Here is a 288,358-nt window from a genome sequence, read left to right as displayed (position 1 = left end):
AGTCATTCCCTCTTTTCTTCCGCTGCCGGCAGAATCTCACCACAGTAATTTGACAGATTATCCTCAGGCTCTGTGAAAGACAGGTAGGAACATCCTTTCAGAGGAAATGGGAAATGTTTTGAATGTCGACGGAAGTAGAGCCCCACTTCTTCCCCTTCATGTTCAGCGGAGCTTCCTGAATTTTCTTAAAGATGAGATCACCTTGTTCTTTGCAGATTGACTGCAAGCTCTTGTGCCTCTTAGAATCGGAACACAGTCAGGAAATGAGTGGCCATTCTCTCCTTTGTATTTCCAGCAAGTTGCAGTTACTCTGGAGCAAATTTCTTTATGACTGATGAATAGCGATTTGCTGGGGGTGGATAAAGAACATGGCCAGATGCCTTATGAGTCCAGCTCATCCAGGACCTTCATTTTCCCCTCTAAAGAACAGTCTGTGTTTGGCTTATGCAAGAACTGTGCAAAACTTGTCCCCTGTTTTGTGGAGTATATTTACCCTTTACAAGGGTAGAGTCAGTGCCTGGGAACCGTGGCAGCGTTTGACGTTAGCCAGGGCCGGGAAGGCTTGGTTGTTTGTTGCTGTTGGGCTGCCTGTGAGTCAGAAGGCTTCATACCACCCATGAGGCTTGATTAGCGCTGTCCTCGTTTCTGGAATGACACACAGTTGCCTTATATAAACCACTCTGCATGTCTGTTACTTCCTATTGACATTTTAAAGTGATCTGGTATTTTTCATAAAAATTAAGAAACCATGCGTAATCCAAACCTACTCTTTTCTCCTTCATAGTTTTGCTGTTTTCATGTTGCTCTTAACATATTTAAGACACCTTCTATAGAAAAACTGGGAGCAGAAGACAAAGGCCTTGCTTATTAGGAGCCTCCGAGGACCCTCTGGTGCTGATGGACACCGAGGAAACCTCTCTCATACCTGACTGAGGAATTCTCCAGCCCCTCCCGGCTCCCCATTGCTCGTGAATCAAGTCTACACACCCTTTTGTGCCTCAGCCCTCAGATTCACAGCTGGACTTTTGAAGCTAGGCTCCAAATCCCCTCCTTTTGCAGATGTGGAAGCTGATCTCTAGCCCTTGTTTGGCGTTGTGCAGCTGCGTGAGATATCTGGTGTTCTTAAAGTCTTCACATATTTCTATGACAATTTCTTTGGGGGCCTTGGCAGCTTTTCAGCAAGCCAGGCAGCTTGTAAAAGCTTAAGCAGAGAGAATTTCTTTAGGAAGGGATGAACTATTTTTTTGTCTGTCGACATATTTATAGATATGTGCCAGACGCAGGTGGGTGCTTTTCCAAACCTTCTCTCTTTAAATCCTCAGAGCAGCTCACTAAGGTGGAAGCTATCAGGCTCACCTTATGCATGAGGAAACAGACTTGGAGAAAGAGGATGTGCCTGGCCTCTCAGCTATGACGAGACAGAAAGACTGTTGTGGCCAGAGGTTTACCCAACCCCCCCCGCCCCAGGTGACAGACAGGCTTGCCGCTAGTGGACCTGGCTGCTTCTTTATAGTCAGTCCTTTATGCTCCAAGCTCGCCAGGCACAGTTCTGCTGATAAACAGCCTTGAGTCCATCTCTTACAGCCGATCAGAAATGTTGGCTCGTTTCCTGAGCCTGGGTCTGAACCTAGAAGATGGGCCCCAGTCTTCACTCATTCATCTCTTCTGACATTTTTGAGCACCTGCTCTCTCCAAGTCATGGTGCTAAAGGCCACACAGAGGACAGTTCTGCCTCCTTCGGTGCCATTTTCCACAAAGCATTTATTCCGTCTCTCTGGTGAAGTAGGCTGCCCCTGCCCTGGACTCCACATTACTTCAATTCGAATCTTTCTTCCAAAAGGCAGCACCTTTCTGCTTTGCCTTGGGGTCACGTCCCTGTGGGATGGGAGTCCCAGAGACACAGTCTGCGTCTCTTTCCCCTTTCTGCCTCTCAGAGCCCGGCAGGGTCTACAGGCTCAGTGTGTGAAGGATTCTGCGTGGGGAAGAGTAAAACATGGGCCTGGGCTCCGGAGTGGACACGCGGGTTGAAGAAAAGCATCCCTTACTGAAGTGCGTGTCGCGGGAAACCTTCTGTTGGTTCCTAAGCAGTGTTGTCTTCTGCTCCCAAATGTCTCCCAGGAGCCGCTTCCTTTTTATTGAATTTCTGAATGGCCTTTTCCCCACAGGGGACTTTGGTATTGATTCCCTAAATTCATCCTTACGGGTCTGGAGAAGCTCTTTTTTGTCCCCGCCAGTGACACAGCATCTTGGAGCAGGTCTGCCGGGGAGGCCGGTTGCTGGCAACAGCCAGACGCCGCTAAGCCACAGCGGCAGAGAGCAGCCCCGGCGCCACGGAAGGAGTCTCTCTCCAGTTCTTTTGTCCATGAGGCTGGCAGTAAGATCAGACGCTGCAGAGCGAAGCCTCTTATTCACTGTCAGTTCTGAAACGCCCTGGATTGTAGATTGCCTGCTGCCTACATTAGGAGCCTGTAAACCGCGCCTCCCGAGAGCTCCCCGCGCAGAGCTGTGTCCCTAGTGATTGAGGCAAGACTTTCCCCTGAAAATGCCTTAGCATCCTTTTGAAGAACAAACGTTTCCTATTTTGAAGTAACTTTCTCAGTTTCTTGAAAATTTAATTTAATTTAATTTAAAGTAGAATTGTTGTTCTTTTCAGTTATTTTAAAATTTCTTCTTGGACAAAGAAAGAAAGAATGAATGAATAGTTTAGAAATGGAAACGGCAGGAAGAAAGGAGAGGACATGTGTGTGGCAGAGAAGGCAGCCACGTCGCTTTTGAATCTTCCAGATTGTCCCATGGAGCCTGAGTGTCAGAGCAGGACCAGCTCTCCTGCTGGGCTAGACCTGGGTTCTCTCCCTGCAGAGGCCCCATGCTGGGCTTGTGTGGAGTCCTGGGGCTGTGGTGACTCAGAGGTGAGCCCCGCTCTCGCTGCCCTGCCTCAGCCAGGCAGTGACTCAGCATCAAGCCCTGGCTCCCTGACCCAGACCACACTCGAACTGAATGTTCCAGGTCTGCGCCTCAGCCCAGCTCCACCGGGCGAAATGAAATGCTTTCCCTCCTGCTGCGTTTTACCCCAAGAAGATGAAGGGTTTGGAGACATTAGCCAATCATTATCACACGGTGTACAGGGGTGGCAGGAGTAGTGAAAGGGTTAACATATCCCCGGCCTTGGCGTCTGACAGACCCGGGTTCTGGTGATCTCAGGTAGATCACGCACCTTCCCCGAGCCTCAGTCTCTCCTTCTGAGAAATGGGCATACACCAGTACCTGTCCAGCAGGGTCGTGAGGATCGGGAAAGTGATGAGCCAGGGCCTGACCTGAGGCATGTGTGCGGTCCGTGGCGACAGTCCCAGTCTTCGCCAAGAAGTCGGAGGGGATTCACAGGCGCTTGGCTTCCCCACAGAGTGGACAGTGCTGGCTGGACGTGGGTCTGTTGGTTCCCGGATGGGTATGAAGTCTCGTTTCCCAAGGCAAGGCCTCTTCTTATCGCCCCTGGACCACTTTAGCTGACTCTCCTTCCGCCAGTGTCCGGACACCCTCAGCACCCTTCCCGGGGGGTTCCTGTGTCCCTCGTGGGGGTGGTAGGTGCTGGGCAGTAACTCAGCGTGAGGGCAGATGAAGGCTGTTGGCCTTCTGGAGCCTCAGCCAGACCTGCAGCCCACAGCCTCATCAGCCTGTGGACTCACCCCAGATCCCCTGCCCAAGATGGGCCAGGGGAATTGTGTATCCTGTGTTCTGCAGGGGGCGCTGTATTTACCCTGAATCCCGACTGCTTGAGGTGGGGCTCTCCCTCCAAGTCTCTGCACAGGCCCGAGGACCGTGCCAGCAGGAACCAAGTGCCCAGTGGTGTTGGGGGGAAACGGAGCCACGTTAAACGAGGGGCCGGCCATCTGCGCAGGGGTACTGGACCCTGCCCTAAGGCGGGGAAATGTCACCGTGGGTGGAAGGAGAGAGGCAGGGGGTTTCTAATTGCCACCACCCTTTTGGGGGAGGGTGGTTGCTGGGGAAGGAATGCTTTGACAGGCTGCTTAGGGTGGGGGAGGAGTCCCTCCAGCAATCCCCCCAAGACTGCCACCATCTGTCAGAGTCTCCCCTTGCCGGAGCTGTGGTTGATGAATTGGAGATTTTTTTCTTTTGCGAAACTGTGTTTTGTACAAAATACATGTCCAGTGAAGCCCAGCACCCTGATACCAACAGATGCTCTGCATGGTTGACATCTCACAGATGGAGGAGCCCGGTGACTGAACAGTGTTCTACCTGAGTCTGAGAAAGAACCTTGAGAAACCCATGGAAATGTGTCCATGGGGATGAAGAGTTCTCTTTATCTAAACTCAGACAAGATTTCGCTTCCTAATATGGAAATTTCAGGTACTTTTCCGTCTGTGATTTATGGCTTTAGATTGATCCCTACCCTTTTTTTTTTTTTTTTTCCTGAAGAGGAAGTAGGTAGTTTTTAATTTCCCTGAAGCCATTGAGTTCAGGAGCTGAACTCCAGTGACCGGGATTCTCTTCCTGGTTCTGCAGTCACTTCCCATGTGACCTTGGGCCACATCTGCTCCATGGTATCCTTGAGGAGGGATCCAGGGGGCCCATGGGGGACTCTGAGCCCCGAACGCTCTCCCCAGCAGGGGACATACCCAGCTGTGGCCTGGAGACTGCTTATACGCCCTGGGGGGACACACTGAGAATATTAGGGGGACACCAGCAGATGTTCTACTCCCAGACGGCTCCTCCTGCCCCAGCCTGGCTTGCCTCTTTCCCCTGGGTCTCAGGGGCATGTGTGCAGGAACCACAGTCACTGCAGGTTGCGTGTTGATTCTCAGGTGAGTTTGTCTGCAAAGCAAACCCCTTCAGCGCCTGGGGCCTGTTGAAGGGAGAGGGGAGTTTAGGGCTCAGGCCCCTAGAGTTGTTTTTAGCTGTGTTTGCTTCCAGGTTGTGAAACTTTAGATACATTTCTTAGCAGAGAAAGTGCCATCCCTGCTAATTAGTGCTCTTAAGACTCTCAGATAAAGGGGCTTCAGACTCTAACAGGCTCATTACCAACTTGGTGAGATCACTGAGGAATTAAACCCAGATTCACAACTCTGTAAACAATAGGCCCAACCAACTGTTGCTTGGGAAAAGCTGGGTCCGTCAATAACTATTTGTGGAATGGAGGAACGTAGTTGTATAGGGCATGGCCCAGCTCAGAGTTTACAAAGACTTTCTCGTGCCTTATTTCACTTCAATCTTGCAAAAAGCCCTGGAAGGCATGGGGATTTCTATAGCTGGGGGAACTGAGTCCTATTAGCAAGGAGTCCTGTCTGAGGGCACACACCTGGCGAGCAGCAGGGCGGGATTGGAGTCCCGAATGGCAACTTGAAAACAGGGGCTCATCTCTCTCATTTTAAGCACATCTTAAAAATGTGCTTTTCCCTAGTAGAAGCACATAGGGACGCCCATCTCAGTAATCCCAGGATCAACTATACATACTTTTTTTGTTGTTGTAATTTTTATTGGGGTATAGTTGATTTACAATGTTGTGTTAGTTTCAGGTGTACAGCAACGTGAATCTGTTATACATACACATATATCCACTCTTTTTTAGATTCTTTTCCCATATAGGCCATTACAGAGTATTGAGTAGAGTTCCTTGTGCTATACAGTAGGTCCTTATTAGCTATCTATTTTATATATAGTAATGTGTGTGTGTCAATCCCAATCTCCCAATTTATCCCTCCCCCACCCCTTACCTCCTGGTAACCATAAGTTTATTTTCTACATCTGTAACTCTTTGTAGATAAGTATACATACTTTAATAACAGGGCATATCAGTTAAAACCTCCAAGCACCTGGGACTAGATTGCTTACAGCACAGACTCTTGTCTCACTAGGAGTGCTGTAAACAGACTTTGGTGGATGTGGACTTTACTTACTATGCAGAATTTGCCCAAAGTCCATTACGTGCCCCAAACAGGGCTGGGGGCAGTGGAAGAGACCCTTTACCACATTCCAGTGGGAACTTTGAGTTTGGCTGTGGGGATGTAGATATCTCTATATATATCACATTGGCAATAATACCTTATTTCATGTCTGTGGCCTGTAATACCAAATGGAAAGTTTTGGTAGAGTGTTGAAGCTCAGGTCTCTATGTGCGCTTTAGAAGGAAGTTTTTCTTTTGTTTTGCTTCCTGCCTGAAAGAGGCAAGCCAAGCCACTTTATTTTGATCCACGTCCTCGCTAAATGGGGAGTCCCAGGATTCTTATTTCCCGCCATCTTTTTTTCTTTGTTTTAGGAGTTCTGAAGTGTCTTTAGTAAAAGTCACTGCCTGGCAGGCGTGAGACTCTTCTGGCCTAAAAACCCAGTTGATAGAATCTGTGTCCTACTTAGGACTCCAGGCTGTTGAGGCGGAGGTGCTGCAGGGCAGCCCTCAGAGTTGCCTTTGTCGCTGTTCCCCTTCATTCAGACTGTGGTTTGTAGGTGTTGAGCCCCCGTTTGAAAGAGCACTGTACCGTGGAGCTGGCGTCGGGGCTCACAGGGGCGCCGTTTTCAGGGTTTATGGTTCCGCCCCGCTTTTAAGGTGCAAGGTCAGCAGCTTCCTCCTCTTCGCTTGGTTCATGAAACTTTGGAGCACCTTGAATTCCAGAGAGTTCTAATGTGATTTAACTGGGTACAGTCAAGAGTGGTCATTTTTCGATTTCCGCCACGTCAGCTTTTCCTTGTTTTTGAGCTTGTTTAGAGCTAGAAGAGATCTTGGAATCAGAGGTCACGGAGAACGTCAGGGCTGCAAGGAACCTCCTTTAGGTCAGTGCTCCCAGTGCCGTGGGGGCTGGACTTGCCCACACACCTTCTGAGGCAGACTTTGTTGGGGTTTGAGCGTAGCGTCTGCACTTTTTTGCATTTCCTGGGCGCTCCGGACGCCCCCTAGAGTCTGAGAACCACTGCTTTACAGAACCTCTGGGCCTCCCCTTCGTTTCACAGCTGGGGAAACTAAGGCCCAGGGAGGGGATGTGAGCTGCTTGCGTAGCGCACATATTTCAGGGCAGAGCCAGCTTTAGGACCAAGCGCAGCCTCTTTCCAAGTCTCCTGGCTGTCCCCTGAGCACCCACATTGTTACTAAAACTCAGTAGTGACGTTTAGTTGTGCTGTTAAGCAAACAAGACCTGTGTGAGCCACGGGCTCATCCAAGCTCCGAACCTGGCCCCAGGCTTGTCTAGGAATAATATCTTGTACTCGATAGGGCAGACTTTGGCTCACCTGAGGTAGTTTTCCCTGCTTTTTCTCCCCGGCCTTCTCATGGAGTTGTTTGGCACCCGCAGAGGATTTTAATGCAATGCACAAAGAAGAAGCATGAACCAGTTCATTTTATAAATTAATGCAGTGAGATAAGCAGTGGAAGTCAGGCTCTTATTTCCTAATTGGATTTCATATGTATGTATTCCTGATGGCTCTGCCCACAGATAAGGATAATGAGCTGAGCTGATTGGAAAACACTTCCTGTAATGCCATCACTGCTCCTTAGGGAGCTAAGGCAGGTGGTGACGAGGAGGCAGGGCTGGCCGTCATCTGCTTGGTGACTGTGATGGCACCCCGTCCCTATCACGGGGTCACACAGAAGTGTAACCCCCAGGAGACGGAGTCCCCAGTCCCCAGTGAAGTCAGGGTGGGGCAGGTAGTGCCTTTCTTCTATAAAAGATGCTGGTTGGTATAAACAATAGGCTTGGGCTTGAACTCAAGAACACTTCTTATGAGACTGAGGAGACATGTTCTAGTCATATTCTAGGAGAATTATAAATATTAAACATTTAAAAAGCTTTTTTCTTGGGCTTCCCTGGCGGTCCAGCGGTTAAGACTCCGCCCTTCCAATGCAGGGGGCGCGGGTTTGATCCTACATGCCGCGCGGCGTGGCCAAAAAAGAAAACCAAACTTTTTCCTTTGAAAAAAATTACGTCTTTTTTTTTTGTTTACTAGACTGTGATGAAAACACCACAGAAGATAGGAAGGGCAATTTAACTCTTTTGGGCAGTGCTTTTTGGTTAGTAAAACTGAAGCATTTGCTGTTGACAGGGCTCTGATGAGAGGAGAGTAGAAAGAGAGGTGGTGTCAGCATCTGGTGCAGACCTTGTTATGGGTGGGCGTTTCATTTTCAGTTTAAATTATTCACGTAGAAGTGTTAGTTTTCTATTCTGTAGAAGAGAGGTGGTCTTTTTAACTTACCTAAAGCAGTGTTTTCTAAACAAAGCCCCCACCAGAGTGGCAAGGGAGCCCGCCTTCTTTCAGAGGCCATCATGAGAGATGTGTGGGTTTTTATCAAATGGCATAAATGGGTCGTTAATTCACACGGAACCAGGAGTGCAGACCTCAGGACTGTAGGAAAGCAGCCTCCAGGCCTCCCGTAGCCACCCTGCCTTCCAGCTTGGGCCCCTGACACCCCCAGCCCTGCCTGCGGTGACCGCACGCTCCCTCCACTGACCCAGGCCTGGCACTACTCCCAAGACCAGGTCAGGTATCGGCTCTGCTGTCGCAGCCCCTGGGGCAGGCGGAACTGCTCTCCCACCCGCCTTCCCTTCTTCCTTCCTTTTTCTTCCCTTTTCTCTTTCAGTTGAGGCACAAAATATACTCAGCGAGATGCATAAAAAGCACAACTCGTGGCAGGCCCGCTCCAGTACCTTCTGGATCCGGGGGCTTCCCCCAGGAGCGGGCAAGCCTCAGCCAGGCCTCTGTATGGTTTCCAGGCCCCGGGAGGGTCTGAGGTGGAGACCCAGCCAGCAGCCGGCTGTGGGGCGACGCTGGGGGTGGCAGCCCTCACCTGTTCGGTCTGGACAGTGTGGGTGGAATGTGCCAGGGGAGGGGCAGTGTGGGGGTCCCAGGGAAGTGTATGGTGTGAGAGACTTCGACACGGATGTACACCCGTTTACCACCACCCAGAGAAAGACGGAGAACGTTTCCATCCCCTCCAAAGGTTCCTTCCCAGACGACTCCGTTTTCTCCAGGTGCAGTCACCATTCTACTCCAGTCACCACCAGTTAACTTCGTCCTTCAGCTTCGATTCCTCTGACACTTTGGGGTCTGAGGAGCATAATCATGGGCCTGTTTAGGGGGGGAATTCACATGCCTTTTGGCCTTCCCAGCATCCCTCTTTTTTTTTTTTTTTTTTTTGGGCGTGCCTCTTGATGTGCTCTCGTAAAACCTCACGACAGTCCTATGAAGTGGGTGTTGCTAGCTCATTTTCTAGAAAAGGGGATTAAGGCTCACCGAGGTTAAGAGAATTACCCCAGATGAAAGAACTGTTACTAACAGAGCTAAGAATGAACTTGCATCCTCTCTAGGAAAGCCCCCTCCTACTAGGAAAGCCCAGGCGGTCCCCCATCCGCAGGGCCTCCTGTGCTTTCCAGGTAGTTTTGCTTCCTGTTTGTTTCATGCAGCCCCCAGGTGGCAGGGATCGTGCCTCGCTGGTTTGGTAATCCCATGGTACCAAGCAGCTCGGGAGGAGGACGTTCACCAGGGGCCAGTCAGCGGATAAGGGCTGCTGACTGCTCAGCTCTGCTTTTGTGCGTGGCCAGGAGGAAGCCCGCAGAGATGGTGCCCCGGCCCTCGTCCAGGCCCCTGCTCCAGGCTGGAAGGAAGGTGCCCAGTGCGTGGAGAAGATGCCCAGATGGCCTGTTGTGAGTCAGCACCGAGCAGCACGGCGTTTCTTCGGTCCCTCTTGCTGCCTCCCTTTTGGTGTCCCTCTCATGGCAGGAATTTGGTTCTGAATGTGAGGCGTGGACCTGCTCTTGGGTGACCTGAGTTAAGCAGGCTAAAATAATGCCGCTGCCCTGAGCACGTGGGTATTCTAATCTGAGAGTGCCTGTCTGCTGGCGTCCCCAAGGACATGGCAACACCCTGGCCTCTCCTTCGCGCTGGAGGCCCTCTGGGGCGGGGCTCGGCAGGAGGGAAGCAAGTTCATGGTCTGAAAGGGCTAAGTTCCAGGGTCAGCCTTCCGCTTTCCCTACTTGTGACCAGTTTTGCCCCACTGGGAATCACGCCCTGAAGCTCCTAGACCCTCAGCTTTTGGCGTTCGTTTGCAGTTCAGAGGGATGCCTCGTGAGGAAGGATCACGCTCCTCCTTAATAGTTCACCCACTCGGGTGTGTGTAGGTGGCACAAATCCTCAGCCCCCTCCTCCGTAAGAGGACCCTCTAGTGCTCAGGACATCGTCAGGACCGGAAGCCGTGGGGGTCCCTGGTTTCAGTTGCCCAGCCTCTGCTTGGTGAGAAGTGACATTGCCCGGTGAGTGACGGGCCAGCCTTGTTGTCTGAAACAAGATCTTTCTCTGTGGTACCTCTGGAACTTGGCCTTCTCAAGGGTCCCAAAATAGCCAGGCCGCTGAAGGGAGGACTTCGTGAGAGGACATAAGAGAGACCCAGCCGCTCCTCGCCAAGCAAGCTTTGTTGGCATCACAAGACCAGCACAATTAATCCCCGGGTTTTGTTCTCATCCTGTGCTGCTTCTGCATTCCTCGTGTATCTCCCTTTCTCGCAGCTTGTTCTGAAAATATTCCTGAGGAGGCAGCCTCCCCGCTGCCGCCCCTTCTCGGCAGATTTCCAACCTGTGGCCTGCGTTGGTCTGTATCGCTAGGAGACGTGAGGACCTTTTAGAAAGCAGAGAAGCTGGCTGTAGCTTAGGGAGTTGGAATTGAATGCTCCTCGCACCTTCTGATCTGGGTCTGAAGATTTGGGAGGCGGTCAGTGACTCTCCTATATGCATTGCTGCCATGTCACCCAGAAAAGAAACCCGTCTTACCAGTTTGGGAAACTGGGACTTCTCTTGTGCTCAACAGATACCTTGGCTCCCCTGCTTCTTCTGGATGCTTCTGATTCTTAAACTGCTGTACGTACAGCGGCTTCAGTAGGGGAGGGGGCGTCTGGAAGAAGTGGGGGGTCAGGGGAGGCACCCACGCTTTCTGTGCTCAGCTGCCCTGGCTGGCACGGTGGGACCCAGGGTCCCTCTGTAAGATCGGAGTGCTCGGCGCCGTGCTTGTCCCTCTTCAGGCCTGTCTCCTTCCCAGTTTCTAACAGGTCTGTGTTTCTCTTTATTTTAGGAAACCGCATCCTCTGCAAACGGGCCTTCGAGGGAGGGCTCCAGGCCGCTGCCCATCAGGGAAGGCCACGCCGTGTACCCCCGGCTCCGGCCAGGCTACATTCCCATCCCCGTCCTCCACGACGGTGCCCAGAGCCGGCAGCCACATCCTGTCTTCGCCTACCCCCAGCCTGGGACGCAGCGCTTCCAAACCGAGGTAGCCCCGGCGGCCCCGCAGAGGCCCCAGTCACCTCTGCGGGGAGTGGCGGAAGCCGCCCAGCCAGATAAACAGTGTGGACAGGCGGCCGCCCAGCCCCCAGCCGCCCATGGACCCGAGGTAAGGAGAGGCTTGGCTCGCGGGCCTGTGGGGTGCGACCCGGGGCTGCCGGGTTTTGTGCTTCCTAGGCTGCCCCAGACCCTGATGCGGTGCCCAGGGCAACGCCTGGTGAGATGCGGGGCATCTGGGCCTGGCCTGCAGCGTCAGAGGTCACCCAGCAAAGATCGCTTGCAAGACAGCCCTGCGTCCCCCCAGCGTCTCACAGGTTGGTTTTTCAGGTGGGCAGGGATCATGGTGTATTTTGGTAGTTAAGGAATTGGGGCTCAGGAGGGTAAACAGCTTGGTCCAAAGTCATAAAGTTGGAAGTGGCATCGCTGGGACTGGAAGCCTGGCCTTCTGGCTCCTCATGCGATGATGCCCCGTACACCCACCGAGCTTTCTGTATCAGAAATACAGAGATTCTCTGTGTTGTTTCATTCAGTTCAGTGTTTACAGGTAAGTATTAACTGCTTGGAGCTATACTGACGTGAAAATGAGACCGCATACCTGCCCTTACAGTGTCCACAGTTTAAAAGGAAATGTAAAATTAGGAGTCAGGAAGGCAGCTGCCTTTCAGGTTTTAAGCCTAAAGCCGACACTTCTTGCACTAATGTCTAAAGAATAGTTCTTAATCCAGTTCTTAGCTGAGATTTGAAGGCCAGTGGACCCCAGTAGGAATCCTGAGCCGTAAGCCCTCTTGGTTTTCCTGTCTGCACACCATCCCATCGTGTCCCCTGCACTGCTCTTGAGCACAAATGCTTGCTCCAGGGGTGAAAAATCATAGTTAATGTGGGACACCAGGAGGCTCTTTTCCCTTTCTTGGAGAAGCGGTACCTGAATTTGTAATGTTTTTGTGTAAAAATCAAAAGTGACACATCAGTCAGAGAAACCTTAACAAATTTAAGCTAGCAGGGCCCTTAGAAGCCAGCTGGGGAAACACCCTTCTGATTTTCTAGAATAGAAAGTAGGTGGTTGGGAAGGGAAAGGGGCCTGGCCTGCCTCGGTCCACACAGGGGACACAGTTGCCAGTGCCCAGCTGAGTTCTCTGTGGATAAGCAGGAAAAGAGTTACGGAAAGAGGAAATGAAGTGACAAAAATAAATAAAATGTAGCAAGCGCTTCCTGTGTGTGGCACTGGGGCTGGGACACACGCACAGATTATTTTACCGAATCGTCAAGTCAGCCCAGTGAGGGAGGAGTTACTCTTTTCTATATTTTAAACGTGGCACCTAAAGCTATTGAGCTGTTAAGAATTTGAGCCCAGGCCTCTTAACTCCTGAGCTCCCAGTCTTAACACTACATTTTGAAAATGGAAAGGCTTACAGACGGGAGGTCATATTAAACCTGCTGCCCAGAGCAGGCGCATAACGGGGACAGAGTCGGAGGGCCAGACAGAGGGTGATTCACGGGGCTGTGCACCTACCCTTTGCGTCTTGCAGCGATCCCAGTCTCCGGCTGCCTCGGACTGCTCGTCCTCGTCCTCCTCGGCCAGCCTGCCCTCCTCCTCTGGCAGGAGCAACCTGGGCAGTCACCAGCTGCCCCGGGGCTACATCTCCATCCCTGTGATACATGAGCAGAATGTCACCCGGCCGGCAGCCCAGCCCTCCTTCCACCAAGCCCAGAAGACCCACTACCCAGCTCAGCAGGGCGAATACCAGACCCACCAGCCTGTGTACCACAAGATCCAGGGAGATGACTGGGAGCCCCGGACCATGTGGGCAGCATCCCCGTTCCGGTCACCCGTCCGGGGTGCGTCCAGCCGGGAGGGCTCTCCAGCCAGAAGCAGCACGCCGGTGCACTCCCCGCCGTCCCTCCGCGTGCAAACCATGGTCGACAGGCCTCAGGTATGGGAGTCGGTGTCGGCAGACTAGCTGGGGCAGCATCTCTCCAGGGCCTGAGGAGCTCTGTGCAGGTGCCCTGGGTCCCCCCCTCCCCGCCGCCCCACCAGCCTTTCCTGGTTTACGCACATAACTGGGGGAGAGCGAGATCCTGAAAACGGCTGGTCATCAGCAGAAATGCGGCGAGGGCTGTGAACCTCCAGTGCTTTCTACAGCTTTTGCTCATTTTCCGTTGCAGCTGCCTCAGGGGCAGAGCTCCAGCCGCCACCGTGGGAAACAGCGGGCAGAACACAGCGTCACACACGTGGGGCCCAGGTGTCTCAGTGCCCACCATACCCTTGCAGTGCCCTGCAGCCCCTCCACGCCCCACCCTCAGCCTCGTCTCCTGCCTCACTCACACCCCTTCCTGCACTCTGCAGGCCCTTCACTCTGTTGTCTCCTCTTTTGTGCCTTTGCTTGTGCTGAACCCACTTCCTGACATGCCTTCACAATCCAAGCTGTCCCCATCCTCCAAGGGACAAGCCAGTCTTGCCACTTCCATGAAGCCTCCTCGTCTTTCCCACGGTGCCTAGTATGAGTCCCTTACAGTTCAGCATCTGATCATTCTGTGCATTTATTTCAAAAGTGTTCATCTGCTCTTTTCAGCTCTGCTCTGACCTTGACCACAGGGAGCATGTCTTACTCCTTTCTCCTCCTTTGCGGTAGAGGACCATGTTCCCTGACCGATGCCCGGCTGGCTGGGCGGATGGGAAACCTTCCTTCCTGCCTGGTGAAAGTTACAGGCAGGGCCCGCTTATCCTTCAGTAGAGACGTGCAGGCACTGGTTCCTGGGGGAGGAAGTCTTCTAGTTTTAGCCGAAGAACACTTGGCAGCCGGGGCCCCTCAGCTGCTGAGTGAATTCTCGGCCACGGTTTTTATTTTTTATTGTTTTTTAAATATTTATTTATTTTTTCAACATTATGGAAGTGCCTTTACATTTATTTATTTCTGTATGTATGTATGTATGTATGTATGTATGTATGGCTGGCTGTGTGGGGTCTTTGTTGCTGCGCGCAGGCTTTCTCTAGTTGCAGCAAGCGGGAGCTACTCTTCCTTGCGGTGCGTGGGCTTCTCACTGTGGTGGCTTCTCTTGTTGTGGAGCACGGGCTGTAGGCGCACGGGCTTCAGTAGCTATGGTGCGTGGGCTCAGTAGTTGTGGCTCACAGGCTCTAGATCGCAGGCTCAGTAGTTGTGGCGCACGGGCTTTGTTTCTCCGTGGCATGTGGGATCTTCCTGGACCAGGGCTCGAACCCACATCCTCTGCATTGGCAGGTGGATTCTTAACCACTGCGCCACCAGGGAAGTCCCTTGGTCACAGTTTTTAAAAGGAAAGTGCCCTGTAAACAAATGCAGGGCATCTTCTTACTACAGATGGTGACCCTGTTCAGGGCCCTCAAACAGAACACCTCCTTTTATTGTCTTTTTTTGTTTGTTTGTTTGTTTGTTTGCTTTTTTATTTGGAAATGATTTCAACCTTACAGAAGAGAAGTCCAGTATATATGAAGGTCATGAAAGCAAAGGTTCACCCATATTCACTGTTAACATGTTGCTACATTTGCTTTGTCATTTTTTCCTCTCTCCATATATTATCTATATTTTTTGTTTGAGGTTTGATTGTAAATATCATGCCCTGTACCCCTAAATATGTCAGCAGATATTTTCCTAAGAGAGCGACCTTCTCATTCATACCCACAGTAGAATTATCAGATGCAGGAAGTTTAACGTCCTTAAAACATTGTTGTCTCATACACAGTCCATTTTCAGATCTCCTTTATAGCAATTTCCTCCTGTTCCAGGATCTAATCTAGGATCATGAGCACTGCATGCAGATGTTGTTTTCCTTTAGTCTCCTTTAATCCGGAACACTTTCTCAGTCTTTCTCTGCTTTCATGACCTTGACATTTTTGAAGAGTACAAGCCATAGGGCACCCCCTCTTAAGTGTTTCCAAAGTCACTGACTCAGCCATTGTTTTAAAACCCAAGAAGAGGCGTGTGGCTGGTTCATGAGTGCTAAGGGCCAAAGTTAGGCATTTCTGGTTGGCAGAAGAGATTTGATGGAAAAGGAGGCTACTGGTGTTCAAACAGCCAAGCGTCCATCAGATCCTTACTCAGACTCAGTAATCCTTTCAAATGGGAAAGAAGTGCCCATTTGCAAAGCTGGAGATGTTTTCTCTCGTATCTTTCCCATATTATCAATATTTTCTATAATTGGTGAAACAATATTTAATCCTATTTCCACTTAATCTTATTTGTTTGTAGTGGCCTCCCTTTTATAGCTTGTTTAGAAATCCCTTTTTAGAGGCTTGCAGAGATTTGACCTAACTGAACATTATAGTGGGATTTAGTGTCTTTAATATGGAGTACTTTAGAAATAATGTAGTCCAACTCCTATTTCCCAGTTGATAAAAATCAGTGTGTGAGATTTTTAAGGGGGTTTTAGATGTTCACTTAAATGCTAGGTGAACCAAGATATTTCTGTTTCAAGCATAGTTAATTTTTTTAAGTATCACTATAGCTTACAGTCATATTAAAGAGTATCTCAGCCTCTGTAGCCAATGTAGTCAGTGCAGAGATTCTGCACTGCTGAATGTTAGCTCTGGCACAAATGTGTCCAAGCAGAATTCTTACTGCGTTACCCATTTTCAGCATCTTGCTTATTCTCAAAAATTACATCAGTCTGGGCAGAAACCACAAGGCTGTCATAGGTTTAAAAAAAAAAAGAAGACGATTATAACTTTTCTGAAACAGGAGATGGGAAGCCCACACCCTGAGCAGAGACTGTCACACAGGGTAATGAAGGGGGGCAAGTGGCAATTATTACTCCATGGCTCCATCACCTGAAAGTCTGAGTCACCCAGGACTTTGCTTTGAGGTAAAGTAACTCAGCCGTCAGCATGAGTTTTTGGTATTTTCATTTTAGAAAATTATATTGGTTTTCTTTTCATTGCCGTAAGAATACCATCTCCAGAAAAATTCAGTGAGAGATGACAGACCAAGAGACCAAGGTTAACGAATGAAAGCATAACAATGGTTTGGTCACATACATGATGAATATCATATTTTAATTTTGTAACAGGTTTGGCTGACTTTGAAAATCCCTCTTATACTATTAAACTTTAAAAAAGTCATTTCTGTTTTCTTCTAGTCAGTACTAGCTACAAACGACTGCCTGTGACTCTCAGCCAGTTATTAAAACTATCTCTGTGTCCTTGCCTCTTCTCAGCAACCCATGACCCATCGAGAACCTTCGCCTATTCCCCAACCTGAAAACAAGCCAGAAAGCAAGCCAGGCCCAGCTGGACCAGATCTCCCTCCTGGACACATCCCGATTCAAGTGATCCGCAAAGAGGTGGATTCTCAACCTGTTTCGCAGAAGCCCCCGCCTCCCTCTGAGAAAGTGGAAGTAAAGGTTCCCTCTACTCCCGTGCCTTGTCCTCCCAGCCCCGCCCCTTCTGCCATCCCCTTTGCCCCCAAGAACGTGGCTGCAGAAGAGAGAGCAGCCCCCAGCCCTGTCCCTGCAGAAGCCACAACCCCAAAACCAGGAGAAGCTGAGGTACCCCCAAAACATCCAGGTGTGCTGAAAATAGAAACCATCTTGGAGAAGGTGCAAGGGCTGGAGCAGGCTGTGGACAACTTTGAAGGCAAGAAGACGGACAAAAAGTACCTGATGATAGAAGAGTATTTGACCAAAGAGCTACTGGCCCTGGATTCGGTAGACCCAGAAGGACGAGCTGATGTCCGCCAGACCAGGAGAGATGGCGTCAGGAAGGTTCAGACCATCCTGGAAAAACTTGAACAGAAAGCAATAGATGTCCCAGGTCAAGTCCAGGTTTATGAACTCCAGCCCAGCTCCCTTGAAACCGATCAGCCACTTCAGGAAATCATGGAGATGGGTGCCATGACAGCAGACAAGAGCAAGAAAAGTGCTGGAAATGGAGAAGATCCCAATACTGAAACCCAGCAGCCAGAAGCCAAAGAAGCAGCAACTCCAAACCCCAGCAGCACGACAGACACAGCTGCTAACCCAGCAGCACCATAGTCTCCACTAAATAAAAAATCAGCCCCGGAGACTGGGAACTGATTGTGTGCTTTAGAGAATTTTAAGTTGCATGCATTTCAGGGACTTAAAATCAGTTGGTTTTTACTATTCATAGCCGCTTGGTACACAGTAACTTGGGTGGAGGCAAAACACACTAATAAAAGGGCTGAAAGGAGAATGATGCTTTTCTTCTGTATTCGTATTCTGTACAAATAAAGAAGTTGCTTGTTACAGAAGTTTAACCCCATAGCTTGTTGTTTTGGAGCCCTCTCTGTATGGGTCCCACATGTTAGTCATGGATGTGAACTATCTTTCTACAGCTCTGGACTGAAGGAGTTTTTGTGGGGGTAGATGGGGAGTCAATTTCTCATCAGTAAATATGAAACCCATTTTTCAGACGTGTTGCCATTTTAATGGGATGATTTTTGTCATCTCATAGCTAAAATACTTAACTTTAGATAGAATAAAATGTGTAAGGAGCCGTAGGAATATCTGTATGTTGGATGACTTTAATGCTACATTTTAAAAAAGGAAAATAAAGTAATAATGTAACTCAAAATGTCTTCTGTGCTTTCTAAATTTTGAAGAGTGGCAGCATCAAGATGGTCTTTCACTGGCTTCAGGGAAAATAAACAGACACATTTACAAGCCTGCTCTGGGATTTGTAACATCTCTACTGGCCCGACCCATGAGAAAATGAGTCTTGGTCATTTTTCATTCTCAGGTTGCAGCTGCAACCTGGGAAGACTCAGAGCTGTGAACCCAGGTGATGGGAACCTCTTCAGATTGCTCCAGCGGAGGTGCATCTCTGCCCACCTGGCCCCGGGCCATCCTCAGCCCTCACTAAAGGGCTGAGTGGGTTCAAAAGTGCACAGTTCCCAGTATTGTCTGAGGCTGGCCCAAGCGTTCCCTGAAGTCCAGGTCACTGGGGGTTGGGCACGTGTTCTATGAGAGTCTTGGGGTCATCTTTATCTGACATTCCTCTGAGTCACCAAGCCAGTCCGAGACCAGGTTTATCTTCCCAGATTGGGTTCCTCGAAGTCACTGGGTTTAGGGATCAGATGCACTGCGAAGCCACTGGGGGGGACGAAGATTGTTCTGGGCTAAGGTTTTTTAAGAGCTTGGGAAGGACCACGGCCCCAGAATGTGGAGATGTGCAAGATTTTGTTTTCTTAAGTCCTTTGCCAAATAAACCTGAAATTGAGAAGGAAGAGAAAGATGGGTCTGAGATCTTGAAACTCCAAGGGAGCCCTCTGGCTTAGGAGCCCCTGAGCTGAAATCCTCATGACTGTATCGAGTTTAATATTGGTGCCTGACGATGCTGCACAAAAATACACGCCGGTGTGCTTGCCACTCTCAGCTTCATGAGAAAGGCTGAAGTCACTCCGATGGGAATCCGCCAACATCTTTACGGGGTGAACTCATGTGAGGAGTAAAAGCTGACTGCTAACAACAACACCGATTCTAGAAACGCAAATTTGTAAATAGGAAAAAAGCTTACTGGACTATTTCTTAGATGAATCAAAGATAATGTGACCATCTTTTTGGTGACTTGGGCATCTACTCTCAACGGATCTCAACGTTAAGGCTTCTTAAGTGGTTACTGAATTAGGTTGATGTTTTGTCACTGAAGATCATCAACAGGTAGCCCTTTAACGTAGTTAGAATGTTTTCAATCATCCAAATTAGATGGTACGTGGATATCAGGCAGGAGTTACCCGACCTGTGTTGGTGGTTCCTGGGCCTTGCATGGCGGCAACCGGCTGGGCATAGGGCTGGCTGCAAGGCTCTTGTTAACGTGCCTGTTTGCCCCTGTAGGAGTCAGGGGACATATATCCACTGAGTGTCTCCTAGTGTCAGGGGAGTTTGGCTTATTTAATCATCCCAGTGCTCTTTAAGAGAACATTATAGTTTAGAACACAGGCTTGATTCAGAACTCCTGGGTTCAAATCACAGCTTCACGGAAAAGCTCTGGGACGGTGGGCAAGTTACATAGCCTTTTATTTCCTGGTTTCCTCAGTTGTAAAATGGGGCCGGGGGAGCGGTAATGGTTAAATGAAATCAGACATGGGAAGCAGTGAAAGGAGTGCCTGCTGGCACATTAGCTGTAATTAACGTCCTCGTGTAATGGGCGAAGAAAGTGACTTGCGCTGGCAGAGCCAGGAGCAGGGGCAGGATTGAATCCAGGCCCAGGAGACACTGAAGTTCATACTGGTCTCACCATCTTCTTTAGCACCAAGAAGGAAAGGACTCCGCGTGAGGTACCACAGAAATTTGAGAATAACCTCTCACCTCTTCCTTGGTCAGAACGTTAGTTCTTTTTTTTAACATATTGTGTCCAAATCCTATGAGATTATTCCTGTCTCTCAGATGAAACAAATGACTTAGAACTATTTTTCTTTCGGCTGCGCCACGCGTCTCATGAAATCTTAGTTCCCCCTCGGCAGTGAGATTGCCAGGGAATTCCCAACTTGGAACTATTAAGTAATGGCGTCTATACTAGAGTCACCTGCAGACTCAAAGCTGGGCGCCCAGACCCCTGGGTTTGCTATCCAAAGGTTCCTGGAGCTCCCCTCCCCCTCTCACCTTGCCTCTGCTCCCCTCCAGCCATTCCCACCCGAGTCTGCGCCCACCCTTGAGGCCTACCTGTCTGTGAGACCTTCCTGGCTCAGACAGTACCCTTCTTCTCAAACTTCCATTTCCCGAAATTCCCAACAGCCTTCAGTCTGTTTGCCAGGGGACAGTTGTCTTCCAGCCGTTTTAATATCTTTAGTCACTTCCTAAGCAAGACTGTAAGTCCCCTGAGGGCAGGTCCATTTTGACACCTTATTCCCACATTGTTGTCCAGACCTGGCACATGGGTACCCTGGACGGCCAAGGTCCCTTAAAGTTCCTTTGACTTAAGGTCTTAGGATTCCAAGGCTAAATTGACGTTTACTCAGAAATAAACATCAATATTAGTTGACGAGAGTTTAGAGCCAGCTCTCCCACCAGCTTTCTCTTGTAATCCCCAGAATGTTAAGTTTAGGCAAACTGATTCCCTCTCTGGGCCTTTTTCTCCCCATCTATGAAAGGTAGGCGTTGACCCAGGCCCTGGTTGGTGGTCTGGATGATTCCGGCAAGTTGGCACTTCTTCGTGTTGTGGTCTCTGTGCTTCCTTTTTCTCCAGCCATGCAGCACGGAGCTCCGTCGTGGGCTGGGCATTCCTGCAGCGCCCGTGTGAGTGTGGCCGCCGCTCTGTAACGTTATACAAACGTAATCATATGCCAAGGGACAGGATCCAGGGTTGCAGTTATTTTGGGACGTGCAGGAGCCTGTGGGAAAATGCTGGAACATGTCTGAGTCACCCAGGCAAATACCTTTCTTTCCGTGTTCCAGCATGTTTTGAACTTCCAGGCGGCACAAAAGAAGCCCCAGCAGGGCACACATGCCCTTTGTGTCTTTGTGCCCTTCCTGGGCTGCACCTCTGTTTCTCAGCTGTGCCCCTACATCCTCTGAGCACTGAAACATTTGCATGTGGAGGGGTGCGAGGCGGGGCTGGATTAAGCCCTTGGAGGCCCTGAGCGTGGAAAAAATTGTGGTGCCTCCCCACAGTGTAATTCAAAATAAAAACAAGCGTTAAGCCTCAAAAGAAGAGTAAGGATGATCTGAGTTTGCCCTGCTCTATACTCTTGTTGCTTTTTTAAAAATTAAAAAATTCCTCCAGCTGTGTGTGTGTGTGAGGTTGGGCGTGTCCCTACTTTCCTGATACTCAAGCTGCCCACTAGGAACCAGTGGAGACCAGGAAGGGCTGCTTCAGTTCCGGGGGAGGGTCCTGAGCAGGGCGAGGAGGGTCCAGGAGCAGAGGAGAGAGCAGGAGAGGTCAGAGCTGGTGCCATCCGCTCTCAGTGGGAAGGAGGGGAAGGCAGCCACGGGTCATCTGCTCAGGTCCCCATACTCGGGCGCCCGGGACAGTGGGGGGCAGAGTTCCCGGAGCCTCTGGAAAGCAGCCTTTCTTTTTTTTGTATTGCTTTAATTTTTATAATAATTTATTCTCATGGCAATAATTTGTGTGTCTAAAAAGGCAGTCTTAAGGAGGTACAAGGAGGTGGGGAGGGCATGGTAAAAAGAATTCCAGGCAGACAGGGCCTTTTTCTAGAACACTCCCTTTCCTGTCCTTTCCTGCCCTAGCCAGCGCTCGACCCTGATGCCCTGGGTTGTCCACAGCCCTGTTGCTGAGGAAGCAGGTCTCTTCTTCTCCAAAGAGAAATCCTACCATCAGCCCCTCCCTGTTCCTGTCTACCTCACCTCTCTTTCTCTCTCACCTGGCTCCTTCCTTCTCCTGAGCCTACAAAGTGCAAACCAAAAAGACGCATTTCCTCCTCGATCCCCAGTTTACCCCCCTTATTATTAAATACCTGGAAAGAGCAGCTGAAGTCACCACCTGGCCTCCCAGGCTCTGCTCCTCCTGCTGCAATCCGCCCCCTGCCCGCTCCTGTGGCCGGGGCTGCAGTCCCGGCAGAGCGGCCTGGACTCGCCTCCTCCCCTGCCCACTCTTACAGGGAGGTCTCCCAAGCTCCCGTCCTCATCCCACTGCTTCTGTCACTGTGTGATGGTTAGTTTCCTGTGTCGGCTTGGCTTGGTGATTGTACCCGGCTATTAAGCAGACACTAGTCTAGGTGTTGCTGTGCAGGTATTCTGTAGAAGTGAAGGAGATCACTACCCTCATTAAGGTGGGTGGGTCTCATAAAATCAGTCGAAGGCCTTAAGACCACTAACAGATTTCTTGGAAAAGAAGACATCCTGCCTCAAGACTGCAGGGTGAGCTGCCGCCCGAGTCTCCAGCCTGGGGACCTGACCCCCAGATTCCCCACTTGCCTGTCCCCACAATCGCCAGTTCCTTAAAATCTCTTTTAAACACACACACACACACACACACACACACTTTCTGGAGAACCCTGACTGATGATACATACTGTTTACGTTCTCACTGGCTCACTGGCTTCTACTTCCCAGACCCCAATCACCTCTGGGTCTGTGTTTCTGGTACCTGCTTTCTCCTGAGCACCAAACTTCTGTGCACAGTTGCCTTCAGGGCACACAGGAAAGTGAGCAGTCACTTGACACCCTCCAGGAACCTAGAATCTAAACTCCAGGGTTCCTTCAGCACCATCAGCGCTGTCACAGCACAAGCCTTCCGTGGGGCACAATCCCAGATGCTCACGGAGGCCACCAGCTGGAGGAGCAGCAGAGCCAGCCATCCCAGAGGGCGTGGGGCTGGGGGCAGACACCAGCTTCCTCAGTCCCGGCCCATGGTGGCCATGTGAGGACATGGGTCCAGTGTTGTAAGAGCTTTCCAATTTTCAAGCAAGGCCAGAAATCTGTTTCTGTGAAGTCTCTCAATTTTTAAATATTTTAAAATGTTAAAACACCCCAGCAGGCCCAACAAAACCCATCTGCATGCCAGATTTGGCCTTCAGCTGCCAATTAGCAAGGCTCAAGTCCAACTGTGCTATGAATACTTAATTCTGTCTCGGTCCCTCCGTCCTTCCCTCTGCCCCTGGGAGTTGAGAGAGCAAGGCCTGTGGCCCAGGTTCTTGGACCACTGTGCCCCACCTGGGGTGGACCACGTGACCGGGAGAAGTGGCAGCAGAGAGGCAGGTCTCAGCTCCCTGCTCCCCTTCTCTCCATCTTGTTGAAATCCTGCTTTGTTCCCCACCGCATCCACGGCTTTCATCCTGCCCCTCAAGACCGCCAGCAGTGCCCTGTGGTGTCTGCTTCAGAGCTGGCCTGCCTGCGAGGTCTCCAGTCCCGACCCCTCTGTGCCAAAGGAGTCAGGGGCTGTCTCCTGGCCCCCTCGTGCAAGCACATTCAAGTCCCTCCTCTCTTCCTGGCCTGCACTCTTCGCACACGGTTTAAGGGCAGCGGTTGGGAGTCGGTGCTGGCGTCAGATAGGCTGAGTCCCCATCCCAGCCTCATCACTCAATAACTCTGTGACCTTAGGACAGTTTCGTTAACCTTTTTGAGCCTTGGTTTCTCCCTCAGTTAAATGGTGACAATAAGAGCACCTCACTCTACATGCCTTAACACATCTAATCCTGGGGACAACAATTTGTCCAACCGAGAACGTTGTTTCCACCATCCTTCCCTACACACCACCCAGTGACAAGGAGAAGGGGCCAAGGAACAGGTCCACAGGTCCTTCTGGTCTCCAACCTCCAGATGGTATCTGGGCAGAGTCCAGGGGAGGGATAATCACACACACCTCAGTTTCTTCTCTCCCTGCCATCACCATCCTTCTCTGCAACCCCCAACTCAGGCCTGGATTATGTCATTTCACAGTGCGTTCCAGGCAGGGATTTTACAGTTGCAAGGAACAGGGAACAGAGAACCCCTCCCTGCATAAGATCTCAAGCAACAGGGTTTACTGCAAAGACCTTTGATCCCCAGAACCCAGGAAACACCCAGGCCAGGCCTTGAGAGGATCAGGAGGTGAAGGAAGGCTGGGACCCAGAGCCACCCAGGGTCTGCCATGGGACTAAGCTGCCAGCTCTTCCTGAAATTGCCCTGCTCTTCTCTACCCAACAACGATTAGGACATAAGAATCAGGGCACATTATGCCATCAGGGAGGCACTCACGTTGGCAACTACTGGCCATTCCAATTGCCATGAGATGGAACCTTTGGGGAGAATGACCTCAGCAAAGAGACCAGGAAACAGAGTGGTTCCTGGGAGCTGGAATCTGCTCACAGATTCTGGAATCTATGCACAGGAATATAGAAATGGGGGCTGTAAGAGCACACTGACCCTTAATGCCCCTGGCACTTGGTATCTAACAATGGCAGTCACCCTTCAGGGCCCCTCAACATTATGTATATGGAAGGGTAATGTTTAAGGGGACAGTCCAATTCCAAAACTGAGACACAAAAAGGATGCCCCTTTCTACATTTCTAAACAAAATGTAAGCAAAGTCAATCCTAGGTGTTGGGATGTTGAGCCAGACAGAGCATGTGTGAGGACCAGCTCATGACCTAGATCCTTAAGGGCATACATGCCCAGCCTCACAAAGCCCCCATGCCCATGTGCTTTCCTAGCATCCTCCCACTGATACAGGAAGGGTGTGACAGAACAGACAAACTTCCAGCAAAAAGGCCTCGGTCGGGAATCAGTCACATGGAAACTCACAGTGGACAAGCTCCAGGAGGAATACCTACAATGTGGCTCTTTATGACCGATAGATTCTTGGAACTGCTTAGCTTCAAATGACCACGCCAGTGTGGGAATAATGTGAAAAGCAGTGAAATCACACAGCTTTAGGAGACCTTATCACCTTCCTCCTCCTTCCATCCCTCCTGGAGATACAGCTTCTATACACTCAGAACTTCAGTTTACATAGGCTCCTCACGGCCACATGGCCTTTCTTCATATCTGAACCGTTTAGCTTCCTCTCCCATTGTTCACTGTTTCGTTATCTACATGTCTTTTTCTTTTAACTTCAGTCTTACTGAGATATAATTCATATACCATACAATTGACCCATTAAAATGTACAATTCAGTTTTTTTAGTATATTCAGAGTTGTGCAACCATAACTACAGTCAACATTAGAACATTTGGGACTTCCCTAGTGGTGCAGTGGTTAAGAATCCGCCTGCCAATGCAGGGGACACGGGTTCGAGCCCTGTTCCAGGAAGATCCCACATGCCGTGAAGCAGCTAAGCCCGTGAGCCACAACTACTGAGCCTGCGTGCCTAGAGCCCGTGTTCCGCAACAAGAGAAGCCACTGCAATGAGAAGCCTGTGCACCGCAACGAAGAGTAGCCCCCGCTCGCTGCAACTAGAGAAAGCGCGTGCGCAGCAATGAAGAACCAACACAGCCAAAAATAATTAATTTAAAAAAACAAAAAAAAAATTAGAACATTTTCATCACCCCCTAAACAAAACTCCACACCCATTAGCATTTACTCCCCATTTCCTCGTAACCCTCTCCCCACCCCCAGCCCTTGGTAACCATTAATCTACTTTCTGTCTCTACAGATTTACCTATTCTGGACATTTCATATAAACGGAAGCATTCAATATTTGATCTTTCGTGACTGGCTTCTTTCACTTAATGTAATGTTTTCAAGGTCATCCACATTGTAGCATGAATCAGGACTTCACTTCTTTTTAGTGCTGAAAACTATCTATTGTATGGATACACCACACTTATTTATCCATTCCTCAGTTTATGAGTATTTGGGTTGTTTCCACTTTTTGGCTATTATGAATAATGCTGCTATGAAAATTTGTGTGTAAATTTTTGTGTGGACACATGTTTTCATTTCACTTGAGTATATACCCAAGTGAATATACTTGCTGGGTCACATGGTAACTCTTATGTGTAACTTTTTGAGGAACTGCCAGACTGGTTTCCAAAGTGGCTGCACCGTTTCTACCTTCCCACCAGCAGTGTAGGGAGGTTCCAGTTTCTCCACATCTCACTGTTTACATATCTGAGTTAAAATGTTTGAGTATAGACTTGGCTGATAGCTCATCTCTTAGCACCAGGAGATACAGTTCACTGACTAGTCCATGGGTTGTCTGCCTTGGGTTGGATATTCAGCCTTGGTCAACTCAGCTAGGGCCAGGGCGATGAAGCAGAGTAACATGTTCAAAGCAAGGCTGCAGAACGCCCATACCTTCAGCACAGCCCGTGGGGAGGAGAAGAGGTTTGAATGACGCAATTCCCTAAAGGCAGAGTGCTTGAGGATGAAACCAGCTTCATGTCAGGACCACACGCGCCCAGAGGGCAGCTGGCTACAGAAGCAAGATGGTATTGCTTTCCTTGGGACTCTAAACAAGGCAAATTAGGAGACCTTATAACTAGTTTTTTTTTTTTTTTAATATGAGAATGCATGTCTTTTTTTTTTTTTAATTTATATTTTTGGCTGTGTTGGGTCTTCATTTCTGTGCGAGGGCTTTCTCTAATTACGGCAAGCGGGGGCCACTCTTCATCGCGGTGCACGGGCCTCTCACTATCGTGGCCTCTCTTGCTGCGGAGCACAGGCTCCAGACGCGCAGGCTCAGTAGCTGTGGCTCACGGGCCTAGTTGCTCCGCGGCATGTGGGATCGTCCCAGACCAGGGCTCGAACCCGTGTCCCCTGCATTGGCAGGCAGATTCTCAACCACTGCGCCACCAGGGAAGCCCTTATAACTAGTTTTATCTGCATCAACCAATGCTTTGGGGTCCACATACAGTCAGGTCTCTAATTTTTCCAATTAGTTGCTGGAGCACCTGCGTGCCCTCATGGGCAAAAGCCCTGTGTCTTCATCACAAGGCCTCTCCTTTCCTCCCTGAGTTATCCAAGAACCTCAGGAGGCACTCAGGTCAGTGGGCTCCATCCATCCTGCTGCAGGTATGGAAAGAGAGAGAACAGGAGGTGAGCTTTTTTCACCAGCTAGTGCCTCAAAGTCACCCCAGTGTTGCCGTTGAAAGCAGGCCCTTCCTTGTTGGGTGGACACTTGCTCCTTTTGCAGAGACCTGGCCTGGATCCCTAAGGCCACCACCTTGGGGCCACATTCCAGGCTCCAAGTTCAAGGCTCTCTTGGATCACACTGATACAGCCAACAGTTGGATCCAGAACTTTCTCCTCAGCCATACCCTGTGCGGGAACCAGCATGTGGTCCCCATGAAGATTCAGCCCAAGCTTGAGGCCTAGGAGTAATGGACATGGACCTTTCCAGCTCATTAGATCGCAAACTCACACACCTGTTAGCATAAGCAGATAAACAGTTTATTTAACATAAAGAATATGGCTGCTGAGAGGGGTTCACAGTTCACCTTCCTTCCCAGGTGTGATGCAGAACAGGTGTTTATCACCAAAACAAGACTCTTCTGAACACCTTCACCTGAACAAGCGTCTTAGCCAACTTCAACAGAACGCAGCTGAAACAGTCAACCAATTTTTACCTGTGGACCTCCACCTTTGGGCCTCCAGGTATGTCCTCCTGTGAACCTTCGCTAAGCTCCTTGCCGCCCCCCAACAATCTCCCCACCTTCACACCCCACACCCCTGGTCTCCAGTTCAGGTTTCTCTCACAGAATTTCCCTTGGGGTCTTTGGTATTCTTTTCTGTCAGCAACCTTTCATCTATCCCAACAGGTTTTCCTGTCTCTGAATCTCAGAGAGAAAGACCTGGGATCTGGAGATTTTGCCCCGGCAAAACTCCTTTACTGTTAGGCAAGTTTATATTCTTTCTCCCTGGCAACTGAATTTACTTATCATGAGGTATTAAGGGAGAAACGGGCTTCATCAACCCTTTAAAAAAAGTTTACGTCACCTTCCACTCATGGCAATGAGTGCCTACTTGCATAAAATCTTCATAACTAAAAGAATCTACACGGAGACTCTTGCCTGAATAATGAAAGTTCTAAGATGACTCTGGGTCCGCCCTCTGACACAATCATAATTATGGCATAATTTATAAATTTCTCCCAATAGGTGCCCAGTTATATTTTTAAAAATTTTTAGATAATTTTGGTGAATTGTTGGGTCACAAAGTTCTTTCAGAAAAAAAGAGACAAAATGATCATTATCCCCAATATATTTTTAAACCCTGAGGGTTTAGTAATACTAAAAATATGGTAACTCTTCCATTTTGTTCATGATATTTCACCCTAACGGTCAAGATTTTATAAAATACATAGTTTAAAAATAAAGTAACACTTCATAATCATTTCATGAATGGTTTTAAGGATTAAGTTTATTAGAATGATAAGAGAAAAGAGGAAGTAGGAGGTAGAGGGAAGGAGGGAGGAGGAAAAAGAGGAAGGAAGGGAGAGAGGGAAGGAGGGGTTCCCAAGAATAACATTATCAATTAGTACAAAAGGTACGGCTGAGATGGTTTATTTTATTTTATTTTATTTATTTATTTATGGCTGTGTTGGGTCTTCGTTTCTGTGCGAGGGCTTTCTCTAGTTGCGGCGAGCGGGGGCCACTCTTCATCGCAGTGCACGGGCCTCTCACTATCGCGGCCTCTCTTGTTGCGGAGCACAGGCTCCAGACGCGCAGGCTCAGTAGTTGTGGCTCACGGGCTTAGTCGCTCCGCGGCATGTGGGATCTTCCCAGACCAGGGCTCGAACCCGTGTCCCCTGCATTGGCAGGCAGATTCTCAACCACTGCGCCACCAGGGAAACCCCGGTTTATTTTATTATAAATGTGATTTTATTTGTGATACATTGGAATGTGAAACTCGAAATATTTCTTTAGAGCTAAGGCTTTACCAAAAGCTATTTGAAAGTTGGAAATCTCCAGGGGAGTTAATTTATGAGCACAGACTAAAGCTGGCAGCTTCCGGCCTGGGTGGACTGTGGCTATTAAATTAGGCCCTGGGGTCCTGAGATCCTGGCTCTTCATCCCAGCATCCCCAGTAACTCACTGTGTGTGTTAGCAAGCCGCTTCCCCTTGGACTCACGAAATTCGGCTTCAGTTCCATGATTGCTAACAGAGGACTCAACGCCACAGATAATAAAAATCTGAGGTCAGAGATTTCACCCCATTGAGCGGTAGGGGGCGACTCATGACTGTGCTTTCCATTTTTACCCCAGCCCGAAGAAATCCTTTCCTGCTTTCTCGGGATGTCATTCTTGTGACTGTGGGCTGCATTTCAGAATGAATTCCTTCTTTCATTATTTTTTTATTTCTTATAATACAAGTGATACACTAACAGAGACCAAGGCCTTACTTGAAAATCAAGTAAAAAAAGCAAGTACAGGATGTGGTGCTGGTCTAAGATTAGAACACAGCCATGCATTCATTCATGCTTTCATTCCATGAATAAACGAGACACCCCCATTTTCTAAAATTGGGGAGATTTGTGAATCAGAAATAATCTAATTCACAATCTGATTAGAATTCTATTCCAGTAATGGAAACTGACCAGACCCATTGAGATGATATGGCCCACTCATATCTTGGTTGGTTTCCTAGCAATGTAAGCCTGACTTTGGGGGAAAAAGACAAATGGTCTTAGCACTTAATGCCAGGCTTATTCTTTCATAAGGAGCAGGGTCAAAATAAAATTTCCTCGTACAAGACAGAGCTTTTTTATCCTAGTCTGAGAATGGAAAAATTAATGATGAGTCATGTTTACTTCTTAGATAACTAGTAAGAAACCCCACCACCCCACAGCCCTCTCCCGTTGCTCTTGATGGTGGCAGTAATTATGGGAAATCAGAGCACCCATCATCATTCCTGCCACTGGGACTAGAGCTGCCCCTCTCCAGGCGAAATGGGCAAGGTATGGGCAGAGAAGAAACTCAGCGTCATGGTAAGGCCTAAAGCCTGCCTTTGAAAGACTTGAGAAAAGAGTCAGAAGCAACTTCCTCCCTCTGTGGAAAGCGGTGGTTCCATAATGGCAGATCGACAGATCAACCCTCCTATTGAGAACAGCTAGAAAAGCTGAACAAGACATCAAAGACGTGTTTGAAGGTGAGCTACCAAGATTGTGAGGATTTGAGGGCCAAGATCCTAGAGAGAAGGGTTAACAGAGAAGTTAGTTTTGAGATATTTTCCCATTCTTAAGAGGCAGAGAAGTTTCCGGCATCTAATGCTAAGGGGACAAAAACTGGAGTTCAGAGCCCCCAAGGAGGAGGAGCCCAAGTAATCACCTTACGCTTTCAGCTGGGACTTCCAAAGGGCTACATCAAGGAGTGGGGTGAAAATAGAGAAACCCTCACAATGATTGAAGTTCAGCTTCCAATCAACTCTATTTTTGATTGGCAAGTTTATATTCTTGCAAGGTTTCTCAACCTGAGTGCTATTGTCATTTGGGGGCAGCTAATTCTCTGCTGGGGGGACTGTCCTGTGTTAGCAGCATCCCTGGCCTCTACCCACTAGAGATGCCAGTAATACCCCCTCTCCCAAGTTCAGACAACCAGAGCTGTCTCCAGGCATTGCCAGTGTCCCCTGGTGAGCAGAATCACCTCTGGTTTAAAACCAGAGTGTAAGGGTATCTGCCCAGACCCTACTGCCTGCCAGAAGCAAAAATAAATCTTACCATCCTCCAGAGCCTCAAATTATATCTGTAATTTTTCCTACATGATATCCAGCACCTAATAAAAACATCACTTTAAAATAGATGACAAAGTTGACAGACATAAAAAGAAATAGACAAATCCACAATCATAGCGGGAGATTTTAGGACACATTTCTCAGGAATTGATGGAATAAGCAGGAAAAAAAATCAGCAAGATTTGGGCAACAGGGTTAATAAACTGTGAAGAAGGAAGAGTTTCTAGAAGGAAAGAATAGGGCAGCAGGTCCAGTTCCACAATGGTGGGGTGCGGGGGCTGGAGGAAAGGGAGGCATTAGGGGAGATGGACAGAGATGGGGAGAAAAGGAGTGTCTTTGTGGACGCCCTTATTCTGAAAGCCTAATGCTGTAAGACCTCTTCACTGTGGGTGGTACAAGGGAACTGCCTAAGTGCAGACATTTCTTTTGTTCCTTCCTCTAAAAACTCTACTGGCTGCTCTGTGAGATCTCCCGGCATCTCAGTCCACAACTGTGGCCTCCATCACATTTAGTGATGTTTGTGTTAGCAAAGACTTGTAAGGCAGGCGAAGGAGTGGTAAGCACTTTCTGATCAACTGGGAGTGTGTCTCCAACAGAGGAGAAGCTGAAATTCTCCTCCTCCCAGACCCCTGCCATTGAGGTACCGCTGGATATCACCAGACTTAGAGTCCTATTGTCTGACAGCAGTTTCCAAATTGGGAGACAGTAGGACTGTCTGATTCCTGTTACCACTCTCCCCTCAACATGTTAGCAAGAAGCACTCCAGGACACAGAAGAGGGGCCTGTCCCACCTGGGTTACGCAGGTATTGTTGATACCTGCTATATGGCAGACGTTATTCTAATTGCTGCCAAGACACAGAGAGTAGAATAAGACTGGGATGCAGAGATGGAGGAGACCTATCCTTTGCCTCCAGGGAGCTCCTCCCAATCTAGCAGGGGTGAGGGGGTGAGCGGCAGCAAAACAAGCAAACCAATAGTTTGAACACGGTGTGCTGAGGCTATGCATGACAGAACACAGTTTGCTAATAAAATGCAGGTGTAATGGGACTCATGAGTGGTTCGTGGAGAGAGAGGACAGTAGATTAGGGGAAGCTGGTTTAAGCATCTTCTGGGGAGCAGGAATAACGTGAACAAAAGTCTGCGGGTGGAAAAGTATGAAGTTCATTCAGGGAAATTTTTACTCAATAGTTACTGAGTGCCTACTCTATACCGGGCATCATGCTAGGAGCTAGATGTACATCAGCAAGCAAGACTCAGTCCTTCCCTCTAAGTTGCTTAGGGCTGATCCAGTAGGGAAGTTTGAAAAGGAAACAGGTGATTTCTGGGCCTTGCTGGGGAGAAATTCTACAGTGAGCTGTCTGGAGTAGCTGGAGCATGGAATGTATACAAAGAAGTAGTGGGAAATAAATACATGTCAGGTGCCCTGGGGGCCATATTATGCCTTAAAACTCAAGGTGAGGCCTTTTTTGCCAAATTTGATTGGTAATAGGGAGCTACTGAAGTCTACTGAGCAGAGAATTGGTGTTTTACACATGTGAATTCATTAGGCAAGATGCTGTCTTGTCCTTGATTCCTGCCTTCACCAGGGCCAAATCAGAGGTCAAGGTGGAATGGACAGCAGCATGTGTGTGATTGATAGGATGGATGTTGAGGCCTGAGTTTAAGCTTGTGGGGCATGGAGGTCCCCTGTTAGTATCCATCCTACCTCCACTGCCTGGGAAGATCAGGTGCCTGGCTTGATGGAGGGGGAAGGCTCAGCAGCTGACACCCTCAGTTTTTTTCCGGAAAAAAAAATTTTTGTGACACTGACTCCTTATAGCTGGAAAGGACATTAGAGATTTTTGGTACAGCCCTCTCATTTTCAGATGTGGACATCGGTGTCCAGAGAGATTGGGTGACTTCCCCACAGGTAAGGCAGATTTCAGAATAAACCTGATCACCAATATGGGCATCTGATGTTGTTGCCTGCTCACTGTTTCCCCTTCTGCTAACAGAAGAACCGCAGTTTTACTGTGGGAAAACTCTGATCCTCCACTCTCAGGCCACCTGGCTCAGCTGGGGCCTTTTTCCTTTCTATACCATTTCTCAGGCTTGGCTCATCAGAGTCCCAGCATCAGCTCTGCGGCTTTTGCTGAAGCTATGAGAATCTTTTTCTGGAGAACCTGGAGCTTCCAGGGGTCACTATGCAGAGAGAACATGCCACAAAACCGTCAGTCAGGGGAAAACAAAGCTGAGAGGTGGAAAGAGTGAGACCAAGGTCTGATAACATAGTTTGAACCCCTGGATCCAGCCATGCCTGATGGATCTTGACTCCTGGACTTTTCAGTATGTGAACCAATACATTTTCTTATTTGTTTTGTGTTGTGTTTCACTTGCAAGTGTGTCTGAACTAATACATTCCTGACTTGCGTTCCTTTTTCCTTTTGAGCCACAAATGCTAATCCTTGGGTTTCCCCAGCAGGGTCACTTAGGCCTGTGACACAATTTCTTTCCCCATCTATTATTGCCTTCTGCTGTGGAGACTCTCCAAGCAAGACAGTGATGGCAGCAAGGAGTGAGTGAGGCAGTTAGCCATGGGCCAGCAACACTGAGAGGAGGCTTGGTTTCTAAAGACCTGGGCCTAGGGAGTTCCCTGGTGGTCCAGTGGTTAGGACTCAGCGCTTTCACTGCCGTGGGCCCGGGTTCAATCCCTGGTTGGGGAACTAAGATCCCGCAAGTGACACATGGTGTGGCCAAAAAATAAAAAAATAAAAAAAATAGGGCTTCCCTGGTGGTGCAGTGGTTGAGAATCTGCCTGCCAATGCGGGAGACACGGGTTCGAGCACTGGTCCGGGAAGATCCCACATGCCGTGGAGCAATTAGGCCCGTGCGCCACAACTACTGAGCCTGCACTCTAGAGCCTTTGAGCCACAACTACTGAAGCCCGCATGCCACAACTACTGAAGCCCATGAGCCTAGAGCCCGTGCTCTGCAACAAGAGAAGCCACCGCAATGAGAAGCCCATGCACCGCAACAAAGAGTGGCCCCGGCTCGCCGGAACTAGAGAAAGCCCACGCGCAGCAACGAAGACCCAATGCAGCCAAAAATAAATAAATAAATAAATTTATAAAAGAAACCAAGTGGTAGGAACATCAAAAGATTATTTTAAAAATAAATAAATAAATAAAGAATTGAGCCTGCATTTCATTCATCTCAGTGGATTTCTGTAGTAACATCAACGTTAGCAGAAATACAGGTAACTTGTTCAAATGAGAAACTAACCAAGATATAGATAATTCATCATTTTTGTCTCTTGTTTTCAAATTATATGTATAATATGTGTGTGCATGTGTGTGCAGGTATACATATTATACATATATTAATATGTGTGTATATATGTATGTATATATAGATTATACATATATGAGTAAGTGATATATATATATATATATATATATATATATATATATATATATATATATATTCTGATTTTAGAAGTAATATACTACTTCCATTGAAGAAAATTCAGAAGGCAAAAAACATATGCAATGAAGAAACTCTTCCATAATGTTAACACCCAGGGAATATTGCTATTGGTATTATGCTATATTTCCCTTTACTATTTTTTCTATACATGTATAATTTACAAAATTATCAGGTTGTATATTCAGTTTTGAGTATTGTTAAATGAAAAAGCAAGCTGCAACATGTAAAAGAATGAACTTAGAACACTCCCTAACACCATATACAAAAATAAACTCAAAATGGATTAAATACCTAAATGTAAGGCCAGACACTATAAAACTCTTAGAGGAAAACATAGGCAGAACACTCTATGACATAAATCACAACAAGATCCTTTATTGACCCACCTCTTAGAGAAATGGAAATAAAAACAAAAATAAACAAATGGGACCTAATAAAACTTAAAAGCTTTTGCACAGCAAAGGAAAACATAAACAAGACAAAAAGACAACCCTCAGAATGGGAGAAAACATTTGCAAATGAAGCAACTGACAAAGGATTAGTCTCCAAAATTTACAAGCAGCTCATACAGCTCAATATCAAAAAAACAAACAACCCAATCCAAAAATGGGCAGAAGACCTAAATAGACATTTCTCCAAAGAAGACAAACAGATTACCAACAAACATGTAAAAGGATGCTCAACGTCACTAATCATTAGAGAAATGCAAATCAAAACTACAATGAGGGGCTTCCCTGGTGGCGCAGTGGTTGAGAATCTGCCTGCCAATGCAGGGGACACGGGTTTGAGCCCTGGTCTGGGAATATCCCACATGCTGCGGAGCAACTGGGCCCGTGAGCCACAACTACTGAGCCTGCGCGTCTGGAGCCTGTGCTCCGCAACAAGAGAGGCCGCGATGGTGAGAGGTCCGCGCACCGCAATGAAGAGTGGCCCCCGCTTGCCACAACTAGAGAAAGCCCTTGCACAGAAACGAAGACCCAACACAGCCAAAATTAAATAAATAAATTAAAAAAAAAAAAAACTACAATGAGGTATCACCTCACACCTGTCAGAATGGCCATCAGCAAAAAATCTACAAACAATAAATGCTGGAGAGGTTGTGGAGAAAAGGGAACCCTCTTGCACTGTTGGTGGGAATGTAAATTGATACAGCCACTATGGAGAACAGTATGGAGGTTCCTCAAAAAACTAAAAATAGAGCTACCATACGACCCAGCAATCCCACTACTGGGCATATACCCTGAGAAAACCATAATTCAAAAAGAGTCGTGTACCACAGTGTTCATTGCAGTGAGCTCATTTACAATAGCCAGGACATGGAAGCAACCTAAGTGTCCATCAACAGATGAATGGATAAAGAAGATATGGCATATATATACAATGGAATATTACTCAGCCATAAAAAGAAACAAAATTGAGTTATTTGTAGTGAGGTGGATGGACCCAGAGTCTGTCATACAGAGTGAAGTAAGTCAGAAAGAGAAAAACAAATACCATATGCTAACATCTATATATGGAATCTAAAAAAAAAAAAGGTTCTGGAGAACCTAGGGGCAGGACAGGAATAAAGACACAGACGTAGAGAATGGACTTGAGGACACGGGGAGGGGGAAGGGTAAGCTGGGATGAAGTGAGAGAGTGGCAGAGACATACATACACTACCAAATGTAAAATAGATAGCTAGTGGGAAGCAGCCGCATAGCGAAGGGAGATCAGCTCCGTGCTTTGTGACCACCTAGAGGGGTGGGATAGGGAGGATGGGAGGGAGACGCAAGAGGGAGGAGATATGGGGATATATGTATATGTATAGCTGATTCACTTTGTTATAAAGCAGAAACTAACATGCCATTGTAAAGCAATTATACTGCAATAAAGATGTTAAAAAAAAAAAAGAAAAAGAAAAAGCAAGCTGTAGAAGAGAAGGTGAATGGCAGAATTTTTGTTGTATTTATGTGTATATCATATGTTGGTACTCTCAGGTCTGGGAAATATATGTCATATTATTGATATAAATAGATTCTCTCTGGAATTGAAACACAGGAAACTTTTACTTTGTAAGCTCTACATTACTATATTCCCTGAACTTTTTGGAAAAACTATGGGTTTCCCTTTTTTTTTGTTTTTTGGGTTGTTTTTAAAGCATTTTAAAACAATTAATTTATTTATTTTTGGCTGCATTGGGTCTTTGTTGCTGCGAGTGGGCTTTCTCTAGTTGCGGAGAGTGGGGTTACTTTATGGTGCGGTGCGCAGGCTTCTCATTGTGGTGGCTTCTCTTGTGGTGGAGCACGGGCTCTAGGCGCTCGGGCTTCAGTAGTTGTGGCTCAAGGGCTCTAGAGCGCAGGCTCAGTAGTTGCTCCGTGGCATGTGGGGTCTTCCCGGACCAGGGCTCGAATCCGTGTCCCCTGCATTGGCAGGCAGATTCTTAACCACTGTGCCACCATGGAAGTCCCTAAGGGTTTCCTTTGTTATCTAAATAAAGGTAAATAGCAATTTCTTTAGTATTAATTCCTCATTCCTTGTTTAATATCATTTATGCAGCTGAACATTACTATTTATTCCCCAACTTATCTGCTAAAACCAGTGTTTAAGTGAGCTGTATCAAAACAGCCAGAATATAACCAACTCCATCGTTTTTTTTTTCCTTTGGCCGCGCTGCGTGGCTTGCGGGATCTTAGTTCCCTGACCAGGGATTGACCCGGGTCACCTGTAGTGAAAGCACTGGGTCCTAACCATTGGACCACCAGAGAATTCCAACCAACTTCATCTTTGAAGCTCTTTATTAGAGCCGGGTGCTGATAAAGTCCAATGGGAAGCAATCACATACAGCAGTCAAATGTTACCAGGCAGTGACTTAGCAAGTCTGTGAGGCATTTGACATGACATATTATACATCGAACCCAAGCTGCTAAAGGCCTGACAGAATGACATGGTGGATTAAGACAGAGCACAAAGTCTTTGTGGCTCCTCCCTTACTAGGAAGCATGATCAGCGAGGCAGCTGAGAAGAGACCCACTCTGACCTGGGGAGCAGATGCAGGTCAGATGCATCAGTGCCAATGACACTGGGCTCATGGGCTCTGTTTGAGAATGATCTCACCACCCACCTCTTCTGAGACCTTGCTTTATCCATTATCTCAGCTCTCTCGAGTGTCCAACTTCTCTCTCTCTTGATTTTCCCATCAGCATTAAAATATCCTTAAGTCATTCTCATCACTCTATCCAATTAGTGCCCCATCTCTCTCCTCCCTTGCAAAACCAAGGTTCTGGAGGGAGTTGTCTACACTCACCACCTCTACTTCCTCACTTCCTGTTTTGTTCAAGTTCCTTTGGAATAGAGACCCTTCTGGCTGGCACAAGGGAGCTGCCCCTTGCAGGAACACACTAGAAACCATGTGCAAATCTAGACATAATACACTGAAACAAAGCTGGTCCCGTAGAAACTTGGAATAAGAATTGCAAGCCCATCAGGATCGTATGCTCCTCATCTTTCCTCCCTTCCACTCCACTCTTCTCCCTTCCCCTTTCCTCCTCTCTCCTCTCTCTGTTTCTCTCTGACCATCTCTTCCATTCTCCCCTCTCTCTACTTCTCACCTAGCACCATCCCATAATGACCACTCCAGCTCCAGTCAACCTCAGAATCTTTAACCCAGCTCCCACTGTCAACAGACAGATGTCCAAGAGAGATGGAACCTAATTAGCCTGGTAATTTCCTCAATAGAGGAGACGAGTCAGGTCTCTGACCTCATATTACAGGATGTGGCTATTTAGGGCCAAAGGATCATGCACAGGGCAGCCTCCCTTATAAGGGGCTGCGGAGGGGGAGAGCAGGCCATTACAAGCATCTTTGTTTTCCTCCCATTCACTCTTCAACCCAAGGCAATTGGCTTATTTGCTCAGCAGTCCAGAAGCTGCTCTCACCGAGGTCATAAACAAGGTCTTTGTGGTTGAATCCAATGGCTAGTATTCATTTCTTTCTATGAACATTCCGTGGCTTTTAAAACTGTTGACCCTTTTCCTGTGCCTTTGCATACGACTTCCATGACATTTACACTCCTTAATTCTCCTCCTACCTTTCTGGCTGCTTTCTTCCAGCCTGTCTTGTGGGCTCCTCTTTCTCCAGCTCTCCTTTCTTTTTTTTTTTCCTTTTTATTTATTTATTTAATTTATTTATTTTTGGCTCCATTGGGTCTTCGTTGCTGCGCGCGGGCTTTCTCTAGTTGTGGCGAGCAGGAGTTACTCTTTGTGGCAGTGCGTGGGCTTCTCATTGCGGTGGCTTCTCTTGTGGTGGAGCATGGGCTCTAGGCGCTCGGGCTTCAGTAGTTGTGGCTCAAGGGCTCTAGAGCACAGGCTCAGTAGTTGTGGCGCACAGGCTTAGTTGCTCCGTGGCATGTGGGTTCTTCCCGGACCAGGGCTCGAACCCGTGTCCCCTGCATTGGCAGGCAGATTCTTAACCACTGTGCCACCAGGGAAACCCTACTTCTCCTTTCGAAGTCCGCCTTCTTCTGGGCTCAGATTTCCTTTCTTCTCCAGAGTCCTATCTTCCTGCTGGTCCCTCTACAGGCACCCACACAGCCTTAATCACCTGCTCTATACTAATAGCTTTCTCTACCTGCCTGACCTCCTCCCAGACCTCTTAACCAACTGGACAGCTCCACCTGGGTGCCCCACAGGTACCTCAGAGTCATCGTGTGTACATTTGAACTCACCACCTTCTCCCTCAAACTTTTTCCTCCCTGGATGTTTCTTTTCTTTTTCTTTTTTTTTCTATTTATTTGCCAGGTCTTAGTTGTGCGTTCAGGATCTTTAGTTGCAGCATGCAGGATCTAGTTCCCTGACCAGGGATCAAACCCGGGCCCCTGCATTGGGAGCACAGTCTTAACCACTGGACCACCAGGGAACTCCCTCCCTGGATGTTTTCTACTTCAGAAGATGGCACCACCCCCTTGCTCAAGCCAAGAACTGGGCCTCATACTTTATGCCTCTCTTTCCATCACTCTCCACACCCAACCAAATAACAAACAAAGAAGAATTGACAGTAATTCCTTAATATATCAAATACCTGGTGTTCCACTTTCTAAGTATCTCTTTGTTTTTTTCTTTTTCCCTCCCGCCATCACCATTACTCCTAGGGTCATTCAAACAGTCTCTAAACCGGGCTCTCCACCTTCAGTTTTCCAACCCCTCCAATCCAGTTACCCCACTATGGCCAGAGTATTCTTTTTCCTTTTTAAAAGAAATGTAGTTTTAGTACTTTTATATATACACAAAAACTCAAACCACTATGAAAAATGGAGTCAGGCCTGCTTTAATATAAATATATACTTTTATTACTTTTAACATTTTTGCAGAATTTTGAATGTACATGAAAGAAGACAGAATACTATGATGTTCCTGTGTTCATATTCCCCCAGCCCTAAAAACCATCACCCCAGACCAGACCTGCTGCATCCCTATCCCAATCTGCTCCCCACTCACGTAGTATTTTGAAGCAAATCCCATGTGTCCTATGATTTCATTCATAAATATTTCAGTATGGATTTCTAAAAGGTAAAGACTTTTAAAATACCATTATCACGCTTTAAAATCATTAACAGTATAATTCCTTTTGCATCCCCATGGTGTCATTTAACTATATCCTCAATCTTCTGTATTTGCTATATATTGGTAGTTGGACTTAGGAGATATTTTAGTCAGGTCAGGCTGCCATAACAAAATACCATAGGTTAGTTGGCTTAAACAAGAGAAGTCTATTTCTCACAGTTCTGGAGGTTGGGAAGCCCAGGATTAGGGTGCCAGCATTGCTGAGTTCTATGAAGGCTCTATTCCTGGCTTGCAGACAACTGCCTTCATGCTATGTCCTCACATGGTAGAGAGAGAGCTCTAACTCTCGTCCTCTTCTTATAAGGATATTAATTCCATCATGGGGACCCCACCCTCATGGCCTCACTTAAAACTTAATGGGCCCACCTCCAAATACCATCACATTGGGAGTTAGGGTTTCAACATATACATTTTGGGGTAGGGGGTGTAAGGGGGGCACAAACATTCAGTCCATAACAGAGAGTATCTTTTTTTATTAGCAGCATCATTGCATCAGACTCTTAATATTCGGGTCTTAAGGTTAATAGGTTTTCCTTAGCATCAATAGCTTGAATTTCCTAGACAAGTAGAGGTTTCTAAATCTTATTATGAGGACTTCCCTGGTGGTCCAGTGGGTAAGACTCTGCACTCCCAATGCAGGGGGCCTGGGTTCAATCCCTGGTCAGGGAACTAGATCCCACATGCTGCAGCTAAGACCCAGCACAGCCACAATAAATAAATAGTATTTTATCAATCAATCAATCAATCTGATTATGTCCTCCCCTACTTAAAATCCTTCAGCAATGCTCCCATTTTCCTCAGGCTAAAGGCCAAAGGAGTGATCATGTGATTATTCTCTGGCCACTACAGTTGGCCAAGGGGTGAATATGTGACCCAAGCTAGACCAATCAGAACCCTTTATCAGCTTTTTCTGCCAGAGCTGCTGGGACTCTCTTTTGCTGTCCACTGACCCTAGGTGAGGCTCAGAGAAATTCCTCTGGAACTTCTCTTGTTTCCATGAAGGGACCTCTGCTAGCGCCTGGTTCTTAACCCTGGCTGCACAATCAGAGAGATTTTTTTAAAAATACACTAGCCCATGAAAGAAGCCAGACACTAAAGACCACATAGTGTATGATTCCATTTTATGAAATGTCAAGCAAATCCATAGAGAGAGAAAGTAAATTGGTGGTTATCAGGGGATAGAGATAAGGGGGAAGGGGCAGTGGCTGCTAATGGATCTGAGGTTTCTTTCTGGGATGATGAAAATGTTCTGGAATTAGACAGCAATCACAGATGCACAACTTTGTGAATATACAAAAACCACTGAGTTTTACACTTTTAAAGGTGCATTTTATGGTATATGAAGTATTTCTCAAAGAAGCAATTCACGAGTCCAGACGCCCCCCGAGGCATGGACAATTTTGGAAAGCTCCCCAGGTTATTCTAATGAGTAGCAAGATTTTCCATCCACCCTTAGACTAACACACCTGCTCCCTCCCTTCCCCACTCCCTCGTCTCCAGAAGTGGAGAAACTAGGGAGAGAGCTTTTAGCATGCCTGCTTGACTTGTGTCTCTGTCTCTCTCCCTTTCTCTTTCTCTTCCCTCTCTCAGATCAGTTCCGCTGGGAAGATATCAAGAAGCCCAGTTATGGCCATAGTCTCTGTTACGGACTGAATTGTGTTTCCCCCCATTTAAATGTTGGAATCCTAACACCCGGTGTGAATTTCTTTGGGCATAGGGCCTTTAAAGAGGTAACCAAGGTAAAATGAGGTCATAAGGGTGGGACCCTGTCCTCATCAGAAGAAGAAGACACACCAGGGATGAGCTCACACAGAGCAAAGGCCATATGAGGAAAGAGAGAGAGTCTCAGGAGAAACCAAAACTGCTGACACCTTGATCTTGGACTTCCAGCCTCCAGATCTGTAAAAAAATAAACTCCTGTTGTTTAAGCCACGAGTCTATAGTATTCTGTTATTGCAGCCCTAGCAGACTAATACAGTCTCCAATCCAGCTGTTCTGGTGGTAGAGCACGAGGTAGGCAATCATATCTGTATATAATGATAATTTTGTCTTACCTTTTCTAAGTGTTATGCCTCTTATTTTTAAAAATTGTGTTATTGCGGTGTCTAGAACTTCCAGGAAAAATGCTGAAAATATCAGGAATAACAGACTTCCTTGTCCTGTCCCTTGACTTAATGAGAATGCCTCTAGTATTTCACAGATAATATGATGTTTTCTTTTCATTTCTGATTGCTGAGTCAGGTTGCTATAACAAAGTATCACAGACTGGGTAGCTTATAATCAACGGCTATTTATTTCTCACGGTCCTGGAGGCTGGAAGGCTGGGTGCCAGCATGTTGGTGTGACGGCTCTCTTCTGGGTCACAGACCTCTCGTTTTATTGTTACGTGACAGAAGGGATTAGAGACCTCTCTGGAGCCTAAGAGCACTAATCCCATTCATGAGGACTCCATCCTCATGACTTAAGCACCTCCCAAAGGCCTCGCCTACTAATGTCATCACCTTTGGAGGTTAGGATTTCCACATATGAATTTGGGGAGGTTACAAATATTCAGACCGTAGCAGATACTTTTCTTCAAATTAATCCAGCTTGACAAACCACCTTGTTCCCGCCCAGCTGTCCAGACACTTCTGGGATTTCCTCTACACACTCACTAGGCTATGAACAAAATGAACTACAGACTATGTTTTGGACTTGCCATTCTCCTTTGTGGCTCCATGCCTTTGTACATCCTCTTCTTCATCCCAGGAACACCCTTCCCAACCTTCAAATGTCTGGCAGCTTAAAGAGAACTAGATAAAATTTTAATTGCTCTTTAGACCTGGGACATAGGGAATAAGATTTCTCCTTCTCTTCCCATTTGGGAGAATATCAGAGGAAACATTCCCATCACCCTTGCTCTCTCCTAGGGGAGAGGTGGACAGTCTGACTGCACCACTCTCAACAGTGGGTGGGGCGACTGATCTTAAAGGCCGGGCCCACGCTACACCCTTCCTTCACTTCCTGAGTTCACATATGATGCTGACATATGATATGTGGTTAGCACCCCTTGACAGGGCTACCCTCCTCGGGGTGGGCCAGGGAAGCAGGGATCTGTCTTTCTCTCTTTTCCAACATCTCCACTGTGACTGAATGGGTAGATCCCATGACCCTTGCCCTGGGGTCCTGCTCTCTTCAGTTCAGCAGAGAGAGAGGAGGACTACATCTCTCTTAGGCCTAGGTTTAAGCATGTTCAAGTCAGCTTTTATCGGAGCTTTGCATGAAGTTTGGTTTTCTATTTCCCATTTAGCTGGAGATCCTCGGACATGTCTTTAGTTGGTGTATATCCTGGAGTACGGGGAAGGTGAGAGACTCTCACGCAGTGCTCTCATCAAATGTTTGCCAGGTAAATGAGCAGACTGATTTATGTACCCAGCCTTTCCCTCCTCTGGTAATAGCTACCGTTTACTGAGTACCTTCCAGGAGCCAGGCCCTTACATGATCTCACTGCATCGTCCCAACGACTCTATCAAATATGTATCATTATTTCCATTTTATAAAAGAAGACATCCTATATACCACTACCATATTAACTCTCCTGGAGAAAATCTCTGCTTTAAAAAATCGACCCCCGTTCCTCACAAAATCCAGCCCCAGTGTCATCAGTCTTCACTTCGGCTGACTCCTTGGGAGCTCAGAACCCACCACACCTCTGTGTTGGCCATATGTGTTACTGATCTTGCTGAAACATGCTCTCTCCTCCCTAGTTCCTGCATTCATTCAATCACACATATTTATTGAGCACCTACTATGTGCTGGGTACTGAATCAGGTGCTGGGGACATGGCGGGTGATGAAGATAGACATGGTCCCTGCCCTCAGGGGGCTTTCCTGTACCAGGTCAAGACTTGAACAAGCCCAGTGAGTATTGCAAAGGAGAACTGAGGGCTGAGTGGTGTGAGACAGAGAGACGTAATCTAATTTGGGGAGCCAGGGAAGGCTTTTGTGAAGAAGTGATGGATTTAAGCCTACGTTTCTGTGTGCTTGCTCAGGCTGCCCCTTGGCCTGGAACACCCTTCCTGCTGATTTTCTCTGATCCCCTTTCATTATTCAATATCCATGTCCATTGAAATCTCCAGAAGTCTGTCCTTGATCTTTTTGTTAAAATATAAAGTAAGAAGATGATAAGAAGTGAAAAAAAAAAACTTTAGAAATAATTTCATCATAGAAGTAGAGACTGTTCATTGTCTTCCAGTATCTTTTCTCCTCTTCTCTTTGGTAATAGAAACCTAAATTTTAGCTGAAGACTATTTCCCAACTCCTTTGCAGCTACACTTGGCTGTGGGATGTAAGTGGAAGGGGCAGGTGCTCTTAAAAGGAGGAATGAGCTCCTTTTATTCTCTTTCCCATCCTATTGCTCAGTGGACATGAAGGCTGGATATCCATCTTGGACCATGATAATGGGACCACCTCCTCAGGATGGGAGAAATCCTGTGGCTGCCATAACAAATTACTACTAAGTGTGTGGCTTAGGGACTTCCCTGGTGGCACAGTGGTTAAGAGTCCGCCTTCCAATGCGGGGGACGTGGGTTTGATCCCTGGTCAGGGAACTAGATCCCACATGCATGCCACAACTAAGAGTTTGCATGCCACAACTAAGGAGCCCTCCTGCCGCAACTAAGGAGCCTGTGAGCCGCAACTAAGGAGCCCACCTGCCACAACTAAGACCCGGTGCAACCAAAATAAATAAATTAAATAAATAAAAAAATAAAAATCCTTTAAGTGTGTGGCTTAAAACAACAGAAATTTATTCTCTAACAGTTCTGGAGGTTAGAAGTCCAAAATCAAGGTGTTCGTAGGGCCAGGCTCCCTCTGAAGCCTCTAGGGAAGAATGCTTCCATGTTTCTTCCACCTTCTGGTGGCCTCCGCTGCTCCTTGGCTTGTGGCAGCATCCCGCCAATCTCTGCTTCAGTGTTCACATAGCCTTCTCCTCTGTGTGTCTCTCTGTCTTCTCTTCTTATAAAGACACCAGTCACTGGATTTAGGGCCCACCCTAAATTGAGGATGATTTCATCTTGATATCAACATAATTACATCCACAAGGACCCTATTTACAAATAAGGTCACATTCTGAGGTTCCATGTGGACATGAATTTGGGGGAGACACTCTTCCACCCACTATACCCACCATCCATCTCCAGAACTTTTTTCATCTTCCCAAACTGAAACTCCATATCCATTAAACAGTAACTCCCCTTTCCCCCTCTCCCCAACCCCCGACAACCACCATTCTATTTCCTGTCTCTCTAAATTTGACTCTTCTAGGTACTTCATACACGTGGAATCATACAATATTTGTCCTTTCGTGACTGACTTATTTCACTTATCATGATGTCTTTGAGTAGGCAGCATGGCTCTTAACTGCCTCAGCCTAAAAGTGACACATGTCGCAGTCCACTGGCTAGATTTAGTTACATGACCCCAGAGGAACTACAAGCAAGGCTGGGAAATGTAGAGGAGGACATGGAATATTTGGTGAGTACTCGGTTCCATGACATACACCCATGTCACGTGACAAATTCTCTTTTTACTTAAGCTAGCTTGAGTTGGTTGCTGTTACAACCAGGGAATTCAAATCATACCCATTCTGTACATGCATCTCAATATCTGGTGAATGAGGAAGCTCAAAACGGGGGACTTTGGGGCTTCCCTGGTGGCGCAGTGGTTGAGAATCTGCCTTCAATGCAGGGGACACGGGTTCGAGCCCTGGTCTGGGAAGATCCCACATGCCGCAGAGCAACTGGGCCCGTGAGCCACAACTACTGAGCCTGCGCGTCTGGAGCCTGTGCTCTGCAACAAGAGAGGCCGTGATAGTGAGAGCCCCGCACACCGCAATGAAGAGTGGCCCCCGCTCGCCGCAGCTAGAGAAAGCCCTCGCACAGAAACGAAGACCCAACACAGCCAAAAATAAATAAATAAATAAATAAAATTTAAAAACGGGGGACTGTAAACAACAAGGTCCTACTGTACAGCACAGGGAACTGTATATTCAATATCCTATGATAAACCATAATAAAAAGAATATATGTATGTATAACTGAATAACTTTGCTGTTCAGCAGAAATTAACACAACATTGTAAATCAACTATACCTCAGTAAAATTTTTAAAAATTAAAAAAATTTTAAAAACTGGGGGCCCTGTTACTAGCTGGTAATGTTTTTGTGCTGCTATTCAAAATCAGAATTATAGGTTGTTGATGTTAAAAGAACCCTGAGTCCAGAGTTAAGATAATCTTCTAGTTTAACTTTCTGTAGACACATACCCTTCGACCAGCATTTATTAGACAAAGTGCATTGAGCACTTATGATGCATCAAGAACTATGAGGACTGTGGTGACACCACACTGAATAAAATTTGGCTCTATTCTAGTTAATGGAAAATATTGTCTTTCCTCTGTTGATTATAATTACTTGCTTGACCTATGACCCACATGTTTTATTATTAGACTGTGCTCTTGAGGGAAATTTGTGAGTATACCATGAGTATATTTTTGAGTTGTATAATTTCACTTCCTTCTTCTTTCTCAACACTTTTACTATTGATAATACTGTATCAAAATTTCCCCTTTTTTCTTTTCTTCTTTTCTTTGTATTTCTCTTTTTTGTGAAGTTAAATAATAACAGTGCCACATTTCATAAACTTTTATGAAATCTTCTGCCATCTAACCAGGAATGACTTCTCAAAAATTTTAAGCAATGGAATAACTTTTCTAAGTCTGTACTTCATGACCCAGAGCCTATGATTTGACATTACTGCACAGTGTAAGAGATCAGCCAGTATGGCAGTGATATGAAAATTTCTTATATGAATGTGGAATTAGGTACAAAGAAGGAATCAGTGATGTGTTGAGGTGAGCAAGACACCTGGGTTCTAGTCCTGGGTCTGCCCACAAATTAACTGCATCACTTTGGACAAATTCCTTAAATTCCCTAGACTTTGGCCCTTCATCTGTAAAATAAAGCTGTTAAACTAACTGGAAGTCCCTTTTCCCCTTAAATTTCTATGCTTTTATGATTCTAGAGAGAACCATAAGGAAGAGAGAGTGAAACAGCTGGGACAATTAGGAAACTGTTTGGAGAAAGAAAAAAGAAAATGAGGGGAAAGGAAAATTCCAAGGACAAAGAAGCAATATAAAATAATTCAGAACAGCAGAAAGCAATGGAGAAAAGTAAAACAAGGTGAAAAGGAGGAAATAGAAGCTTAAATTTTTTTTGGAATTGCAAAAGATAAATCTTGTGAAGCTTTAAGCCAAAGAGGAAGAAGGAATCTGTTTATATTTCTCTTCCATTAAGACGAATTCTTCAGAAGTTACTATGAATTGCCTCTCTAAGGTTTAGCAATTCTAAAGAAAAAATAAAAAAGAGCTGGACTTCCCTGGTGGTGCACTGGTTAAGAATCCGCCTGCCAATGCAGGGGACATGGGTTCGAGCTCTGGTCTGGGAAGATCCGACATGCTGTGGAGCAACTAAGCCAGTGCGCCTCAACTACTGAGCCTGCGTTCTGGAGCCCGTGAGCCACAACTACTGAAGCCTGCATGCCTAGAGCCCGTGCTCTGCAACAAGAGAAGCCACCGCAATGAGAAGCCCGCACACCGCAACAAAGAGTAGTCCCTGCTCGCTGCAACTAGAGAAAGCCCACATGCAGCAATGAAGACCCAATGTAGCCAAAAATAATAAATAAATTAAATAAATAAATTTATTAAAAAAAAAAGAGCTGATATCTAGCAGTGACTTTGAGCTATCAGCTTGTTAATACTAGCGCATTGTCATTATTGAGTGAATAAATGCTTTTTAAGGAGAAGGTAGACAGAGAATGTTGTGGGCTAAAGTGAGACAAAGTGGGGTCACCCATGAATGAATCATTCAATTTTGTTGGTTCTCCTCCAGACTAAGAAAGAACGATTACATTTCATGACTTCCTCCAGCCTTCCAACAAAGCCCAGTACAGAGGAGGAGAACAATGCTTAGCTCACAGCCACCTGACTCACATGACAATGGGGCCCTGTTGTAAGGTGTTGTATGAGTGGCTTATTCTGATTCTGTTGGTCGGTCAGAGGCAACACTGAACAAACAGAAACAGCAGCCCCTAAACAAACCATGGCTTAGTACAGAAAGAAGGAAGGAAGTGTCTATTCCTGGCTTTTCCCATCCTCTCTACTCCTCTTGCTAGTCCCAGTTGTCTTGGTCTTGTGGTCAGAAGTAGGGTGCATCCCCTTTATTCTCTTAGGGCCTCTGAGATGTTGGCAAGTTCCTGTGTGCTCTGCCTCTTATCTTCCTCATCCCTAAATAGGGACAATCATGTACATCATGTTAAGTAGACTGGTGGTGCCTACTACAGAGTCTCATGCAGAATGAAAGCTCAAAAATGTTAATCAGTCTTATAATATGCTTTCCCTCCATGGACAGTCTTTTTCCTTTCCAAAGAGTAGATGAATTGTTTAGAGCAGAATACCACATTTTGGAAGAAGTTTCCGCTGAAAAATGATGTTACCAGCTTTAGGGATGGGAATGTGAAATTTTTGTAATGGAAAAGTCACACAAGATATTACAGATAGAGTCCATGGGACAATAAGTTTTAAGTCATGGAATCATGAATCTCGGAGATGGAAAGAACTCCTAGAGAGCTTATTCAGAAAGGGATTCTGGGCTATTTCACCAGTAAAAACGTTGTTAATCTCCCTTTTTGCCTGGATAGTCATGGCTTTTGGTGGTTTTGAGTATATTTACCCCTAGGTAGCAATATCTTGTTCTTAAAATGACCATTGTGGATTGAATTGTATCCCCCCAAAAGATATGTTCATATCCTTACCCCTGGTATCTGCGGATGTGACCTTGTTTGGAAATAGGGTCCTTGTAGGTGTGATTGAGTTAAGATGAGGTCATACTGGAGCCCTAATCCAATGGCTGGTGTCTTCATAAGAGAAGAATTTGCACACAGACATACAGACCCATGGGGAGAACACCATGTGACAATAGAGGCAGAGATAGGAGTGAGGCATCTACAAGCTGAGGAACACCAAGGATTGCCGGCCACCACCAGGAGCTGAAAAAGGCAAGGGAAGATTCTCCTGTAGAGCTTTCAGAGAGAGCATGGTCCTGCCAACACCTTGATTTTGGACTTCTAGCCTTCAGAACTGTGAGAGGATAAATTTCTGTTGTTTTAAGCCACTCAGTATGTGGTAATTTGTTACGACAGCCCCAGGAAACTAACACATTGACCAAATAACATCTCTTTGTCCCCTCTCTTATCTGTAGAATAGAACTAATTCTTGCTCTCAATAGCTTTGAAATTTCTGACGGAGATAATTATCAATACACAGTATTTTATATTAAAATAATATACATTTGGACTGGAGAAGCTTTCTGATGGCTGAGTTGGTAAGCTCCTAGGAGAAAGAGAGACACTCTCTCTACAAGTCCTCTTCTGTGCTGATCCATCGAGGGCAGGAGGTCCTGTTGGGAGAAGCCAGACCCCACCAAAACCATCTGTGAATGCTACTGATATTTATTCCTGCTACCTCAAAATAAACATACGTCTTTTAAGTATTTTGAGCTCTATAGAGGCTGCTGTGGAAAATTAGAGGTAGCAGTAGCTTCCTTTGCCTCCTTTTGTTTTTAAACTGGATTTCCCTTCCTCAGAGCTTATTATTCATACCTTTTCCCTCAGGACATCTTCTCCTTGGTACCTGATGATAAGTAATTCTTGTTCTGATGTCATTGGTGATTCCACACCTGAGCAAGGTATTATTTTTCCATTCTATCAGGAACTCAGCTATTTATTTCCATTCATTCATAGACTTGTAGCTGAGAAGGATATTTTAGTTGAATATATTCCCTTACATGTAAGGTTGTAAAAATGAGTTAAATGGAATACATCCCTAGCACTGTGGGGTTTTTCTTTTTTTTTTTTTATATGTGAAACCCTGTTTTAATAGGTAAACCCTGTTGACTTCATGTTTTTTTTTTACATCTCTCACTGCTACAGTGAGTCACATAGAACCTGGAACTGCCACTAAGCAGATGACTGGAAAAGGATCTGTTGCTTAATTACATCATCATTAGTGATAAGCTCTCTGGTCTCATACTTTCTAACTCCAAAAAAGGTTTTGTTTTGGCTGTTGAAAGAGGAATCCTCTGTCCTGGTGTTGGGAATATTTTTCTGTGCTTACTTTCTGGCTTCAGTGTTAATCTTCCTCTAGAGCATTAATAATACTCTTTTTCTTCAAGCCCTAAAGAGAAATATGACTAGCTATTTGGTTTTATTTTTTTCTCCGAACACAATCCTTTGGCTCTCATTGTGTCTCTGAAATGTAGGCTTTTTCTTTTGCCCATCATTCACCTTTTTTCATGTGCTTTAAGAAGAAGACACTTTCTCACATTAGGGGTTGGTTATAATTGAGGTTTTTATGATTTTAAAAAAAGTGATTATTCTCAGTCATCTTGTTCATTCACACTCTTGGTGCTATTTTTAGCGTACAGCAAACCTGTTGTTTTAGATTAGATTAATAATGGAACTGAATTTCTCAACTCTGGTTTTTTCCATTTTCTCAGTTAATGAAATACATGTAATATGTCTCTATAATCATCATTTTTAATAGGTACTTTCATTTATCCAATAACTTTACAGAACATATCACTCATGGGTAAATTGTTGTAAGTATCTGGTTTATATGTGTCTATATTATTTCATATATTTCACATTATACTTAGAGAAAAGATTCCACATCTTGTAGGGTGACTGGATGGATGGACCCCAAGAATGGGTAGGGGGTGATGGGAAGAAGAAGCTGATGATGAGCTCTTTGGCTGGTGTTTTTGGCTGAATTGTGTTCCTGCCAAATTCTTATGCTGAAGTCCTCAGACTGACTGTATTTAGAAATAGGGCCTTTAAAGAGGTAGCCAAGGTGAAAATGAGGTCATCTGGGTGGTCCCTAATCCCATGTGAGTGGTGGCGTCCTCATAAGAAGAGGAGATTAAGACATATACAGCACACAACAGAGAGAGAATCATGTGAGGACACAGCAAGAAGGTGGCCAGTTGCCAACCAAGGAGAGAGACCTCAGAAGAAATGAACCCTGATGACACTTTGATCTTGGACTTCCAGCCTCCATAACTGTGAGGAAACAAATTTCTGTTGTTTAAGCCACTTAGTCCGTGGTACTTTGTTATGGCAGCCTGAGCTGCTAATACAGCTTGGTACCAGCTGCAAGTCCTTCCCTCTAGCGGAGGTCAGCTTGAAGGGCAGTGGGAGGGGCTTGAAGGAGAAGGACGGGTGGCAGAGCTGTCAATTTGGAGATCTGCTTGGTACAACTCTGAAAGCTCTAAGTATGTCATCATATGTAGGCTGGCTTGCAGAAATGGGGCCCCTCTTGAGTGTAGGGAAGGGGAAGCAGTGCAAGTAAGAACAACACATACTGAGTATACGAATACACACTCCTGGATCTGGGGGGTGCTGGGGCATGGCTGCAAATATTCACACTTTAATAATTTGGTTGCTGTCATACTCGAGTCCCTGGTGACTGATGTTTTACTTTCCTTAGGAGTAAATAAATCTGGACTTTCTAGAAATAGAAGGAAGCAATACAATTAATTTGTGCAGGCTTCTATTACTCTGTATGGCTTTTTCTTTCTGAGTGACATGAGGAACTGGTGTATTAAAAAGGGCAGTAAGAGGGCTTCCCTGGTGGTGCAGTGGTTAAGAATCCGCCTGCCAATGCAGGGGACACGGGTTCAAGCCCTGGTCCGGGAAGATCCCACATGCTGTGGAGCAACTAAGCCCATGCGCCACAACTACTGAGCCTGCGCTCTAGAGCCCGCAAGGCACAGCTACTGAGCCTGTGTGCCACACCTACTGAAGCCCGCGTGCCTAGAGCCCGTGCTCCGCAACAAGAGAAGCCACCGCAATGAGAAGGCCGCACACTGCAACACAGAGTAGCCCCCACTTGCGACAACTAGAGAAAGCCCGTGCACAGCAACGAAGACCCAAGGCAGCCAAAAATAAATAAATTTAAAAAAATTAAAAAAAAAAAAAAGGGCAGTAAGAGAAACTCAAGCCATCCACCTGTAAATCTCCCTTGGGCAAACGCACTTGGTTGAATAGTATCCATCTCGCCCCCGCAAATTCACATCCATGAGGAACCTGTGAATGTGACCTTATTTGGAAATAGAGTTTTGGCAGATATAATTCGTTGTTAAGATGATGTCATACTGAGTTACAGTGGGCCCTAAATCCAATATGACTGGAGTCCTTATAAGAAGAGAAGAACTGAAAGAGACACACAGAAGCAGAGGGGGGAAAAGGCCATGTGACAGAGGAGGCAGAGATTGGAGTACTGCAGCTGCAAGCCAAGAAATGCCAAGGATTGCCAGAAGTTACAAGAAGCTACACAGAGGCAAGGAAGGATCCACCCCTAAGCCTTCAGACGTGTGTAGACCTGCCAGCACCTTGATTTTGGACTTCTAGCATCAGGAGAGAGCGATTTCTGTTGTTTTAAACCACCTAGTTTGTGGGGTCTGGTTACAGCAGCCCCAGGAAACAGATACACAAAGTGAGCAGGGCAGGGACAAGCACAGCGCTTGACAAGAGCTCGACGGCTTGTGAGTGTCATACAGTAGCTACAGGTCCCAATGAGAGATTTCAAACCTGTGGTGAGTATTACGTAAGTGGGAAAGTGTCTAGCAGAGACCCTCAGAAATAGCTCTCCCCTTCCTTTCAACACACGTGTGGTAAATGGAAACTGCCAATTGAAGTTCCATGAGGACATCTTGAGGGTATCCATTGTCTCAAAAAAGATAACACATGTAAAGAGCTTTAAAACCAGATGCCTCATAAGCTGGGAGGTGATTATTGCAGCTCCAGTGTAAAGAATCTTCTCTACTCTTATATAGTATAGCTGCTTTAGGACATAAAGTCAGCTAACTTTTGAGAGAAATCTTTCCCTTTATGAGAAGAATGATCGTTTAGCAAAAGGTACAGAAAGGGAAGTATTGGAACTGCAGTGTTTTCTTAGATCTTTCAGATGTAAACTTGAAATATGAAGCTCTGGTTTTAATGTTTAGTGTATGGTATGCTTGTCTTTTCTGCCGAAAGCAACTGTGTGAAGATGAGTGAGGTGTGTATCTGAAGCTGATTGGGAATGAAATAACATCGTTCCTAGGTAGGGCATTAGAGAGAGGCTAGGCAGTGTGGTGGGAATCATGCTGGATTAGAAATTCCTCATAGTTGGTTTCTATGAGGCCTGATGTCAATAACGTGCTGCCTGATCCTATGGCAATTTGCTCCAGTTTGTGGAGTCTTCATTAGGCTAGATGATTGCTAGAGTTCTCTGTCATTCCCCCACTGAGTGGGAGGAGTATGACCCCTGCAGTGGGTTTAATAGTGTCCCCCCAAGAAGATAAGTCCAAGTCCTAACATTCTGTACCTGTGAATATGACCGTATTTAGAAATAGGGTCTTTGCAGATGTAATTATTTTTTTAGGTTGATTTTTATTTTATTTTATTTTTAAAAATTTTATTGAAGTATAGTTGATTTACAGTGTTGTGTAAGTTTCAGGTGTACAGAAGAGTGATTCAGTTATACATTTACATATAGTCATTCTTTTTCAGATTCTTTTCTCATATAGGTGATCACAGAATATTTCGTAGAGTTCCCTGTGCTATACGGTAGGTCCTTGTTGGTTATCTAATATAGAGTAGTGTGTGTATGTTAATCCCAAGCTCCTGATTTATCCCTCCCCCCCACATTTCCCTTTTAGTAACCATAAGTTTGTTTTTGATATCTGCAGATGTAATTAATTTAAAGATCTCTGGATGAGATCATCTTGGATTAGGGTGGTCCTTAAATCCAATGACAGGTGTCCTTGTAAGAGACAGAAAAGGAAAAGATACACAGAGATACAGGGGAGAAGGCCCTGTGAAGATCCACATGAAGACAGAGGCAGAGACTGGAGTTCTGCAGCTACAAGCCAAGGAATGCCAAGGATCATGGAATCTACCAGAAAGTAGGAGAGAGACATGGAAGGGACTCTCCCTCAGAGCCTCCAGAAGGAAACAATCCTGCCAACGCCTTGATTTTGGACTTCTGGCCTCCAGAACGGTGACAGAATAAATTTCTGTTGTTTTAAGCTACCAAGTTTATGGTAGTTGGTATGGCAACCTTAGGAAACGAATACAGTCCCCTGCAGGTCAGGAGGGGTCCCGGCACAGTAGTCCTCTTCCCCGGTAACCCATGAGGAATCACTGCTGCATCTGATGACGAGAAGCCAGTGCTGCCTGTCTTTGCCAATCTTTGCCAGACCGAACACCTGCAGAATCCTAGCGGGGATTGTATTAGTTTCCTATGACTTAAAACAACACGCCTTTGTTCGCTTATAGTTCTGGTGCTCAGAAATGCAGAATCAGCCTCACTGGGTAAAAATCAAGTTGTCAGCCGGACCCTGCTCCCTCCTGGAGGCTCTGGGGCAGAATCAGCTCCTTGCCTGTCTAGCTTCTGGTGGCTTGTCATTCCTTGACTGTGGGCATATCTCTTCCATCTTCAAGGCCAACATCTTCAAGTGTCTCTCAGCTCTGTCTTCATATCACCTTCTCCTCTGTGTGTGTAAAATCTCGCTTAGTGTCCCCCTTTTTAAAATTGAGATATAAATGACATACAACATTGTATTAGTTTTAGATGTACAACATAATGATTTGATATCAGTATATATTGTGAAATGATTAGCATAAGTTTAGTTTATATCCATCACCACACAGAGTTACAATTTTTTTTTTCTTTGTGATGAGAACTTTTAAGATCTACCTCAACCTCCTTCTTGGAAGGTTACATGTGACTGCATTTAGGACCCACCTGAGTAATCCAGGGGAGGAGCCTTAATCACATCTCAAGATATCCCATCATATTTTCAAAGATACTTTTTCCGTATAAGGTAACATTTACAGGTTCCAGGGATTAGGCTCTGATATCTGTTATCTGTATTCTGCTGGCTACAGGGGTTTAGACTGAGCTTTAATGGAAATGTCAGATAAGCAACCTGAAGCCGTCCAGTAGTAGGGCTGGAAGCTTTGCCTTCATCTAACTTATTCTTTTCCTCCTGCCACTCAGGGTTGGGGTGGGTGAGGCACACCCTCTCAGTTTAGGCCTTCAGGGAATATTCTGAATGGTTACTACCTGTTTCCTCCTTTCCATCTCTCCCATTTTTGAGGGTCTGTCGCCTGCCTTCCTTTAATTCCCCTCGCAGTCTGATGTCTCCCAGCCCCAATTTTGAAAATTCCAACCCTTCCAACAGGTTAGGACCTGTGCTGTATCTCCCCAAATACCTGTCCCTTCAGGACTCATCCCGATGTGACTGAGGCTGTCCCTCTGTCGGCTCTGGATTGCGTGTGGGAGCAGGTGGGGGAGTGAGCCCGGGTTCCTATGAACCGGGGAAGGACTGTGGTGCCTTGATTGCTTGCTTCCAGGGATTTCCTTGACCAGGTGTGGTGTAGCCAGGTTCCTTCTGAATCCCTCAAAGATAAGCACACCTGGTACATGGAGTGCTACTTTTCTTCCAAAGACAGCCTAGTCTAATATCACATGATGAAAACACTTTCTTCCTATTTATAGTACTTTTGAATCCACTCTTGGAACATGTACAACCTTAGCATTATTGAATGAAAGAATTCTTCCTAGCTCTATTTTCACGATAAGGGCTCCACATTAACTGGAATAGCTCTCTCTGAGTCATTTGGGATGAATGGTGCTATCCTTGAACACACTGTTTCCAGTCTCTAAATTTATCTCTTGATAGAAGTCAGTGCGTATGTGCATGTGTGCGTGTGTGCGTGTGTGTGTGTGTGTTTGTGTGTTCACCCAGCTACGTGAGTGTTAGTGGATTAGTGAATTAGGGGTAACAGAAAGTATATTTGAATTTAGAAAGAGGGGAGGAGCTAAAATGATACAAGAGGATGACCAAAGAGGGAAGGACAAATCAAGAGAAGACGAAGAGCAGGCCCCAAATTCTCCTGGGATGTAGAGCCCAGAACATTCTTTTATGCTAGTGTTGGGATCAAGGTTTGTGGCACCTGAAGCTTTTTCAACATATGGCAGGTCCTCTTTAGAAAGAAGAATACAAAATAATGAATACAGAATTATGTACAGGCCTTTGGATGAAATCCAAAAGCCCTGAAGCTTAATGTAAAATAAATAAGCAACAAGGATATATTTATGGTACAGGGAAATATAGCCATTATTTTGTAATAACTTTAAATGGAGTATGAAAACAAACAAAACTCCTGAAACTTAAGTTTCATTAGCCTCAGAGCGAATCCTCTGTCTCTGGTTGGAAATCGTATGGTTAGGTCATTCAAGATGGCTGTTCTCTTGCTCCCTGTACATCCCCTGTTCGATCAGACCCTGCTTCTCTCACATGATTATCCAATCCTCTTAATTGTAAGGCTTAATTAGTAACTGTCTACATGCTTGCCCCCTACCCGAGCCGTTGGTTCCCCTGGTAACTGATGAACCAACCTGACGTCAATCCCCCCTATAAATGGTAGCCTCCTTCTCCCCTGAGTAGCAAGGATTACTGCCTTTCACCACCCACAGTGTGGGTGTCCCTCTAGGACCTTTGTTTTGGATGCGTGAGATCTCTTATCCAATAAATTGTTGATGTCTCTGTCACTGTCTCTGGGTTCTTTTTTCAGTCTCAAGGCTGGGTAACTACAGGGCTTGCAGGCCTGCGGGGTGCAGCCCAAAAGGAATCAAGACTAACATCCTTCTAGTTATATGATTAATATCTATTACTTTTATTTCCCAATGACGTGATTTGAGGTAAAACATCTGAATCATACATATTAACATATTTCTTCTTTAATATATATTAATATATACATATTAGGTATGTAATATATATGTTAAAAATCTATGTAATATGTTAGAAATCCGTCAAATAAGCTGAGATCTAGAGGGGAAAACTTTACACATAAAGTACATTTTAAAAAAATTATACAGTAACATTTCTTTAACACTTCATAGTTTGGGACACACTTTCAAAGACAAGTTCATTTAATCCTGACAATAAACTTGTGAAGAAAGTTTTCTATTTTATCTCCATTTTACATAAGGGAAACTGACCTTCGAGAGTTGGAGATTTGCCCAAGTACCTCAGGCTTAGGTAAATAGGGGAAATGGGCGGGGACCCAGGGCTCTGCCAGCCTCTCGCTGGGAATGGGGGAGGGGGTAGGAAGAATAAGACAAGAGAATTCATCTAAACTGCCTGCCTCCTGACACTGATCCTTCCTACCTGTCTCTCTTCATCCCCACCCCCCGCCGCCCCAATCCCTGGATTCCTCAGCTCCAAGCTCAACAGGCAGAACAGTAAGTAATTTGTTCCAAACAGGCCGGGGCAGCAGAAAGCAAGGGACTGATGTTGCTTTGGGGAATGCCTTCAGATCCAGCGCTTGTCCATCTCTGCTGGCAGATACCAGTTCCCCGAAGCTTGCTCTCTTCCTCTGAGCCAGACACTTGGGCTCCAATTGTGAAATCATAAGGGAAGAAAAGTCCAGATAGTAACCCGTGGCCTTTTAAATGTAAGGGCCCCAAACAAAATTGTTTACAGGCCATATTTTTTTCCCATTCAAAATGAAAATAGTTTAACCAAATCCCAAGGGAGAAATAGGCTCACGCTGAAGTGATGGGATAGACTTGTTAGTGTCTTGAGTGTTCCCAGCCCGTTCCCCTTTTCCCCACAGCTGGAGAGCTTTCTGGCGTAGTCTTCCATTTCTTCCCCTCTCCCATCCTCCAAGGAGGGCCAGGCCTCTCCAGGGGAAATAGCCCTGAGTGGTCAGATTTCACAGCAAAGAGCTGAAAAGGGGAAAGGAAGCTGGAGAGGAGGTTGGAGAGGAGAGGTATGGGAGTATCTGTGCCATAGGATGATGATGAGCAGAAAAGAAATAAGATTAAAAATAAACAACAACACAAAAACTTACAGAGGGCTTTATAGTATTTGAGAAATACTCAAAGGACTGGAGCTTTCTCAGATTTGTACGGAATGGATCTTTTTTCAACTTTGATGCTCCCCTGGACTGAACCGCTTGGGTTGTGGCTTTTTTTTTTTTTTTTTTTTTTTTAATTTATATATTTATGGCTGTGTTGGGTCTTCGTTTCTGTGCGAGGGCTCTCTCCAGCCGCGGCAAGCGGGGGCCACTCCTCACCGCGGTGCGCGGGCCTCCCACCATCCCGGCCTCTCCCGTTGCGGAGCATAGGCTCCAGACGCACAGGCTCAGCAATTGTGGCTCACGGGCCCATCTGCTCCGCGGCATGTGGGATCCTCCCAGACCAGGGCTCGAACCCGTGTCCCCTGCATCAGCAGGCAGACTCTCAACCACTGCGCCACCAGGGGAGCCCGGGTTGTGGCTTTATAAGCATCACCCCTACAACCTAGAATCCCTACTTGATTAAATCATAGAACAGCGATGTGAAAAACCGTGAGAAGTGGTCCACTGTTCACAGGCAACCTCAGTGCTAGTATCTCACCATTTTCGAGAAGCAGCAACTATTAGAGTGATGGCCAAATTTTGAAGATGTATTTGCCACGTTTGCAGCTGGTCTCTGGTTACCCATCATGGGCCTCATCATGGAGACTTTGCAAATCACATTGCATTGCTCGCTTCCCCCACCTACGTACCCCCCACTTCCTATGCTCACCTGGTCAGGAACAGCCCAACACCCTTCCCCCAACACACACCCTTCACTGTGCTTCCTCAGGCTCTTTGAAGAATTGCTGTAAAGGGCTTCCCTGGTGGGGCAGTGGTTAAGAATCTGCCTGCCAATGCAGAGGACACGGGTTCAAGCCCTGGTGTGGGAAGATCCCACATGCCGCGGAGCAACTAAGCCCGTGAGCCACAACTACTGAGCCTGCGCTCTAGAGCCCGTGAGCCACAACTACTGAGCCAGTGTGCCACAACTACTGAAGCCCACGTGCCTAGAGCCCGTGCTCCACAGCAAGAGAAGCCACCGCAGTGAGAAGCCGGCTCTCCACAGCGAAGAGTAGCCCCCGCTGGCAGCAACTAGAGAAAGCCCGTGCGCAGCAGCGAAGACCCAATGCAGCCAAAAATAAATAAATAAATAAATAATAAGTAAATTTAACAATTGCTGTAAAATTGAGGGAAAACGATGGAGTGGAATTAGGGAAACCAAAACCCTATATTTCCTGTTACTAAGTGCTACTCTTATGAAATGGTGAAACGCTGTGAGCTGTTACTATTTTTCTTTAACCAGGAGAAGAAACAATGGGTTTAAAATCCACTGGGCAGCTTTTCCAAAGATGTACCAAGTTTCTACAGGAGTAATTCCAGCCCACCCCCGCCATTGTTTTCTGGTGCAGCACAAAGCATTCTCTGAAAAATCTCTAAAATGATTATCTAACAGAAGGCATTTTTGACAATTGTTATTGATTTACGATGGTACAGGCCCCAACAGGCCATCAGCCTGAGAGTTGCAATTGGCAGAGGAAGGAGAAGCCACAGCTACTGCTGTGGTTTAGAAACGGTGTCAAAGAAAAATAGTCTTCCTTATATTCCATGTAAAAGAGGATACAGTGCAGAAAAATGGCTTATATACTTAACTATAGCTCACTTTGACAGCATTTAAGGTTTTAGGAAAGATCAAAAATACTAAGCAGTGTGTGAAGAAGAAAAAGAGCTATGCCCTGGACTCCTGGCTTGTCAATGCAAAAGGTTCTAAACCCTTAGGCAATAAGTTACCTAAAAATATGTTTTTGTGGGCTTCCCTGGTGGCGCAGTGGTTGAGAGTCTGCCTGCTAATGCAGGGGACGCGGGTTCGAGCCCTGGTCTGGGAAGATCCCACATGCCACGGAGCGGCTGGGCCCGTGAGCCACAACTACTGAGCCTGCGCGTCTGGAGCCTGTGCCCCGCAACGGGAGGGGCCGCGATAGTGAAAGGCCCGCGCACCGCGATGAAGAGCGGTCCCCGCACCGCGATGAAGAGTGGCCCTCACTTGCCTCAACTAGAGAGAGCCCTCGCATGAACCGAAGACCCAACACAGCCAAAAATAAAATAAAATAAATAAATAAAGTAGCTATAAAAAAGAAAAGTGCTTTAAAAAAAAAAAAAAAAAAAGCCAGCACCTTCATTTAAAAAAAAAAAAAAAATATGTTTTTGTGTGTAGTGGAAGAATGAGTTTTAGACACACACATATTTAACTAGTTTTCTTTTTTTAATTTAAAGCAATAAAAGCACACACACACACAAATCAAAACAGCATACAGGAATATAAAGTGAAAAGGAAGTTTCTACCCTCCGTCTTGCCATTCCTGAGTATCCCCCCACCCCCATTTCCATTCCTCAGAGGTAACCACACTTCCTGTGTTTTGTTTCAGAAATGTTCTGCGCTTATAAAAACATAATATCTCTCCCATTCTCCCCTTTAAAAACCCAAATGGGATACATTAAAATACTACTCTGCAGCTAGGACTTCTGCTATTTAACAGTATACCTTGGACTTTTTTCTTCAAATTAGCTTATTTAGAACTCTCTAATTTTAACGCTATTTTTAAAATTGAAAAGTAAATACGTAACACAGAGGAAGTGAGAGACAGCTGGCTTTAGACAAATATGAAATTATCACTGTAAAAGGCTAATTATCTTTCCTCTGGAAGAAGATTAGATGCACAAAACACATTTCATTTCTCTCTCTCTCTCTCACACACACATGCAAAAGAATTATTATAGCTGGTTTAAACAATAACTTGGGTCCTTGACAATTTTATCAGACTGTACAACTAAAAAGCCAGTACTTATTAACCCCCAAAGTATAACAATGGAGGAGAGATGATCTTCTCTATTAAACAAAAGTATCTCTCATTTAGACCAATGCAACAGACTTTTCCCTTTTTGTTCTATGGTGCTTCTCAAATGAACAATCTTACATATGTCAAAGCTCCAAAATGGTTGTTACAATTTCCAGTTGTAACTTCATGAAGTTATGGGAGGAGGTATGGTAGTCAAATCCAGGAGATATCGGCTGATGATTGGTCAAATGTGAAAATTTGGCTTGTGAGTATCTTGGGCTCTTAACCACTCTGACTGCTGACTGAAGAAATCAGCAGCCTCCTGGCAGGCAGAACATGTATTTAAAAAAATATATCTCCTTTGGAAGATTTCTCATATACAAACAATACTGAAGAAAGTTCTCGTAGACAAACAACATACAAGACTGTAGACAAGTAGACAGGAGATGATGTTACAAGTCAAATTTCACCACAGGACACTAGAATCTAATCATAACCCCCAAATCTCAGAAACAAATAATAAACGTGACATTGAAGGCCAAATCGATAATCAGAGTTGAGTCATTTAGCATCGTTATTTGCCTAAGTTTAACTATGTGGACACATTTCCTCACATTCACTGATTTCAGGGCTGGAAGAACCGTTAGTGATCATCTCTTTTAATAAATAAGGAAACTGACACTAAAAGAGATTAAGTGACTTGACTAAGATCAGATAGAACAGGCTAGAACCTAACTTCCTAGTGGATATACTTAAATTAGTATAAATATACGATACATGTAAAAGAAGATATATAATACACATGATGGTCATTCATGTTTAAAAAACAGAACAGCATCACATGAACTTTCTACCATAAACTGGGTGGCACCATTCAAGGGCAGGAGGGCCTTGAATTAGGAAGCTGGAAGAGAGTGATGAAGGCTGGCAGATAGCCACAGGCCAAGGATGGGGAAGCCAGCCAGGGAGTAGAGAAGCTGCAGTGTCAGGAGCACCTGGCAGGTAAAGAGTATTTGAGGTTCAGGAAGTCCTTAGCAGGAGCAGGGCAAGGCACCTGTGGCAGGACACTCAGGATGTGATATCTGCTAGGGACACAGTATTTACTCTTTTCACTCATTCTGCTTGGCCAGGCCAGGGCTCTAGCATGCATTCAGAGTGAGAGGGAGACAGCACTGTGCGTCTGGGTCAGATAGATTCCAGGAACATCTTCAGGTTTTCTCTCTCCTAAGGGCTCTGCTTGTTAACTCTGGATTTACAGGTCATCAACTGCATACACTGGTCTGAGTTAATGACTGACTGGTGTTTTCTACTAAGCTGCTGTCAGGCAGATTTTTCCATTTAATTTCATTTAAAACAGTGGTGCTTAATCCTGGCTGCACATCAGAATACTCTGGGGAGCTTAGAAAAAAAAAAAAAATACTGATGCCAGAGCCCATGTCAATTAAATTCTGCTTTAATTGGACTGAGGCCCAAGTATTGGTATGTTTGAAAAACTCCCTAGGTGATTCTAATAGGTAGCTACGGTTGGAACCACTGATTTAAAACATCAGGGAAAGTTTCAATCAACTAATCAATTGTTTCAGAAGTTACAATAGCATTATTTTCTTCACATCTGGTAATGTGATTCATTAAAAAATAAAGAAGTAATTTGCAGAACATCCTGTCTTCATTAGACTTTCTCATTATCCATTTTTGCTAAGGAAAGTCAACATATGGCTGAATTCAACAATAAATCCAAAACTGATGGCTCCACTGAATCTTCTTTTCACCATCTTATTGCCATTATCTTCTTTGTCCAACTCACCTCATTTGCCATAGTAATTGCTCCTATTGGCCTTTAGGTTGAGATGTCTGGACAATCCAAAAGGCATAGTACTTATCACAGATTCCAGGACAGTTTGTCATCATGGGACTTCCTGTGCTATGGAAATTCAACTGAGAAACCAGCGTGGGCTGGAATAATTAGTAATGTGGAACTCCTTCCTGCTTTTGGGCCCTCTCACTTTTATCTAGCAGAAAGTTAAAAGCATTGCCTTGCTTTTCTTGTCTTCTACCTCGTTTTTTTGTTTGTTTTTTCCTTCTTCCCTTCTAAGGCATTAGAAAAGGCAGGAGATAGGGGTAGAAAGATTCATTTACTCATAAAACTGGGAGTGTAATTAAAGGTCATTTAGTTCAACCGCCATCCGAGACCAAGAGACTTTCCCAAGATCACACAGCTAGATCACCCCTGGCGTGGGGACTGGAACTGGGGTCCTGACTCCCAAGCCCCATTCTGTTCAACATACCACCTGGCCTTTCAAGATAGATCGAAGATACTCGGGAGGGCTTCCTCTTTCCACAAGAGGTTCTCCAGCCATCTTATCCTTGTCAAACTAGACCCCTTTTACTTCCTTGACATTTTATTGTCTTCTCACACGCCTCCTGCTTAATTCGGGACATGATAGCTTATGGACTTTGCTCTCTTCCTTCTCGTTATTTAGAGCCCTGTGCTGGTAATACTTGTTTAATTTATATTGTTACATGCTTCTCGTTGATGTGCATTTATTGAATGTTTGCTATTGTCAAATGTCGCAAGGTTCTAAGAGGAAATTCCAAAAGAGAAGACGTCCCAGCTCTGTGGAGAGTCTGGCTGGTGAAAGACCCCTGCAACCAGCCCCTTAGGTCGCATTTCCCAGCTTTCCTAGTCTGGGTCTCTGCGGGCAGCACAGGCCCGGGGGAAGAGGGGGGGTTTCAGGCTGGATTTAGAGAGTCGGCCTGGCTTTTCTCAGGGCTGATGAAAGTAACGAATAACCTGCTGGCATGGGAGGGGAGGCCCCAGAAGTGGGCTTCTGCTCCAAAGGCCGCAGGGCAGTAAGGCGGCCAGCCTGACTCATCCAGGCCAGTGTTCTGCCCGCAATCGCCTGGGGTTGGGAAAGCGGGCCCGCCGGGGCGGGGCCTGGAAAGAGCGGGAGGAGGAGGAGGAGGGGGCTTGGATGCGGAGAGAAGAGGGAGGAGGAGGAGCCTCGGGGGAGGAACCAGGAGGGGAAACCCAGGAAAAGCTGGAGAAGAAGGCGGCGGGAATGGGCAGGAAGAGGAACGGAAAAGAGAAAGAAGCGGGGAGGAGACGGGGAGGGGGTGGGGAAGGGGGAGGAGCCATGAGAAGGAGCGGGGGCGGGGCCGATCAAGGGGCGGAGCCGGGGGAGAGGCCTCCAAGGCCGCCGCCGCCGCCGAGGCGCGTTCTTCTCCCGCGGGTCTGGCAGCCGGGGCGCTCCCTCAGCCGCCGCTCCCCGAAGCGCGGGCTCTGGCGGCCCCGGCCGACGAGGACGCCCCGCGCGAACCGCCGCCTCTGGGGTCGCGGGGTCGCGGGGCTGCGGAGCCGCTGGCGCGCCCGGGCCGCCGCCGCCTCCCTCCGCGTCCGGGGCCGGCATGGAGCTCTTCCAAGCCAAGGACCACTACATCCTGCAGCAGGGCGAACGCGCGCTGTGGTGCAGCCGCCGCGACGGCAGCTTCCATCTCCGACCGGGTGAGGCTGGCGGCACTGGGTCGCCCTGGGCGGGCGGGGGGCGAGGAGGGGGCGCGGCCGGGGCCCCTCGGCCGGGGGCTGCGGATCTGGCGCCTCCTGCGGCCCTGGCGGGCGGGCGGGGCGGGCTCGAGCGAGGGCGCGCGATCTGTCATTATTTCCTGAGGGGAGGGAGCGCTGGCGTCGTCCCTGCCCCTCCGCGGGGGACAAAGGACTGGCGACCCTCGTCCCTCCGAGCGCGCTTCCGCGTCGCGATCTGCTCCGCTGCCCGGGAGAGGGGACGTGAGTCGAGCCGCCCGCAGTCGGGGTCGGGCCGGCGCCCACCAGAAAGTTCGAGCGAGGTGCTCCTGGCCTTAAAGGCCTCTTCCTCTCTGGAGTGGCCTCTGCCCGTCCTTCGGGACAAGTTCTGGGTTCGAATCCCGATCTCAGGCCAGAGGCGATCGCGCCAGTGTAGTGGAACGTCCTGCCGGAGCTTCAGTGCCTGTGGACATCTATGTGTTTCTGGTGGTCCTTTATCATTAAAGGCGTGACTTCATTCTGGTTACCTCATAGGCACTCGATTTACAGTGCCTTTTTTTTTTTTTTTTATTTTAGTATTACGGTTAAACTGTATCGTAATGTTCAACTTTTAATATTTTTGTGTGACTCAGTAGTGTGCGATACACTCTTGTGGGTCCATGTTTGGGTGTCATGTAAGCTGTCATGAGATGTCTAAGTCTACAACGATTAGTCTGCATTAGGAAAACTAGGTCACAGTGGTGAGTTAAACAGGGCAGTCGCTGCCCTCAGAGAGCTGACAGTCCCGGGGGGGGGGGCGGTTTCCCTTGAGGGGCTCAGGAGCACCTCCCGCTTTGAGGTTGCCAGTCCTTTTTCCTAATCACCGCAGATCTTTCATTTTAGGAGAAGTAAGAGAACAGAGTTCTTGAAAGAAATAGCCAGAGCATTTCAAGTTTACTTGTAATTCTTGTATGTAATCTATACAAAAGAATTTACGTGGTATGAATTGGAAAGTATGAAAGGCACAAACGAACTTTTCATATACATCACAGCAGTTACCATTTATAGGAGGGTTTTCAAGGATCTGGTCCCTTAATATATTATTCCCAATCCTCACAACAACCTTACAAAGCAGGTGGTGATATCCTCTTTCTCAGGTGAGGAGACAGGTGTGAAAGGTTGAGTAACTTGACTGAGGTCACAGAGAGTAAAATTGGCCCCCAGAACACTTTCTGGCCCGTCCCACTGCTTGCCTAGGAAGGCCTGCTCGTTGATTTGCTAGAGCAGTGAAGGAGAACTTATTTTTTTTCTAGGTTTTGGATGTATTTTCTTGCTATTACATTTTATTTCCTCTATTCAGAATGGAAGAGAAACTCCTGCACCCAGATGAGGTTCTTTGATAATCTTGAGACGGGAGGTGTTGTAGATAGGCTAATTTTGGCCAGTCTCCAGTCATTCTCTTCTCCCTGTTTTCCCTGATTTGATCATTTGCCTGGTCTTTCTCCCCTCGCCCCACCCACAATGTTTGGATAAGGCTTCAAGTGCAGACTGAAGAAAAGTAGATTGCAAAATTCCCCAGGATGTCAAAGAGCCGGCTCTTTGGATTCTAAGAGCTTAAAATTAACTATGGCAGCTGGATGGAACTTGACATCATCTCTAACTCATTGGACAGAACACTTTTCTGTACTTCATTTCCTCAGCTATAAAATGAGGGTTGGACTTTTTGGTCCTTGTGCATAATGAAATGTTTTTGAAACAGTACCAATTTAAGTGTTTGTTCAGTGTACCTCTTTGAGGACAATAATTGATGTGTTTCATGAAGAACACTCAGGAAATCTCTAGGTCACCTGTGTATTGGGACAGTGAATTGAAGCATATGTAGATAGAGGTGGACGTGGTTGTCTCCATTTCTAGGGCTACTCTCTCCTTTCTCTTAGCCTCTATGATTGACAGAGATGAACCAAGCTGGTGGAATTACATGGAAGGAGGTAAGGTCCCAGGAGTCCTCTGAATAGATGGCTTTAAATGAATTATGTGTCATTCTGTTTGGTTTGTGTTCATTTCTTGTACACAGGAACCTGTCCAGTCCTAACAGCTTTAGGGGTAAGTTGCTTCCCTCACGAGAAGTAAGTCAACTCTTCTAGGGTGCTGGCTAGTAGCTTACCTTTCAGTGGAAGGATACTTAAACCCATACTTCTGAGCTGAAGCTCAGATGATCATGCTACAGGCTTAAGCCTTTAAGGAATATTCACAGGGAAACCTGGGCCTAGATTTTGGATTAAGCCATGTGGTTTGAATTACTGTTTATATATCCAAAGTCCATATCAGAAGGCAAATTAACTTTTTCTGAATAAAGTGGTTGTAGCCTTTGCAATTAAGTTTATCTCACTTTTTAGGATATAGCCAACCACAGACTAAAGTAGACCAAAAATATAGAGGAAGGAAGAGGCCATTATCTTTCAGAACAGCCTGTTTTTGATCTTCAGGTGTTCAAGTACATATAGCCAATGAATAAAGAATCTCACACACCTGACTTTACCAAATAGTTTATCCTATCCAATACTCAAGAGCCTTTCTAAAGAATGCCTATGTAATAATGGCATTTAATTGTTAAATGTTTTCCAGGTCTTTTTCTGTAGACTTATTTAAAATTCTCCATTTTATTGGATCATTTCCCTCTGCTTTTACAGCCAGTTTTGCTATTGTTTGTAATGAAAGCATTTAAAATCTTTCATAGTTTCTTACTGGTTATTCAACTGAATAAATTACTGGCCATGTCCTTTTCTTTCTAAAGGGCAGTATCATAAGACCAAAAAAGCCTGTGAGCCTTGTGATTTTTATGTTTGTGGCAACTTGAAACAGGACTTTTCTTCTAGTGACATCAGAAGGATCAGTATTGATATTTAAGTCTAAAGTGACCCTTTCCTTAGTCTGGAATGTTTGTTACTGTCAGTCTCTTTTCCTGCCTAGTTTATTTTGTAAGACCCAGTTCAGATGCCACCCCTACTCTGTGCTCACCATAGCCTGCATTCCTGGGGCAGAATTATTGGTCACCTTTTTATGTTTCCAGGTGCTTTAGACACTTGGTACACACGTTAGTTATAGCCCTGACTGTATCATATAATAATAGTTTGCTTCCTTCTTCCCCAGTGGACAGAGCATTCGTCAAGGCAAGGACCACGTTCTACTCATCTTGGTATCTCTGAGCTTTAGAGTGCTTAGGACACAGAAGGCATTTTTGGTTGAGTTGAGCCGAATTAATTTAAGTCCAGGTTTTCTCTCAGTACTATCATTGCCACAAATATAGGATGTTGTGTTATGCTTATTACTCATTTTAGGCCCTGTTTTAAATGTCTTCTAACTGGGGTGGAAAATCTCTGTCCAGCTGGATAAGGAAATAAATGTGAGGAAAGGTGCATTTCCACTTATGTTGTTTTTCTATCTGATTTAACGTCACTTAAAAAAAAAATCTTTGTGATGGTATTCCTTATTTTCTTCTTTAACATTGTTTAAATTTTTTCTTCTAAGTAGTTGAGTATTTTTTCTGGTTTTCCATTTTTTTAAGGTTAGTGAGTAGTCTGTATTCATACTTAGAACTGCTTTTTTGGTGGATGCTTATATCTCTTGCAGGGTAATGACCACCAGAGGAAAATATTTAGACTTGTTTTATTTTCAACCAGGGAAAATGATGAAGCACTGTGTAAACATTCAATAATCTCTTGAGAGTGGAGTTTCACTATCTGAGAATAAGGGCTGTAATTTAAAGACTTAAAAAGCAATATAATATAGCCCACTGGTGAGCAAGGGTGATATGGTCTTATCTCTTTAATCTTAAAACTGCTTCCACTTGTCCTTGTAGCTTTGTCTGATAGGACAGTGTTATATAATTTACTGCTGCGTATTGCTTCATTCTATTCTGAGACTGACCACGAAAAGATGGTAGAGCATCTGTCATACACATAACATTCATAAGCATGTAAACTATTTAGAGAGAGATGAAACACTGAATGATAAATACCAGTGAACAGTTTTTGGAGGGGGATGCTAGTTTTCAGAATGTACAGAAACATAAAAATGCATTCCTGTTTTTCTTATTTTTTGATAATGAAATTACTTTTAATATGTCATATGAAAACTTTTTTGAATGAGAAATTAGTTACAGAATTGAAATCTAAATAGAACTTTTATCTGTTTTGCGGAATCATATTTTATGAAACTATATCCAGTTTAGACTTTTGTGTTATTTGGTATTTACTTTGAAAAAATTTTTTAACTTTACCTTTTTAAAAAATCATGTTTGCTAAAAATTCACCGCTTACCATGACAAAATGTAATAGGGCATTTTAATTTAAAAATTAGTTATTAAATATATTGTAAAAATCTTTTTAACCATTTTTGTTGCTGTTGAATAACCAGTTTTTTCCCCTAGTGTCTTTAGTTTTCAGTTTCTTTTAAATGGCTTACCAGTTTTATACCTTGAACACTTCTCACCCCATATTTTATATTTCTAACAGGCTAGCAGTTGGATTGAACAGATCTGTAAACTCATTTTGTGAACATTTATTGTTATGCATGCAAGATACAAAACACATCTTTCCAAAAAATTTCCCCCTTTCTTTGGCTTAAAAAAAAAGATAGTCTTTGTAGGGTGAATGATGACAATTTTTGGAATCAGGTTTTACAGCTAGAGGGAAGTTTTTGTGCATATTGTCTGCTTTGTCAACTGAGATTAATAGTAGCTAATAACAACAGCTTTTATTTACTAAGCATTTTTCTGAACCAGACGCTGTTCTAAGCCCTTTATGTGTACTGTTTCATGTCATCCCACAATAAAACTTAGGTGGAGGGGTTTTATTATTATTTTACAGGCACAGAGAAGTAATTTGTCCAAGTTCAAAGAATAAGAGGGAGAGCCAGACTTCTAACCCCATATTGACTCCAAAGCCAAGTTTTTCTCAATATTGACAAAAATGTCTTATAAACCTTTCTACCTTCTTTTTTTTTCCCTTTCTACCTTCTTGACCACAAAGTTGTAGGATTTATATTTTTATGGGTAATATCTGAAATGTATTTAGCTGTCATAGTCATTATAGTGTAGCCTATGTAGAGAATAAAATAGCCTCTGAAATGTCAAAGTATGCACATTGAGGAAGGATCTATGTAGAATGAAAAGGCTGATGATGGGACTATTGGTCTTTTCTTTGACCTTTCACCTGTCCTCACTCTTTTCTTGCCAATCTAGTTTATATAGTTACAGGGAATATCGTTATATAATAGGTTGACTAGTTTTTCCAGTTACGGTCAGTTTGTAAGGTTTCTCTTCTTAAGTTTTTACATTTGCATGTTGTGGAGGGAATAGATAGAGGGAATATTAGAGCAGAAACACTGATATGTACTGGATGGGAACTATTTCAGCCAGTGTTGAGCAACCTGAAGCCTTCTCAGTCTAACTTTGCAAGAGTTCCAGATCCAGTTTCACAGACATCCTTTCAGAGCGCGTAAAGCAGAGAGGGAATGGAGGAGAAAAAGTCTTCAGGGCAACCACTTCTGAAGAGGGGAGGGACCTTTGTAGCATCACTGATTCCTAGATGCTTGTGTCCTGGCCATGCCAGCAGAGGCCAGGACTTGCCAAAGGCTGGCTTCGGAGGAGAGCAGTATCCAGGCCTTTAGGGTAGAGCATGCAGGTGCCAGAAACCAAGGTGCCCTGACAGCTTGGTCTTCTGGGAACGTGGCTACTTTGGTGCTGCTCCAGGATGTCCAGCAGCACGACTTCCCCGTATCCCACCTGCCCAGCCTAACTCAGCCCAAGCAGGGAGAAGGAGATGTAGATTCATTACTATATCCCTAGCACCTGGCCCACTGCAGGTCTTCTGTAAAAATTGTATTGAATGAATTGAAATAATTCTAGTCTCTGGTTGACCCTGTGTACCTTGAGCAGCAAAGAGGTTGTTGGGAGGATTAAATGGAGAACATAAGAACAGAAGACTAAAACGCTGCATCTCTTACCAACTTTAAAAAATGTGCTAATTTCTCATTGTCGTTTTATTCAGGAAACGGGGGAATCTAACTTTTAATTCTGTGGGATTCAATAAATCTTTTCTTTTTTTAATGAAAATAAATGAGACCCAAAGACATTTTAATTTTTCTCTAACTGACCCTATGCCAAAAAAAAAAGATTGTTGGCTGATTTTGGTTCTTATGATTTATGACAAAATTAGCTGATGTATTTGCAGATAGATACTAGACTATCGGAAAATCAAACTAAAATCAAACTATATTTGGCTATAGTATTGATTCAGTGCATTCTCAGAGCCATAGTCTGACCTTGATGTGGTTTTATGGGGATTTAAATGTGTTAGATCTTTATAAGCTGCATTACTATCTCTCTGTAAACCTTTCTGTAAACTGTTCTATTCCTGTTCAAATATGTTTTAAAATATAAACTTTTAAAATCTAGTCTTGCAAACACAAACCTGAGAAGTAACAGCAATCTCATAGAACCTGTAACAAATTACTCATTAGCTGGGCTAAGTCATAATCATATGTGTCAGACAACCATAAATGAGCTGAGAAGAATATTTAAATTAGAATATGTTTACCAAAATAGAGAAATAATACATTACTTTATTATCAGTAGCTGTTGATAATACATTAAGTAATATTTAAGTAGTATTTAAAAAGTGAGGGTGAGCACTGCACATTTAGCATTATAGTACTATCAGAACACATACTGGTAGTATCTTAATTAAATCCCATGCTCTGTTAGGATGACTCATTTTCTGGTTGCTGTGAGACCCTTAAAGGAACTGCTCTCATTCATGAAAAAGCATCCACTCCTGCCAACTTTTTGGTAAGGCTGGTTGAGGGAAGTACAGGTTGATTTTAGGTCAGTGTTCCTTGTTGTTTTTTCTTTTTAAGTTACCTCATTTTAATTGCAGATTCTTTCACATTTAACCTTGAATTTCTTTAACTTCACAGTGGGATATTTAAAAATACATTTAAAGTACATTAATTTTTCTTTATGAAAATTTATGAATCTTATTCTTTGAAATCTCTTTTTACTTATACTAAACTTCAAATTCCAGTTTCTGCAGTGGTCAACATATATAATTTGAAATAGTCCTAACGTGTAACTGAAATGTTGGGACATTTTAAACATGCCACAGTGCTCTTAATTTTAGTAGTTTGCGTGTATAATATTAATGATGCTTCATGGTGTCATTATACATTGCTTTTATGCCAGATATAAACATTCTTCTCCCTATTTCCAGCGTAATAACCCTCCCCTCCCCCAGGGAACAGTTGTGGTGGGTAGACCAAAGAGTTTGGCAGAGTTTCTAGTTTGCTAGTCTCCCTCTGGGCAGTTGTTCTTCTTGACTTCCAGGATTCACCTCTAGTAGCTATTGCATTTATCCCCCTTTGCACCTTTCAAATACTCCCTTTTCTCAAAGAAGCAGCCCTCCGCCCCGACAACTAATTTAGTATTCTATTCCTTTCTCCTTCCAAATTATATTAAGTCTGAAATTCTGTGAAGTCATTTATTTATTATTTCAACAAACATTTACTGAAGATCTGTCTTCTAGGCATTGTGCCAAGGTAAAAAGACGGATAAAATACTGTCTCTACCCTATAGCTCAGGTAGTGGTCCAACAAGGGAAAGGCATACACAGGATTCTAGAGTGACAGATACTGTGATAGAGCTGAGTTCTGTGGGAGATTTGAGCTGGGTCTTGAAGTTCGAAGTCTCTGTTTTTTCCCAAGATAGTGGAAATCTATTTTTCTTCCTAATAAAGAAATGGGAAGAAAGGTGTTCTTTTATTTGAGTCTCTGAAGTTCCTTCCAGCTGTAAATTGTCTGTGATTGTTTCTGTCTTATTTAAGAGTGGAAAGTCCTGGAAGAAACTGGCTGTGTGACTAGTGGACTTTAATGGATATATTTTTTTTTTTTGCCTTGCCTTGCCGGAAATAACTTTGTATGCACAGTGCCTTGGTTCTAATTAAGTACTCAAAAAAAAAAAAAAGAAAGAAAAAGAAAAAAGTTTATGAGAATGAACAGTGCCTAACTGGCCAGACTGAAATAGTACAGGTTCTCCCCTGTACCTCCCACCCCACAGGACACTCTGCTGTGGCCCTCGTTTGATCTAGAAGCAGTTCTTCATTTGAGGGCAATTAAAATGGCAGATCCTAGACCTGATGGTGTGTTTGAAGGTAGAGCTTTTTGTTGGTAAGGACCTATGGTATCAGAATGACTATACAGATGATCCTAGATGGAAGGGTAAGTTTTGAACAGAGTTTTCAGGAAAAGCTAGGAAATTATTTAAACGCCAACAGAGACAAAGGTTGCATCTATTTTATGTTCGAAGTGCTAATTTTATGCATCTCAGTTACCGGCTCTAAAATGAGTTAAGGAAAATACCAACTGTTAGCTCACCTGTGCTCTTATTTAGCTCTCAGAATCCTATTTCTTTTTTTTGTTTTTTTCCTAAAGATTTATTTATTTATTTATTTTGGCTGCGTTGGGTCTTTTTTTTAAAAATTAATTTATTTATTTATGGCTGCGTTGGGTCTTCGTTGCTGTGCGGACTTTCTCTAGTTGTGTTGAGTGGGGGCTACCCTTCGTTGAGGTGTGCGGGCCACTCATTGCGGTGGCTCCTCTTGTTGCGGAGCACAGGTTCTAGGCGCGTGGCTTCACTACTTGTGGCTCACGGGCTCTAGAGTGCAGGCCAGGCAGTTGTGGCGCAAGGGCTCAGTTGCTCCTTGGCATGTGGGATCTTCCCGGACCAGGAATCAAACCCGTGTCCCCTGCGTTGGCAGGCAGATTCTTAACCACTGTGCCACCAGGAAAGTCCCTGCGTTGGGTCTTTGTCACTGCGTGTGGCCCTTCTATAGTTGTGGTGAGCGGGGGCTACTCTATTGCTGTGCAGGGGCTTCTCATTGCGGTGGCTTCTCTTGTTGCGAGCACGGGCTCTAGGCACACGGCCTCAGTAGTTGTGGCTCACGGGCTCTAGAGCGGAGGCTCAGTAGTTGTGGCACACGGGCTTAGTTGCTCCACGGCATGTGGGATCTTCCCCGACCAGGGATTGAACCTGTGTTCAATATCCCTGCATTGGCAGGCAGATTCTTAACCGCTGCGTCACCAAGGAAGTCCTATCACAGGATACTGAATATAGTTCCCTGTGCTATACAGTAGGACCTTGTTGTTTATTCATCTTATGTATATTAGTTTGCATCTGCTAATCACACACTCCCAATCCTTCCTTCTCCCCCACCCGCTCTCCCTTGGCAACCACAAGTCTGTTCTCTGTCTGTCTGTTTCTGTTTCATAGATATGTTCATTAGTGTTGTATTTAGATTTCATATATGTGATATCATATGGTATTTGTCTTTCTCTTTCTGACTTACTTCGCTTAGTATGATAATCTCTAAGTCCATTCATATTGCTGCAAATGGCATTATTTCATTCTTTTTTATGGCTGAGTAATATTCTGTTACATATATGTATACCACATCTTCTTTATACATTCATCTGTCAATGGACATTCAGGTTGTTTCCATGTCTTGGCTATTGTAAATAGTGCTGCTATGAACATAGGGGTGTATGTATCCTTTTGAATTATAGTTTTGCCTGTGTATATGCCCAGGAGTGGATTGCTAGCTCATATGGCAACTCTATTTTTAGTTTTCTGAGGAACCTCCATACTGTTTTCCATAATGGCTGCACCAATCTACATTCCCATCAACAGTGTAGGAGGGTTCCCTTTTTTCCACACCCTCTCCAACATTTGTTATTTGTAGACTTTTTAATGATGGCCATTCTGACCAGTGTGAGGTGTTACCTCATTGTAGTTTTGATTTGCATTTCTCTGATAATTAGTGATGTTGAGCATCTTTTCATGTACCTGTTGGCCATCTGATATGTCTTCTTTGGAGATATGTCTATTGAGGTCTTCTGCCCAAAAAACAATTTCTAATATCCTTCATGATCAAAACTTTGTGGCCCTCTTGCTGCACTGTAATTAGATCCCAGTTTTAATAGAAAAGTCTAGAAATTCTTCGGATCCCTTTCCTAGGTAGTATATCTCATCTTTTAACTATTCTTAGGGTTTTTTGGTTGTTTCTTTTTTTCCCTTAGGGTTATTTTTTTAAACGTATTTTTTTATACTAGCTTACACCAACTTTTTGCTTATTCACTATATATTATGAGCTCTTTATTCAGTTTATGGTACTTAATTACGTGAAAGAATTTCAAGCTGTCCACGGCACAAGCGTCATCTTTGAATCACTCAGGTAGGATAAAACTATAGCTACTAATGCAGGTTCCAACTAGTAACCTATAATCACTTCGACCTGTAATTCTCAACCTGGCTGTACATTAGAATCACCTGGGGGAGATTTACAAAATACCTGTGCCTGGGTCCCAGCGTAACCCAACAGTCAGACTCTCGAGGAGTGGGGCCCAGGCATCAGTATTTGTAAAGCTCCCATATGGTGATAATGAGCAGCCAGGATCCAGGACCGTTGAGCTGGAGTTCACACTGGGAAAGCAGCAGCTGCTAGAACTTCTAAAGTGGATTAGCTCTTTAGCTTGCTGAATGCTGGAAAATAATTACTATTAGAGAGTTCAGAGAAACATGTATCAAAATTTGCATTTATAAGATGGCATCTGAATCAAATTATTCCTTAACCTTTTTTTCTGGTCTAATTAAATTTTGAGAATTTAAGTATGGATGAGCTAACCATTGGAACTTTTAGTTCCTCATTGTAGAACCCTTTTCCTCATCTGTTTGACTTTGGTGTTGGTAATTGTCTTTTCAGAGCAATAATGTCCTTTTGTCTTTAGCAGGAAATGAAACTTGGGTCTGATTATGTATGCATACACTAGCACCTTTTTTTTTTTTTTGACACAAGTGAAACTGCCTGTAAGCTTCAGCAGCTGTGCAAAACCCAGGCTTGTTCTTGGGCTGAGGGAGCGCCATCACTCTGGGCTCTTGGAATGAGTGACTCATGCTCTCTGCAGGCACACAGTACTTAATCACTTGTTTTCTGTGTACCAGGAGGAAGAGGGCATATGAAAATAGAAGCCATGTACTGCCAAATGGATCTGAAATAAGAGTGGAAATGTTGACCTAATGGGTCAAACAATTGAGCTTATGACAAACTACTTATGTCTTTGGGTGTATGTTACTTTAATGGTTTCACTAATTAAAATTTGGCATTATTTCTAAAATACTATGCTTTTGTAATTTGTAAGCAGCTCTACTCTTTACTAGATAACCTTGATAATCCTAAATTTTAAAACCTATTTGCAAACTTCAAATGTTTCTCTTTTGAAATTGTGGAATTTCAAAATTGGAATATACCTTTCATTGCAATATACCTTTCGAAGGAAGGATTAGAAAGCACTGTTTGTTGGAGCAGATCAATTACATGGCTGTTCTTTGTGGAAGGAAGGGACAAGCCCACTGGCCATTTTCCCTGCTATTCCAATGCCTTCTGCCTCCAGAGTAGGCATTAATAATGGTGACAGAGTGTCCATTACTAAGCATAGTTGCTACATATGCCTAGACCAGTATGGTTCATACATGTCCTCTATACAAACACTCTGCTAATGCTTTTATTTATTTTTATCTCCTTAATGAAGAGTAACAGATTAAAAAATACACACACACATATTTTGAAGTGTCTGTTGTGTGCCAGGAACTGTACCAGGCATAAAGTCATAGCGGCTCAAAAAGACACACTCAGCCTCCCTTCTTGTGCCGGTTATATATAGCCTGTTTCAGGCCTTCCTCCACTGGCTTGTCGCTGTATTGGTGTGAGAAGCTGTGGGCACCTGCTAGAGATTTTAAGATAATTTAAAGTTTCCCAGAATTTTTAGTTAAGTCTTTCATTGTGAGAAATCACATGCTCATCGTTTATTATATTTATTGAAAGGGAAATGCTTTTATTACTAAAAGTGCCCATATAGCAAAGACTTGTTTTGGGATTTTCTTTAAAAGCAATCTTAGTCTTATTAAAAGTCGAAGAGAATAAGCAATTGGTAGGAGAAATTTTCCAAGTTACGCTTTCATGCTTGCTTCTACTCATTTACTGATTTGGTTCAATAACTATTGAATGAGTCCCTGTTGTGTGTCAAACACTGTGCTAGGCTGCAGGCATACAGTGGTAAACAAAATAGGCCTAGAATTAAATAAACTGATAGAAGAGTCAAGACTTAATAGTCTGTCTTTTAATTGGTAAGTTGAAACTTTACGTTTATTATAATTATTAATATATTAATGAGTTATTTCCACCTTTTATTCATGTTTTCCATTTATTGTGCTTTTCTCAGTTTTTTTGTTCTGTCACCTTTTACTGTGTTCCATAGGATGGTATGAATTTTATTTTTGTTTTTACTTTAAAAATTTTTTAATTTTCTGGATGGTATGAATTTTTATCAGATGTCTTTCTGTTGCTGATTAAAAGCTACCTATTCTGGTTTTTGTTCTTCTATGGTTTCTCAAAACTTAGGACCCCAGTACTTATTTTCATGTATATAACGAAAGTCTACTGATGTCTGTGTCTTTTTCCCAAGTATATTTTAACCTTCATTTAGACTCTACCGCTTCTAGATTTCCCCTCTCCAGTGTAGGGGACTTTAGGGGAGGGGAGGAAGCTGGCAGTTATGCTTGATTTGCTATTTGGACCTGAGTTGGGTTGCTAGGACTGTTTCTGCGTGCCTAATTTAGAGCTACATCAGAGCCCTGTATCTGTTTCACATTCTGAAGAAACAGAATTTTGGGAGCATATCAAAGCATTGAGATATTTTCATAAAACATTTATTACTCTCAGAAGGCTTTTAGGGATTATGGCCTTAAGATTTAATGTAAAAAACAATCGAAGTTGGGTTTTTCCTTTTTTATCCTTTCCTTTTTAAATAAAAAGCCGTATGTAGACCCTTGAAATAAAAATCTATGGAGAGATTTAGTGAGTGCTAGGAACCTGGAATTTTAAATGCATATACCTTTCCCAACTTGAGGTAAAAGTTATTGAATGTTTATGTGCCAGACATTGTGCTGGGTACTTTCACATAATTCTTCCATTTAATCCTCATAAAAAATCCTGTAAGTTAGATGGAATATCTGCTTATGAAAGAGGGACCTGAAGTTGAAAGGGGTTCCAAGACTGCAGTAGAGCTGGGATTTTTCTCTCGGGATATGGAACGCAGGCTGTGCCCATGTCACTCAAATCTCTGGACTCTGTCCAGTCTTCCAGTTGCAGATTTGGAACCAGGTCACCCTCATGCACACTCCTGTCACCTGGATCTCTGGCTTTAGGCTTGCCTTCTCACATCCATCCTCTACATACTAGCCCCAATGTTCAATCTCAAGTGCAAATCTGCCCTCTCTGGAGGAAATGTCTCCTGAATTTACTGCCTGTGGTCCTCCTGAGTTGGTCCCTGTTTGGTTTTTCAGCCTCATTCTTACAGCTTCCTGCCTTTTACCTTAAGGGCTTACAGTACCAAACCGTTTAGAGTCCTCCTTGCATTCAGTAAATATTTGAGTGCCTGTTATATGTTAAACAGTCTGCTGCATGTGGGCCTGCCCAGGGCTTTTCTCATGATCCAGATGGAGGAGGTCTTGGCCCTGGACAAGGATAGTGGCCGTGGGGATGGAGAGAAGTGAAACATTCATCAGATATGAGGAGGTAGAATCAACAGGACTTGGTGAGGAAGAAAGCTGTTTTTTTTTTTTGGCCGAGTCGTGCAGCTTGTGGGATCTCATTTCCCCAACCAGGGATTGAACCCACACCACAGCAGTGAAAGTCCGGAATCCTAACCACTAGGCCACCAGGGAACTCCCAGGAAGAAAGCATTTTGACTGTCTCCCAGGTTCTGGCTTGTGTGGCTGGAATGATGGTGGTGAGCTGAAAGCCCCATATGAATTTAAAATGAGAGTATTATATCTGAGTAATTACACATGGTAGGGAAACTTATGGTGTTAGAGGTATGATAGAGCCCTGGACTGAGAGTGGGATATGGGGTTTTGATTTTAACAAGCTGTGTAGTTAGTATTGGACACTTTTCCTCTGCCAGCCATGATATCTTTATTTGAAGTAGAGCAGATGACTTTAACTTTGTTACTTCAAATACTGAACCCTTCTAACGTGATTCAGTGCAAATTATCTGACTCCAACCTGCTTCTCCTTTCCGTGTCATTCATTCATTTGTCTGTTCAGCATTTGGAGCCTGCTGTATATCATGCACTTGGGACATAAAGCTAAATGAGATCAGGTCTCAATGAATTTTCTGTTCTTGATGAGCTTCCTGTTCAGTCAGGGAGACAGGCAAGTCAGTAATTAGGTGCATTAAACCAAAATGAGATGCCACGATGCGTATACGAGCAGGGTTCAGGGGGACCACAAAAGAGAACCTGATCGGTTCTGCTGGGTGGGTGGAGTGGGGAATGTGTCAGGGAACACCAGTGCCCCTTGTTCTGAGTCTGGAATGAACAGCAGGCTGAAGTGGGTGGGGAGCAGCATTCCAGGCCCAGCCTGTGCACACTTCTGGATGATTGTAGGAAGACAAGGATGCTGGGGTGGGGAGGCGGGAAGAGGGTAGACAGGAGCGGCCCGCGCTGGGCCTTGAGAGCCTTTCCAAGGAATTTGGACTTTGTTTCTCAGGCTCTGGGGAGTCGGAGAAGAAGTATGACTGGATTTACAATGTTCTATGTTGTATGTATTTTTTTCATGCCTAATGTATTTCTTTTACAATATCAATGTTAGACAAATGAGACTTTAGGGCAAAGAGCATTATTTGAAATAAAGACAGTTATTACATCCTGATAAACGGAGCAATTCACCAGGAAGATATAATAATCCTGAATCTGTATGTGCCTGACAACATAGTCTCAAAAAATATGAGGCAAAAATTAAGAAGGAAAAGTACACAAAGCATGAGATTAAAAAAAAAACACAAAACCCTGTCAAAGTATTAGGCTAAGCAGTCAAAAAATTAGCAAGTACATAGAGCAGTTGAATAAAATAATTAATAAAGTTGATAATGAGCCCTCACCCCAGAGTTTAATAGTGTATTCAAATGTTTGAAGTAAGAAATACTTTTCAAAGCATGACTTGAACAGACACATATATATGTATATACCTATAACTTCAGAAACAAACGTTTTGTGAAGCGTTTCCCCTTACATGGTACAGTTTTTCTCTTTTCTGTTTCTTTGCTGTTAGTGCTGATCTCGTTGTACAAAATTGATATAATGACTAACCGACGGATTGAATTGACACCCTTTTTCTTGAAAACACTAAGAAAATATACGTGCTTTTCAAGTACACACAGAACATTTACCAACTGACTTTCTGGATTCCCCTCACCACACCAAGCATCTGGTACTCCTCTTGTTCTGCCTCTTGTCCTTCCCCCTGCTAAAGCAAAGATGACTTTGACTCCTATTTTTACTGAGTCAAGGCCATCCGATACATCCATCTGCTTCTCATCTCCATTTCTATATTTAGCCTTTTCATCTTTTCTTCTAGACTTAGAAGAAAGTAATATCTTTCATTTCCAAGGTTAACTTTTACACCTGTACTTTTGATTTCATTTTCTTTTCCTCCTTAAATAGCTCCTGGTTTTTATGCCTAGACATTTCTCCTTGACCACCGTATCATAAACTCAGTCTTAATGGCCTAACTAGTTCTCTCTCTGGACCTCAAAGATTATTAGTGACTATTATTTTTATTTATATTTATTTATTTATAATATTTATTTATTTATTTATTTGACTGCGCCGGGTCTTAGTTGTGGCACGTGGGATCTTTCTTTTTTTTTTAGTTGCAGCATGCGGGATCTAGTTCCCTGACCAGGGGTTGAACCCGCATTGGGAGCGCAGAGTCTCAACCACTGGACCACCAGGGAAGTCCCAGTGACTATTATTTTTAGTCGTTAGACTGCAAAACTTAGTCATCTTTATAGTTTTTTCTTTTTTTTTTTTTTTAAGTGAAATTTTAACTTTCTTGAATGGCTGCTATAGTCACATGGTTCAAAATGCCAAAGGTGCAAAAGGGTATTACTGAGTTAAGAGGTTCTCGCCCACCTTTTCTCCTGCTGCTGTATACCCTGCTTTTTCTGCCTTCCTCCTTCTTACTCATCTATGTCCTCATCTTATCCCTCTCAAGAGAGGATAGATGTTTCACTGTCATTTTAAAATTTACCCTCTTCCTGTCCTTTGTGTAGCTTCCTTTGGGGTGTTTCATGTTAATCTCCTTCTGAACGTTGTTCACCTACTGCCCACCCTGCTCCCCAAGCTACCGTATCCTTTCAAGCCAAGACTCTTGTAATAAATAACCTTCTAGCTCCTTTCCCTACTCGCAGTCTCCACCTCCTTTCAGTGCTGTCACCTAATCCCTGGCTGCAGTCTTGTTTTACTTTTGTCATTATCTGCCTGCCAAGGCCTCCAGGAAGTAAAGCTCATTAGTCTTTTATTCAAGTCTCTCCTTATTGGCCTCAGTTTACTTTTTCCAGTCTTATCAGTAAAGATCTCCACCATACTAACGATACTCATTGGTCGTCTGATCTATACTGTTTGCTCCTTTATTTTTATATCTTAGCCTGATAACAGTGCCTGGTTCTTGGAAGGTACTTGATAAGTGTTTCCCCAGTGAAGGGACAGTTTCCAAAACAAACCTTGTACTTTCTTTCTGCTACATTATTTTTCTTTCTGATTTCCTTATGCTTGAAGTTCCACTTCCACTATGTAACTGTCCATGACTGCTCTAGCTCTAACTTTTTCATCCTCCTCCATATTCCTAGAGCTCATCTGAAACCCAAGGGATAGAGTCTTAAAACTGTGGTTGTTCATCTGAAGTCAGGGTGGGGTTATGAGTAGCTGGAGCTATTTCCTTAGCAGGGGCACCTGTGTTGGCAGATGTTGAGATTTGGCCTGCCTGACAGGGATTCTGGTTATTTGAAAAGAAATCAGGGTACTTTTAGTTTGTACACCAACATGAATTCCAGAGTTAGAGTTAGATTTTTATAAATTAATAAAGAGGTAAAATTAATAAATACATAATTGATAATGGGTAAGGAACAACTTAGATAATATGGTAAGCGAAAAAATAATGAAAAAATGATAGATTTGTATAAAAATTTAAAACTGAAAATATTTGCAAACATGTCAAAGAGTTGATGTTCTTAATATAAAAAGAACTCGTAAATCAATAAGGAACATAAAGAAAAATTGTTAGAGGATATGAATAAGAAAATCATAGAAGAAGAAACATAAGCAGTCAGTTTTATGATTAAATGTTTAATCTTACCAGCAATGAAAAGAAAGTAAACATAATTTAGGCAATGGATGCCATCAAATTAGCAAAATTTAAAAAGAAATTCTAAATGATGGCAAGCATAAGAAGCATTTTCATATACTTCTGGCAGAACTCTAACTTGGTGCATAACCTTTGCAGAAAGCACTTTGGTAATATTTGAAAGCTTTCATTTTTTTTTATGTTTTCACCTATTAATTTCATTCCTAGGAACTGTTCTAAAGCTATTAATTAGGGAGGGAAATAAAGTATTTGCATAATGTTCATCATTGATCACAGTATTGTTTATAATAGGGAAAAACTGGAAATCACTTAAATGTCTAAGAGTGAGGAAGTGCTTCCTTAAGTGGAAAATTAGACAGCCATGAAGTTATAATTTTGGAGAATATCTTAAAGATGTGAGAAAATACGAAATGGTATAAGAAAACTTAACATATAGTGCTGTGTTTGCAATATTGCAGTTGGATATGCACACAGACATATGTGAAATGTAGCAAAATAATGTTATCTCTGGGTGGCGGGATGGAAGTGATAGAATATTTTTTCCAATTTTATACAGTATTTATAATAAGAATGCATGTTACTTAAAATGTAAATATTGTCTTACTGATTCCATATATAAATTCTGAGGGAGGCACTGTAGTTGGATGGTTAAGAGCACAGGCCATGAGTCATGCAGACCTGGCTTTGAATTGCAGCTCTGCCCTTGATCCATTGTATGACATGGCCACTTTACTTTTCTAAGGCTTCATTTCCTCATCTGTGAATTGGGGTTCCTAATACCTAACTCATAGAATTGTTAGGGTTAGAAATGGTAATGTGTATAACAGCCTTTAAAAAAATTAATTCCCTACTTTACTTTAATTCTTGAAATAAAAACAGAAGTTAACTTTTTTTGCCTCCCATTGAATGTATCATTAACAACAAAGATGTTCAAGATACACTAGTCAAAACTCAAATGAATTTGAAGACTAAACTATTAAGTCTTCTGTAATTACCCACGTGTTACAGATTGATTATACATTTCATTAAAATAGGATTTAAATGGTAATAATTAAAATGTAATTTTAATTTTCTGCTAAGAGAAATGCTGTTTTCATTCTTGCTAATTTTTTCCTGCTATTGAACCACCACTAATGTTACCTTTATCTCCATGGATATAACAGCCTTTTGTGGCCTGGGTTCCACAACAGAATTATGCCCTCATGTCCTCAGGCATCCTTTGTATGTAATGAATTAGCTTCTCTTCTGTGTGTCTAGAATGGTACAAATTATGTACCATCCTTGGGAGAACTGAGAAAACAGTCATCCAAATCATTGTCTTGTTCTGTGGTTCAGATGAGGAACCCTGATTGGATGCCTGGCACATATTAGGCACTCAATATAAATGGAAGCAATTCCTATTGTTTTTTCCATAGAAGTCACATAAAAGAGCACTGACTTTCTGGGTTTCTTTGCTTGGTGTTAGCTTCTTTGGGAAAGGGTATTTTCCAGAGTGTGATTCAGTAAGGGGACATCTCTGCGGTGGTTTCTCAGGCCTTGTCTTTGGATCTGGGACTGGCCATGGCGATCGCACCTTGGATAAACTCCTCGTTTGCCCTCTTGTAGTGTACCAGCCTCCTTCCTCCACTGCAGGGCGCCAGAGTACTGCCTCCCATCTGAGTAGAGTTTTAGAATTTCAGTTATCTCCCCATAACTGTCCTCATATTAGAAGACTTATTCAGGTCGGAATTAATACTTGTCCACAAAGTGCTCGATAGTAATGTATTCAGTTCTGGGTGTTGAAAACTGCTCTTTTGGGATGCTGATCATTTTTTAATATACTGCTAAAGATACCGTTTTTTTTTTTAATTGTCTTGTGACATTCCTGTGACATTTCTTTTTAAAATTTTTTAAATTTTTATACAATTTAAAAAGTTACTTTCCATTTACAGTTATTAGAAAATATTGGCTATATTCACCGTGTTGTAAAATACATCCTTGAGTCTATCTTACACCCAACAGTTTGTACCTCCCACTCCCTCACCCTTATATTGCCCCTCCTCCCTTCCCTCTCCCCACTGGTAACCACTAGTTTGTTCTCTATAAAGATACTGTTTTAATATGTTTTCTGATGAATATTTTTTCATGATTGCTTCTTATTTTATTTTAGCTACTGATCTACTTCTTGCCTGGAATCCCATTTGTCTGGGGTTGGTAGAAGGTGTTATTGGCAAAATTCAGCTTCACTCAGGTATGTTTCTGTAAACTCCTTAAACTTGTCAAATTTAATGTGGCATTCTATGACATTTTCTTCTTTGAGGATAAATGCAGATTCTGTAATGGCTTTGATTCCTTTACCTTGATTTTGGGTCTGCCCAAAGTGGGTATATTTCCGTATAAGTGAAACAAAAATATAAGCATACTTCATTTTATTGTCCTTTGCAGATATTGCGTTTTTTACAAATTGAAGGTTTATGGCAACCTGGCGTCAAACAAATATATTGGTGCCGTTTTTCCAGCAGCATTTGCTCACTTCATGTCTCTGTGTCACATTTAGGTAATTCTTGCAATATTTCAAACTTTATATTTGTTATGGTGATCTGTGATAAGTGATATTTGTTACTACTACAACTCCCTGAAGGCTCAGATGATGGTTAACATTTTTTAGCAAGAAAGTATTTTGTTGTTGTTGTTTGTTTGTTTTGGCTGTGCCGTGCGGCATGTGGTACCTTAGTTCCCCCACCAGGGATCAAACCTGTGCCCCCTGCAGTGGAAGCATGGAGTCTTAACCACTGGACTGCCAGGGAAGTCCCAAGAAAGTATTTTTTTTAATTGAAGTATAGTTGATTTACAATGTTGTGTTACTTTCTGGTGTACAGCAAAGTGATTCAGTTATACATGTATATATTTATTCTTTTTCATATTCTTTTCCATTGTGGTTTATTACAGGATATTGAATATAGTTCCCTGTGCTATACAGTAGGACCTTGTTGATTATCTATTTTATATATAGTGGTTTGTATCTGCTAATCCCAAACTCCTAATTTATCCCTCCCCTCCCCTCCCCTCTTTCCCTTTGGTAACCATAAGTTTGGTTTCTATGTCTGTGAGTCTTTTTCTGTTTCATAAATAAGTTTTTTTTTTTTTCGGCCACGCCACGCAACTTGCAGGATCTTAGTTCTCTGACCAGGGATTGAACCTGGGCCCTGGCAGTGAAAGCGCCGAGTCCTAACCATGGGACCGCCAGGGAATTCCCTTGTGTCATATTTTAGATTCCACATATAAGTGATATCATATGGTATTTGTCTTTCTCTTTCTGACTTACTTCACTTAGTATGATAATCTCTAGGTCCGTCCATGTTGCTGCAGGTGGCATTATTTCATTCTTTTTTACGGCTGAGTAATATTCCATTGTATTGACTTTTTTTAAATATATATATATGATCATATATGTATATATATATATCACATCTTCTTTATCCATTCATCTGTTGATGGACATTTAGGTTGTTTCCATGTCTTGGTTATTGTAAATAGTGCTGCTGTGAACATTGGGGTGCATGTATCTTTTCGAATTATAGTTTTCTCCAAACATATGCCCAGGAGTGGGATTGCTGGATCATGGGGCAACTCTATTTTTAGTTTTTTAGGGAACCTCCATACTGTTTTCCATAGTGGCTGCACCAATTTACATTCCCACCAACAGCATAGGAGGGTTCCCTTTCTTCCACACCCTCTCCAACATTTGTTATTTGTAGACTTCTTAATGATGGCCATTCTGACCAGTGTGAGGTGGTACCTCATTGTAGTTTTGATTTGCATTTCTCTAATAATTAGCGATGATGAGCATCTTTTCATGTATCTGTTGGCCATCTTTGTCTTCTTTGGAGAAATTTCTACTTCGGTCTTTTGCCCATTTTTTGATTGGGTTGTTTGTTCTTTTGTTATTGAGTTGTATGAGCTGTTTGTATATTTTGGAAATAAGCGCTTGTCGGTCACATGGTTTGCAAAGATTTTCTCCTAGTCTGTAGATTGTCTGTTTGTTTGTTTATGGTTTCCTTTGCTGTGCAAAAGCTTATAGGTTTGGATTAGGTCCCATTTGTTTCTTTTTGCTTTTATTTCTATTGCCTTGGGAGACTGACCTAAGAAAACATTGGTACTATTTATGTCAGAATGTTTTGCCTATGTTCTCTTCTAGGAGTTTTATGGTGTCACGTCTTATATTTAAGTCTTTAAGCCACTTTGAGTTTATTTTTGTGCATGGTGTGAGAGAGTGTTCTAACTTCATTGATTTACGTGGTCTGTTCAGCTTTCCCAACACCACTTGCTGAAGAGACTGTCTTCTCCATTGTATATTCAGCAAGAAAGTATTTTTAATTAAGGTATGTACATTTTTTAGACATAATGCCAGTCCACTTAATAGACTACAGTGGACTTCAGTCCACTTAATAGACTACACTTTAGTGTAAACAATTGTACACTGGGAGACCAAAAAATTCTGTGTGACTCATTTTATTTGCTTTATTGCAGTGGTCTGGAACTGAATCCACAGTATCTCCAAGGGATGCCCAAAAAGCTTTAGAGAAAGGGGGGCATAATATTAAAATCCTTTCTTCCTCTTAAAAAGACCCCCCACAAGCTATTAAATGCCTGTTTTTAGGAATTGTGTCAGGAACTGTGCTAGTCGGTGGGATACCATAATGAGCAATAACTGACCTGTTCCCACCATGAGCGGAGCTTATGGTTTAAGAGGGAAGTTAGACATTAGTGAGTAATCATTGAAATAAATGTATAATTATTTGTTAATTGTGTTAGGTGCTCTGACAGAAAGATACACCAACCATACTGATTTTGAGGGAGAGGACAGTAAGAATAAGGCTGGAGAGGTAGGCAGGTGTCAGACCAGGACTGCTTGGCTTTGGGTTAGCTGTCCATTCCTAATATAGTCAGCTCTGGCCAGGGAGGAGTATGGGTCTGGTAGTACACAGTGCAGTCCTTTCTGGGAGCTGTATCCAGGGCAGGCAAATTCATGGAAGGTCTAGGTCATTCACTAAGCCCTCCCTTTGAAGGACAGGCACCTGTGCTGAGTTCAGAGGGAATTTTGTTTGTAAGAAGGTAGCTGTTATGTAGGTAGGTCCCAAAAAATCATGAAAAGGACTGAATGAAATATTTTAAACACTAAATTTAAATATCTGTTTTTCCTTTGATATCGATTTTAATGTGAGTTAAGAACTATAGGAAGCTTTGCTGTTACTGCTGTGTTATTGGGAGTGTAGCTACCTCTGTAGTGTGCTTTTAAAAATGCTTTTAAGATAAAATTATTGCACGTTTGGAAGCTAGGTTGATTTCTGGATAATATAAAGCACAAATTGCCAGAGACAGTCTAGTTTTCTTTTGCTAGATTCTTGTGGTTATTTTCTAAAATGTGTTAACTATTTTATAGACACAAAAAGCTATTTATCACGGATACGCAGTATAGCTTGCTGAAAAACAAACACACACTTATCTACCACCTAGATTAAGGAATGAAACATGATGAATGTCTTTGGAGCCCTCACTGCCTTTCTCCAAGTATATCCTCTCCTGCCTTCTTCCCTTCAAGTGAGTCTGCGATTTTGAATTTTGTACTTATTAGTCCCTTGATTTTCATTATTGCTGTTGTTATGTATATATCCCTCAACAATATGTTGCTGAGGCTTGTGTTTGGGGAATTTTATATCAATGATACTAAGCTGTCTGTGTTCTTTCACTTCTCCCCTCCACTCCCACAACTTGATGCTTTGGGATTTATCCACGTTGATATAGGAAACTTTAGTTCCTTATTTTCACTATTGCATGAATATATCATAATTTGTCCTTTTTTCTGTCATTGGGTAATTTTTGTCATTGTTTGTTTTTTGCCATTAGAAATAATACCACTGTGAGCATTATTGTATGTTCTGTCTTTGGTAGTTTTTAAATTCTTTCAATACAAAGGAGAAAAGCATTAGACATTGTGTAACATGCTAAGTATTTTAGTCACACTCTCCTACCCGTCCACATTTACATACATATATCTTTAATTCATTTATATGCTGACAGGATAATTTCACAGTTGAATGTTCTGAGCTAAAATTCATTTTCTATTGTTTAAGTGAAGCTTATGAAACTTTGGAGTTATTTTTCTCCAATTTCAGTTACATCTTGAAACAGTGAATAAATCACTGACATGAGTCAAGAGACCTGAATTCAGGCTTTATTTATTAGCTTTGAGATATAGGAGAAGTTACATAATATCTGTTTCATCTGTTGCTGTGTAACAAGCTGTCCCAAAAGTTAACGCCTTAAAACAACAACAACAACGTATAATAGCTCACGATTCTGTGGGTTAACCACACGGCTCTTCTGCCCTTTTCTTCTGTTGGCTGGGGTCATCCATGTGGCAACATTCAGCTGGGGGTTTGCCTGGGGGCATCTCAGTTTTCCTTCATGTGGCATCTCTGTCCATGTGTCTCATCTCACAAGGCCTCTCCTTGGGGCCTCTCTCTCTCCTGGATACCTGGGTATCCTTTCAGGGTGCTAAGATGACAAGTTCCAATGTATAAGGGCTTATCAAGCCTCTGCTTGTGTCACTGAGCTTGCTAATATCCCATTGGTCTAAGGAGGTCACACATCCAAATGTAGAGCTAACGTGGGAAGGGGTTTCACAAGGGTTTGCATCCCAGGAGGGTGGTTCATTGGGGGCCACAACGCCCCGGAGCCTCTACTTTATAAACTGTAAAACAAGAGTAAAAATAACTGCCCGCTTTTTTTCCTTAGGGTATTGTGAGTCTCAAATAAGATAATATACCTAAAGGTGCTTAGTAAATTATCACTATCTCATCAAATCTTTGGTTGCAAATACAAACCTATCAGTTTATGCAAACAAATTTTTATTAGGAATTCAAGGGAACAAAACCAAGAAATGGATTTGTTCAGGATCTGAGATTACTTTTGCGGCAGGTGGTATCTGACCACCACTTCCCCCTGTACAGCTCCTACAGTCTTCTCTTCTTTTGTCTGTGTCTGTTTCTGTGTTATGTGCAGCAGAATTTATGCATTTATGTGGTACTCAAACCAACCTCAGCCGTCAAGCCAACCAACATCTGATGTTCCCTACAACCCCTGGAGACTGACTAGCTATCTAGTTCAGACCCCTAGGGAAGAGACTTTTTGGCTTACCTTGAGCCAGGGACCTTCCCTGGTCACAAAGTTCAAACATGCCCACTGCTCTAAGCGGGACGGGTAAGCAAAGCAGGAGGGTTTGCACTTGGCAGACAACCCAAAGTCATTTCCTACAAGCAATGTACAAATACGTTACTGGCTGATGAGTCTGATGCAGTCAAAGTATGGTCATTAGGAGGTAGCGGAGGTGTGGGCATTTCCTGTGGTCAGCCCCTGTTTACATGTACTTTCTCTCCTTGCACCATGTGCCTTTCTTTGGACCAAAAACAAGAAGTTGGTAGGCAGTGTAGACATCTGTTATATAGGATATTTTGGAAGAGGGAAAGGTGGGGAATAGAGTGAACTAGAGAAAAAAATACTAAAAAGAAGTAAAGAAGGGCCGGGAAGGTGTCTCACTTTTTCACTCTCCTAACCTATGTCCCTTTTTTTTTTTTTTCTTCCTCCTGCCCCATCACTTCTAAGGTTTGGCTGTTAAGAAAGGGTGTGGGGAGGAAGCAAAGGAAAGTCTTTTCTGGGCCCCCTGCTGTTCTTCTTCCCCTCACCCAGGAGAGAACTGCAGCCGCACCCTGTGTATCACTCCACCCCCAGCTCCCACCCCCTGAGCATCCATCTTACTCTTGTCACCTTCTCTTTCTTCATCCTCTGTCCTGGGCATGCCTCATCTCCTCCCCTCCCTGTGTCCCATTAAAGCTGTTGCTTTGATCACACTACCAGCTTGGCCGATGGGCAGTGTGTTCCTGGTATGTGTTATAACCGAGATAATCACTCCATGTGCATTTTCCTACGGGGCCATCTTACCTTCTGGGGGTAGAAGATGAGGGGAATAAAATGTCTGTACTTAAACTTTTTCTCACTGCCATTTCCCTCCTACTTAGTCTCTACATATTAATGCACGAATTTTTGTTCTTGCCTAGTGAGATGGGAACATAAGTTTACTTGAATAGTTGTCATTGACAGTCTAAAAACGGCGTGGGTGAGCCATGACTGTCATCAAGCTCATGGGATGTAAGCAGTCGTGACTTAGGAACCGTTAGTAGTTGGCTAGGGCTGCTGCAGTGAAGTTCCACAGACTGGGGGGCTTAAATAGAAATTTATTTTCTTGCAGTTCTGGAGGCTTGAAGTCCAAGATCAAGGTTTCATCAGGGTTGATTTCTTCTGAGACCTCTTTCGTTGGCTTGTAGATGGCTGTCTTCTCCTTGTGTCTTCACATCATCTTCACATTGTCTTCTCTCTGTGTGTGTCTGTCTTCAAATTTCCTCTTATAAGGACACCAGTCATATTGGATTAGAGCCCTCCCTAGTGACCTCATTTAACTTACTTACATCTTTAAAGATCCCACTGTTTAGAATAGGGTCACATTCTGAGGCACTGGGGGTTAGGATTCAAACATATGAATTTTAAGGGAACATAATTCAGCCCTTAACAGGAACCTGACATCCACTGGAAAGCTCACTGCAAAAGCACGTCAAAGAGAATTCCCACCATTGCTTCTGACCCTTTATTTTACAGTGGAGTAGGCCATTCCCCAAATGTCACTGAGTAGGCACTGGCCCCAGCAGTGGACTAACCTTAAGATCACACAGTTGCCTTGGATCATGTTACTTCCTCCAAGCCTCAGTTGCCAACTATAAGACAAAGATGATGACACCTCCTAGATACGTTTATTGTAAGATTTAATAAAACTCACATGAAGTGCTTAGCATAGCTCCTGTTAATAGTAGGCATTCAATAGATGCTGGCTATTACTGTTTTTTCCTTAGTTCTAAAGGTAACTTAGAGGTGTCACATATATCACTAGAGAACCACTTAAGTTCTAGCTATACAATTTTGAACAGATTTTAAACTTAGACTTTTTTTTCCAATAATTTTAATGTTTACTGAAACTAATGATACTAACATGTCACTAAAAGGTGACATGGTGGGGATTATAAAAAGTAATGTTTTTAGAAGTGAAATATTAGTAGCATTAGTGAAGGTTATATTTTATAATCCATCTGCCCCTTTAGAAAAATGTGTGGTGGAAGAATTTAAAAGTATTATTTGGTTGTGGTATCCTTTGCTGATAATTGCCCTTCCTTTTAGCAAGCTCTGTCCCCAAAATTGTTCTATTAACCCTGGTGCCTAGAAAACAACTATTTAGAACCATTAGCCTTTCTTCAGTTTGGAAGGTGTCTTCCCCAGACATTTGCAGGCAGGTGGACTTTCAGCCAGCGTCTAATGCAGTCTATTTTTGACAACCTGAAGGTGTCTGACTTTGGTTTGATCACTTGGGATTTATTAAGATGAGGAACAGAAAGTAGAAGGGACATGTAATGTGCTAAATAGATGAAGGAAAAGTAAAGCTTCATGAAAAATCATTGTCTTCTATTCCTTGTAGTGTCCGGGGGGAAGTAAAGATGATAGTCAAATTCTTACCACAGTTGTAATTACACATTAATTTTTTGTTTTCTTCTTTTTCGTTTGTCCTCTTCCACCCATCCTCCTTCCCCAGGGTATAAGCTCCAAGACAGGGGCTAGGTGTGTTTTGCTCACTGCTGTGTCCCCCTGTGCAGTGGCTATTCAAAAATATTCAGCAAATAGTTATTTAATAAATATTTATGGAGTGCCTATTGTGTGCTGGGGGCTGCAGGATGAACAAAATTCAAAGCTTCCAGGAGCATAGAATCGAAGCCAAGAGATAGACATTAATTACCCCATCAGAATTTTATCATTAAACATAAGCTTCTGAAGAAGAAAAACGTGGGATGTTGTGAAGCACATAGCAGAGGGGCCTGACTGGTGGTAGCGGGGGGTCCTGGATGGAAGGCATCCCTGAGGAAGTGATGTCTGAGTTGAGGCCTGAAATGTGTTTTCTCAATCACGGGAGTCTTTTTGCACAGCTGCTAACTCTGCCAACGACTACTGTCCTCTCACTCCCCACCCCTCACCTTGGCCCTGTCCAGATTATCTTACTAATATTTCAGGCCTCAACCCAAACACAACTTCCTTAGGGATGCCTTCCATCCAGGAGATAGCTATATCATCACAGAGCCAGGAAGAGATTGCTTGAGGCTGGAGGTTTTAAATGGATTACAAAAACTCTTTAAATTAAAATCTCCAGTAGTCCCCCCCCTTATCCGTGGTTTCACTTTCCGAAGTTTCAGTTACCTGCGGTCAACCATGGTCCGAAAATATTAAATGGAAAATTCCAAACAATTCATAAGTTTTAAATTGCACGCCATCCCGAGCGGTGTGATGAAATCTCACTGTTCTGCTTCCTCCTGCCTGGGATGTGAATCGTCCCTTTGTCCAGCTCATCCACACTGTATGCTATCAGCCCATTAGTCACTTAGTAATCATTTCAGTTATCAGATCGACTGTCGAGGTATCACAGTGCTGTGTTCAAGTAATGCTTATTTTACTTAGTAATGATCCCAGTGTTCAAGAAAGAATGTATATATAGGGCTCGGTTCTATCTGTGGTTTCAGGTATCCACTTGGGGTCCTGGAATGTATCCCCGGGGGATACGTGTTTTGAAGACTGAGAAGAGGATAAGCTCATTAGGGTAAGAAATATCTGAATATAAAATGCAAAAGTATTTTTCCCACGATATATTCAGAAATAGTTTGAAGAGAGAATTGTCAGGAATCTTGATTAATTTAGCAATAGAGGCTCTTAGGTTAGTAGTAATTAAGTGAATTACTACTCCTAGTATTGAGCAGCTACAGACACAGTTCACTCAAGTCGCTCCCATTCATTCAAATAGTACACACCATCTGCTGTTTCTCCACTTTTAAAGTGGTGAGGATATCTTGATCATTAAAATGCTAAAATGTATTATGCATATGATTTTAAAAGTTTTATTTTAGTCCGTGGCTGTCAATGGAGACCTTGCTATGACACTCAACGACATGAAATATTTTTATACTTTAGTGATGAATGAATGGAGTGTCGCCAGCATTGCCTTAGTAGTTTCCTAAAAAGCCATTAGAAAACCCCACTGCTCAAGGGCACTGGAGAAAAAGGAAGAGAAGCCTGACAGGGTCCCTTCAGAGCTCTCAGCCTCTGCTGGAGGCCTGCTTCTCAGGCACGGTCTTTAGATAGTGCTTCTGTTTAAATACAAGTTTAATTGTCTGCGTACAATTGCACTTGAGAGAAGTGGATTGTTTTATTGTCTACTGACAACTCATATAATAAAAACATGTAAGGATTGCGATGATGGTTGTACAACTCTAAATTCATCAAAATCGTTGACTTGTTATACTTAAAATGAGTGAATTTTATGGTATATAAATTATATCTCAGTAAAGCCATTAAAAATATTTAAGTCAGAGAATAGCTTTTGTTGTATCCTGTTGTCATTACTTCTGATTTTAACTTAATCTAAAAATGAAGTAATCTACCTTTTGGTAACAAAGGTGACTTTTTTTCATGTACTAAAGTTGATTTGAAGGAAGTATTTTAAAGAAACAGTGTTATTCGGGACTTCCCTGGTGGCGCAGTGGTTAAGAATCCACCTGCCAATGCAGGGGACACAGGTTCAATCCCTGGTCAGGGACGATCTCACATGCCGCAGAGCAACTAAGCCCGTGTGCCACAACTACTGAGCCTGCACTCTAGAGCCCGTGAGCCACAACTACTGAAGCCCACGTGCCACAACTACTGAAGCCCACACGCCTAGAGCCTGTGCTCTGCAACAAGAGAAGCCACCACAATGAGAAGTCCGCGCACCGCATTGAAGAGTAGCCCCCGCTCGCCGCAACTAGAGAAAGCCCGCGGGCAGCAATGAAGACCCAACTCAGCCAAAAAAAAAAAAAGAAACAGTATTATTCGTAACATAACATTTCTACCAAATAATCTAAAATGTAATTTAAAAACAGTCATTTTATATTCACTTTTTCATTCATGAGGGTCTCAGAACTACTTATTTTGGAGGTAAGATTTACATTTGTGACTAGGTTCCTCGTTAATCCTTAAAAGATTCTTTAATTGTAGTTTAGCTGACCTATTCTGTTAATAGCTTTGGGTCTTGGAAGCAGGCAGCCAAGTGGTACAAGTGGTTCCTTTCTTTGGCATCTTCTTGTCTCTGGTTTTTGCTTCCGTCTTCCTTTTACTCTCTTCCCAGGTACCTCCGTGCTGAATGACCCTTCCCTCCTCTCTTTGCTCCCCTCAGCCTGCTCCATTACTTTATGCTTCAGAATTTTCCATCACCTCCCTTGTCCCTGATCTGAGCTCCAATCTCCTTGGTACAGATGGTTCCACCTCCCCAGTAGGAGCAGTACTTGAACTAGACACATGAAGGTGACCCATAGTTCTGAGCTCTCCCAAGGGTCATCAGATAAGCATGCTGCTTAGTTCTGAGCATACCTCTAACTGGCAGATTTTTATATCCTCAGGCAGAGAGAAACTTTAGAGGCAAGCCAGCTTGCCTCTTCTGTTTCACGATCGTTCCATTTTCTAGTTATAAATGAATTTGTTCTTAAACTCTAGTTGTTTCCCTCAGTGATCCCTATGGCAGTGATATTAAAAGTTTTTTTGCTCCATAAAGAGAAGAGGCTTATTAAGGTAAGATTGACTGACTGACTGTATGGGCCAGCTATAAACGTTCTTCCTATATTTATTTCCTCCTTTATATTCTTATTGAACATTTTGAAGTGATTACAATCAAATTATTATCAGGTCTAATTGTGTTTAAGAAAGAAGATTCTTGGTTCTTGGCTATCAGATTTGTTACAGCCGGTAGGCTTGGGTCCCTTCATGCACAGGGGCCAATCACCTCCAACCTTGAAGCATACTTATGTCACCCTCCAAAGCAGTAATTTATCTTCATGATGATAAACCTTCATCATAAATAAAAATCCCAATTATATTTAGTATGCCTGGGTTTAATAGGTAGGAAAGTATGTAATATATTAACATTTTAAATAAACATGTAAGAAAACATCTTAGCACTTCAGGAAGATAAAGATATAGTTATCTGGAAAATGTACTTTTTATTTTTAATTTTTATAATGTTGACTTTTAAAATTTTTATTTTATTTTATTTATTTTTGGCTGCGTTGGGTCTTCGTTGCTGTGCACGGGCTTTCTCTAGTTGCAGCGAGCGGGGGCTACTCTTCGTTGCGGTGCGTGGGCTTCTCATTGTGGTGGCTTCTCTTGTTGCGGAGTACGGGCTCTAGGCACGCGGGCTTCAGTAGTTGTGGCTGGCGGGCTCTAGAGCGCAGGCTCAGTAGTTGTGGCACACGGGCTTAGTTGCTCCGCGACATGTGGGATCTTCCCGGACCAGGGCTCGAACCTGTGTCCCGTGCACTGGCAGGCGGATTCTTAACCACTGTGCCACCAGGGAAGTCCCCACTTTTTATTTTTTGTTTGGCCTCACCATGCGGCTTGTGGGATCTCAGTTCCCCAACCAGGGATTGAACTCGTGCCCTCAGCAGTGAAAGCGTGGAGTCCTAACCAGGACTGCCAGGGAACTCCCTGGAAAATGTACTTTTATATAGAAACTCATTTTGCCCATTGATACTCTATAAGTTAGACTTTTATAGTTTTCTAGGACTATTATAAATGGAAAAAACTTTACATTTTTATGGCGTATAATAGATTATTTCATTTTATGGCAGGTCATTATTAGGGATTTTATTATTAGGATGAATTTAAATTCATAGGTTAAGCTGAAGATGCTTCTGATTCCACCATTTGGTACCTTTGAAATGGAGCCTAATAAGTGTACCTCTTGCCCTAGATGCTGTCCTTATGAGTCATTGTCAGTTTTCTATATACCCAGACTTAGAAAACTTTAGTAGGCAACAGAGCAACCCATCAAGAAACACTGAGTAGCTACTATGCTTGGAAGATGAACTAATTAATAATTGGCTCTTTGGTCACTGAGAGTATTAGAAGCCCAATATGATGTACTTTGAAAAAAATAGCTCTGGTGTGCTGGTACTGTTACTTGTATTTCTACTTACCTGATGTATAATGGTGTACGTTGCTCCCTGAAATATATTCAAAGATGTATACTGCTCTATTTCCATTAGGAAAAGAAAGCATTTTTCTTAATGTAGTTTTAAAAAATAGAAATAACCTTATATATAAAGCAAAAAATTATATTAAACATACCATGAATCCATATCTTTTAGTAGAAATTTAAATTCATGCATAAGTTTGCATAAAACCTATAGACTTATGCTCATATTCATTTAAAAGTACTAAATGGCCAACTAATAGCTTATGCAATAGGTATCAATGAAGTAGGTTTTATGCACACATTGGACTGAATTTAAATTCCTACCAAAGATTTGTTTAAAAAAAAAAAAGAAAAGCAGGATCCTTCAAATTGGAGCATAATTTATCTTGAGATAAGCCGTTAAGACATTACCCAATTTTTAGAGCTCTTAAAATGCATAGTGTGTTAATATATTATATAATGGATCATTTAAAGATACTTCGTACATTTTAAAAAATGAGATCAAGAGAAACTAGACAGATTGTTTCTGACAGCAAGAGACTAGCAGTATTTGAAGAGATAATAGCCAAGAATTTTCTAAAACCAACTATAAATACAAGTCACAATGTCAAGAAATACTTTGAACTGCAAGGGAAAAAATACCAAGAAAACCACACTTAGGCACCTTGTAGTAAAACTGATGAAAACTAAAGACAAAGAAAACATCCTAAAGCAGCCAGAGAAAAACCACACATTAAATTCAAGGGCATTCAATCAGCCTTGATAGGAACAATGGAAGCTGAAAGACAGTGGAATGCTGTCTTCAAAGTGCCTGTCTAGAATTTTATACCTTCAAAAATTAAGGGAAAAAAGACATTTTGAGCCAAACAAACTGAAAGAATTTGTCATCAGCAGTATCTGCACTAAAAGAAATACTAAGAATTCTTCAGGTAAAAGGAACATAATTCCAGATGGGAGTATGGAGTTGTAGGAAGGAGTGAAGTTCAATGGAAAGAGTAAATGTGTTGGTAAATTTAAATAAAGTTGGCTTTATATGAGGTTTAAAATTAACGCAGGACGAAAACACACAACAATAATAGTAACAATAGTGAGCTAGAAAGGGCTGGTGTTCTAAGGTCCTTTCACTGTCCAGGAACTGGCAAAAATACTAATTTACATTAGGCTTTTGTAAGTTAGGGCTCGTATTATCAGACCCTACAATATAACCACTAATAGCATAATAAAAGATTGTAAAAACCTAATAAAGGGGGAAATGGAATAATAATAATTTTAACACTTAATAATCCAAAAGAAGGCAAGAAAAGAAAGCATGTAGAACAGGTGGGACAAATGGTAAGACGGTAGAATGATTCTTAAGTTTATCAACAATTACATTACATACGAATGGACTTAGTACTCAGTTAAAAAACAAAGCTTTTCATAATGGAAAAACAATAAAATTCATCTACAAGCTGCTTTTAAGACAAATACCTTAGGTATATGTATATGTATATAGAATGGTCCAAAGTAAAAGGATAGAAAAAAAGAGAAACCAAGCAAATGCTAACCTACTGAAAAATAATGTGTCTATCCCAATATCAAAACAGACTTTAAGGCAAGAAGCATAAAGAGATATACATTTCAAAAATAGCAAAAGTTCAAGTCACCAGAAAGATATAGCAATTTTAAATTTGTGCGCACCTAAGCCTTAAAATATAAAAAGAGCAATGAGTCATTTGGCTTAAATTTATTAGTTAGACTGTCAACTTGAAACGGCAGAGAAACGTATGAGTATTCTTATTATCAGCTTGACACAGAAGAAAGGAAAGGTGAGCCAACTATAATCCCCTTTCCTAATTCTCTTTTTTCCTTCTTACCAACACATCTCCATTCTCTGATTCATCTGGTGCAAATGCAGACTCTGAGCATTTATTAGAGGTGTAATCTACAGACGCTCTTCAACAATTTAAATATTTGTTATTTGAATATTATGTTACAACTTTGGAGTATGTAGTAACCACCTGGGTTAGTATTTATTGGCATACGGATATAATGATAAATTCTATTGTGCTGATTTCGAGTATTAAGGCAGCAGGGTTCTCTCTGCTTTGTCATTTCCCAGCTTCTCCTGGTGGACGCTCCAGGTGACGTGGACCTAAGAGAGGTGAAGGAAGTGCTTTGTCCTCAAGAATATAGTCTGCAGGATCAGGGCAAGCTAAAGGAGGAAAACACATGAGAGTCATTATCAGACCCACCTTCTTTTTTATTTTTGCCTTTGGTCATAACATGAATGTTTATAGAGAGACACAGAGAAACTGGAAAGTGTCCAAAAGAGCAGTGAAAACAGAACCTTTGTATGCTACAGAAGTAAATAAATAAGTTTTTTTTTCTCTAAAAGAATTAAGTCTTAAAAAAAAAATCCCGCTGAACCAGTTCAAATCAGAACCAGTCTTTGGAAAAGGTGAGCCAGAAGAAAAAAATCAGAAAAGCAAAATCATTTTCACGCAAATATTTCATTCACTTCAAGTGTCTGGCCCACAGAATATGTACTGCCTATGTATTTCTATCACTAGGGGCTCTTTTAGTTGAATCTCACTTAACCTGTTTGCCAGATTAACCAACATGCCTCACTGCCTCTGCAGAGTCTGTTGGTAGATGCATTGGATGCTCTGAAGGCCGGTGGAGACTGGGTAGGAAGCCCTCTCTCTTCTGGTGGATCGTGTTTATTTCCAATCCTGTTCATACTTGTTTTACTCGATATTGTAATTACATAATTAAATAAGCCCATCAACTATGAGTATTGATACAAAAAGAAAGACTTCCTGTTTCTATGAAGGCTAAATTGAATGCTTTGGAAAGACTAGATAAAGTTGTGTTGCATCAAAAGAAAAAAAAAAAAAAAAGGTAAATTACACCACCAAATACTTATTAGGGGCTCATTCTCAAAGAATGTGGGAACTCAGTTCCCCGACCAGGGATCATTGAAGCCGTGCCCCATGTAATGGAAGCGCAGAGTCCTAACCACGGGACCGCCAGGGAATTCCCTAAATTATGTATGTTTAAAAGGTCATTGTCGGGCTTCCCTGGTGGCGCAGTGGTTGAGAGTCTGCCTGCCAATGCAGGCGACACGGGTTCAAGCCCTGGTCTGGGAAGATCCCACATGCCACGGAGCAACTAGGCCCGTGAGCCACAACTACTGAGCCTGCGCGTCTGGAGCCTGTGCTCTGCAACAAGAGAGGCCGCGATAGTGAGAGGCCCGCGCACCGCGATGAAGAGTGGCCCCCGCTTGCCACAACTAGAGAAAGCCCTCGCACAGAAACGAATACCCAACTCAGCCAAAAATAAATAAATAAATTAAAAAAAAAAAAAAAAAGGTCATTGTTAAACTCTCAAGTAAGGTTAAAAGGACTAATGCCAACAATGGTAACCAATTGCTCTCCATCTCTGCTAGTCTCCTTATATGAGAGAACTCACAAGGTGGGGTTTGGATTAGATTTAAAGAATTGCCATGGAGTGGGGAACAATGGTCAAAGGGAACATTAATTGTATATGTAATGTTTACATTTTTAAACAAATGGAATGTATTCCTTTATTTCCTATCGAATTAACATTAATAAAAATGAAAAGGATTGCTAGACATTCATTGTTGGATCAAATGCTTATCTTTTCTATATGTCAGTAGGATGGATAGCCATGTTGAGAAATATGTAAGATGCAGTACTTCCTAGAGGTGAGGTCATGAGTAAGGAGAAAAGAGTTTCATCCAATTTTAGAAAAAAAAATTGTTTTTTTAATGAAAATCTTTATCCTGCCATTACTTATTCTCTTTCAACTGAGTCAGTTATTGTATAGGGCAAGCAATTGAATCTTTTCCAGGACTATTGTTTTAGTTTGCCCTAACTGGTCATGCTTTTCAAGATAATCACTTCCTAATCAGTTTTCTTATCTTGCTGGGGAAGTCAGATTTTCCTGTCTGTCTTTTCCTGAAGGAGTCAAGGTTACAAAATTGACCTTTTTTCCCATTGTAAAATGTTTAAAAAGTTGAAAAAATATCTTTATGCCGAAAGACCTTGCTAGACTAAATTACCTTTGACACATGGTTGTACCGCATATCCAGATTTCAGTGTGGCAGCTTTAATTGAGCCAAGTTTCTTTTCCTGGTGGGTGATAAAAATTAATGCAGTAACCTGTATTTGTGCTTTTAAAAACTTTATTACAAAATTATGCCTGACTGGATACTGGGATTGCTAAACAGTAGTAATGGTATATATCAATACTTTTACATTTTTCTTGGCTTAAAGCACAAACTAGAGAAAATATATTTGGATCATTTAACCCTGTAACTAACATGCTCATTCTTGCCGAACTTCCAGGCTTCTATGTGTTTATTATTGTGTTTTGTTTCACCTAAGGCAAAATAATTACAGGAATACATATTGCTATTTCTCATGAGGTTTTTTGTTTGTTTTGTTTTGTTTTCTCGGGTCAGCCTAGAAATATCTTAGCGTCCAATTCAAATTTTTCATTTTCTTTCCATTATGATTTTAATTGTTCCTTTGAACACTATTTCAAATACCTGTGTCTCTGTGTTTGGCAGGAAATATACTTTTTAGTTTTTTTCTTTCTTTCTTTCTTTCTTATTTATTTATTTATTTATTTATTTATGGCTGCGTTAGGTCTTCATTGCTGAGTGCTGGCTTTCTCTAGTTGCGGTTAGCGGGGGCTACTCTTCCTTGTGGTGCATGGGCTTCTCATTGCGGTGGCTTCTCTTGTTGCGAAGCATGGTTTCTATGTGCGTGGGCTTCAGTAGTTGTGGCACGGGGGCTCAGTAGTTGTGGCTCACGGGCTCTAGAGTGCAGGCTCAGTAGTTGTGGCGCATGGGCTCAGTTGCTCCACGGCATGTGAAAATCTTCTCGGACCAGGGCTTGAACCCGTGTCTCCTGCATTGGCAGGCGGATTCTTAACCACTGCGCCACTAGGGAAGCCTACTTTTTAGTTTTTTTATTCTCTGCTCTGGTAGGTAAGACTCCTAACAAGTTATTTTGTTCTTTAGAAGGAGCTTTTTTAAAAAAAAGATTGAGACGTAGTTCACACACCATAAAATTCACTCTTTTAAATTACAATTCAGTGGTGTTTAGTATCATCATAAGGTTGTACAACCATCACCACTATCTAATTCCAGGACATTTTCATCATCCCACCTTACTTAGATTATAACTAGTAAATGTCTATTTCCTTATCTATCTTACTCTTAGTTTTTTCATTTTGATCAGTGTGTAAGACTAAAAACAGTAAGACAGGAAACTGTATATTAAAAGATTTATGAGATATTAACCCAGTGCAATTTGTAGAGCTGGTTGGAAGTCAACTACAAAAAAACATTTTTATTCATGGTCCCCACACTCCCAGCATCTAAATTATTTCAAAGCAGATTCCAGATATTTTTCTGCAGATACTTCAGTATGTATTTCAACACTAATTATTGACACACCGTGCTTTCCCCCTCTTTATTATCATTTACTAGATGCCCGTATTTACGTGGGTCTGTGTCTGTCTTCTCTGTTTTTTCTAGTATTCATTTGTCCATTCTTGTACTGGCTCCACATTGTTTTATTTACCATAGGTTTATCATGTTTTGCTACCTGGTAAACATTAGCTCTTAGTAATAATGACAGGAATTATAAAAATTATTTAGTCCTCATAGATACTCTCTGAAATAGGTGGTTTTATCCCATTCTACAGATGAGAAAACCAAGAACTGGAGCAGTTAAGTATTAAGCTGAAGTACATGATAAATAAATGAGGCAGCTAAAATTTGAGTCTGAGTTCTGACCTCGAAGTCCAGAACACTGAGGCTTCTCTGAAAAGGGAAAGCTACTGTTTACAGATTTTTTTCTCTTTTGTTTGAGATCATTTACATTGTATTTTCGCAGATTTAGTCTTCATTATAATCCCTCAGGCATATTGAACTTAAGTCTGTAATTTTTTTTATAGAAGCACCTCAGTTTTTCACAGTTTCTGTGTATGAGTAGCTAGCTAAACTCTAAAAATATGCATATTTTATTTTTAAATGTATTTGGGTTTGTAAGTTGAATATCAGTATTGACAATACCAATGTTTTTGTGGAAAAAAGCATGCCTTTGGTTTCCCAAGTGAGTCTATGTGTGGGGTAAAACCTCTGTGTTTGAAATTTAATATTTTTATATTTTTGGTACTATACCATTAGATGGCTTATTGGAAAGACATTTATTACGTGTGATTGTGCACATTGTGTTTTTGTCATTGCTGTAATTTCTTAAAATCGCAATTCTTAATGTTAATATGAAAGCAAGAAGGCATAAACTGGGAAGAGGGCTTCCTAATGTTGGCTTGTCTGATCATCTGCCAACACTAAATTGTTCAGTGTGAAATAGAAATTATTCCTGTGAGGTTAAGAGACCTGTGGTAAGAATTTCTTTTTATTCAGCAGACTGTATTAGCATTCAACAGTTTATTATGTATTATGTGCTTTATTTATTTTGTGTTAGGTTTATTGTGGTTAGGTGCTTGGTAACCGTAATCTATGCCTGACGTACTTCCCAGCACATGGTCGGTCCTTGGTTAAAGTTTAATGATATTAATGAAATGACCTGCAAAAGCCTTGAAACTTTGGAGTAGATTTCCACCCTATTTTATAAAGAATTATGAAATGTTTCCAAATTCTTGCATTTATGAAATGCTTTAAGCACATCTCCAGAGCAGTTTCCCTAAAATGAGAGTTGACTAATATTTGGGGGAAAAATGGGGGAAATTAAAATACTATATATCTTTTTAAAAAATATTTTTTCATAAGGGGAATATATATCCATCATGCTATTTTTCTATAGTAAGAAATTCCTGAAACACTGTTTCAATTATTTTTATTTTTGGTACTAATTAGGTAGTATTTTTAAAGGGTGTAGCCTCATAAAATGAAAAATTGCTTTTGGATGCTGTCTTTCATAGACCATTTCTCAGTTAAATAGAAATCTTTTGTGAGAAGTAGAAATTTGGATTGGAAAGATAACTATTGGGCCTCTAGGTGTTTTCTTTCCTTTCTTTCTTGTAATTATTAAATATTTCTTTCATTTGTTTTACACCCCTCCCCCACTTTCTTCAATATATTTACTTATTTGCTCAGTCCTAGTGTACACATAAAGTAGTTTTGGAATTGCTAACTCATACCCTTCTGAAAAATAATTCACTAACCAGAGTACAATATTGTATACAGTTCTTTTTGTCTTTATCCTTGCAAATACTGTTTTCCAAAGTTATTTAGATTAGTTTTTCTTCCTTATCTCCTACATTATGGTTACGTTTTCCATTTGTAACAGAGTTGGGTTACTCTTTGCATTTTGTTTTGGGTTCCCTCCACATTCTGGTTAATTTGAACTACTTGTTTTTGAGGGGATGTGAAACATTACCATGATTCTAAGAGTCAGAACTAAGTGAAAGGGTGTACATGGAGAGATGTCATCCCCCTTATCCCTTTTATCCCATTCCTGTTTTCTCTTCCTTCCATGTCATTTCCACCTACCCCTTGTTCAGTAACCAATCTCATTAATTTCTAATTTCTCTTTCCTCTTTTTTTTTTTGTACAAATGAACAGCTATGTGCATATTTTCTCATCTTTCTTACAGAAAGGGTGGCACACTCTAGATACTCTTTTGTGCTTTGATTTAATACTATATCTTATTATATAATACCCTTATTGTATATTAATAATATCCAGTTTATCCCCTTAATATATCTAGGAATCACTTCTTATCAGTTTATAGAACGCTTCTAATTCTTTTTTTACAGCTGCATAGTACTCTATTGCATAGATGTGCCATAGTTTATTCAGCCATTCTCCTGTGTCTGGGCATTCTAGTTGTTTCCAGTATTTTACAGTTGTAAACTGCTGCAATGAATAGATTTGAGTATGTGTACTTTTGTGTTGTTGAGGTGTGTCTTCAAGGTAAATTCACAAGAGTGGGATTGCTAGGTTAAAAGGTAAGTGTGTATGTTTTATTATTAGTTATCACAAAATTTCCCTCCAGAAAAGTTGTGTGCGTTTGTGTTCCCACCAGCACTATGAGAGTGCCTGGTTCCCACAGCCTGGCCAGCGAATGTGCTGTCATACTTCTTTGTTATCCCCAAGCTGATGGGTGAGAATGGTATTGCAACATTTAAATTTACATCTCCATTGAACATCTTTTCATACATTTAAGGGTCATTTTTATATCTTTGTTGTGCTCTAAAAGGTACCAGTCCACGGCCTGTTAGGAACCGGGCCACGCAACAGGGTGAGCGGGGGAGGGGAGGAGGGGGGAGCAGGTAAAGCTTCATCTGCCACTCCCCATCGCTTGCATTACTGCTTGAACCATTGCTCGCGTTGCTACCTGAACCGTCCCCCCCACCGCTCACATTACCACCTGAACCACACCCCACCCCGCCTTGGCCGTGGAAAAATTGTCTTCCACGAAACCAGTCCCTGGTGCCTAAAAGGTTGGGGACTGCTGCTTTAAAGGGTTGTATCTTTTGCACACTGTGTTTGATTATTCACCTTCAGCTTGCCGGGACAGTACCACTTTATAGAAGCCAGACGTTAAATATGACTTTTCTCTTTCAGATCTACCATGGTGGCTTATTTTAATTCGGCAGAAAGCTTTGGTGGGCAAACTTCCAGGAGACCATGAGGTCTGTAAAGTTACCAAAATTGCTGTGCTATCACTTTCTGAAATGGAACCTCAGGATCTTGAGCTAGAGGTAAGGTAAAGTCTCAGGAAATTTTATGGAAACTTGATATAGATGTAATGGCAACTATGGGGATTTGGTTTAATAGACCAGAATCATAGAGTTGTAGAGCTGGATAATATCTTTAGAGTAATTTAATCCTATGGTTTTCAAATCTCACTTTGGTAGTGGAAGCTTTGTTTTAAAATCTGTGAAATCCTGTATATAAAATGCATAGAAACCAGAGCTGCTTCTGTTGAGGTAGTGATGGGAGAAGAGGGGTTCCTTGGGGCCCTGCCTACTTGGCTTCTGCTGGAAGGCCACCTTCTGTTTCTAGGGATCCCTAAGACTCTGCATAGCACAGTTCAAAAACTGGTTTGGGGTAGGGGAAGTCAAGAAGGTGAGATTTAACTTTTATTATATCTTTTATCTATATTTCTTGAAATTTTTCTCAGGCCATATTTCTCTTGTAGTTTTTTTTTAAAGTTTTTTTTTTTCTCCTTTTTCATTTCTAATTTTATTGATTTGAGTCCTCTCCCTCTTTTTCTTGATGAGTCTGGCTAATGGTTTGTCCATTTTGTATCTTCTCGAAGAACCAGCTTTTAGTTTTATTGATCTTTGCTGTTGTTTTCTTTATTTCTATTTCATTTATTTCTGCTCTGATCTTTATGATTTCTTTTCTTCTGCTAACTTTTGGTTTTGTTTGTTTTGTTTGTTCTTCTTTCTCTAGTTCCTTTAGGTGTAAGGTTAGATTGTTTATTTGAGATTCTTCTTGTTTCTTGAGGTAGGCTTGTATAGCTCTAAAATTCCCTCTTAGAACAGCTTTTGCTGCATCCCATAGGTTTTGGATCGTCATGTTTTCATTGTAATTTGTCTCTAGGTATTTTTTGATTTCCTCTTTGATTTCTTCAGTGATCTCTTGGTTATTTAGTAATGTATTGTTTAGCCTCCATGTGTTTGTGTTTTTTACGTTTTTCTCCCTGTAATTCATTTCTAATCTCATAGTGTTGTGGTCAGAAAACATGCTTGATATGATTTCAGTTTTCTTAAATTTACTGAGGCTTGATTTGTGACCCAAGATGTGATCTATCCTGGAGAATGTTCCGTGCACACTTGAGAAGAAGATGTAATCTGCTGTTTTTGGATGGAATGTCCTATAAATATCAATTAAATCTATCTGGTCTATTGTGTCATTTAAAGCTTCTGTTTCCTTATTTTCATTTTGGATGATCTGTCCATTGGTGTAAGTGAGGTGTTAAAGTCCCCCAGTATTATTGTGTTACTGTCGATTTCCTCTTTTATAGCTGTTAGCAGTTGCCTTATGTATTGAGGTGCTCCTATGTTGGGTGCATATATATTTATAATTGTCATATCTTCTTCTTGGATTGATCCCTTGATCATTATGTAGTGTCCTTCCTTGTCTCTTGTAACATTCTTTATTTTAAAGTCTATTTTATCTGATATGAGTATTGCTACTCCAGCTTTCTTTTGATTTCCATTTGCATGGAATAATTTTTTCCATCCCCTCACTTTCAGTCTGTATGTGTCCCTAGATCTGAAGTGGGTCTCTTGTAGACAGCATATAGATGGGTCTTGTTTTTGTATCCATTCAGCCAGTCTATGTCTTTTGGTTGGAGCATTTAATCCATTCACGTTTAAGGTAATTATCGATATGTATGTTCCTATTACCATTTTCTTAATTGTTTTGGGTTTGTTTCTGTAGGTCCTTTTCTTCTCTTGTGTTTCCCACTTAGAGAAGTTCCTTCAGCATTTGTTGTAGAGCTGGTTTGGTGGTGCTGAATTCTCTTAGCTTTTGCTTGTCTGTAAAGCTTTTGATTTCTCCATTGAATCTGAATGAGATCCTTGCCGGGTAGAGTAATCTTGGTTGTAGGTTCTTCCCTTTCATCACTTTAAGTATATCATGCTACTCCCTTCTGGCTTGTAGAGTTTCTGCTGAGAAATCAGCTGTTAACCTTATGGGAGTTCCCTTGTATGTTATTTGTCATTTTTCCCTTGCTGCTTTCAATAATTTTTCTTTGTCTTTAGTTTTTGCCAGTTTGATTACTATGTGTCTCGGCGTGTTTCTCCTTGGGTTTATCCTGCCTGGGACTCTCTGCGCTTCCTGGACTTGGGTGGCTATTTCCTTTCCCATGTTAGGGAAGTTTTCGACTATAATCTCTTCAAATATTTTCTCGAGTGCTTTCTCTCTCTCTTCTCCTTCTGGGACCCCTATAATGCGAATGTTGTTGCGTTTAATGTTGTCCCAGAGTTCTCTTAGGCTGTCTTCATTTCTTTTCATTCTTTTTTCTTTATTCTGTTCCGCAGCAGTGAATTCCACCATTCTGTCTTCCAAGTCACTTATCCGTCCTTCTGCCTCAGTTATTCTGCTATTGATTCCTTCTAGTGTATTTTTCATTTCAGTTATTGTATTGTTCATCTCTGTTTGTTTGTTCTTTAATTCTTCTAGGTCTTTGTTAAACATTTCTTGCATCTTCTCGATCTTTGCCTCCATTCTTTTTCCGAGGTCCTGGATCATCTTCACTATCATTATTCTGAATTCTTTTTCTGGGAGGTTGCCTATCTCCACTTCATTTAGTTGTTTTTCTGGGGTTTTATCTTGTTCCTTCATCTGGTACCTAGCCCTGTGCCTTTTCATCTTGTCTATCTTTCTGTGAATGTGGTTTTTGTTCCACAGGCTGCAGGATTGTAGTTTTTCTTCCTTCTGCTGTCTGCCCTCTGGTGGATGAGGCTATCTAAGAGGCTTGTGCAAGTTTCCTGATGGGAGGGACTCTTTTTTTTTTTTTTTTTTTTTAAAGAAAGAAAAACCATTGATCTTGCAAGACTTTTTCATTTTCCAAGAGGAAAGCAAGCCTACAAATAGAGTGACTTAGGGCCAAGACAATGAGATTGCCCAGGGCCAGTGTTTGTCTCCACACTGTGCCTCGCCACCGCCTGGCAGAAGTAACCCATGAAAGCATTTGTGTCATGTCTGCTGTCGGTGTGGGGATGTGGCATCTAGGGATGTCATCACTCTGTCATAGTCCTAGCCTATTTTGGTCACTATGTGATGTGCCAGACAGGCCCTGAGGGTTAAAGGATTATCATACTTAATCCTTTGGACTGTCCTATAAAGTAGGCACTGTCACAGTCCATGTTGTACAGGTGAAGAAAGAAGGCTTGGCGAGGAATTAATCACAGCTAACACGTGGTGGTGTCCAGACCTGGACTCAGGCCGTTGGATCCTGTATCACTCTGCTGAGCTTGCCTCCCTGTTACCTGAACAGCAGGTAACAGGTAACATAGTTCCCACTGCCCCACAACTCAAATACGTGTTTTTCTAGCCTGAGTTCTTAGGAAGGAAGTTTGGGGACAGGGTTAAATTGTTTAAAAAAATAAGTACAGGGATACCTCAGAGACATTGTGGGTTTGGTTCCAGACCACTGCAATAAAGCAAATATCATGATAACGTGATTCACATGAATCTTTTTGTTTCCCAAGCATATAAAAGTTATGTTTATACTATGGTCTATTAAGTGTGCAAGGACATTATGCCTAAAAAAATAATGTACATACCTTAATTTTAAAATACCATTGCTAAAAAAATGCTAACCACCATCTGAGTTTTCAGTGAGTCGGTCTTTTTGCAATAACATCAAAGATCACTGATCACAGACCACCATAACAAATATAATAATGATGAGAAAGTTTGAAATCTTGTGAAAATTACCAAAATGTGACACAGAGACATGAAGTGAGCAAATGCTGTTGGAAAATCCCGCCAATAGACTTGTTTGACGCAAACCTTTAATTTGTTAAAAAAACAAACAAAAAAACAATATCTGCGAAGCACAGTAAAATGGGCATGCCTGTGACAATATAGTTATTTTTATGCTTCAGGTTTTGCTGGAAGTTTGACAATCTAATTTTAAGAAACCAGCATTAAGATGAACTTAGGAGGACATTGCTATTCTATTTGTTACAGGTATCAACAAGAGATTAGAGTACTTCTTATTTCCTATAATTGGTACTAGAGATGGAATACTATTACTATTGCTGATCTGAGACAAGTAACTTAGGTGGCAATTGGGCCTGTTAAAAGCAGGTATTGGCAGTTTTTGTTTGCATTTTATTTTAGTGAAGAACAGCCAGACTAAAAAAATTGTGTCAGTTTGCTAAGCCAATAAACTTGTGTCCTTTGGATGACTGCTGACAAATTGAAAGGTCAGTGTGGCTTCTTGTCACCAGCCTTTGCCTTGAGGGCGAGCACCCCTTGGGCAGCATGCTGGTTTGAGCATTAAGCCTGGGGGCCCTGGCAGTTAGATTTAGAGCAAGAAACAGCTTATCCAGCACCTTGGTCACCTGCTAGTCATCAGTTTGCGCATCTGGTACTCCCAACCCTGGGGAAATGAGCTGTCCTCATCGGAGAACTGGAGCTGGACTTTCCAGGGAGGTTTTCTTATGCCCTTTGTGGCCACCAATCCGTAACATCTGAGATTAGTAGCTGACTGTTGTGTAAATGGCAGGGGTGGAGGGAGAGGAGTCTTTAGGAAATAACATTTAATGGAATTTTAAGACACAAAAATGTGAATATGATGAAAGCTTTTAAAATGTCTTTATTCTGAAGACCTTTCCTTTTCTCTCTTGATACTCTTAAGTGAATGAGATTATCTTCAAATACAGGTGAAAATGAGATATTCCCCCACATAGCTGAGTAGTTTTACAGCACAGTTGAACAGTCTGAGCTATGGCATTTGCCAGGGTACTAAAAGTACCGTCCACGTTAAGAGTTGGAAATATGTAATGACCCTTGCTAATTAAGGCTAAACGTGATTATAGATAAAGTATTTCCAGATCCCATTTTACTGATAGTTTGGCATGCCTTTCTCTCAAGAGAATAGAATTTTAGAAATTTGCATTTAAGCCTTTTTTCCCTTTCCTTTAATCCTATTTTATGGTAATGGAGCTTTACAGTGAACAGTAGGAGGAAAGGAAAGAACAGCTATGTTGAAAATCACAAACTGTTTGCTTATTTTCTGACACATCAATTTAAATCTTTGGTATCTTTAATTCAATTTCCATATAACTCCAGTTAAAAGGTGCATTTAGAAGCATGGTAATTTTTTTTTTTTTGATTATACAGTAAATTGTAACTGAGGGGGAGGAAACCCCTCCACCCCCAATCCCTTAGAAATAATCATTGTCAATATTCTGGGGAGTTTTAATGGTTGTTTCCATTTGCCCCCAGCTCTTTGGAGGAGCAATATTACTTGCAAATTTTCAGAATAGTTTTTATTTTTTGCATCTTGGCGTATTTTTTCCTACTTAACTCCTATTATTTTTTAAAATTCCTATTATTTTTCATGGCCATACGTATCTTATGCACATAAGACGTTTTTAAACAAAACTGATTCTTATGTCTTCTTAGTATGTTTTTGTAATTTGGACATCTGTGTATCAATTTGAATACCCACTGCTCTCAGTCCTTCCCAGCAGGACCCTTGGGCTCTTTAGTGTCGTCACTGTTCTCAGATTTTCTAGGGCCTCATCTGTCTTCTGTCATTGGAGCAGAAGCACTTTTATTTCAGGGTCGGGAATTAATAGAATTTCTAGTTTTCTACCCCAGTTGACTTTTTTTTTTTAACAGCTTTATTGGAGTAAAATTGCTTTACAGTTATGTGTTAGTTTCTGCTTTATAACAAAGTGAATCAGTGAATATATATACATATATCCTCATATCTCCTCCCTCTTGCGTCTCCCTCACACCCTCTCTATCCCATCCATCTAGGTGGTCACAAAGCACCGAGCTGATCTCCCTATGCTCTGCGGCTGCTTCCAGATAGACTAGCTATCTGTTATACATTTGGTAGTGTATATATGTCCATGCCACTCTCTCACTTTGTCCCAGCTTACCCTTCCCCCTCCCCGTGTCCTCAAGTCCATTCTGTATATCTGCATCTTTATTTCTGTCCTGCCCCTAGGTTCTTCAGAACTGTTTTTTTGTTTTTAGATTCCATATATATGTGTTAGCATACTGTATTTGTTTTTCTCTTTCTGACTTACTTCACTTTGTATGACAGACTCTAGGTCCATCCACCTCACTACAAATAACTCAGTTTTGTTTCTTTTTATGGCTGAGTAATATTCCATTGTATATATGTGCCACATCTTCTTTATCCATTCATCTGTCGATGGACACTTAGGTTGCTTCCATGTCCTGGCTATTGTAAATAGAGCTGCAGTAAACATTGTGGTACATGACTTTTTTTTTAAAATTTATTTATCTTATTATTATCATTATTTTTAAGCTGGTGGGTTTCTTTTTTAATTAATTAATTAATTTATTTATTTTTGGCTGTGTTGGGTCTTTGTTTCTGTGCGAGGGCTTTCTCTAGTTGCGGCGAGCGGGGGCCACTCTTCATCGCTGTGCACGGGCCTCTCACTGTTGCGGCCTCTCTTGTTGCAGAGCACAAGCTCCAGACGCTCAGGCTCAGTAGTTGTGGCTCACGGGCCTAGTTGCTCCGTGGCATGTGGGATCTTCCCAGACCAGGGCTCGAACCCGTGTCGCCTGCATTGGCAGGCAGATTCTCAACCACTGCGCCACCAGGGAAGCCCCTGTTGCTAGTATTTTGTTGAGGATTTTTGCATCTGTGTACATCAGTGATATTGGCCTGTAGTTTTCTTTCTTTGTGACATCTTTGTCTGGTTTTGGTATCAGGGTGATGGTGGCCTCGTAAAATGAGTTTGGGAGTGTTCCTCCCTCTGCTATATTTTGGAAGAGTTTGAGAAGGATAGGTGTTAGCTCTTCTGTAAATGTTTGATAAAATTCGCCTGTGAAGCCATCTGGTCCTGGACTTCTTTTTGTTGGAAGATTTTTAATCACAGTCTCAATTTCAGTGCTTGTAATTGGTCTGTTTATATTTTCTATTTTTTCCTGGTTCAGTCTCGGAAGGTTGTGCTTTTCTAAGAATGTGTCCATTTCTTCCATGTTGTCCGTTTTATTGGCATATAGTTGCTTGTAGTAATCTCTCATGAACCTTTATATTTCTGCAGTGTCAGTTGTTATTTCTCCTTTTTCATTTCTAATTCTATTGATTTGAGTCTTCTCCCTTTTTTTCTTGATGAGTCTGGCTAATGGTTTGTCAATTTTGTTTATCTTCTCAAAGAACCAGCTTTTAGTTTTATTGATCTTTGCTATTGTTTCCTTCATTTCTTTTTCATTTATTTCTGATCTGATCTTTATGATTTCTTTCCTTCTGCTAACTTTGGTTTTTTTTGTTCTTCTTTCTCTGATTGCTTTAGGTGTAAGATAGGTTGTTTATTTGAGATGTTCTTGTTTCTTGAGGTAGGATTGTATTGCTATAAACTTCCCTCTTAGAACTGCTTTTGCTGCATCCCATAGGATTTGGATCGTTGTGTTTTCATTGTCATTTGCTTCTGGGTATTTTCTGATTTCCTCTTTGATTTATTCAGTGATCTCTTGGTTATTAAGTAGTGTATTGTTTAGCCTCCATATGCTTGTATTTTTTACAGATATTTTTCCTGTAATTGATATCTAGTCTCATAGCGTTGTGGTCAGAAAAGATACTTGATATGATTTCAATTTTCTTAAATTTACCAAGGCTTGATTTGTGACCCAAGATATGATCTATCCTGGGGAATGTTCCATGAGCACTTGAGAAGAAAGTGTATTCTGTTGTTTTTGGATGGAATGTCCTATAAATATCAATTAAGTCCATCTTGTTTAATGTATCATTTAAAGCTTGTGTTTCCTTATTTATTTTCATTTTGGATGATCTGTCCATTGGTGAAAGTGGGGTGTTAAAGTCCCCTACTATATTTGTGTTACTGTCGATTTCCCCTTTTATGGCTGTTAGCATTTGCCTTATGTATTGAGGTGCTCCTATGTTGGGTGCATAAATATTTACAATTGTTATATCTTCTTCTTGGATTGATCCCTTGGTCATTATGTAGTGTCCTTCTTTGTCTCTTGTAGTAGTCTTTGTTTTAAAGTCTATTTTGTCTGATATGAGAATTGCTACTCCAGCTTTCTTTTGATTTCCATTTGTGTGGAATATCTTTTTCCATCCCCTCACTTTCAGTCTGTATGTGTCCCTAGGTCTGAAGTGGGTCTCTTGTAGACAGCATATAGATGGGTCTTGTTTTTGTATCCATTCAGCCAGTCTGTGTCTTTTGGTTGGAGCATTTAATCCATTTACATTCAAGGTAATTATCAATATGTATGTTCCTATTACCATTTTTTAAGTTGTTTTGGGTTTGTTATTGTAGGTCTTTTCCATGTGTTTCCTGCCTAGGGAGGTTCCTTTAGCATTTGTTGTAAAGCTGGTTTGGTGCTGCTGAATTCTCTTAGCTTTTCCTCATCTGTAAAGGTTTTAATTTCTCCATCAATTCTGAATGAGATCCTTGCTGGGTAGAGTAATCTTGGTTGTAGGTTTTTCCCTTTCATCACTTTAAGTATGTCCTGCTACTCGCTTTTGGCTTGCAGAGTTTCTGTTGAAAGATCAGCTGTTAACCTTATGGGAATTCCCTTGTATGTTATTTGTTGTTTTTCCCTTGCTGCTTTTAATATTTTTTCTTTGTGTTTAATTTTTGATAGTTTGATTAATATGTGTCTTGGCGTTTTTCTCCTTTGATTTATCCTGTATGGGACTCTCTGTCCTTGCTGGACTTCATTGACTCTTTCCTTTCCCACATCAGGGAACTTTTCAACTATAATCTCTTCAAATATTTTCTCAGTCCCTTTCTTTTTCTCCCCTTCTTTTGGGGCCCCTATAATGCAAATTTTGGTGCATTTAATGTTGTCCCAGAAGTCTCTACGACTGTCTTCAATTCTTTTCATTCTTTTTTCTTTATTCTGCTCTGTAGTAGTTATTTCCACTATTTTATCTTCCAGGTCACTTATCCATTCTTCCACCTCAGTTATTCTGCTATTGATTCCTTCTAGAGAATTTTTAATTTCATTTATTGTGTTGTTCATCATTGTTTGTTTGCTCTTTAGTTCTTCTAGGTCCTTGTTAAAAGTTTCTTGTTTTTTCTCCATTCTGTTTCCAAGATTTTGGATCGTCTTTACTATCATTACTCTGAATTCTTTTTCAGGTAGAGTGCCTGTTTCCTCTTCATTTGGTCTGGTGGGTTTTTACCTTGCTCCTTCATCTGCTGTGTGTTCCTCTGTCTTCTCATTTTGCTTAACTTACTGTGTTTGGGGTCTCCTTTTCACAGGCTGCAGGTTCATAGTTCCCGTTGTTTTGGTGTCTGTCCTCAGTGGCTAAGGTTGGTTCAGTGGGCTCTGTAGGCTTCCTGGTGGAGTGGACTAGTGCCTGTGTTGTGGTGGATGAGGCTGGATCTTGTCTTTCTGGTGGGCAAGACCACGTCCAGTGGTGTGTTTTGGGGTGTCTGTGACCTTATTATGATTTTAGGCAGCCTCTCTGCTAATGGGTGGGGTTGTGTTCCTGTCTTGCTAGTTGTTTGGCATAGGGTGTCCAGTACTGTAGCTTGCTGGTCGTTGAGTGGAGCTGGGTCTTAGCATTGAGATGGAGATCTCTGGGAGAGCTTTCACGTTTGATGTTACATGGAGCTGGGAGGTCTCTGGTGGACCAATGTCCTGAACTCAGCTCTCCCACCCCAGAGTCACAGGCCTGACACCCGGCCGGAGCACCAAGACCCTGTCAGCCACATGGCTCTTTTGGGAAGTCTGAGATCTTCTGCCAGCGTTCAGTAGGTGTTCTATAGGAGTTGTTCCACATGTAGTTGTATTTCTGATGTATTTGTGGGGAGGAAGGTGATCTCCACGTCTTACTCCTCCACCATCTTGAAGGTCCCCCCTGCCCCCCAGTTGACTTTTTGCTTTAGTTATATGGCTTGTTTGCCAGTTTTAAAAATAATTTTCATAGTATACAATTTATTCATTTAAAGCACATAATTTCAGTGGTTTTTAGTATATTCACTGTTTTGTAACTGTCACCACAATTAATGTTAGAACATTTTCATGGCTCTAAAAATAACCCTGCACTCATTAGTAGTCACTCATTTCCCCCCAAACCCCAGGCAAATCCTAGGCAGCCATTAATCTACTTTCTTTCTCTGTAAATTTGCCTGTTCTGAATATTTCTGATAAATGGAATCATAAAATATGTGGCCTTTTGTGACTGGCTTCTTCTATTTAGCACCATGTTTTCAAGGTTCATGCTTGTTGTAGCATGTGTCAACACTTAATTCCTTTTTATTCCATTGTATACCACATTTTATTTATCCATTCATCAGTTGATGGACATTTGGGTTGTTTTCACTTTGGGGCTGTTATGAGTAATACCGCTGTGAACACTGTGTATGAGTTTTTGAGTGGACACTTGTTTTCATTTCTCTCGGGAGAAAGAGAAATTCCATACCTAGGAATGGAATTGCTGGGTCATATAGTAACTGTGTCTAACCTCTTGAGGACTTGCCAGACTGTTTTTCAAAGCAATGTGCCATTAAAGAGGAAAAAAAAAAAAAGATCTAGGGACTTCCCTGGCAGTCCAGTGGTTAAGGCTCTGCACTTCCACTGCAGTGGGTGCGGGTTTGATCCCTGGTCGGGGAACTAAGATCCCGCATGCCGTGCAGCATGGCCAAAAAAAAAAAAAAAAGACGATCTATACAAGGGTATGAAGAATCTGTGGGTTTTAAATAAATGAGAACATAGATGTTCTTTCTTTTGAAAAAACATCCTTTAAAATTTTATAGGCTTATGTTCCATATCTGCATATCTTATTTGCTGTATCTCATTGCCTTAATAGATAACTGTATCATTTTCCATATTTGGTTTCCCATTAGACATCTGTTTAAAATTTCAGCTCCAGATGGACATAGATAGCTACCAACCTTTAAAGTAAAATCATTTATTTTCCTTTTTCTATACAGCAGCAACAACATCAGCCCTTAATCTTGGCTGTGAAACATAAGTTGCTAGAATAGTAGAAAAACTAGGGGAGCACTGTGGCACTTGCAGTGGTGCTTTTCTTTTTGAGATGGTGTGTATCCATGTTGTGAGAAGTGCCTAAGCACATACTACACAGAACTGGCTGGGCCTCTGGAAAAGAGAAGGTGATCCCACTGTCCACGCTATGTGTTGTAATCCCTAGAGCTCTGTCTAAACAAAGCATCTTAAGACTGGAAGGGATCCCAAGAAGTAGTTTTCTGTATTCCTATTTCTTGGTAGGCCTGAATTTAACCTATTTTAAAAGATAGTGGTCTATACTTTCTTTTCTAAAGTTAACTTTATATATGGAAGATTTTTAAATATTTATTGAAAATGTTTATGTTTAAAGTATTTTAAATTTCTATTTAGAAAACTCGGTTGTTTTTTTGTTTTTTTTTAAATTTATTTATTTATTTACTTATTTATTTTTGGCTGCGTTGGGTCTTTGTTGCTGCGCGCAGGCTTCCTCTAGTTGCAGTGAGCGGGGGCTACTCTTCGTTGCGGTGCGTGGGCTTCTCATTGTGGTGGCTTCTTTTGTTGCGGAGCACGGGCTCTAGGCACATGGGCTTCAGTAGTTGTGGCTGGCGGGCTCTAGAGCGCAGACTCAGTAGCTGTGGCGCACGGGCTTAGTTGCTCCGCGGCATGTGGGATCTTCCCAGACCAGGGCTCAAACCCGTGTACCCTGCATTGGCAGGCGGATTCTTAACCACTGTGCCACCAGGGAAGTCTGAAAACTCAGTTTTAAGAGACAGAGATAGACTTCTGGATAAGATGGTGTGGTGACTTTGTGCTTTGTAATGCAGATCACAATCCTTATCTGAAATCTTTGGGGCTGTATTTGTTTTAGAATTCAGGTTTTGGGGGCTTTCTGTAAGGTTATTCCATGTATTTGGTATATGTGCAGTGAGTCTGGGACATTACCCTACCAGTTTACACATTCATACTTCTTAAAGAATCATATGAATATTCATTCTAAGGAAGGTAAATGATGACTATAAATTGCCTCATATCAGTTCAGGGATTATTTTGTCATTAGATGAGCTTGTAACAAACTTTTAAAAAACTTTCAGGTTTCAGAGTTTTTTGGATTTTGGAGTTAAGGGATATTGGGCCTATGCCAACTCTGTTCCAAGCCCAGGAAGAGGATAGATTAAAAAGAAAGAGAGAAAAGAAAAGAAAAACAAGACGTTGCCAGGCCTAGAGGGAAACCGCATCTTATTTTCATGGACCATAAATGGAATAGTGAATCAGACAGAGGCCTTCTATTTTCTGCATCCATAAGCAGGCAGTGGTGGATGGAGATTTGGTCCCTACACATTAAAGGGAACTAAAAGGGCTATAGTGGGGATGGGGGCCTGGGGCCATGCTCAGTACTTTCAGCCTGGCGCTGGAGTGGGGCCCCCCCAGTTCATGAAAGGAGGCTGTTAGGTTATCTGTTCTAAGTGGGATAAGTGTGCCGAAAAGAATTCTCTTGTCTCTTAAGCCAGTAGCACCTCCCTTGAGAAACACTGGTCTTGGCATGACAATCAGCATGAAGTAGTTGGGGTTGATAGGAGAGACTTTAGCAGGTAGAATAATGGAAGATGACTCCAAGGTTTCTTGCTTAAGTAATCCAGCGGGTGATGTAGTCATTGCCTGAGATACGGCATACCAGAGAAGGAACAAGACTTGCCAAACAGACGTTGGTCAGGTTTGGAGATGCTGAATTTGAGAGACTAGTGTCTCATTAGTGGGGAGATGTATTTTGGGGTCATGAGCTCAGAGCAAAAGAGTAGAGTTGGAAATGTAGAGTTAAACGTAATGGTAGTTAAAAATGAGGAAAGAGGATGAAATTTTCTTGGCAGAGCATGAAGAATGGGAAGAGAACTAAGGGTGGAACGTTGGGAGCCACCATTATCTTTAGAGATAGAGATGCCAACAAAGAAGATAGAGAAGGAACAGTTGGAGGTGGGGGAAGAGCCCAAAGAGATGGGAGTCATAGGGGCCAGGTGACGAGATGGCAGAGGGTGATCATTAATGCCACATTCTTAGACAGGCATAAGGTTTGTCCTTTTCAGAGCGAGGGGGTCCTTGTTTCACTCTGCCTGAGCAGTTTCACTGGCCCTCACTCTTTGACCTACCCCAGTCAGACTATAGTCCTCGCAGTTCCGGTGACTGTGACACCGTGCCCTGTTCACTCACAGAGATTTCAGGGTTGAGGGATGGATTTTAAAAAAAGATCCTGGTAAACTTGAACAATGTTAAAAGGTGGTAGGAAAGGGGCTATTAGAGAGAGAGGTTGGAATAGAGGAGAGAGGGGGTGAATGACGGGGCAAGGTCCTGATCCTAGAGGAGACACAGCGGGAAACTAGCCTTGCAGAGGAAAACAACTCCCATCCTTCTGAGAGTGAGGAGAGTGGGTGCAGACTCGGTGTGCTGCTGCAAGATTACTTTAGAATAGCTAGATATTTAGAATCATCTTTGATATATTCCTGGGGGAAAGTCTTGCTGGCTTGAATGCTCTTAAGGAATAACTGTGTCTGACAGAGGCATAATATCCTGTTTGAATATTAAAATTGCAACAATTTATAACTAGGTTTAAGGCATGTTTTCAGATTTTTTGAAGAAGGTGTTATTAATAGGACTAGGTGATTACTAACACTCTGCATAAAAATCACTAGCCAGCAGTTGCTCAGTGCCGCAAGCAGCAGCAACAGCAGCAACAGCAGCAGGGGACTAACAGGAGAGCGCCTTTGCTGCCCCAGTAATTCTGTACTAACCAAGGCTGGAGGGGTATGAGGTGTATTCATGGAAGAAGGGAAGTGATGGTTTTCTAGGACTACTTTTATGCCCCATGTGTGAATCTGGAGGTTACCACTTACATTTGTAACGTCAGAGCCCATCCATTCATTTAACAAAGGTTTTTTGAGACCTCCTGTACCAGGTACTGCTAAGGCCCTGGAGATATATGAGTCAGTAAAACAAAGATCTCTGCTATTATGGAACTTACATTATGGTGGGGGTGCGGCAGACAGTAAACATCAACATAAATATCTTATGTCATATGTTGGAAAGTAGTGAACACTATGGGAAATAAAAGTTGAGTGCAGTAAGGGCGGTGGGTGGAGTGCCCAGGAGTAGAGATTATGGTAAGATATCTGGGGAGAGGATGTCTGGGCCGAGAGAATAGCCAGAACACAGGCCCTGAGGTGGAAGTAGTCCTGGCTTGTTGAGGAACAGCAAGGAGGCTGATATGGGTGGAGTGGAGTAAGCAAGGGGAGGAGAGCCACAGGAGATGAAGGCAGAGGAGAGAAGATGAGGGTCTAGTTTTGAACATGATGAGTGTGAGGTACCTGATGGAAATCCAAGTGGAAACATTGGGATTTGTGATTCTAGAATTTTGGGGAAGAGCGGGCCTGGAAATGTACCGCTGGGAGGGCAGGGTTGGCATGTAGATGGTATTTAAAGCCATGAGACTGGATGAAATCGCTGAGGGAGTGAATGCAGATAGAGAAGGGGGTCAAGGACTGAACCTTGAGGTGCCAAGACATTAAGAAGTCAAATGGTCAGGAAGGAACCAGTAAAAGAGGAAAAGAGTGACCACTGGAAGCCAAGTAAGACAGTGTATCAGAGAAGATGAGGGAGAGATGAACTGTGTCAAATGCTACTGAGCGGTTAAGATAAGGATCAGGAATCCACCACTGCGTTTAGCCAAGTAGAGACCATTGGTCACACTGAAGATAAGGTTTAGGTGGAGTGGTGGGGCCCAAAGCCAAGTTGGAGTGGGCTGGGGAGAGAACGGGAGGAGAGGGATTGGAGGCAGTGAGGAGTACAAAGAAGTAGGACCCTAGCTGGCACAGGAGGAGTGTTAGAGGAGAGAAATATCAGTGTGTTTCAGGCAGAAAGAGGGGAGAGGAGAGAATTGCTGGAGCAACGTCCATATGCTTGATTCTCTCTCCTTCCCCATTATCTCAAGATCTGGTTAGTTTTGCTTACTTGAAGGGAAATTAAGTTAACTTGGTTTTGGCAGGATGACTGTAGATTCTTTTTTACTTCACCTTTGGTTCCCTTGTCTTCACTGGTAGGCCAGGAGGAGTGTAAAGTTGTAATCATGTTGTGAAACGCATGTGAATAGAGTGTTTGGTAGCCATAGCTTTGAAAAGACATAAAACCCATAAGATTGCAGTACATCTGAATTCTTCGTTCAGTTATCAGTCTCCACTTCCAATTTGATAAAACAGGAACAGCCCCCTTCCTTTTGTTTTTTTTAAAATTAATTAATTTACTTATTTATTTTTGGCTGCATTGGGTCTTCATTGCAGTGCGCGGGCTTCTCATTGCGGTGGCTTCTCTTGTTGCAGAGCATGGGCTCTAGGTGTATGGGCTTCAGTAGTTGTGGCATGCAGGCTCAGTAGTTGTGGCACACGGGCTTAGTTGCTCAACAGCACGTGGGATCCTCCGGGACCAGGGCTCGAACCCGTGTCCCCTGCATTGGCAGGAGGATTCCCAACCACTGTGCCACCAGGGAAGTCCAGCCCCCTAACTTTTTTTTTTTTTTAATTGATTAATTAATTATTTATTTATTTTATGGCTGTGGTGGGTCTTCGTTTCTGTGCGAGGGCTTTCTCTAGTTGCGGCAAGGGGGGGCCACTCTTCATCGCGGTGTGCAGGCCTCTCGTTATCGCAGCCTCTCTTGTTGCGGAGCACAGGCTCCAGACGCGCAGGCTCAGTAGTTGTGGCTCACGGGCCTAGTTGCTCTGCGGCATGTGGGATCTTCCCAGACCAGGGCTCGAACCCGTGTCCCCTGCATTGGCAGGCAGATTCTCAACCACTGTGCCACCAGGGAAGCCCCAGCCCCCTAACTTTTAAAAAAAAATTTATAATCAAACCTCAAACCAAGGGACTTCCCTGGTGGTCCAGTGGTTAAGAATCTGTCTTGCAATGCAGAGGATGCCAGTTTGATCCCTGGTCGGGGAACTAAGATCCCACATGCCGCCAGACAGCTGAGCCCGGGCGCCACAACTAGAGAGCCCTCACGCCACAACTACCGAACCCACTTGCTCTGCAGCCCACACACCTGCCACAAGTAATGAGCCTGTGCTCTCTGGAGCCCAAGCACCGTAATAAAAAAGATACTGTGTGCCGCAACTAAGACCCCGATGCAGCCAATAAATAAATTAATAAATAAATAAATATTTTAAAAAACCCCACAATCTTGAACTAGTTTTTTCTCATTAAGTTTTTTTATCCTGTTTATAATCGAGTAATAGTTATTTTGTACGTAAGACACTACTAATGATAACCATTTAGTAACTGTTAGCTCTTAACAGGAGTCTACCACTTAGCATAGCAATAAAACCAGTGTATTGAAAAAATGGAATTAGTCTGCATATGGTTAATAGAATCCTTGTGTCCCTTTCAGAATATTTGCTTTGTGTGTTGAGCCACATGAAATTATATATAAAACGCTTGACTTTAACCAGGTAGTCCTCTGTAGAACCTCTGTGCCCTTCTCTTGTTTTAACACCTTCCCATCCTCTTCATCATCTTTGTTGGTTGGACTGCACATTTCCTGCAGCCCCTACTTTCTGCTTCAAACTTAATCTCTGGACCCAAAGAGTGTGTTTTTATGCTGATTTCATTAGTGTGTGTGAGGATAGGAGGAGAGAGAGTGGTTGAAATGTCCAGCTTTTAAGATTCCCAATAGAGCAGACTCTTGGCAACTTCTCCCCCAGAACACTCAATTAACTAGCATGAATATTTAGCACATATTGCTCTAAAGAAATGTGGCTAGAGCATAGCATATGTGTATTTTGCACTATTTTTAATCTTTTATGCCAATTTTTAAAGCGTTACTGAATCCCAACCAGAGCATTTCATTCTTCAGTTATATTAGATAAGAACTTACTATGATCCTAACCTGAATTTTCTACCCCTAAATCCTAAGTATATCCTGCCCTGTATTCTTTGCTTATCCTCTATTGTAGCTTTCTAATCCTTGAAACCACAGCTGTGTTTTCTAATATCAGCTGTCTACTGGGTCATTTTACCTGCTCTTGAGGTTTTAACCACAGTGCTTGAGGAGTAGTGACACTTCTGCACTCACACTTGAACATTAAGCAAGCAGATATTAGTAATAATGAATTCTCTTTCTCCTCCTAATTATTTAGCTCTGTAAGAAGCATCATTTTGGAATTAACAAACCAGAGAAGATTGTACCATCTCCTGATGACTCAAAGTTTCTACTGAAGACCTTTACGCATATTAAATCCAATGTGTCTGCTCCTAATAAAAAGAAAGTAAGAGTTTAATTGATATGGGCTTAGAATTCATCTTTGATTAGTTTTAAATTGAGGGGTGACTTTCCTGCTAATAAACTTACTTTCAAACCACTTGTCATATTAAAGCACCATCTCCGCATATCCTTGGGATTATTTTTTACTTTTCTCCTAGGGAATTGTGTGGTACCCACACAATGCTTTACATTTAATTCCTGCAGTAATAGTAGATTAATTTCTTACAGGTTAAGGAAAGTAAAGAAAAGGAGAAGTTGGAGAGAAGATTACTGGAGGAGTTGCTGAAGATGTTCATGGACTCAGAATCGTTTTACTATAGCTTGACCTATGACCTGACCAATTCAGTGCAGAGGCAGAGTGCTGGGGAGAGGGAGCCCTGTCCCCTCTGGCAAAAGGTACCTCTCACAGCTCAGAGCAGGGTTTGCCACCAGAACAACTTATGGACCCGTTTGGCTTCTATAGGAGAACTGAAACAACACGTTTCTGAACTGTTTGTTTTCTACCTTTTCCAGGTCGATGACCGATTTTTCTGGAATAAATACATGATACAAGACCTTACTGAGATTGGTGTGAGTAGTTGTTTCTGAAATAGTCTAAGGTAGTTTATAGTTGTTAGGCAAATATTTTTAAGTTATACTAAAATAAAAATTTAAAATCTCACGTAATGTTTTCCCCTGTAGAATGAGAATCATTTAGCTAGGGAAAACCAGGGCACTATTTTAAGGTAGTTCATAATTCGACTATATAGCCACAGGCTTATCTTTTTAGCAGGTTTCCATAGAACAGTCATAATTTAAGGCTGTGGAACTAATATCCATAGAGTTCCTGTAAAAGATATTTTGTTTGTACCCATTGGAAGTGTTGAAGCCCACTTTTCCTTTAGTGATACCAGTCATTTAATGTTCCTGTTTCCTCATATGGAAATTGGAGTAGACAAATCTCTAAAAATGTTCCAGTACTACAAGTATTCGAATCAGGGAAGACAGAGGATATGATTAGATTATTGCATGAGGTTCCTTCAGGTTTAATGATTACCTTCTTCCTTTACTCTGTCATGTATATTGGAGAATTATGACTGTCCAAAGACAATTCATTTATTCAGTCAATCAACCAATATTTATGGAAAGCCTGCCATGTGCCAGTTACTGTTTTGGACACAAATTGAGCAAAAAGTTGAATAGGGTCACAGATTATCTTTTTCTTAACCTTTCAGAAAGTTGAAACCTTTTTTCTTTCTGTTTCTCCCTATTGGTGGTGGTCAGTATAAATGATTTTGACCTATGTATCTGGTGGTGTCTAAAACTAGATATCTATCATGGCTCACCTCTCTAAAATGTTCTTGCCTCTCTTTATGATGCTGATCAAACCATGACCACCAAAACTTAATGATAGGGGGAGAAAAATAAGGGTGTCTGTAATGAGTATTTGTCCTGTTTGCTGACATATTGAGCTCTAACGTGTTTTGCAGAGTTTTTGTCAGACACGTAGCATTACCATTTAAAACTGATGACTTACAATAAAGGTGGCATTTGGTAGCATACCTATCTCTGTTCCTGTTGAGAGTTTTGTATTTATTGCTAAAACAAAAATATAAATAATGAGAATGGTGATAAAAGTAATGAATGCAGATAGATCCTTTGCTTCACTATTTTCAACTCTAACCACCTTCCTAAGATCCTATCTGCAGGCTCCATAAAACAAAACTGAGAGGACCTGGAGTATGTGGTTGTGAAAGAAGGGGTGGATTTGAAGTTGATGCTGAGGTTAACGCTAGATACAGATACGGAGATAGGAGGGAAAGAGGGACTAAGAACAACTTCTCTGGAGCACTTTTCATCCTTTACTGTCCCTGCACACAGTCGGTTGAGAAATCTGAGTATTCTTAGTCTGAAAGACTAAGAGGAAATCTCTAACTTTAATTAATACTCTCCTAATTACATTGGATGACTTTTTAAAATAAGATATTTATGGAAAGGATTCTTTTTTTGGTTCATTGACTACTTGGATTTTAGCTTGGCAGAGCAAGACTTTTTCTAAACTGGAAAGTAGAATAGACCTCTATGTTTCATAATAAAGTGATCAGAGTTGGTTGTATTTAATTAAAGGCTTAATACAATTGGGAGTTGAAAATCAACCTTTAAGCTTTATTTTCTTCTATACCAGCAGTAGGCAGGCACTGTGCCAAACACTTTTTAGATTTTACTCATTTAATCTTCACAACAACCTTATGAGGTTGTCGTTTTTCTTATTTCACAAAGCAGAATGCCGAGGCATGGCAAGGTTAAGTGATTCACCTGAGTGAGGAAGTAAGTGGTGGAGCTTGGATTTGTACCCAGCAGCTGTGGTCCCTTTCAGGCAGCTCTTCTTGAATGACCACCATAAACAAAAGGAAAGGCTCTCACCTCCGCCCCCCTCCCTCCGTCCATTCCTTAGTGTTCTCCAAAAAGCAGAAAATATAGTTGAAGGATGGAAGGTTTCTGCTTCTAATAAACTAACAACAAGTATGTGCTAACTACTGCTTGGGTTTAAGAAAGTAGCAGTGCTGTACAGAATAGGGGCAACATGATGTTCATATTATTTTCAGACACCGGATGTGGATTTTTGGATTATCCCCATTATTCAAGGTTTTGTGCAGATTGAAGAACTTGTGGTTAATTATAATGAGTCATCTGACGATGAGAAAAGCAGCCCGGAGACACCCCCTCAGGAGTCCACCTGTGTAGATGACATTCACCCACGCTTTCTAGTGGCTCTCATTTCACGCCGAAGTAGACACAGAGCAGGTGAGTGGAGGGCTGTAATAGTGTACAAATTAAATCCAGGCGAGAATGGAACATCTGCAGATGTATTGAAATGCTAATGACAATAATGGATTTGGAAACACAGTTGGCTTCAAAGTGCTCAGTGACTCTCAATAGTGTGATATAATTGGGGACCAATTTTTTGGAGGGAAGTGAATGGGAGAGAGTTAACAAAAGGTAGAAGAAAAGGAGGTATATATGTGGAAAAGAGGAGAAAGTCACTTGGGATGTGCTTCTAGATACCATTGTTCCTACTGACAGCCTGTATCACAGTAATAAATCCTTCCCAGGTGCTCGCACCTTTGGGAAAAACCTCCTCTTTCAGTTCACAGGAACTATCTCAGCTTCAACTTTTAAAAAACGATGAATAAAGGCATGATCTGGGGTAAGTTGATACTGTTCTGCCTGGCAGTTGCACATTAGATCCCCAAGCCTGTCCTGAAAGACACAGATTTGGTTAAGAAGCATATCTAGTGAGACTAATTTTTTTTTCAGTGTTGCTGTTTTGTTTTAATTTTCTTTTAGGAATGCGTTATAAACGAAGAGGAGTGGATAAAAATGGAAATGTTGCAAATTATGTGGAGACTGAGCAGTTAATTCATGTGCATAATCATACCTTGTCATTTATTCAAACACGAGGCTCTGTGCCTGTGTTTTGGAGCCAGGTTGGGTATCGATATAATCCAAGACCTCGGCTGGACAGAAGTAAGCCTGTCAGTTATTTGGTTTGCAGATGATGATTTCAGAGGGAGTTTTTTAAAATATTAGATACTTCATAGGTTTGGATTTGTTTTGCCAGATACTTCATTTAAAATAATAACTCATATGGTAAAATTTAATAGTGATATAATAATCACAAAAGTAATAATGGTTGTTGACGATTTAAGTAATTAACAATAAAAAGATTCCAAAATAGAGCAAAACAGAGCTTAATTCACAGATTTTAATTTGTTGCTTCTTTAAAGAATACTTTATTACATGCTTAATTTTGGAAAAGTGTAAATATGGCCAATATTTATAGAAGCAGGAAATATCTTAAATAAGACAGCATCTACAAGGAATAGATAGGATGCCTTTACTCACATGTTTTGCTGTGAAAGGTTTGTTGTTGTTTTAAATATTAAGGATTTAATTTCTTCCAGTATTTTAACTTTAGCACTGGAATAGCTCAGTCATGTCAATCTAATTAGATTACTGAAAGAGACTGATTTTAAAAATTGTTTACAGAATATTTTTCTCTCAAAACAATTTATATTTGTGAGAATTCAGTAAAACTTCAGTTTTTAACATCCTTGTTTTAAAGGGGTTTTTATTAATTTATTATAAACTACATGAAACCTTTTCTGACAAGTTGGCTGGTTATATAAATAATAAATGTCATGGTTTCATAGTTGCCACCTTCAGTATTTCAGTTTAGTCTAATTGGGGGAAAAAAAATCAGATCTTCCGCTTAGCATTTCATTTTAAAATATTGGTTTTAGACAATCTTAGTTACATTTGGGCTGTCAATAAATTATGTAAAAGTAAGCGTAAAGGTGGAATAGACGCTAATTTCTGTGTTACACATGGGAAGGAAAAAAAGATTTTGTATCACTTCTTTGTAGGTGAAAAGGACACTGTCGCCTATTTCTGTGCCCATTTTGAAGAACAACTGAAAATTTACAAAAAACAGGTGGGATTTGATCTGTAGTAATAAGTGTTCCTTCATATTTTTAGAAATGGTTATGCATCTGTTTCTTTAAATTTCATGAAAATAATATACGATTCATAATTAAGCAAAATGGCATTTCTCGTGAAGTTAAAGAACACGTAGCTAAGAGTGTTCTTACTATTCTTTAAGAATTATCATTGAGTCAGCTACTTTAGACTGTTTTTATTTTTTTATTATTTTTTAATTTTTTTTTTAAACATCTTTATTGAAGTATAATTGCCTTACAATGGTGTGTTAGCTTCTGCTTTATAACAAAGTGAATCAGTTATACACATACAATATGTTCCCATATCTCTTCCCTCTTGCATCTCCCTCCCTCCCACCCTCCCCATCCCACCCCTCTAGGTGGTCACAAAGCACCGAGCTGATCTCCCTGTGCTATGTGGCTGCTTCCCACTAGCTATCTATCCCACATTTGGTAGTGTATATATGTCCATGACACTCTCTTACCCTGTCACATCTCACCCCACCCCCTCCCCATATCCTCAAGTCCATTCTCTAGTAGGTCTGTGTCTCTATTCCCGTCTTGCCACTAGGTTCTTCATGGCCTTTTTTTTTTTCCTTAGATTCCGTATATATGTGTTAGCATACTGTATTTGTTTTTCTCTTTCTGACTTACTTCACTCTGTATGACAGACTCTAATTCCATCCACCTCATTACAAATACCTCCATTTCATTTCTTTTTATGGCTGAGTAATATTCCATTGTATATATGTGCCACACTTCTTTATCCATTCATCTGTTGATGGACATTTAGGTTGCTTCCATGTCCTGGCTATTGTAAATAGAGCTGCAATGAACATTTTGGTACATGACTCTTCTTGAACTATGGTTTTCTCAGGGTATATGCCCGGTAGTGGGATTGCTGGGTCGTATGGTAGTTCTATTTGTAGTTTTTTAAGGAACCTCCACACTGTTCTCCATAGTGGCTGTATCAATTTACATTCCCACCAACAGTGCAAGAGTGTTCCCTTTCCTCCACACCCTCTCCAGCATTTATTGTTTCTAGATTTTTTGATGATGGCCATTCTGACCGGTGTGAGATGATATCTCATTGTAGTTTTGATTTGCATTTCTCTAATGATTAATGATGTTGAGCATTCTTTCATGTGTCTGTTGGCAATCTGTATATCTTCTTTGGAGAAATGTCTATTTAGGTCTTCTGCCCATTTTTGGATTGGGTTGTTCGTTTTTTTTTATTGAGCTGCATGAGCTGCTTGTAAATCTTGGAGATTAATCCTTTGTCAGTTGCTTCATTTGCAAATATTTTCTCCCATTCTGAGGGTTGTCTTTTGGTCTTGTTTATGGTTTCCTTTGCTGTGCAAAAGCTTTTAAGTTTCATTAGGTCCCATTTGTTTATTTGTGTTCTTATTTCCATTTCTCTGGGAGCTGGGTCAAAAAGAATCTTGCTGTGATGTATGTCATAGAGTGTTCTGCCTATGTTTTCCTCTAAGAGTTTGATAGTGTCTGGCCTTACACTTAGGTCTTTAATCCATTTTGAGTTTATTTTTGTGCATGGTGTCAGGGAGTGTTCTAATTTCATACTTTTGCATGTATCTGTCCAATTTTCCCAGCACCACTTATTGAAGAGGCTGTCTTTTCTCCACTGTATATGCTTGCCTCCTTTATCAAAGATAAGGTGACCATATGTGTGTGGGTTTATCTCTGGGCTTTCTATCCTGTTCCATTGATCTATATTTCTGTTTTTGTGCCAGTACCAAACTGTCTTGATTACTGTAGCTTTGTAATATAGTCTGAAGTCAGGGAGCCTGATTCCCCCAGCTCCATTTTTCGTTCTCAAGATTGCTTTGGCTATTCGGGGTCTTTTGTGTTTCCATACAAATTGTGAAATTTTTTGTTCTAGTTCTGTGAAAAATGCCAGTGGTAGTTTGATAGGGATTGCATTGAATCTGTAGATTGCTTTGGGTAGTAGAGTCATTTTCACAATGTTGATTCTTCCAATCCAGGAACATGGTATATCTCTCCATCTATTTGTATCATCTTTAATTTCTTTCATCAGTGTCTTCTAATTTTCTGCATACAGGTCTTTTGTCTCCTTAGGTAGGTTTATTCCTAGATATTTTATTCTTTTTGTTGCAATGGTAAACGGGAGTGTTTTCCTAATTTCACTTTCAGATTTTTCGTCATTAGTGTATAGAAATGCAAGAGATTTCTGTGCATTAATTTTGTATCCTGCTACTTTACCAAATCCATTGATTAGCTCTAGGAGTTTTCTGGTAGCATCTTTAGGATTCTCTATGTATAGTATCATGTCATCTGCAAATAGTGACAGCTTTACTTCTTCTTTTCCGATTTGGATTCCTTTTATTTCTTTGTCTTCTCTGATTGCTGTGGCTAACACTTCCAAAACTATGTTGAATAATAGTGGTGAGAGTGGGCAACCTTGTCTTGTTCCTGATCTTAGTGGAAATGGTTTCAGTTTTTCACCATTGAGGACAATGTTGGCTGTGGGTTTGTCATATATGGCCTTTATTATGTTGAGGAAAGTTCCCTCTATGCCTACTTTCTGCAGGGCTTTTATCATAAATGGGTGTTGAATTTTGTCGAAAGCTTTCTCTGCATCTATTGAGATGATCATATGGTTTTTCTCCTTCAATTTGTTAATATGGTGTATCACATTGATTGATTTGCGTATATTGAAGAATCCTTGCATTCCTGGGATAAACCCCACTTGATCATGGTGTATGATCCTTTTAATGTGCTGTTGGATTCTGTTTGCTAGTATTTTGTTGAGGATTTTTGCATCTATGTTCATCAGTGATATTGGCCTGTAGTTTTCTTTCTTTTTTTTTTTTTTTAAATTTTATGTATTTATTTTTAGCTGTGTTGGGTCTTCGTTTCCGTGCGAGGGCTTTCTCCAGTTGCGGAGAGCGGGGGCCACTCTTCATCGCGGTGCGCGGGCCTCTCACCATCGCGGGCCTCTCACTATCGCGGGCCTCTCACTATCCCGGCCCTCTCACTATCCCGGCCTCTCTTGTTGCGGAGCACAGGCTCCAGACGCGCAGGCTCAGTAGCTGTGGCTCACGGGCCCAGCCGCTCCGCGGCACGTGGGATCTTCCCAGACCAGGGCTCGAACCCGTGTCCCCTTCATTGGCAGGCAGACTCTCAACCACTGCACCACCAGGGAAGCCCCTGTTGCTAGTATTTTGTTGAGGAGTTTTGCATCTGTGTTCATCAGTGATATTGGCCTGTAGTTTTCTTTCTTTGTGACATCTTTGTCTGGTTTTGGTATCAGGGTGATGGTGGCCTCGTAGAATGAGTTTGGGAGTGTTCCTCCCTCTGCAATATTTTGGAAGAGTTTGAGAAGGATAGTTGTTAGCTCTTCTCTAAATGTTTGATAGAATTCACCTGTGAAGCCATCTGGTCCTGGGCTTTTGTTTGTTGGAAGGTTTTTAATCACAGTTTCAATTTCAGTGCTTGTGATTGGTCTGTTCATATTTTCTATTTCTTCCTCGTTCAGTCTCGGCAGTTTGTGCATTTCTAAGAATCTGTCCATTTCTTCCAGGTTGTCCATTTTATTGGCATAGAGTTGCTTGTAGTAATCTCTCATGATCTTTTGTATTTCTGCAGTGTCAGTGGTTACTTCTCCTTTTTCATTTCTAATTCTATTGATCTGAGTCTTCTCCCTTTTTCTCTTGATGAGTCTGGCTAATGGTTTATCAATTTTGTTTATCTTCTCAAAGAACCAGCTTTTAGTTTTATTGATTTTTGCTATTGTTTCCTTCATTTCTTTTTCATTTATTTCTGACCTGATCTTTATAATTTCTTTCCTTCTGCTGGCTTTGGGGTTTTTTTGTTCTTCTTTCTCTAATTGCTTTAGGTGCAAGGTTAGGTTGTTTATTCGAGATGTTTCCTGTTTCTTGAGGTAGGCTTGTATTGCTATAAACTTCCCTCTTAGCACTGCTTTTGCTGCGTCCCATAGGTTTTGGGTCGTCGTATCTCCATTGTCATTTGTTTCTAGGTATTTTTTTATTTCCCCTTTGATTTCTTCAGTGATCACTTCGTTATTAAGTAGTGTATTGTGTAGCCTCCATGTGTTTGTATTTTTTACAGATCTTTTCTGTAATTGATATCTAGTCTTATAGCGTTGTGGTCGGAAAAGATACTTGATACGATTTCAATTTTCTTAAATTTACCAAGGCTTGATTTGTGACCCAAGATATGATCTATCCTGGAGAATGTTCCATGCGCACTTGAGAAAAATGTGTATTCTGTTGTTTTTGGGTGGAATGTCCTATAAATATCAATTAAGTCCATCTTGTTTAATGTATCATTTAAAGCTTGTGTTTCCTTATTTATTTTCATTTTGGATGATCTGTCCATTGGTGAAAGTGGGGTGTTAAAGTCCCCTACTATGATTGTGTTGCTGTCGATTTCCCCTTTTTTGGCTGTTAGTATTTGCCTTATGTATTGAGGTGCTCCTATGTTGGGTGCATAAATATTTACAATTGTTATACCTTCCTCTTGGATCGATCCCTTGATCATTATATAGTGTCCTTCTTTGTCTCTTGTAATAGTCTTTGTTTTAAAGTCTATTTTGTCTGATATGAGAATTGCTACTCCAGCTTTCTTTTGATTTCCATTTGCATGGAATATCTTTTTCCATCCCCTCACTTTCAGTCTGTATGTGTCTCTAGGTCTGAAGTGGGTCTCTTGTAGACAGCATATATATGGGTCTTGTTTTTGTATCCATTCAGCCAGCCTGTGTCTTTTGGTGGGAGCATTTAATCCATTTACATTCAAGGTAATTATCAATATGTATGTTCCTATTCCCATTTTCTTAAATGTTTTGGGTTTGTTATTGTAGGTGTTTTCCTTCTCTTGTGTTTCTTGCCTAGAGAAGTTCCTTTAGCATTTGTTGTAAAGCTGGTTTGGTGGTGCTGAACTCTCTCAGCTTTTGCTTGTCTGTAAAGGTTTTAATTTCTCCATCGAATCTGAATGAGATCCTTGCTGGGTAGAGTAATCTTGGTTGTAGGTTTTTCTCCTTCATCACTTTAAGTATATCCTGCCACTCCCTTCTGGCTTGCAGAGTTTCTGCTGAAAGATCAGATGTTAACCTTATGGGGATTCCCTTGTGTGTTATTTGTTGTTTTTCCCTTGCTGCCTTTAATATGTTTTCCTTATATTTAATTTTTGACAGTTTGATTAATATGTGTCTTGGCGTGTTTCTCCTTGGGTTTATCCTGTATGGGACTCTCTGTGCTTCCAGGACTTGATTAACTATTTCCTTTCCCATATTAGGGAAGTTTTCAACTATAATCTCTTCAAATATTTTCTCAGTCCCTTTCTTTTTCTCTTCTTCTTCTGGGACCCCTATAATTCGAATGTTGGTGCGTTTAATGTTGTCCCAGAGGTCTCTGAGACTGTCCTCAGTTCTTGTCATTCTTTTTTCTTTATCCTGCTCTGTAGTAGTTATTTCCACCATTTTATCTTCCAGGTCACTTATCCTTTCTTCTGCCTCAGTTATTCTGCTATTGATTCCATCTAGAGTATTTTTAATTTCATTTATTGTGTTTTTCATCATTGCTTGGTTCCTCTTTAGTTCTTCTATGTCCTTGTTAAATGTTTCTTGCATTTTGTCTATTCTATTTCCAAGATTTTGGATCATCCTTACTATCATTATTCTGAATTCTTTTTCAGGTAGACTACCTATTTCCTCTTCATTTGTTAAGTCTGGCGTGTTTTGACCCTGCTCCTTCATCTGCTGTGTGTTTTTCTGTCGTCTCATTTTGCTTATCTTACTGTGTTTGGGGTCTCCTTTTCACAGGCTGCAGGTTCGTAGTTCCCGTTGTTTTTGGTATCTGTCCCCAGTGGCTAAGGTTGGTTCAGTGGGTTGTGTAGGCTTCCTGGTGGAGGGAACTAGTGCCTGAGCTCTGGTGGATGAGGCTGGATCTTGTCTTTCTGGTGGGCACGACCACGTCTGGTGGTGTATTTTGGGGTGTCTGTGGCCTTATTATGATTTTAGGCAGCCTCTCTGCTAATGGATGGGGCTGTGTTCCTGTCTTGCTAGTTGTTTGGCATAGGGTGTCCAGCACTGTAGCTTGCTGGTTGTTGAGTGAAGCTGGGTCTTGATGTTGAGATGGAGATCTCTGAGAGATTTTTGCTGTTTGGTATTACGTGGAGCTGGGAGGTCTCTTGTGGACCAGTGTCCTGAAGTTGGCTCTCCCACCTCAGAGGCACGGCCCTGATGCCTGGCTGGAGCACTAAGAGCCTTTCGTCCACACGGCTTTTTGGAGGTCGGATGTTTTCTGCCAGCGTTCAGTGGGTGTTCTGTAGGAGCAGTTCCACGTGTAGATGTATTTCTACTGTGTCTGTGGGAAGGAAGGTGATCTCCGCGTCTTACTCTTCCGCCATCTTCTCTCCTCCTCTAGACTGTTTTTAGATGAGATTAATCTACTGTCAGTTACTACAATCTGAGAAGTTATCTAGAGTAGGATAGGAAAGGCATCTCTCAGTACCACCTATAGGTCCATCTCTTTGAGATAACAATTTGGTATGTATCCTTCAATATCTTTTTTCTCGGCCCACCTTTCTTATTTATTCATACACTTATATGTAGGTATGTGAACATATAAACTAAAATCAATTGAGAACTGTTAGGTGAAATACAAGTTCAATAAGATGACCAGATTTCATACAGATTAATATAGACTAATCAGTAACTCTCTTATCCATTAGCAATGACCAGTCTGAAGGTGTAATGCCATGGGATGCATTTTTCTAACAGCAACAAAAATAGGAAGAAATAACCTGAAATCTACTGAACATACAAAAAAGATAGCATGTATATGGGGGCAAGGGTGTTGGGAGGGGAGGATTACTGAAGAACGTAAAAGAAGCCTTGAATAAACGGAGAGAAAATATCATGTTCCTTGAAGGAAAGACTCAATATTGAATAGATTTCAGTGGTTAATATATAAATTTTGTGCAATCTCAAAGAAAGTCCCAGCAGGGAAATAAAAAGCAAACCCTCATATTGAAAAAAAAAATAAAGTTTGTAGTAAGAGATAAAGGCAGGTAACTGGGGAAATGAGAACGCTCACACATTGCTGGGAGGGGCATAAGTTGCTATAGCCATTTTGAATGGTATTATCAATCAAAATAAAATATGCTTATACTGTTAATCCAGTAATTTGTCTTTTGATATCCATCCTACATACCATATACAGAAATCAGTTCCAGATGGATGTGGATCTAAATGTGAAAGGTTAAACAATAAGCCTTTTAAAGGAAAATATAGAACATCTTTTGACCTTGGGTCTTAAACAGGGCTTTAAAAGCACTAACCATAATGAAAAAAAAAAAATGACTTTACTAAATGTTTAATTTTTATTAAAACTTTATTATTTACTGAAACTTTATTGAATTATCAAATATTTTGAATATTAAAATACTACTATACATTATAAATACTATTTATTAAAATTAAATAGGACTTAAGCACCAACCATAATGAAAAAATTGATAAATTTGACTTCACTAAAATAAAAAAACTTCTGATTATTAAAAGGCACCATTAAGAGAATAGAAAGGCAATTCACAAAGCGGGAGAAGACATATATATGACAAAGGACTTTTATCTAGAGTACATTAAAAACTCCTATAAATCCATAAAAAAGGTGTACAGCCCAAAAGAAAATTGGACAAAAGACTTGAGCAGGTTCTTCATGAAAAAAGACGTCCAAAGGCTGATAAACATGAAAAGGTGCTCCACGTCGTTTAATCATCAGGGAAATGCAAACTAAAACCACCGTTCACAAAACCAGAATGACTAAAATAAAAATGGTGGGAAGTACAAGTTTTGTCAAGGATGTGGAGCAACTGGAACTCTAATACAACACAAAAAAATTTAAATCTCCCTGAGAGAAACATGTGTTTCTCATGTATAAGCCTCCTTTATTGCAGCATAAAAAAACCCTAATTGTTCATCAGGAGGTCAATGGGTAAATAAAGTACAGCATATCTAAAGTGCTGAATACAAATGCTTAAAAATGATGAGGTACATCTGTGTGTACTAATGTGAATAGATCTTAAACTCATATAGTGGAGTGAGAAAAACTGCGTAACAGCATATGGCATGTTACCATTTAAAAAATCCCACAAAACAAAACTGTGTCATGTAATTCTCTTCCGTATAATGTGTGTTCTCACCTACATATGGCATGCACATTTATATAGGAACGCACTTAGGTGGCCTGAAAGGGTACACATCAAGCTTGTATTGGGAGTTACCTTCAGGGAAGGCTGTGGACTTAGGTTGTGGTCAGGAAGGATGTGACCTTTATCCATGTTTGAATTTTTTTACAATGTGAATAAATTTCATGTATTCGCAATATGTGTAATTATAAGTAGCATTGAAGAGAATAAACCATAATTTAAATGTAACACATAATCACTGTAAAAATTGAAGTAATACTGAGGTATGTAAAGGAAGTAGAAGAAATAACCTCCTTGCCACCCTCATTCCTGCTCCCTGTTGACTTTCACAACCTGTTTGTACACATCATACACATCAGCTTTATAGACGTGTGTATTGAGCAGACACTTGTTCCTTTCTAACAGTACCCCAAGAGTGTTCTTTTATCCACCCTCATCCTCTGGGTAATTGCTCTCTGGGAGGTGGGCCTTCGGTCAGTGTGACTCAGTCATGGTGTCACTACAGTTGCTCTTGCCTGTGATTGGTATAGGCGTGGGCCTGTGTATGTTCTTGGCACTTTGGCCAACAAGGTCTGATGTGAAGGGAAGTCTGCTGGGAGGCTCTGGGCAAGGTTTCCTGCTCTAATAAAAAGAGATACAGGGCTTCCCTGGTGGCGCAGTGGTTAAGAATCCGCCTGCCAATTCAGGGGACACGGGTTCAAGCCCTGGCCCGGGAAGATCCCACATGCCGTGGAGCAACTAAGCCTCTTCGCCACAACTACTGAGCCTGCGCTCTAGCGCCCTCGAGCCACAACTACTGAGCCCACGAGCCACAACTACTGAAGCCCGCGTGCCTAGAGCCCGTGCTCCACAACAAGAGAGGCCACCGCAATGAGAAGCCCGCGCACCACAACGAAGAGTAGCCCCCCGCTCACTGCAGCTAGAGAAAAGCAACGAAGCAGCAACAAAGACCCAACGCAGCCAGAAACAATAAATAAATTAATTAATTAATTAAAAAGATAACAGGAACCCACAGTCAGTCCCTCTGTGGTGGTTGTGTCTGGATTTGATTGGTACTGCTGCAGCTGTGTCAAGGCTAGGTCATTAGCCTGAGTATTGACTAATATGCCGAGGATGACAGAACAAAAAGATAGAGCTGGTTTTGGTCACCATTGAATGAAGCAGTTCTGGAACCATGCAACCTCAACTTCTGAGGTTCAGAACAGATTTCCGTTCTGAGATTTGAGTCAGTAATTTGTCATTTGCAGCAAAAAACATCTTGACACATGCATATATACACATTCAAAATTTAAGTCAAAAGAGGGCTGTAAGCTATGGGATATACACTATTCTGCAACTATTTTCACTTAATAGCTCATGGCTATTATTTAACCATTTCTCCATTGGTGGACCTTTAGGATATAGTTTTTGCTATTCTAAAATTCTCCAGAAAACATCCTTTATATATTTTGGAACACTTGTGTGCTTTATAAAGTTCTAGAGGTGAAATGGCTGGATCAAACATTACATTTCTTTTAGGTTGATACCTACCACTCAGTTGCTTCCAAAAAGATCACACCAGTTTACACTCTCAGTAACAGTGGGAGCCAGTGCCCATTACCCCATATACTCACTAATGCTGTCTATATTTAGTGTTCAGCTTTTGCCTGTCTATAGGTGAAAACTGGTTTTCTGTTTTAAAATTTACATTTCTTTAAAGTTGTAGTCTCATGTTTATTGGCTATTTGTTTATCTTCTCTTGTGAATATCCTCTGTATCCTTTACCCATTTTTTTCCTTACTGAATTTATAGCACTCTTTATATATTAATGGTTTCTATGTTGCAGGTATATTCCCCTAGGTAGTCCTCTATTTTTTTTTAACCTTTGCTTATACTGTCATTTAGTACACAGAGGTTTTATATTTTTATGTTGTCACATCTGTCCATCTTTTCTTTACGCTCTCTGGTTTTTGTTACACTTAGAAGGTCATGTGCCATCCTTCAATTAGGGAAAAATCATCCTAACATTTTGTCTAGCTTTTTTATAACTTGAAGAAAAAATATTTAGATCATTAATGCATCTAGAATTTATTTTGTGTATAATAAAGTGCAGAGGGCTAACTTAAGTCCCCCCCATGTAAACAGACAGTTATCCCAATAACATTTGTAGTACACCACTATAGTATAGTCCATATGTAGTCCACATATAGTATAGTCCATATTTCTCTCAGAATGATGTAACCATAGCTTAGATTCCTCAGTGTACATACGTCTGTCTCTAGGCCATCTGTCCTGTTCTGTTGAGTCATTCATTTTTCTGTACTGGTACCACAGTTTTAATCACTATACATTTAAAGTATGTTTTGCTCTCCAACGGGACGAGTCCTTTATTATTATTAGTGTTCATATATTTTCCTGTATTACTCACTCTTCCAGATAAACTTTAGATTTCCAAGTCTGTAAAAAGATCCTGATTGAATTTTGATTGGGATTGTTGAGTATATAGATTAACCTAGGGAGACTTGACATCTTTACAATATTGAATCTTGCCATCTAGCACCATGGTGTGTCTCTCCATTTATTCAGGTTTTCTTTTACATGTTTCAGCAAAGCTTCATAGTGTCCAGTATGCAGGTCTTGTATATTTCTTTAAAAATTATTCTAGGGGCTTCCCTGGTGGCGCAGTGGTTGAGAATCTGCCTGCTAATGCGGGGGACACGGGTTCGAGCCCTGGTCTGGGAAGATCCCACATGCCGCGTAGCAGCTGGGCCTGTGAGCCACAATTACTGAGCCTGCGCGTCTGGAGCCTGTGCTCCGCAACAAGAGAGGCCGCGATAGTGAGAGGCCCACGCACTGCGATGAAGAGTGGCCCCCACTTGCCACAACTAGAGAAAGCCCTCGCACAGAAACGAAGACCCAACACAGCCATAAATAAATAAATAATTAAAAAAAAAAATTATTCTAGAGATTTAAAATACCTGCTATTATAATTTGTTTTCATTATATATTCTAAGAGGTTATTGCAAATGTATAATGTGTAAAAAAGCTATTCATGCCATTGATGTAAATTCTCATAAACCCAAATGTAACAAATGAAAATCTAATTTTATAGGGAAAAAAAATTGATGCTTGAGTGGATTAATTTCTGAGCCTGGCTATAAATTATTTCTAAAACATAATTCTAAATAAATTCAGTAAAAATCATGAGTCTAATGTCTGATTAAAGTAAATTTTTTCCTTTTCTTTACTCTCACAGGTTATTATTAATTTGGTAGACCAGGCAGGAAGGGAGAAGATAATTGGCGATGCTTACCTGAAACAGGTGTTGCTCTTTAACAACTCACACCTCACTTACGTTTCATTTGACTTCCATGAGCACTGGTAAGATGGCTTCCTGAGATGAGTTTTGATCAGTTCCAATGTTTGTGGTAGACACTGCCACAGGGACCTTAGTTTTTCTTCTCTTTATTGGGGAGAAAATCTTGTTCTCCTCATTGTTAGAAAGGAAAGGACTATCATTTGTTTACTTAGTTCCATTTTCATACGGGTTTTATTTTGCCTAAAAATGTAAGTTAATTCTTCCTGAAATATTTACAGTCTTTTTGTTCCAAAATGACTTGGAGACTTAGAGTTCCTTTTTTCCTTTTATCCTTCAGTTAAAGAATTTCTGGAACTTTTCCTTTCTGCTTGAGTTTGAGCCTGGCAGGAGTAATAGCGTTCCCTTACTTAAAACTCATCCTGCTGGCTCATCTTTATACTGTTAGTAATACTGCTCTCCCTTGGGATAACCCCACTAGAGTTTGCTCTGGAAAAACAACAATCATTTTGATGGTAATTTTAACTTGTGTGTATTCTGAAAGCAAATTTCTTCTGTCATAATCCTGACTCTAATGTGGGTTCATTTACCTAGGTATTGAAAATTTTGGTGGGGAAAGAAGCTCCTGATGGCTGTGATATGTTTCAGTGTATTCTTAAGCATATTTTCTTTCATAATGAAAATTAGTTATAAATATTATGTAATTGCCTATTTAAAGTAGTGTTATTCTCGTATTTATAGTAATAATTTTCTTTCATTTTTCCAAATAACCTTAGATATCATATCTTAAGCTTAAAAAAATTATTAAAGTTTTTTTTTTTTTCCTTTTGGCATGTATTTTAGCCGAGGAATGAAGTTTGAGAATGTTCAAACACTAACAGATGCCATTTATGACATTATTCTTGACATGAAGTGGTGTTGGTAGGTATTTCGTAAGAAATCAGTTTGACAGACTCTTGGTCTGTGAAATCATATGTATTTGTCTAGTACCACTAAGTGTTAAAATAATAGCAGGCTGAGAAAGGATTTTTGTTTTTCTTGTTTTGCTTCCCAATTCCTATTCTCCTTTTCAAAAGCGTGTGAGTCATTAGGCATTGTTAGCTTTGAACAGGGAAAAGGTGTCAGGTGGTCAGCAAAATGGAGTGAAGTGCTCTGCGACTATTCTTTAATTCCTTCTAACGCTCCATGATCTACATTTCTTCTTGGTCCCTAACATGGGAAGGAAGGTTTAGAGGTATTTGGTCCCAGTTTTGAGACATTTAAAAATTATCAGAGAAGGAAGTTGATTCTTCAGGGGAGATGTAGGAAGAAGTTGGCTTAAAGGACAGGAGAGAACATTTGATTAGATTTTAAGGCCACAGGTGGCTAGAGAAGTTAGATGAGTGAGGCATGCTGCATGACTTCTCACTGGGTGATAGAGTGAATTAGTCTGTTCAAGCTAATTTAGATGCATTTCTACTTGAAGTCAAAAAGGAGGAACAGGATGGTGTTTTAAAGTGCCTTCTGGTTTTAAATGTGTAGAAAAGCATAACAAGGGGTTGTGTCAGCTCTGCCTAGTCGTTGTGTGACTCAGGCAAGTCACTCTTCCTGTACCTGTTTTTTTTTCCCAAAAATGGAGATAATATCTTCCTTGTCGAGTTATTGTGTAAATTAACAATAACGTCTACAAAGGTCTCAGTAATGCCTGCCACGTAATAATATTCTAAGCAAATTGATGACCAATGTTGCTGTTGTTATTATTATACTGTGAAGAATTGTGGGTTTTGAAAAATTTAAAGTATTTCATATTGTAAAGTAATTCCATACTGTTTTTGAACAGGGTTGATCAAGCTGGAGTAATATGTAAACAAGAAGGGATTTTTCGAGTTAATTGCATGGACTGCCTGGATCGCACCAATGTGGTCCAAGCTGCCATTGCACGAGTGGTCATGGAACAGCAGGTAATTTGGAGTCCACTGGATTGTAAATGTTCAGTTTTAATTTTTTTTCACATGTAAACCAGTAACTAAAATCTTTGTTCCATAGAACATTTACAGCATGCAAAACATCCTTGTTGCTTTAAAACCTGGAAAGTACAGCCTTTCCTAGAAATCAGTTGAATCAAGTGGCCTTTTCTTAAGTACTCATTTCCAAAATGTGAGGCCCAGCATTTAAAATTGTACTGGGTGGCACTGTGTAGTCATCTACCTTTTCCTCTCAGCTCCAAACGCTCGCTTCTGTATTTGGGGCGTGCGGTCTGCACACCACCTTTCTGCTTAACTAGCTGGTTCCATGTCAGGCTCTGCCAATAGAGGGCATTAAAGGAAAACCAGGAGGCTGGAGGAGGACAAGGGGACAAGTTTCTTCACCTGTGTTATATTCCCATCATCAGCACCCTCTCTGTGGCTTTGGTTCCTCTGGCACCACAGAACCAGCCTCTTCCCTTTGTGCCCCAACCCTGCTGTTTCCTGGAGTCATTATATCTCTTACCTCAGTGTCCCCTTTTAGATCTTTCAGCCCTGTAACACCTGGGTAATGAATTCCCAAGGTTGACATTCCTAGCATGTTCTTTTCTCCTGATAGAACCTTGTGACTATCCTTTGGGGATGCCTTCTACTGTCGCATTGAAGCAGCCAGGCTTTGGAGATCAAGCCCTGGCCCTAGCACATACAAGGTGTTGACCCCATGCAAAGAATTCAACTTCTCCAAACTTCTATCTCCTCATCTATAGATGGGGGTAATAAGAGTATTGATTGCATAGGGTGGTTATGAGGAGTAAATGAGATAATTTATTTTAAAAAGCTCGGACTTCCCTGGTGGCGCAGTGGTTAAGAATCTGCCTGCCAATGCAGGGGACACGGGTTCGAGCCCTGGTCCAGGAAGATCCCACATGCCATGGAGCAACTAAGCCCATGCACCACAACTACTGAGCCTGCGCTCTAGAGCCCACAAGCCACAACTACTGAGCCCACGTGCCACAACTACTGAAGCCCGCATGCCTAGAGCCCATGCTCTGCAACAAGAGAAGCCACTGCAATGAGAAGCCCACGCACCGCAATGAAGAGTAGCCCCTGCTCACCACAAATAGAGAAAGCCCATGAGTAGCAACGAAGACCTAATGCAGCCAAAAATAAAATAAATTTATTAAAAAAAAAAAAGCTCTTAGAATGTGGCACCAGACTTAACATTTATTGGGCACTTACTGCTCTGCTACTATTAACGTTATTGTTGTTTCTATATGATTTTTTGATGGTTAGTTTCACTTCATAGCCAAATTTAAAAGAAAGACAAAATATAATAGTATGAGTCTACACATTAAAAATTACAGCAAAACAGTATAAATTTTTCTGTTTATTCAGATGTAGCAATTCATAAAGCTATCTTTCAAGTGGTGCTTAATTTTGAAAAAGTCTGAAAACATCATTTTTTTAAATTTAAGGGTCCTAAATTGTACATGCATATGCTTCCTTTCTCTGCAGTATACATTTTATGCTATAGTGTCCTGGCTTATATGCAGTTAATCTACCAATGTATTAATTTTAGCTGAAAAAATTAGGTGTGATGCCCCCCGAGCAGCCACTACCGGTGAAATGCAATCGAATTTATCAGATAATGTGGGCCAACAATGGTGACTCCATTAGCAGACAGTATGCTGGGACAGCTGCCCTGAAGGTAAGTACCTGCAGCCAGCATCTGTGTGTATTATGTGGGACACAGGGTATAGTTTAAAACCAACTTCGTTTTTGAGAGAAAAGTACATGGGTTTCAGGTGGTAGGTGTATGTAGTTGACTCCTTTCTGGAATGTTTGGGTAAGGCAGGGGTCACACGTTCAAATTCTGCAGATTCCAGGTAATGTGACCCATTAGATTAAAGGGAGAGATGGGCTGTGTGGACCTGAGGAAGAGCATATGTTGTCTTAGGAAGGTGCTGTTCTGCTACTTCCTAATGGGGATGGAGGCCCAGTGTTGCTAGACCTCCCAGTTTTCAAGGGAGTTCAGAAAGTTGGAATTTTATGTATAATGGTTAAAACTTTATACAGACAAAATAAAACATGTCTATGTTGGTGGGATTTGGGTCCCTGGTATAATTTGCCTCCTCTGAACTTGAATCCCAACCCTGCCTCTTACTAGCTCTGTGACTATGGGCAAGTCACTTAACTTCTCTGTGTCTGTCTCTTCATTTGTAAAACAGGAATAATACTAGGCCCACTTCAAAAAATTGGCATGGGATTATATGAGTTAATAACATGTTAGAGCTTAGACCATTCCCTGACACATAGTAAATGTTGAAGAAAAGTTTTATTATCTTTTTGTGATTGTTATACATAAAGTCTTTTGAGGATCCTACCAAGCTGATCTTCACAGAATTTAATGTAAATGTAAACTGTAGTCACTGGTCACTAAATACTCCCTCTGTGAGCAATAGGAGGTGGTTGAATTAGCTTAAATTAGGTTTATGTTAATTTTCCTTCAAGGTAATAGTTCACCCCAGGATATTTGTTATAACAAATTGTACCATCGAGAGCTCAACAAGCATCAGATTATCCATCTTTTAGTTGGGTGATGAATGTCAAAAAGCTTTTTGTTAATTAAGGAAACTGAACTTTAGAAATCCTTGTGCAAGTTATTGTTTAAAGAGAAGTACTACTTATGCACTCAACGTCAGAGCACCTAAATATATAATGCAAATACTAATAAAACTAAAATGAGAAATAAACAGCATTACAATAATAGTAGGGGACTTTAATAGCCCACTCTCAACAATGGATGGATTATCCAGGCAGAAAATCAATAAAGAAACAACGAATTTGAACAACACTATAGACCCTATGGAGCTAACAGACATACAGAACATTCCATCCACCAACAGTAGAATACACATTTTTCAGAAGCACAAACGAAACAGTCTCCAGGATAGATTATATGTTAGGCCACAAAACAAGTCTCAGCAACTTCAAGAAGATAGAAATTATATCAGGTTTCTTTTCTGAGCACAGTGGTATGAAACTAGAAATCAGTTAACAGGAGGAAAATTGGAAAATTCACAAATATGTGGCAATTAACATACTTCTGAACAACAGATGGATCAAAGAAGAAATCAAAAGGGAAATCAAAAAATATCTTGAAACAAATTAAACTGGAAACACAGCATACCAAAATTTATGGGACACAGCAAAAGCAGTTCTAAAAGGAAAATTTATAGCTATAAATGCCTATATTAAGAAAAAAGGAAGATCTCAACCTAACAATTAAACCTCAAGGAACTAGAAAAAGAAGAAGAAACTAAGCCTAAAGTTGGCAAGAGGAAGGAAGTAATAAAGATTAGAACAGAAATAAGTGAAATAGAAAATAGAAAAACAATAGAAAAGATCAACAAAGTTAAAAGTTGGCTGTTTTGAAGAGATAAACAAAATTGACAAACTCTTAGCTAGGCTAACCAAGGAAAAAAGAGAACTCAAAATTATAAATGAAAGAGATATTACAACTGATACCACAGAAATACATAGGATTATGAGACTACTATGAATAGACATATACCAACAAATTGAACAATTTAGAGGAAATGGATAAACTCCTAGAAACATACAACCTACAAGACTGAATCATGAAGAAACAGAAAATCTGAATAGACCAATGAGTAAGGAGATCGAATCAGTAATCAAAAAGCTCCCAACTAAGAAAAGCCCAGGACTAGGTGGTTTCACTGGTGAATTCTACAAACACTTAAAGAAGAATTAACACCAGTCCTTTTCAAACTCTTTTCAAAAAATAGAAGAGGGAACACTTCCAAACTATTTCTATGAGGCCCTGATACATAAGCTAGATAAAGACACAACAAGAAAACTCTGAGCCCATGTCCCTGATTATTATAGATACAAAAATTCTCAACAAAATACCAACAAACCGGGGCTTCCCTGGTGGCGCAGTGGTTGAGAATCTGCCTGCCAATGCAGGGGACACGGGTTCGAGTCCTGGTCTGGGAAGATCCCACATGCCGCGGAGCAGCTAGGCCCGTGAGCCACAATTACTGAGCCTGCGCGTCTGGAGCCTGTGCTCCACAACAAGAGAGGCCACGATAATGAGAGGCCCGTGCACCATGACGAAGAGTGGGCCCCACTTGCCGCAACTAGAGAAAGCCCTCGCACAGAAATGAAGACCCAACACAGCCATAAATAAATAAATTAATTAATTAATTTTTTTAAAAAACCAACAAACCAAATTCAGCAGCTCATTAAAGGGATCATATTCCATGAGGAAGAGGGACTTATCCCTGGTTCAGAATTTGAAAATCAATAAATGTGTTACACCACATCAATAGAATGAAAGACAAAAATCATATGATCATCTCAATAGATGCAAAAAAAAAGCATTCGACAAAATTCAAAATCCTTTCACCCAGTGGTGAAAACTGAAAGCTTTCCTCTCAGATCAGGAACAAGACAAAGGTGCTCACTTTCACCACTCCTATTCATCAGAGTGCTGGAAGTCCTAGCCAGAGCAATCAGGCAAGAGAAAGAAATAAAAAGCATCCAAATTGGAAGGGAAGAAGTTACATTGTCTTGATTTGCAGGTGGTGTGTTCTTATGCAGTTGACCTTTGAACAACATGGGTTTGAATTACACGGGTCCACTTTATATGTGGATATTTTTCATTTGTAAATACTGCAATACTACATAGTCTGTGGTTGGTTGAATCCCTGGATGTGGAGGAAATGTGGATACAGAAAGCCGACTATAAGTTATACAGAGATTAACCTCCACATTGTTAAAGGGTCAACCTTATATAGAAAATCCTAAAGACTCCACCAGAAAACTATTAGAACTAATAAATGAATTCAGTAAAGTTGCAGGATACAAAATCAACCTACCAAAATCTGTCGTTTCTATACACTAATTGAGATTATCTAAAAAAGAAATAAAATAATCCCATTTACAGTAGCATCAAAAACAATAAAATAGTAAGGAATAAATTTAACCAAGAAGGTGAAAGATCTGTACACGAAAAACTGTAAGACCTTGATGAAAGAAATTGAAGAAGGCACAAACGGAAGATAGCCCAGGTTCATGGCTTGGAAAAATTAACATTAAAATATTACCCAAAGCCATCTCCAGATTCAGTATAATCTCTTATCAAAATTCCATTGGCATTTTCCACAAAAATAGAAAAAAAAATCCTAAAATTCATGTGGAACCACAAGAGACCCCTAATAGCCAAAGCAATCCTGAGAAAGAACAAAACTGGAGATATCCCACTTCCTGATTTCAAACTATATTACAAAGCTGTAGTAATCAAAACAGTACTGGCATAAAAACAGGCACATAGACTAATGGAATAGAACCGAGAGCCCAGAAATAAACTCACACAATCAGTCAACTAATAATTTGACAAGGGAGCCAAGAATATTCATCAGGGAAATGATAGTCTCTTCACTAATGCTGTTGGGAAACTGGATATTCACATGCAAAATAATTAAACTGGACCCCTATCTTACACCATTCACAAAAATTAACTCAAAATGGATTAAAGACTGTAAAACCTGAAACTTTAGTTTACTCCTACAAGAAAACATAGGGAAAGTTCCATGACATTGATCTTAGCAATGATTTTTTGGACGTGACACCAAAAGCACAAGAAGAAAAGTAAAAATAAACAAGTGGGACTACATCCAAAAAAAAAAGCTTTTGCATAGTAAAATAAATAATCAACAAAATGAAAAGACAACCCATGGAATGGGAGAAAATATTTGCAAACCATATGTCTGAGAAAGGGTTAATATCCAAAATATGTAACGAAGTAATGCAACTCAATAGCAAAAAACAAATAATCTGATTTAACAACAGGCAAAGGACCTGAACAGCCATTTTTCCAAAGAAGATATACAAATGGCCAACAGGTACATAAAAACGTGCTCAACATCAGTAATCATCAGGGAAATGCAAATCAAAACCACAGTGAGCTATCACCTCCCACCTGTTGGAATGGGTGTTATCTAAAAGACAAGAGATAAGTGTTGGGAGAAAAGGTAACCCTTGTGCATTGTTGGTGCAAATGTAAATTGGCATAGCCACTGTGGAAAATGGTAAGGAAGTTCCTCAAAAAATTAAAAATGGAGTTACCATATGATCCAGCAATCTTATTTTATGAGTATATATCCAAAGAAAATGAAATCAGTATGTCACAAATACCTGTACTCCTGTGTTCATTGTAGCACTATTCATAATAGTCAAGACCTGGAAACAACGGATGAATGGCTAAAGAAAATGTGTGTGTGTGTGTTTGTGTATACAAAATGTGTGTGTATATATATAATGGAATATTCAGCCATAAAAAAGAAGAAAATCCTGATATTTGCAGCAACATGGATGAACCTTGAGGACATTACGTTAAGTGAAATAAGGCAAACAGAGAAAGACAAATACTGCATGATCTCACTTATATGTGGAATTTTAAAAAGTCAAACTCATAGAAACATTGAGTAGATTGGTGGTTACCAGAGGATGGGGAAAATGGGAGATATTGGTCAAAGAGTACAAACTTTCAGTTATAAGTTCTGGGGATCTAACGTACAGCATGGTGACTATAGTTAACAGTACTATATATATACACACACACATATATCAAATCATCACATTGTACACCTTAAACTTATACAATGCTACTTGTCAATTATACAAAGCTGGAAAAAAAAGAGGAACACTTTTTTTCCTTTGATATTAAAATTCTTTGGATGCAGCATTCATGTCTCTCTCTTCTATAATAGATTCATGTTGCTAAATTAATATTTCCTGCAAATGACCTAATTGGCAATGTGTTCTTCCTAAATTGTCAATTTTAGGACCAGACTTGTTTCCAAGATTGCCTTGGATAGAAATAGTGGGGTTGGGATGGGGGAGGAAGAGACTATGCTTTCCTTGCCTTAAGTTTAAGTCGCTACCTCTCTAGGGACTTGCTCTGACACCTTTGTTGTGAAAACCAAGAGAAACAAAACAATTAAATCTTCATTGGATCATTCTACAGGGATTGTAATGTGCAGCAAGGTATGGAAACCTCTGCTCTCTCTATATATATACACACAAAACCACATACGCAGGTTAAATTCCATTATAATAAGCTCTAGGGAACTGTCTGCATTTTCCCACATCAGAAATTTGAGTGTTTTGAATATCATACCAGTTGGAGGTTTGAAAATCTTTTTGTTGTTTTGTTTATTATATAATAAGTTTTGACCTGTAAATTCTAGATATTCTACAGATTGCCAAGAATGGCTTTACCTTAAGGCACAGTCTAACTGTGGAGACTTTATGCCACCAATAGCATGTTTAATTGTTTGACATGCTTGGATCCGAGTCAAATACTAGTAGATATTTTAATTACATTATTTGGAAATTATAAAACCCTATAGAATTCCAGTCTTGAATCAAAAGCCCACATTGACTTCAGGAACATTTTTGTGTTTGAATAAATTGTTAAAGTGACTTTTTCCTTGACAGGGTGACTTTACAAGGACAGGAGAAAGGAAGTTAGCAGGAGTTATGAAAGATGGTGTTAACTCGGCAAATAGGTATTACCTGAATCGATTTAAGGATGCTTACAGGCAAGCTGTTATAGGTAAGGAACATAAATGCCTTTCTCGCTCTCAAATTTGTTATTCTTTCTGTGACTAATCTTTTACAGTAACTAACTGCATTAACATAGTTCATATGTTGTATAGTATATTTGTGTCTCTGTGTTGAACATCTTACCCAATAAATCAAATTTTTACAAGATTAGAATTTTTTTAAAATATTTTATTTATTTATTTGGCTGCATTGGGTCTTAGTTGCAGCATGTGGGACCTTCGTTGCAGCATGCAGGATCTTTTGTTGCAGTGCACAGGCTTCTCTAGTTGCGGCATGCAGGCTTCTCTCTAGTTGCAGTGTGCGGGCTAAGTAGTTGTGGCGTGCAGGCTTAGTTGCCCCATGTCACGTGAGATCTTAGTTCCCTGACCAGGGATTGAACCCACGTCCCCTGCACTGGGAGGCGGATTTTTTTTTTTTTTTAATATTTATTTGTTTGTTTTGGTTGCACTGGGTCTTAGTTGCGGCAGGTGGGCTCCTTAGTTGCAGCACGCAGGCTCCTTAGTTGTGGAATGCGAACTCTTAGTTGTGGCATGCATATGGGATCTAGTTCCCTGACCAGGGATCGAACCCGGGCCCCCCGCATTGGGTATGTGTAGTCTTATCCACTGCGCCACCAGGGAAGTCCCTGGAAGGCGAATTCTTAACCACTGGACCACCAGGGAAGTCCCTGGAAGGCGAATTCTTAACCGCTGGACCGCCAGGGAAGTCCCTACAAGTTTAGAGTTTGGCACATTTTTTAGGCTGGAGCAGCAAAAGAAACCGCTCATTTCCATACGTATTTGTCAATTTGTTATTCATGTGACAGAAGGCAGGGTTGAGGCTCCTGGAGTATGGAATAAGGTGCCCTAAAACCTCATCAACTAAAAACTCCATATTATATTTGTTTTCCCATTACTCAAGGCTGAGAGAGAAAAACGCGATGATTTTCTTTCTTCGTATAATGTTTATCATGTGTTCTTGCTATGGACAAATATAGCATCCTTTCTTATAAGCATGATTTAACAGGGTATTAGGGTATCAGATTTAGAGATTATCCTAACCAATTCCTATCACTATTTAAGAAAAGAAATGGAGGGTAGATTGCCCAGTGGAGTTCATGCCTTGGCATATTTTAACTTCAATTTTCATGAAAGTATTACCTTTTAGGATTAAAGTAAATGTAGAGTATTCTGGATTAGAATCAAATGTAACAGCTTGTCATATCGTCTCTAAGAATATTTTTTAAATCCTATTTTTTTAACCTGATTATTTATTATACATGAAGTAGTAGGGCCTATGCATAGACAATTGAGGAATTTGAGAAGTCTGGTGTAATTAAGTTTGGTTCATTTGCCACACATAGGGTGCATGCTGATAGGAAAATTGGATTTTAGCAGTTTATTCGAGGAAAAATAAGATGCCTTTCTTTCTGTTGGTTGATCTAGCGCCTCAGTTATGTCATTGAGGAGGCATGTTCTGTTCCTCTCTCATTTTGACGATCAGTCGCATCGGCTTCATCCTAACTCTGAAGCTGCATCTTTTCAAGTTTAAGAGAGAGGGGCCAGTAGCGGTCTGGGCTTACTGCTTCCCTGTAAAGGGCCAGTGGTTGGCAGATCTCTCCCAGAAGCCTCCTCCAGTCTTGCAGTCCCAAACAAGCATAGGGAATGGGATTACAATGATTCTGTTAAGCCTTGAGCTGCATGCTGTACCAGGAAGAAGTTAGCTTGTCTGTTCAGTTCCTTTGCCCATTTTAAAATTGGCTTATTTGTCTTTTTTGGAATTCTTTTTTGGAATTCTTTATATATTCTTGGATACAGGTCCCTGATCAGATAGATGATTTTTAAATATTCACTCCTATTCTGTGGGTTGCCTTTTAATTTTCATGACATTGTCCTTTGAGACACAAAAGTTTTTAATTTTGATGGTGTCCAGTTTGACTATGTTTTTTCTTTTGTGGCTTGTGATTTTAGTTTCATATCTAAAGGAAACCATGCCTAGTTCAGGGTCACAAAGATTTATGCCTATGTTTTTTTAATGAGTCTTATTATTTTAGGCCTTGTATTCTCTTTTGCTTTTTAAAAATGCATTAGTAAACTAAGAAGATGATAGATATTAACACTTTCTACTCTAGATTTGATGCAAGGCATTCCAGTGACAGAAGATCTTTATTCCATATTTACCAAGGAGAAAGAGCATGAAGCTTTGCATAAGGAAAATCAGAGAAGCCACCAGGAACTAATTAGTCAACTCTTACAAAGTTACATGAAGTTACTGCTGCCTGATAATGAAAAGTTCCATGGGGGCTGGGCCCTCATTGACTGTGACCCCAGGTGAGTTGGAGTGGTGTCCTGGTAACTAACGTGCTTTCTGATGCTGCTAATTTGTCCTAATTATTGCTAGCAATTGCCCATAGCGCTGTGGGCATGGATGCATAGTTCATGGCAGTTCTCAAATACATGGCTGGTACTAAGGCAAGCTAAGGCACTCACCTTGGCCATAAAATTAAGGGGGCACTAGCAATATTTGATTTTTTAAAAACCCAGATTGTGAAACTACAGTTCAAAGCTTGTTTTGTGAGTTCTCCCCTGCCCCCAACCCCACTCCATGCCCCAGAATCTAGGTTTATTGTATTAATGCACAAAAGTGAGTGTACCAAGAGGTTTAATGATGCTAGTTACTTTGGGTTGTAAAGTGGTCCTGGTCTTTCATAAAATAAATAGGCCAACTAATACTTAACGTTCTTTTTTAAACAAAAACCATCCAGTTTCAAGTGGTTCTTTAAAATACCAACTGAATGGCAGGATCCAAATTTATCCACCAGATTGAATGCTTGCTTTCAGGCTAAAATCTAAAATTATAATTTTCAATATTACGAATCAGAAACACTTCAGAAAATTCTAGACCAAGCTCTGAGAATAAAAGGCTCTATTTAGATTTTATTTTACATTTCATATGTTTTTAATAAAAGGGGCATAAAATAAGCTTGAAAGAACAATAGGACGCAAGGTAGTATACATATATTAAAATGAGTAAAAGGCAACATTGACTGTAGGTTCATAGGGAAACCTTCCGTGACTTTAATTCCATGGATTATTTCACTTTGATAGTTAGTATTATATGTATGGATGCAATTTTTGTACTCTTAAAAATGAGGTTTTCCTCACACACAACTGAGCAGAAAATTTCTGTGCTCTTATAAGCCATTTGGTAAAAAATTTTTATTCATGTACGTTAGTTGTTGTTTTTAAAATAGCAGTCCAACTTAATGCAGCACGAAACAAACAAAAACTTCCAAAAGGTAGTACTTTTAATTCCCATTCAGAAATAACTGCAGGTATCACATCTGCATTTTGCTTGAGTTTTAACTTTGCACTTCACTTTTTTAAAGGTGTCGTGATTGTCAATCTCATTTTCCTTAGATCAAGTGTTTTGGGTTTTTTAAAATTTTATTTTTGGCTGTGTCGGGTGTTCGTTGCTGCGTGCGGGATTTTCTCTAGTTGCAGCGAGTGGGCGCTGCTCTTCGTTGCGGTGCGCAGGCTTCTCATTGGGTGGCTTCTCTTGTTGCAGAGCACGGGCTCTAGGGGCGCAGGCTCTAGAGTGCAGGCTCAGTAGTTGTGGCGCATAGACTTAGTTGCTTTGGGGCATGTGGGATCTTCCCGGACCAGGGCTCGAACCCGTGTCCCCTGCATTGGCAGGCGGATTCTTAACCACTGCGCCACCAGGGAAGTCCCTAGAACTGTCCTTCTTATTAGAGATACTTTGTGGTTATCCTTTCTAACACTGCTAAGATTTCTTTAAATTTGCTACTGGTATTTATCTTCATTTGCAAGGCTTAAAGATTTTCCAGGTGGTGGATAGTTTTCCCTTTCTCTTGAAGGGAGATGTTTGGAAACCTGCTCTTTGGCTCTCTGAGTTTGCTATAGAGCCTTTGTACAGTCCGTCTACTGAGCCAGAGATGTGGACCCAGAACAGGCAGCCCCTGGTGGAGGACAGCAAGAGGTAGCTCTGGGAATGGCTTTGGGGGCTCAGGTCCCCAGACAGCCAGCGGTGAGTTCAGCCCCTTGGGCTTGTGGGCTTCAGCCGTCAGCACCTGTCTGCCTCAGGCTGTGTGTGTGGTTTTTAAAAACACCTTTATCAAGATGTTATTCATATAGCATATAATTCGCCCATTTAAAGCGTACAATTCAGTGGTTTTTAGAATATTCACAGAGTTGTGCAACCATCACTTTGGTCAGTTTTAGAACATTTTTATCACCACAAAGAGAATCTGCATACTCTATCCCCGCCCTCACCCCCTAAGCAACCACTGATCTATTGATACTTCTATCTCTCTGGACTCGTGTATTCTGGACGCTTTATATAAATGTAATCACGTAATATGTGGCCTTTGTGACTGGCTTCATTCACTTAGCACAACGTTTTCATGGCTCATGGGCGTTGTGGCATGTATCAGAACTTCATTCCTTTTTATGGCTTAATAGTATTTCATTGTATGGATAGATCACATTTTGTTTATTCAGTCTTCCTTTGGGCATTTATGTTTCCACCTTCTGGCTATTCTGTTGTAAATAGTGATGCTGTGAATACTCATGTACAAGTTTTTGTTTGAGCACCTGTTTTTCTTTTGGGTGTATACCTAGGAGGGGAAATTGCCAGGCCACATATAATTCTATGCTTAACTTTTGAGAAACCACCAAACTATTTTCCACAGTGGCTGCACCATTTTACATTCCTACCAGTAATGTAGGAGGGTTCTAGTTTTTCCATGTCCTCACCAACACTTGATTTCCATGGTTTTTGATTGTAGTCATCCTAGGGGGTGTGAAGTAGTATCACATTGTGGTTTTGATTTGCAATTCCCTAGTGACACATGATGTTGAGCTTTTTTTTTTTCTTGTGCTTGTTGGGCATTTGTATGTCTTCCTTAGAAAAATGTCTATTCAAATCCTTTGCTCATTTAAAAAATTGGGTTGTGTGTCTTCTTGTTGTTGAATTGGGCTACATGTTTTTGTAAATAAAGTTGTACAGGAACCAGGGCTGGGATTAGGGTGAGGCAAGTGAGACAGGGTTGTACAGGTTGCAGGGTCAGATCCTATCTCTATTTGAAATGTTGATGTTTTGTTTATCATGATATGTTTGCATTAATTTTGATTTTTTAAAAATATTGCACTAAAAACTTACCTTCATGGCTGAGGTTTTTTTGGCATCCCCTTAAATTTTGCGCCAGGGACCAGTGCCTCACTCACTTCACTGCAATCACCGCCCTGTTTAAATACCTGCCAGAAAAAGTTACAAATGCTCCGTCCTGCGCAGCTCAGCAAGAATGGCTGCCGTTCCCTTTTTCTTTACCTCCCAGCACCCCAGCTGGAACTGTCCAGCACAGCTTTGTGCCGTTTGCTTGGTTTCTGCCCTCCTTCGTGCTTACCCGGTGCCCACCCCCGGCCCCGAGCCTTTTTCTGTTAAGCCCTGAGCACAGCTCAGTTTATTCCCCGCGGACAGCCCCTGGCGCATACAGATCAGACCTCTCGCGCCGTTCTGTGTCCTTTCCCTTCCAAGCGGCCGCAGCGGCTTCAGGGAAAGCTGACTTGAATGACAGCCGCTAAGCGCCGCCTGGCGCGCTGCGGCCGGGGGAGGAATCTTTAATGTGACGGGAAATCGGCGGTACCGTCCAGGTGCCCTTCAGCATCAGCACAAAGCCAACTCTTTATTTTGTCCAACTCGGACTCACTTTTCCTTACACCGAGAGCACATGACCACTTGCACCCGCGTTAGTGGACTAGTGAGGCGCGCTGCAGCCCGCCCGCTAGCAGCCCTCCGGCCAGCAGGGATGGCCCTTCGCAAAGGCGTGCGTGCGCTCTCACGGGAGCCGGGCTGGGGGACCAGAGCCCGCGGCCACCTCGGCGCCCCTCTCTGCCGGCCCGGGAACCCGCCCTGCTCGCGGCGAGGGCGGTGCCGGACCGGCCGCGCATGTGCACTGGGCGCGCGCCGCGGCGGAGGCGGGCGGCGGAAGCGGGCTAAGGTTCTGGGCGTGACCCGGCGCGGCCGCGCTGCAGTTGCCGCAGTCGGCGCAGTCGCTGCAGGTGTTATCTCTGCTGCTGGTGGCTCTGACTGAGCTTCGACTCGTGGACGGACGGACGGACGGACGGACTGACGGGATGCCGCGCTCCCACCGGCCTCCTCCGACCGCCCAGCGGCAGGCGAACGCCACGGGCAGTGCCGCCGGCAACGCCGCCGAGCCCAAGCCCGAAGGTGGCAGCCTGGCGACGACTTTCAAGATTTTTCTCCTTTTTGCAGGACTTATGGTTAAAGTTCCCGTGGGGTTGTATTTTTCCTGTAAATTACTGCTTTTCCAAAGCCTCCTGTTAATGTCGCCTGATGACAGTGGCTTTTACGCGACCATTGTCGCGGTGGTGGGGCTGCATGTGGTGCTGGCGGTGTTCGTGTTCATCGTGTGGAAGGAGGGGATGCCTGACTGGTGGGAAGAGAAAAGCGAGTAGCGCAGCGCCCACTTCCCAGCTGCAGGCGCGGGGGCGGGGAGCCCTGAAAGGGGGCTTCTTGTTTTTCTTGTCCGTGTTAAAAAAAAAAAAAAAAAGTGTGGGTTTTTTGTTTTCTGGGTTTTTTTTCTGTTTAAGTGGGGCGGAGGGTGGCGGGGAGGGAAATTAAGTATTTACTGCAGCTTATACGTCGGTAAAAATGCGGGGCGGGGGGGAGGGCTGACATTTTTCTAGACTGCCTGTCACGTGCCAAGTGCTTTTCGTCCGGACAGGATGCTTTTGACCGAGATCATGTTTGACCGATGTAAATATTAGTGTCAAAATAGAAGCTAAGATAAAGTAACACTAATTAGTAGGGTTAGAATTTATTTCATATTACAATACGTGTCGTGACGTAATTATTATGGCTTGGCTCAAGCGACAATTTTAAGAGTGCACGTAAGTACCAACGCGCACGGCTAAACTACGTTTTACGTCGTTAGTCTGTGTTCTTCTCAGTGAGCCTGCCAAAATCATAGAATTCATGGTTTTTTCTTTACCGTTGGTTATTGCTCATATTTTGGATCAATCTGTGTATTCATTGGGTTCTGGCTTCTGACCTAATTAGTTGTATTTTGGGGGTATATTTTTGGTGAAAATTGAGGTCAGTTTGTTATTTTAGATTAAGACTGTTAGAGTTCCCGCTGCAGCAACGTGCTGCCGAGGTAAAATCCTGCACTTGAAGATCTTGGTAAAGTTGTCTCTGCAGTACCTGTTAAACAGTGACCTCATTCTTACGCAGATTATGTACGTGACTTAAATTCCATCTACAAGTGATTTTTTTCTCCCTCCTGTTTTACATTTGTTTTTCAGTAGCATTTGGTAAATCTTTGCAAATAGCTATGAAATTCTAAGGTAGAAATATCCACTCCAACAGTGAAATTTTGAGAAACAATGTAAAAGCGTGGATTAATTTTCACCTTTTGATTGGAAAAGCTGTTTTAATAGTAGATGAAAGTTTGAGTTCAGATTCTGCCCGTGTTATCTGTTGACTATGTGTAGATTTTCTGTTGACCTTTTTAAAAAAATTAGTATTTGGTTTAATGGTTAATCAGTATTCATTTAGTTTCTAACCCTTATTCTGATACTTGATTTTAGGGTGGAAATAAAATATGGCAAAATGGACTTAGAATAAGGAACTGTTTACTCATTCCTTAAAAGCTGAGTAAATCTGTAGTAAGAAAAATGCAAAGTAGTTTGGGCTGGGTTCCATTTTTGCACATAAACATTACATTTACGTAAAGTTCTTTCAAAGGATGCATTCTACATGAGTGTAAAAATACCCTAAATGTGCAGTGTCATTTTGAAGGTTAGGTCATGTGAGATGATCTAGACAATTTCTCTTTTCTCAGCCTCACATTTTCCTTTCTTTCCAACCCTTACCCCCTCTACCATCATCCAATCCCCCGCCATTATCCCATTTCCCCTGAGTGCTCTCTCCTCCTTGGCTACCTCTCTGAGAAGGGACCTCTTCTCAGCTCCAGTCCTTTCCTTCACCTACCCCACCTTCCTAAACTGGGTTCCTGGTTTTTCTGGTTTTTTTTAATTCCCAGATGGATAGATTGTATATATTTAACTTAAGAAGTGGGACTCATTGATTACTTGATTTTTTTCCCCACCCCAGCCCCTCCAATCTTTTATCATAAGTGGATCTGCTGTAGAAAAAAAAGGTAGATGAAAACAAAAATATTTAATTCCCTGTGTCATGTTTGTTTAGCCTCATTGATGCTACTCACAGAGATGTGGACGTGCTGTTACTGCTTTCTAACTCCGCCTACTACGTGGCCTAGTAAGTTGCTTATTGGTTTAAAGCTTTTACTTTTTTTTAATGCGAGTAAATTTCCTTTTTAGAATCGTAACACAAAAAAGTTAAGAATCTAGTTTTGTTATTTAAGAAATTTCACTGAACCCCTTTACCTTACATAATTGTTACATCACTCTGACTTCTGTTTGAAAATGTGCTTTATAATCAGTGTTTATATAATAGTGTTCTTTTAGTATTATTTCCTATAGATCTCAAGTTTTGATGTATTCCACATATTTTTATTGTGAATGACCATATAGCATGGTTTTTATTACTATACCTTAGTTAAATGTTTCCCCATTGTTAGGCATTAAAATACTTCCATCTTTTTTGCTATTATGAATGATACAGCTGTCTATGTGCAGATAATTGTGTGTGTGTGCACATGCACTTCTCTGATTATAAGGGTATGATGAATTATATGACTTTTGTGCCTTATTGCAAGATTGATCTCCAGAAAGACTACCAGTTAACAATGCCACTAGCAGAAATACAAGTACTTCCTCATAGCCTTACCAGAATTGAGGTTTATTTTTGTCAAATACATATTCACTTTCTTTTTGGCCTTGTGTGAACTGTCATTTTTCAGTCATTGGCCCAGGTGCCTATTGGCACTGATCATATGGATTTTTCATTCTTGATTTTGGATATCAGATTTATCTGCTGTATCAGGAATACATAGCTTCAGTATATGTATGTGTTTTTCTCTCCTTTTAGGTTAAGGTTTAGGTTTGTTGGTTTGATTTCTTTTAGTGTAAGATGTATAAACTGATTTTCCTTTAGGTGTTGAACTATATATTTATGTGTGTATATATATATATATAAAATATTCATCTCATTTCATCTAGTTTTTAAAATATTTTTGTTTAACTCTACCCCAGAATGTATTGTGCTGTGGAAGATTTTAACTGCATAGTAGTTGCTGCTATTATACCTCAGCTGACAAGCCAAAAATGCTTTTGATTTTAATCCTCTTCTTACTCTCTTTCCCTTTGTCTAGTTATGATGATGAAGTTGACAAAGTAAACCAGTATCAACGACTAAGTCTAGAAGACCTGGAAAAAATTGAAATAGGTAAATTTTAACATACTAACCAAGTCATAGAAAGCAAATATTGTTTCTTCTAAGAGTGGGTCATTATTTAAGCACGTGGTATAACATCTTATTGGAATCAGAAGGGGATAGTCTAAGTAGTACATTTCTTAGGATTTCCTTCTGATTTTGAGAGATTAGTAATGGATATAGTCTAATAATAACTATATTTCTTTCATTACTTGCCTTGTGAAGATTAACCCTGGGATCGAGACAGTTTAAATATTTGAGACTGAAGAATTTTTATTTATAATCTCATGAAACCAAATCATGATAAGCATGTGCTCTCATTTAGATTATGAAGAAAATGCTAAATAATTGATGAATGTTTGTCAGTCTTTTGAAGATACAGAAGAAAGTGTTATGCGAAAGATTTACATGTATTCATTTGGGTCTTTAGGTCCTGAACCCACTCTTTTTGGTAAGGCAAAGTTCTCCTGCATGCGACTGCACTACAGATATAAAGAAGCAAGTGGCTATTTCCACACCTTGAGAGCTGTAATGCGCAATCCAGAAGAGGATGGAAAAGGTAACGGAGAGAGATGAAAGTATTCAGTGATAACTTTTTCTCTGCTCTTATAAGCCCAAGTGGACTTGGGGACTGTACATACCCAGTACCAACTGAATGATCCAGGAAAGTAGCTTTGTGATTTGAGATCTTGAAATAGCAGCTTTGTTCCCAGCAATGCAGGGACATTATTTGAACTGATGATGTAGTCTGGGGCAAGGGAATCTATTATGGGAATTCTCAGTGTGTTTGGCCATATGGGTGTCGTGGCTTTTCCTACCACACATGCCTCTCATGGATAGTAGTCAGAGACAACACCTGTCTTGTTCACGGCTGTTGTCTCAGCATCTAGCAGTGTTTGGACAGATGAGGGTTTCAGAATAAACTTTTAATTCTAATCGATTTGGTTCTTTTGTTCTTTAGTCTTCTGTTAAAATTTTAGAACATTTTGAATTAGTGAGGGGAGTGATGAACAAGTAGCATTTTTCTGTAAATTATAACAAATAAACTTGTATTTAATTACAAGATTACAAATTTCATTTGGAGTTCTGAGTTAGAACTGCTAATTTTTAAATATGTTTTTGGAGGAACTGGCAAGCAATTATATTTGGGTTTCAGATACCCTTCAGTGCATTGCAGAGATGCTGCAGATCACCAAGCAAGCCATGGGATTAGATGTGCCTATAATAGAGAAAAAGCTTGAGAGGTAAGTATACTACTTTGGATAGTAATGTCTTTATTCTTCAGAGAAAATTAAAGTTTTACTTCTTTTAAAGTATTTGCAAAAGGGAGAGAAATCACATTATGATACTGTGTTGGTATTTAGAGGGAGAAGTATCATATCTTTGTGGATCAGAAAGTAATAATTTTGTTTAAATTATGGCCATGGGACTTCCCTGGCGATCCAGTGGTTAAGACAGACTCCGTGCCTCCACTGCAAGGGGCCGTTGGTTCGATCCCTGGTCAGGAAACTAAGATCCTGGATGCCGCTCGGCGCGGCCAAAATAGTAATAATAATAAATAAAATAAATTATGGCAAATGATATATTTTCAAACACTTAAGTATACTCTTAAGAGAGGGAACATTCAAATTTAAATAACTTTTTAGAGAAAATAACCAGCCAGTATGTTTTAAACACTAGGTTTTTGAATTTTGGAAAAGAATGCCTATGAACAGATTATTTTACATTTAAAATCTGTGGGTTTTCCATCTAATGAGCAGGTTTTAAAGTCCACATTCCACTAGAAAAGAGAGTCATTTGGTCATCTAGAGGAAAATTGTTTTCTGTTAGAAATAATTATTTCAGTAGCTCTTTTTTTTTAATTGAATGAGATTATTTAAATTTCATATAATCTATAAAGAGCTACTATAAAGTAGCTCTTTAACATCATAATTTTTATGAAATATTCTCATGACCAGTGATCTTGCATGACCAAGTGTGGAACCAGTGTACTAAGACGTGTGGTAAATAGCACTGACTTTTTTCTTATTTATAGCAGCCATGAGGGATGCCAGAGAAGAAAACACTTAAGTGCAGTTATGTTAAATGTCCCAAGTCTTCTAAAATAAATCCAGGTGGCCCACAGGAAACATAAGGAAACGGCGTTCTTTCCCCTCCCCGCTGTACCTGAATTCAGCAAAATTGGAATGTGTAGACACTTTAGCTAAGATGCTGTAGATACCTGTCTATAGTTGGTGTTGCCTTTGCTGGTGGTTTAGATTGCTGATGTGGTGGATCTGTGCTGCCCCAAATTGTAGCCAGTCACCACATACGGCTGTGGAGCCTTTGAAATGGGACTAGTCTAAATTTTGGGTGTGGGGTTTTTCTGGAAACATTTATTCTCAGAATAATGCAAAAGCAGAGGTTGAGGCTACTGTTAGGAGGCTTCCCTCCCCTCCTCCATTACCTCCCTCTCCTCCCTGAATGCCAAAGAACTCAACATAATTCATCTAATTACTGTGAAGCGCTTCATTAAGTAGGATTAAAATATTGCAGATGTAGTGTTTCCACAGGGTGGTTCTTCAGTGCACCAGGTGGCCTGCTTGAGAAAGATGACAGCACGTGGGGGAGATGTCTGTGGCCTGCTTGCTGAACTTGGGGTGAAAGTCACACAGCCGGGCCACCAATTCCATTCGGTGCCTGGGGGTGACTTGTCAATGTCACTTACAAAGGCTTCTGCTGCCCTGTTGTAAAATATAAAATACTGTGCATTGGCTGTTCCAAAGACTTAGTTTAAGAAAGATTAAGATATCTGATTAATCATCTCTTAATACTGATTAGTTGAAATGACGATATTTTGTATGTAAAATTGTATATAGCTCACATTTGTATTGGACATTAATGTTCTTGCATTAAGTCTAAGGGGTTATCTGGGTTTATCATTTAGCAGTGTACTGTTTTTAAGAAATTGGGGCCAATTTAAATAAGAGTTTTCACTTACATTAATAATTGGAACTGGTATACTGGATTCCATGGGAAATTAACTTTTTTCTTTTCTAATTTGTAGGAAGAGCAGTAAACCTCATGAAGACATCATTGGCATCAGATCTCAAAACCAAGGCTCTCTGGCCCAGGGAAAAAAATTTTTAATGAGCAAATTTTCATCTCTAAATCAAAAAGTGAAACAGACCAAATCCAATGTAAATATTGGCAATCTACGAAAGCTAGGAAACTTTACAAAACCTGAAATGAAAGTTAACTTTCTAAAACCAAACTTAAAAGTAAATCTTTGGAAATCAGACAGTAGTCTTGAAACCATGGAAAACACTAGTGTGATGGATAATAAACCCCAGGCAGAGTCAGATGGGGAAATGTCTTCAGATAATGACTCATACCACTCTGATGAATTCCTTACAAATTCCAAGTCTGATGAAGACAGGCAGCTAGCTAACTCTTTAGAGAATGTAGGGCCAGTAGACTATGTTCTTCCTAGTTGTGGTATTATTGCTTCAATACCTCGATTAGGCAGTCGATCCCAGTCTATTAGCAGCACTGATATTAGCATTCATGTTCCTTCAGAGGTTACTCTTGCTCATGAAAGTGGGCTTGGAAAAGGCTATGAGTCTTCTTTGAAGAAAAGTCCTTCTGCTGACAACATACACACATTGACTGGCTTTGCCAAGCCCGTGGATATTTATTGCCACAGATTTGTTCAAGATGCACAAAACAAAATGACCCAGCTATTAGAAACCAGGTCTGTTTCTCAGGCTAGTGAGGAAGGAAATCAAATGACCAATCAAGTTTCTAACGAAGAAGCTCAATTTGAATCAGCGGAACAGATACCTTCTCGACCATCTCAGTTAGATGTGTCTTTTTCTGCAGCAGGCCCACAGCTTTTGTCAGTTGAACCAGTGCATTCAGTCGTATCTCAAAAGACCCCCAGCTCCGAATCTGGCACACTTGAACTTGAGAGAGGGCTTCACATAACTCCTTCTCCTTCAGAGAGCTGTAGCAGCAGAGCAGTCTCTCCCTTTGCAAAGATTCGAAGTTCCATGGTCCAGGTTGCTAATATTACCCAAGCTGGATTAACCCAGGGGATAAGCTTTGCAGTGGCAAAGGTTCAGAAGAGCCCTGCAGAACCTGAAGGAGTTAATGAAGTCCAGCAGAATGAACTTAAAAATATGTTTACTCAATGCCAGACACGAATAATTCAGATTTAGTTTTTAGCCACACAGAATCCTGTGGCTTTTATTTAATCCAAAAAAAAGGTGTCATATAACCTGTACTGTCTTTGAATCTAGGGATCACAAATTCTAATTATGTTTTAAAAGGAGACTGACCTGAGCAGATTTCCAAATCTGAGAGCTAGGACAGTGGAAGTGCATCATCCTAGAATGTGTAGACCTAAGTAGCTTATACACTACAGAGCAGTTTGTCTCTTTAAAAGTAATTCAGGAATAGATTACTTTGGGACGTAATAACCTGAACCTTTTTTGGAGTGGGGTGGGTGGGTAGAATGTATGAAGTATACACAAAGGGTGGACATGGATCCATTTAGGTGATTAGCATTTTTCATAACTTGTTTTTCTGTTTGTCAGTTCATTTCTGTGTGTTTCCTCTACAAGGTGAATACTTAGTTTTTAGTGACTTCAAAGTGTTACTAGTATGGAGAAGCATTTTAATATAAAAACTGTTGGTTTAAGTTTTTGATGGCTTAACCATTCCCTATAAAGAGTTAATTGAGGGCTAATGGCGTTACAGGCAAGAAATGAATGCCCATTTGATCCTAATTTTCCCCACATTCTACTTAAATTTAAAATACTGCTACCTTGTACACCCCAAAGTCTAGGAGCATTAAGACTTGTCAGTCATAAAACCTGAGCTGTCAGATGTGAACACCAGCACCTATTAATTAATTTTGCTCTCTTTTCAGAAATGTTAAGAATGTATACATATTGGATACTGGTAATGTTTGAAAGAAGTCTTTCAAGTTGTAATTTTTTGCAGGGGGCAGTCCATAACATCCTGTGTAGACGAGCACAACTATTGAACATTTAGTCTGAAGCACAACTGTGCTAAAACTTTAGGTTTTATGACTGTAACCTTGACCACATGGAACCAGGGCCTTGTCTGTAAGCCTATACAGTAAGAAAGTTGCACACCTTATTCCAAACAAGTCATTGGTTTGTCTGATACATTTAGAGCCTTACTCTGTTGAAATGATTCTCAGCTAAACATTATGTCTGTTGTAACTTTGATATTTCCACTTTTGTTATTTATTAATGGTATCTTTTTTGAAGTGTCAGATGTTGTGACTATTTAAAATAAAATATCATTATAATTTAAAGTGACAATGTCTATGAGAATTCCTTGAATAATATTTTGAAGATAAAGGTTTGATATTTTATGTCAGACTAAAGAATTTGGAAGCAAGGTAAGTTTGCCATAACTGAACACTTGGTCCCAGGCTTTCCTAATACTTCTCTACTCTTTTGAAGTGTTTTCATGACTTTAAAAATGATGAAATGGATCACAAACCATCAGATTTTAAAAACCAAACATTGAAACTGAATGCTTTTTTCTCTTACCACCTTTTCTTGAAACTATTAGATGTCCTACAACATAAGAGAAAATAAAGTCAAGGTCAGGTGATAAAAGTATGTGTTTTAAGCTCCAAAGAAATTAGTTCCAAAGAGATTTTTGAAACCGAAAATTAAGGAATTAAAATTAAAACTAAATTAATTAAAATTAATTTTAAAACTAAAATTAAAACTAAAATTTAATTCCAATCAGGGTGATAATATATAGATGTCTGTTCAGTTTCCCGGTGCTTCAAATAGGATTAACATTGCATTAGAGCAACAAACTTCACTGTCCCAGGAGAAAAGGATTTCTGGAGCCCAGAGTACTAATCTCTTACCTGAGTGGGGCTTCAGAGGGAGGATGCCATGCTGCACCGCCTCTCATACTGAAGTTTACCTCTGGTAATGGTTTTCCACACAGAAGATCACATGGGGTGAGTCTCATAATTCATGAAAAACAGCCCAAAGTACTAGTAATTTAGGAAGTTTTATTTATTTGAAAGAGGGTTTTCCTTTCAGGGGAACTTCTCCGTAAGACCAAGCAAATTATGTACTTCTCTTTGGTAAATTACAATTCACACTGGCACAATAAACACACAGTAACTCATCTACTCTGTTGAATTTTATTCCCACAAATCCAGTTGAGCCTTTGTTTTATTTCTAAAAGTTTAAGGAAGGTCTAGTCTACCAGTTATAAAAATGAAAACCAGTTAGAATTCTAAATATAAACAGATTATTTACATTAGTTTATAAAAATAGATTTGAGTTTAGGAAAAGTTAAACAACTAGTAATTTTCACTTCAGCTCATGAGGCATAATAAATTCCTCCATTTTCAAGGCTGACCCTGTTTTCTTGGTTAGCAATGTCACTTTAGGCCTTGGGGGCCAGGGGGGTGCAGAGTTTAAGTAATCATTTAACTGATCTCTAATGTTTCCGACTAATTAAGTTACTGACTAAAAGAAACTCATCTTTATATATAACCAGTGATAGCTTAAAAGTAATGTTCTAACCTTTCCAAAGATTCTTGATGCCACTTATACTACTATACTGTATCAGTTCGCTTTCTAGCTATGGATAATGTTTTTATTCCTTTGAAAATTTGTATTAAAACTGTAATTTGTCTGGGGAAAACCTAACTACATACAGTTTTATCAGGGCATTCCTGGACTAGCAGATAATATTAGTTCATCTAATACATCTGGAACTAATTGATAAATTTATATAAAAAGTGCAAAATCCAATGTAATCACAGCAACTAAATGACATTTATTAAGGAAAAGAATTAAAAACCATTTTTTTCTAAAGAAGGCATTTTTTAAAAAGTTAAATAAATTTTGTCCTCTTCCTATTTGGGCAAAACAACTTCACAGGGCAGACAGCATTCCCTTAAGCGAGTCCATAAAACAGTGGTTCCCAAATACACTGGAGTGAAATGAGAAAAATAAGAGCAATATAGTGTTTTTTCAAAAAGCTACATTTATTCCATTTAAAGGACTATCTCTTGTTCTGAGATTGTCCTTTTATGAAAAAAAAGGGGTGATAATACAGTGACTTCTTTCAGATTACTTGGCAAAACAAATTGGCAACTCTGTCAATCCCCACAATTTTTGGAAGTATTACTGGTCCATGAAACCCAAAAAGTCTGGGAACCACTGCCATTTAAAGACTTGTTTTTTGCATGTTGTTAACAACTGTTAAATGGAAAAAAGCTGTGGTCAGATGTCTGGGAAATAATATTACAGAATTTCACATGATCGTGTGAATTATGGCAAGTATGCTCCATTCCCCAAACCTGGACCACTGGACACATTCACACCCACTGTTCACTGGAAAGACATCAAAATCTGAAGTGAACAATTCCTCTGACTTTGGAATTGCAACAGTTTTCTTCAAATGATGTTGATGTTAGCATTTCAACAGAGTCTGGCCTATGACTTAGCCGAAGCTAAGGAAACTAAGGAAATGGTATAATCAGCAACATTATCAATATTAAACTTTTAATATCAAATACATTTTTGTACATTACTAATTTATATAATTATAAAACAAACTTCAAAAGCTCCATAAAATCAGTAAGGAAAAAGCCCTTACTGAATATTATATAAACTTTAGATGTTACCAGGTGTGATTTCAGGAAAAGACATTGGTTTTTTTTTTGATACAAATTATCTACAAAACAGTGTGGTATAAATGATATTTGAATTTTACAATAATGTGGCTACAATTTGCCCATTACTCTTTCATAGGTGTCAGTACCTTCAAAGTTCATTTCCATTCACACATTTCTGCTGTTGAAGCCTGGTTCTTCTTAAAGACTCTAGCTGCTTTGCTCTTAGCCATCGTTCTCTTGACAGTGTTGTCTGACCAGCACTGAGAGACAGAAACCTGGTTTGAAATACAGAAACAAATTTAAGTCTAGACCTAGAATAATGACTTTTTTTTTTTTAAGACCTACTGGTTTGTAAGTTTTTTTTAATACTGTTGTGGGAGACAAGACCATCTGGTAACTACAGAACTGAAAAGCCAAGTGAGACTTCTACAAAGGAATACTTTAAGAGTCATATTTGGAGGGCGATTCCCTCTTTGAAGTGTGGAGAACAGGGAGCGTGCCTGGTCCACTGAGGTGATCCCTGGCCACTGACTCCCCCTCAATGAGTCATTTCACAAGGGAGTTTTAGAAGGAAAAAGTTCATTTCCATTTTTATAAGTCTGCCTCAGTTATCCTAAATAAGCAGATTTATCCACAGCTCACTGAAAGGGCAATCGTGGACATGTACACTCACCGAGCTACAATGAGCAACTGGTGGAGATCGTCGGCAGTGATGCTCTGGGGGTCGTTCTTGCGCATCTCCACAAAATCATCTTCCACTGCCTTTATCAAAACAGTAAATGAACTTTAAAATTATTCCTTATGAGGAAACGACATTTGCATTTTGTAGGGAAAAGGAAGGTAACATGGTGCCTTGCCTGATGTGAAAATGAGGAAGTCAGCCCTGCATCTTAGACAAATGAGGTAATATGGGTAAAAGGACTGAAAACCAAACTTTACACATAAGTTATACCACTGAGGAAAGTACTCTAAACAAAGTAACAAAACTCAAGATTCATTTGAGAACACCAGACAAACAGATAAAAGCCAGCAACGTGCATAGCAAACATGATGCCTTTAAACACAGGGAAGAGAGATGTCAGCAAAAACCGCCAAGTAAAGGACCTCTGAAAATCCTCACCACCATTAAAGGGAACAAGAACACTGGCAAAAATGATCAAAATCAGCTTCTTCAAAACTCTAGACATTAACCAGATGCTTGAAACAATTCGGGGAGCATTTTTTCAAGAAAGATAGGAAGAACAGTGACCTTTGAGACATTTAAATTTGCCCTATTCCTCTACCCACCTCCAAGCAGCCCTGAAAACAGACAGCCTGACAACCACTGGAGAGGGCTGTGGGGCTGGAGCTCTGTCAAAGCACCATTCCCAGAGAACTGTCATTATTTGACTATCTGGTGGTTCCCAGGAAGAATCCATTTGCAAGCCTGTCTTTATTTAACCTGACTTGGCACTTGCCCACTGAATAGCCTATTCTCCCAGAGAGTTTATCAAAAACAATCAGAAGCAACTACTGATCGTCTTAGCCATCCCAGACATTGGGTAACAGTTGGGGCAAACAGCAGGCTAACCAAAACCATTAAAAAGAAAATCTAGGGAATGAGAGAGATTGGTTCAAGACGGCGGAGTAGATGGACATGCACTCACTCCCTCTTGCGAGAACACTGGAATCACAACTAACTGCTGAACAATCAGCGACAGGAAGACACTGGAACTCACCAAAAAAGATACCCCACAACCAAAGACAAAGGAGAAGCCACAATGAGACGGTAGGAGGGGCGCAATCACAATAAAATCAAATCCAGAAACTGCTGGGTGGGTGACTCACAGACTGGAGAACACTTATACCACAGAAGTCCACCCACTGGAGTGAAGGTTCTGAGCCCCACGTCAGGCTTCCAACCTGAGGGTCCGACAAGGGAGGAGGAATTCCCAGAGAATCAGACTTTGAAGGCTAGCAGGATTTGACTGTAGGACTTCGACAGGACTGGGGGAAACAGACTCCACTCTTGGAGGGCACACACAAAGTAGTGTGCACATCGGGACCCAGGGGAAGGAGCAGTGACCCCAGGAGAGACTGAACCAGACCTACCTGCTAGTGTGGGAGGGTCTTGTGCAGAGGCAGGGGGTGGCTGTGTCTCACCATGAGGACAAGGACACTGACAGCAGAAGTTCTGGGAAGTACTCCTTGGCCTGAGCCCTCCCAGAGTCTGTCATTAGCACCACCAAAAAGCCCAGGTAGGCTCCAGTGTTGGGTCGCCTCAGGCCAAACAACCAACAGGGAGGGAACCCAGCACCACCCATCAGCAGAAAAGCAGATTAAAGTTTTACTGAGCCCTGCCCACCAGAGCAACATCCAGCTCTACCCACCACCAGTCCCTTCCATCAGAAAACTGCCACAAGCCTCTTAGATAGCCTTATCCACCAGAGGGCAGACAGCACAACCAAGAAGAACTACAACCCTGCAGCCTGTGGAACAAAAACCACATTCACAGAAAGATAGAGAAGATGAAAAGGCAGCAGGCTACATACCAGCTGAAGGAACAAGACAAAACCCCAGAAAAACAACTAAATGAAGTGGAGACAGGCAACCTTCCAGAAAAAGAATTCAGAATAATGACAGTAAAGATGATCGAGGACCTCAGAAAAAGAATGGAGGAAAGATCGAGAAGATGCAAGAAATGTTTAACAAAGACCTAGAAGAATTAACAAACAAACAGAGATGAACAATACAATAACTGAAATGAAAACTACACTAGAAGGAATCAATAGCAGAATAACTGAGGCAGAAGAATGGATAAGTGACCTGGAAGACAGAATGGTGGAATTCACTGCTGCAGAACAGAATAAAGAAAAAAGAATGAAAAGAAATGAAGACAGCCTAAGAGACCTTTGGGACAACAGTAAACGCAACAACATTCACATTATAGGGGTCCCAGAAGGAGAAGAGAGAGAGAAAAGACCCGAGAAAATATTTGAAGAGATTATAGTTGGAAACTTCCCTAACGTGGAAAAGGAAATAGCCACCCAAGTCCAGGAAGCACAGAGAGTCCCAGGCAGGATAAACCCAAGGAGAAACACGCCGAGACACATAGTAATCAAATTGGCAAAAATTAAAGACAAAGAAAAATTATTGAAAGCAGCAAGGGAAAAATGACACATAACATACAAGGGCACTCCCATAAGGTTAACAGCTGATTTCTCAGCAGAAACTACAAGCCAGAAGGGAGTGGCATGACATATTTAAAGTGATGAAAGGGAAGAACCTACAACCAAGATTACTCTACCCGGCAAGGATCTCATTCAGATTCGATGGAGAAATCTAAAGCTTTACAGACAAGCAAAAGCTAAGAGAATTCAGCACCACCAAACCAGCTCTACAACAAATGCTAAAGGAACTTCTCTAAGTGGGAAACACAAGAGAAGAAAAGGACCTACAAAAACAAACCCAAAACAATTAAGAAAATGGTAATAGGAACATACATATTGATAATTACCTTAAACATGAATGGATTAAATGCTCCAACCAAAAGACACAGGCTTGCTGAATGGATACAAAAACAAGACCCATCTATATATATGCTGTCTACAAGAGATCCACTTCAGACCTAGGGACACATACAGACTGAAAGTGAGGGGATGGAAAAAGATATTCCATGCAAATGGAAATCAAAAGAAAGCTGGAGTAGCTATACTCATATCAGATAAAATAGACTTTAAAATAAAGAATGTTACAAGAGGCAAGGACGGACACTACATAATGATCAAGGGATCAATCCAAGAAGATATAACAATTATAAATAGATATGCACACAACATAGGAGCACCTCAATACATAAGACAACTGCTAACAGCTATAAAAGAGGAAATCAACAGTAACACAATAATAGTGGGGGACTTTAACACCTCATTTACACCAATGGACAGATCATCCAGACAGAAAATTAATAAGGAAACACGAGCTTTAAATGACACAATAGACCAGATAGATTTAATTGATATTTATAGAACCTTCCATCCAAAAACAGCAGATTACACTTTCTTCTCAACTGCACATGGAACATCCTCCAGGATAGATCACATCTTGGGTCACAAATCAAGCCTCAGTAAATTTAAGAAAATTGAAATCATATCAAGCATCTTTTCTGACCACAACACTATGAGATTAGAAATGAATTACAGGGAAAAAACCGTAAAAAACACGAATACATGGAGGCTAAACAATATGTTACTAAATAACCAAGAGATCACTGAAGAAATCAAAGAGGAAATCAAAAAATACCTAGAGACAAATTACAATGAAAACACGACGATCCAAAACCTATGGGATGCAGCAAAAGCAGTTCTAAGAGGGAAGTTTAGAGCTATACAAGCCTACCTCAAGAAACAAGAAGAATCTCAAATAAACAATCTAACCTTACACCTAAAGGAACTAGAGAAAGAAGAACAAACAAAACCCAAAGTTAGCAGAAGAAAAGAAATCATAAAGATCAGAGCAGAAATAAATGAAACAGAAACAGAGAAAACAATAGCAAAGATCAATAAAACTAAAAGCTGGTTCTTTGAGAAGATAAACAAAATTGATAAACCTTTAGCCAGACTCATCAAGGAAAAGATGGAGAGGACTCAAATGAATAAAATCAGAAATGAAAAGGGAGAAGTTACAACAGACACAGCAGAGATACAAAGCATCCTAAGAGACTACTACAATCAACTCTATGCCAATAAAATGGACAACCTGGAAGAAATGGACAAATTCTTAGAAAGGTATAACCTTCCAAGACTGAACCAGGAAGAAATAGAAAATATGAACAGACCAATCACAAGTAATGAAAATGAAACTGTGATTAAAAATCTTCCAACAAACAAAAGTCCAGGATCAGATGGCTTCACAGGTGATTTCTACCAAACATTTGGAGAAGAGCTAACACCCATCCTTCTCAAACTCTTCCAAAAAACTGCAGAGGAAGGAACACTCCCAAGCTCATTCTATGAGGCCACCATCACCCTAATACCAAAACCAGACAGATACTACAAAAAAAGAAAATTACAGACCAATATCACTCATGAATACAGATGCAAAAATCCTCAACAAAATACTAGCAAACAGAATCCAACAACACATTAAAAGGATCATACACCGTGATCAAGTGGGATTTATCCCAGGGATGCAAGGATTCTTCAATATACACAAATCAATCAATGTGACACACCCTATTAACAAATTGAAGAATAAAAACCATATGATCATCTCAATAGATGCAGAAAAAGCTTTTGACAAAATTCAACACCCATTTATGATAAAAACTCTCCAGAAAGTGGGCATAGAGGGAACCTACCTCAATATAATAAAGGCCATATATGACAAACCCACAGCAAACATCATTCTCAATGGTGAAAAACTGAAAGCATTTCCTCTGAGATCAAGAAAAAGACAAGGATGTCCACTCTCACCACTATTATTCAACACAGTTTTGGAAGTCCTAGCCACGGCAATCAGAGAAGAAAAAGAAATAAAAGGAAAACAAATTGGAAAAGAAGAAGTAAAACTGTCACTGTTTGCAGATGACATGATACTATACATAGAGAATCCTAAAGATGTCACCAGAAAACTAGAAAACTACTCAAGCTAATCAATGAATTTGGTAAAGTTGCAGGATACAAAATTAATGCACAGAAATCTCTTGCATTCCTATACACTAATGATGAAAAATCTGAAAGAGAAATTATGGAAACACTCCCATTTACCACTGCAACAAAAAGAATAAAATACCTACGAATAAACCTACCTACAGAGACAAAAGACCTGTATGCAGAAAACTACAAAACACTGCTGAAAGAAATTAAATATGCTACAAACAGATGGAGAGAAAGACCATGTTCTTGGATGGGAAGAATCAATATTGTGAAAATGACTATACTACCCAAAGCCATCTACAGATTCAGTGCAATCCCTATCAAATTACCAATGACATTTTTTACAGAACTAGAGCAAAAAATCTTAAAATTTGCATGGAGACACAAAAGACCCCGAATAGCCAAAGCAGTCTTGAGGGAAAAAAACAGAGCTGGAGGAATCAGACTCCCTGACTTCAGGCTATACTACAAAGCTACAGTAATCAAGACAATACAGTACTGGCACAAAAACAGAAATATAGATCAAGGCAACAGGATAGAAAGCCCAGAGACAAACCCACACACCTATGGTCAACTCATCTATGACAAAGAGGCAAGGATATACAATGGAGAAAAGACAGTCTCTTCAATAAGTGGTGCTGGGAAAACTGGACAGCTACATGTAAAAGAATGAAATTAGAACACTCCCTAACACCATACACAAAAATAAACTCAAAATGGATTAAAGACCTAAATGTAAGACCGGACACCATCAAACTCTTAGAGGAAGAACACTCTTTGACATAAATCACAGCAAGATCTTTTCTCATCCACCTCCTAGAGTAATGGAAATAAAAACAAAAATAAACAAATGGGACCTAATGAAACTTCAAAGCTTTTGCACAGCGAAGGAAACTACAAAGAAGACAAAAAGGCAACCCTCAGAATGGGAGAAGATATTTGCAAACAAATCAACAGACAAAGGATTAATCTCCAAAATATATAAACAGCTCATTCAGCTCAATATTAAAGAAACAAACACCCCAATCCAAAAATGGGCAGAAGACCTAAATAGACATTTCTCCAAAGAAGACATACAGATGGCCAAGAAGCCCATGAAAAGCTGCTCAACATCACTAATTATTAGGGAAATGCAAATCAAAACTACAATGAGGTATCACCTCACATCAGTTAGAATGGGCATCATCAGAAAATCTACAAAGAACAAATGCTGCAGAGGGTGTGGAGAAAAGGGAACCCTCCTGCACTGTTGATGGGAATGCAAACTGATACAGCCACTATGGAGAACAGTATGGGGCTCCTTAAAAAACTAAAAACAGAATTACCACATGACCCAGCAATCCCACTACTGGGCATATACCCAGAGAAAACCATAATTCAAAAAGGCACATGCACCCCAGTGTTCACTGCAGCACTATTTACAATAGCCAGGACATGGAAGCAACCTAAATGCCAATCAACAGACGAATGGATAAAGGAGATGTGGTACATATATACAATGGAATATTACTCAGCCATAAAAAGGAACGAAATTGGGGCATTTGTAGAGACATGGATGCATCTAGAGACTGTCATACAGAGTGAAGTCAGTCAGAAAGAGAAAGACAAATACTGTATATTAACGCATATATGTGGAACCTAGAAAATGGTACAGATGAACCGGTTTGCAGGGCAGAAATTGAGACACAGAAGTAGAGAACAAACATATGGACACCAAGGGGGCAAAGTGGCGGGGTGGTGGTGTGATGAATTGGGAGATTGGGATTGACATATATACACTAATATATATAAAATGGATAACTAATAAGAACCTGCTGTATAAAAAAATAAAATTCAAAAGTCACTGTGGAAAAAAAAAAACCAACAACCAAACCAAAAAAAAAAAGAAAAAAAAAGAAAATCTGGGGAATGAGATATCCTTAGGGGGATCTGGAGGGGGAGGAATACACATATATATGTATATATATATATACACACACACATATGCATATATATGTATATATACATATATACACACACGTATATATACACCTATACACATATACATATACACACCCACACACACATATGTGTGTATATCTATCCCTGACCACCAGGAATTTAGAAGGTCACATGCATGCACAGGGCTGGGCGCATGCTCAGAAGATCTGAGCCTGAGCAGGCAGGCCATAAACTCTCACCGCTGAACAACCTTGAGGCTCTGTGCAAGCAGAAGGCAAAGGCTATGGGGCAGCTGTAAACTTCATGGCTGAGTGTTAAAGGATTGCCGCAACATGGATACAGAGTCCCTTAGCTTAGACTGGGAGACTGCTTCCAGGCATCTAAGGAAATTAAATTTCTATCCAATCACTGCCCACTGAGCTAACCAAGACAAGACTTCAGTGCCCACATACAACTAAGAATACAGACTTTTAAAAATCAGTTCAGAAAAGTCACTAAACAACAAAGAGCAACAACAACAAACCCTGGGGGGGCAGGTGGGGAGGGGGCAGAATCTGCCAGAGCAGAGTTGCCAAATTATATTATTTAAAACACCTGGTTTGGACTTCCCTGGTGGCGCAGTGGTTAAGAATCTGCCTGCCAATGCAGAGAACACAGGTTCGAGCCCTAGTCCGGGAAGATCCCCCATGCCGTGGAGCAACTAAGCCCGTGCGCCACAACTACTGAGCCTGTGCTCTAGAGCCCGCGAGCCACAACTACTGAAGCCCGCGCGCCTAGAGCCCGTGTTCTGCAACAAGAGAACCCACCCAATGAGAAGCTTGTGCACCACAACAAAGAGTAGCCCCCACTCTCCGCAACTAGAGAAAAGCCCGCACGCAGCAACAAAGACCCAACACAGCCAAAAATAAATAAAATAACTAGATTTAAAAAAAAATCATCTATAAAACACCTGGTTTTCAATACAAAAAGTAGGAGAAATACAAAGAGACAAGAATGTGTAGCCCCCTTCACTGGAAATAAGAAGTCCTTGAGGAAACTTAAATATTGGAATTACTACACAAAGACTTTAAATTAGCTATTTTAAATATATTCAAAGAACTAAAGGAAACCATGAATAAAGAACTTTAAGTATGAGAATGATGTCTCACCAAAGAGAAAACACCAGTAAAGCGATATAAATTATTTAAAAAGCAAACAGAAATTCTGAAGTTGAAAAATACAATTTAAATTAAAAATTCACTTGAAAGGCAGAAGAAAGATTCAGCAAATCTGTAGATAGGCTGACCAAAATTATCTGGTCTGTGGAACAGAAAGCAAAAAGAATGAGGAAAACTGAACAGAGCCTCAAAGACCTGTGGGACACCATCAAGTGTACCACATACATACATGGGAGTGCCACAGAGGAGAAAGGGGCAGAAAGAAACTTAGAGAAATAATGGTCAAAAACTTACCAAATGTCTTGAAAACTCCCCCCAAATGTGCATTAATCTGCACATCCAAGGAGCTCAATAAATTGCAAGTAGGATAAACTCAAAGAGATCCATATGTAGACACATTACAGCTAAACTGTCAAAAGCCAAAGAGAGAATCTTGAAAGGACAAGAGAAAAATGACTCATTGTGTACAAAGAACCCTCAATGGAAACTGACTTCTCAGAAAATCCAGAAGGCAGTTGGTGGACTTAAAAGTGCTGAAAGAACAAGCCTATGAACCAAGAATTCTACATCCAGCAAAATTAGTCTCCAAAAATTAAGGAGAAATTAAGACATTCCCAGGTAAGCAAAAACTGAGAATGTGTCACAAGCAGAGCTCCCCCATAAAAAATACTGAGAAATACGAAAGAGAGTTCTCCAGGCTAAAGTGAAAGTAACTTGGATCCACATGAAGATCACTGGTAAAGGTAACTACACAGGTAAATATAAAAGGTAGTATAAATGTCTTTAAAGACAACTGCATAAAGCAATAATTATAAATGTGTTGACAGACGTATCAATGTATAAAGACGTAATGTGAATGATAATAAAGCACAAAGGAGCGGAGAAGGAATGGAAGTATAAAGGAGCAAAGCTTTTGCATACTATTGTGATTAAACTGGCATAATCCTAAATTAATCCCAGATTATCATAGTTAAGATGTTAATGTAGCTCCCAGGGCAACTACTAAAGAAAAAAACTATGTCATAAAAGAAAAGACATGGAAATTAAAATTGTACACTAGAAATATCTATTTCAAACAAAAGAAGACAATAATGGAGGAATAGAGGAACAAAAAAGACATATGACACAGAAAACAAATAGCAAGTTTACCTTATCAGTAATTACAGTAAATGTAAATTGATTAAATATCCCAATTCAACATAGGGAAATCCTTTGTTTTAACCCAAACACACCTTGGTTATTTCATCAGATATGCTATAATCCAGGAACCTCAAAAGGGTCAGATAAATGCGGAATTTATTCAGCACAGAAGGCAGCACCGCGGAGAGAAGGCTGTTCATGTACTCCTCCATGTTTGGTGGAATTAGCTGTGGCTGTAAGTGGATCTGGCAGTCTGCCTAAAATGAGAAACAGTACACATTATTTTCCAAGTTCCTAAATCAATCTAGAATTTCAGGGGGATGCATCATCTCTATCAGCCCCTAAGGGAATTAAATACAATTCATCATTAGGGGGAGGTCACTTTTTAATATTAATTTATATGCACTAGAACTATCTCAGCAATAATTACATAAGTTAGCCATTTCTTGGTCACTTATGTTTCCTCAATGGTGTCAGTAAACATAAAAAGATAGTGAATCTCTAAAAAGCAGCTAATTAAAATGTTTTAGATGTTTCCTTAATCACGGAACATGTACTCTATTTCTTACTGAACTGCATTTCTAGAAACCACATATAGCAAATCACACTTTCCCACAGAAATTTACCATTGGGCCATTCATTCTCATTCACAGGCAGTTCCTCATATATCAAGGGTGAACATCATTATACAGAGCAACTATATGCCTTTTCAACAACTGGGCATACTTCTCATCATTAATGACTCAGACGTAAAAGCTCTCTTCATTAGTCACTGATGATTCACCAGAGCATTTCACCATAAAGCATAGAAATAATTACCAGGTGATTAGGAACATTTTAAAAAGAACTCTAAAATATTTCTCATGTAGGATTGGCAGAAAACAATGGAAGAGAGGCAGCAAGAACAAAGGTCTGGATGTTAATCAGGCAATTTACAGACAGTTTCTACTTTCTCTCCCTACATGTGGGAGTTTCTGCTGCCAAGAGTTTTCTTTGCTTGTCTTGTGATTTTCTTTACAGATACAAAGTTTTCATCCCAGAGAACAAAATAATCAGTTCCTTCATTAATAATCAGCAGCCACAACTTTGAAACAACTTATTAATAATAAGCAATACCAAGAAACAAAGCAAAAATATAGTTATCTTTCCAATATAACCTCCATCCATTTTAAAATGACCCTTCATTACCGGCAGGAGTGATCTCCCCTCCGAAGTAATAAAAACATTAATATTGCAGGGGAATTCCATCTGGTGGTAGTTGAAGTCATAATCCACCTTCTGCCAAGTTATTAGGTTGCTCAGGGCAGTCACATTATGAACACCTACAAAAACAAGGGAATAATTTTTCAGTAACTTGATTTTAATCACCTAACCAAATTAGTTTTGCTGACATTGATAATAAGACATGAGATTTCTACTGCTTTAAAAAAAGTATATGAGGCACTGTTCAATCTTCTAAATGTTCATTAATTAATAGGCTTCACAGATAATATCTGTCAAGCTAGACAAACATATTTCTGGAGCCAAGATTCCTCCCCCACCCACCCCAAATCTAATACCAAGCATCTGGTGTGCAATTAGATATAAAATAGTTCCCGATAAAAGTATGATTATTTTGTATGGGGCATCTTCACAGGGCTAAAATAATCTGGTAGAACCAAAACTATTTTTATACAGAGATAAGGTTACTGAATTTTACTGAATTTATACTCACCTTTGCCTTAATTCTACCCAGTCTACACTATTTTTTCTATTTTTACCTCTTGAACTTACCACCAGCAAAGTGTCTTCTTAATTCTCATTTGAGCATAGATAAAGCAATCTGCTTTCTTGTAATTTTATAACATGTTCCATAACTGAGGTTAGTGCAAGCCATCTGATCTACTAAATATTTTTTCAGAGATTCTTTGAAAAAAAATTTTTAAATCACATTGGCTGGTAAAAAATGTTTTATTAGATCTTTTCTACAACTTTTCTTTTGAGGTAATATAGGACTAAAGGCAAAACCTCCTCCCTTTTCAGCCTTTAAAAAGCTACCTGCTACTTACTTGGTGGATTATCATACTATTTTCAAACTATCACAAAACATAGTTGATGTACACAATTTATTTGTTAATGATATATGCTTTAACCAAATTCACAGAGCAAGCCTTTGTCTTAAATACTTGTGAAGTGTGAATTTGTCTTTGTTCAGTTATTCCTTAGAAAATCATTACCACGCCTGGCTTTGCTGGGAGTTAGAAATGGAAGGACAACGTCCGTGCACACACCTGGCGTGTCCAGCTGCCCCTGTTCCAGGAGAGTTTCATCAATTACAAGAGAAGTATTGCTGGGCAGCTGGAGGAGCCCGCTGACCAAGCGATTGGCTGTGTAGTCTTTGTGGGGAATGAATTTCAAGTGGTTCATGTTCGCTATAGTCATCTGCAGATGAAAAGACTGCAAAGAGAAATTTTTTTAATGATCAAGGAACTAAGTTTCCCTCTTTTAAGAAAATATATATTTGGAGTTAAACACTACATTTTATAATGGAAAGAAAGAGATTATTATTTCTAAGGGAGTAAGCAGTCTCATGGTTTCTTGAGCTCTTAGAAACAAAAATTTCTCCATCATAAGAATTTCTGATTCTATGAGCTGCTTTATTCTCAGCTGTCTTGTTCAGTATTCTTGAAGAATATTTTTTATTTTACCAGTGAACCAGAAACAAATGATAGACAACTGATATATATATCAAATATTCAGAGGCTTAACTTCTTTAACTGACCACAGGCTAACAAAACAGAAAATAAAATGTTTATTTACACATCAAGACGGAGAGAGAAAAGCTTAATTTTCCTCTGTGCTCCCTGAATTAAAATCACATTCACCAGTAAAGGTAAACATACAGTAGAAGTAGGAAATCATCCATACACAAATACGATATCTAAATCAGTAATCGCGAGAGGAGAGGACAAACACCAAACTATATTGCCCAAGGTGATCTACAAATTCAATGCAATCCCTATCAAATTACCAATGGCGTTTTTTTATAGAACTAGAAAAAAATTTTTTTAATTTGTATGGAAACACAAAAGACCCCAAATAGCCAAAGCAATCTTGAGAAAGAAAAATGGAGCTGGAGGAATCAGGCTCCCTGACTTCAGACTATACTACAAAGCTACTGTCATCAAAACAGTATGGTACTAGCACAAAACAAAAATATAGATCAATGGAACAGAATAGAAAGCCCAGAAATAAACCCACAAACATATGGTCAATTAATCTACAACAAAGGAGGCAAGAATATACCATGAAGAAATGACAGTCTCTTCAATAAGTGTTGCTGGGAAAACTAGACAGCCACATGTAAAAGAATGAATTAGAACATTCTCTAACACCATATAAAAAAATAAACTCTTTGGGCTTCCCTGGTGGCACAGTTGTTAAGAATCCGCCTGCCAATGCAGGGAACACGGGTTCGAGCCCTGGTCTGGGAAGATCCCACATGCCATGGAGCAACTAAGCCCATGTGCCTGTGCTCTAGAGCCCGCAAGCCACAACTACTGAGCCCGTGTGCCACAACTACTGAAGCCTAAGCGCCTAGAGCCTGTGCTCCTCAACAAGAGAAGCCACCACAATGAGAAGCCCATGCACCACAACTAGAGAAAGGCCGCGCACAGCAACAAAGACCCAATGCAGCCAAAAAATAAATAAACAAATAAATAAAAATTTTTAAAAAAAAAAAGAAAAAATAAAAAAATAAAAAAATAAACTCAGAATGGATTAAAGACCTAAATGTAAGACTGGATACCATAAAACTCCTAGAGGAAAACATAGGCAGAACACTCTGACATAAATGGCAGCAATATCTTTTTTGGATCTGTCTCCTAGAGTAATGGAAATAAAAACAAAAATAAACAAATGGGACCTAATTAAACTTAAAAGCTTTTGCACAGCAAAGGAAACCAGAAACAAAATGAAAAGACAACCTACAGAATGGGAGAAAATATTTGCAAATGACGCAACTGACAAGGGCCTAGTTTCCAAAATATACAAACAGCTCATACAGCTCAGTATCAAAATAACAAACCCAATCAAAAAGTGGGCATAGACCTAAGTAGGCATTTCTCCAGAGACGACATACACATGGCCAAAAGGCACATGAAAAGATGCTCAACATTGCTATTAGAGAAATGCAAATCAAAACTACAATGAGATGTCACCTCACACTGGTCAGAATGGCCATCAAAAAGTCTATAAATAATAAATGCTGGAGAGGGTGTGGAGAAAAGGGAACCCTCCTACACTGTTGGTGGGAATGTAAGTTGGTGCAGCCTCTATGGAAAACAGTATGGAGTTTCCTCAGAAAACTAAAAACAGAATTACCAAAGGATCCAGCAATCCCACTCCTGGGCATACAAACAAAACTCTAAATCAGAAAGATACACGCACCCCTTTGTTCATAGCAGCACTATTCACAATAGCCAAGACATGGAAACAACCTAAATGTCTATCAACAGATGAATGGATAAAGAAGATGTGGTACATATATACAATGGAATACTCAGCCATAAAAGCCAATGAAATAATGGCATTTGCAGCAACATGGATGGATCTAGAGATCATCATACTAAGTAAAGTAAGCCAGACAAAGACAAATATCATATGATATCACTTATATGTGGAATCTTAAAAAAAAAAAAAAGATACAAATGAACTTATATACAAAACAGAAGTAGACCCACAGACACAGAAAACAAACTTATGGTTACCAAAGGGGAAAGGGTTGGGGGTTGGAGGGATAAATTAGGAGTTTGGGATTAACATAATACACTACTGCATATAAAACAGATAACCAACAGGGACCTACTGTATAGCACAGGGACGTATACTCAATATTTTGTAATAACCTATAAGGGAAAAGAATCTGAGAAAAAAATAGATATATATGTATGTGTAACTGAATCACTCTGCTGTACACCTGAAACACAACACTGTAAATCAACTGTACTTCAATTTTTTAAAAATTTGTGAACCACTATACTGTACACGTGTAACTTATATAGTATTATATACCAACTATACTTCCATTTAAAAAATTTTTAATAAATTTTGAAAATAAAATAAAACATATCCATTCAGCATAGACAGCTGCAGACCTCTGAATAAATTGCTCCAAGGAGGCCTGAGGTGTGGAGGACTCCACACTATCATCAGCGCTGTGGGTCTCGGAACCTGCTCCACCCGGGAGACGCTGCCTCCTCACCCAGTCTCAGCAGTAGAAAATCAGTTAAGCCCACCTGCACCTCCCTCAGTCTTCCTGAGCCCACCACACTCAGTGCCCTCGGCACCCTGCGTTGTACTCCAGTACACTCTAGTGTACTCTACGATCACTCTGGACCATAAAGAAGTATGGGGCTTCCCTGGTGGCGCAGTGGTTGAGAATCTGCCTGCCAATGTAGGGGACACGGGTTCGAGCCCTGGTCTGGGAAGATCCCACATGCCGCGGAGCAGCTAGGCCCGTGAGCCACAATTACTGAGCCTGCGCATCTGGAGCCTGTGCTCTGCAACGAGAGGCTGCGACAGTGAGAGGCCCGCGCACCGCGATTTAGAGTGGCCCCCGCTTCCCACAACTAGAGAAAGCCCTCGCACAGAAACGAAGACCCAACACAGCCAAAAATAAATTAATTAATTAAGTAAAAAAAAAAAAAAAAAAAAAAGAATAAAGAATAGATTAAAAAAAAAAAGTATGTGTGGTACAGGTGGAGACTGGGGTGGGGAAGGATGTCAAGGAAAAGAGAAGATGTATTTTCAAAATGCAGAGGATTTTTGCACTTTGGCTCAGTAATTCAAAGAAAGCGGGGCGCGGCGGGGGTGGTCATATTATAGATACAAGGAAATGACCCCAAAAGAAACAGAGTCTGTCAAAACAAAAGGTGGCATACAGCAGGGTGCAGCTCCATATAAGCAAAAGCAGGCCACTCACACTCACTGCTACGAAAACTAAATAAGATATTAAAAAGGCAAGTGTTTAGAAAAAGTTCAGTGATGGCTAGACACAAACATAAGAGTAATATAAGGGAGTGGGATATGGTAAAAATGAAACAGTAAACAAACCACTACAAAGTGATGTAGAACAAAAAGAACAAAATGGAAATACCTTACCATGCAAGAATCTTGAGTACTTTCCTCATATCACTTTCATACTTAAAAATATAATTCATGTCCCAAGTATGTGCTACTTAAATCTTGGCCTCAAGCTTTGAGTGGCCCTAGGCTGCCACTCAGACCTCACGTCCTACGCTCCCTCCCCAGCACTCATTCCATGGCAGTATACCGGCCCCTCGGGCTGGCGTTCCTCAAACATGCCCAGCACACCGCGCTCAGACCCTGAACTTGTTCCCTGCACAGGACAGACACTTTCCCCAACACGGCCCTGTGTCTTGATCCTGGGCTTGCATCAAATCTCTCCCTGAACTCCACCCTGGAGAGGGCTTCCCCAACACGCTGTACATGTCAGCAACTCCACCCTGGCCCACCCCCCAGCACTCCCTATCCCCTTCCCCTGGGCCTTTACTGTTCTCCATGGCACTTCAGTGACATACTATATATGTTATTTATTATTTGTTGGTCTTCCACCACCAACAAAATGTGGTCCAGGGCACTCCCAGGGAGTTGCTGAAACCCCTTCAGTAATTTTCAAAATGTAGTCCAGGGCACTCCTAGGGAGTTGCTGAAACCCTTTTATGGGGTCCATGAGGTCAAAATCACACATGGATAAAAGATCCATTCAATGTGCAAGACAGACCAATGCATTTACGATAGCAGAGTATGAAAAGTTCACTGATGAGATTACAGATTTCACACAACTATCCTTGAAGAAAATGCCATATGCACAGTTTTGGTCTAGTATCAGAAGAATATCTACAGTTATCTGAAAATGCCATTAAAAGTCCTTCCTTTGCCAACTACTTTTTCATCTGTGTAAGGCCAGCATTCCTTCATATACTTCAGTCAAAACATCATGTTACGATAGACTGAATGCAGAAACAGATATGACAATCCAGCTGTCTTCTATTAATCCAGACACTAGAGAGACTGGCAAAAATTTAAAACAATGTCACTTTTATCACTAATATTTTTTTGTTTGGAAAAATGGCTATTTTTTACAAAAATATTTTACTTCTGTTCATATGTAATTGATTTTCAATGAATATTTTAATATGTTTTTAGTTTTAACTTCTAATATGGTAAATTGATAATAAAAACCCAAAAAACATCTCTTTGAGTTCTCAATAACTTTTTAACAGTGTAAAGTGAGTCAAGGAGAGTGAGAAATGTTGGTCTGTTTAGTCCACTGCTGTTTCTTAAGAGCCCAGAAGACACTCAATAAACACTGGTTAAATGAATGATCTGTTTCAACCTCTTAAATTTCCAAAGTAAGAAGTGATTGGCATTGCCAGTCACACAACTAATTGGAAGCTATTCCCCTGTCCCCAAGAGCTTACTACCACACAAACACTGCGTTCCAGATGTCCTGGCAAATAAAGGTAGCTTGACTTTCCGAACAGGAATTAAAACTGGGGCAGTAGAGATAAAGTTATTACCTCAACTAAAAGAATTATGCTCCTATAATTTAGAGTTTACTTAGATTTACGATTTTAAATCACACAAAGGATACCAAATTGTACAAACAAATTGGCATCAACGGAGAGTGCAATGTTAAGGGAGTTACTACAGTTGTGTTGTTACTTGAAGAAGCCTGTGCTAAGGCAATAAAGGAAACGTGAAATGTTTAGGAGTTAGTACATTTTAAATTATGAAACTAGGCAGGCTTTGTTTCCCCTTAATGAGGTCTGTTAACATCTCAAAGTTAAATATTTGGGTTGAATGAAAGACAATTAGATGGACGTTTAAAGTGTACTTAAGCTTATAATACATATTTATATTGATCTTACTGCTGGAACTAGATGTTGAATAATTCGATATAAGTGTTCCGTGAAGGTACTATTCCGTGGACACCCACTCAAGTTAACCGTAAATTTTCCTAGTGGAAGAACATCTCTTCTTGTATATCTAGAAAAAAAAAGATATCAACCAATAAGATACTCAGGTGATTTCCTGATCTCCATCAAAAAGCAAACGAAGAAAAATTAGCTTAATACTGTCATTAAAATTAAAGCAGATCACTCTGATCAGTTGTTTTTTTAATCAGAAACAACAATAAAAATAATAGCCAATATTTAAGTGCTGGGCACGTGCCAGGTACTGTTCTAAGTACTTAAATGCTTTCTCATTTAATTCCCAAACACTCTGAGGTAGGTATTATTATTTTCATTTTACGGATGAGAAACCTGAGACACAGAAATTTTAAGAAACACGCCCACATTCACATAGCCAGGAAGTGACAGAGCTGAATTTGAACCCAGGTAGTTTGGTTCCAGTGTCTATGCTCTCAACCATCATGTACTATTGTCTCAAATCCTACCTGAGGAAAGATTTGTAGTACAAAGATGTTTAGTGGAGGATTATTTAAACAGAGAAAAAGTAGGAAAACCTAACATTTAGGGAAAAAGTACAACTGTCTGTAATGAAATACTGCACAGCCATTAAGAGGTTCAAGAAGAATTATGATAGGAAACGCTTAACATAAATGATAAAAGCAAGATAATGATCTGTTTAGAGTATAATTGAGATCTAAGTAGGGATGGATACATATGTAAACAAAAAAAGATGATATGAACAGGTACCAAGATCTGTTAAGTGAGATCATCTTTAAGTGGTGAGATTACAGACAATTTCAATTTTCTTCTTTATGCTCTTGGAACTTGTTGAAGGCACACATGTTATTTTGAAATCAGAAAACAAAGAGCTGTAGTGAAGTGAAAGGGAGAGGGGCACATGTCCACATACAAGTGAGATGTACACCCAATGGACCTCACAGAGCCTTGGGATGTATAAACAGAGAATTCAGAATGCAAAAAGGATAAAACAGCTCATTTTACTCATTGGCCAGGTTCTTTATCTGATTTTTGCTCTTAAATTTAAGGAGGTACAATCAAAATGCTACATGTGACACTGAGAAAAGTTGAAAAAGGAATTTGTGTGATTTGGTATAACACCTGTTACACTGAACAAATAACCATCTGGTGATGAAGCCTAATAAACAAAAACAGAAACCTTTCTGTTCTTTTCCCCTCTCAACAGAACACCAAACTCCCTTAATTCCCACCAGGAACAGAGTACTTACACTGTAGAAATGAGATGTAATATAAGATATTCAGCAGCCAAACTGTCTCCCAAAAGGGCGTGAGTGAGGAACCCAAGCAGTTCTGCTCTGACTGGAGACAATTCAGACATGAAACTGGAAACAACTGGAGAGAGAAGGGAGACCAGATTCAGAACACAAACCAGTTCCTCTCGTGTCTCTTAGGTTAAGAAGTAACTGGAACAAAGCACTGCACGTCAGTAGATGACTAGTATGGACTTAAAATATTGGTCAGTAAGTGATGCCAGTTGTCAAAATAAGACAGCGTGTATACCTTTTGGGGGGGCCTCATTTTAATGAAGAGAATTAACACAAAGGAAAATGGGGCAAAGAAATGGTGACCGCTGGAGAAATTTATTCTGACGACCAAGAACCTGACTGACAGCTCCACCACGCAGCTCTCACATGCTGGGTAAGTCTCTGGGCCACGAGGCTTTAGCACTTACACTTACAGGTTTTGCTCTCCTCCTTGTTAAGGCAAGCAGGCAGTAAAGGGTTGATGTGCTGCAACTTCTGGGCTAAAACCACATGGATTCTTGGCACTAAGGAGGCAGGAGGACTGTGCACTCTCTGTTCTTCGGCTGTGTCTGTGCATTCCATTGGATCTAGCAGCGAAGAGGCATCCCTGTGGAGAGATGACAGAGCTTCAGTTCACAGAGGCGGCAGCTGTACAGATGTAAAAATAACACACATCTCTGAAAATAAAATGAGAACTCAAGCCAAGAACAATTTCACCTGCACATCTCCTTAAAGAGCAGAAAATGCTCCTCTTCCTTGTAAACAGTTACATCACAGATTTCAGGCTACTTCGGTCATATTATGAGATAATGTATTTATTCTATTCTTCAAGATCAATAACATTTTTACTGAGTGTGCTGTAACTGCAACAAATGGGATATAGCATATCACTCATCAAGTTACTTCAAAATGCAGACACCCTTTCTTAAGCTATTAGCTGGGACATCAAATACTTCATCGCATGTCTCAAAAATGGGGGTCTCTTCCTTAAAAGCCATCAGGTGTCTACTATTCAGTGTGAAGAATCCATTCATCTCTCTTGCTAATTTTTCTTCCTAAATTTTATTCTTACATGATACCTCTCTTGAATAGTGAATAGACAAGCAGTGAAAAGGAAGTGTGAGTTTTTCAGATTTGCTAAATAAATTACCAGATGATAGATTTATTGTGAGATGATTGAAACAAATGACTAAAATGTTTTTAGACTTTACAGACTGACTCTAGAGAGTAATCAATTCATATCACCATCTTCCTTAAATACAAGAATGATACCAACAACCTTTATATAGTGTGTACCACATGCTGGGCAATGTTCTTCGCTTTGCACACACAAATTCGTTAAAACCTCACAACCACCCTCATGTATAATGAGGAAACCAAGCCACTGTAGAAGTTAAGTCTAAGGTCACAAAGCCAGTAAGTGGCCAAACCAGGATCCCAACCCAGGCCATCTGGCTCAGTCTGTGTACTAAAATGCCTCCATAAATGAAGTAACTCAAGCAGGAAATTCACCATAACCAGAAACACCCAAGACAAGCAATTTTGTATGCCATTATTATGGAACTGTTATTTAAGTTTATTTAAAGTTGTTTAAAATGTCTGTTTTGCATCATTTTTTAAGTGTGAAAAAATAAGTTCTTCCTATGGAAAACCAAGATGAATGTCCAATATTTAACAAAAAACTCTACTGTAGGGGCAGAATATAATTCCTTTCTTTTGCCAACCGCAAAACAAAATAAAAAAGAATGAGGATGATCTGGATTTTCAGAATATATTAAGTGAGGGGAAAAAAATATGTAAAAGAGTACATATACCATGCCCCCCTTTTATATAAGGGTAAGTGAGGAAAAAAATATATATGTATCTGTTTTTGAAAAAAAGAGATACAGGAAGGATAAAAGCAGAACTGAGGCTGGTTCCCTACAGCAGCAGTCCCCAGCCTTTTTGGCACCAGGGACCAGTTTCACGGAAGACAATTTTCCCACGGATGGGCGGGCGAGTGGAGGGTGCAGGGGTTGGGGGAGTGGTCCAGGTGGTAACGCGAGCAACGGGGAGCGGCAGATGAAGCCTCGCTCTCCTGTCCTACAGAGCATGGGTGGGAGCAGGGTAGAGGAGATGAGGGTAGTGGGGAATGACATTCCTACATTCTTTTTATACAGTTTTGATTTTGTCAACAATTTCCATGTTTTCTATACTTATCTTTAAGTACAGAAACCAGTAAGGACAGAGGGAAAACTCTGCAGTGAAACACAATGGAAACAAATGAACCTAACTATGTATAATGAATAACAACTAGCACAGCACTGAAGTGGGAGGAGGTCACCCAAGTCACTCTGAAACACAGCTGACTATATATACACTCTCATTCTAAAATAAAAAGATTTGGAAACAAATAATGAACTCAAGTTACTAGGTTTGTTTTTTGCAGTGGTATGGGTTATCGATTCTGAAATTACCTTCTCTGCATAGCAGTCTCCTCTTATCAGCAGGGAATACATTCCAAAACTCCTAGTGGATGCCTGAAACTGTGGATAGTACTGAGCCTCCTATATAATATGTCTTTTCCTATATATACATTCCTATGATAAAGTTTAATTTACAAATTAGGCACAGTAAGAGATTAACCACGATAACTAATAATAAAAATAGAACAATTATAATGATATACTGTAATAAAAGTTATGTGAATGTGGTTTCTCTCTCTCAAAATATCTTATTGTACAAATTTAATGCCTTTTCCATCTTAACTAAGCACTTATCACATACCGTGACTGTTAACTTTTGCAGGTTGAGATGCAAAAGCAAAACTAGCACTAATTTCTTTTTCCTTCTCAACAATTTCACATAATCTTCTACTGTTCTTACTGTAGATCTTAACAACCTCAGCATACGATTTTTTTTTCTTTCCGTATAAGTCAAAAACTTTTACCTTTTCACTTTAAAATAAAGCACTTTACAGCTTTTCTTTGGCATACTCAAATTGCCAGGATCACTACTCTTGTGCTTTGGGGCCATTATTAAGTAAAATAAGGGTTACTTGAATACAGGCACTGTGATACCTGGAAAATCGATCTGATAACTGAGATGGCTACTAAGTGACTAACGGATGGCATACCCTGGACAAAGGGATGATTCACGTCCTGGGCAGGACGGAGTGGGACAACTTGAGATTTCATCACGCTACTAAGAAAGGTATGCAATTTAAAACTTATTGTTTATTTCTGGAATTTCCCAGTTAATATTTTCATACAGCGGTTGACTGTAGGTAACTGAAACCATGGAAAGCAAAATCAAAGTAAGGGGGACTCTACTATATCATAGAATTGAGCAAAGGAATATATTGAGGATACTGGGAGTCGAGTTTCTTTCTGTTAGAAAAGGGAATTACAAATACGGAAAGGAGGAAGACTAGGATGACACCGAGTTTTGGAGCTGAACTGAACTGCAACCAGGAAGACAGTGTGAGCTCATGGTTTCTGATATTGTAAATAATATAAAAATATATGTAGATGTGTGTATATAAACGTGTGCATGTGTGAGTACGTATATATTTATTTCCTAGCTCTGCTGAAACGGCATAGAAGCAATGCCAACTCAGTACCAATGAGCACACCAGTACTCAAATCCTGATTTTTTAAATAAAATTCCTCACTAAAAGAAACAGGTGCTCCTTGGAAAAAGGGCTGATACTGAGGCTGAAGCATGGGAAGTACAAGATGAGGCTGAAACAGCTTAATGCATCGGAAAACATATGTTCAAAATAAGATAAGGTCATGTCAAAAAGAACCCAGAGTTCGATCGGGAGTGGGAGCGGACCCCGGAGAGCCCCGAGCAGCCCCACTGCCACTGCGGGCCCCACTCACCATTGCCGCAACCATGAGCAGCGAGGCCGAGACCCAGCAGCCGCCCGCCGCCCAGCCCCCGCCCTCACTGCCGCCGCCGCCAAGCCCAGCACGACGGGCATGGGCAGGACTGGCATTGGCGCAGGGCGCGGCGGCCCCGGCGGCCTCACTTCAGCGCCGCCTGCCGGCAGGGACAAGAAGGTCATTGCAGCAAAGGCTCTGGGGACAGTAAAATGGTTCAATGTAAAAAACAGATATGGTTTCATCAACAGTAATGACACCAAGGAACATGTATTCGTACACCAGACTGCTGTAAAGAAGAATCCCAGGAAGTACCTTCGCGGTGCAGCAGACGGAGAGACTGTGGAGTTCGATGCCGCTGAAGGAGAAAAGGGTGCGCAGGCAGCAAATGTTACAGGCCCTGGGGGAGTTCCAGCGCAAGGCAGTAAATATGCAGCAGACCGTAACCATCATAGACACTATCCACGTCGCAGGGGTCCTCCACGCAATCCCCCGCAGAATTACCAGAACAGTGAGAGTGGGGAAAAGAATGAGGGATCGGAGAGTGCTCCCGAAGGCCAAGCCCGACAGCGCCGGCCCTACCGCAGGCGAAGGTGCCCCCCTTACTGCACGTGGAGACCCTGTGGGCGTCGACCACAGCATTCCAACCCTCCTGTGCAGAGAGAAGTGATGGAGGGTGCTGACAATCAGGGTGCAGGAGAACAAGGTAGAGGAGCGAGACAGAATGTGCCCTCCTCGCCAAAGACGCCCAGAGAGGACGGCAACGAAGAAGATAAGGAAAATCAAGGAGATGAGACCCAACGTCAGCAGCCACCTCGACATCGGTACCGCGGCAACTTCAATTACCGACGCAGACGCCCAGAAAACCCTAAACCACAAGATGGCAAAGAGACAAAAGCAGCCAATCCACCAGCTGAGCATTCACCCGCTCCCGAGGCTGAGCAGGGCGGGGCTGAGAAAATGCCGGCTTACCATCTCTACCATCACCCGGTTTAGTCATCCAACAAGAAGAAATGAATATGAAATTCCAGCAATAAGAAATGAACAAAAGATTGGAGCCGAAGACCTTAAGTGCTTGCTTTTTGCCTGTTGACCACATAACCAGAACTATCTGCATTATCTAAGCAGCAAGGGGTTTTTATTATTTTTACCTAAAGACGGCTCTTTTTGGTAATGACAAACGTGTTTAAAAAAAAAAGAAAAGAAAAAGCCTGGTTTTTCTCAATACACCTTTAAAGGTTTTTAAATTGTTTCATATCTGGTCAAGTTGAGATTTCTTAAGAACCTCATTTTTAATTTGTAATAAAAGTTTACAGCTTGATTTTTTCAAAAAAGTCAACAAACTGCAAGCACCAGTTATAAGGTCTTAAATAATAATTAAAAAAAAAAAAGAGAACCCAGAGCCTGCTTAAAGTGGCTCCCAGTAGCCAAATATGGGAAAATTTGAGCCTCAAAATAAATAACAGATTAACGTCCACACTAACATAAACAAAAATTACTTGAACAAATAAATAGGACAGAAATCTTACAGTAGAATGCCAATGAATAAATGTAGAAGGAATGACTGAACAGAAAATCACCATCAGAGTAACAATTGAGTCTAACAAGAATCATCAATGAATGCTAAAATAAGTGGGTGAAAGTTAAATGAGAAACTGGAAATTTTATGGTCTTGAAGTATCTCCCTCTAAATTATCTGTTAACTACAAAGTGAAAAATAGTAACTTTACAGTACAGAAACCTGGTAGACACCACCTTAACCTGAGCAAAAGAATATACTGAGGATACTGGGAGTCAAGTTTCTTTCTGTTAGAAAAGGGAATTACAAATACAGAAAGGAGGAAGACTAGGATGACACCGAGTTGTGGAGCTGAACTGAACTGGAACCAGGAAGACAGTGTGAGCTCATGGTTTCTGATATACCAACTTGTAAATAATATAAAGACTGATGTACGTGTGTACCACAAGTAACCAAGAGATCAAAAAGAACTTCACCAGTAAGGGGATACTGTACCTGCTGGTGTGATACACTGAGAAGGATACATCACTTTGTAGTTTCCTGCCCAAAATGTATAACCAGAATCTAATCACACGGAAACATCAGACAAACCTAAACTGAGAGACACCCTTGAAGACACCTGAAGAGTGTCAAGGTTCTGCTCTGCCATGTGAGGACACAGCAAGAAGACAACCATCTGCAAACCAGGAAAAAGGCCCTCACTAGACACTGGCGTCTTAACCTTGGATTTCCCAGCTTCCATAACTGTGAGAAATGAATTTTTTGTTGTATAAGCTGAAAGAACAGAAAAAGTTGTCAAGGTCTTGAAGGACAACAAAGAGCTGGAGACTGCTCCAGGTTAACGCAACAAGTGACCCTAAGGATCCTGGACCAAGAAAATGACTGTCAGAAAGAACAGCAATGAGACAATTAGTGAAATTTAGTGTGGTCTGTGGTCAGTGTACTGTGTATTCACAGCAAATTTCCAAACTTTGTAGCTATACTCTGATTATATACGAGGAGGTCTTTGTTCTTAGGAAATATGAATGCAAGCAGTATTTAGGATATGACATACGTAACTTACTCTCAAGTGTTTCCAAAAAGTGTACATATATATAAAAATGTGTGTATATAAAAATAAGCAAATGGAGCTTAAGTGTTAACAACTTGTAAATTTGGGTGAAGGGAGAAAGGGAGTTCTTTATAATTTCAAACTTTCAGAAAAGTTGGAGGGTAATTATGTCAAAACAGACTCACCTTTCATCATTATTCAGTATACTTAGCACGGGATCCACAGATAGTATGCCATATAACTCAAGAACATCATTTACTTTAAAACAATCCCAGTCTTCATAGACCTAACAAGAGGCCACACAAAATCACATTGTTAGGACTAAATAACACCAAAAAAGCATACAATATTCGTCTTAAAGTTCAAGTAATAATAATATCTTAGCATTTTAAATCAGAAAATGAACCTCAAAGCAACTCCTTTATTTGATAAATTGAAATCAAGAGAGGTAAAGCACTTAACTGAAGTCACTCTGCAATGAGCAAATAAGTTAACAACTAAAACATGGGACCTCCTGACTCCTGGCCAATGTCTGTTTCCCCACTACATTCAGAGAAAAGGCTTTCTCCCAAGGATGATGGTCAACTAAAACTAGAAACATATTATCTCAAAATCTATTAACTACATCAAGAGAAGGGAAGAACCCACGATTATTAACTTTGGACTTATTCACAAGCTATGCAGTGTTAGGAGGATTAACACAAATTTAGAATGGCCATGAGGTTTCTCACAGTAAAGAGCCAAACTTTCAAAGCTGTCTATCATGATGGATATTAGAAACTGTCAAAGCCTCCTACTGGTGAGACCTAAGAGGAGCATGGAGGGAAAAACGTGCTAATTCTTGCTCCTGTGCTACATAACTGAAGTGCCATTTAAGTTAAAACCACAACAACTAAGAACAGAAATTCTCAATGATCATTTCTGAAACTTGTATCACTTGTTCACCTCTCATGATTAAAAAATCAGAATAAGCAGAATAGGGGAACAAACTATTAACAGATTTCTTTCCTTCTACCTTATTTTAAATCTAAGTGAGAAATGGCTTTTGATAAGAAAAGGAAGAATGATGAAAATAAAGCAGATAGGGAATTCCCTGGTGGTCCAGTGGTTAAGAATCCGCCTCCCAATGCAAGGTACGCAGGTTCGATCCCTGGTCCAGGAACTAAGATCCCACATGTGGTGGGGCAACTACGCCCGTGCTGCAACTACATAGCCTGCGCGTCTCAACTAGAGAGAGGCCAACGCACCGCAACAAAGATCCCGCGCGACTAAGGCCCGACGCAGCCAATAAATTAATTAATTAATTAATTAATTAAAAAATAAAGCAGATATTAGTAAGTTAGAAATGATATAGGAAGGAAATAGATATTAATTTAAAAGTTGTTCCACATCTATCTGAAATATCCATTTTTTGTAAACAATGCTGTGGCAGGCAAAAAAAGGTCCCCCCACCACTCTGACCAATATCCACATCTTAATCACTGGAATCCTTGAGTATGTTACCTTACATGTAAAAGGAACTTGTATAAATTAAGGACCCTAAGATGGGGAGATTATTCTGGATTGCATGGGTGGGCTCAATTCAATCATACATGTCCTTAAAATTGGAGAATCTCTCCTACCTATGGTCAGAGGGAGATGTGACTTTGAAGAAATGGTCAGAGGGCTACATTACTGCCGACTTGGAAGATGGAGGAAGGGGCCACAAGCCAAGGAATAATGGCAGCCTCCAAAAGCTGGAAAAGGCAAGAAAACAGACTCCCCCCCTAAAGCCTCCAGAGAGGAACCAGTCTTGCTGTCACCTGAATTTTACCCCCAGTGAGAACCATGTTGGACTTCTGGCCTAAAGCCTGCAAAATGATAAATTTTGTTGTTTCAAGCCGTGAAGTTTGTGGTGATTTGTTACAGCAGCAAGAGAAAACTTGCCAATACAAATGCTAAGAGTTTTCTGTTTTAATTTCTGAGACACTTAACACATCTTTGTCAGCATCAGGTCTATGAAAGATTTTATTACCTTCACGAGGCATGCAGGACCCTTCTCTCCTGGCAGTGGAAAATTCAGATCAAAAGGAGAAGAGAGGTTTAGCGAGTTCAGCTGTTGTCCAGAAGAAGCTTCTGTTTCTAAACGTTTTGGTTCTCCACACCACTGAAGACCACCAACACTCCCTAAATTCAAAGGGACAGCATTGCACATCGTCATTGCTAAGGCTTCCTGGAGATAAAGAACATTCCTAAACAGCCTTTTGAATTTGCTAGAAATGATGCTTCTGAGCTTGCAAACTTCAAGTTGTTACAGTTTTTAAGGAAATAACACATAGTAGAACCCCTCTGACCTATCAAGAGAACAAAGATTATTATGAAGATCTGAAAGTGTAATCACTTTCCCCCTGCAATAAAATGGCAACAAATTCCCCCCCCAATCAAATCTCATCTAAGTAACTTTAGAAGTTAATATTTAACATGGTTACTTGACATCTTTGACCCAAGGAGTACATGGGTCTACTGACAACAAAAACACCTTTGTAGAACATACTTCTTTCTACTTATTAAGTAGAATAAAACCATATAGCAATAAACTCATTTACCAAACATCTATTAATGTCCACTATGTACCAGGAATCAGACTAGTTGCTGGGGATACAAAAGATCATTTAAAGATAGCCTCTACCCCTAAAGTAGTCACAGTTTAGGGCTGATAACTAGTTAGAATTAAAATATAGCTTCCCATACCACACAATATTGCTCAGCAATAAAAAGGAATAAAATATTGATATAAGCAACAACTTGAATGGATCTCAAGGGAATTTTGCTGAATGAAAAAAGCCAATCTACAAAGTCTATATACTACATGATTCCATTTATGTAACATTCTTAAAATGACAAAATTATAGGGATGAAGAACAAATTAGTGGTTGCCAGGGGGGAGGTAGAGAGGCAGGAGAGGTGGGTATGATTATAAAAGGGCAACATGAGAGATCCAGGTAATGAACTGTTCTGTATCCTGACTGTGGTAGTAGTCACATGAATCTACACATGTGATGAAACTGCATAGAACTAAATACATACACATGCACAAAAATAACTGCATGTAAAAATGTGAATTCTGAATAAGGTCTATGGACTATATCAATATCCATTTCCTGGTTATGATATTCTACTATTAATTATGCAAGATGTTGACCCAGATGAAACTGGATCAAGTATATACAGGATCTCTCTTATGTTTTACAACTGCATGTGATTCTACACTTATCTCCAAAACAGCTTAAAATATATATACAGCCTGAGAGATTGCCTAGAAACCAACAAACAAGGTAAACTTTACATAAATAATGCATTCAAATGTATTCAAAAGCCCTGAAAAGTATGATACTCAAACAAAAGGGGCAAGAAATAGAAAGAAGCATCAACAGATAAGAGAATTACCATATGTCTTGGATTCTAATATGTTATTTATTGTTATGATACACCGTTAAATTTAATAAACATTTGGGGGGTGAGTGGAGAAAAAGAACACTATCACATTTGTATACATTTACTATAAAACATTCCAATTTTAAAAACATTAAAATATGCCTTAGCATTAAAGAAATATGGTAGTATGAACTTATAAAGTAGAATAATATATGATTAAATGAAATTCAGTAGTAAATCTTTGTTTACCATTGATTGTTATATTTGCCCTCTCAACCCATCCTTCACATTCAAATTAACTAGACTAATTTGTTTTTACCTCCTCTGCCTTTAACTTGTCCCTGGATTAAAGATGCTAAAGAGAAATGACTGGACACAAAAGGAGAAATAAAGACAAACTTATCTACCTGCCATATGAAGGAATTCAGTGCTCATAATAACTGTGATTGGCGAAATCAATAATGATATATACTAATTTTGAAATTCTCTGATTCTCTTAGAAAATTTCAACTTTTGGTCTCCTTGTTTTAAGCAGAATTGTGTTTTAATCAATTTTAATACATAAACCACTACAAACTTACATAAATAGAACAATCAGAACTGTGACTATTCTAAGGGTTATTTGCTTTGAAGTTTAGGAGTAAGAAATCCAGTATACCACAATTACAGATTTTTCCTCCAGTGTTTTCAGTCTTACTAATTAAAGCATCACTATTCCAAAAAGAAAATAAGGATGTTTCAGATATAAATAAGTCACTTTTACAGTAGAGTACTTCATATTACTTAAAAGCTGAGATTAAAAAAAAATATGAAGAAAGATAAAAGACCTTTTCCAGCTACCCAAATTGAGACCCTTAACAACTGACAGTAGAGTAGCCACTTCTCACTAAGTGATGCCTAACTGATCAATTATGAAGCACAGTCTGACCAAAGAGTAACTGTTCAAACTCTCAAAACTGTCTATAATTCTGATAAACCTCAAAGCAAAGTTGTCAAATCACTGCCAGCTCCTAAATCTAGAGCTACATTATACAACAATTAATTCTGAACACGAATCTACTGCAAGAGACCAGAAGTCTACCGAAAGCCCAATGGCACACACTACCTGCTTCTCTGGCACCCGCATGCTGCTCTTTCTGTTTATTCGGCTGTAGGTCCATATCTTCATCATCTTCATAACTCCTCTTGTGACGACTGGGAGTGTAGGACGTTGAAGGGCTGACTCGAGCTTGGTTTGTATTAACATAGGCGTTAAATGAAAGGTTAAGGAAAGATTTTCATGAACTGGGGAATATCATTAAGTTACCCTACCTAGGTGACTAATAAAAGACTATTACTTTGGCAGTTTGGTTAAAATAAAAATGTATTTTTAAAAGAAGGTTGATGTATACAATAAATAAGCTATAAGGATATATTGTATAGCAGCGGTCCCCAACCTTTCTGGCACCAGGGACCAGTTTCATGGAAGACAACTTTTCCCGGACGGGTGTGTGTGTATGGGGGGGATGGTTCAGGCGGTAATGAGAGCGATGGGGAGCGGCAAAATGAAGTTTCCCTCGCTCACCCGCCACTCACCTCCTGCTGTGCGGCCCAGTTCCTAACAGGCCACGGCCCAGGGGTTGGGGACCCCTGTTGTATAACACAGGGAATACAGCCAATATTTTATAATAAATATGGAGTATAATCTATCAAAATTTTGAATCACTATGTTGTACACCTGAAATTAAAACACTATTGTAAATCAACCACACCTCAATTTTTTAAAAAACCCAGAATAACAAAAATTTCTTTTTAATAAAAGAAGGTTGAACTTCCAGTTTGGGTCATAAGAATTAACAGCTCAAACTTATGCCCCCTACCTTGCTGTAAAGAACTGTAAAACTGATCTCCCAAGGCAATAGAAATAAAAGCAAAAATAAACAAATGGGACCTAATCAAACTTATAAGCTTTCACACAGAAAAGGAACCATAAATAAAATGAAAAGACAACCTATGGACTGGGAGAAAATATTTGCAAAAGATGAGACCTACAAGGGCTTAATTTCCAAAATATACAAACAGCTCATACAACTCAATAAGAAAAAAACAAACAACCCAATCAAAAAATGGGCAGAAGATCTAAACAAACACTTCTCCAAAGACGGAATATAGAAGGCCAACACGCACATGAAAAGATGCTCAACATCGCTAATTATTAGAGAAATGCAAATCAAAACTACAATGAGGTATAATCACTTCACACTGGTCAGAATGGCCATCATCAAAAAGTCTACAAATAGTGCTCGCTTCGGCAGCACATATACTAAAAAAGTCTACAAATAATAAATGCTGGAGAGAGTGTGGAGAAAAGGGAACCCTCCTACACTGTTGGTGGGAATGTAAATTGGTGCAGCCCCTATGGAAAACAGAATGGAGGCTCCTTAAAAAACTAAAAATAGAGTTACCGTTATGATCCAGCAATCTCACTCCTGGGCATATATACAGAAAAGACAAAAGCTCTAATTTGAAAAGATACATGCACCCCAATGTTCAAAGCAGCACTAGTAACAATAGCCAAGCCATGGAAGCAACCTAAATGTCCATCAACAGATGAATGGATATAGATGTGGTGTGTATACACATACATACATACACACACACACACTGGGATATTACTCAGCCATGAAAAAGAATGAAATAATGCCATCTGCAGCAACATGGATGGACCCAGAGATTATCATATTAAGTGAAGTAAGTCGGACAGAGAAAGACAAATATTATATGATACCACTTATATGTGAGATATAAAAAAATAGTACAAATGAACTTATTTATAAAATAGAAACAGACTCACAGACATAGAACACAAACTCATGGTTACCAAAGGCGAAGGGTAGGGGCTGGTGGGGGAGGGATAAATTGGGAGTATGGGACTGACAGATGCACACTACCATATATAAAATAGATAAACGACAAGAATTTACTGCTTAGCACAAGGAAATATATTCAATGTCTTGAAATAAACTATACTGGAAAAGAAACTTTAAAAAAGAATACATATATATATATGCATAACTGAATCACTTTGCTGTATACCTGAAAGTAACACAATATTGTAAATCAACTATACTTCAATTAAAAAAACAAAAAACCTGTAAAACTGGACAAAAGGCATGAAGCAACTGTTTTCAGACTTTGGACAACAAGGAACATAAGGTTATGATCCTTGAATGAGAAGAAACACCACAGGTAAACTCCACATTGTCCCCACCTCTCTCAGGGGCATATTCCAAATTGCAGCAAAGGGAAGTGGAGGTTCTGCTCTTACTGGTAGAGAAAACAGAACACATAGCTCAGGGCTACTGAAGCAACTGGAATTTGCAGAACTGTTAGAGAGGAAGGAGCTGCAGATAGAGCCCTGGGAGAGAACAGCTGCTGCTTGGTTGGGAGCTTAGCAGAGATTCTGGAAGTTGTACAATACTAGAACTGGACCCTGCTGAGAATCACGAGCACTTAGGTGAGACCCGGAAATAGCACATCTCGCAAGTAAGGACTACATCCTACACTGTAAGTGACACTCATACCTACCTTAACAAATCCCAAAACCAAGCCTTGACATGATCAAAGTGATCCACTTAAATTACCTGCCTGCCAGAACAAAATTCAACATTCTTGAAGACAAAAGTAAACTTTCAACAGTGCTGTATATCAGCATAAGTAATCATAACACATGATTAATTATGTGAAGAAGCAGGAAAGTATGGCCTATAAGCAGGATTTAAAACAGTATCAATAGAAAAAAAAACAACAACCCAGAGACAACCTGGATGTTGGAATTAGCAGACAAGGGCATTAAAAAGCAACTCCAAAATTTACAATTTTAAAAGAAAAGATGAGGGCTATCATCAGAAAAATGGAAACAAAGAAAAAGAACCAAATGAAAAAATCTAGAACTAAAAAATAAAATGGAAAAAAAAAACCCTCAATCACCTGAGAATAATAATTAGTCTACAATCATGTGATTTGAGCCCCAGAAAACGAGAAAAAGATGAGACTGGGACAGAAAAATATTTGAAGAAATAATGGCTGAAATCTTCTGAAAAATATCAACCCACAGGTCTAAAAGCTCAATAAAACCCAAGCAAGAGAAACACAAAAAACCCAGACATGGGCACATCATAGTCAAGCTGCTGAAAACCACAGAGAATATTAGAAGCAGCCAGAGGAAAATTAAAGACCCATTACATACAGGTGACAATGATAAAAATGATAGCTATCCTTTTATCAAAAAACAATGGAGGCCAGAAGACAATGGAACAATATCATTAAAGTGTTGAAGATGGGAGATACCTGTCAATCAAGGATTCCATAACCACTGGGAGAAAAAAAAAGGTTCTACAACCACTGAAAATATCCTTCAAAAATAAAGGTGAGGGACCTCCCTAGCGGTCCAGTGGTTAAGACTCCATGCTTCCAATGCAGGGGGCATGTCGATCCCTGGTCAGGGAACTAAGATCCGGCATGCTGCACAATGCAGCACCACAACACACACACACACACACACACACACACACAAAAGGGTGAAATAAAGACATTTTCAGTTGAAAAAAAGCTGAGAAAATTTATCACCAACAGATCAGTACCTAAAAAAAAAGCCTCAGTGAAATGATTCCAGACAAAAACAAAGCCAAAAAGAGCTAGAAATGATAAATATTTATGCAACATAAAAGATGTAATTTTTCCCCCTCATTTCTAAATTTATGTAGGAGACAACTGTTTAAAAGATAAATAGAAGTATATTGTAGTGAGGCTCAAGGATCAAAGAAGAAATCACAAAGGAAATTAGAAAATATTTTGAACTGAATGAGAGTAAAAACAAGTCAAAATTTGTGGGATCCAACTAAAGCAGTAATTAGAGAGAATTTTATGGCCTTAAATGCTAATATTAGAAAAGGAAGATATGAAATGAATGATCTGCACACTAACCTTAAGGTTAAAAAAAAAATTAAAACCATTACTAAAAACGAAGGAAATAAGAGCAACAATCAATGAAATAGAAAACAAAAAATTAAAGTAAAAAGTTGATTCTCTGACAAACCCCTAGCAATACTAATCAAGGATAAAAGAGAAAAATAAATTAACATTTTGGAAATGAAAGATCATTGTTAGATATCCCTTAGACATTAAAAGGAAAATAAGGAAATACTATGAAAGTTTTATGTCAATAAATTCAAGAACTGTGATTCAATGATTGTGAAACATTCCTTGAGAGATACACAAATTTATCACAACCGACACAAAGTATCTGTTAAAAAACTGATTTAATAAGTTAAAATCTCATCAAAAAAATGCCTGGCCTCAAACTGGAAACAACCCACGTGTTCATCAATTGGAGATTATATAAACAAATACCATCAGCAATAAAAAGGAATGAACTATGGATACACATGGATGACTCTCAAATGCATTATGCTGAATAAAAGATATCAGACACAAAAGACTATACGTTATATGATTCCATTTGTATGACATTCAAGAATACGTAAAATTAAGCTATAGTGAAAGAAATCAGAGCAGTCGTGGGGAGGAGGTGGTGACGGGAAAAAGGCACAAAGTTCTTTACTTCGATGCGTGTGCAAATTACAGGTGTATGCATTTATCCAAACCACTTAAGTATACCTTTAAAATCTGTGCATTTCAGTATGTGAACTATGCCTAAAAAAATTAGTAACTAAAAAAAATTAAAATGAGAATGAGATGTCTCCACAATCTCTCAAAAGAAGAAACATGTTTCCCCTTAATAAAATTAGAATGAGTTCTAATTTAAAACTAGTTTTTTTACTTAATGATTGTGCAACTCTCTTTTTCAGTCCCTTTAAATCCACCTCAATCTTTTAAACAGTATTTCACTAGCAGAATGCACCATAATTTTATCATTTCTCAGTGATGAATACTGAAGGTTGTTTTATAGATTTTCTTGTTTAGGACAAAGGAAACATGTTTTATTAAAATAAAGCCAAGATCTATAAATGAAGAATAATTTTCTTTTCCAGCTACCTTCACTGAGGTAAAAAGACTAAGTTTAAAAAAAAAATCAAAATGTGAATTGTGGTCTCTTCAATTAAGAAAATAATCAGTAACCATTCAACACATAAGAAGGTTCAGATAAAGGATATTTCTTTTACCCACGTGGATTCTCCCGGCACTGGAACACAATAGAAAGTCTGTCTTTCCAAAGTGGTAGTTCGTGGAGAGTTTAAATCAACTTCTTGCTGCGGCTGTGATGTACACAAAATTTTATTTTATTAAAAAAAATTTATTAAAAAAACTTTAAAAATTAGCAACCATATTTCCATGTTATTTATAAAATCACAGTAAATACTTTCATATTAAGCGTTAATTAACAAGCAACTACTAAATCCAAACTATCATTTTTGAAAAGAAAACGGACATAAAATCATTTCAAATGCAATAATCAATATAGTACCTTCCTTCAAATCCAAATATACAGCACCCTAGGTTACAAAGTTAAATCCCTTTGAATATTAATCAGAGTGAGGCCTCCCGGAGGTCCTCATTTCAGCACCAACACTGGCTCTATCCAACTGTCTGCAAACTCCAGTGCTGGATGTCTCAGGCCAAACAATCAGTAAGACAAGAATACAGCACCACCCATCAAAAAGAGAACAAAAAAAAAAAAAAGAAAGAAACAACAGACCAAATAAATGAAGACGAAATAGGCAACCTACCTGAAAAAGAATTCAGAGCTATGATAGTAAAGATTATCCAAAAATCTCGGAAACAGAATGGAGAAAATACAAGAAACATTTAACAAGGATCTAGAAGAAATGAAGAGCAAACAAACAGTGATGAAGAACATAATTACTAAAATTAAAAATACTCTAGGGCCTTCCCCGGCGGTCCAGTGGTTAAGACGCCGCGCTCCCACTGCAGGGGGCGCGGGTTCAATCCCTGTTCGGGGAGCTAGGATCCCGCATGCCGTGTGGCACGGCCAAAAAAAAAAAAAAAAAAAATACTCTAGAAGGAATCAATAGCAGAATAACTGAGGCAGAAGAACGGTTAGGTGAGCTGCAAGATAAAATGATGGAAATAACTGCCAGGGAGCAGAATAAAGAAAAAAGAATGAAAAGAATTGAGGACAATCTCAGAGATCTCTGGGACAACATTAAACGCACCAACGTTTGAATTATAGGGGTCCCAGAAGAAGAGGAAAAGAAAGGGGCTGAGAAAATACTTGAAGAGATTACAGTCGAAAACTTCCCTAACATGGTAAAGGAAAGAGTCAATCAAGTCCAGGAAGCACAGAGAGTACCATACAGGATAAACCCAAAGAGACACACCGAGACACATATTAATGAAACTATCAAAAATTAAATACAAAGAAAAAATATTAAAATCAGCAAAGGAAAAGCAACAAACAACATACAAGGGAATCCCCATAAGGTTAACAGCTGATTTTTCAGCAGAAACTCTGCAAACCAGAGGGAGTGACAGGACATACTCAAAGAGATTAAAGGGAAAAGCCTACAACCAAGATTACTCTATCTGGCAAGGATCTCATTCAGATTCGATGGAGAAATTAAAACCTTTACAGATAAGTAAAAGTTAAGAGAATTCAGCACCACCAAAGCAGCTTTACAACAAATGCTAAAGGAACTTCTCCAGGCAGGAAACACAAGAGAAGGAAAAGATGTGCAAAAACAAACTCAAGGAACAGGATAGAAACCCCAGAGATAGATAAACCCACACACATACTGTCCCCTTATTTTTGATAAAGGAGGCAAGAATATACAATGGAGAAAAGACAGCCTCTTCAATAAGTGGTGCTGGGAAAACTGGACAGCTACATGTAAAAGAATGAAATTAGAACACTTCCTAACACCATACACAAAAATAAACTCAAAATGGATTAAAGACCTAAATATAAGGCCAGACACTATCAAACTCTTAGAGGAAAACATAGGCAGAACACTCTATGACATAAATCACAGCAAGATCCTTTTTGACCCACCTCCTAGAAAAATGGAAATAAAAACAAAAATAAACAAATGGGACCTAATGAAACTTAAAAGCTTTTGCACAGCAAAGGAAAACATAAACAAGATGAAAAGACAACCCTCAGAATGGGAGAAAATATTTGCAAATGAAGCAACTGACAAAGGATTAATCTCCAAAATTTACAAGCAGCTCATGCAGCTCAATATCAAAAAAACAAACAACCCAATCCAGAAATGCGCAGAAGACATAAACAGACATTTCTCCAAAGATATACAGATTGCCAACAAACACATGAAAAGATGCTCAACATCACTAATCATTAGAGAAATGCAAATCGAAACTACAATGAGGTATCACCTCACACCAGTCAGAATGGCCATCATCAAAAAATCTACAAACGATAAATGCTAGAGAGGGTGTGGAGAAAAGAGAACCCTCCTTGCACTGTTGGTGGGAATGTAAATTGAGACAGCCAGTATGGAGAACAGTATGGAGGTTCCTTAAAACACTAAAAATAGAACTACCATATGACCCATCCCACTACTGGGCATATACTCTGAGAAAACCATAATTCAAAAAGAGTCATGTACCACAATGTTCACTGCAGCACTATTTACAATAGCCAGGACATGGAAGCAACCTAAATGTCCATCGACAGATCGAAAGAAGATGTGGCACATATATACAATGTAATATTACTCAGCCATAAAAAGAAACGAAATTGAGTTATTTGGGGTGAGGTGGATGGACCTAGAGTCTGTCCTACAGAGTGAAGTAAGTCAGAAAGAGAAAAACAAATACCGTATGCTAACACATATATATGGAATCTAAAAAAAAACAACAAAACCCAAAATGGTCATGAAGAACCTAGGGGCAGGACGGGAATAAAACCACAGAACTACTAGAGAATGGACTTGAGGACGTGGGGAGGGGAAAGGGTAAGCTGGGACAAAGTGAGAGAGTGGCATGGACATATATACACTACCAAATATAAAACAGATAGCTAGTGGGAAGCAGCCACATAGCACAGGGAGATCAGCTCTGTGTTTTGTGACCACCTAGAGAGGTGGGATAGGGAGGGTGGGAGGGAGGGAGACGCAAGAGGGAAGAGATATGGGAACATATGTATATGTATAACTGATTCACTTTGTTATAAAGCAGAAACTAACACACCTTTGTAAAGCCATTATACTCCAATAAAGATGTTAAAAAAAAAAACCCCAAACAATTAAGAAAATGGTAATAGGACCATAAATATCAATAATTACCTTAAATGTAAATGGTTTAAATACTCCAACCAAAAGAAACAGACTGGCTGAATGGATACAAAAACAAGACCCATACATATGCTGTCTACAACAGACCCACTTCAGACCTAGGGACACATACAGACTGAAAGTGAGGGGATGGAAAAAGATATTCCATGCAAACGGAAATCAAAAGAAAGCTGGAGTATCAATTCTCATATCAGACAAAATAGACTTTAAAACAAAGACTATCACAAGAGACAAAGAAGGACACTACATAATGATCAAGGGATCAATCCAAGACGATATAACAATTACAAATATATATGCACCCAACATAGGAGCACCTCAATACATAAGACAAATGCTAACAGCCATAAAAGGAGAAATCAACAGTAACACAAAAATAGTAGGGGACTTTAACACCCCACTTTCACCAATGGACAGATCAACAAAAATGAAAATAAATAAGGAAATACAAGCTTTAAATGATACATTAAACAAGATGGACTTAATTGATATTTATAGGACATTCCATCCAAAAACAACAGAATACACTTTCTTCTCAAGTGCTCATGGAACATTCTCCAGGATAGACCATATTTTGGGTCACAAATCAAGCCTTGGTAAATTTAAGAAAATTGAAATCGTATTAAGTATCTTTTCCGACCACAATGCTATGAGACTAGGTATCAATTACAGGAAAAAAAACTGTAAAAAATACAAACACATGGAGGCTAAAAAATATGTTACTAAATAACCAAGAGATCACTGAGGAAATCAAAGAGGAAATCAAAAACTACCTAGAAACAAATGACAATGAAAACACAACAACCCAAAAGCTATGGGATGCAGCAAAAGCAGTTCTAAGAGGGAAGTTTATAGCAATACAATCCTACCTCAAGAAACAACAAACATCTCAAATAAACAACCTAACCTTACACCTAAAGCAATTAGAGAAAGAAGAACAAAAATACCCCAAAGTTAGCAGAAGGAAAGAAATCATAAAGATCAGATCAGAAAGAAATGAAAAAGAAATGAAGGAAACAATAGCAAAGATCAATAAAACTAAAAGCTGGTTCTTTGAGAAGATAAACAAAATTGACAAACCATTAGCCAGACTCATCAAGAAAAAAAGGGAGAAGACTCAAATCAATAGAATTAGAAATGAAAAAGGAAACGTAACAACTGACACTGCAGAAATACAAAGAATCATGAGAGATTACTACAAGCAACTATATGCCAATAAAATGGACAACCTGGAAGAAACGGACACATTCTTAGAAAAGCACAACCTTCCGAGACTGAACCAGGAAGAAATAGAAAATATAAACAGACCAATCACAAGCACTGAAATTGAGACTGTGATTAAAAATCTTCCAACAAACAAAAGCTCAGGACCAGATGGCTTCACAGGCGAATTCTATCAAACATTTAGAGAAGAGCTAACACCTATCCTTCTCAAACTCTTCCAAAATACAGCAATGGGAGGAACACTCCCAAACTCATTCTATGAGGCCACCATCACCCCGATACCAAAACCAGACAAAGATGTCACAGAAAAATAAAACTACAGGCCAATATCTCTGAGGAACATAGATGCTAAAATCCTCAACAAAATACTAGCAAACAGAATCCAACAACACATTAAGAGGATCATACACCGTGATCAAGTGGGGTTTATCCCAGGAATGCAAGGATTCTTCAATATACGCTAATCAATCAATATGATACACCATATTAACAAACTGAAGGATAAAAAACCATATGATAATCTCAATAGATGCAGAAAAAGCTTTTGACAAAATTCAACACCTATTTATGATAAAAACCCTCCAGATAGTAGGCATAGAGGGAACCTACCTCAACATAATAAAGGCCATATATGACAAACCCACAGCCAACATCGTTCTCAATGGTGAAAAACTGAAACCATTTTCTCTTAGATCAGGAACAAGACAAGGGTGCCCACTCTCACCACTATTATTCAACACAGTTTTGAAAGTTTTAGCCACAGCAATCAGAGAAGAAAAAGAAATAAAAGGAATCCAAATAGGAAAAGAAGAAGTAAAGCTGTCACTGTTTGCAGATGACATGATACTATACATAGAGAATCCTAAAGATGTTACCAGAAAAATACTAGAGCTAATCAATAAATCTGGTAGAGTAGCAGGATACTAAATTAATGCACAGAAATCTCTTGCATTCCTATACACTAATGATGAAAAATCTGAAAGAGAAATTAAGGAAACAATCTCATTTACCACTGCAACAAAAAGAATACCTAGGAATAAACCTATCTAAGGAGACAAAAGACCTGTATGCAGAAACCTATAAGACACTGATGAAAGAAATTAAAGTTGATACAAACAGACGGAGAGATATACCATGTTCTTGGATTGGAAGAATCAACATTGTGAAAATGACTATACTACCCAAAGCAATCTACACATTCAGTGCACTCCCTATCAAACTACCAATGGCATTTTTCACAGAACTTAGAACAAAAAATTGCACAATTTGTATGGAAACACAAAAGACCCCAAATAGCCAAAGCAATCTTGAGAAAAACGGAGCTGGAGAAATCAGGTCTCTCGGGACTTCAGACTATACTACAAAGCTACAGTAATCAAGGGTTTCCCTGGTGGTGCAGAGGTTAAGAATCCACCTGCCAATGCAGAGGATACGGGTTCAGGCCTTGGTCCGGGAAGATCCCACATGCCACGGAGCAACTAAGCCCGTGTGCCACAACTACTGAGCCTGCGCTCTATAGCTCCCGAAACACAACTACTGAAGCCCACGTGCCTAGAGCCTGTGCTGTGCAACAAGAGAAGCCACCGCAATGAGAAGCCCGCGCACCAAAACGAAGAGTACCCCTGCTAGCTGCAACTAGAGAAAGCCCGCGCACAGTAGCAAAGACCCAACACAGCCAAAAATAAAATAAATAAATTAAAAAAAAAAAAAGCTACAGTAATCAAGACAGTATGGTACTGGCACAAAAACAGAAATATAGTTCAATGGAACAGGACAGAAAGTCCAGAGATAAACCCATGCACATATGGTCACCTTATCTTTGATAAAGGAGGCAAGAGTATACAATGGAGGAAAGACTGCCTCTTCAATAAGTGGTGCTGGGAAAACTGGATAGCTACATGTAAAAGAATGAAATGAGAACACTTCCTAACACCATACACAAAAATAAACTCAAAATGAATTAAAGACCTAAATGTAAGGCCAAACACTATAAAACTCTTAGAGGAAAACATGGGCAGAACACAGACATAAATCACAGCAAGATCCTTTTTGACCCACCTCCTAGAGAAATGGAAATAAAAACAAAAATAAACAACTGGGACCTAATGAAACTTAAAAGCTTTTGCACAGCAAAGGAAACCATAAACAAGATGAAAAGACAACCCTCAGAATGGGAGCAAATATCTGCAAACAAAGCAATGGACAAAGGATTAAACTCCAAAATATACAAGCAGCTCATGCAGCTCAATATCAAAAAAACAAACAACCCAATCCAAAAATGGGCAGAAGGCCTGAACAGACGTTTCTCCAAAGAAGGTATACAGATTGCCAACAAACACATGAAAAGGTGCTCAACATCACTAATCATTAGAAAAATGCAAATCAAAACTACAATGAGGTATCATCTCTCACCTGTCAGAATGGCCATCATCAAAAAATCTACAAACAATAAATGCTGGAGAGGGTGTGGAGAAAAGGGAATCCTCTTGCACTGTTGCTGGGAATGTAAATTGATACAGCCACTATGGAGAACAGTAGGGAGGTTCCTTAAAAAACTAAAAATAGAACTCCCATATGACCCAGCAATCCCACTACTGGGCATATACCCTGAGAAAACCATAATTCAAAAAGAGTCATGTACCACAATGTTCACTGCAGCTCTATTTACAATAGCCAGGACAAGGAAGCAACCTAAGTGTCCATTGACAGATGAATGGATAAAGAAGATGTGGCACATATATACAATGTAATATTACTCAGCCATAAAAAGAAACGAAATTGAGTTATTTGTAGTGAGGTGGATGGACCTAGAGTCTGTCCTACGGAGTGAAGTAACTCAGAAAGAGAAAAACAAATACCATATGCTAACACATATATATGGAATCTAAAAAAAAACAACAAAACCCAAAATGGTCATGAAGAACCTAGGGGCAGGACGGGAATAAAGACACAGACGTAGAGAATGGACTTGAGGACACAGGGAGGGGGAAGGGTAAGCTGGGACGAAGTGAGAGAGTAACATTGACATATATACACTACCAAATGTAAAATAGATAGCTAGTGGGAAGCAGCTGCATAGCACAGGGCGATCAGCTTGGTGCTCTGCCACCACCTAGAGGGGTGGGATAAGGAGGGTGAGAAGGAGGCTCAAGAGGGAGGAGATATGCGGATATATGTATGCATATAGCTGATTCATTTTTTTATACAGCAGAAACTAACACAACATTGTAAAGCAATTATACTCCAATAAAGATGTTAAAGGAAAAAAGAAAAAAAATTAACTCCCTTTAAATAAACATGTTATTTTATTAAATTTTTTCAAAGACAGCGTTCATGGTAATCCCACTGTCTCTCTCATAGAAAGCTATCAGAATTAGCCCATTAAATAGGAATTAAGTGAAATACTCATTACAAGGTAGCTCTGAGATGAGATTTAAAAGTCAGATACTATTCCTTAGAAAAGGCATATTCTCTATTTCAAATATACTTAGAGGTAAGAGGCAGAGAGGACCCAAGATGTAATATTGAAAAAATTACTTCAACAAACACATATTACTTTTAGAGTACCAAAAAAATCCCTTAAAAGTAAATAAAATCTATATTCTATTTTTTAAGAGAAAAAGAAAGGAAGAAAAGAAAGAAAGAAAGAAAGAATCCCAGAGATAACAATTGAGCCTGAGATAATATATATAAGCTAAGTTTTTTCTGTGTCTTTCTTTCCAGGGCCAAAGTTCCCTTTTCCTGGTATGGTGCTTTTACTTATGACTCTTTAGCAACATAGTACAAAATACAAACTCGTTGCCTTTGGGAGTGTCACAGATGGACAGTCTCACCTATTTCATTTTCCCATTTCCAGAGGCTGAGATTATTGAGCTATAGAGACACTGCATTATTGTGTACTAGGGAAAAAAATGTGTATTAATTTATTAGCCTAATATGGCTTAGGGCCCCTCAAACAAGGGATGCAGGAAATCTAAAGTTGATTCATTAGACTTGCACAACGGTGCATGCTATGGGGCATCCTAAAGGAAAAAGACATGGGAGAGCTGGAGGCCATCATGTGTAAGATTAAACGAATCCATCATTCATGAGTCCGTTACTCTAAATAAGTATAGGAAGTTATCATTTTTTCTTTATAGCAACCTTCCAAATTAGGGCTTTTCTTCCATACAGATCAGCCCACTGGGCTAAAACATTTATTCAACAGGAACAATTTCTACTGTGAATTAACAGGCTGGGATTAGGGTTTATAAATCAACCTCTTGAGGTTTGGGTAAGCAGGAGTCAGACCCCCAGAATGTAAAAAGCCCTAAATAACCTGATTAAACTAAGATTCTGGACTGCAAAGCAGAAATCTAATAGATCCAGAATGGAGGTAACTACTGAGGCTCACCTTTCTACTGGGGTCGTGCCTCAGCACGTGCCTGGTCAATCCCCACCTGTGATACTTGTTTTCTCTCTAACAATTGAAAATTACCACCTGTGTTTCAATAGAACCACATGAAAAACACACAAAAAGCAAAATATGAGAGATATTTTTAGTTAATATATTTTGACATGCTGCTAATCTTCTTCTACTATTAAACCAGAAATAAATTTTAAACTTTCCCCAGTTACAATGCCAGGCATGTTGAACAGGTGTCTGAATGAAATTAAGTTTAATTCTGCATGTTGTTCTTCTACTATCAGAAAAGCAATACCAAAGAAAATGCAGATATACTGTGGTTCCTCTTAATTGCTTTTCTAGTAAGTTTCTATCTCAAAACTACCCCTTTTACAACTGTAATTATATCCAGGATTCTGTCTTCTTCCCTTTCCCATTACTGATATGTAAGAGAGTTTCTATTACTTCCTTTTATCAAAGAAAGCTTAAGTTTACTTTTTTCCTCCCAGGAAAAGAGGGCAGGATTTAATCAAATTTAATTAAGCACGTGTAAAGCCCTAAATTAATCTTCTTTCATTTTTCTTCTACTTTTCATTTTAAAGGAACTTATCATAACCTGTAATTTTAAAAAGCAAGTATATAGATATTAGGAAAAGAAAGGAATTTTATCATTTACAATATTCCACCTTCTAAGAGATTTTTAGAAGATCAAAAAAAATCATATCAGAGAAACTCAAGTAAAAGGCAAATGAAGAAAACATTTCACATGACTTCTTAGAACTAACTTATACACAAGATAAATAAATTTATGACCAACCAAAGAGAGTAATACATTCCCTGATTCGGAAAAAATTCTCATTAAAACGTTTTTTATATATTTTAAGAATACATACCCCACACTCTGCTACATCTCTATATTTTCCAAAATGAAGAACCTATGACCCAAAGCAAAAAAATAACAGTATTATATCAATCTATCAGAATCAAAATTACCATAAACAACACAAGGACAAAATTAATACTACTAATTGTAAACAGTAAGTTTCATGAAAAAAGCAATACATACACGTGCTTTTGTGTTTCGGTTAACAGTTTCATAAACTCCCATGTAAAATTCAGGGTCAAACATATCCTGAATCATGCAGCGAAACTTCACAAAACTGTTAGGTTTCAAATAATGAAGAGGAACTTCATTCAATGACGGTACCTTTAACAAAAACAAACAATCAAGTCAAAATATTCTGTGTATAAAACATTAAGCGCATATACATAGACATATATATCCAGACTCAAACCGCAATTCCCACACACACACAAAATCAAGGGAGCCAAATGATCTCAATGGTTAATACAACACAATTGCTAAACAAAAGTACTTGCTGTGTTCTTGCAAGTTTGTATGATGACATTTGACTATAATGTAAAAGGATGCTTTTCCTTCATAACACTTTCCAATTAGCAGAAAGGCATTTGCTTTGTTGAGCTCTTCTCTTAAAACTCGTACATGTCAATTCTTTTAAAATGAAGGCAATAAAACAAAAGATAATCGAAGCTCTCGCAACTACCCATTTTTTTCATGGTCAATTACTGCCACCTAGAGGCGCCAATATAGAAGCACTTATTTGCTTGAATTTAAGTTTAAGTTGCAAAAGAAACCAAAACCTTTTAATACATATGCACTTAAAGCAGAGGGCAGTGCACATTAATTTATATATATTTAAACTGTGTATGGATTACTGCTCTACTGTGAGAAACTGCAAGTCTGCCCAACCCTCGCCACCCACCCCCCTCCCCCCCCCCAATAGCAATGAGCTCACCCATTTAGGAGCATTATTTTCCTTCAGCTTTTCCTTAAAATACTCAATTACTTTCTTCTCCCAGCCAGGATTAACTCCATTTTGAGCTGAAAGAAAAATATACTGTTCAAAGCTGAAGGTACAATCTATAATAATAGACTATGTTCACACATCAGTTTAGTGTGCGCCTTATTGGAAGCACTGAACAAGACACCAGAAGCTGCCTTGTTGGGGGGTTGGATATTACAATCAGGGCGAGGCTGACCCCCTGCAGGCTCTCAGGAGCTAACAATCTCCTGAGAACACCCACAGAATGAGATACGAAGCTCCCTAGACAAAGCAGAACAGGAACCATCATCTGAAAAGCACACTGATCTTTGAAAACATTTTTATACAGATTTAAAAAATTTTTTACAATTACCCTGAAATGAAGAGCAGAGAATGGTGGTGGGTTTTTTAAAAGTTTTTATTTGGGAATAATTTCAAACTTTCAAAAAGTCACAGTGAAAAACATGTCACAATGATAATTACAAAGAACACCTGTAACCTTGCCCCATTTACTTTGCTTGCTCTCCCTCTCTCCCACATATTTTTCTGACTCACCTGAGATTACATTACACACATCATTTATTTTTACCTTTAAATAGTTCAATGTGTTTCCTAAGAATAAGGAGATTATCTTATATAACCACAGTACTTGTTATCAATCTCAGGAAATTCAAAATTGATACAATACTTTTTATCTAATCTACCATCCATATTCCAACTTGTCATTTGACCCAACACTATCCTTTATTGCACTTTTTCCACTTCAGTACAGGACCCAGTCTAGAATCACATACTGCTTTTAGCTATCGTGTTTTTTTAATCTCCTTTATTCTGGAACAGTTCCTCAATCTTTATCTTTTATGACATTGACACTGCAGAATACAAACCCTTTACAAAAAAAATAGAAATCTCCTCACTGGGTCTGTCTGACGTTTCCTTATGAGTAGATTGCAGTTCCATGTTACCAGTCAGAGTGCTACATGAGGATGCTGTGCCCTTGTAGGTACATCATTTACAGACAAGCTGTCCATCTTCCCCTCATCGATGATGTTAATTTTCATCACCCAAAGTGACAGCCAATTCCTCCACTGTAGTTACTTTCTTCCCCTTACAACTAAAAAGCAATCTACAGGAGATACCTCAGATAATTTTCATGAAACTTGCCCTGCTCCCAAGACTCAGCATCCATTTTATGCTTCTTGCAATGATGATTGCAAAATCAGAGAAAGGTGTTTTTAATGTCATGTTAAAGAAAACCGGACTTTGAAAAATTATGGGAATTGGTCAAGACCAAAGAGTGAATGAATCATCAACAGAATTAGGAATATATGTTTTCAAGAACTAGAACTACCTAACCATAGCTGGTCAGTACTTCCACCATCACACAGGTACCATACTCATCACACAGGTGCTATGGAGATGTGGCGTAAAGGAATTTTGTCTATATCTGTTATGGAGCTGATTCTGTTAGAAATACTCATAAAATCCTGCTAACACCATGCTGCAGCAGAGATTCCAAATGCTTTCACTTAACTGAGCAAAGGACGGTTCTTAAAAAGAACTCGTGGAGATGAAAAACGAGGAAGTGATTCTGATGTGCAATGAGGATTAAATCTACTAGTAGTAAACTAGTCCTCAAAGCTTGGTTCCCAGACTAGCAGTATTAGCACCACCTGAGTGGTTGTTAGAAAGGCAAATTCTTCAGCCCATCCCAGACCTACTGAATCAGAAACTCTGGAGGTGAAGCCTAGCGATTCATGTTTTAAAATACCCTCGAGGTGATTCTGATGCACACTGACATTTGAGAACCACTGCTCTACTAGACAACATGCCAATAAATGATTACTGAATTGGACGGCGGGGGGAGGGGACCAGAACAGGTATTTTTGCTTCTAGTCCAAATGGATGTTTAAAGAAAAGACCTACATGCAGCCATGACTGCGAACACCACTATGCTGACTACGTTTGTGTAAGAAACTTGAATATACTACATCACAGGCGATGAAGCTACATCAAAGAGTGATTGGGAAGCAGTAAGTTACTTCTAAGTAACTTACATGTACACAAAATGTTCTCAAGTAAAGGCCAGCTTACAAATATCTGGTACTGCTGGACAATTAAAGGACTGCAATAGATAATTCCAAAATTATCAAGAGTACAATAACTATCCATTATTTGTTAAGCCTACTGTGTGCCCAGCACTCTGCCAGGTGCTATCAGGATACTTAGAATTGAAGGAACTTAGAGCTAAGATAAGCTATGGATAGAATAACAGGCAAAAGCAAAGAAGAGAAACTAACGTAGGTCAAAAAAATCTCAGTGAGGGCTTCTGAAAGAGGTGTTTGAGCCAGGCCTGGGAAGAAGGGTAGAACTGAAACATGTTGACGTATGAGGGATGGGCATATTCCAGACGTAGAGCACTCTGGGGGAAGAAAGAGTAACGGTAAACCAAGGACAAGGATGGACACTACCAGAAATTCAAATACATGGAGCACAAAGTGCCTGGAAAAGAATAAAGCTACTGAACAAAAGGAAGATGAGGCCAAACACATCACAGAGTTTTCAATGCCAGGCTACAGATCTGCTCTCTATTCACAAACAATTCACCTTTACATTTCCAGGGTCTAGCAAGGGCCTGGGACATAGCTATCGGAGTTAGAGAAATAAACATTAAATAAGTACAATGTAGAGAAAATAGGTTGTTTCGCAAGACTAGCATCCATTTCCCCTTTTTCTAGTGACAGTGCCTCTTTTTGAGGGAGGAACCACAGCACCGTCACTCCCAGCCCAAGGGTGGACCTGACCTAGACCTGACAGTGGTTCTGATGATCAGTTTAGGGATGCATCAATCAAGGACAATCCTGGGACTAAGGCTTAGTAGCTGGGTTCAACATTATAGGTTATAATCCCGCAGCTGCATGTGGCCACAGTGACCAAGGTCTGTCTGAAAACTAAGCCATCCCAGAGGAAAGTGGAGTAAAAAGGCTGATTTCTGTAGACACAGTTTGAAGTATTTGGCTGTAATTGAGTCTGACGTTAACCCTCTCAGGAACCGTTACCTGAGACAACGTATTCATCTTCTCTGGTTTAAGTAGAATCGAGTTGGGCCATTTGCAACCAAGAGACCTGCTGAGCACACACATATCACTCTATTATATTTCCCATGAATTCCTGGCCATCTGAATGTGGGCACCACTGCACTCAATCGTGCCCTAGTTTAAGCGGTCAGGGGAACTGAGGAACAAAAAATATATACGCTTTCACACTCTCAGCAACAGCGTATGAGGGTTCTAGGTATTCTACCTCACCAACACTTGGTCTTGTCAATCTTTTTAATCCTAGTCATTGTGCTGGGTATGCAGGAATATTTCACTGGGGTTTGAATACGCATTTCCCTAAGGACTAGTGATGTACACCTTTTCATATGTTTATTGACCATTCTAATAATCCTTTTGTGAGGTGCCTGCTTATTAATTTTGTCCATCTTTTAAAAAAATGATTTTGTTAGGAATTCCCTGGCAGTCCAGTGGTTGGGACCCAACGCTCTCACTGCCAATGGCCAGGGTTCACTCCCTGGATGGGGAACTAAAATCCCACAATCCACGCAGCACGGCCCAAAAAAAAAAAAAAGATTTTGTTGTGGCATCAATGATTTGTACAAATTTTGTGTATTCTGGATGCAAGTCTTTTGTCAGATATATGTAGGGCAAGTATTTTCTCCTAATCTGTAGCTTGCTTTTTGACATTCTTAATGGTGTCTTTTGATGGGAAGTTTTCAATTTTGACGAAGTCCAACTTTTCAATTTTTTCTTTTATGGTTACTGACCCCAAGGTCATGAAGATATTCTCCTGTTTTTCACTTTTCACATTTAAGTCTGTAATCCATATCAAATTAATGTTTTTGATTATAGTGTGACATAGACATCAAGGCTCATTTTTTTCCAAAAAGATATCCATTTGTTCCAGCATTATTTAAACAACTTTCTAGCAGTAAATTGCTTTGGCAAACAGAGTAACAATTAACTGTCATACATCTACCAAAGAGAAAATATGCAAAAAATAACCACTCACTAAACATACGCCACAAACCCATGGTCAAAAACAGGAACTTCACTCATACACTGCCAATCTTTCCTGCTATAGAATTAGCAAACTATCATAGTTCCAAGTCCATCAGTGATGAGAAATAGATGTTGTGACTGGGGGAAAGTCTCCTGGTTGGTCCTCAGCAGCAATAAATGATAGTTTTTTTTAAATAAATAAATAAACAAATAAATAAATTGCTTTGGCACTACTGTCAAACTCAACTCATTGTATTTACGTTAATGTATTTCTAGATTTTCTGTTATGTTACACTGATCTACTTGTCTATCCTTATGCCAATACCATATTGTTTTAATCACTATAGCTTGATAGTTAGTCCTAAAATCAGGTAGTTAAGTTCTTCATCTTTGTCTTCAAGTCTGTCTTGATTATTCTAGATCCTCAAGTTTTCTAAATAATTTTGAGGAACAACTTGTCGACTTTTATGTAAAGTCTGCTGAAATTTTGATTAGGTTTATATTGCATAGTATAGATTTGAGGAGAACTGACATCTTAACAATATCGAGTCTTCCAAGCTATGAACTCTCCCATGGGAGAGAGCATAAGGAAACCTATGCATAAATTCCAAGAGACTCCATCTGTCTTTTCCCCTTATGATCCGGCTGTGTATCCTTACCATGCTGCTTTAATAAATCTTAGCCAGGAGTACAACTACATACTGAGTCATATATGTCATTTTAGTGAATCTCCAAACATAGGGGTGGTTTTGGAACCCCCTACACATAAGTGTATCAATAGTTCATTTCTTTTTATTGCTGAGTAATATTCCACTGTTTAGCTGAACTACAATTTGTTTCTCCATTCACCCGTTGAAGGACATTTAGATTGTCTCCAACTTTTGATGACTATAAATAAAACCATTATAAACACTTGTATGCAAGTTTTTGTGTGAACATAAGCTTTCATTTCTCTAGGGTAAAAAACCTAAGAATGCGACAGCTAGGTATATATATATGTATATATATATATATATATATATGTATGTGTGTATGTATACACACATACATATATATATATTATATACGACTAACATTTTAAGATTCTGCCTATTTCCCAGAGTGGCTGTACCATTTTTCATTCTCACCAGCAAGGTATAAGAGACTCAGCTGTTTGCATTCTTACCACTACCTGGTATTGTCAAATTTTTTTAAAAATTTTAAAAATTTTAGGTCTACCAGTAGTTGTGATATCCCATTATGCTTTAAATTGGCATTTCCCTAGTGACTAATGATACTGAATTCTTTTCATGTGGTTATTTGCCATCCTTATATCCTCTCTGGTGAAGTGTCCATTCAAATCTATTTAAATCTTTTGCCCCTTTTTAAAATGGCTTAATAATCATTACATTTTCCTTATATATTCTAGATATGTCCTTTATCTGATATATGATTTTCAGGTATATTCTCTCAGCCTTTCATTTGCCTAACAATGCTTTTGCAAAATGAAAGTTTTTAATTTTGATGAAACCCAATTTGTCAAATTTTTGTTTTTATGCATTATGTCTCTGGAATTATGTCTAAGAACTCATAGCCAAACCCTGGGTCATGAAGATCTTCTCTTTATTTCTAAAAGTTTAACAGTTTAAGGTTTTATACTTAGATCTATGACCCATTTTGAGTTTGTTTTTGTAGAAGGCATGAGATTTTGGTTGCAAGTAATAGTTCTGCATTTAAATGTCTAATTGTTCCAATATCTTAGTTGAAAATAATCATATTTTTCCATTGAATTGGCTTTTGTATACTTGTCAAAAGACAATTAGGGCAACAAGAATGTGCCTTAAAAACATGCTAAGTGGAATAATACAGACAAAAAATACAAATACTGTATCCACTTATATGAAGTACCTAGAATAAGCAAATGCATAGAGACAAAAAGTAAAACTGAGGTTCCAGATGGGCAATGGAGGGAGAGTGGACCTGAAAGGAGGGAACTCCATTTTATCTTGAGTGAGTCTGGATAGTAAGTGGCTGTGGTAGATAGAATAATGACCCCCCCGCAAAGATGTCCACATTCTAATCCCCAGAACCTGTGAATATATTATGTTACATGGCAAAAGGGAATTTAGGCGGAGCTGACCTTAAAACAGGGAGATTATCTGGGGGGATCCAAGGTAATTACAAGGGTCCTTAAAAGTGGTAGGAGGCAGAAGAGGAAGTCTGAGTAAGAAGATGTGAGAAGAACTTGACCAGCTGTTGCTGGCTTTGAAGATGGAGGGGGGCCACAACCCAAGAAATGTTGGCAAACTCTAGAAGCTGGAAAAAAGACAAGGAAGTAGATTCTCCCCTAGTGCCTCCAAAAAGGAATGCAGTCCTGCTGACAACTTGATCTTATCCCAGTGAGACCCAAATCAGACTTCTGGCCTCCAGAACTGTAAGATAATAAATTTATGTAACAAACGCTGGAGAGGGTGTGGAGAAAAGGGAACCCTCCTACACTGCTGGTGAGAATGAAAGTTGATGCAGCCACTATGGAAAACAGTATGAAGGTTTCTCAAAAAACTAAAAATAGAGTTACCATATGATCCAGCAACCCCAGTCCTGGGCATATATATGGACAAAATTATAATTCAAAAAGATACATGAACCCCTATATTCACAGCAGCACTATTCACAATAGCCAAGAAATGGAATCAACCTAAATGTCCATCAACAGATGAATGGATAAAGAAGATGTGGTACATATATACAATGAAAACTACTTGACTATAAAAAAAGAATGAAGTAATGCCATTTGCAGCAACATGGATGGACCTAGAGATTATCATACTAAGTGAAGTAAGACAGAGAAAGACAACTACCATATGACATCACTTACATGTGAAATCTAAAATATGACACAAATGAACTTACCTACAAAACAGAAACAGACTCATAAGAGAACAGACTTGTGGTTGCCAAGGTGGAGGGGGGTGGAGGAGGGATGGATTGGGAGTTTGGGATTAGCAGATGCAAAACAGTATAAACAGAATGGATAAACAACAAGGTCCTACTGTATAGCACAGAGAACTATATTCAATATCTTGTGTAAACCATAATATATGTCTATATATATATCTATATCTGAATCACTTTGCTATACAGCAGAAATTAACACAACATTGTAAATCAACTCTACTGTAATAAAAAAATAAACTTATGGGTTTTTTTGGTTTTTTTTTATTTTTGGCTGTGTTGGGTCTTCGTTTCTGTGCGAGGGCTTTCTCTGGTTGCAGCAAGCGGGGGCCACTCTTCATCGTGGCGCGCAGGCCTCTCACTATTGCGGCCTCTCTTGTTGCGGAGCACACGCTCCAGATGCGCAGGCTCAGTAGTTGTGGCTCACGGGCCTAGGTGCTCCGCGGCATGTGGGATCTTCCCAGACCAGGGCTCGAACACGTGTCCCCTGCATTGGCAGGCAGATTCTCAACAACTGCGCCACCAGGGAAGCCCCACATTTATGTTGTTTTAAGCAACTAAATTTGTGGTAGTTTGTTACAAAAGAAATAAGAAATTAATAGGGTGTTTTTTAAGGAATTGGTCGATTTCATCCAAGTCGTTCAATTTATATCCATAAAGCTGTTTGTATTATTCTTTTCGTGTCTGTATTATTCTTTCACATGTCTCTAACGGTATCTCCCATTTCGTTCCTGATGTCAGTAATCTTTGTCTTTTTTTTTCTTTGCCAGTCTGAAGATGCATATGAATTTTATTGATCTTTTTGGGTAAAAAAACAACAAAACACCCAACGAGCTTTGGGTTTCATTGATTTTTTCTTCTGTTTTCAACTTCATTCATTTCTGCTCTATATTATTTCCTTTGTTCTGTATGATTTGGGTTTATTTTGCTCTTCTTTTCTAGTTTCGTAAAGTATAAGCTTAAATTATTGGTTTGAGACCTTTCTTCTCTTCTAATAAATGCCCTTAAAGTCTCTCAGTACATCTTTGGCTTATCTCACAAATTTTGATATGTTGTGTTGTCATTTTCCTTTAGTTCAAAATATTTTAAAATTTCCCTTGTGACTTCTTTTTGATCCACAAATTGTTCAGAATGTTATTTTCACAAGTCTGAATTTCTTGTTAACTGTTACTGATTTCTATTCTAATTACATTATGGTCAGAGAACATACTTTGATGATTCCAATTCTCTTAGGTTTGTTAAATATTTGTTTTATGACTTAGGATGTGGTTTACCTTGGTGAATGAATGTTCCATGTGCACTTGAAAAGAATGTGTATTCTGCTGTTGTTAAGTAGAGGGTTCTACAATAGTGAGATCTATTTGACTGATGGTGTTCTATATCCTCGCTGCTTTTCTCTCCACTAGTTCTGGTACAGTTCTGAGAAGAGTAGTAGCATGTCCGACTATAACTGCAGACTTGTCTACTTCTCCTTTTAGTTCTGTCAGTTTCTGCTTGTATTTTGAAACTCTTGCTAGGTGTCTTTACATTTAGGTCTTCTTGGTGAATTGACTATTTTATCATTATGTAATGCGCCTCTTATTCTCTTCTCACACAACCTTTCCTAAAAATAATTTAAAATTTAAAAAGACTCCAATAAAGAGCTAGGCACAGGATCCAGGAAACAACAGAATTCATGAATGCAATGGAAAAAAAATCCCAGTATGAAAACTAAGCAATAAACCTAAAAAGCAACTGACACAAATTAAAAGAGTGATTCAACAGGCTCATTAAAGAACATCCACGAAAAGATAACAGTCTGGAGTAAAAAAATGATGTGAATGAAATGCCGGGAGAACTTAGTGAAAATGATGTCAAAATTCTCTTCAATGGGGAGAAAATGCAATAATACAAACAAATATAAGTAAATTAAATTTTAACACACTACTGCTTAAGAAAATAAGATACATACATACCTGACAACATAGCCTCAAAAATACAAAAAGCAACAACTTTCAAAACTAAAGAGAAAAAAAGTAAAACAGCAATCACAATTACAGACTTTTCCACAGCTCTCTCAGAAACATAAATTAAGCACAAAACACAAAAACAAATAATATAGCAAATATGAACAAGATAATTAGCAAGTTCTCTAATAAATATATAAATATCCAAACAGAGAATGTACTTTTTAAGTACACAGGACATTCACAAAAAGTTCTATGTACTAGCCACAAAGGAAACCTCAATAGATACGAAACATACAATATGTTTTCTGACCAAAATGTGACAAGGTAAGAACGCAATAGCAAAAGGAAAGCTTAAAACAACTGCATCCTCATGTCCTTGATGATTTAAGAAAAAACAAACTTATACTATTAAAAAATCCTTAGTTTAGAAAGGAATATGGAGTGATAATTATGAAATACTCTTGGATGACAAAGAAAGCTGTACAGGTTAATATCTGTGGCTACTAAAGTGGTGTTTAGGAAGAAAGTTACAGATTTTAACACATTTATCAAATACCAAGAGAGAATGGAAATAGATGAGTTTATTAGCATTCAAGTTAAGAAGCTAAAAAAAGAGCAATAGGGACTTCCCTGTTGGCGCAGTGGTTAAGAATCCACCTGCCAATTCAGGGGACACGGGTTTGAGCCCTGGTCCGGGAAGATCCAACATGCCGCGGAGCAACTAAGCCCGTGCGCCACAACTACTGAGTCTGTGCTCTAGAGCCCGTGAGCCACAACTACTGAGCCCACGTGCCACAACTACGGAAGCCCGCGCGCCTAGAGCCCGCACTCCACGACAAGAGAAGCCACCGCAATGAGAAGCCTGTGCACCACAATAAAGAGCAGCCCCTGCTCGCCGCAACTAGAGAAAGCCCGCGCGCAGCAACAAAGACCCAATGCAGCCAAAAAATAAATTAATTTAAAAGAAAAAAAAAATTTTAATTAAAAAAAAAGAGCAATAGAACAAACCAAAGAGTAAGAAAGGAAATAAAGCTAAGGGCAGACATCAATGGAATGGAGAACCAAAACACCAATACAAATGATTAATATTAAGACAGACAAATTTTCTGGCACGCCTGTACAGGAGAAAAAGATAAAAAGAAAAAAAGAATAAAATATACAAATAAATAAAAACAACAGGATACAAATAAGACACAAAACTAAAAGAAAAAATAACAAAACTTTAAAAGGAGAAATGCTATAGATAAATACTAAAAACTATGTACAATATCATGAACTATGAACTAATAATTTTGAAAATTCAGATAAAATGGACAAATTTCTGAAAAAATATAAGTTGCCAAAATTGGCACAAGATTAGAAGACTGAGTTCTTATTTTTATCACAATTTGGTCAAAAAAACATTGTAGGTCCAATATCAATGAGAGAAACAAAAGAAACAGTAGCTAATCTTTCCTCCCAATCCCATGAAGTTCCAACTCCAGAAAATTCTGCAAAGTTTCAGGACAACTTCACAAAAGATAAAGAAGCAAAACTCCTATATAAACTATTAACTTCTGAATCCAATGGAATATATATTTAAAAAATCATGTTCAAGCAGTACTTTTATCCCAATAATGCAAAACAGTTCGTTATTAGAAAATCTATTAGTGTAATCTGCCACACTAAAAGATTAAAGAAAAAAAAAAAGATCTTCTCAGGGGATACAGAACCAAACATTTGATGAAGTCCAAGACCTATTTTATTATGAAAAGCTGTAAATTATGGCTTGATATTAAACCTTGGGGTTTAAGAGAAATGATTTGACCTTGTTCTTAAAAGACTATTCTTAAACCAAAATAATGACAAGATTGTACTTCCTTCCCTACTGGTCCAAACACCCTAGTAAGTCCTACAGGGAAAACAACTATACAGTCATAAATTGTAAATGTTATTCACTGATTTTTTTAAAATTGAACTATAGTTATGTACAATATTGTATAAGTTTCAGGTGCACAACATAGTCATTCACAATTTTTAAAGGTTATACTCCATTTAGTTTTTATAAAGTATTGGCTGTGCTGTACAATATATCCTTGTAGCTTACTTATTTTATACATGGTAGTTTGTACCTCTTAATCTCCTACCTCTATCTTGCCACTCCTTCCTTCCTCCTCCCCACTGGTAACCACTAGTTTGCTCTCTATATCCATGTATTTCTTTTTGGTTATATTCAGTAGTTCATTTACTCACTGATTTTTAACCCTTCTAACATGATCAAACAAAGCACAAATTATAGTCACAGATAGAATATAAATATTATAAAGTTTGGTAATATACAATGACTGACACAAATTGGGTAGAAGCAATGGAGGGCAGTAAAGAGACACTAATTTCCTCAGTGAAACACTTGAATTAGTACCTAAAATTGTTGGAGGAAAAAAGAACATGCCTTTAAATCTAAAAGGAAAGCAACAGAAGAATTAAAAATAGTGTAAGTGAGAAACCAGAAGCTTTTCCACTAAGAACGGTAACAAGGTAAGGATGCCCCCTCTCTCACCACTCCTTTTCAACATGGTACTGGAGTCTTAGCTAATGCAGTAAGCAAGGAAGGGAAATAAAGGTATATGGATAGGAAAAAATAATAATAAAACTCTCTGCTTGCAGATAACATGATTTTCCATATAGAATACCCAAAAGAATCAACAAAAAACCCTCCTGGCACTAATAAGCTATTAAAACAAGGTTACAGAATGCAAGGCTAACATACAAAAGTCAATCACTTTTCCTATGTACTCCCAGTGAACAAGTAGAATTTGAAATTAAAAACATAGTATCATTTGCAGTAGCATTCCCCAAAATTAAGTTCTTGGGTATAAATCTAACAAAATATGTATAAGATCTATAGGAGGAAAGCTACAAAACTCAAAAGAAATCAAAGAAGAACTCAATACATGGAGAGATAGTCCATGTTCATGGAGAGGAAGACTCAATATTTTCAAGATGTTGGTTTTCCCAACTTCATCTATACATTCAATGCAATTCCAATCAAATCCCAACAAGTTATTTTGTGCATACTGACAAACTGAATCTAAAGCTATAGAGAGGCAAGAGACCCAGAATGGCCAGCAATAGTGAGGAAGAACAAAGAACAAAGTTGGAGAACAAAGAACCTTTAAAACTCAATGATAAGAAAATGAACAACCCAATTAAAAACTGCGCCAAAGACCTGAACAGACACCTCACCAAAGAATGTATACATTGTGACCACCTAGAGGGGTGGAATAGGGAGGGTGGGAGGGAGATGTAAGAGGGAGGAGATATGGGGATATATGTATATGTATAGCTGATTCACTCTGTTATAAAGCAGAAACTAACACACCATTGTCAAGCAATTATACTCCAATAAAGATATTAAAAAGGGCTTCCCTGGTGGCGCAGTGGTTGAAAATCTGCCTGCCAATGCAGGGGACACGGGTTCGAGCCCTCGTCTGGGAAGATCCCACATGCCGCGGAGCAACTAAGCCCATGCACCACAACTACTGAGCCTGCACGTCTGGAGCCTGTGCTCCGCAACGAGAGGCCGCGATATTGAAAGGCCCGCGCACCACGATGAAGAGTGGCCCCCACTTGCCGCAACTAGAGAAAGCCCTCGCACAGAAACGAAGACCCAACACAGCCAAAAATAAATAAATAAATAAATAAATATTTTTTTTAAAAGATATTAAAAAAAAAGTATACAGGTGGCAAATAAGCAAAAGATGCAACACATTATATGTCATTAGGGTAATGCAAATTAAAGCAACAATGAGCTACCTCTACACTCCAAAATCCAGAATACTGACAAATGCTGGAGAGGATGTGGAACAAGAGGAACTCTCATTCATTGCTGGAGGGAATGCAAAATAGTACAGCAACTCTGGAAGACAGTTTGGCAGTTTCATATAAAACTAAACATACTCTACCCATACCAATGGCACTCCATGGTACTTACCCAAAGGAGTTGAAAACTTATGTCCACAAAAAACCTATACACAAATGTTTATAGCAGTTTTTATTTGTAACTGCCAAAACTTAGAAGCAACTAAGATGTCCTCCACTAGGTGAATGGATAAGTAAATTGTGGTATACCCAGACAATGGAATGTAGTGCCAAAAAGAAATGCACTTATCAAACTAGGAAAACACATGGAGGAAACTTAAATGCATATCACAAGTGAATGGAGCCAATCTGAAAAAGCTACATAGTATATGATTCCAACTATATAACATTCTGGAAAAGGCAAAAAAAAGCTATGGAGACAGTAAAAAACAGATCAGTGGTTGGCAGGGGTTAGAGGGGAGAGGAGGATTAACAGGCAGAGCGCAGAGGATTTTTAGGGCACGGAAACTATCCTGTATGATGCTATGGTGAATGTATGTATGTACATATTATTATACATTTGTCCAAAGCGACAGAATATACACCACCAAGAATGAACCATAATGTAAACTATGGACTTCGGGTGATAATGATGTGTCAGTGTAGGTTCACCAATTATAACAAAGGTACCACCCTGGTAGTAGATGTTGATAACAGGGGGGAGGCTATGCATGTGTGGGGCAGGAGGTATTTGGGAAATCTCTCTGTCTTCTGCTCAATTTTGTGGTGAACCTAAAACAGCTCTAAAGAAGTCTTCAAAAACGAGGATGGGGGGAAAAGTACACATTGAGACTCAAATGGAAGTAAAATATATATTGTTTAGAATAATGGTTGTAAATTATAAATTTTACCAAAGTATAGTAGCTTATGTTTAGTGAACACTTAAAAGACTGTGCCAGGCACTATTCTAAGCACTTTATATGCATTATCTCATTTAATCCTTTTAACAGGCTTAAAAAATGGATTTTCTTATTAGTCCCATTTTACAGATGATAAAATTGAGGTAAAAAAGGTTAATTAATTTGACATGTTCACACTCCAAGTTAGGAAGTAAGAGGGGCCAAGCAGTGACCTACTACAGAAGTGGTAGGAGTAGTCTACCCTAAGTGCTAGCAACAAGAGATACATTTCCTGCAGAGAATTTAAAAATAATAAAACCAACTAAAATTCATTCTGCTTCTACCATCACTCTGAATTGGCAATTCTAAACAATGTCAGTGATAAAACATTCTTCCTCAGAAAATCTTTTGTTGGTATTAATCCCAAACAATTGTGGGAACTAAACTAAAACTACTGCTGAGTTTTAGTAATATATGTGGTAGTGTCAAATTAGCACATTTTTACTACTTAACCTTTAATGAATATTGCATTCTACATAGAAGTTAATTTGAAGAATCCTCAGTTACACACTTGGCTCCCAACATAGACACAGCTACATGAATATGTTTGGATAGTAAATTTCTAAGTGGTACACAACAGTCCAAACTTGGTTAGAGCAGTTAGTATCCCCCAAGCCCTGTGGTACTCTAGAGTCCTACATGTATACAAAAGATTTTAAATAAACAAACAATAACCCAGTGATTGTAAAGATGAAGAAGGAGAACTTGAGTTACTTCAATTCTATCTTCCATGGGACAACTTGTTGGAATTGTTATTTGTGTTTAATAAATCAGTGAAACAGTGAGAAGTGAGAGGGGCAGTAGGTGCAAATTTTACTCATACATGAAAATTTTACTGAATCTGAATCATAACTTAAAATTGAAATGTATTCTTCTTAAATGGCTATTTATTTTAAAGCTAAAGAATGAATTATGAAAATATGTTAGTAACATCAGTGGAAAGATTTGGTATCTCTCTAATTTGTCTTTTTTTTTTTTAATTTGTGTCTTTTGCAGATGTTTCAGTTTTATCAAAATTCACTTATTAGTCATCGGACAATTCTTTATATAAAATATTATTATATCAAACTATAACTAAAAGACCAAAATTCAAACTATTAGGTAGGTATAAACACTACCAAGTAAACAGTTGAGTTTTGTCTGCAGAAACTTGATTAAGTTATTCTTAATACAAAGAATTCATTAATTATACAATTAATACAAACTTATTCAAATCTAAAGTGTGGTACCCATACCAACATGAAACAACATCAACATAACAGAACTCAACAACAACAAAAAATTCGAACATGGGCAGGGAGAAGTCGCTAGAAGCAATGTCTAGATCTATTTTGAAATATGTAATTACCTTAAGCACTGCATATAGCTTTATTTCATGATTATTATTGAAAATAATTCTGTAGTATAAAGAAGGGAGGTATTAAAAAAAGATTATAGACAAATATTCTGGGTATGGCCCTGTAGTTAAGAAGCAGTCTGGCTCTAGAATCTGTAATCTTTTTATTGTTTGTTTTGTTTTTTTGTTTTTTGTTTTAACATCTTTATTAGAGTATAATTGCTTTACAATGGTGTGTTAGTTTCTGCTTTATAACAAAGTGAATCAGCTATACATATACATATATCCCCATATCTCCTCCCTCTTGCGTCTTCCTCCCACCCTCCCTATCCCATAGAATCTGTAATCTTTACTATTCTCTATTACCAAAAGAACTAAACGCATTACAGATTCAATGCAATCCCTATCAAAATGCCAATTGCCTTTTTTTTGCAGCAATGACAGACTGATCCTAAATTCATATGGAAATACAAGGGATTCTGAAGAGCCAAAACAATCTTTAAAAAAAAAAAAAAAAAAGGAACAAAGTTGGAGGACTCATACATCACTTCAAAACTTACTACAAACCTACAGTAATCAAGACAACATAGTACTGGCAGAAGGGTAAACATATAGATCAATGGAATGAAACTGAGAGTTCAGAAATAAAGCTATACATCTATGGTCAATTGATACACACACATACACATTTTTTAAACAAAGTTGTCAAACCCATTCAGTCGGGGAAGAATAGTCTTTTCGACAAACAGTGCTGTGGGGCTTCCAGATTGGTGAACACAGCCACATACTGAAAGGGTAGCGCACCCAAGTTCCATGGAGACCGAAGCTCTTCCACAAGGGACCCTTCCACAACTTGCCCTATGTACCTATTCATCTGCATCCTTTATGATATCCTTCAAAATAAACTGGTAAATGTTAAAACACACACACACACACACACACAGACACACACAAGGTGCTGGGACAACTAGATATCCACATGCAAAAGAATGAATTCGGATCGCTACCTAATACCATATCCAAAAATTAATTCAAAATGGAGCCAAGACCTCAAGGTAAGGAGTTAAAACTTAAAAATTCTTAGAAAGAACATAGGTGTTAATCTTTGTGACCTTGCATCAGACAATGGTTTCCTAAACACCAAAAGCATAAGCAACTAAAGGAAAGAGATAAATTGGACATCATCAAAATTAAAAATTTGCATCAGAAGACACTATCAGGAAAGTGAAAAGACAATTTATAGAATGGTAGAAAATATTTCTAAATCATATATCTGATAAGGGTCTAATATTCAGAATATATAAAGAACTCTTATAACTCAACAATAAAAGACAAAACCCCAGGGCTTCCCTGGTGGCGCAGTGGTTAAGAATCTGCCTGCCAATGCAGGGGACACGGGTTTGAGCCCTGGTCTGGGAAGATCCCACATGCCGCGGAGCAACTAAGCCCGTGAGCCACAACTACTGAGCCTGCGCGTCTGGAGCCTGTGCTCCGCAACGGGAGAGGCCGCGACAGTGAGAGGACCGCGCACCGCGATGAAGAGTGGCCCCCGCTCGCCACAGCTGGAGAAAGCCCTCGCACAGAAACGAAGACCCAACACAGCCAAACATAAATAAATAAATAAATTTATTAAAAAAAAAAAAAAAGACAAAACCCCAATTTAAAATCTGCAAAGGGGAATTCCCCGGCAGTCCAGTGGTTAGGACTCTGCACTTTCACTGCCGAGGGTGAAGGCTCAATCCATGGCCGGGAAACTAAGATCCTGCAAGCTGCATGGCGTGGCCAAAAAAAATAAAAATATCAATAAAAACCTGCAAAGAACTTGAAAAGACATTTCTCCAAATGAGATACACAAATGGCCTATATGTATATGAAAAGACACTATTATACTATTATCATTACAGTAATACAAATCAAAATCACAATGACATACCAGTTCACCCCCATTAGGATGGCTATTACTAATAAAACAACAGATCATAACAAGTGTTGAAGTGGACTGGAGAAATTGGGACTCTCATACATTGCTGGTGAAAGTGCACAATGGTGCACACACTTTGGGAAAAAGTTCCAGCATAAAATTACCAGATGGCCCAGCAATCCCACTCTGAGGCATATTCCCAAGAGAACTGAAAACATATATTCACACAAAAACTTGTACATGAATGTTTATAGCAGCACTATTCACAATAGCCAAGTGTTCACCTATGGATAAATGAATAAACAAAATATGGTATATCCATACTATGGAATATTAATTCTGGTCATAAAGGAATATAGTACTGATACATGCTACAACATAGATGAACCTCGATAACATTATGCCAAGTTAAAGAAACTGGACACAAAAGGCCACAAGTTATATGAGTCCATTTATATGAAATGTCCAGATTAGGTAAACCATAGACAGAAGTAAATTAGTGGTTGCAAGAGGAGGGAGGAGGGGGCAATTGGGAGTGACTGCTAACAGATATGGGGCTTCTTTCTGGGGTGATGGAAATGATGTGGTGATAACTGCACTCATAGTGAACATACTAAAACCCACTGAACTGTACGTTTTAAAACAGTGAATTTTATGTTATATCTCAATGAAGAAAAAAGAACTATAATCGGAAACAGTTAAAACTGGTGACCTCAGTGGGAGAAGAGCAGCATACTTTCACTCTTCATTTAATACTATCATGCTGGGTTTTTTTAACCATAGGCAAGTTATTATTCAATAATTTTAAAATTCATATATGCACATGTATAGATATATGTATTTATGCTTTTGCCACAGCTGCCCAATCCATTCTTCTTCTCTGAGAACTTCCCCCACTGCTGAGGTACGGGCCTCAATAGTTACGACTATCCTATATAACACTGCCCTGGCCATAGCTGACTAGTGGACCCCTGACTCCATGCTGGGCCAATCAGATTCTCTAACCCTGGAATTTGGGATTAAGATAAAGATGCTAGCTCAAGTGGGTTGGAACTGACAGGTGAAATTGGGAGCTGTGGAATAGAGAAAGATAAAGTTTGTGTGCAGAGATGAACGTAGCCTAAGGGAGAAAAACTGAGAAGCGCTGCTTGGTTGGATTCCTGCTAGTTTTCCAATTCCATTCAGTAGTCTCTTGGGATACCAAGCCACCCTTCCTGCCTTTGGGTTTTATAGTCTTAAAACAAATCACTTTTTTTCAGTGGTCTAACAAGGGCCAGGTGGTAGGAGAGATCGAAGGTGGGTACAGACAAAAGGGGGTGAACTGTCGGTACAGAATCATGGTGACAATAAAAAAGCAGACAGACTTTTAGATGATTTTATTATCGCTTTAAATTCTCTAAAATGCTAGTGATAAAATACTACTCCTTTCCCTCCTCCACACACCAATTCCTTTTTTTCATGAGCTAGTCTAGTTCTAGTTCTGTTAGATATGACCAAAGTGCCTTGAATATAACCAAAACTAATGATCTTGACCCAACCAACAATCTGAAGAGAACGTACATAAAGAATCAGTTGATAAGCATTCCTACTTTTCTGAAATTAACAGCAGTTATTAATTCAAGTTATTAATTCAAGTGAAAAAAATTCCTTCTTTAAAATAAAAAATGATTAAAAGAAAAAGAAGTATACAAAACTTTTTCTCATCTAAGATTCCTGCTTTTGTTTAAGGGAAGCAATTTAATATGGGTCAGTAAATGAACAATCACTGTGGGGACTGAGCCATCAGCATTATGCACATAACAGAGTCCAATAAAGTATTCCTAAATCTTAAGCCTTTGGACCTCAAGATTCTACATATAAAATCTCTTAGAGGGCTTCCCTTGTGGCTCAGTGGTTGAGAATCTGCCTGCTAATGCAGGGGACACGGGTTCGAGCCCTGGTCTGGGAAGATCCCACATGCCGCGGAGCAACTAGGCCCGTGAGCCACAACTACTGAGCCTGCGCATCTGGAGCCTGTGCTCCTCAACAAGAGAGGCCACGATAGTGAGAGGCCCGCGCACCGCGATGAAGAGTGGCCCCCGCTTGCCGCAACTGGAGAAAGCCCTCGCACAGAAACGAAGACCCAACACAGCCATAAATAAATAAATAAATAAATAAATAAATAAATAAATAAATAAAATTGAAAAGTGTTTAAAAAAAAATCTTTTAGAAACTGGTACAGAAACATAAAAGGCATTTTTTGAAGGCTTACAGGAAAAAATTTACATATGAATAATTGTAATATGGAAGATACAAATTCAAAATATGGATTGGTTCACAAAGATGAATTATGATTCATACAGTTATGACTGGCCTCTAAGAGAATTTCAAAGTTTCTTATCCAAACCAAGAAAAAAGAATTAGGATTTGCATGTGAGAGTAACTCGTACCTGGTACGATCACATCGCATTCTCTGAACCAATACAATGTCCACCAGGACTGTCCTTAGTTTAGATTTGTGGTCACAGTAACCACCACAATTTACACCATTTCTGATTGATTAATCAGTCTTTCCACTGCCTCTCCTCAGCAAATGTTCACGGAGCCCTTCTGATGTACAGGTGTATTCTAGGTGAATAAAGCAAATACACGCCCTGAATTCCCAAGGTGAAAATACAGCCGAGGAACCCAAGAAACAAGTGATTTCAACAACATGCTTTACAAGCTAATTTCCAGGCCACACAGGATCCTATAATTACATGCAGCAGGAGGTACCTAACTTAGGTTCCCAAAGGAAGAGTAAGATTTAGCCAGGAAAGTGGCCCTGGGAGAGGAAGTGGGGACCAGGCAAAGGAAATAGCCTATGCAGAAAGCCTAGAGGCAAGGTTCAAAATCAAAGAACTGAAAGAAGGTTCAACATGAGGGGGAATATAGTGATGAGGTCTGAGGGCTGGGCAGGGGCGGGGCCCAGAAGGCTTCATAAACCACAACAGACGGGCATTCCTTTTCTATCTGGGGGAAAGATGGATTCAAAACAATTTCCTACTGAACAAAAAAGAGTCCACAAGTTTAACACCTCACTTACTTCTCACACAAACATACCTGTAGATGGTTTTAAGATAAAGTTATTCAATATATTCACAGTGATAGGAAAATATAGCAAAAATATATACTATACATCAGAACAGCTTCTACAAAAACATCATGACTGTAAGTATTAGTTTTCTCTGTAAGACACAACCTGTATGAGAATAAGACATTCTGGAGGGAAACACATCCACAAGGTCCCGGTTCCCACAACACTACACAAACTTTACAAAATACTGTGAAGCCAATATTTTATATCCAAATTACACCTTTTGTACTATAATGAGTCGTTTGCCTCTTAGGATCATACACGCAGGAGACAAAATCTGACACAAATACATTCAAATATATACCAAATATAAAATCATCTCATTGATCCAGCAAGACTAGGATAGGGGTATTTCTCATAAATAAATTTTCTAAACATCAATAACGGGAACTTCACCCTTTAAGCACCAAAACTTACTTTTGAAAGATTTTTCCTAAAAAGTATTTATGCCCCTGCACCCTCTTAAACCTACTGTGCAACTTAATCTTCACTCCACATTTTGGGGCCATTATTTTGGAAATCAATTATTGGTTCCAGTATTCATTACGAACATCAATTACTAGGATTCAGTGGAGAGACATATGCCCCTTCCTCAAAAGCACCCTTGATGGATATACAGTGATTCAAAAAAAAAATTTTTTTAACAACATATACATAGTTTTAAATTTCTTCTTTATCAGGTTGTCGGTGTTCACTGGCTACAGTCCGGTTGCCTATCCAGGCCTTCTTCTAATTTGCTGCTTCTAGTTTCAGCCTGGGAAACCAGCTAACTAAACTAGTTCAAATTATAAGGAAAATGAATGAAGATTTGCTGAGTGAGCCTTTCCTGCAAGAAGTACATACATTTTCTGCCATCGGTTTTGGCTGCTGGGGACTACTGAGCTTCTTAATAGGCGTTCTCACTAATATCCCACAACGTCTTAAGTGAGGAAGGCCACTCTACAAGTTTAAGTTACCTCCTGACACGTCAGGTGTTCTGATCTAACACACTGATTTCTGGTCGGGTTTGCGTCCACCACTCCTAAGCGCAAAAGACATGGGGGTTGCGGCCAAAATGCCCAGTTAACTGCAAACAAACCTAAATTTTCCGTAGCAGACAAGTGGCATTAACAATAATTGCAGCTAAAATTTACTAAGCTTGCCTGCCACATCCTAAGCTCTTTCCATGTAGGAGCGCGTTTGAGTAGTCCAACATTTCTTGCTACCTCTGGCACAAGAGTAGATGGAGACTGGGCTGGTTTTAAAGGCATCCTAAAAGAAAAATTAAGCTGTTACACTAAATCTTATCTCGAAAAGAGAGGATGTGTGTAATACAGGAGTTAGAGCCAACTTCTGCTGCGAGGGAGCGAGCACTCCCCCGACACACCGGAAGTTTTGAAATATCCTGCAAGCTTCCCCTAGGCAAAGTGCTTTTCCTTCACCCCATCTCCGCCGGCCCTCGCGAAGGTTCAAGGGCCCCTCCGAGCTCTGCCGCACGCGGGGCTCGGGCCGCCAGCAGGGCCACGAAGGGAAGCGAGGCCGTCAATCACGGCCGCCCGCCCGCCCGCTCGCTCCTCGCGGCGTAACCTTGGCCGCTTGCGAATCGCGAATCGGGCAGGTGGGAGGCACCTGCGGCCGGGCCCGGGAAGCCGCGGCCCGGAGTCCGCGGTGTGGAACGCCGGCCGGCGCAGGCCCGGCTGGCCGTCTCGGCCGCGCGAGCCCTCGAGGTAGCCCCGCGTGGGGCCGCGCGGCGGGGTCGGGCCCGGGGCTCCGTCAACTCGGCGGCCACCCCGGCCCGCCCCCGGCGCCGCCACTCACCGAAGAAGCCCTGCACGATCCCCAGCGGGTGACTGAGCCAATCCTCCCCACAGGGCATCTCGCAGACGGGCCGGAGCCGGCGCGGCCCGGCGTCCCGCGCCGCTGCTCCTCTTCGCTGGCTCGGCCGCTTCTCGCCCGCGCCCTCCCACGCAGGGTGAGCCTCGCGGCGCGGGCCGCCCGGCCTCTCCGCGCCTCAGAGAACGGCGGCTGTGGCGGCGGCAACGAGGCGCTGCCGGAGACGGGCAGGTGGCGCGTGCGGGCCCCCAACCTCCACTTTGCACAATGGCGGGAAATAGGCGCCGCCGACCGCGCTGCCTGCGACCTGGGTGGAGCTCGCGCGAGGAGGGGCGGCGGGAGCGCGCTGCGCGGTCCCGCGGCGGGGGGGCGGGGCGCGCCTGCTGGGGGGAGGGGGGGCGGGCCGGGGAGGGGCGGGGCCGCGGCGGCAGGGCGGCCGCCATCTTAGAAACGGGCGAAAGGAAGGGCAGGCGTGGCCTCGGGATCCGGAGCTCGGCGTCGCGGGCCGAGGGAGGTGTTTTGCTGGGTGTCACTCTGCAGGATCGAAGGGGGAAACTCTCGAGGTCCGGTTTATACATTTATAGTGCGAGGCCTTGCACAGGCTTTGCAACAGCCCAAAAGCACAAGCCCAAAGAAACCTCAAAGTTATCGCTGGGCAAAATTAGAGTGTAAAGCAGCCTTTGGTGTCCGCCCACCTCATCGCGTCCTCTTGGTGCCTTTTTTTTTTGCCGATGGCAACTCTTTTTTCTGGTTCCCTGCCCGAAACCCTATGTAGTGACTTTCCTTCAGCTGGATCAAGTCTTACCCCACTGAGGAAGGTGTACATTTAGATAAGGGGGACTTTGAAAAACCCCAAGCTCCCTTTCTGTCATCTCAGGCACTGCAGAGGGACTAGTTCCTAATTGAGAGGCAAGTTCATAACTGTGAAAACATACCCTGGCCTGTGTCTGCCTAGAAGCTGGAAACAGCCGAGGAGCTTTGGCGAGGTTCCTACAGGACGTGTGTGTCAGGACACCCTCAGAATGAAGACGGTGGCATCAGCACACACAAAAGATCAAGTCAACAGTAACCTTTGAATGAGGAAATTTGGGAAATATGCAAGTTCTGTAATGAAACAGCCCCTAGGCCTGGAATATATCTGAGAAAATCCCAGTCTCATCAGCTGAAATACGGCGTATTAACGGAAGGATCTGAATGGAGTCTAGAAAGTGGGGAGCTGGAGAACCTGAACTCAGGTCTCAAGCCTTCCTTAGGGCAAAAGGGGTTATTTTGTATTTGTCACCGTGAACCGATTACATTCTGCACCCGGTATCCAGGGGTGAAGGTTGGTTGAATCCGCAGATGTGGAAACTGCAGGTATAGAGGGCCGGTCACCCAGGGCCACTGTTCTCTGCCATTTTATATAAGGGACTTGAGCATCCACAGATATCCGTGGGGTCCTGGAACCAACTCCTTGCAACTAATACCCAGGGATGACTATGACTGGTGTACTGTATCATACCTGTGGCTCTGGTGAGTTTGGGGAAGCCGTTTCAAATTTTTGGCATTACCACCACTTCTTTCATTCATTCATTGAACAGAGGGGGTTGCCAAGTCCCTAGTATTGAATGGAGAAACCCCCTCTTTAGCTTTGTGGCCAGTAATACACAAATTAAATATATGTCATGAACATCTGCTTTTATTTATTTATTAATTTATTTAACTTTTTGGCCGCGCGGCAGGGCATGTGGGACCTTAGTTCCCCCACCAGGGATCGAACCCCTACCCCCTGCATGGGAAGCACAGACTTTTAATCACTAGACCACCAGGGAAGTCCCGAACATCTACTTTTAAATTGTGATAATTTCAGATTTACTTTATATGAAATTGCAGCTGGATACCAATTCAGCAGTGGCTAGTAACACTTAAGCTTTTGGTTTCTACCTCTGCATTCAGTTATTTGTAAGCAAACAATTGCTCAGATTTTACTTAAAGAGACACTGTGATTCTACTGAAATGTAATTACTTTATAATGTGAATAATTTCACCCTCTAATTTTCCTGTGGCAAGATGTTTTGACACTACTAATAGTTATGAAAATTTAAAAGGCCAAGGGAAGGTCCATGAGAGTACTTCTCTATGGCAAGTTTTCTCTTCCCACCACTGGTAATCACACTTCTGCCCCCACCCCAAGTCCGTATTTTTAAGGAGGACGTTACATAACCCTGTCTACAAGTAATTACCGAAGGCATTGGAAATACTGGGGTGAAAAAGGGAGATACTATCCCTGCCTTCGTGGTATATACGGTTCAGTGAGAGACTTATTACTAAATAACTATTCATTTACAACCATGATAGGTGCCAGGCAAGAAAAAGTGAAGTTCTATAAGAGGAATGAACAGCACTATGTATTCTAGTGAGGGAGACTTGTGGGGAAAGGATCCTTCAGGGATTTCCTGAAAATGTGACATTTACACTGGGACTTGAAAGATAAATAAGAGTTAGCTAGGTGAAAAGTGTGAGGGAAAGGTGTTCCAAGCCTTAAAGCTAGGAAAACAAAAACCTGAATAGAAAATTAAAAGAATCACAATTTATTGCATGACATGGCTATCAATAGTGTTTAAATAGCATAATAATGTTACAATTTGAATATTAATCTAACCAACATTATAATTTTTTAAAATATTTTTAAATTTATTTATTTGGTTGCGCTGGGTCTTAGTTGTGGCAGGCAGGCTTCTTAGTTGTGGCATGCAAACTCTTAGTTGCGGCATGCATGTGGGATCTACTTCCCTGACCAGGGATCGAACCCGGGCCCCCTGCATTGGGAGCCCGGAGTCTTATCCACTGCACCACCAGGGCAGTCCATATAATTTAACTTTAGGAGGCTAGAGGGATGAGGATATATAGGATTCATATATGTGATAAGGACAAAGAAGACCAAAAAGAGCAAAATCCTCATCTTTCATCTGGGAAGTCAACACATAATGCAAAGGAGAAAAAAAGGAACAGAAGTGACATGTAATCATGTTAATTTAAAAATATTAGAAATACAGGAAGAATCAGCAGAAAGAATTGAATGTAGTTGCCTCAGGATGGGGTAAAAATTTCTTTTAAACATTTGCTTGTTTTCTATATACTTATCACAAATTCAGCCTCAGCTGCACTAAAATTTCCACCAGATCCTTAAAGCAATGATTTTGGTATTTGTATGCTGTCCTGTTCCCCGGCACCTAGAACAGTGTCTGACATCATAGATGCTCAATAAATATTTGCTGAATGGATAATGCACACTTTCCATGAATTGCCCAAATCTCCTCTCTAGATATTTAGACACATCAGGTATTTTATATACTTTATTTTCTTGGACATCTTTCCCAAAGCCCTTTTTCCTATTCCAATCTGGCCTTTGTTGCCTTCTACTTCTTAGGATCTTCTACCACCATTATCCTAACTCTTGTTTAGGATTCATCTGTTCATTGAGACTTTGAAAAAAGTCTGTTCTCTCCTTCCAGGGCTATATAAAGTTTTCCCAGGGAAGAACTGCATTTCCTAGCTACAGAAGTGTAGCTGAGGTTGGTTGCCTGGCTAGGGACTACATTTCCCCGCCTTCTTTGATGCTAGGTAGGGCTGTGTGATTAGGTTTACCAAAGAAACATGAGGGAATGTGACATCTGGAACTTCCACTTCAATTTCTTAAACCTTTGGCCCTGGATATGTTCTTTGCTCCTTCCTGATGGATGGGATGGTGATTACTAGAATGACCTTGTGCTAAAGTCAGCCTGGATTTTTATAGGAACATTGCATTCCGAGATCTCTTTCTTAACAGCTGCTAGCATTACTCTAAATAATACCAAAAGTATTATCAGAAGTGGTGTGCTGTCGTAACAAATAGAAAATAATGTGGCCCTAGTTTCGTGGTTGGATAGTGGATGACAATAGGTGAAAGACAAAATGCCTCAGGCAATGAAGGAGATGATTTTATTCAGCCTGTTGCAATAGGGAGAACACGCATTCAGGACATTTTTAAAGAAGAGGGGTAAAATTTGAGGTTTTATAAAACAAGGGATTCATTGAGGATGGGTAGGGGTGAGTCTTATTTTGGAATGTGCAAGAGCAAGGTGGTCCTTTACAGTAAGCCCTTTCTTAGAATACTAAAGGGATCAGAATTTTTTTTTTTTTTTTTTTTTTTTTTTTTGCCTTGCCCCCATGACTTGCAGGATCTTAGTTCCCAGACCAGGGATCGAACCTGGGCCCCTGCAGTGAAAGCGCCGAGTCCTAACCACTGAACTGCCAGGGAATTCCCAAGGAGGAATTTCTTAACCATTTCTGTTTTCTGGGGAGTGAAGGAAACAAATAGGAAAGTTGGCACTCATCAACCAAGTCCTGACCTTTGTGAACCAATTGCTCTACTGTCAGAGGATACAGGTTCTATTGTTAAATATGGTCTGGCCACTGTTTGTGTATTCAGTCTCTCAGATATACCTTGCGAGCCACGTATGTAATTTAAAAGTTAAATTTAAAAAAGTAAAAAACAGGTAACACTAATTTTAATAAAATATTTAACCCAACATATAAAAATATTATAATTTGAACAAATAATCCATATGAAGACTATTAATCTTTTTTTTAAATTAATTCTTCAAAATCCGGAGTGTATTTTACACTTATAGCACATCTCAATTCAGACAGCCACATTTCTTTTTTTTTTTTAAATGTAGGTGGAAACGCTTCAATTTAGTATTCTTTTTTTTTTAACTTTGGGTTTATTATTTATTTATTTATTTATTTATTTATTTATGGCTGTGTTGGGTCTTCGTTTCTGTGCGAGGGCTTTCTCCAGTTGCGGCAAGTGGGGGCCACTCTTCATCGCGGTGCGCGGGCCTCTCACTATCATGGCCTCTCTTGTTGTGGAGCACAGGCTCCAGACGCGCAGGCTCAGCAATTGTGGCTCACGGGCCTAGTCGCTCCGTGGCATGTGGGATCTTCCCAGACCAGGGCTCGAACCCGTGTCCCCTGCATTGGCAGGCTGACTCTCAACCACTGCGCCACCAGGGAAGCCCCAGACAGCCACATTTCTAATGATCAATAGCCACAGGTGGCCACTGCTACCAGATTAGGCAGCATAGGAGAAATTGGGGCCTTCCAGGATTGGAAAAACCAATCAATTCGGTATTCAAACCCTAGGAGGATTCACTCAAAGGTATTTTCAAGGGTCCTTTAAGACTTCTCAGGTAAACTAGAGAATCTAGCCCTGTGGCAAAGATCAGATCAAGGTTGTAGCCTGGTTTCAGATGACCTCAAGTTAACCAACGTTAGGCTGAGAGAAAAAAGAGCTCAGGTCAGACATGGAAGTTATTGGAAATAAAAAACCAGGAGCCTGGCCTGAAAAAGTCTGCAACTGTTCAAGCCTGAAAGCAAGTCTCAGGCCCCAAAATCATACCAACAGGAAGTAAATTGCCAAAGCTGTACAGCCCCCAAAGAGGACGTGCTTCCCAGTGCTACTTAACATATGGCCTTGGATGACCATGGTCAAGGAGAAACCCCCCAGAGGGCAAAGCCAGGGCCAGGAAGAACTGTGGACTGCGGAGTTATTTACAGAGGACCAAACCAAAGTCAGTCACGACTAACCACAAACATTCTCCACTGTCAGGGCAAGGAGTATTTTCAATTTATGCCTAGCAGGATTCAATCATTTCTATGGAACCGTGATTACTGTGTTTTCCATTCCTCTTTTTTTCCCAGTGGGAGTCTCCATTGCAGTTACCCGGTTTTTGCTCCACAACTGTCTATTGGGTGTCTTATAGTCGTAGCTCCTGAGGAACCACATCCAGACTCATTGGAACGGGCTGAGCTGCCTAGAGATCCTGGACTTTTAAGCTGGATGAAGCTGGTTACCACCCTTGGGGCATGAGTATGTTCTATTTGGGAATAAGGGTGGGTACATGATGGCCAGAGGGACAGACTGCCATGGCAATTGCCATTTGCCCACCAAAATCTTCTTCCTCCATAGTTACAGAAGTGTAGTTACAATGTGGGTACCCAGGTGGGGAGTGTATTTTCCAGCCCTTCTCGCACCCAAAAGGAGTGCATTTTGTCGAAGTTCACACTAGTGGAATGTGAACAAAAGTGATGTGTGCAACTTCTGTCTCACTTGTTAAGATGGGACATTTGTCCCTGAACTGCCCTGACCCCTTCCGACTTCCTTGGGTGGCAACAACTTGAGCAGCCTCAGAAGCCCCATGTTGAAGACAAAAGCTGGTCACCAACATGTACTTTTGTGTGAGTGAGACACGAACATTTGTTTGAGCCCTTGCATTTTTGGGTCTTTTTGTTTGGGAATTTGCTTGAATTCCCCTGTACACCTGTGTTGGATATCATGTTACCTGCATCCCCCATAGGAAGACTTTCTTAGCCTTATTCTTTTATTTTTGGTGGAGCAAGTCCTTCATATTTTCTTAGAAAGTGTGCTTGAGAGGGGTATTTTGGGAGCTGAATTTCTTTGCATTTGACCTGTTTTTATCCTTCTGGAACCTTAAGGGATCTTTGTCTCCAATGCTCCAGTATGTATGTTTTCAACTATTGTGCTGGGTACCAATTAGAAACTTGTATACTTCATTTCTGGGAATTAAAAAAAAAATTTTTTTCCTTGATGATTCCCTCCCCTGTACTTTCTGTCTCTCTTAGCAGAGCTCTTAAAATTCAGATATTGGATTTTCTTGCATGGCAATCTAATTTTCTTAGGTTTCTCTCCTAGCTTCCATCTGTTTGTTTTTTTGCTTTACTTTTTGAGAAATTTCCTTGTATTCATTTTCCTTCTACTGACTTTTTTGTTCCCTAAATATTTCTTTTCTTTTCTTTCTTAAACGTCACCCTGATCTTGTTTCTTGGTTGCAGATCCCTCTGAAGATATTATTGATAGATTTTTGAAAGTTCTTGCCTTCCTGTGTCGGTAGTTTCTTCTAAATTGCCATTTCCTGTTCCTTTTGTGGGTCTTGTTTGAATCACTATCTTCCAGGTTAAAGAATCTTCTTGACTATGTGGTAATCGTATTTAAAGTGTGGGGACTACCTCCCACCTGTGCTTTTTCTGATCACACCTGTCAACCTGACTTGGTGCCCAGCACATCACCTTGTACAGAAAGCAACACAAACCTTCCTCCAAAAGAATGGCCATTTCTGACAGTGACAGAACACGAGGCTCTTTTCCCACAATTTCTGAATCACCTACATGTGAGCTGATGCCTCCTACATCTCATTTTAAGCCTGGACTTCTTTCTTCAGTTTCAGAGCCGTATATCTAATGGCCGGGCATCTCCATTTTTAGGTTCCAGTTTGTCCTCCTGTCCCACTGTGTTCCCTGAATCAGAAATTAGCACACTTTCCCTTCAGTCACCTGTGTCTCATCCTCCCCGTTCACCAGCCTTGCCAGGTGGAGGTGAGTACGGAAGACAAGAGAGGGTGGCTGTCCCCTAGAGTGTGAACTGTCACGGCTCTGCCCGTTTGTCCACTCTTGTATCTCCCGTGTCTGGCATAGGAGCAGGTTCACATAATAAGATTTGCTGAATGAATATCTGAACAAAACAAAAAGCGTGGGGACTAAAAAGGTGATTGGGAGCTCAGAGCATATACATGGGTCTTGTTGGTTTTTTGTCTAGATGAGTTTATTTTCATACAAGTATTTCATGGAAATAGGAATGTAGCAAGCCAGTCAGGGTAGTAGGAAACAAATATTAAGAGCAGGTTCGCACATGTTGTTCTATTTACACCTGGGAGCAGGCTTTCGCAACCTTGGGCGCAGCAGCTGCCCTCATCCGAGGCCCCTTTGCAGACGCAGCCCTGGGCACACTTGGCACAGCTCACGGGGCAGCAGGGGCAGCAGCTCTTGCAGGAGGTGCATTTGCAGGAGCTACAATAGGCGCAGGAGCCACCAGTGGCTCAGGAGCACTTAGGGTCCATTGTGAGCCGAGCTGGGGCCAGAGGTCCAAATCAGTGACAAAGAAGAGGTTCTTGGGTTAGTGGAGGGTGTGTTCTGGGGCTTGTTGATTGTGAGCTTAATTATGGGGTGATTCTGCTCTGGGCTGTCTCATTGGGAAACCCAGATGTAATTCTCTCTAGATCTTTTATTCCCTGACCCCAGCAAGATGCTTCTAATCTCCTGCCTAGAGGTTGAAGACCTGGCAGCTAGTGTTTTTGGAGCTGAGTGAAGAAACTGGGCTGGCTTTGTGGAACAGGGTGTTTTATTACTCAGTATGTATGTATTTGCTTAATCTTCCTTTTGTTTTACCCTCTCCAGAAGGGAAAACTCAGCCTTTTTCCTTTAAGGGGGATGGTCAATAGTCCAGTTACTGAGAGTGGGGGAGGGGATCTGTTTCTTAAACAGTTTTAACCAATCCTCCTAATTATAGGACCTCTCTCTTCCACTGGACTGCCACTTCCAGAGGTGCCTGAGGTTATCAGGTCCTAAATCTTTTGGTGATCCTGTGGTGCAAATAATGTTGCCTTTGAGCTTCCCCCATTACTGGTTTGCTAAATCATCTACTACTTGCCTATTTTTTTGGTGCCTTCCAAAATCTTGTTGCTGCCAAATCTTCTCCCATTCTCCTCATCCTTATGGGTTTATGCCTAAAAAAAACAAGCAGATCCATCTGTGTTTTCAACAGAGCTTCAGGAAGAAGAAAATGAAGATACAGCTGTTTAATCTGACATCTTTCCCCGGAAATTACTCCTATTTCTGTTCATTCCTACTCCAATCGCTCTAATTTGAGCCACCATCATTGCTCAGCTGGTCCACTGCAGCAGTCTGCCAACTGTTCTTCCTGCTCCCGAGGCTTGCTCTTTCCTTATCTATTTTATTACACTGAAGACAGAGTGAACTTTCTACAGAGCAAATGTTATTTCTCCACCTTCCTTTACACCCTTCTTTCAGTCTCTTTTGCTTTTAACTTGTAAGGACCCTGTATCATCTGGCCTTGGTCTACTTTTCATTCTTATCTCCCAGCTTTCTCCCAGTTGCTCACTAGGCTCCAGCCATGCTGTAACCCATATTTCTTTTAACATTCAAATATGGCATCTTAAGGTATCCCTACATACTGTAACTTTATCTGTAATTGTCTCTCACCACTTCTTCCGGTCCCTCTCCTCCAAGCTTTTCCGGTTAACTTCTACTCATCGGCTTTCAGGTGTCAACTTTAATATTTCTTCTTCAGGAAAGCCTTTCATGTCACTCCAGACGAGGTAGGTCCTTTGTTGATGGTCTGATTGTTCTAAATACTTGCTACCCCTCCCCTAAAAGGGTTACACCTCCCTCTCCTGATGGTGTCAATATTCCACACAACACACTTTGAGAAATTCTACATTATTACTTTCATCACACTTTAGTTTATTGTTATTATGTGTTTAGTTGTCTGTCTTCCTGACCAGACTATAAGCTCCAAGAAGGAAAGGTCCTGTGTCTATCTTGTATACCATGGTACCCCCAGTGTTTAGTGTACTGCTTCGACCACCCGTAGTAATGACAAAGACCCCCTTGACCAAACTCTAGAATGGCTACCAACAGCTTAAGGCCATGTCCCCAGGATGAACCCTGTCCCCCTTAAAATGCCTGCCTGAGAAAGCTCAACACTGCCAGGAGAATTTACTGTTTCTTCCAACCCAAACCAGGTGATAGGCATATAGGCCCTGACCCTCCCTTAAAGCAGTAACTTTAGAAAGCTTGCGATTATAAATCCTTTCTCCACCCCTTTGGGATATAAATCTTTTGTCACCCAGACCTGCCTTCTCAAGGACCTGAGAGCTGTCTCCTCCCAGCCTAGTGGGTACCTTGCTCTAACTTGTACCACTGCATGTCATAAAGATATGAGAAGTTAATTTCTGCTCCATATAAGTGCCAATTAACAAACCCGGTCACATGGACGAACACCCCTTGGCACTCTTCAATGCCTTTGCCTTAGCACACGCCAGTCTTTTTTTTTTTTTTTTTTTAATTTATTTTATTTATTTATTTTTGTCTGCATTGGGTCTTCATTGCTGCGTGCAGGCTTTCTCTAGTTGTGGCAAGCTACTCTTCGTTGCAGTGTGCGGGCTTCTCAATGCGGTGGCTTCTCTTGTTGCGGAGCACGGGCTCTAGGCACGTGGGTTTCAGTAGTTGTGGCATGTGGACTCAGTAATTGTGGCTCGTGGGCTCTAGAGCGCAGGCTCAGTAGTTGTGGCTTGAGGGCTCTAGCGCGCAGGCTCTGTAGTTGTGGCGCACGGGCTTAGTTGCTCCGTGGCATGTGGGATCTTCCTGGCCCAGGGCTCAAACCCGTGTCCCCTGCATTGGTAGGTGGATTCTTAACCACTGTGCCACCAGGGAAGCCCCGACACACACCAGTCTTTAAAATCTCCAGCCTTTTGTTTTGGGGAAGTTCAGTTCACGACGAACCCACTTCCTTAACGCAATAAAAATCTATCCTTATTGGTTTAAACTAGTATCTGGCTTTGTTTTTGTTTTGTTTTGACAGTAAGCATACTAGTTGTTTTATTAATAAATAAACAGATACTATATAGGTGTGAACAGCTGGGGGAGAGGGTAGTTTCATTATTTGAAAGCTTCTTTTGGGTTTCTTCTATCCCTCTCCCACCCTCCAAGAAGTTGATTATCTGTTATTTTTTTCTTTCATAATCTCTATGTGAAAGATGACAATTATATCCAAATTATCCATAGTGCATTTTAGGATTAAACTAGTCAGATTATTTTAGACAGGTGTAGAAAACTATTAAAAAAGTCACACGCCTATTTTAAATTTTTTTTTTTTTTTTTTTTTTATGGCTGTGTTGGGTCTTCGCTTCTGTGCGAGGGCTTTCTCTAGTGTGGCAAGCGTGGGCCACTCTTCATCGCGGTGCACGGGCCTCTCAGTATCGCGGCCTCTCTTGTGGCGGAGCACAGGCTCCAGACGCGCAGGCTCAGTAATTGTGGCTCACGGGCCTAGTTGCTCCGCGGCACGTGGGATCCTCCCAGACCAGGGATCGAACCCGCGTCCCCTACACTGGCAGGCAGATTCTCAACCACTGCGCCACCAAAGAAGCCCCCACACGCCTATTTTAAATGTCAATTCCCTGGTTTCTCTTTTAAACTTTTTTTTCTTCCCTGTGGCTTAAAAACTTCAAAAGTTCTACCATTTCTATTTCTGGGTGAATGACAAGAGTTCAATTCAGTCCAAAACGACGTGGGCGCGTTAGATGCGGGTGTTTGGTTACAATTGGTGAGTTTGGCTAGACTTAAGCTGCAAATGGCCCACACACCTTTTCCTCCCTCTGTCTGCAGCTACCACTCTGATACCTGCGCCTGCGGGCTTTCGCTGTTCCTCCAAAATTTTATCTAGTTAGACGCTTCTGTGGGTACTTTTAGGAAGCCTAGAGAGCCCCCCGAAACCCGAGATTTTCAGTGCCGATTCGTACTTTGATTCACAACCAGCAACCCTCCCTCTCCCACGCTCCAGCCCCAGTCGCGACCTCCACTTCTGCCTCCCGTCCGGCCCCGGCAGTGGCCGAGGGTGTCACGTGCTAGGACCCGGGCGTGAAGCCTGCGCCGCCATGTTGGTTCCTGGCAGCCTCGTAGGAGAAAGCAGAGGGAGGCTGACCAGCCGTCCGGAGTTCCGGCCCTTGTGCGCAAGTGCGGAAGTGTGTTGGCCCCGACCGTGACCGGTTTCCGGCTGGTGGTTCTGCACCGGCCCCCAGTAGACGTGTAACGGAAGGTGGGCCGCAGCCATGGCTGAGAGGAAACCTAACGGTGGTGGAGGCGCCGCTTCCACCTCCTCGTCGGGCACTAACTTACTTTTCTCCTCCTCGGCCACGGAGTTCAGCTTCAACGTGCCCTTTATCCCAGTCACCCAGGCTGCCGCTGCCTCGGCCTCCCTGCTCTTGCCTGGAGGTAGTAAGGAGATGAGGATCCGGTGGGGCAAGTGTGTGCGGGGAGGTGGGCGGGCGGCGGGGGGTGGCGAGGGTCGGACGGGAGGTTTTCCTTGTGCCTGGACCCGACCCTCTGATACCTTGCCAGGGCCATCAGTGGCCAGGTTTGAGTGGCCTGAGGACTTTGGGATGTTGGGGGCGGGGGCCAAGCTCTTCGTGGAAGAAACTGTTCCCAGTGCTGGACACTCCTCAGCTGGCATTCCACAGATTTTTGTTGAACACCTCCTGGTGTGCCAGGTGCTTGCAGGGAATGCAAAAAAATTAGACAGTGCCTCCTCCTCTCCTAGGATACTGTAGGATATCTCTTAGGATAGACACGTAATATTTGCAAAGTAGAGGTACAGAACGCAGCCATCTTTCAAGGCGGTGCATCATTTTCTCTAAGGAGCCCTTGCTTGTTCTCAAGTCCCTACTCCTGTGTGCACCTTAGCACTTTGTACATATCTTTATTATTGTCTAGGGAGATTGCTTTTTAACGATTACGTGGCATAACCCAGAGCTGGTGTTTAGGAGCACAGACTGTATTTCAGCCCTAGCCCTGCCAGTAACTTGCTGTGTGACCTCAGGCATGTTACTTTACCTCTCTGTTCTTCATTTTCCATATGGGCTGTGATGAGAAGTGAACTGATTTTTGTAAAGCACTGAATATAGTGCCTGGCACATAGTGTTATATAAATGTTTGTGAAATAAACATGTCTGCCTCTCTATTTGGACTGTGAGCTTCTTGAAGTTTGCAGCTATAACTTATTTACCTTTTTATTTCTAGGATCTTGTTTAGTGCCTAGCACATAGATCCTCAGTAAATGTTGAATATTTTCCTGTTGAATAATTTATTCTTGTTTGGAGGACTGAGGAAAGTTTCATGGAGAAGTGAAGAAGGGCAAATCGGAGACAATACATGATGGTTCCCCTTCCTTTGTGTTATGTTTCTTCTTGGTACTTATCACCACCTGACATGTACAAATATTTGTTTATCTTTTTTTAAATTTTTAATTTATTTTACTTTTTATTATTGGCTGCGTTGGGTCTTCGTTGCTGCGCGCGGGCTTTCTCTAGTTATGGTGAGCGGGGGCTACTGTTCGTTGTGGTGTGCGGGCTTCTCGTTGTGGCTTCTCTTGTTGCGGAGCGCGGGCTCTAGGCGCATGGGCTTCAGTAGTTGTGGCACACGGGCTTAGTTGCTCCGTGGCATGTGAGATCTTCCTGGACCAGGGATCGAACCCTTGTCCCCTGCGTTGGCAAGTGGATTCTTAGCCACTGTGCCACCAGGGAAGTCCCATATTTGTTTATCTTATCCCACTAGCATGTAAGCTCCATGAGAGCAGGAATTTATGCCTAGAACAGTGCCTGGTATGCTGTAGACCGATTTTTCAATAGAAACTTGTTGAATGAATGAAAGGGTGGCAGTCAGGAATATGTATGTCTTGTTGTGATAGTGTGGCTGAAAGGTTCACCATTGCCATTTTTGGTGGAGGACTAGTATGGCTAGAGCAGAATGCTTTGGGAGGTTGCAGGAATAAATAAGGCTGTGCATGGGGTTTTCATGTCATCCTCTGCTTCACAGATGTTTAGTTCATGCCCATCTTCCTTGCTATATAATTTGTTTGTGTCTGTTACTGTCAGTAAATGCTAAACATTTTCATTGCCAAGCACAGGATAACTTACCTGTCTTGAAAACTATTGTTTCTTGGAGATGGTTTATTTTTTTAATAAGAAAATTAATACTTTTTAAAGCTAAAATTCTGTAACAAATATTTTTCTACCTTTAAAAAAGATTTGATCATTAGAAACTCATTCAGATAATTTCCAGAGACAAAAGGAGAACACATTGGAAGCAACGGTTGGAAGCAACGGTTAATCATGTCAGTGAAAGAGACACATAGGAAGCAATTTCATTCATTCCACAAACCTGGATTGAGCAGCTTCCGTTTGCCAGGCCCTGTTCCCGATGTCAGGGAGACACAGAGGAGCAGATAGCATTGCCCTCAACGACTGCACAGTATATACAGATGCAATGTACCCAGCTGTGTAAGTAATTGTGATATAGGTTTATGATGGCTGGAAAGAGGGATTGATAGGCTGCTGTGAGAGCTGTGGCTGTCAGGCTGGCTGACCAGGGAGAGGACATCCCTCAGGCCTTCAGGACCTCACAGAGGAGGCAGTTCTTGAGCTGAATATTAAAGGATACATAGAAATTAGGGAGTCTGGGCAGACAGACATGTGAGAGTCTGGAGGTGTGAGAGAAACCTGCTGATTTGGTGGGATTTGGTGGTAGGTGCTCACATTCTCTCTCCCTCCCCCGCTCTTTCCCTCTCGCCCCATCCCTCCCCCCCCCCGCACCCCTCCATGTGACTAGAGTGAATGCAGGGGAGTGCTTCAAGTGGTCAGCAGGGCCCAGATCACGAAGGGCCTCAGACACCACACTGAGGAGTTTGTAGTTTACCCTGTGGGTTGTGGGGGGTGCCCTTGAAGGGTTCTAAAGAAGGTAGTGGGATTAGAGGTGTGTTTCAGAAAGACTGGAGTTTTCTGAGATTGCACCAGAGTGAAGCTGACTGTGGCAAGAGCAGCCGATCTGGAAGCCACTGTGAGTCAGGCAGGAGCCGGTGGCACTCTAGCCCTGGTCAGCCACGCTGGGTGTGAAGAGCAGGGAACAGATACGAGAGGTTGTTACACCGTCAAATTGTTGGGACTTAGTGACTCGGGGGGTCCAGGCTGTGCAGTGCAGAGTTCCCTTCTCTTTGTTCAGTTTCAGCCCCAAGACATAGCACCACCTGGCATATAATGGATACTGTGTACATATTTCTTTAATGAGGATCTGAATGATTAAATGAAGGGTGTGAGAGAGAGGGAGCGGTCTGAGAGAGCAGGTTTCTGGTTTGAGTGTCTGGATGGATGTTGGCAGACATCTGTTGAGGTTAGTGAGATGTGTAAACGGAGCACATGAAGGGGGACAGTTAAGATGACAGATTCAGTTCAGGCTTACGAAGTCTGAGGTACATGTGGCTGAACCTGCCAAAAAGTATTGAGGAGGCAGTTGGAAAATAGGTTCTGGGACACATAAGATCAGTCTCAGTTTGAGACAGAGTTGGGAGTATCACAAGTATACAGGTGCTCATTAAAGTTATGGGTCTTGATACCAGATGTGTCCACATGTAATTAGAAAGTGCCCCTGAGGTGAGGCTGGCAACTTGTTGAGATCAGTATTTTGTTTGTAATTGATGCTAATCAGAAAAAAGTTTCTTGGATCAGGTTGATCCCAAGTTGTCTTAAAGGATGAAATATACCACAGAGGTTTTTTCCTCTGTTTTTAGATGTTAAGACATCAACTAAGAAATCTGAGTCCAAGTGAGGTTCATGTGACTGAAAAGAGAGGGTAGGAATCAGAAATGTATCAGAAAAGTAGAAGGATATAAGCAGACAGGGGGCCTTGTGCAGGAAGATACTTTTAGTTACAAAGAAACAACTCAGAGGAGTATTTTGAATAGTGGAGTATCTCAGTTAAATTGATGTCTGTGAAATATAATGAGAGCAGCCTAAGAGCTGAAGGCCTCATTCAGCAGAGGTCAAGAAGGAGCTCAGAGCTTGAAAGGCCACCCTTTGGCAGGTCTCAAGGGCAGGGACCAGTGTGCCTGTGTGCTGGGAGAGGGTCCACCCTTCTGATCTGCTCTATGCCTCCAGCAGTGGGAGATAAGAGGGAATTGGAGATGAGAGGGAATGAGATGGGAGAAGGAAAAGATTAGGAAGAGGAAGACAATGTTAGAAGCTAAGGCCTCCTAAAAATTTCCTGAGGAAAGGTAGACTGGGCTTTTTTATTTCTGTTTATGTATGTATGTATGTATGTATGTATGTATGTATGTATGGCTGAGTCAGGTCTTTGTTGCTGCGTGGGCTTTCTCTAGTTGCGGTGAGTGCGGGCTACTTGTTGCAGTGCACGGGCTTCTCATTGCGGTGGCTTCTCTTGTTGCGGAGCACGGACTCTAGGCACGTATAGGCTTCAGTAGTTGTGGCACACAGGCTTCAGTAGTTGTGGCTCATGGACTCTAGAGCGCAGGCTCAGTAGTTGTGGTGCGCGGGCTTAGTTGCTCCGTGGCATGTGGGATCTTCCCAGACCAGGGCTCGAACCCATGCCCCCTGCATTGGCAGACGGATTCTTAACCACTGCACCACCAGGGAAGCCCAGACTGAACTTTTGAGGCCATGTAGAAGGAAAATGTTTTTATCAATATTTTACGACTTGGTAGCAGAAGAGAGGATAAATAGTTTGGTGCTAATAATACCCACAGTGAAGATCATGTTGGGCAAAGGGAAGTGAGGAGAACTTCCCTTAGTTAGAAAATGACTTTTCCAGTGATTTGGCATTCTCTAATGACTATCTGGTTGTGATACTGTGTGGTTTTAGGGACGGCAATTAATGGTTGACCTACTTTGCCTCAGGAATACAAATACCACATGTTCACTTATATAGTGAGTGCTTTGTAGGTAAGAGCCCTGACACACCCCTTGTTGTCAACAGAGTTAATATCTGTACTTTAGTTTCTTGTCCTTACTGTAGAAATAAAGTTTTGTGTATTTGGGTAGCAGAACAGTATTTGAATTGTTTCTTACCAGGAAAAAACAGCATTCAAAATAACATGTAAAACTAGGAGTGTAGATTTTGTTTCCATTTTTAAAACCTTCTCCTATATACATATATGCCTACATAATTTATACATATCTACAAAATAAATAGTATATAACTTTATATTTATTTTAAAAGTGTGGAAAGGTATGTATCAAAATATTAACCGTGTTAACAGTGATTGTCTCTGGGAGGTGAACTTATGAATGAGTTAGTATTTTTCCCTCTTGTTTCTTATTCATGTTTTCTAGTTTTTTATTTCAAAGAAAAAAGAAAAAAAGTTTTTCATTATTGTCTTTAATGCAGAAATGTAAGTTTGAACAACAAAATAAGAGGTATAATTGCTAGATCTGCGGTATAGAATCTTATCTACAGAGTGATGGCGTACCTTTAAACCATGTACCCTTCTGTTCCCTTTCAGAGGATTCCACAGATGTGGGTGAGGAGGACAGCTTCCTTGGTCAGACTTCTGCTCACACGTCTACCCCACAGACATTTAGTTACTTCTCTCAGGTATCAAGCAGTAGTGATCCTTTTGGGAATATTGGACAGTCACCGTTAACAACTGCAGCAACATCGGCTGGACAATCAGCATTCTCCAAGCCCCCAGCTGCTCTCCCTTTTACAACCGGATCCCAAGATATGTCGAATGCATTTTCACCATCCATTTCGAAGGCTCAATATGGTGCTCCAGCTGCTTCACAAATGGGAATAAATACTTATCTGCCTTCTCAGCCTAGTAGTCTCCCTCCTTCAAATTTTGGGAGCCCACCCCAAGGAACGCCCCAACAAGGATACAATCCATATCGCCACACAGCTGTAAGCAGCAGGGCTAATCCTTATATTGCACCACCACAGCTGCAGCAGTGCCAGACACCGGCCCATCCTACCCATCCCCCGCCCTCTGGACCCCCTGTTCAGATGTACCAGACGCCTCCAGGATCTTTGCCATCGGTATGGAAACATGTTTCTATATCCTAATTATTCACTGTAATTTTTAATCTCTCTCATCTTAACCTATGTTTTTGAAAACCCTGTGCTTTTAATAATCAATATGATGACAGATTATTTTCAGAGGGTATGTTTTTGTAAGCTACATGCTTTGAAGTAAACAGTCTTTTAAAGATAGCTCATTGAATGGTTCATATTTTAGTTTATATTATCTATTTATGGAAGTAGTAATTGATTTTAATGAGTTAACCATATGCCAATATTTCCAGATTTAATGTAAGATACCAGTAACAAATGTCATCTAGGGACATGTTAGAGTCGGAGCAATAATTAACAGACTGCCAGCTTCTCATTTTTTAATTATACTACTCAATCAAAACACTCAATTAGTGGGACTAAAATTGATTACTCCAATAATTTCTTTTATTTACATTTATGGAGTTTGGATCTAGACAGTCAAACTCTGTCTCAGGGGAGCAATGGAATAACTTTTGCATTGGGTAAATTTTATGAAATTCCTTTATACCTTTTTTCCCCACTAATTATTCAACTGACTTCCAAAGGGAAGTGAACTGAATCAAAAAAAAGGGAAATGACTAAAAGGAAGAATTAAGAACCCAGCCCAGTGTGGCAGAGATAATAGTATTGCAATCAGAGTGTAACCTGACTTCTCTCTTGGGGATAGAGAATGGGTTCCATTTTACCATCTAATTTAAATCTTACCAATACACAAACTCTTGGTAATGTTGGATTTTAGCATATTGGAAAGTAACCAGATTTGTAGCATGTAATATAAGTTAGTATACTTTGTTTGCTGATGAAATTTTGTAAAGATTCCTAATTAAGAATTTTTAAAATGACAATTTTAAATATAAAAAAAGGTTGCAAAAATAAAAATAGGACAGAGAACACCCCAATACCCTAACCCAGACTTACCTGTCATGAACATTTGTTCTATCATTTGTGGACGTGCACACTGACACGTGTTGGAGTATCCTTTCTCCCCTCCCTCCCTCCCTTCCTTTCTCACTCTGTATATGTGCAATTTTGGGGGGAAACATTTGAAGATCAGTTAAATACATTATGATTCTTTACTCCTAGATACTTCAGTGTGTATTTCCTGAGAATAAGGATATTCTTTTACATAACCACAGTACAGTTATCAACCTCAGTAAATTTGCATTGATAGAATATTCTAAAATGATTTTTAATAAAAATTTTAAAAAATAATTGTATTCTGATTTTAAAAGTATTTTCAGTGCAGAAAATTTGAAAAATGCCAAATAAATAGCCAAATGAATAAAAATTGCCACTAGAAAACCCTGTTTTTATTTTGTTTTATTTCTTTCTTATCCTTTTTTCTAGATAAAAGCATAGTGGGGTTTTTTTTTCTTTTTAAATTTATTTATTTATTTATTTTTGGCTGCGTTGGGTCTTTGTTGCTGTGCGTGAGCTTTCTCTAGTTGCGCCTGAGCGGGGGCTACTCTTTGTTGTGGTGCATGCGCTTCTCATTGCGGTGGCTTCTCTTGTTTCAGAGCATGGGCTCTAGGTGCGCAGTCTTCAGTAGTTGTGGCGCACGAGCTTAGTTGCTCCACGGCATGTGGGATCTTCCCGGACCAGGGCTCGAACCTGTATCCCCTGCACTGGCAGGCAGATGCCTCACCACTGCGCCCCCAGGGAAGTCCCAACACAAGCATTATGTATGTCTTTTGTGAACAAGCAAGCAAGCATTATGTATGTTTTTTGTGAACATATTTTAGGTGTTATTAAGATTTTTTCTAAAATGTTTTTAATGGTTCTAGAGAATTCCAGCATATGAGTAAAAGATGATTTATTTAACCAGGTTTCTATTAGACATTTAGATTGTATCCACTGATTGTCTATTATAAATAACTTTTTGATATACATTCTTATAGGTAAATTTTTACAATTATATCTTTAGGATGAATTCTTAGAAATGGAATGTCTAGGTCAAGGAATGTGCACATTTTATTTTTATTTATATTTATTTATTTATTTTTGGCCATGGGGCTTGTGGGATCTTAGTTCCCTGATCAAGGATTGAACCTGGGCCACAGCAGCGAAAGTGCCAAGTCCTAACCACTGGACCAACAGGGAATTCCCAAGGAATATGCCTATTTTAAAGATTAAATAAATCACAAGAGACATACTGCTAGGTTGATTTCTGTAAAGGTATTAGTTTACTTTGCCATCAGTGTGAGAAAGTCTTGTTCACTTTGCAACTGATTTGGGGGTTTGTTAGATTTTTAAAAATTTTACTTGCTTTGGAGCCTGGTTATTAAATAGTTGTCTAGAGAAATATTTAGGATAATCATTACTATGTTAGTTTGGGTCTGAAACATATACAGAATTGTTCCTTTGGACAGCCGTGATGGTCCTAACTTTTGTCCCCCGCAGATCCCTCCTTCAGTGCAGCCAGGGTTGTCCCCTCCAACCCAGCAGCAGGCAGCTGCTAGACCTGCAGGTCCCTCTGTGCAAGCGTCATCTCCTTTTCTACTTCAAAACCAATATGAACCTGTCCAACCCCACTGGTTTTACTGCAAGGAGATAGAATACAGACAACTATGGATGCCTTTCAGTGTGTTTGACTCTTTGAATCTTGAAGAAATCTATAACTCAGGTAAGCACAGATCCTGCATCGTTTGTATCTGATTTTAGGAAGAGAGGAATGAAGAGTATTTATCCATGGCCTACTTTTTATGAGTGTCAAATTCTTTAATCCTTGTAGAGCCTGCCAGCCTCTGTACCTTAAGATGATAATATTAATATAAGTTCTGAGTTATTTGAGCAAGGTATTTGAAGAAATGTTTTAGTAATTTTCTTTTTTTGCTTAAAGGTAGTTTAAATCCAAGAAACAGAGTCGTTCATATAACCCAGGTGTCAGTTTTCTTATTTCCCTTATTTGTTTGTAGCTATAGGGCATTTATAAAGCATTTTCTATGGAACTCTTGTGCCTGAAGATGCTGTGAAAAAAGTGTTCTATGGTCAGATGAGTTTTGGAAGTGCTGTAACTACATCCATCTCTTGAGATAGTGCACAAGAGTGTGTTAAGACTCTGAGAAGTCTTCACTGTAGAAATAGGTTTCTTTGTTTATCCTGATGATATTTCATCTTGGGACTTAAAAATCACCTATTCTTTAGAAGTATGCTTCATGGAGCATTGCTGCTTTGATGAAAAAAAAAAAACCAAAAAAACTACCAATTATTTGAATCATTTCATGATCATGCTTTTATATTTTACCCTCGTTATTTCTTCTCCACTTAAAAGAATCATCATTTTGAGCAGCACAGATTAATCTTAAACTTCTGTTTTTTAAAAAAAATGAGCTTAGTTCTTTGTCTTTAAGGATAGACGAGTCACCATATTCATTATTTATTACTTTTAAATGTACCTTGTAACTGTCAAGTTAAAATGTGGTCTTTGTGCTCCAGTCCAGCCAGACCCTGAGAGTGTGGTTCTAGGCACTGATGGAGGGCGCTACGACGTTTACCTCTATGACCGGGTGAGGAAAGCCGTGTACTGGGAAGAGGAGCCAGCTGAAGTGAGACGCTGTGCTTGGTTTTACAAAGGGGACACAGACAGCAGATTTATTCCCTATACAGAGGAGTTCAGTGAAAAACTGGAGGTGCGTGGGCTTTATTCCTTTATGCTTTTCTTTAAAACACATAGACTCTGTATACATTGGAGCCCCATGTAACACCACTCACAATGGAGCAGACTTTATTTAGAAGACAGCCTATCTTGATCCTGTGTGCAAAGAAGATTGCCTTTTAATTGGTGTCATCTTTTATGAGGTGCTAATTGTGGCCTCGGTGTCTAAAGATAGAATGTTTTTCAGGGGAACATCACAGATCTAACATAATAAGGTACTTATATCAAATCTTCAAGAGAGCTTAGGCTGCTATGATTTGCTGCTGACAGCAGATGCCAAGCAGATGGATGCTTTTCAAATTAATATTCAGTAAAAGGCTTGAAATTCACCTCTGGTTTATGAAAACAAATATAAGAATAGGAACAAATATTGTGAGACTTTTTAGCCATCTTAAAATTGGTGGTTAATGTTGTTTTACATAATTGTGTTAACTTCTTGTTATAATTCTACTTAATAATTGAGTAATTAAATATTTGAAATAAGTTAAATGAATTCATCTGCATACATGGGAAATGGAGTATGGAACATACTCCATCCAGGGAAAAAAGCCCCTGATTTATAGTGTTTGCTGATTTCCATGGTGTAAATACTCCCACCATGGCCAATAGTAAGCTAGCAACATGATGTAACTGGACACAGAGTTGGGAAGCGGTATGTGTGATCAGCTCTTGTGAGCTGGTATGAGTGAGCTCTAACGCACCATTAGAAACAAAGGTTCATGGAACAACACCTACCTCACTAGGTGTCATTCACTTACATATTTTCTATGTCATTGAAAATACTAATTTTACAATTTATTACTGGTCATGACCCACAGTTTGAAAAACACTGATTTAGAGCTGAGTCAGAACCCAGGTAAGAAGGGCAAAGACTGAAAAGAAGGCAGAAAATTAATTTTGGTCCTGGAAATACCAAATATCAGGAGGCACCAGTCTCCTAAAACATAATTTTAATCATTTGAATAAGGAATAAAATATGTAAAGGAATGCTGATATCTTTGGCTTAATTTTAGACCTAAATAAATAGACAAATGTGTACTATAATTTTTCGTACCCTTGGCAAGACCCTACTGAAGGCATAACATCCCAAGGTTGAATGTTTAGTCCTATTATTTTGAAGCTAAAGTATGTATTTTCAAGTCTAAGCAGTATTTGAAAGTGTATACTATACTTGATTATAAATGGGTGACACAGGCTTCGAGGATGGAATTCATGTATTGACCATCTCAATAGCACATAGCTGTTCTTAACTTTAGGAGACCTTAGTTCCTGTTTAGCCTCTACCCAGGAAACTCAAGCCAGATCAGGGAAGAGGCAGAGGAGGTTAGGAAATGAAAAAGCCAGTGAGAAAATGAGAATCAAGTGATACATATTGCTAGTGTTGTAGATGATCCTGTCCTATCAGAGCACTAAAACAAAACAATAGAAGAGTTGGAAACAAAAAACACCTTAATTTGATAATTACACCAATGTCTGCATAGAAAACCAGGAGAACCTCTAGAAATTCCATTAGTACCAATGTAAGAGTTTAGCAAGTCTGTGGATATAAAGTCAGCATGTAAAAATTAATAACATTCCTACACAATAGAAATAACCAATTAGAAACCATAATAAAAAAAGAAGACTATAACACTAACAAAACTACAGGCTAAGTAGAAAAATCGTCCAACAAAAGGTATATGAACTTTATGGAGAATAAACTATGAAGCAGAATTGAAGGATGTAAAAGATGACCTCAAAGAAATAGACCAAAATATTACATTCATAGATGCACAGTCTCAATATAATAAAGATGTCAGTTCTTCCCAAATTATTTTATAAATTGTATGTAATCCCAATCAAAGTCACATCAGGGTTTTTTAAGTAAAATTTGCAGACTGCTCCTAAATTTTATATGGAAGATCAAAGTATCAAGAATAATCAAGACCATTTTGAAGAATGATAAGTGGAAACATACTCTACCAGACAAGATTTCTTACAAAGCTGTGTATTGAAAGGGAATAGGAAGAAATGAAAATAGATCTTAAGATGGTGAATCTTTAAACATTTTTGTTTGTGATCTTTTAAAAAATGTAAACAAATATATTAAAAATCTTAAAAAGTAGTGAGGAAGAGGGTCAGCTGGATAGAGGCTGATGGAGAGGAATTGTTACTGAATGACTGCCCAGGAGACAAAAAGAAACACTTCTATTTTGACATGATTGTCAAATAATCACTGTTACTCAGTTTTAAAACTATTTATTTATTTGGTTGCACCGGCTCCTTAGTTGCAGCACATGGACTCCTTAGTTGTGGCATGCGAACTCTTAGTTACGGCATGCATGTGGGATCTAGTTCCCTGAACAGGGATCAAACCCGGGCCCCCCGCATTGGGAACTCAGAGTCTTCACCACTGCGCCACCAAGGAAGTCCCACTGTTACTCATTTAAAAAAAGACTTTGGGCAGTGGGTGTACCAGAGGTTCCCCCTTACCTGGTCTTGAATCTCTCTCCAAGAGACCCTCAGACTTTTGTCTTATAGACAACAGAATAGTGTCTCTGGAGGGAGAGTAAGAAAGTGGTGGGACAGTCAAGTCTTTGGAGTCAGAAGGTCGTGGGTGGGAGTGAACCACAGTTCTGCTTTTGCTCCTTACCTTTGTGATCACTGTGTGGTCTTGTGCAACTGTGAACTAAAAATGCCTGCTAGCATTAGAATTGTGTCCGCGCCCCCCCACCAAAAAAAAAAAAAAAAAGATAGGTTGAGGTCTTAACCTCTAGTACTTCAGAATGTGACTTTATTTGGAAATAGGGTTGTTGCAGATATAATTAGTTAAGATGAGATCATACTGGAGTAGGGTGGGCCCCTAATTCAATATGATTGGTGTCCTTATAAGAAGACAGTCATGTTAAGACAAACATGGAGAAGACCATGTGAAAGTAGAGGATTGGAGGGATGCATCTGTAAGCCAAGGAATACTACACATTGCTGACAGACCACCAGGAGCTAGAAAGAGGCGAGGAAGGAGTTCCCTATGAGTTTCAGAGGGAATGCGGCCCTGCTGACACCTTGATTTCAGACTTCTAGCCTCTAGAACTGTAAGGCAATAAGTTTCTGTTTTTATAAGCCACTCAGTTTGTGGTACTTTGTTATGGCAGCCCTAGGAAATTAATAGACTGTTTAAACCTTGGTTTTCACCTCTGTGTAATGGGGATAATATTATTTAGGGCTGATTGAGAGCAGTTAAGTGAGGTACTGTTTTAAAATGATAATAAGTATGGTAGCCAGTTAGTACAGGAGAGCTGCTATTACTATTATTTTTATTACTATCATAGTTATAATTTTCTTCCACACTTTCTCTTAATAGATTTGTCTTACTGGATTGTATGTTGTTTCCATTGTAGGCTGAATATAAAAAAGCTGTAACCACGAATCAGTGGCACCGCAGATTAGAGTTTCCGAGTGGGGAGACAATTGTTATGCACAATCCAAAGGTAGTGATGTTGTTTAAGATATTAAAGTGTTAGGTTTTTAAAAATAATTATTTTACTGAATGTTTGATAAATGTTTATTTTTATTCTGCAGTAGGGATATATTTATAACAAGTGCATTGCTTTTAAGTTTACTACAGTTCATATCGATGATAGAAGCTAAAATGAAATTTAAATTTGTCTTAATGAAGTTTCTGTTTATGGTAACACATTAGCTGAAGCTTAGTATGCATCGTTGAAGTTAAGCTTGATAAATTTTTGTACTTGATCCAGGCTCAGCAGACTTTTCTGTGAAGGGCCAGAGAGTAAATATTTAAGGCTTTGTAGGCCATGTAGTCTCTGAAAGCAGCTACAGGCAGTATGTAAACCAGTGGGCCTGGCTATTTTCAATAAAATGTTATTTATAAAAACAAGTGGCGGGCCAGGTTTGACCTGCAGGCAATAGTTTGCCTACCTTGCCCTTGATGATGGCTTGTTTCAACCTTTAAAGTAAAAATAAGTTCTTCCTCTTTATTTGTATCATCTCTGGAAACCTTTCTTGTTTTTTTAAAGATATTGGGTGTGGTGTTTAGAGTCTTCCATTTACCATCCTTAATCTCTCTAAGCTCCAGGTTCCTCACTTGCAATAAATAAGATTTACCTCCCAGGGTCATATTTTTGATGAAGTGAGGTAATTTATGCAAAAGCATCTAGCATAATGCTAGTAATATGGTAGTTTCTCAGAACATAGGCTATTTATTACAGAAAAGTGTAAAAGAAAAACAAAAACAACCTATATTCTAACCACCTTTATAGTCCTTACTGATATTAAAATAGGTAAAAATAAAAACATTCATATGCCATCAAAGTTTAAACAGTATAAAAGGGTATCAAATGAAAAACAAAAGCCTCTTACCTCTGCATTCCCCTAGTTTCGTCTCTTAATGGTAACCACACTTATCCTTTTGTTTTTTAATTGTTTTTTTTTTTAACTTTTGTTTTTTATATAAGCACACAAAATTTTACATAACATCTTGCATGCATTCGTTTTTTTGGGGGGGGGGTGGAAGGTTAATGTTAAACTATTAATTTATTTTATTTTTTTAATTGAAGTATAGTTGATTTACAATATTATATTAGTTTCAGGTGTACAGCATAGCGATTCAGTAGTTTTACGGATTATACTCCATTAAAAGTTATTACAAAATAATAGCTATAATTCCCTGTGCTGTACAATATATCCTTGTTGCTAACCTATTTTATACGTAGTGGTTTGTGTCTCTTAATTCCATACCCCTATCTTGCCCTACCCCTTTCCCTCTCCCTACTGGAACCACTACTTTTTTTTTTTTTTTTAATCTGTGAGTCTGTTTCTGCTTTGCTATCTATTGATACATTCGTTTTATTTTTTAGATTCCACAAATAAAGTGATACCATACAGTATTTGCCTTTCTCTGACTTATTTCACTACACACATTTTCTAGGTCCATCCACGTTGCTGCAGATTGCAGAATTTCATTCTTTTTTATGGCTGAGTAATATTCCATTGTGTGTGTGTATATATGTATGTATGTGTACCACATCATCTTTATCCGTTTGTCTGTTGATGGACACTTGGGTTGCTTCCATATCTTGGCTGCTGTAAACTGTGCTGCTATGAACATTGGGGTTTATTCCTAGGTATTTTATTCTTCTTTTTTTTTTTGGCCGTGTTGCACAGCTTGTGGGATCTTAGTTCCCCAACCAGGGATCGAACCTGGGCCCCCCGGCAGTGCAAGCCCGGAATCCTAACCACTGGACCACCAGGGAATTCCCCCTAGGTATTTTATTCTTCATGATGAGATTTTAAGCAGGATTGTCTTTTTTTGCTTTCTCTTTCTGATAGTTCATTATTAGTGTATAGAAAAGCAACAGATTTCTGTATATTAATCTTGTATCCTGCAACTTTACTGAATTCATTTATCAGTTCTAATAGTTTTTTGGTGGAGACTTTAAGGTTTTCTATATATAGTGTCATGTCATCTGCAAATAGTGACAGTTTTACTTCTTCCCTTCCAGTTGGATACCTTTTATTTCTTTTTCTCTGACTGCTGTGGCTAGGACTTCCAATACTATGTTAAATAGAGGTGGCAGGAGTGGGCATCCTTGTCTTGTTTCTGAATTTGGAGGAAATATGATCAGCTTTTCATCACTGAGTGTGCTGTTAGCTGTGGGTTTTTTCATAAATGGCCTTTACTATGTTGAGATATGTTTCCTCTGTACCAACTTTGATGAGAGTTTTTTTTTTTTTACCATGAATAGATGTTGAATTTTGTCAAATGCTTTTCTGAATCTGTTGAGATAATCGTGATTTTTAATCCTTCCTTTTGTTAATGTGCGTATCACATTGATTGATTTGCAAATGTTGAACCATCCTTGCATCTTTGGAATAAATCCCACTTGATCATGGTGTATGATCCTTTTTTTATATATTGTTGGATTCGGTTTTAATATTTTTTTGACAGTTTTTGCATCTATATTCATTAAAGATACTGGCCTGTAATTTTCTTTTTTTTGTAGTGTGTTTGGTTTTGGTATCAGGGTAATGGTGGCCTCATAGAATGAATTTGGGAGTGTTCCCTCCTCTTCAATTTTTGGAATAGTTTGAGAAGGATAGGTATCAGCTTATCAGCTCTTCTTTATATGTTTGATAGAATTCCTGTGTGAAGCTGTCTGGTCCTGGACTTTTGTTTGCTGGGAGTTCTTTTTATTAGAAATTCAGTTTCACTACTAGTGATTGGTCTGTTCAAATTGTCTGTTTCTTCTTGATTCAGTCTTGGCAGGTTGTATGGTTCTAGAAGTTTGTTTCTTCTAACATGTCCAATTTGTTGGCATATAACTGTTCATAGTATTCTCTTATGATTTTTTTTGTGTCTCTGTGGTATCGGTTGCTATTTCTCCTCTTTCATTTCTTATTTTGTTTATTTGGGTCCTCTCTCTTTTCTCCTTGGTAAGCCTGGCTAAAGGTTTATCAATATTCTTAATTTTTTTTTAAAAAAAAAACAGCTCTTGGTTTCATTGATCTTTCCTTTTTTTTTTTTTTTTTTTTTTTTTGGTCTTAATTTTATTTATTTGCTCTCTGATCTTTATTAGTTCCTCCCTTGTGCTGACTTTGGGCTTTGTTTGCTCTTCTTTTTCTGATTCCTTTAGATGGTAGGTTAGGTTGTTTATTTGAGATTTTTCCATATGACACTGGACTAAATTTAATACAATTGATTTAACAGAATAGTATATGTCTTCCTGAAAAGTGGTAGGTAAATCTGTTTTGGACATTGAAATTGAATTTACACATTGTTATTTAGAGGATTTTGCCTTATATGTATTTATAAAACAAGGATTCCTCTATTTCTTTTATTTCTTATTTGTAAACCTGGATGTTTGTTATATTTTTAAATCAAGGCATACTACCTCTGATTTGGTTGTATTATTTTCCAACATAAGCATTGGAAATAATGGTATTGATTTACTTAGTTTTAATGGTTACTGAACACTAGCAGGACTGTTACAAAATTGATTTTGGAGGAACAGTACAAGTATCTGATTTATAAACTATACTATGAAGTAGTTTATTATGTATTGAGATAAATTATTTAGCTTATAGTGGGAATGAATTTGGTAGTGAGCTCTGTCATAATCCTTCTCTTGTATCTTGAAGGTTATTGTTCAGTTCCAGCCCTCATCAGTGCCAGATGAATGGGGGACCACGCAAGATGGACAGACAAGGCCCAGGGTTGTAAAGCGTGGAGTTGATGATAACCTTGATGAAATTCCTGATGGTTCGTACAGTTTGTTTAGGACTAAGGTCATTTTTAGACTTCTCTATTTTAGAATGATGAAAAAAGGAAACAGTTATTAGGATTACCTGCCATAATATGCAGAAATCAGCCAGGTTGGCACAGATCTTTCCTTTTTATTACTTTTATATCTGTTTGTTCTTTAATTTAGAGTTCTGTTGAAGGTGCACAAACCATGTAATATAGATTCTAAAATATATATTGTTGTGAAGAAGCACTTTGCTTGTTGAAACTAGGCTTTTGGCAATATTTTTGGGCTTGTTTTGTCATGCCTCAACTAGTTTGTATTACTTTAGTGTAGGAGTGGTGAATTTTTTCTGCAAAGGGCCAAGTGGTAAATATTTTAGGCTTTGCAAGCCACGCAGACTCTGCTGTATCTCTGCTCAACTCTGCCATTGTAGTGTGAAAGCATTTGTATGCAAACAAATGGGCCTAGCTGTGTTGCAATAAAACTTTATTTATAAAAACAGGCAGTGAGCAGGATTTGGAAATAAATGTACTCATATTGTGACTCTGTATGAAATAACCAGAGTAAAATAGTAGATTTAACTTGGAAATGTTCATGTATAGTATGTATGAATCTAACAAAGAGAAGGATTTTGGGAAAAGATTTTGAAGTTTTATATTGGCAAATTGAATCTCCATGTGGGGCTTAGTGCCCTGGGGAGTTCTGAAGAAATTACAAGGTTATGGAGCCTCTATAGGTACAAAACTGATGATCGTCATTGGCTCATAGCTTCTGGGATCAGAAGTGGCCTGCTTCCTCCACTCCTTGGTCTAGTTCACTGTTATTTGCCAAGGTGGACTTTGAGCTGCGTTCGTCTGATTTTGGCAAGTTTATGATGACAAAAGGGGTATTGAATATTGCTATTCAATTAAGAAAACCTAAACAGTCCCCAGCTTGTGTGTGTATATGTATGTATGTATGTATATATGCATGGATGAATGTATGTCTTTCTTTCTTTTGCAGGGGAAATGCCTCAGGTTGACCATTTGGTGTTCATAGTGCATGGCATTGGACCTGTGTGTGACTTGCGCTTTAGAAGCATTATTGAATGTGGTAAGCGTTAGTCACTTTATTTCCTGAAATGATTGGAGAACTACTAGAACTTTTAAACCTTCATTTTTAAGATGGTTTCCAGCTGTATACTGTTGGCTGAGGGACTGTAAGAGGAGATTTAAATGATCACTGGACAATACTACTTTGTACTTGATTTGCTCTTATGACATTTATAACTCATAAAATCCTAGATTGTGAAGAATTAGAAGGGATCTTGGAAATAACTTAGCCTTTTTGACAGCCTCTGCCTGAGCACTTCCAGCCACTAGGAACACCTGTGCGTTGAACTGATTTATGGTGAATTAGTTGTGAGAAGTTGTTTAAAGGAACTGTGAATCTGCCTGGTTTACTTAAATTTTGGAAGTTTTATTTTTATGTTTGTAGTAATAGTTCATATTTATTGAATACTTGGTATGTACCAAGTATCTTGCATGAGTTGTATCATTTAACCCTCACAATGACCCTTTGGGGTATAGGTGCTGTTACTGTTATCTTTACTATTAGGTGAGGAACTGAGGCCCAGAGGATGAGTTAACCTCTCCCGTGTCACGGTCTGTAGGTTCTGGAGCAGGTAATTTGATTCCAGAGTCTACCCACAGTGCATTTCTGCCTCCCAGTAGTGGTAGTTGAGCTAATGTTTTTCAGTCATTTATATATTCCTGTAAAATAATGAAACATTAACAAGAACTTCCTAAAGGTTGGTTTTTTTTCTTTTTTGGACTAATTTTGTCATCTTTTTTTTCTTTTCTTGAAAAGTTTGTGTATAAAAAATACTGGCTTAATTGAGGTAATTGCTAACTACTTAATCAAGCTAGGAAAATTTAATCAAGTTAATTTGTCTTCCCTGATTTTTTTTTTTAAGTGGATGATTTTAGGGTGGTTTCTCTCAAATTGCTGCAGACACATTTCAAGAAATCTTTAGATGATCGGAAAGTAAGCAGAGTGGAATTCCTTCCGGTTCATTGGCATAGTTCCTTGGGTGGGGATGCCACAGGTGTTGACAGGTTTGTGGATTTTGATAGCTTGGTTTTCAGATTAGTCAAACTTAGATTCAAATTTTAAACTATAGTATAAAGTAGTTTATTATGACTTCAACAAATACACTTAAAAACTTTATATACTTGCTCTGACATATGATTAAACACTGTTAAGTTTATGTGCTACTTTGTGTGTGTGTGCACACGCATGTATATATGTACATATGTATGTGTGTATTCCTACTGTAAATATTTAAGAGAATCTAAGAAACTTAAGCTGGTTTTAAAATACTAATCTATAGTGGTTCACACATGGGGCTGTCCTGTACACTATAGGATGTTTAGCAGCATCCTTGGCTTCTACCCTCTAGATAAGAGTAGCACGACCTTACCCTTAATTTAACAACCAAAAATGTCTCTAGTCATTGCCAGATGTCCCCTGGGGATAAAATCGCCCCTGGTTGAGAACCACTGATTTAGATTATTGTTTCTCAGTGGAGACTCTTCTGGCAGGACAATTCTGTGTCATGTAAGACTGTTGTGTGTATTGTAGGCCATTTAATATCCTTAGTCTAAATGCCAGCAGCACTTACCAGGCACTGTGACAACTAAAAATGCTCTCCACTCAGTTTGGAATGCTTCCAGTTGGGAAGCACAGATTTAGAAAATATTTATGCTGGGGACACAGGGCTAATGACATACTTGGATTTTAGTGAACGTCATGATGTTTCAGGGCACATGCTTTAATAAAACTAACCCTACAAGCATTCTATTCTCTCCATGTGAAGCCCTGTTATGGGGATGCTTTCTTTCTCTGTGGGTATTCCTGAAGTATGGCCATTCTCAAATCAGGAAAGATTTTCATTCCATTAAGCTCCTTTTTTTACTTCTTGCTACATTCTCTGTTGTCCTGGCCACCCACAATTTTTGTCAGGTATCCTGATTTCCAGTAAACTGGAGGAAAAATGGAAGAGTAGGCTTTCCTCTTTAAAAATGAATTAAAAATCTTCATTTTGGCCTTATTTTATATGATAACTTCAGAGAATCCCCAAGTTCATAGTATAGTTATAGGCACAAATGGCAACTTTTTTGGTTTATCTTGATTTGTTTACAGTAACTGTCCATAAAATCAACTCATAATTAGTCTGTGGGATCTTTTTTTACTTAGTATATTTTCAGGATTCAAAATTAAAACTTTTAAAAACCGATAAATTTAAGGTGCTTACTGACTAAACATACTTCTTTTTCTTTCTAAACAGGAACATTAAGAAAATCACTTTACCAAGTATTGGTCGGTTTCGTCACTTTACTAATGAAACCTTGCTAGACATTTTATTTTACAATAGCCCCATCTACTGTCAGAGGATTGTGGAGAAAGTGGGATTGGAGATGAACCGTCTGTATGCACTCTTCATGAGTCGGAACCCAGACTTCAAAGGAGGGGTCTCTGTTGCTGGTCACAGTTTAGGTAAAACTTCCAAATATACACATTTTAAATACAATTTTTGTTGAGTCATCACTGCTTTCAATGTGGGTGACGTTGTTAGTTCAAGATTTAGAATTATAGATTTTAAGTTTTATAAAGGGTAGAAATGAATGCTTTGAGTTTACATTCTGCCTTATTTGCCTTTCATGTCACCTAGGAATGCTTTATATTTTAATTTATTCTGCTACTTGGTAAAACAAGAATATTGATTATCAGATCTTGATTAACATCTAACTTTATGTGACTTCTGCTTGGGACTTTGAACAAAAAAAAGGAGGAGAATTTATTTAGTGTTATAAAAGCACCTAGTACATTATAAAGCAAAATGCTTCTTCTTTTTTTTTTTTTTTTTTAAGGTTCTTTAATATTGTTTGACATCCTGTCTAATCAAAAAGATTTGAATTTATCAAAGTCTCCTGGGCCTTTAGCTGTTGCTAATGGAGTTGTGAAGCAGCCGCATTTTCAGGAAAAGCAGGTATGGCCCAATTGACCTCTAGATTCAGAGTTGGAGCTGAAGAGTTTTCCAAAATCTGAACTGATTCTATGTAACAAATACCCTGAGCTTTAGGAGTGCAATGGAATCATAGAGCTCATTATTTGAGTTTCTCACTCGTCTTCCTTATGGATTATAAATTTAAATGTGAGAGACAGTTTATGGTTTCTTTAAAAAATGTGAAGTAAATTATTGTCGGAAATGGGAGCATGAGTGATTTACTAAATTTATATACTTTTTCAGAATATTCAAACTTTGGATAGCAAACTGCCAAAAATTATTATTTGTGTATAGGACAGAATTAAGATTTTTCCATAGATCAGAAGACATTTTATGGGAACTTTGTAATGTTCTCCCAACTTTTTTTTTAAAAGATACCTGAAGAGCCAAAGCTGACGTTGGATGAGTCTTGTGACCTTGATGTTGAAAATGAAGAAGTCCTGACTTTGCAAGAAACTCTGGAAGCACTTAGCCTCTCTGAATACGTTAGCACTTTTGAAAAGGAAAAGATTGATATGGAATCTCTGGTACTGATGATAGTTTGATTCATTTTTGTCTAAAATTGTTTTTCCTGTGTATGAGATTGAAAATAAGATTTAAACACTTTTACATCACAATGCATTCAGATAAGGCAGAGACTTAAACGTTTAAAAAAAATTGAAAAAAACAGGAGAACTTTTTTTAATAATCTGGGAACGCTTTTCTAAGTGTGACATAAAACCCAGAAGCCATAAAGGAAAAAAAATTGCATAGCAGGGGATGGCATAAACAATATCTAAAGGCCAACAATAGGTTAAGAAGACTGTTTGCAACACACATTATAAACAAAGGGTTTATTTTCTTATTATTCAAAGTTTCTATAAGTTAGTTACACAAAGACCATCAACACAATAGGAAAATAGGCAAAGAATATGAACAGATGATATTCAGAAAAGAAAATAACAAATGACTTCTTATCATATGAAAACTCTGAAGAGAAATATAAATTAAAAGTGCAGTGAGGGACTTCCCTGGTGGCGCAGTGGTTAAGAATCCGCCTGCCAATGCAGGGGACACGGGTTCGAGCCCTGGTCTGGGAGGATCATGCATGCCGCATAGCGGCTGGGCCCATGCGCCACAACTGCTGAGCCTGCGCTCTGGAGCCCGCAAGCCACAACTGCTGGACCCGTGCGCCGCGGCTACTGAGGCCCACGGGCCTAGAGCCCGTGCTCCGCAGCGAGAGGAGCCACCGCACTGAGAAGCCCGTGCACCGCAACGAAGAGTAGCCCCTGCTCGCTGCAACTAGAGAAAGCCCACGTGCAGCAACGAAGACCCAACACAGCCAAAAATAAATAAATAAATAAATTTATTAAAAAAGAAAGTGCAGTGAGGTTTTTTTAACCTATCAGTTTGGCAAGAATATTAAGAGTTTGATATTAATATACTATGTGGCCGGGATGAGGGGAAATAGGAACTGATAATAGTTTGATTCATTTTTGTCTAAAATTGTTTATCTTGTGTATGAGGAAAGAATTCTGTACAACATGCATGTATTTTCTGTTAAAAATTAAAAGAATGACTTAGATGTGGAGGCCTAAAATTTTACAACCTAAATTAATTCATGATTTTAAAAAAATTACCTGAGGGTGGGGGCAAGAAAGAAGTTAACTTTAAACAAATTGGATATTCAGTTGCCTTAGATGATACAGTTTCTTTTCATAATTTCCTTTTTTTAATTTCAGTTCATGTATCATTAGATTGACTAATTAATGTACTTGTTTGTTTTCTTTTAAAGCTTATGTGTACAGTGGATGACCTGAAGGAAATGGGGATACCCCTTGGACCCAGGAAGAAGATAGCTAACTTCGTAAAACATAAAGCAGTCAAACTGGTAAGGTTCATCTCTGCACCTAAAAGAAAAAACTCATCTGTGACTAGCTTGTTTATATTTTGGAAGTTTTCGTTAATGTCATCATGGTTAGGTCAGCTACTGTGCTCCCTGCCCAAGGGCACAGTAATGGAGTTGATGGAAGGCGTGACTTGGGAGTCAGCCAGAACTGGATTCAAATTCCAATTAAATGCCAATTCCTGGTTTTCCTGGGGCTGAGCAAATTCCCGGATGAAGGACTTTCAGCCTTAGAATTGGTATTTGGAAATTTCCCAGTGCAACAACTGGGTAAGTCCTGGACAAAAAGATGACTTGGTCACCCTGATTCCCAGTTCAACCACTTACTAACTACATATTCATGAGCAATTTGCTTAACTTTTCTGGTCCATGGTTTCCTTCATTTAAAAAACGGGAGTGATAATGCCTTCCTGATAGGATTGCAGTGAGGATGAAGTAATGCATGTGTAGCTTATCATCCAATAAATGTTAGCTCATTTTCTCTCTTCCCAGTCCTTCTCACCATCTAAAGAGAACACAGATACATTTCATTAAGTAATAGCCAAAAAGCAGAAGTTGTCAACAATCCAAATCAGAGCAATACCAGCGGCAACTAAAAAACATTTCAAAAGAATAAAACAATTGGGAATAACTCGTTTTATTTAATTTTCATTAAGTTAACTCTACAGAGATTTTCTGTATACTTAGAAAAATTAGGTAGCACTTAGGGTGGCTATTTTATTTTTATTGTATTAACTTGGTCTTCGCTGATCCTTCCATCTTTTGAACTTCTGTGGTTCTTTAATTTGTGTTACTTCTTTGGAACTTAACATATGCCACTTCTTTATATGTAATATGACTATAAAGTCATAGGACTGATTTGTTATGATTAGCTTAAGCAATTGAGTTGTTCTGCATTTTATGAGTATATCTTTTGGATCAGGCATGTGCTGAGTCCTTGGGATCTGGAGATGAACTGAGGGTGTGCTGTCTAGTTAGGGGGAGAGATTTGACCACAGATGATGCATCAGTGCTGCCTGTTCTGTCAGAGCCAGGTGAGGCCTGCCCGGGAGAGAAGGGGCTGGGGTTGGTGAGAGAAGACTTCTCCAAGGTGTTGGTACTTGAGCTTGAAGGAAGGGTAGGGCCAGGGGAAATGGCCTTCCGGGAGTGGGCAAGTGTTTTTCTGCAGCGGAAACAGCAGTCGAGCTGATAATAAGGTAGAGCACAGGGTCCCGAGGGCCGGAATGGCAGATGTGGCAGATTTCATTTATGAGGGAGTGGTCCTCAAACACGTTCTTATGGCTGTGAAAGTCATGGTGCTTTTAAACTAACATCATGAAATGCTTACTTATTAATTTTTATCACAAATTATGATTTAGCACCAAATCATCTGTTTAGTCTAAAGTTTAATTTTTACTTCAGAAATGTTAAAATTTAAAACTATGTGCTGTAAGCCACATTATAAAATTTCAACCATGAGCAAATGTGCTTATAATAAGTGAGTTTTTAGACATATTGATTCCTTCCTGGTTTTTCCATTAATATTTGCTGTCTTTTGCTGTTGGCTAGGGCCTACTGGCTGATACGGAGTACTAAAGGAAAAAAACAATTGGAGCACATCTTAAAGTTGAGACAATTCTATTATCAACTTGAATTTTATGTTAATTTTTTGTGTGTGTGTGTGAACTGGGCCACATTTTTAGCAGCAGTGTAAACCACTGGTTCAGTTCTAAGGGGACATGGTGTGAGAACCACTGCTGTAGGTCAGTGGAGCAATGAGGGCAGTTCCATGACTGGGCTGGTGTTTTAGGGAGCTCACTTGGTTACAGTGCGGGGATGGAGCTGGAAGGGGATGAAGCTAGAGGCTGTTAGGAATCTTCGGGCATAGTCACTGTAATTATGCAGTGACTCATTGAGAGATGATAGGGGTGTAATAGGAAATGGAAAAGAAAGGTGCAACTCAAAACACATTTTAGACACAGAATAGTGTTTTTGATGGTTGACTGAAGGCGACAATGAAGATTGAGTTGAGAGGCAACATCTCTGGCGAGCACAGCGGTCACACCAAAACCAGGATGCAAGCGTGCTAGTGTTGTTCCTTTCTGCCAGGCTGTGTTCTCCAATGTGAGCACGTTCATCTCCATGTGCACGTCAGTGAAGCACAGGCCTGTAAAAACACAAAAAGAACAAATGAGAAGCTATGTTTCCAGGTCCTACATCTGTCCCTGACTTTATTTTGTAAATAAAAGGAAAAAAAGTAGAAAAGTATTCTATAGTTCTTGAAAAATCTCTAGAAGGAGCCTGGTTTGGCTCCTGTAGTAGCTTGGATATATAAGTAATGGCATTATAAGAATGTTTTGAAAGGAGTAAAAAATCTATAAAGTCATCTTATTTTCTAAACTGAAAAGTAATTGCCTCTGGATGAACCATGAAACTTTCTCAGCCGTGTTGCCATTGATTGCTCTGTTATTCCTAGTTAACAAGGTGCTGCCAGATCAATAATAAGAAAAATGGTGCGTCCTGTTGATTTAGTGTAACCGAAATAATGGAACCAAAGTTAGTTAGCCTGTTATTTTAATAAAGAGGTCAAATATTTGTGGCCTGAGCTTTTCTTTCCCCTTTGTAAGCCATCTTATTCATTTTCCTTTGAAAAGGAATAATTTTTAGTGCTGGGAATATTGATACTCAAGTATGTGTATTTTGGCTCATTTTGTTTTAAAGTTATTGCATGTGTCTAGGAGGGGAAACAGAGCAGCAGTTCGCAGTAGGACAGTTTAGGATCTGTTTAGACAGCTCTCTTAGTAATTTAGATTGTTAAGTTCTATGAGGATAATGGGAGGTACTTCCAAGTGAGAAAGCAAATTTTTTTTTTTTTTTTTAAATATTTTATTTATTTATTTATGTATTTATGGCTGTGTTGGGTCTTCGTTTCTGTGTGAGGGCTTTCTCCAGTTGCAGCAAGTGGGGGCCATTCTTCATCGCAGTGCGCGGGCCTCTCACTATCGCGGCCTCTCTTGTTGTGGAGCACAGGCTCCAGACGCGCAGGCTCAGTAATTGTGGCTCACGGGCCCAGTCGCTCCGCGGCATGTGGGATCTTCCCAGACCAGGGCTCGAACCCGTGTCCCCTGCATTGGCATGCAGATTCTCAACCACTGCGCCACCAGGGAAGCCCGAGAAAGCAAATTTAAACTGAAGAACCTTGAACATATTCTTCATTTTGGGTTTTAGGTTTAATCTTGTGGTGCCTCCGAAGGGCAGAGATAACCAAGCCTTCCAAGACTTTAACGGTGGAATCAGTTCCCAGCTGGCTGGTGGAGAGTTTTCTTTATTCTGTATTGCCTTTGAATTAACCAATTGGACTTGTTTCCAGGTTTCCTAGTATTTGGAATTTATTGATAGACAAGACCAATTTGGCCAGCTGTTTTGTTTAGGCACTGTCAGTAGCTGGGTTTTTTTTTTTTAATTAATTATTTAATTTTTGGCTGCACCATAAGGCTTGTGGGATCTTAGTTCCCCAGCCAGGGATTGAACCCAGGACCACGGCAGTGAAAGCGCCGAGCCCTAACCACTGGACCGCCAGGGAATTTCCTGTCAATAGCTATTTAAACAGAGACTTAACACAGTCATTCACAGCTTGGGGAATGAGGGCCAGTGAAACCCGTGAATCCAGCATGACGGTTGTTCACATTCCCCTGACATTGTTGCTGCTGTATCAGGGTGTGATCACAAACCCACACGAGCAGATTTTATCTCATTACTACAGAGGTACGCCTGTTCTATAGATGCTCCCAAAGATTTTCTTATTTATGAAATGCATAGATCTTGAGTATTCACTACAGTAAGTTTCGACAGTTTTTGCGCCTGTGTAATCACCAGCTAAAACAAGAACTAGAACATTTCTGTCACTCAGATAGTTCTCTCATGCTTCTTTCTGGTCCACTCCCCCTCCCATACAACTACTATTCTGAATTTGATCACTATAGGATAGTTTTGCCTGTTCTAGAAGTTTATATAAATGGAACCAACGCTGTACACTCTTTTGTATCTAGCTTCTTTTACTCAAAATAGTGTTCTTGAAATTCATATAATTGTTGTTTTATTTTCAGTTTACTCCTTTTTATTTCTAAATAGTTATTCCATTGTATGAATGTACCACAATGTGTTTATCTGTTCTTTCCAGAATGCTTTTGAGGAAAACTTGTCAGTGGCTCCGTGTAGACATAATGGTGTAAAGATGTTGAATGAATAAATTTCTCTTAAGTTACATGTCTTTATAGGAAGTATATATTTTACAGTTATATAAAGTACTTCTAAATTATCTGGCTAAAGTTGAGATCACAAAGGAAGAAGTTGGCATTTTAAAAAATTTTAGTAAAATTTTAAATTATATAGAAAAGTGGAGAGCAAAGAGTATACTAATAGCTAATATTTAGATTTAACTGTAGCTGTTTTGCCACATTTTGCTTTTGTTCTTAATTTTCTTTTTCTTAAGAATTTTAAAGTAGATTATAGACATCATGGTATTTTTTTCCTTAAATATTTAGTATGTATCTCTAAAAGGACATTTCCCTAATAACCACAGTACCATTATTATGCCTAAGAAATTACTAATCATTCCTTAATATTGATATAGATATTTCATAGTGATAGCTGATAACTTTTTTTCCCTCAGTTCTATTATGAAAATTTGGTATTTCACAGGAACAGAAAAAAGCATCAGAAAAGAAGGCAGTGATAGCTGCTTCGACAAAAGGACAAGAGGAAAGTGCTCAGAAAGCTAAAGAAATGGCTTCTTCTCCCTCAGAATCTGAGTCCAAGAGGAAACTCCCACTCGGAGTTTACGTTTCTTCTGTGCACGTTGATTATGAGTCTTTTGAAGTTGGCACTGGACAGGTAAGTTAACATATTGACTTGGGCCATGTATTTCATGTTGGAATCACATATCTGTATTATTTGGGTTAGCTTTAGATTCTTTAAATATTTATTCAACAGTTTTTTTTTGGTCGGGGGGAGAAAACTGATTTTCTCTTAATAAAAATTGTATGCTTCTTTCATAATGTTCGAAATGAGGGACTGAATGTCCCTCAGTTTGAAATTGTCCTTATTCAATTTTTTTCACCCCTCATAATTTTATAGCATTAGTGTCTCAGCCACTAGCAACAGAAGTGGTGATAGTTAGAAAATTATTTTCAGAATATACTTAAACTTCTGTGAGAGGTGCTTGCTACATTCCCTCAACTTATGTTTTTTATTACTCATAATTCTTCCCTGGGGGAAATATTCCTGTAAAAACCTACCAAGTAGTTGATAATGCTGCATTTAATGATATATTGTTTCTCAATGGCTTAAAAGTATTAAAATCTTTTTAGACAATATTACTTTCAGTATATTTATAGTTGTTTATATGGTTCCATTCTCTTAAGTGAGTTCATGACTGATTTAAAGAAGGCAGGAAATGTTATTGGATGTTTGCTATAGCCTGTTCAAGCTTTTAAGCCTAACTCATTCATAAAATTTGCATTTTATTTATTTATTTATTTATCTATCTATCTATCTATTTAATTTAGGCTGCGTTGGGTCTTCGTTGCTGCGCGTGGGTTTTCTCTAGTTGTGGCGAGCGGGAGCTACTCTTCGTTGCAGTGCGCAGGCTTATTGCGGTGGCTTCTGTTGTTGCAGAGCACGGGCTGTAGGCACACGGGCTTCAGCAGTTGTGGCACACGGGCCCTAGAGCACAGACTCAGTAGTTGTCTGTGACTACTGTGATTAGTAGTTGACTAATCACCATCAGCAGTTTGAACAAGGCCTTCTAGACTTTTATTTGAGCATATATTTACATATATATTTTAAGAAAAATGGGAAATACTAGAACATTATACATATCTTCCTTGACTTAACGATGGGGTTATGTCCTGATAAACCTATTGTAAATTGAAAATATCCAAAGTCAAAAATGCATTTAATATACCTAACCTACCCAACATCATAGCTTAACCTCACCTACCTTAAACGTGCTCAGAACACTTAACATTAGTCTATAGTTGGGCAAAATCATCTAACACAAAGCTTATTTTGTAATAGGCTGCCATAACAAAGTATCACAGACTGGGTGGTCTTAAACACCAGAAACTTACTGTCTCACAGTTCCACGACTGAGGCGTCAGCAGGGCCTGAAACCCATAGAGGCATCCTTCCTTGCCTCTTTCTAGCTTCTGTTGGTTTAACGGCAGTTGTTAGCGTCCTTTGGCTTCTGTGTGCGTCACTCCAATCCTCTGTCTTCACATGGCAGACTCCCTTTGCCTTTATATCATCTTTCCTGTGCATGCCTGTCACTGTGTCCAAATTTCTCCTTTTTATAATAACACCAGTCATATTGGATTTAGGGCCCACTGTAATGCTGTAAAGACCCTATTTCCAAGTAAGGTCTGAGGTACTGGTACGTTTCTCTTTTGGAGGGAACACATTCAACCCATAATGTTGGACATGTAGGCAGTTTTTCATTCTTTTAAGCAATCCAGTGATAAACAGTTTTAAACCAATTTTCTGTGTACATTTTTTATTCTTTCTTTCAGTTAAATAACTGGAAGTATTTATAGCTGGGCCAAAGGACGTGCACATGAGAATGTTAATAGTTATTGCTACTTGCCCCTGGAAAGGTTGTGCCAGTTTGTACTCCGACTGGCAGTTTATAAGACTGCCTGTCTCTCCTCTCCCTCACTAGTACTGATATTATCATTCTCCTTTAAAAATATGTAGTATTCTTACTTGTGTAACTTCTTCTAAAGAAATAATTTTTTACATGAAAATAGATTTTAATTTTTTTTTTAGTATTTCATTTATATCTTTGATAACTGTATCTTACTCTATTTCTTTGAGCACTAGAGAGGTTAGATGTTTTATCACTTATTTTTTAGGCTTTTGTGTGTGTGTGTGAGGTGCTGGTTTACCTATTTTTCTATTGGGTTGCTTTTCTCTTACTGATAGTTAAGAATTTATATATTAAGGATATTGGCCCCTTGATGTAAATATTTTTTCCAGTTTATAATTTTTTTTAACTTTGTTTTTTCTTCTTCTCTTTTTTTTTTCTGGAACTGGGGAAAGATACATAATCTTGAGAGTATTTTGTGGCCCTCATCAGTAGCAGAAACTATTGAATTTGCAAATATAAGGGCAAACAAAGGGATGTGAAGTCTAGACTTTGTTAGAAGGGCAGCCTAGTTGTAGAAAGAGCATTGGTTTTGGAGTTAGAAATCCTCATTGTGCCACTCACTGTGTGCTCCTAGGTAAGTGACATCACCTATTTGGGCTTCACTGTCTTCGTCTGATAAGCGGGCACGAGGGTTCCTGCCACGCCCTTTGCTCTCAGTGGACGTCTGTCACGCACTTGGATTATGCCATTCATTGTTCTTCATTCTCAGGGTACTAAAATGATGAAGACTCATATTCTGTCACTGAGCAACAAACAAAAGAGCTTTGTAAATTATAGAGTGCTGTCCGAATGTGGGTGCTTTCTCTCACTCTAGGCAGTTCCCAGTGAACTGAGAGGTTTCCCCCAAACAAGAGCTCTTTTGGGATAAATTACATTTCTGATGGAAGGAAACATGCCTAATGAATGAGGATGATAGTTATAATGGAAGTAACAGTCATTGGATGCTTAAAATATGCTAAGCACTTTATGTGGATTAGGTTATTTATTTTTCAACCACATTATGAGTTTGGCATTGTTATGATCCCCATTTTATAGATGAGGAAACTGAGGTGGAGGCAAGAGAGGTTAAGAAACTTGCCCAAGGTCAGTCACACAGTGAGGAGTGGAGTCAGGATTCAAACCCAGGCAGTTTGATTCTAGAGTCTGTAGTTTTGACCACATTTATAACTAAAATAAATCTAATACTTCCGTACACTATATATTTTATGCTTTTTACTTACTTCTTACTTACTTCTGTATACAGTAAGTAAAAGTATAGTCAGAGGATGTATTAGTATGTAAAGATTTCAAAAGGACATGTTTTGGTCCCTTTCAGCTAGCAGCAGTGTCCGTGGCAGTGGTTGTCAGCACTGTAAGCCACACCTGGAGGGGTGTCATCTGTATTGGGATGCTTTTAATTAAGTGCACTTCCAGTTTGAACTTTTGAATTTTGCATTACATGACATTGGAATGACCATCTGTCATTGTTTTCTGATCCTTTCTAGGTTTCTGTTGTTTACAACTCCTTAGACTTTGAACCAGAGATTTTCTTTGCCTTGGGATCTCCAATTGGTATGTTTCTCACTATTCGAGGAGTGGACAGGATAGATGAGAACTACAGGCTTCCTACCTGCAAAGGATTCTTCAATATTTATCACCCAGTGAGTGAACTGCATTTACTTCTATTTTTTTTTTTTTTAAACAGATGTAACTTTATTTATTTATTTATTTATTTTTTGGGTGTGTTGGGTCTTCGTTTCTGCGCGAGGGCTTTCTCTAGTTGCGGCAAGTGGGGGCCACTCTTAATCGCGGTGCGCGGGCCTCTCACTGTCGCGGCCTCTTGTTGCGGAGCACAGGCTCCAGACGCGCAGGCTCAGTAGTTGTGGCTCATGGGCCCATTTGCTCTGTGGCATGTGGTATCTTCCCAGACCAGGGCTCGAACCCGTGTCCCCTGCATTGGCAGGCAGATTCTCAACCACTGTGCCACCAGGGAAGCCCCATTTACTTCAATTTTGAAGAAGACGAAGCACCAGTCCTCTTTATCCTAATAGAGTCTCAGATTCTTATTTCTTAGGAATTAATACTAATTTTGATTTTGTACAACTCAGCTCTCTGACCTAAAAAATACAGTCTGATACTTTCCGATAAACTTTTCTACCAAAAAGCCTTTGTTCAAGGAAATAATTTTCTTGCTTTGCTTGCCAAGTAATTTTACCCACAAACTTGAAAGTCTTCTTATAATTACCAGTATTTGAATAAGGTGTGAAAAGAAAATCAAAATCTCTGGTTTGCTAGATACCTGTTTTCTCACTCAACTAAGATATATAACTCAAAACAGCTTTTCATAGATTTCTAATTCTTCTATTTATAGCTTGATCCAGTGGCATATAGATTAGAACCTATGATTGTACCAGATTTGGACCTAAAAGCAGTTCTCATTCCACATCACAAAGGCAGAAAAAGACTTCATTTAGGTAAAAAGCAAATACTATAAAAACTTGTTTCCTTCCTGTCATTTTGTAATCTGTCATTTGTAATGAGTTATGAAAATTTTAACACTAAGTTCTTATTTATTTAAATGCCTGCATTGTTCAGAACATGTTTACTAATTATTTGCAGGAGCTGTAAAGTTATGAATGAGTTCCTTCTCCTTAATGATTTCTCCTTGATAACATTCTAATTGTTGACATAATAAGGAATGGGGAAAGTTGGTAATAAAGTGATGAGGTGCATAGATTTTGATAGAATTTGGTTATAGTTTTTGGAATTGGGAAGCAAAGTAACTTTTGAACTAATGACCAAACCATCAAGAAATAAAAATTTGATGATAAGTCAAGCGAGCTGTTTTTTCCTTGCTAACTAAACAGACTTTTCCTATTAAAAAAATTCATTAAACAAAATGGATTGATAATAATTCCAGGTAGGGTTTAGGTTTCTTTTATGTCTACTAATGGTGTATAGTACTTCTTATCCATAGGTTTAAAAGAAGGAACAGTGATCATGCCTTCTTATTTAAAATATTTTTCTTTTTTTTTAACGTTGCACCATGCTTTATAAACACAATTAACTCTTTTGAAGTTAGATGAGAAATTTGATACTCTAAGACTATGAATTCATATATTTTTTGTTAGACAAAAGCAGAAAAGGTGAAGGGGCAGGAGTTTCTTCATTTTTAAATTAGAAGTTTAAATTGTGGTTATATCAGAATCTCAAATTCTCAAAACCATTTCACCAATATGTATTAGAAAAACAACCATCTTTTTAATCTTGTGGGCCCATATTTTAACTTAGAGTAAAAAAAAAAAAAGCACATAAATGTGCTTATTACATTTTTATGGTATTTGAACTCCTTTTTTTTATTGGAGAGAGGAAATGTATAGGTTTAGGCTGGATCAAGTTTAGTTGTTAAAAAAAAAAGACAGAATAAGACTCCTCAAAACATTTTAACACGTTGGAAGTTCTTGGCTGAGAAACTCCATATATTTGACATTTAAGAGAAGAGTAAGAGGTCTTATCCTGTCTGAGAATAGTATAACTTTTGCTTTAATTTTTGTGGTGCAGAATTTAACCCAGTAACTAATAACTTGATATGTCATCTTAATCTCTTTAGAGTTGAAAGAAAGTCTCTCTCGTATGGGATCTGATTTGAAGCAGGGTTTCATTAGCTCTCTGAAAAGTGCTTGGCAGACATTAAATGAGTTTGCCCGTGCTCATACCTCTTCAACTCAGCTGCAAGAAGAATTGGAGAAGGTAGCCAATCAAATCAAAGAAGAAGAAGAAAAGCAAGTAGTTGAAGGTAAATTTGACTTTTGAGGCATTTTCCAGTACAAATATTATTTGTGAACATAGCACACATAAATTATTTGATGATGGTTGTCCATTGTAGTCTTTTTTGTTGAAATGTAGAGGCTCTTCCTATAAAGGAAAATCAGTTAGGATAAACTGTACTTCAAAATGCGTGTCATCCTTTTTTTTTTTTTTTTACTAGGTTTTGGGCTCATAGTTGCTGAACTTTTTACTCTGCAGGCTTAAAATTTTGTTGAGATTGATAAGGCCAGAGTGGAATGTCAGAGTTGAGAACTAAGTTAGTATTCAGGCATATGAATGACCCCCTGTGAGAAATGTTCTCCTGGTACTGTGTCTGACTGTACTGTGTCGTTGTAGACTGTACACGCAATGTCAGGTCATTGTGCCGTGATGTTTTTGATTCTTTCAGATTCTAATTCTATTTCCTTTCTTTCTACAACGCTCTCTCACCCCTTTTCTTCAAAACTTCTGTCGGCTCGTTGGCTCTTTCTCCTCTCTCTTGGGGAACCAGCCCCTCTTCCCCTGGCTCTTTGGAGGAATGGGAAGTGAGCCTGGTAGTTCCCCAGGTTGCTACGTGTGTCAAGCAATATTCTCTTGAGCCCAGAAGGTCAGCTAAAGTCAAAGGATAATGATTAAGTGATTGACTTTGATATTGAAATGGTTTAAATTCTAGCAGAAAAGACTGTTGAAAGTCCAGATTTTTCCAAGGATGAGGACTACTTAGGAAAGGTTGGAATGTTAAACGGAGGCCGCCGAATTGACTATGTTCTTCAAGAAAAGCCAATAGAGAGTTTTAATGAATATCTTTTCGCTCTTCAGAGTCACTTATGCTATTGGTAAGTATTTTCATCTTTGATAACATTCATGTGGCCTTTACGTTGCAGCACATACAGCAGTTTTAGTGAGGTTCTTGCTGATTTACCATTTGCAATTTGAATGCCCATATATTCAAAATCAGTATTTTCCCCCTTTAGTTTAGTTATCCACAAGATGGCAGCATGTCATCTGCCTTTGACCAAAGGCCTTTGGTACTTGCCCACTGTTTTTGCAGGGATGCCTTTCACAGAATGGGAATGGTAGGGACTTTGAAAGCCATCCTTTTGTGTATCCTCCGTCACCAAGGAGAACTGCAGCACAGCTATTTTGGAGCTGATTGGTATTCATCCAGTTTTTAAGGACAGCTCTGAGATTACACTACTTTATTTTCATTTGCCCTTCTTAGGTAGAATTGAATAGAACCAAAGCTGCATTCTCTACCTTTATGCATAGAGGTTAATTTCTTTTTTTTTTTTAATTAATTAATTTATTTTTGGCTGCATCTTCATTGCTGCGTGCGGGCTTTCTCTAGCTGCGGAGAGCAGGGGCTACTCTTCGTTGGGGTGCGTGGGCTTTTCATTGTGGTGGCTTCTCTTGTTGCAGAGCACAGGCTCTAGGCACGCGGGCTTCAGTAGTTGTGGCACGCGGCCCCAGTAGTTGTGGCTCGCGGGCTCTAGAGCGCAGGCTCAGTAGTTGTGGTGCACGGGCTGAGTTGCTCCACAGCCTGTGGGATCTTCCCGGACCAGGGCTCAAACCTGTGTCCCCTGAATTGGCAGGCGGATTCTTAACCACTGCACCACCAGGGAAGTCCTAGAGGTTAATTTCTAATTATCTCTTAAGTAAATGTGCTTTTCTTTTTAATAGGGAATCTGAAGATACTGCCCTGTTATTACTTAAAGAAATTTATCGAACAATGAGCATTAGTCCAGAACAGCCCCAGCATTGATTGGACTTCAGCTTCACCGTGTGAGTTTATCTTTATTGTGCGTATAAATTCTGAATGTTTCATTCTGAAGCCTCTTTTATGGAGTTGATGTTGACTATAAATTTTTCTTTTTTCTGTTTCCTCTAAGTGTTTTTCTTCCTTCCTTCCTTCCTTCCTTCCTCCCTCCCTCCCTCCCTCCCTTCCTTCCTTCCTTCCTTCCTTCCTTCCTTCCTTCCACCAAACTCACAATACCTTAAAAAAATAGAGGTTTATTTTTCTTATATAACAGGAAGGGTTCATCTATTGAATGATGTCACTAGATTGTTTGCATCTTTTCACCTGCCTGTTGGCTCTTGTTGCCTTGTAGTTATTAGATAGCTCCCATAGTTCTAGATATCACATCTGTGTTCGGGGCATGAAGAAGGTGAGAAAGGGTAGTATTAGTTATATCTTATCTATCTTAATTAGGAAAACAGAAGCGTCTGTAAAAATTTACTCACGCCTGTTGACTAAGCCTGTGTCACATGTCCCATGTCCCCGCTGAACCCCAAACTGCTTGAAAGGTTGTAAAGGTTTTATTTTAAACATTCCCAGTCATTATCAAGGGAAGGAATAGAGAAGGGGGTTAAACCTATAATGCATAAACCAACCTGCAAGTTGGCCACACTCTGTAACCTGACTGTTCTCCTGAGACACCTGACGCCAGTTTTTCCTCACTAGATTATACATCACTTTAAAAAATAGGTAATGTGTTTTTTAAAAAGTTAGAACTTTTATAGCCTTTGAAAGAGTGAAATGCAAAGTGGTGAGCTCTCGATTGCTGAAATCAAAGGTAGTTCCTGGCACTTTTTGGTTTTTTAATCATAAATGATAAGTTCAGTCTTCACCTTCTTATTTTGGAGAGGTAACCACTTTTAGTAGGATTTTCTTAGAGAAATTTTCCTGTGCATGTCCAATCAAATATGTGTTCATGTCAGAACAGAGGGATCTCATTGACTATATTGTTCTGCAACTTGATGTTGTCGATCAGCCATGCAGCTTGCATAGTAACTTGTGGAGATCTTTTTCGTTCTCTTTAATGGCTACATAGGAATCCATTGTATGGCTATTTACATAAATATTTACATCTTTAGCCAGCTTCCTGTTCATGGACATTTAGGTCATTTCCTAATGTGTATTAGAAAACCTTAACAGAGTAGGTAAGAGGTATAAAAGGCCATTTTGTAATCAGACTTTTGATACAGGTTTATCAGTTCTTAGCATTTCTGATATTATAATATTAAAATAAACTAAATGTAATGTCAAGAGTTACCTCAGTCCAGATTTTCAATTATGAAATAGTCATTCAGTTGGCTGACAGATATTTATTCAGCACCGACTATGTGCCAGACGCCAGTTTTCATCCTGGGGATAAGTGCTAAATGAGGTTGCATTCTCACCTTTAAGGAAATTGTCTTCTGCGGGGAGGAGATTACAGTAAGCCTGTACTCTAATTCACAAGTAAATGTCAGCTATTGATAGGTTCTGTGGAAAAGACAAAATAGAAAGAGGTTGAGAGTGACTGGGGGTGCTTCCAGGGAAGGCCTTGCCAAGCTGATGATATGTGAGTTGAAATTTGAATGATGAGAAGGAGGTGGACACCTGGAGATACGGGGAGAACAGTCCAGGCAGAAAGAAGAGCAGTTGCCAGGGCCATGAGTTGGGAGCCGATGTGTTGTGTTTGAGGGACAGAGAGCAGACCCGTGTAGCTAGAGGGGAGAAGAGGAGAGAGGTAGGTGGGCCTGACTACGAGGGATCTGGTAGGACGTTTACATTTTATTCTAAGCGTAATGGAAACATTGGGCGTTTTTAAGAAGAGGAGTGACATAATTTGGTTTATACTTTAGAAAGATTGCTTTTGGTGCTGGGTGGAGGGTGGACTGTTGGGCAGGGATGGAGGGACAACAGTGAAGAGGCTGGTGGTGACTCCGACTAGGGTTGTAGTGATAGGGATGGCGAAAGGTGACTGAACTCAGGCCTAGTGCGGGGGTAGCGATGTCCAGGACTTACAGATGAGTTCACTCTGGGGAGTGCGGGAAAGAAGAGTTAAGGATGGCCCTTAGGATTTTGATGTGAGCAACTGAGTGGTTGCTGGTACCTTTTCCTGGGAAGGCTTGTGGGGGGAGCAGGGTTTTGGGGGTTGTGGGGATGGAGAGTTGGTAGTTGATGATGTTAGTCTGAAGATAATAATAACCTTAGAATCATCAGCACATACTTGGCCATCTGAAACCAGAAACTGGATGAGGTCACCTAGGAGTGTGTCAGTGGAGAAGAGAGAAGTCTGTGAAGTGAAAGAAAATCCAGGGGCTTGTGGTCTCAGGGAAGCTGAGAGACGATTGTTTCAAGGAGAGGGCAGTCAGCCATGTGAAATGCCACTGAGGGGTCAAGTAAGAGGAGGACCAAGAATTGGCCACTGGCTTGAAGAGGACATAGGACATCATTGGTGACCTTGAGCAAAGCTGTTTTAAGATCATGGCAGAGGTTCAGTGGGCTGAGGAGAGGTAAGGGATCAGAGGAATGAGTTTTGCTGTGAAGGTTAACAGAAATAAGACAGGGACATTTTATGATATTCAGGTGCGTTTGTTTGCTAACGACAGTGAGCCAGTATTGAGGGAGAAGTTGATAATGCAAGAGCTAAAGGGGATATTATTGGAGGAAATACTTGAAAAGTCAATGGGGGATAGGGCCGGGGCAAATCGAAGCGTTTTGTCTTAGAAAAGGAGCAGGGCTGCCTCCTCCATGGGACCGGAGGAAGGCCGAGAGTGAGGGCACAGCATGGGTAGTGGGTAACGGTGGTGGTGGGTAGACCGGCGTTCTCTGGCCTCCTGTCCTAAGTGTGTGAGAGTAAGGTCTCGGTCAAGGGCTGTGGGAGACGGGAGGAGAGAGGGGAGCAGAAGAACGCTCACCTCAGAGTGTGGGGAAAGGGAATTTGCCAGCAGAGTGTGGTGCGATTGCATTGCAGGCTTGAGTGCCCATTCGATATTTTGGTCATAAATTTGAAGTGAGTACAGTTAGCACGATCGCATGACTTTTCTCTGGCCATGTGCTGCTACTTGGTTGAGGTGCACAGTAAGAGATAACTGGGTTTACTAGATTAGGGTTTTGCCAGGTGACTAAGACAGGAGGAGAAAGACAAGGGAGCTAAGGGAGGTGATAGAGACTGAAAAAAGCAAGAGGTCAGTGCAGGATGAGGTCGGAGAATCACAGGAGTGAGGAGTTTCCCAGTGGGTGACCCAGAGGTTGGGATGGGAGACGCAAAGTGAGGAGGGAGTCACTGTGCCATGGGATCTGGGCGCTGCGACCCTCTGCTAAACAAGTGCTCTGTGTACTTCAGAAACCATTAAAAAATTATAAAACGATAGTGCCTCATACAGAAACTTTAGAAAAATGTAGAAAAGCAGCAGCAGAAATCACCTATAATCTCGCTAACTGAAAGTGTTAGAAGTTAATCCTTCTAAGCTTTTTCTAAGTCTCGGTGTATTTCATATATATATATATTTTTTTTCATATATATATATTTTTTAACATCTTTATTGGAGTATAATTGCTTTACAATGTTGTGTTAGTTTCTGCTTTATAACAAAGTGAATCAGCTATACATATACATATATCCCCATATCTCCTCCCTCTTGCATCTCCCTCCCACCCTCCCTATCCCACCCCTCTAGGTGGTCACAAAGCACGGAACTGATCTCCCTGTGCTATGCGGCTGCTTCCTACTAGCTATCTGTGTTACATTTGGTAGTGTACATATGTCCATGCCACTCTCTCACTTCGTCCCAGCTTACCTTCCCCCTCCCCATATCTTCAAGTCCATTCTCTATTCCTGTCCTGCCCCTAGGTTCTTCAGAACCATTTTTCTTTTTTTAGATTCCATATATATGTGTTAGCATATGGTATTTGTTTTTCTCTTTCTGACTTACTTCACTCTGTATGACAGTCTCTAGGTCCATCCACCTCATCGGTGTATTTCATATTATTTGCTATTTTGTAGCCTGTTTTTTTCCACTTGCGAGTATATTGTATAGTTTTTCCACCTCAGCCTACAACATGGGTGTGTGTATTTACCATTTTTATTTGTTTTTCTGAGTGGGTTATACATACAGTGGGTTCAGCTTTTATTTATTTATTTTTTAGGAAGAGACTTTTCCTTTTTTTTTTTTAATATATTTATTTCTTTATTTATTTATTTAGGCTGTGCTGAGTCTTAGTTGCAGCATGCGGACTCTTAGTTGCGGCATGCAGGCGGGATCTAGTTTCCCCACCAGGGATCGAACCCGGGCCCCCTGCATTGGGAGCGTGGAGTCTTACCCACTGGAACACCTGGGAAGTCCCTGGTTCACCTTTTAGAAGTGACAGAAGAGAGGGCTCTCGCTCTTACACTTCTTCCCCAGTGTCCCTGCCCAGAGGCAACCAGCGTTCCAAGTTTTGTGTATCCTTCCAGACATCTGCTAACACATACATGATTTTTTTCCTTTTTAAAAGACAAATACTAGCAAAATAAGACACGCTTCTTATGTTTGTATCTTTGAGATTTTCCCATATCCATCCACCCATCCATCCATCCACCCATCATCCATGCATCATTTGCTGAGCACCTTACTTACTAAGTGCCAGGTACTAGTGTCTAGGCCCCAGGGTTCACAGCAGTGGACCAAACAGTCTCTGCCCTCAAGGATCTTCTTTCCTCTGGGGGAGGACAGACCGTAAATAAACAATGGAAGTGTGCCGGATGGTTAAAAACAGAGCAGCAGGAAAAGGGCGAGAGGGAGTGCATTTGGGATGGGAACAAGTTGCTGTTGTATATAAAATGGCAAGGGACATGCTCACTGATAGAATGTCATTTGAGCAAGTGAGCTAGGTGGATATCTGGGAGAGGAAGATCATCTCAGGCAGAAAGAATATATATCAGAACAAAAGAGCCGCCTTATTCTTTTCAGTAATTGTGTAGTATTCCATTGACTGTTACACCGTAATTTGTTTAACCATCCCTTACTGATGGGCATATAGGTTATCTAATCTTTTACTAGTATGAACAGTGCTTCAGAGATACATGGATATTTAATAGTTGCATTATATTTCATTTTATAGTTCTATTTATTAAAATCCTTAATTTATCTACCACTGTTGCACATTTAGGTGATTTTCCAACTTTTCACTGTTATAAATAATTCTGACATGTAGTTATACATACTTTCTGCACACCTCTGACTGTTTGCTTGACATAAATTCCTAGACGTAGCATTGTTAGATCTAAGGATAGTCAACATTTTTAAAAGGCTTTTGATCTGTATTTGTTGTAAAGTTGCATTTCAGGAAGGTTGCTGAAGTTTCATAGCGGCCATCCATATATGTGCCATACATATAAGTGCTGCACCCTTTTGCCCACACTGGGTATTACTGTTTGTTTTTAAAGTTTTGCTAATTTGATAGCTAGAAATTATATCATTGTTTTATTTTGCATTTCTATTAGTAGTGAAATTGAGCATGTTTAATGTATTTAATTGGCCATTTCTTCTTTTGTCAGTTGCCAGGTTTTTTTGGTTTTGTTTTGTTTTTTTAATTTATTTATTATTTTATATTTATTTTTGGCTGCATTGGGTCTTTGTTGCTGCGCGGGGGCTTTCTCTAGTTGCGGTGAGCGGGGGCGACTCTTCGTTGCGGTGCGCGGGCTTCTCATTGCGGTGGCTTCTCTTGTTGCGGAGCACGGGCTCTAGGCACATGGGCTTCAGTAGTTGTGGCGTACAGGCTTAGTAGTTGTGGCTCGCGGGCTCCAGAGCACAGGCTCAGTAGTTGTGGCACACGGGCTTAGTTGTTCCGCGGCATGTGGGATCTTCCCGGACCAGGGCTCAAACCCGTGTCTCCTGCATTGGCAGGCAGATTCTTAACCACTGCGCCACCAGGGAAGTCCCAGTTGCCAGTTTTTGACCTTTGTGCATTTTTCTGGCAGTGTGGGGTGGGGTATTTCTGTTTCTGGTTGATTTATAATTATGACAGTTAAGAGTATTGACCTTTGGTCATTGCAAATTTTTTTTCCAGTTTGACATTCGCCTTTTATTTTTATGCTTTGGATTCTTGAGGGGTGGGGTGGGGAGCATGTTTAAAAATATGTAGGCCAGTCTTTTAAGATTAATTATTACTTAATTATATTTATTCTCTTTTAGTTCTTATATGGTTTTGTTTTTTCATCTAACTTTATAGGTTAGAAGGATATGGTTTAGAGAGGGATTTAACTTTTTTCTTAAATAGTTAATTTTTTTTGCCTGTGCCATATATTGAACAGTGTACCCTTTTGTCGTTGGCTTTATGTTTTTATCATGTGCTATTGTTTGACATTTTTTTTATCATATGCCCAATATTTGTTTTCTTGGCTTTCTGACATCTCTTCTGTTGAGTTATTTATCTGTCTACCAGATAAATAACTGATTTATCTGATTTCATATTATGTATTTTCCACATTTTAGCATCTTTAAGTATGGAATGCATCTTAAAAATCAGCTGTTGCCTTAATGGAAGTTGAGTTCTCCCTGAGAGGGTTTGAGTTTTCTTCTGCTAGTCACTTGGGGGCACTACCAGTCTGAATCTGTTGAAGCTAATTTCTCTGCTTGAGATTTTCTTGGCCTTTGCTGGTAGTGTGAACTCAGAGCACAAAATTTGTAGGCAGGTTGGGGTGGAGGTACCAGTGCAAATATCAAGGAATTATTTCCCCCTCTTCCTGTTGTCAAGGAAGTGGTATGCAGGCTTCTTTGTCTTCTCTTCTGGAGGAAGCGTTGTTATTATTATTTTTTTTACCCCTCATTGAGGCTGTTGCCATTTGGTATCCCCACTTTTTGCGAGGGTCTCTGTCTCCTTTTAGATTTCATACCCTGGACATCTTTTCTTTGCATGGTACATAAAACAATATTGCATCTTACAATTGATGCTGTCTTAGAATCAGTGAAAGTTTTTAATATCTGGCAGTGCAAGTTCTTGGTATACTATGTTCTTGGCTATTATTCCAAATGAATTTTGAAATGATTTAAGTTCCCCTGACATTCTCTCTGCACAAAACAAAGCAAAACAAAGTCCAAACAATAGTAGTCCTGGGATTGTGATACATCTGATATGAAAAATTAAGAACCTTTCATTTCACACATGATTTGTTCACTGTAATTGTTTTACTTCGTATACGTGGTTGTAAAATTTAGGCAAGTAGTTAGTTCCCAATGTTACGCTGGTACTATAAAATAATTAATTTAAAATATTAACAATCCTTCTATACTTGGTTCATTCAAGCATAGACTTTTTCTTTTTTAATTTTTATTTATTTATTTATTTATTTATTTATTTATGGCTGTGTTGTGTCTTCGTTTCTGTGCGAGGGCTTTCTCTGGTTGCGGCAAGTGGGGGCCACTCTTCATTGCGGTGCGCGGGCCTCTCACTATCGCGGCCTCTCTTGTTGCGGAGCACAGGCTCCAGACGCGCAGGCTCAGCAATTGTGGCTCACGGGCCTAGTTGCTCCGCGGCATGTGGGATCTTCCCAGACCAGGGCTCGAACCCGTGTCCCCTGCATTGGCAGGCAGATTCTCAACCACTGCGCCATCAGGGAAGCCCAAGCATAGACAATTTTGCTGAATAATTTTTTTCTGCCCTTTAACCTTTTTTAGGATTGTTCTTTAAAAAGCCTCAGATTAACCCAACAGATAATTCACTTTATATTTTGTCTTTTATTTTCTATACTCATTTTGTTATGAAGGTTATCAGCTAGTTTATCTCACCAAACACTCCCTGATGCCCTTTCATCCCTCCAGAAGGCCTGTCTGAGGACTTGTGCTCACAGGCTGTTCTTCAGAGGCAGTTTGCAGTGTTTGTTTGGCACTTGACAGTGTGTTTGTTCTTTTACTTCAGAAAGGAACGACAGTGCGTTATTGTGTTATTACTATAAGTTTGTAAAGCTGACCGAGGATTCTTTTTCTTCTTTTAAAGACATTCTTGTCTTTACAGAAAGTTGCAGTATAAATTACATTGCTGAGAAAATCCTCAGAGGACATCCCCAGTCTGCTCCTGTGATGGATGACAGAAATGTGATTCACCGACAGTTACTCTGCTGTAATTCTCAGATGTAGGGCTTCATTTAAAAGAAAACATACAGAACAAAAAGACAATGAAATAAATCAGTACCACATTTGGACTGTATAGATGTGAAAAAGAAATTATTAAAATGATGCAGTTAAAAACTCCTCAGATCAGTTTAGTTGTACAGTTGTCAAAGTAATATGTGATATAAATGAAGAAATATTTGTAGCATGCAGACGGTTGTTTCTGTTTCTTAAAAAACTATTGTCAGTGGGCTATTCAACTTGCTTTTTTTTTTTATTAATGTAGTATGGTCTATGGACTTCTTGAGAAACTATAATAATACAGTTTTTTAAAAACTTATGTTCTACTTTAAATGTGAATTATAGTTCTGAGCTGCTTTAATGCGGGGTCATTTGTATCTGTTAGCGGAAGTAACCAAGATCACTTCTATTCCAAGCTGAACTGTGGTCTTTAAGAAGCCTTCCAGGCTGTTGCTGAGAGCAGAGCTGTGGAAGGAAGTGAGATGCTCCACACTTCACAGAAGTCTTGTGAAGTGCTCGCCCAGCTTCATTGCCACCAGCAGTGGGGAGCAAACGAGAAGTTTTTCCATTTTGTCATCTAAGGTAGCTGTGCAGTTGCCTCATTGCTAAAGTTCCAATCAATATGAGAACCACAGTAGAATTTTTTTGGATTTTGGGTTTTTTGCTTTGTATTAATTTCACTTCTACCAAAGTATTTGAAAGTATGAACTGTATTGGCTTTTAGACTATAACTCTATTTCATGAAAAGACTGTTCTGTGATATTTTACTTTGTTTTACTGTAACTTCAAATTATCTAAATATTTTCCTAATACTACGTGGGAATGCTGATTTTCTTTTGTTATGCAGTAGGAACATTTTACACTGTTTACATAGTTCTCATGGAACATAGAATTTTTTGAAAGCCACATATGATACACATTTTTTGTGTATATATTCTAGTTAGTGTGAATAAAACAGTAACATCAATGCATTTTTTTAAAGCAGAAAACGTCTGTATTCTTCTTGTCTTCCTTAAAAGTATTCCTATGAGTTCAGTGGTCATTTACTTTTCATTGTGAACACCTGCTCTGTAGTTAATACATAACTGTAGCATTTGCTCCTAATAATTAGGACAGTAGAGTTTTTGAGCTGCAGGTGACCCCAGACAGCATATATTCCAACCACCTCATTATGCAGCCGAGGACACAGCACTAAATGCCTTTCTCAGGCTGCTGGGTGGCAGATCTGGGCTAGGATACAGTTTCACTGACTCCCTTTTGGCCTTCATTTCTCTACACCAGTGCTATTACCTCTCACTTAATTTCCTCTTAACTTCCCCAAACTGATGAAATAAAGAAAAATAAGGGTTATTTATGTATATTTTAATAAAATCCAGTTTGATTTTTCAACTTACAACTGGTTTTGTCTGTATTATTCAGCCTGTATCCTCTGAATATTGGGCAGAGAGGAAGAAACACTTGAACCAGTGTCCATAGTAGAAATGTGTACCAGCTCAGTTTTAGGAATCTTGTGATTTTAACACTTGGGAAAATATAGAATAGAATTTTAGAGGGTAACTCTGCTGTGGACAGAGTTTATATCACTCTTCAATTTCTTAAAAAAACAAAACCAAAGCCAAAACAGTAATAGGTCTGAGGGCAGAGTCTGTATTTATTAGCGTACTGTTCACTGTTGTAACCACCATGCCTACCACAGACTTGTCACAAAGTAAGGCATTTTCCAAATATTTGTTGAATAAAACTTTTAAAAATCAGAAATAGAATTAAATACTTATAGACCTTAGAATGGCCATTCAGGTCAGTGGTTTGCAAACGTTTAAAAAGTAGCTGAACCCTTTTCACGTTTCAGTATATAAACTAGATGAGAGCATAGCCGCTGAGTAAAGCTTGACCTTCTCCTTTTCCCCAGTAGCTCGTCCCCTCCTGGGACCCTCCTACCCAGCCCTAACCTGGATTAATGCCCTCATCTTCCTCAGATGAGGAAAATCAAGTCGCTAGTTATTCTGAAATTGTTTCCTGTGCAGAGTTTGGGACTAAAGTTAAAAAGCATCAGTGTCTGAAACTGAAGGTCAAAGAGTGGTCGTAAAACCAATGAGGTCAACCTAGGCCTGGTTTGTTAACGTGGCCATAACGAGAGGAAACTCCTTTCCAAGTCTGATGGGCCTGTGTGGTTCATGAATCCACCAGATAAGGATTTTTCTCAAAACCAGAGTGTGATTATAGTAGAAGGACTTAACAGATTATATTGATTTTTGACGTAAGTATGTTATTGGAAAGGTGTGCTCTACATAGACCCTTGAAA

The 288,358-nt window shown here is 40.5% G+C and overlaps 5 protein-coding genes, 1 non-coding gene and 1 pseudogene across 16 annotated transcripts in view; 4 read left to right on the top strand and 3 right to left on the bottom strand.

Annotated features, from left to right (window-relative positions):
* Positions 1-17,826, top strand: part of BAG3 (BAG cochaperone 3) — a 22,732-nt gene extending 4,906 nt beyond the window's left edge. For 2 of the 3 annotated variants that reach the window (XM_036827884.1, XM_036827883.1), the window contains exons 4-7: positions 9,540-9,641; positions 11,059-11,373; positions 12,791-13,195; positions 16,452-17,826. In XM_036827884.1, coding sequence (XP_036683779.1) covers positions 9,540-9,641; positions 11,059-11,373; positions 12,791-13,195; positions 16,452-17,267 — 1,638 coding nt within the window. In that variant the 3' untranslated portion in view covers positions 17,268-17,826. The remainder of the gene's footprint in view (positions 1-9,539; positions 9,642-11,058; positions 11,374-12,790; positions 13,196-16,451) is intronic. The other variant, XM_036827885.1, reaches the window with a different exon arrangement.
* A 45,560-nt stretch (positions 17,827-63,386) lies between these two features.
* INPP5F (inositol polyphosphate-5-phosphatase F) lies at positions 63,387-161,689 on the top strand. 6 transcript variants are annotated; one of them, XM_036828509.1, is made up of 20 exons: positions 63,397-63,689; positions 83,148-83,228; positions 103,738-103,874; positions 120,963-121,091; positions 121,316-121,483; positions 121,601-121,655; positions 123,713-123,871; positions 124,415-124,594; positions 125,494-125,561; positions 137,015-137,139; positions 137,918-137,995; positions 138,894-139,014; positions 140,597-140,725; positions 146,545-146,662; positions 148,784-148,982; positions 154,903-154,974; positions 155,990-156,063; positions 156,482-156,610; positions 157,208-157,295; positions 159,098-161,689. In XM_036828509.1, the coding sequence occupies exons 1-20, from the start codon at positions 63,593-63,595 to the stop codon at positions 160,248-160,250; spliced, it is 3,360 nt and encodes a 1,119-aa protein (XP_036684404.1). In that variant the 5' UTR covers positions 63,397-63,592; the 3' UTR covers positions 160,251-161,689. The 6 variants fall into 6 exon arrangements, 5 of the variants coding, with proteins under 5 accessions (XP_036684407.1, XP_036684406.1, XP_036684405.1 ...); XM_036828508.1 differs by having other exon boundaries at positions 121,601-121,657; positions 123,673-123,871; positions 159,098-161,687; XM_036828510.1 differs by lacking the exons at positions 154,903-154,974; positions 155,990-156,063; positions 156,482-156,610; positions 157,208-157,295; positions 159,098-161,689 and having other exon boundaries at positions 63,390-63,689; positions 121,601-121,657; positions 123,673-123,871; positions 148,837-148,976.
* Positions 161,690-162,078: 389 nt separating this feature from the next.
* LOC118882582 (minichromosome maintenance complex binding protein) lies at positions 162,079-231,684 on the bottom strand. 2 transcript variants are annotated; one of them, XM_036828519.1, is made up of 16 exons: positions 231,346-231,684; positions 209,407-209,492; positions 208,656-208,796; positions 208,483-208,524; positions 198,862-198,963; positions 193,812-193,956; positions 191,307-191,458; positions 189,478-189,578; positions 183,294-183,466; positions 182,824-182,947; positions 181,532-181,649; positions 175,868-176,033; positions 174,786-174,919; positions 173,690-173,854; positions 164,397-164,485; positions 162,079-163,998 (listed from the first exon to the last, which is right to left on the bottom strand). In XM_036828519.1, the coding sequence occupies exons 1-16, from the start codon at positions 231,401-231,403 to the stop codon at positions 163,872-163,874; spliced, it is 1,923 nt and encodes a 640-aa protein (XP_036684414.1). In that variant the 5' UTR covers positions 231,404-231,684; the 3' UTR covers positions 162,079-163,871. The 2 variants fall into 2 exon arrangements, with proteins under 2 accessions (XP_036684414.1, XP_036684413.1); XM_036828518.1 differs by having other exon boundaries at positions 163,592-163,998; positions 183,288-183,466.
* Positions 186,736-188,067, top strand: LOC118882583 (Y-box-binding protein 1-like). Its single transcript, XM_036828520.1, is given in 2 exon segments — positions 186,736-186,772; positions 186,775-188,067. Coding segments are annotated over 2 exon segments (981 nt in total). The 3' UTR covers positions 187,719-188,067.
* A 7,337-nt stretch (positions 231,685-239,021) lies between the features above and the next one.
* LOC118882887 lies at positions 239,022-239,297 on the bottom strand (annotated as a pseudogene).
* Positions 239,298-243,001: 3,704 nt separating this feature from the next.
* LOC118882675 (SEC23 interacting protein) lies at positions 243,002-287,628 on the top strand. 3 transcript variants are annotated; one of them, XM_036828828.1, is made up of 19 exons: positions 243,002-243,249; positions 248,324-248,856; positions 251,272-251,494; positions 252,307-252,500; positions 255,907-255,996; positions 259,667-259,787; positions 260,776-260,865; positions 261,728-261,869; positions 263,102-263,310; positions 263,685-263,803; positions 264,196-264,348; positions 265,596-265,691; positions 270,387-270,578; positions 273,876-274,031; positions 274,742-274,844; positions 275,981-276,166; positions 276,854-277,013; positions 277,858-277,959; positions 285,941-287,628. In XM_036828828.1, the coding sequence occupies exons 1-18, from the start codon at positions 243,087-243,089 to the stop codon at positions 277,937-277,939; spliced, it is 3,012 nt and encodes a 1,003-aa protein (XP_036684723.1). In that variant the 5' UTR covers positions 243,002-243,086; the 3' UTR covers positions 277,940-277,959; positions 285,941-287,628. The 3 variants fall into 3 exon arrangements, with proteins under 3 accessions (XP_036684723.1, XP_036684722.1, XP_036684719.1); XM_036828827.1 differs by having other exon boundaries at positions 276,851-277,013; positions 285,923-287,628; XM_036828824.1 differs by having other exon boundaries at positions 276,851-277,013; positions 285,941-287,624.
* Positions 257,708-257,781, bottom strand: TRNAA-UGC. The gene has a single exon. It is a non-coding gene; the product is annotated as a tRNA-Ala (tRNA).
* Positions 287,629-288,358: the final 730 nt, after the last annotated feature.

Source organism: Balaenoptera musculus, chromosome 16 (genome assembly GCF_009873245.2).
Source record: "Balaenoptera musculus isolate JJ_BM4_2016_0621 chromosome 16, mBalMus1.pri.v3, whole genome shotgun sequence".
Taxonomy (NCBI): domain Eukaryota; kingdom Metazoa; phylum Chordata; class Mammalia; order Artiodactyla; family Balaenopteridae; genus Balaenoptera; species Balaenoptera musculus.
This window is presented reverse-complemented; position numbering and strand designations above follow the sequence as displayed.

Coding starts and splice junctions, on each gene's coding strand:
- LOC118882675 (XM_036828827.1), top strand. CDS start 243,087: ATGGCTGAGAGGAAACCTAACGGTGGTGGAGGCGCCGCTTCCACCTCC. Junction 265,692..270,386: donor AACATAAAGCAGTCAAACTG/GTAAGGTTCATC, acceptor GGTATTTCACAG/GAACAGAAAAAAGCATCAGA. Junction 274,032..274,741: donor TCTTCAATATTTATCACCCA/GTGAGTGAACTG, acceptor TTCTATTTATAG/CTTGATCCAGTGGCATATAG.
- INPP5F (XM_036828508.1), top strand. CDS start 63,593: ATGGAGCTCTTCCAAGCCAAGGACCACTACATCCTGCAGCAGGGCGAA. Junction 103,875..120,962: donor CTCAGGATCTTGAGCTAGAG/GTAAGGTAAAGT, acceptor CTAATTATTTAG/CTCTGTAAGAAGCATCATTT. Junction 139,015..140,596: donor GAGTGGTCATGGAACAGCAG/GTAATTTGGAGT, acceptor TATTAATTTTAG/CTGAAAAAATTAGGTGTGAT.
- LOC118882582 (XM_036828518.1), bottom strand. CDS start 231,403: ATGCCCTGTGGGGAGGATTGGCTCAGTCACCCGCTGGGGATCGTGCAG. Junction 182,948..183,287: donor GGAGAGCAAAACCTGTAAGT/GTAAGTGCTAAA, acceptor TTCTCTCTCCAG/TTGTTTCCAGTTTCATGTCT. Junction 164,486..173,689: donor TATCTGATGAAATAACCAAG/GTGTGTTTGGGT, acceptor GTTTTGATAAAG/GCAGTGGAAGATGATTTTGT.